This window comes from Vulpes lagopus, chromosome 2 (assembly GCF_018345385.1).
Source record: "Vulpes lagopus strain Blue_001 chromosome 2, ASM1834538v1, whole genome shotgun sequence".
Classification (NCBI taxonomy): Eukaryota; Metazoa; Chordata; class Mammalia; order Carnivora; family Canidae; genus Vulpes; species Vulpes lagopus.
Window position 1 is genome coordinate 11,176,393 of NC_054825.1, and position 243,793 is coordinate 11,420,185.

General features: G+C 40.2%; 3 protein-coding genes and 1 pseudogene across 5 annotated transcripts; 2 read left to right on the forward strand and 2 right to left on the reverse strand.

Annotated features, from left to right (window-relative positions):
* Positions 1–40,696: 40,696 nt before the first annotated feature.
* Positions 40,697–80,558, reverse strand: LOC121485230 (SEC23 interacting protein). The gene is given in 20 exon segments (XM_041745357.1): positions 40,697–41,089; positions 48,711–48,812; positions 49,326–49,488; positions 50,223–50,408; positions 51,612–51,714; positions 52,097–52,252; positions 56,136–56,333; positions 59,194–59,289; positions 61,517–61,669; positions 62,200–62,318; positions 62,666–62,874; positions 64,231–64,372; positions 65,220–65,309; positions 66,624–66,744; positions 68,269–68,358; positions 72,075–72,149; positions 72,152–72,270; positions 73,088–73,307; positions 75,738–76,270; positions 80,311–80,558. Coding segments are annotated over 19 exon segments (3,018 nt in total). The 5' UTR covers positions 80,474–80,558; the 3' UTR covers positions 40,697–41,089; positions 48,711–48,730.
* Positions 80,559–91,822: 11,264 nt separating this feature from the next.
* Positions 91,823–141,153, forward strand: LOC121485138 (minichromosome maintenance complex binding protein). Of its 2 annotated transcripts, none has more exons than XM_041745194.1 (16): positions 91,823–92,157; positions 109,635–109,720; positions 110,337–110,477; positions 110,604–110,645; positions 112,781–112,882; positions 117,363–117,507; positions 120,062–120,213; positions 122,186–122,286; positions 126,063–126,241; positions 126,583–126,706; positions 128,489–128,606; positions 133,174–133,339; positions 134,406–134,539; positions 135,495–135,659; positions 138,804–138,892; positions 139,259–141,153. In XM_041745194.1, exons 1-16 carry the CDS (start codon positions 92,100–92,102, stop codon positions 139,383–139,385), a joined length of 1,929 nt encoding a protein of 642 aa, XP_041601128.1. In that variant the 5' UTR covers positions 91,823–92,099; the 3' UTR covers positions 139,386–141,153. The 2 variants fall into 2 exon arrangements, with proteins under 2 accessions (XP_041601128.1, XP_041601129.1); XM_041745195.1 differs by having other exon boundaries at positions 126,063–126,235.
* Positions 141,154–141,965: 812 nt separating this feature from the next.
* Positions 141,966–229,473, reverse strand: INPP5F (inositol polyphosphate-5-phosphatase F). Of its 2 annotated transcripts, XM_041743980.1 has the most exons (20): positions 229,142–229,461; positions 209,080–209,160; positions 189,661–189,797; positions 180,663–180,791; positions 180,270–180,437; positions 179,440–179,496; positions 176,974–177,172; positions 176,245–176,424; positions 175,271–175,338; positions 169,277–169,401; positions 168,425–168,502; positions 167,390–167,510; positions 165,808–165,936; positions 159,698–159,815; positions 156,674–156,872; positions 148,326–148,397; positions 147,383–147,456; positions 146,831–146,959; positions 146,182–146,269; positions 141,966–144,223 (listed from the first exon to the last, which is right to left on the reverse strand). In XM_041743980.1, exons 1-20 carry the CDS (start codon positions 229,236–229,238, stop codon positions 143,071–143,073), a joined length of 3,402 nt encoding a protein of 1,133 aa, XP_041599914.1. In that variant the 5' UTR covers positions 229,239–229,461; the 3' UTR covers positions 141,966–143,070. The 2 variants fall into 2 exon arrangements, 1 of the variants encoding a protein (XP_041599914.1); XR_005986067.1 differs by lacking the exons at positions 141,966–144,223; positions 146,182–146,269; positions 146,831–146,959; ... (4 more) ...; positions 165,808–165,936; positions 167,390–167,510 and having other exon boundaries at positions 168,480–168,502; positions 169,277–169,405; positions 175,274–175,338; positions 229,142–229,473.
* LOC121484570 lies at positions 152,836–154,673 on the forward strand (annotated as a pseudogene).
* Positions 229,474–243,793: the final 14,320 nt, after the last annotated feature.

The following is a 243,793-nucleotide window of genomic DNA, read 5'->3' on the forward strand; positions in this document are numbered from 1 at the left end:
GAATCCAGGGGGAAAAAGAGAGAGAGAGAAGTCCATCCTCTTAGGTGCTCAGAGAGTTGACTCTTTTGGTTTCCCTTGGGACAACCTGGACCCATCAGGGTGGAGGAAGAAACATAGCAAATGAATGTGTGAGAATAAGCAGCCATGGTGGCCAAAGGGGTACTATTTTCAGACCCCCCCTCTGTCAAGGGCAAGGCACCAGGTTGAGAGTTCACATGGAGGCACCTGTTCTTTATGCTGCAACATTTAAAGTTATAAATCAAGCTATCAAACTCCTAAATGAAATGTACGTTATCCCCCTACTACAAGTATATCTTAATAATGATAAAATTGAAAATACATACCAAGTTAGACTTTTATGTAACTGAAAGTTGGCAAAATGTCAAACACAAGTGGATTTATGATATTGTGTGTCAGGGTGTTTGGTCAGCGGGGCTAGTGGTGTCTGATAAGCAATAAGATACACATCACTCATAGATGATGTTTATTTCATAAACTGTGTTTCTTGACTTCATTTCAGGAAAATCATAAATATATTTTTACCATCAAGATTTTCACATCATTTGTATGTTACCAATAGCAATGACCTAAATGCTTAAATAATCAAAATATAATAATACTCAACAAATACAAAATTGGAAGAAATTTTCATTAAAAATGTCAATTAAAAGAAAATTTTAGGGGCGACTGGGGGGCTCAGTCAGTGTAGCATCTGCCTTCAGTTCAGGTCACGATCCCGGGGTCCTGGGATGAAGCCCCATTTCAGGCTCTCTGTTCAGTGGGGAGCCTGCTTCTCCCTCTGCTTCCCCTTGCTTATGCTCTCTCAGTCTCTCTCTCTCTCTCTCTCTCTCAAATAAATAAATAAAATCTTTTTTTCTTAAAAGAAAATTTAGAACTTAAAAATTAAAATGATTTTGGGGCACCTAGGTGGCTCAGTTGGTTAAATCTCTGACTTTTGATCTCGGCTCAGGTCTTGATCTCAGGGTTGTGAGTTCAAGCCCTGCCTTGGGCACCACGCTGGGTATAGAGCCTATTTTTTAAAAAAAAAATTAAAATGATTTTTATGCTTCATTTTTTAAAAAATTAAAATGATTTTTATGCTTTTAGCTAGAAGTTATTTTTCTTCTAAAACATTTCAGAGTGTGTGCGGAGGAGGGAGTATGTGTAGCCAAAATAAAATGTTTAATGAATGAATATAAAATTTTTAAATCGAGAGTACTTAACACTGAAAGTTTTATTTAATTTTTTGAAAAGGTAATCATTGCTAATTAAGTATATTTTATAGAAGCAAAACTATTCATAATTTTAGCATTCAATTACCATCTAGTTGCCTGTATGAAAAACAGACATCATACTTTGCACGTGTATATTTAGATCTACATATATACAAATTGAAGAGTGGTATGCATTGTTTTAATATTGCAAAATATTGCTCAGCTGCCTTGTGTTTGCTGCTGCAAGCACCGTGCTAATTTATGAGTTCCTCTGGAACCAAGGATTGGAACACAAAGAGAAGCTGGAAAATGAACGCTTGGCACCGCTGGGAAGCAATAACTCTTTCTACAAGAATCTATTGTAAGTTAATTAAAGATAAATTAATTAAATTGTCTTTTCTTTACCTTAGTGCTCTGCTGCTCAAATCATTCTTAGACCCTAGAGCAGCTCCAACAGGGGCAGCAGCACAACCGTGACCCTTCATGGCCTCCAGGGGCAGCTGCCTTTGTGTCAAGGACACAGGGCCAAGGACACAAATCATTTCCCCAGTAGCTGAACACAGCTACTGACAAAAGCAGGTACTTAGGTTTTAAATTAGCATTTAAATTAGTGTTAAATCAAGCTACTTCCATGTGGAGGATGAGCTCAAATGTGACAGAGCTGCCCATTTGTTCTTTGGCATGTGTGTGGGGGGGTGTGCATGTGGCATGCAGGACTCTAAAGCATGGGGCTCAGGGCAGTGTCCCCTCTGTCCAGGTCCAAAAACAGCACTGCTTGCCATCTCTCTCTTAATTTTTTAGTCTGCGTATATCTGCCTGCTTTGTAAGGGCTTCTTCAATTAATTTTTTTTCTAAGTTTTTATTTTAATTCCAGTTAGTTAACATACAGGGTGTTATATTAGTTCCAGGTGTAAAAATTAATTTTTAACTAGTGTAATTTGTGAACGTATTTCTTTATAGCAAAAGTATTTTAAACATTAAAGGTAAAACTAAAATCCAATTCTTTCATCCCCTTATCCCACTTTAAAAGTTTGGCTACAAGTTCAGTACTAATCGTTCCCAGTGTGTTACATCAGGCAATAGGTAACACTTGTGACATATTTACACTGTGCTAGACATTGTTCTAAGCATTTTACACTGATCATCTTTTTTAAATCCTCATAACAACATCATGAGAGAGGTACCTACATATATTAACAAATTTACTCACAGAGGATCTACAGCTCTGTGTGTGTGTGTGTAACATAAAATGAATCATACTTAAAGCTTAGTCTTGAAACTTACTTTGTTATTTTAATAAATCTTGGAGATCTACTCCTAGCAGGACATTTAGATTATACTTTCCTTCATAACAGCAAGAGGTGTGTGTAAGCAAAATTTACTTAGGGAGGGAAACAAGTTTCTGAAGATCTTCAGAGTGCTCCATTTACTGAGACTTCTAATTTCTTGATTTCTAATCAGTTTTCACCTCTGAGACCCACAGGAAATTAGCCACCAGGTGAAGGGTGAGCCGCACAGTTGGCCAAGGCAAAAGCTTCCCTGGGCAAAAACCCTAATCTGCATCATTTTCCCCCCACTGGACAGCTCTGTAAATGCAACAAGAACAAAAGTCCCACCAGGCTGTTTCAGGATGACTTTCTAATAAATAATAGGGAGGAGCAGAAAGTGTAATGTCCATACAATTATCCTTAATTGAGGAGGCTCCTCTTACTCCAGATAAACTACTAGAGAGCCTGGGTTAATCTCAGCTTCCCTTTCTGCCCTCCCAGCACCAGGGTGCTAGAGTCACGTGTAAGTCTCTCTCCAGCTCTGGGCTGTCGAAACCAGCCCCCCCTCACCCTACATCTACTTTGTTCTCTACCTCATAAATAGATAAACCTCTCCCTAAAGTGTAACCTTCAACTTGGTATTGGAAGAAAAATAATCTAAGTATTTCACACTAATGAGTGAGTGGCTGATACTTGCCCGTCGGAACTGTCCAAAACATGTCATGTTTTAATCCAGTCTCTACTTGGGAAATTAAGGCTCTTTGGGACAGACACTTAGGGATCGAGAGAACACTCAGATGGTTACTCCTCTTTATTGCTGTCAGTAGGAGAGACAGATGAGCTCATTAGTATTTACGAGGCATCCAACAAACCAGAATCGGGTAGAAGCGCAGAGCAGGGCTGAACATAAATAAACAAATAAAGTGAGTCTCATGAACTAACCAAGGCTGTTGGGACCATAAACCTGCGAGCAAGAGATGAAAGGAGAAATGGAGCAAAATATGCAGAGATTTAATGAAAATGGATATGTTTATCCCTTCTTCTTTGCAATCGCAAAGTAGAGTTCAACCCCTTTATAAATCAAGGGCTTGGTTTTTAGCATGCTAGAACCTTTCTGTTTCTTCATAAAAAGAAGTACCAGGATACTTTTTCCAATACTTATTTGCCCCCCAGATTCTCACTGGGGTAGTTCCCCATCATCACGCAGAGTCGGGAAAATAAAATTCCTGCGCACTGGGGCCATCGAGATCCTGTCTCCGGGTAATTTTTTGTAGTTTTAAGGCTGTCTCCCCCTTATGCATAGAACAGCTTTGTAACATTCACCCCAAGCAGCTCCCAAACACAGATCCAGTACATTTCACACCACTGTGCTAAGTTTAATCAGCAGCAACGTGGTGCGCACAGACTTTGTGGGATCAATTTTGCCAGGGACACCCAGGCCCTTCCCAACCACTCTGGCCTCCCCTCTCCCCAGGGTTCACACACCCCAATTCTCTCCCTGGTCCTCACTATGTGAATGAATGTGCTGGTTTTGGTACCCCCATGGCCCAGGCAAGAATGTGGTCCATGTTGGCCTGCTCATGGACAGACTCCAGACTTGCCAGTGGAAGGGAATACCCCCTCACTTCAACTGGCTGGATTAGGTGAAACCTTTAGCACTCCATGAATGTGTGCAGCTCATTATCCAATCAGCAGCCAGTCTGGGAAACTAGAACAACAAAACATCAAAGAGTGAATATCCAGGAAGCCCTATATTCCAGGCCCAGGACAGAAAGCAAATCTGGGCCATGGCCATGGAGTCTGTGCTGTAGGTAGAAAATGAGGTAGAGGATGGAGGAGGTGGATTTCTGAGGTCCTGGAATCCAAAGGCAACTGGTACAATGACAAGAAGTGCAGCCTGTGGGAGAAGTCATGACGCACAACACTTCCAGAAGGAGTGGTTAGTTGATACAAATAAAAGCCATTTGGGGACACCTGGGTGGCTCGACCTGCCTTCAGCTCAGATCATGATCCTGGGATCCTGGGATCGAGTCCCACATCAGGCTTCCTGCAGGGAACCTGCTTCTCCCTCTGCCTATGTCTCTGCCTCTCTCTGTGTGTCTCATGAATAAATAAATTAAAATTAAAATTAAAACCCATTTTAAAGTCTAGGAGTCCTCCTGTCCCATGTGTCTTGGTCTGTCTTAGAGGCACTTAGTGGTGTTTAGCTTGGCTCCATTCAAGCTGGTTCAAAGTAGCTCCTGCCTGGAACATGAAAGGGAAATCTGCACAATTCCTCCATTCCTACTGGAAAGGACCTACTTTGTATTTAAAATATTAAAGAACTCCTCCTGAAATCTGTGCTTGGGATGCAGGAATCTAAATTATTTGAAAGATGGTGCTATTTAAAAGCTCTAAGAATTCCTTAGGGGGCGCCTGGGTGGCTCAGTCTGTTAAGCATCTATCTACCTTTGGCTCAGGTCATGATCCCTGGGGTCCTGGGACCAAGCCCCACATCTGGCTCCCTGCTCAGCGGGGAGTCTGCTTCTCCCACTGCCCTTCACCTCGCTGGTGTTCTCTCTCGCTCACTCTCAAATAAATAAATAAAATCTTTTAAAAATATTAAAATTCCCTAGAACAATGGTCCTCAGACTTCAGCAAACATTGAAATTGCCTGGGGATTCCAAATGCTGATTCTGAGACCCCTCCAAGATTCTGAGGTTGGACCTGCATTTTAACAAGGACTCTAGAAGATTCTGAGCTAAGTAGTCCATGGGTCATAATTTTGAAAACACGTTGCCAGGATTCATTAGAAATATCTGAAAACGCAGTCTATAATTAAAATGTGCGTGGATTTAGTAAAAAAGAATCTCTCAAAGTGTCAATCATAGAACTGCTACCTAATTATCACAAGAATGTCAATGGTTTCTGGGTGGTGAGGAGGTGATCTCTACTGAGTCACCAAACTCTTAGTGAAGACTACCACGTGCCAGAAACTGGTCTGAAGGCAAGTGACAAAGGTGCGTAAGATATAGTTCTAGCCCTTAAGAAGCTTGTTGTCCAGGGAAGGCATTCAGTTGGGGGATGCTGCTGAGTTATTCACACTTGCTTCCTAGCTGAGCCTGACCCCATTGAGCTGGGCAGTCTTGGACAAGTTGGTGAGCTTCTCTAGGGCTCCGTGGGAGAGAGAGATAACGGAGGGGAGAGGATAACTTGACAATACTTTGGGTTTCTTCCCACTCTAAAAATCCTCTGATTCTACATACAGCCCTACCTAAGTAGCTACAACTAAAAACTCTTCCAAGTAAGTGTATATAAAAGAGTTAGTTGTGAAAGATTTCATATCTTACAAACCTTTTTAAGAATGAAATCACATCCTATTCAGGTGATACGACACAGAATGGAAAACAAAAACTCATTTCCAGGAGTCTTAACCTAGGCTCTCCTCTGAAAGGTTCCCAGGAGAAATGTAGTTCTTTTCCTGGAAATACAAACCGTCACCCGAAAGTATTCCACATGCGGCTTGAAATATATGCCTTCAAGAATAATGAGGTAATTTATGTTACCTTTCAAAATAACTTTCTTTGCGCCAAGTCATAGTGAGGACCAGTGAAAAGAGACCCCTTTCAAGCCTTACAGGACTTAAATGTTTTAAGAACAACCTCACCTTAAACCTATCCTATCCAAAAATACAGCCTTTAAACCAGTATATTTCATAGTAATCATTTATTTCACAATGGGCATCACCAAGTATATCTCCTAAATAAACTCTTGTGGCATTATAAATAAGCAGTTATTTATAAACCATAATCTTTACACAATTTTTCAGAAACACAAAATAATAATAGCTGATATTTTTTTCAATGCTTCACAAAGTGACAGCCTAAATCCTTGATGTGTTTTGGTTCATGAAAGTTAGAAAGAAACTCCTAAGCAAGGTACTATTTTTCCCTCATTTTACAGGTGAGAAAAATAGGTTCAAAGTGGTGAAATAACTCGTCTGAGTTCACACGACAGGACAGTGGGAGAGTTAGGAGTCCAGAGCCAACACTCACACACAACAAGATCCCCTGCAAGAACAACAGAACCTTAAATATTCCAGATGCTAGAAAGGAAAACTAAGGTCAACCACCAATTTGACATTTTCTTCAGGCTCGTCAAGTTGTTGAATTCTTGGGATGATCTATTTTGACCTTTGAGGTCCATCTAATTCTAACCTGATTGAAATTTTAAAGTTAAAACATAGTATCGCCCTGACAGGCAGGCTGCATTAAATCAGAGCTTCCCGACCTTCTGTCATTTCCGTACGCTCTGTACGATTTTTTCTCCATATTCATGTATCGCCCAAACTATTTCCTACTTAATTTACCTAATATTTCCATTTAAATCATCTACTCTATTTCAAAAGGATCATTTCATACCTTTGAATTCATTGGCTTGGTGTGTCAATTTCATTTCTTCCAACTAACTTTAAAATAAATATAGAGCCACTTAAATCCAACGCATTCTGAGATTGGTTTTTATGATACGAATGACAATGTATACCATGGTAGAGACACACTGCCACGCTGTGGCTTTCAGAATGATGAGAGTTAAAAGATATCAATGACAAGGTCTTTACTGGAAGCTAGTAGCATCCTTGTATTTATCGGAATGTCTTTACTGATAGAGACAAATGCAAGAACAAATCCCCCCACTCATCTGTGCCTTTTAAACCCCAATTGTTGGGCAGCCCAGGTGGCTCAGCGGTTTAGCACCGCCTTTAGCCCAGGGCCTGATCCTGGAGACCTGGGATCAGGTCCCATGTCAGGTTCCCTGCACGGAGCCTGCTTCTCCCTCTGCCTATATCTCTGTCTCTCTCTCTCTCTCTCTCTCTCTCTCTCTCTCTCATGAATAAATAAATAAAATCTTTTAAAAAAATGAAATAAACCCCAATTGTCATGAAGAACTAACTATGAAGGAATAAATATGTTCCCAAGGAACAGTGTTTGCAAACCCTCTAATATATAGTTTGTCTTCATGTTAAATGTAATGTGGCACATCATGAGAAATTGGATCTTGTAAGCTCTATTCCACCCCCCACCACCACCCCAACCAAAGTAGCATTTTTTTCTAATTGTCAGATATTTTGGTTGACTTTGGAAAGAAAACTCCTACTACTCAATGAAGAGCAGGGTTTTAAAAATCTCCCGTGGTCTGGGAACTAAGTTACTGACACTTGGATCCTCCAGATTCCTGTTAAAAGCAATTCCCATCAAAGAAATGGCTTTGACCATAGTGTGTCAGCCCAGTGACAAGAGTATAAAGCACCTAAAGGCAGCAACTAAAGGCAGCAACTACAGCCAAATTCCATTCATTCAGTTTTCTTATCCTTATAGAATCAGACCTATACATAGTTCGTAGAGTCCTGAGAGCTAGTTACCCCTGGAAAGGAAAAAGTGATGAGTCAGAAAATGGATGAATAACTAGTTAGGGCTGATAGTCATGAGGCCACATTTCCTGTTGACCCAGTAGGCAATTTTAGAATGTACTGAGGAAGCAGGAGGATGTTATGTATTGGGGTCATTGGAAAGGATAGGGTGAGCATCTGATATTTTTCTCTATAATTGTCATCTTTATTTCACACTTTAAAAAGGAGTTTTAGATTCTAATAATGGAAAAAAGGAACTGCACAACCTTTTAGTTTTATAATTTATGCTACCATTTTACTCTGTTTCAAAGAGATAAATGATATCGTAACATTCTTAAATCAATTTAGGCTTAAATTTATGTTAGGAAGGTAAACGTGATCACTGCTTGTTCCATAATAAGTTCAATTTCCACTCAGCCTCTCTTTTACAAGACTACAGAAGTCATTCCTTAAATTGAAATCCCATTAGCATCCATTAAAATTACATCCAGAAGAATAGTCACCTTTTGCTTTAAGTGTTTAAAGTCAGCCTGTCAGTACTGTTGGGGGGTAAGCTCAAGGGAGTTTAATATAACTACTTGGCAGATTGGCCCATAAATCATGTGATGTAGGCAAAATAATGACTTCAGGATTTCAGAGGTGAATTGTAAAAACCTATAAAAACACAACATAACCGTATGGATAGACAGAATTTTGCCCTCACCTATGGTGCCAGAGATGCCAAATGTAGCCCACGGAGTGGTTTTTTTCCCACCTGCATGGAGTTTGGGAAAACTGAGTTAATTTCTTGCATTAGTTCACAGAAAGTGTAGATTTCCACCTACACTTTGAAAACACATTTCTGGGGGCACCTGGGTGGCTCAGCTTGGTTAAGTATCTGCCTTCAGCTCAGGTCATGATCCCAGAGTCCTGGGATGGAGTCAAGTTGGACGCTCTGCTCAGCAGGGAGTCTGCTTCTCCCTCTCCCTCTGCCCCTCATGCTCATGCTCTCACTCCCTCTCTCTCAAATAAATAAAATCTTAAAAAAAGAAAAAAAGAAAGAAAACACATTTCTGGCAACACTAAGCCCACCTTCCAGCAATGTCAGGGAGAGAGGGAGTCAAAGAGAGCAAGTCCAGCTGGTGACAATTAAGAGAGCCCCTGGGAAGTCACCCATTCTGTCAGCAGCCATGCCAGTTCTAATAGTGGCCACCATCCTTCGTAGAAGGTGGGTAATGTTTGCAAACGACATGATGCCAGGATATTAGCTTGTCCAACTCTTCCAAGCTTGCAGATGCCACCAAAACTTTACAGACAAGTTAGGAGGCAATTCAGAATCTATCTTTCCAGAATTCCTGAGAGGCTGTTCAAGTGCAAGTTGGGGACATATATGAATGGGCAACTACAAACGCTGAGATGCAAGACACACCATATCTTTCACTTCCTTAAATCAACTCAAAGTCAGGTAGCACCATCTCCACATGGAGTATCACTGTGACAGGGCAGTAATTCTTGAGAGTGATGGCAGTGCATGGCGGTGGGGGGGAGGAATAGCCTTGCTCCTGGGGGTCCTCTACAAGACATCATCATGAGAAGTCCCCCCTCCCAGGAAAGTGGACTTTTGCTCTCATCTAGTGTCCTGAAAGTCATCCCCCGCACACCCAGGGGCCACCCAAGGGGAGTGCCATCATGGACTACCATTCAAAAGGGCTCAGGGTGGTATTGAACCCATGGCTTTGGCATGTGTAGCCTAGTGAACTTAATGGTTGAGCCAATCAGGCACCAGCACAGGAAACAGGAAGGAGATATTGGAAATCTATGGCCAAGTGACTATTGGAAAGAGTAGCTAAGTGAAAAAAGCAACTTGCAGAGAATACACATGTGAAGAAAGTCTCTAGAAGGATGCACACCAAATGTGAACACTGACCCTCTGGGAAGTGGTTGGTGAACATAAAAGAGTGAAGGCAGCAACTATGGCTCACTATGTTAGCTTACACAGTCTGCTTGGCTTGAGTTTCCCACCACAAGCATGCATTGCTTTCATAAAAAAAAAAGCTTTTGGGCACCTGAGTGGCTCAGTTGGTCAAATCGAGTCTTGGTTTTGGCTCAGGTCATGATCTCAGGGCTCCTGGGATGAGCTCCTGGGATGAGCTCCTGGGATGGAGCTCAGCTGTGCTCAGCAGGGAATCTGCTTGAGGATTCTCCTCTCCCTCTACCCCTTCTGCTTTGCTAAAATAAATAATTACATCTTTAAAAAACAACAACAACATTATTTTTAAAAAGATTTTATTTATTTATTTGACACGGGGGGGGGGGGGCGTCAGAACACAAGCCCGGGATGCAGCAGAGAGAGAAGGAGAAGCAGGTTCCAGCTGAGCTGGGAATCTGATGTGAGGCTCGATCCCAGGACCCTGGGATCATGACCTGAGCTGAAGGCAGACACTTAACCACCCAGATGCCCCTTAAAAAGCATTATAAAAGCATTTTAAATAAAATTTTTATAAAATATCAAGTATAAGATATTCTTATATAATACATGCTATAAATAGAAATATATGCATTTAAAAAAGCTTATCTCTTGGTGGTGGTATGATGAATAATTGTTCTCTTCAAAAAAATTGTTCTCTTCTTTATAATTATCTATTTCCTCCAAATGTTCTACTTTTATTATCCATAAAAAATAATAAACATTAGCAGTAAATTTTAAGATAAATTTTGTATCTTATATCATCCCTCACCTTTGTCCTCTTGCCCCTAAAAATTTTTAATTAAAACAGAAAACTGCCAGGGTGTCTAGGTGGCTCAGTTAGTTAAGCATCAGCCTTTGGCTTGGGTCCTGATCCTGGAGTCCTGGGATTGAGCCCTGCATCAGGCTCCCTGCTCGGCTAGGAGTCTGCTGTTCCATCTCCCTCTGCTCCTCCTCTGCTCATGCTCTCTGTCACTCACCCTCTCTCTCAAATAAATAAAATCTTTAAAAAAAAAAAAAAAAAGAAAGAAAGAAAGCTCCCATTGGCCTCCCTGCCACTCTGCTAATTACCTATATGTTATTCCCCCTACAACATTGGCCACTCATAGCTGTTCATCTCATGACAACATCTGCTGACATGGACAGTGAGTGACAACATTTCAAACAGAATCTCAGCGCTAAGATTGGCCCAGAAGAAAACCTGTAGGGGCAGCAGGCTCCAGCGGGTCCCCCACTCCAAGGTCTATGACTAGGTCAAGTCCATTGTGCTGCCACCATGTGTTGAGCAGAGCTTCCACTGTGTTAAGAAGAGCTTCCATTCAAAGCACATGTCCTTTGACTCAAAGTCTATCAACTATAAGCATATGGAGATGAATACATACCATCAGATAAAGAGAAAATCCCCCCAAGAAAAGTCCTACTTTTTTATATCCCCAGATTGGGAATATTGGAGCTTCAAATAGCTTTATCTACAGTAAATTCTGGGTGAAGAGTGTATAGCAAATCTGCATTAGTTAATGAGGCTGAACAATGCACCACCCCAACTCATCTGATAGATAGATTGGGGCTTGTCCTAAATCCTATAAACTTCTAATGAATGTTCTTGATATGAATGATGGCCTATAGGTACTTGGGAAAATTCCTCAAAAAATCTTTGACGCAAAAAAAAAAAAAAAAAAAAAAAATCTTTGACGCAGAAAAATCCATATGTGCTAAGTCCAAATGGTTACCAAGTAACAGAAACATATAAGTACAATGCAGTATCTGTACAAAGTTGTGCAACTGGCGGCATCTATCTCATCACTTTAAGGATACATGAGGCAAAAGGAGGATGCAAACACACACACACTTGCACGCGTACACACACACACGTGCATGCACACATATACACATGCAAACAGGTCCTGAGCAAAGAAATACAGCAGAGTGACTTCGTGAGATAGAAATCACTGGGGCGCCTGAGGGGCATATGTCAATTAAGTGTCCAACTTTTGATTTGAGGTCATGTTCTCAGGGTCATGAGATCAAACCCCACGCTGGGCTCCATGCTGGGCATGGAAACTTCTTAAGATTATCTCTCTCCCTCTCCTTCTGTCCCTCCACCACTACCACCTCCCTCTCCGCACACTCACTCTCTAAAAAAAAAAAAAAAAAAGACAAGAAAAGAAATCATGCACTTTGGCCCCATACTCCCCCTATTCACGGTCTCTTTGGATCATGAAAAGTGGGTCTCATGTCCCAAGGTCTGTGACTAGGTCAAGTCCAGAGTCAACAAATTATTTGTTTCTAAGCTCAAAAGGCACAGCTCATGTAAAAGATGGAAAATATCTGAAAAGAGGTGCCATCTGGCAGAAGCAGCTCCCCATCCTGTGCTCTCCCCACCTTGCACCCACTCTCTTACCCCAGAGCTAGAAGAGGAAGGAGGCAGAGAGCGGAAGGGGAAGGGAGGGGGCTGAAGCAGTCTATCTTTGGGCCCTACTCCTGAAAGAGAAGGTGTGAAGGCTGGTGGCAGAGGCCCAGATGGATCAGAAATCCCAGAGTGAAAAGAATCAACATTGTCTGGCCCACATGGAACCCTGGACACCTCCTATCTAGTCTCTTGTGCCACAAAGGCCAGAGAGTAACAGCACAGGGATGGCAGCGAGGATAGTTTGAAACAAAGAGGGTCCTCGTGTCACAACCATCTCAAAGCCCGGGAAAGGCAGGAGAAGGAGAATCATGAAGTGTGGGGCCAACTCAGAGCCCTCTTCCACACAATTTCAATGCACCCCCACAATACTGGGTGTACTCCACACCAGGAGAGAGGGCAGTCAGGGTTCTATTCTAGCTGAGGAAGGGAAGAGGTGTTTATCTGTAAAGTGTTGAGAAATGATCAGGACCCGGAAGATCCAGGAGGAAGAGCTCCTGAGGGACCACTGCAGGGTCTGGGCTTTTCCACTTGGGGAACATCTGGGATAGTCAGAAGCTGTCAGAGGGGCAGAAAGCTTGCCAACACCTACAGGTGGGAGAGATCCCCAGGGATGACATGCTAAGCTCACCATCCACCACCGGCTTGGCTCCTTGGCCTGGCTGTTGGTACTTAAACCAGAATGGGATTGCCAGGGGGTACATACAGTAAATTCTGGATCTTCCATGGACTGGCTAGGGGACTGTGGGCAGGCAAATTACCTTCTGTGAATCTCACTTTCCTGTCAGGACACAGTCACCTGCCAAGGCCTTGGTAAACCACATAGAAGGCCTCCATAAGTGGTAGCTTCTCCTACTTCCCTTTCCCTGACACCATCTAGAATTTTCCTTATCTTCCCAGCAGCATCCTTACAAAGACAGCTAACACAGCAGAGCGTAAGGCTTGACACTATTTCCCTTATGCCCACGGCGGCTTCCCTCCTCAAGTCTACATTTAAGAAAACAGCATGTAATTCTAATTTGCCTTAAAAGTACATAGGAAATGTGTGGGAAAAACTTTTTAGAGACTTACATCAAAAAGCCCTTAATTATTTATTGACCTCACTATTTACCAGGTATTTTGCAAGTGCTTTATAAATATAACCTTATGGCCCTAAGGGGTCCTCATTTTATATATGAGGACAAGTAGAAATTATTACACGTGTCTGCTTCACACATAAGTAAACTCAGGCCATTAAGTTACAAGAAGTTAGGTCCTTATAAACAATAACAGGTAATACTTATTAAATGTTTACTATATACCAGATACTATTCTCTTTATAGAGATTAAATAGGCAAATAAATATGTTTATGTACCTGGCACATACTAAGCATGAAATGTGTGTTGATGACTTCATATTATCAAGAGTTTTCACCTGATTTCTCCTACAATCCTAACGAGTAGGTAATATCCCCATGAGGAAAGCAGATCACAGACAAGCTTAAACAAATCGCACTGGGCCATGGTTCCTAAGTGGTAGATCAACAAATTGAACCCAAAGAACCAAATCTCTAGCTACTAGTTTTGGGTGAGGATTATTATTTATTTATTTATATATTTATTTATTTGAGAGAGAGAGAGAGAGAGAGAGTGAGCCTAAGGGAGAGGTACAGGGAAAGAAAGAAACAGATTCCAAGCTGAGCAGGGTGCCCAACGTGGGACTGGATCCCAGGACCCAGGATCATAACCTGAGCCAAAGGCAAATGCTTAACCCACTGAGCCCCCCAGCACCCCTCAGCTACTACTTTTGCTTGGTCTCACATCTGGCGAGCAGAAGAGATAGAATTTGAACCCTACGTCTGTCTGACGCAGAAGCTCTCAACCACCTGATAATTTGCAATTTACCGAAAGTTCAGTCAGCTTCTTTGTTCTGGTGGGGGCTGAGCACACACAATCCCCCCACCCCCAGGCCCTCTGGAATATCTATCTGCTCATCCCCAAGTATGAAGGTTGCAAGTGTGTGTCAGACAGCCAGACCAGGTAAGTCAGGCAGTTAGGACATAATATCCATGACCATCAGGCTCTAGGGTCATGCTGCTCTCAAAACTCAGATGTCCTAGTTCCTAAAGCAAATCTAATTTGCTCTCCCTCTCCCGAAGCCTCAGAGCATTTACTGCACTCTCACGGAATTTCTCATACCCTGACTTGCATTATGGTTATTTCTAGAGTCTAGTGCCTTAATAACTGTCTGGTTAAAGATGAATGGCTGCTGTGTAAGAGACATCTTCAAATTAACAGTGGCTTGCTGGAGATGGTACAGACGCAGAGCACACGGCTGGAGGGTGGCTCTGCTCCACTGTGCTGTGCAGGGATCCAGGAACCCCCAGTCTGTGATTCTGCTATCCTCAGAGGATTTTTGTAGACTTTAACTGTCTACAGTGTGGTAGCACCTTGTCTACATTCCCACCAGTAAAAGGGAAGGAAGACAGTCAAGGAGAGAGCAAATCCCTGCCTTCAAAATGCAGAACCAAATTAAAAGTTCTTTTACAATCAAAGAAAGGGAGAGTATATAATGAAAGAAAATTAGCTATCTCAAGTGACCATTTCAGAGGCAATACATTCAAAACAATGTTCTATGCAGGCAGACCCCATTTCTCTACCCAACAAAAATGTATAACATGCCACCATATGTCAGACGCTGTACTAATCATCGGGAGTCTGATGCAAGGCATTACGAGCAATGGGATGAATAAATGAATGAGCCCTTTTATGGAATAGCAATCTGGAGGTTAGGCCATGAAAATTTCATGAACATAAATAATTTAAAATATGGACAAAAGTAATTTCTTCCCATAGAAAGTCATAGATAAAAACAGACACATTTAAAGCTGAGTTCTTTGTGGCTTGCTAAAAAATATGGAAAATCAATTATAAAGAAAATAAACAAACAGACCTGATTTATTGGGCTAGACTGCCACTAGGAAAATATATTGCAGAGTCCCAATCCTGAATTTTTATTTTAATGACTTTTTTTTGTATTTTACTCTAAGACAAATTTTTACTTTTTCCCTGTACAGAAAAAAAACAAAAAAATTGTCATTTATAGATAAATATACAGGTTGAAAATTGAATTCTTTCTGTGTCTTCTCTAAGATAAACATTCAAGGGATTTCATCTGGGAGGAGAGCCAAAAGTCCAACTCCAATTTATTATTATTTCTAAATTATATATAAAGCACCACATAAAGCCTTTAATAATAATGTCAGTGGAGCTGCCACTGGAATGCATTATTGTTTTCAGACATACACGTCACCAACTAGGCTTTTCTCATTTTCCAAATTCCATTAAGATGGAATTTCCCGAGTGGTGCCATCACCCGCCTCCACCTCTTACCACCAAAAAAAGTCCAAAGAATGACTCGCACTTTGCATTTTAACGAAAGTGCCACTAGTCATATGAATAGTAATGTTAAAAAGTGAAAATTTTCCATTCAAATTAAGAGATGCATGAAATTTTTGCAGGGAATTAAAATGACCTTGTATTCAATTAGTATAAAGTTTTCTGAACTTAGGTTTTAGGTTTCAAAGAGGAGGTATTTGCATTTCCTTCCCTCCTGTTGTGAACCTGTGATGGTTTTCTCTGCGCACACAGCTCCTGAGAAGCTGACAATTTCTCCTTGCCCTGGTTTCCTACCCCCCAACACTCTCATCTTACACAGCACGCAGTGTCTATGGGAGCAGCAGCTGAGCCAGTTCTGTTAGCTCTCTTCCCTCAACCTGCTTTAGACTTGACCAAAGTAAAAATTCCTTCACACCAACTAAGACTTTCTCATCAAGAGGAAGCAAATCATTGTTCCTTAGAACTTTGTAATTCTCACTTTATGTAACTGAATTGTGTGCATATTTATTCAGCTAGTGTAGGTAAACTATTTGGCAGTGTGTCTGGCAAATAGTTAGTGTTTATTTAGGGCTTACTAAATAAAGGCGCAATTCTAAGTCCTGTGAGGAATATTGAGACTCATTTACTCATTAAAAATACTTATGGATCACTATGTATGTGGACTTCTACATACACATGAATATATTCATTCAGTATATACTCATGGACTGACTACTATGTGCCAGACGTCAGCCTAGGTTTGCAAAAACAAACATAGTCCCTACCTTCCTGGATTTTACAGGCTGGTGAGGAAGGCACACAGTCAAAAACTTGCACAAATAAATGTAAAACTAACTACCAAATGGGATAAGTATTGCAACCATTATTATTATAAAGCACGGGTTTCTGTGGCTCAATTTCATAGTGGTGTCACAGTCAGAGAGACACAACCCAACAAACAGAAGTCATTTCAAGATAGCCCAGATCTCTGTCAAGGTAATGAGGACAGGGAAAGATGGAGAAATGATCACACCAGGGGGCTGCAGAGGTATAATAAATTAAATGTAATGTAGCGCCCTGGTTGGGATCCTGAAACAGAAAGAAGACGCGAGTGGAAAAACTGGCAAATCCAAGTAAAGTCTAGAGTTTGATTAATGGCAACGTATACCACGGTCAGTTTCTTAGTTTTGACAGATGCACTGTGGTGATAGAAGGTATTAACAATGATAGAAGTTGGGTAAGATACGTGGAAACCTTTTCTGCTATCTTTCCAGCATTTCTGCAAGTCTAAAAGTATTCCAAAATAAAAAGCTTGTTTTAAAAAGTAGTTCATGGGATGCCTGGGTGGCTCAGCCGTTGAGCATCTGCCTTCGGCTCAGGGCATGATCCTGGGAACCGGGATCAAGTCCCACATCAGGTTCCCTGTGAGGAGCTTCTTTCTTCCTCTGCCTATGTCTCTGCCTCTCTCTCTCTCTCTCTCTCTCTCTCTCTCTCTCATGAATAAATAAATATTTAAAAATAAAAATAAATAATAAATAATAAATAGTTCATGAGGTGCCTGGGTGGCTCAGTTGGTTAAGCATCTACCTTCAGCTCAGGTCATGATCTCAGGGTCCTGGGATCAAGCCCTGCCTGAGGCTCCCTGCTCAGTGAGGAGTCTGCTTCTCCCTCTCCCTCTGCCTGGGGCTCCCCCTGCTTGTGCTCTCTCACTCTCTCTGTCAAATAAATGAATAAAATCTTTCAAAAAAATAAAATGAAAAAATTTTTAATTACAAATAGTTCACATCTTTATTTAAACTCTCAAAAACTCATAATAGTATCTGAATACAGTGATAGTTAATATTTCTAAAAATCTCCACTTGTGATTTACCTCTTATATTAGCTATCTGTTGCTGGGTAACAAATCAACCCAAAACTTAGCAACTTAAAACGGCAAATAATTATTAACCCACACAGGTTCTGAGGATCAGGGGTCTGAGAGTGGGTTAACCAAGATAATCTGTCTCGGGATCTCTGATGGGGCAGCAGTCCAGCTGCAGGCTGAGGCTACCATCACCTTTAGGCTCAGTTAGGACTGGAGAAGTCAAATTTCAAGCTCGCTCATGTGGTTGTTTGGGTGCTTTAGTTTCTTGCCTGGTTGTTGGCTGGCGGCATCAGTTCTTCACCACGCCACACTGTAAGTCTAACTGCTCCAAAAAGAAAGCGTATTTTAAAAGAAGTAGCTAGATCCCCTAGATGCTTTCTTCAACTTCATGGCAATCATGCAGACCACATAGGGGTGTGTTTTATCCCTCCAATAAACTCCCCTTCACACAGGGGAGTGATGCTATCTAATGGAGTCAGGGTCTTATTATTACTTAAATTTGTGTTTTTCTGAGGTTGAACATCTCTTCATATACTTCATTCAGTTTTCCCCTTCTGTAATTTGCCAATTCATATAATTCTTTTTTTTTCCTAATTTGTTTTCTATTTTTTTTCCATGTAGACTTTTAGATAATTTTCTCAGCATCCTAGGAGCTTTTTGTTTTTCAGTCATAGATGTTGCCAATAACTGTCACCTATTCATTCACTTTGATGATGGTCTTTTAACAGTGGCCCCAAAAGTCCATTTTTAATGCATTCAAATCTATCTCTTTATTGTATTATACTAGTTTGAGAGTTCTGTTAAGAAATATTCCCCCACCCAAGATCACAAAGAATAATCTTCATTTTTTTTCTATAGTGGGGCAATTTTATCTTTAAATTTAGGTCTTTAATCTACCAGCATATGGAATGTGATGAGGCTCCAACTTTATTTTTCCTCCAGATAACAACCCAATTTCCCCAAGATTATTTACCAAATCCTCCATCTTTTCCCCACCTCTATAAAATATCAAGTTCCCATATATACAGGGTCTATTTCTGGATGCTCTTCTGTTCCATCAGGCCTGTTTTTCTGCCTCATTCTATAATACATGTTAATATCTGGTATTGTAAGTCTCCTTTCTTTGCTCCTTTTCTTCCCAAAAATATCTTGGCCATTTATGAAGCTTTATTCATCTATCAAATTTGTAGAATCAGTTTATTAAGCCCTTTAAAAACACTCTTAGAATTTTAATTGGACTTGCATTGCATTTATAGATCAATTACATGAAAATCAACAGTTGTATAATGTTGTCATCTCCTCCATAGCTCTTCATTTATTTACAACATATTTTATATCCCTTAATAGAGTTTCAGATTTTTCTTCATGAGGGTCTTGAGACTTTTTATTATGTTAAGTTCTAGAAACTATATAGGTTTGTGGAGTCTAGGGTTTTTTTCTATTTTAATTGGTATCATTTTTAGCATTTTATAATTAATTATTTATACAGTGTGTGTTAAAATCTCCAACTATAATTCTTGATGTGTGCCTTTTATTCAGCATGTAATACCTTGCTTTGTCATTGAGATATATTTTTTCCATATATTTGTTTTATCTGATACTAAAATTGCTACTTGAGCTTTATTTGCCTGGTGCATCTCTTTTTGTCTATTTTCAATTTGCCTGTGTTCTTTTGTTTCAAGTGTGACTTGGTGGATAACGAATGTGTCGAATGTGTTGCTAGATCTCAGGATTCTCTCACTAGCCCATCCCGGAGTCCTTGACCTTTGGCAACCATCCTTCACAGAGCTCCTGCCCCTCAGATGTCTCCTAATTGTTCAGATGTCTCCTAATTGTTCACCTTACTTCCTTAAGACTGATTGTTCCTTGGCTAATGATAGCTCTCCAGTTGAAAGAGGAGGAGGCCCTACCTATGCTTCTCCAGGTGAGTTGGCCCTACCAGTGCCTCTCCAGGTGAGTTGGACAAAAGCCCCTACCTAGACTTACCAGGAGCAAGCAATTCCTGCCTGGGCACTCTCTGGGGTGGGCAGTGATAGCAGCCTGGTCTCATGGAGGTGGGCACTCAGATCAATCAGTGTGTCTGTCTGCTTGTTGATGAGCTGCTGCAGATTGTAAGCTTTTGAGCAATCAGAGTCCTTGGTCCAGCCATACAAGCTAAGATTTGCTATTGCACTGTGGAGCACATCCCAGCTACCCACCTGGTTCACCCAGGGCAATGTGAAGGAGAGCAAAATCCCCGAGTAAAACCCAGGCCTAGTCCATCCTGGCTTTGGTTCCTTGCCCTGTGCAACCACAGACCCTACTCCCTGCACCCAATGTTCCCCTTTCTCCAGAGAGTTTAGGGTCAGTTGCAGAGTGAGTCTCAGAGCCCTATCCTCTCCCCATCTCCTCTCAGGCATCTTCAGGGTTAGGATCAGAAGTTCCTGGATTCCTTGATCAGAAGATAAATTCTGAATAGCCTGTAACAGAGACCTTTTTTTCTTGCAAGAAATTGTGAAACTGTTTTTTGCCTATAAATCAACTAAATTTAGATTTCGAGCCTACAGTCAGGCAAGTGGGAAAATACAAGCCCTTTCTCTCTTCATTTTCAATAGGTGATATATTTGTATGGCTCAGAAATAAAATATATGTAAGGTATATAAGGCTGTGAAAATCTCCTTCCCACCCTGATACGTAACTACCAATACTGGTTTCTTATGCTTCTTTACAGGATTTCATTTTTATATACAAGCAAGCATAAGAATGCACCAAATGCATCCACGTACACACACACACACACACACACATACACATTCTGATTTTTCTCCCTTTTCCCACAAAATATGGCATACTATACAATCTACTCAGCATTTTACCTTTGTTATCTCCCTTAAAATATCTGGTAGATCTTTCTCTACAGAGAGGTTGGTCATTCTTTTCTGCTATCCAGTATCCCATGACACAGAGGACTGTGGTTTAACTAACCATCTCCAACTGATGGCCATCTAGGTTGTTCATGGACTTCTGCTGTTACAATTAATGCTGTGCTGAATAATACACAGAGTTTAAACAATGAAGGGAAATGTAAAAACTAGCCTAGGCATTTCATTATGTGTTTCCCAGTGATTTCTTTCTCCTGCTGCTACTTCTTCCTGCTGCATTTTTATCTTCCTGGAAGCCAGATGTTGATGCTTTATTGCAGTTTGCACATGGTTCAGGGTCATTTTGGCAGTTGAAATTACACAATAAAATAGAAAGATGTATATTTGTGGAAGTCCTAAAAGTAGCGACAACAGCAACAAATCTCACGTTTGTCCAGCATCTTCTGTAGCCCTGAATGCTGAGAGGGCAGGCTGGTGGGCCGGAGCAGGCTCAGCACAGAGTGACACAATCAGATACAGACCCCTCCGTTCTGTCCCAGCAGCCTACAAAGCCTAGGGGATGCCAGTCAGGCTGCTCTTCCCATGGCTGAGGACCACCCAGAAGCACTCAGGAATTTTTTCCCTTTACTCACTGGTGCATAAACTGCAGGGACACCAGGGGATACCTGCAGTCGGTGTTCAAAGCAGCATTATTCACAATAGTCAAGGGGCAGAAGCAAGCCCAGTGTCCTCTGACCAATGAATAAATAAGAAAACATAGCATATATATATAATGCCATGTTATCCAGCCTTGTCAGCAAGGAAATTCTGGCAAATACTACAATATGGATGAACCTTAAGGGCATTACGGTAAATAAAATAAGCCAGTACAAAAAGACAAATACTGTGTGATTCCACTGATGTCAGGTACCAAGAGGAGTCCCATTCACAGAGACAGAAAGTAGAATGACAGTCGTCGGGGGCTAGTGGAATAAAGTGGGGAGTTACTATCTGATACATGCAGAGTTTCAGTTTTGTGAAAAAAAGAATTCTGGAGCCGGATGATGGTGATGGCTGTATAGTTGCTAATGTGAATGTACTTAATGAGAATGAATTGTACAATTAAAAATGGTTAGGATGGTGATTTTTATGTGTATTTTACCACCATTAAAAAAAAATTTAAGAGTTAAAAAAAAGAAAAAACTATTGGCGGCCCCTTGATTGAGGTCAGACTTCGTATAAGCAGCTGTAAGGAAGCCTTTCGACTCATTTGCCTGCAATAGGCAAAGGGGGTCTCACAGAAGAGCTCTCAGCATGACGATGGTAGCAGTGGAAAGGCAAACCATTATTCATCAGCCTGGCACTAAGCTAGGCTTCTTACTTTATGTCGTGTAATCCTTGTTAAAGCTCTACAGCTAACCCTATCCGCATCTTGCAGATGAGAAAACCGATGTTCGGCAAATCCAAGAAGAACAGACGAAAACCATTAGCATAAAAAATGCAAGGAGTAAGGCGGATGGACACAAGGTAGATGACAATCAGTGCTTTCCTAGGGACTAAGGCATCCAGCTGAAATCGTTTGTAAAAATCATCCCACGCATCCCACTCACAACTCAACTACAAAGGACTGAGGAAGCACTGTAAAAATCTGCTGAAGAAACCAAATAGGAGAGGGATTGGAGCAAGAGGATAGACTCAGAAAATTCACTTTTACCTGGTATGATGGACTGAACATATATGTCCCCCCAAACCCAGATGTTAAATCCTAAAGCCCAGTGTGGCAGTATCTGTAGGTGGGACCTTTGGGAAGTGAGTCAGTCATGAGGGTGGGGTCCTGTCAGATGAGATTAGTGCCCTAGTAAAAGAGACACCCGAGGCTCCCTGAATCCTTCGACCATGTGAGGCCACAGTGAGAAGATGGACATTTACGAACCACAGAGCAGGCTCTCACCACACACTGGATCTGCCAGTTTTGATCTTGGGCTTCCAGCCTCCAGAATCATAGGAAATGATTTTCTGTTATTTATAATCCACCCAGTCTATGGTCATTTTGTTATAACAGACGAAAGACACCTAGTGTTGTTTGTACAATTTGAATTTTTTTAAAGATTTTATTTATCTATTCATGAGAGACAGAGAGAGAGAGAGAGAGAGAGAGAGAGAAGCAGAGACACAGGCAGAGGGAGAAGCAGGCTCCGTGCAGGGAGCCCGACGTGGGACTCAATCCCAGGTATCCAGGATCACACCCTGGGCTGAAGGCGGTGCTAAGCTGCTGAGCCACCCGGGCTGCCCCAATTTGAATTTTTGTAACAATTTTTCAGGAGGGGCAGGGACAGAGGCAGAGGGAGAGAGAGAAAATCTTAAGCAGGCTCCAAGCCCAGTGCAGAGCCTGAGGCAGGGCTCAATCTCACAACTCTGAGATCATGACCTGAGCCAAAATCAAGAGTCAGACACTTAACGGACTCAGCCACTCAGGAGCCCCTATAAATAATTATTTTTATAACAACAAAAAGCTGTTAAAATAAAAGTGAGGTTAAGAAAATTGTCCAGGGGGGATCCCTGGGTGGCGCACCGGTTTGGCGCCTGCCTTTTTGGCCCAGGGTGCGATCCTGGAGACCCGGGATCGAATCCCACGTCGGGCTCCCGGTGCATGGAGCCTGCTTCTCCCTCTGCCTATGTCTCTGCCTCTCTCTCTCTCTCTCTCTCTGATGACTATCATAAATAAATAAAAATTAAAAAAAAAAAGAAAGAAAATTGTCCAGGTCTGGAATTGAAAACAAATCAGTCTGAATCCAAAAGGATTCCTTTGTGCTTCACCACCCCAGAACTCACCTTGAATGACTTGTTTGTTTTTTTTGTTTTGTTTTTTAATTTTTTTTATTTATTTATGATAGTCACACACAGAGAGAGAGAGAGAGAGAGAGGCAGAGACACAGGCAGAGGGAGAAGCAGGCTCCATGCAATGGGAGCCCGACGTGGGATTCGATCCCGGGTCTCCAGGATCGCGCCCTGGGCCAAAGGCAGGCGCCAAACCGCTGTGCCACCCAGGGATCCCGACTTGTTTGTTTTTATTAAGATCATCAGCATAGTAAAAACATAAAGATCTAAAATTCCTGTGGAGGAAACTCAGTGGGCCCCCAGCATACAGTGCCCTGACTCCAGTGTAAACATGGTTGCTCTAAGGAGTTCCCTGATTTAGGAACTTTCCAAGCCAGGCCACACAAGGGGTGTGGCACGGGGGGGTGGGGGGTAACACATGGGGGCAGAGTTGGTGGGAAAACACATTACATCACAGTCAATGTGAACGGTGCCCCATGGACATATTTCAACGCAGAGCCATTGCTCTGGGCCCTATTTCCTATCCAATTTCCCCAGCCACATGATCCACATCACTGTCCCCAAGTCTGACCCCTTGGCTTGGATCCCATTCCCCTACACAGGCCCTTTGGACACCATTCACTTATACCGTCACCTTCACTCCCCGGCACAAGCTCTGCTTCTCATTGACACTGAGTCTTGAAGCTTTGGACCTACCCTGTGACAAACCAGACTGTACTTCAGTGAGGGCAGGTTCTGGGAAGTTTCCTGAAGGTACCCAAGGAAGAACCCATCCCTTGCCTTTCGGGATGAGCATGTTCCCTGTAAGAATCCCTCTCATTTTACTCTTTGTACCTTCCCAAATCCTCAGCTCTTCACAAGACCCACAACAATGCATGGCCCAGTACTCCCAGAAAATGACACCCAATTGCTTTTTTGTGCTATCTCTTCCCCATTATCTCATGCCCAGGTTTCCAGCCACACACATCTCTTACATATATTCATTTTATGTACAGCAGGTTCCTCCCATACAGTTGAGTTACTCTAAAAGTATAATAACATTTGTAAAGTACCCTTGCATACCTGTTTCACTTGGCAGTCACAGTAACCCTGTTAGGTAGCCATGTGATCTGCCCCAGTGAGCCATCTTTGCAATAACAAACATAATAATATCTAGGGGTGCCTGGGTGTCTCAGTCAGTTAAGCATCCAACTTGATTTTGGCTCAGGTCATGATCTCAGTGTCATGAGATCAAGCCCCATGTTGGGCTCTTGCTGGGTGTGGAACCTGCTTAAAATTCTCTCTCTCCCTCTCCCTCTGCTCCTCCCCCCCAGCTCACACACATACTCTCTCTTGAAATAATAATAATATCTAACAATACTGAGAACTGAGTTCTAGCAATGTGCTAATAAATACCTTCTACACATTATCTCATTAAATCTTCAAACTACCTCTGAGGTTGCTATTTACAAATAAGGATACCAATGCTCAAAGATGTTAAGTAAGTGATCCCAAGGCCACAGAGCCAGTAAGTGATGGAGCTGGGATTCAAACTCTGGTCTTCAAAGTTCTTCCTATTGTACTACGATTCAGGAAGACATGGGGACAGTAATTGGAAATGCCAAAGTGCATGAAGGGGGAAAGAGAAAAACCATAAAAATCAAAAATGAATTCAAAAAGCACACACATCTAGATTAATGACCCTACACTCCTCCTGGAACTGAGGAAGTATCTGTCTGATGCCATTTACACAGTGCTCCTCTGGGCCAGGCCTGAGGGCTTTGTGTGTGATTTTTCTTACCAAGTTGTGTGACCTAGGGATGGTCAAGTCTCCCAACTTTCTGGACGTCCAGTTTTGTCTCTTGTAAAATGAGCTGAGGATGCCTAGTCACAGGGCTGTGATTACAGGTGAATGGGTGGCACTCAGCATTACTGTCATAATGCTTGTGATCGGGGTAAGGGAACATGCAAGGCCCCCATAGGCATGAGGTAGCCTTCCCAGGCACCCCACCTCACCACCCCAGCCTGCTGTCTCCCCCACAGCACTGGCCAAGACCAAGTATATGACCATCCCTACATGGGTCACTCCCATGTTAGGTTAGGCTAATCACTGGGGTGTGGGGAAACATGGCCCAAACATGCAAAAATAATTTAAATGAAATTCCTTTTTCCTTTTTTAAACTTGAGGCTTTCTAAAAATATGTGTAACCTCCAGCAATATATCTTGTCTCTGCAATTCTCTGGAGCCACTCAGTAGGCCTCTTCTGCCAAGACTCTAGCAGCTTCTCAGCCCTTCCCTGCCCCAGCAGTGGTTCAGGCCACCACACTCTCCCCACTGAATTAGTGTAAGAGCACCCATGTGACCTTTCTTCCCCCCCCCCCCACCTTGTCCTGCAGTGGGTACCATGAAGTGCCACCCAGATTCACCCTTCAGACCATGGCACTCATTTCCCCAGCTGTCAGGACTGTCACCTGCTGATGGCTCTCAGCTGAGTCCCTCCCCCGGAATGCCCTCTAAAGGCCTGAGCTCATGCCTCTTTCCTAAGAGCAGCCCACATCCTATGTCTGGTCAATGTAGGGATATAAGGCCCAGGCCCCTTGCCTCAATCCAGGACATCTCCAAAGGCCATCCCCTTGAGCCAATGCCACCACTGCAAAACAGCTGGGCCTCTGCTTACCCCGCCTCCCTCATCCCCGACAGATAGTGTGGGGCACACCATGCACACTTTCTTCCCTCTTAGTGTCTGTTTCTGGGGAAATCCAAGTAGGACATCCCCTGTTGTCCTTTCTCTCGGAAGCGGCCAGAAGGATACTATTATAACATAAATCCCATCACATCACACCTTTGCTCAGATTTTCCCAGTGACTCCTCATCTCCCTCAGGCTAAAAGCCAAAATCCTAATAATGGTTGTAAGGCCCCAAACAATCTGTCCATGACTTACTTCTCTCTCCTTTGCTTCCCTCCCCACAAAGCTTCCCAGCCTCCCTGACCACCCAGAGCCTTTGTTCACATTCATGTGCTCTCTGTCCACCAGCTGGTGCCCAGCTCCCTGCAAGGCTCATGCCCTCACTTCCCTCTAGTCTCTGCTAAGCCATCGCCTGTGTGTGAAGCCAAGCCTGAGCACCTTTCAAGGTATAACACCCCTCCCAGACTGTTCATCTCTCCTAGCCTGCGTTATTTTTCCACTGCACTTACCCTATCCTAGAATACCCTATATATATATATCACTTATTTATTATGTTTATTGCTTATTATATCCCACTCTTCCCACTAGAAAGTGTTCTCGAGAGAAACAATTTCTATTTGTTCAGGGCTCCATCTCAAGCGCCTACAATAGAGAGCCTGGCTCAGAGTAGGGTTGCAGCAAATCTTCACAGAATGAACAAGTGAATGAATCCAAAGCTGCATCACAGAAGCTTAGACTCTCCCCCAAAGACAACAGCAGTTCTCTTACGTCAGTCTGAGAAAGGGGAGTAAATCTCGTGCAATGCTTTTTATCCTAGCACATAAATGCACTCTGGGTCATCTACCTTATAGGACCTCTCTACCTAATAGGTGAAGATTATAGCTTAGACATGAGAAAATGCTCCGCATCACTTGCCATCAGGGAAATACAAATCAAAACCACAATCAGATACCACCTTACACCGGTGAGAATGGGGAAAATTAACAAGACAGGAAACAACAAATGTTGGAGAGGATGCAGAGAAAGGGGAACCCTCTTGCACTGTTGGTGGGAATGTGAACTGGTGCAGCCACTCTGGAAAACTGTGTGGGTTCCTCAAAGAGTTCAAAATAGAGCTACCCTACGAGCCAGCAATTGCACTACTGGGGATTTACCCCAAAGATACAGATGCAGTGAAATGCCAGGACACCTGCACCCCGATGTTTCTAGCAGCAATGTCCACAATAGCCAAACTGTGGAAGGAGCCTCGGTGTCCATCGAAAGATGAAGGGATAAAGAAGCTGTGGTTTATGTATACAATGGAATATTCCTCAGCCATTAGAAACGACAAATACCCACCATTTGCTTCGATGTGGATGGAACTGGAGGGTATTATGCTGAGTGAAGTAAGTCAATCGGAGAAGGACAAACATTATATGTTCTCATTCATTTGGGGAATATAAACAATAGTGAAAGGGAATAAAGGGAAAGGAGTGAAAATATCAGTGAGGGAGACAGAACATGAGAGACTCCTAACTCTGGGAAACGAACAAGGGGTAGTGGAAGGGGAGGTGGGCGGGCGGTTGCGGTGACTGGGTGACGGGCACTGAGGGGGGCACTTGGCGGGATGAGCACTGGGTGTTATACTATATAACAATTTGTTACAAATATAATTACAATTATATTGGCAATTTGTTGGCACAACAAATTGTGCCATTTGCTATATACAATTGCTATATACAATTTGTTGGCAAATTGAACTCCAATAAAAAATAAATAATAAATTTTTAAAAAAAGATTATACCTTAGAAGTACCACCAATTTCAGTACCCAAATTTATACCTGTATTAAAATCTTATTTCTGCCTAGTGAAAAAAAAAAAAGGAGAATAAAAGATGCACTTGGCGCCCAAGGGAAAGGCTTCCCCAGGTTGCTGCAAGGACAAAATGAGCTCTTGCATGGCCTTGGCTTCTTCTGGTGCCTGTTAGATACTTAATGCTCTCTGGAAGGCAGATTCAGTTATTTCTTTCATTTCTCCTGAATGTCCCTCAGTGCTAATCCAGGGAGCACCGAAATATCAGACAGGTTGATGCCAATGGTGGATGGGTTTAGTCTTTGATATTAAATAAAATTCATTTTCCAATATTCTGCAATGTTGCTGAAATTACAATATAAATCATGTAAATGTGTATTTACCTAAGAAGGAAGAATATATTGTGAATTAAATAAACTGAAGACACCTATGTAAATAATTTTGTGTATATATTTTCTCAATGCGTTAACTGAGAAGTTAATAGTAGCTCAACAGGAAATTGAAACAGGAATACAAGATTCAATTAATGGGAACTGTTATTACAGACTTTTCTGATAGAGAAAATGGTGCATTCAGTGCATCAATTTTTCTTAAAAGGCAGAACGAGGAAGCAAATTTAAATGGGTCAGAGTAGTAAGAGCAGCAACCTTTACGAAGAAAAATCCTTCAGCCAATCCAGGTGGTTTATTTGATCCTATCAGGCTCTGATTTCTCTGGCTTTTTTTTGAAACTTTTCAAACTTTAATGTTCACTTCTTCCTTTGAAGGGTGAAGTTCACCAACTCTTGTACATACTTAAAGAGATTAATTTTTAAGCTCTCTCCTCTGATATAAAATGTACACCCCCTCCTCTCCTTTCATGTACAGTTCCCACTGGGGCAAACCAGGCACAAAGGTTTGAAGAAGCCTCAGCTGTTATTAAGGAAGAAATACATGGCTGCTGAGCAGGCTAAAGAAATAAATGGGTCAGGAAGATTTAAAAATAAGCCCATCCATTAATTGTCTTCTATACGTCAAATGCTTTACATCCATGAGCTCATTTAAATCTCATAACAACCCTTAAAAGTGTAAGTTTTATCATCCTTGGGACACTAAAGCTCCAAAAGGTAAGATTATATGATGACTAAGTGGTGGAAGAAGGAGGTGAACGAGCATAGCCATGTGTTTCCAGAGCCTGTACTCTCAGCCATGATCCTGACAACCTTCCAACGCCTCAGTGAAAGGCCTGCACAGGCAGACAAGACACTGAGCATTTCTCCCCCGGGACCCTAGACAAAGGGTCAGTGAGAGAAGCACACCAGCCCTGGGTCACGGGGACCTCACTCAAGACAAATGCTGGTCCTTCTAAAATGTTTCCCCAAAGAGAGATGTGTGTGGTTAAGAATTCTAAAGATAAAGGTGTAGAAGCAATTGTGGAAATGCATAGCAGTGGGCCTGCCCATGTAGGTGAAGGTCTGTTCAGTAGAAGACACTCTTGTCAAGTAGTGATTTAATGAGTGATTTAAAGCCGCTCAGCATTTCCCATGATGTGCTTTAGTGTGTGGTTTTCTTCGTATTTACTCAGCTAAGGGTTTGTGATGCTTCTTGAAACCATTGTCGGCTAACGAGAAGTCCTTGTTATCTCTTCAAATATTGCTCCTGTCCTGGTCTCTGTCCTCCTTGCCTTCAAGGACTCCAAATACACACATTAGATCTTTCATGATATTCCATGTGTGTCTTACACTCTTTCCTGTGTTTTCTATCCTCTTCCTCTGTGTGCTCCAGTTTATTTCTTTCTGACCTGCCTTCTAATTCACTAGTCCTTTCTTCAGCTACATCTTACCTATTATGAAACCCACTATTCAATTCTATATCTCCAATTCTCTACTCTAAATTGTTATCCAATTTCATGATGATATGAATCACTATCATTTTTAAGTCTGTAATAACTCCAGCATCTGGATCTACCGTAGGTGTGTTTCTTCTTTTGGTTTTCAGTCATATAAATTGGATATAAAAAAGTACAGAGAAAATTTGAAGCTCTGGGTGATAGTATCTTCCTTCCAAAAGAACTCATTTTGTTTCTTGCAGGCAGTTCACACGGGAGCAAATCACCTTAACACAATCAGGAATTAAGCTGATTTAAATCTGAGCTTCAGGAGCACCTGGGTGACTTGGTCAATTGGGTGACTGACTCTTGACTTTGGCTCAGGTCATGACCTCAGGGTCATGAATGTCTGGCTCCACACTCAGTGGGGAGTCTGCTTGAGATTCTTTACCTCTTCCCCTCCCCCACTACCCACCCCACCCATTAAATAAATAAATATTTTTTTTAAATCTCAGCTTCAGTCTTTGTCAGGGCTGCTCTACTTCTGGTTCATCCCTATCTAGAGGAAATCCTGTGGTTTTCACCAGAATCCTCCTTGATGTGCTGTGAGCTAGAATTTTGTTCCCTTAGTCTCATAAAAATGCAGAAAACTCTGCTTTCACCTCACCTCAGTCACTACCTGCTGCTTTGGCAATTACCTCAAGAGGAGAAGTGACACCAAGTGTCAGACTTACTTTGCTGCCCTTCCTTCTCTCTAGAATCTCAGTCCCTCAAGTCCTGGCTTCTTTGGTAAGTCTCTGCTACTGCCAGACATTATTTTCTACATATTATATTTTCCTGTTGTTTTTAGTAGGATGGCTGGTGTGCAACATGCTACCCCATCATTATTCAAAGTGGAAGTCCCCCACATGGCATCATAACTATAAAATGGGATGAGTTGGGTACTGAAAATTGGGGGCAGTGGTGGGGAGCCAACAAGGGAACAACTGTATTCTAGAAGACAAGATTGCTTGGCAAGAGGAAACATTGGGTGGGCTGCTCTGCTCTCCCTCTTCTCCTCTAATGCCTGTAATTTGGATTTAAGAGCTTCTGGAAGGTAGACTAGAGAATCTGAACAGGTTTATGAGAAAACAATACCTACAGCCAATAACTGCATTTTAGAAATCAGAGCTTTATGTTCAAGTGCAAATTTCATTTTTAAATAAGAGTAAATAAGTGAAATGCCACAGATACTACAAAAGGAGTTTAAAATGTTGTTAACACTGGCTACATGAATCAGCCCAAGTACTAAATCCTCATTTACCTGAAGGAAAACAAATGAATGCAACATAAATCATATATACCACACACATGAGATAACTAAAACCTTTCTGAAATATAAAGCTTTCCAGAAGATTTGGAAAGGTTCAGAAACTGAATCATTAGGCTTTTATAACCATATGTGCACGCCACATTTAAATGACATCCACTGGTCAAAACAGTTTGTGGATTTAGATGCAAAATGCAACCTTTTGGTAAACATAGCCCTTCCAGGTAAATCAGACTTGGAAGTCACGGTAGTGTGTTAAATAGCCACCGGGTTCTTACAGAGGAATGTCTTCTAGAATTCACATTTCCCACAACTATTTGTTTCACTTTTTTTTTAAAATTTGGTTCTTCAGTAGAATTAATTTTTTGTTTAATAGAAAATAGAAAACTATACCCAGCTAAGTAGCTGAAGTTTAATCTACAAGTAGTATATAGTTTTGGTGGATACCTACACAGCCATTCAGGGAACAGAATCTTGAGGATGATTTTGAACCCTCAAAGAGGATGGGGCAGCCTGGGTGGCTCAGCGGTTTAGCGCCACCTTCAGCCCGGGGGTGTGATCCTGGAGACCTGGGATCGAGTCCCACATTGGGCTCCCTGCATGGAACCTGCTTCTCCCTCTGCCTGTGTCTCTGTCTCTCTCTCCTCTCTGTTTCTCATGACTAAATAAATAAAATCTTTTAAAAATATATATATTTTTTAAAAAAGAGGATGTACAAAGACAAAATCAAGTGATAAATTATTTCCTGAACAACTTCCTGTTAAATCTGACCTCAGAGAAATCTTACCTGTTCAGTGACTGAATTTAAAACTTCACTCAAACTTTCACAAAGTTCTCTCTGAAAGGAGGTTCATCAAAAGGTTGATCTTTCTGACATGTCTGTTTACATACACACACACACACACACACACACACACACGTGTACATATTTGGAAACTTAGAAACAATTCAAAAATCAACTAATAGGGGATTGGTTAAGTAAACATTAATCTTATAGAAGATTCCTTTAATAATAGAAAAACTTAAGAAATAATGAATGAAAAAAGCAAGTTCCAAACATTATAATGTGATTCTATTTTTATAAGGAAAAACTGATGTGATTTTCTTTTATGCTTCTCTGCATTTCCCAAATTGTCTAATGCAACATGATGTCAGGGCTACTTCATATTTATGCATTTCTGGGCTTAGCAGAATTACCAATAATATATTAATATAAGATCTATTTCTGGGAGCACCTGGTGGCTCAGTTAAGTATCCAGCTCTTGGTTTCAGCTCAAATTATGATCTCAGGGTTGTGAGATTGAGCCCCACGTAGGGAGTCTGCTTGGGATTCTTTCTCTCTCTCTCTCTCTCTCTCTCTCTCTCTCTGTCTTTACCCACCCCCACTCCACAAACTCTCTCTGAGAAAAGGAAAAACATGTTTTTCCAAGGAGAAGCATATAGTGCCATAGAAAGAGGGCTGGTCTAGGATGAGAAGACAGGAGTTCCAGTCCCAATTTCATCATCCACTCCTGAGTCACTTGTGGACAAGTCACATTGCCTCTGGGAATCTAGATTCTTTTATCTATAAAGACAGAGATGATCACCCCTGTCCTGCATTCCTCCCTTAATTAGCACAAAGATCAAATGCAGTGAAGTTGATGAAAGTGTCCTGACATAGGGAAAGTACAAGCCAAGAAAAGAAATAATTGCAATTTTATTAAGGGTGTTCTTAACATTCTTCTGTATTTTACATGAGATAAGACATCCACTCCTGCTATGCACCTGTTGCCTCAAATACAGATGTGGGACCCTGCACAGAGTACCAAACAGGGGTGTTGGACAGGTACATAGCACCAGACAATAAAGAAGAAAAAAAAGATATTTACAAAACCCACTAAAGTGAAGAAACAGCTGTCTCTGGCCCTGGTGGCACATGATAAGGTTACATGAGACAGGAAAAGGTAAGGATGTTGTGGGACATACAGCCACATATAACAGATAGGATTTTTTTTAGATGATTAACATACTCCTCTCCCTTCCAAATCCACTAAAAAAGAAAGAACTTTTGATCAACACACTGAGATATTTTGTCAAAACATGAGAGGAACATAAAAAAAGTTAGAAGCAAAATCTTGAACTTTCATCTCATTTTTCCATTTTCCCTTTCTCTACTCTGACAATTCACCACTTAATCATTGTGTGACCTTGGACAAGTCACTCCACTTTCCTAATCTCAGTTTCTTTATCTATAAAATGGGCCTGTGCCATTCCTATGCCACAAACATTGAAGTGATATATGAGGCTGTCATTTAGTTTTTGGGCTCCAGATGGACACAAATGGACTTGGAATCAGGAGATGGGACTCTAACATTGGCTTGTTGTTATCTGCAACCATGACCAAGCCCCCCCGCCCCACCCTGCAAAATGCTCAGATTACTGAGGACTTACTTAGGACTGATCCTGACTCCCAACTCCAGTCACTGTTCAAGCTACATATATCCATCATCCAACCAGACTGGTTTATACACAAGTGACCTCCCAGCCTGCCATCAACAGGGATCCACATGGATTGTTTTTATACTTACAAAAATAAACACAGTTCATTAAAAGGATTATTCACCACAAACAAGTGGGATTTATTCATGGGTTGGAAAGGTGGTATGACATCCACAAATCAATCAATGTGATACGCCATATTAATAAAAGAAAGGACAAGAACCATATGATGCTCACAATAGATGCAGGAAAAGCATTTGACAAAATACAGCAACTTGACAAAAACTCTCTGCACTTTAGGGATAGAGAGAATATACCTCAATATCATAAAAGCCATATACAAAGAACCCACAGTGAATATAATTCTCAACAGGCAAAAACTGAGAGCTTTTCCCCCAAGGTCAAGAATACGACAGGGATATCCACTCTCACCACTGTGGTTCAACGTAGTACTGGAAGTCCTAGCCTCAGCAATCAGACAAAAAGAAATAAAAGACATACAAATCAGCAAAAAAGAAGTCAAATTTCCACTTTTTGCAGACAACATGATATTCTATATAGAAAACCCAAAAGACTCCACCCAAAAATCTGCAAGAACTAATACAGGAATTCAGCAAAGTCGCAGGATATAAAAATCAATGCACAGAAGTCAGGTGGATTTCAATACACTAACAAGGAGGGCAGAAGAAAGAGAAATCAAGGAATCAATCCCATTTACAATTGCACCAAAAACCATAGGATACCTAGGAATGAACCTAATCAAAAAGGTAGGGGATCCATGGGTGGCTCAGCGGTTTCGCTCCTGCCTTTGGCCCAGGGTGTGATCCTGGGGTACCCGGATTGAGTCCCACGTTGGGCTCCCGGCATGGAGCCTGCTTCTCCCTCTGTGTCTCTGCACCCCCCTCTCTCTGTCTATCATAAATAAATAAAAATAAATTTATTTTTAAAAAAAGGTAAAGGATCTGTACTCTGAAAACTAGAGAACACTTACGAAAGAAATTCAGGAAACACAAAAGAAATGGAAAAACATTCCATGCTCATAGATTAGAAAAACAAATATTGTTACAATGTCTCTGCTACCCAAAGCAATCTACACATTCAGTGTAATCCCTATCAAGATACCATCAACATTTTCCACAGAGCTGGAACAAACAATCCAGATGTTTTTGGTTCCAATGTGTATGGAACCAGAAAAGACCCTGGATAGCCAGAGGAATGTTGAAAAAGAAAGCCGAAGCTGGAGGCATCACAATTCTGGACTTCAAGCTATATAACAAAGCTGTAATCATAAGACAGTATGGCACTGGCACAAAAACAGACACATAGATCAATGGAAAAGAAGAGAGAACACAGAAATGGAGCCTCAACTCTATGGTCAACTAATCTTCAGCAAAGCAAGAAACATATACAATGGAAAAAAGATGGTGTTGGGAAACGAATGGTGTTGGGAAAAAGCCACATGCAGAAGAATGAAACTGGACCACTTTCTTACACCATACACAAAAATAAACTCAAAATGGATGAAAGACCTAAATGTGAGATGGGAATCTATCAAAATCCTAAAGGAGAACACAGGCAGCAACCTCTTTGACCTAGGCCACAGCAACTTCTTACTAGACACGTCTCCAAAGGCAAAGGAGACAAAAGCAAAAATGAACTATTGAGACTTCATCAAGATAAAGAAGCTTTTGCACAGCAAGGGAAACAGTCAACAGAACTAAAAGAAAACCTACAGGATGGGAGAAGCTATTTACAAATGACTTATCAGATAAAGGGCTAGTATCCAAAATCTATAAAGAACTTACCAAACTCAACTCCCAAAACACAAAAAGTCCCGGCAAGAAATGGGCAGAAGACATGAACAGAGGTTTCTCCAAAGAAGACATACAAATGGCCAACAGACACATGAAAAAATGTTCCACATCACTTAGCATCAGGGAAATATAAATCAAAATCACAATAAGATACCACCTCACACCAGTAAGAATAGCTAAAATTAACAACTCAGGAAACAACAAATCTTGGTGAGGATATGGAGAAAGGGGAACCCTCTTATATTGTTGGTGGGAATCTAAACTGGATTAAATTAAAATTTAATAATTTGTTCCATACAAATTAAATTAAATCACTCTGGAAAACAGGAGGTTCCTCAAAAAGTTAAAAATAGAGCTACCCCATGACCAAGCAATTACACTACTAGGTATTTATTCAAAGGATATAAACATAGTGATTCAAAGGGGCACATACACCTCAATGTTTATAGCAGCAATGTCCACATCAGCCAAAATATGGAAAGAGTCCAAATGTCTATCGATAGATGAATGGATGAAGAAGGTGTGGTGTGTATATATACAATGAAATATTACTCAGCCATCAAAAAGAATGAAATCTTGCCATTTGCAATAACATGGATGGAACTAGCGGGTATTACACTAAGTGAAATAAATCAGAAAGATGAATGAATACCATATGATTTCACTCCTACGTGAAATTTCGAAACAAAACAGATGAACATAAGGGAAGGGAAGGAAAAATAAGACGAAAATAGAGAGGGAGGCAAACCATAAGAGACTCAACTATAGTTGAGTCCAGGAAGATTCCTTGTGGCCAAGACTAGAAATGTGTGAAATTTCAATCTTCCTCTCTCTTCTCCAACTTCTTCCCAAACTGACCATCTTATTTTGCTTCCAGGTCTTCACTCTAAAATGTTCCCATGATGAATAATCCAGTGTAATATAAATCCTTGTCCCTTCTTTAAGACTATTTCTGAAAGTGAAATTACGGAGCTAAAAGGTACAGACCATTTTAAGGCTCTTGATACACAGTACCAAATTGTTTTTGGAAAGGAAGTAAAAATTGCTATTTCTATTAGCAATGTGAGAAGTATGTGCCCATCTTCTTTTTTCTTAATTTACCATTATGAGCAGTTAAATAAAAGGTCCTTCTTTTTACATTCTAATTTGCATTTTTGAGATAAGTAACAAGCATGAACATTTTATTTCAAATGTATTAGTCTTTTCTAGTGAATTATCTGTCTGTGTCTTTTTCATATTTAAGTTGCTCAAAATTCACCATATGAAAATTTGTGAAGCAATTTCATCCAGAGTTAAAAGGGGTGGGAGACTTAATTCGAGACAGAAAAGTAAAAAAGTGACCACTTTCTTTCAAGTTGGTTGGGATTCACACTGTGAGAAATGAAACAACATATATAAAATAAAAACTACTTAATTTTAAAATTGTATTTATTTATTCATGAGAGACAGACAGAGAGAGACAGAGAGAGAGAGAGGCAGAGACACAGGCAGAGGGAGAAGCAAGCTCCATGCAGGGAGCCTGATGCGGGACTCAATCCCAGGACTCCAGGATCACACCCTGAGCCAAAAGCAGACGCTCAACTTCTGAGCCACCCAGGGATCTCTAAAAATGACTTTAAACATTCATATCCCTTTGAGACTTGGCAAATAAGAATGTAGTTCCAGTTTTCTGCACATGATCACTCTTGCTATTCAAGAAAGCTTTCCTGGGTCACCTGAGTGGCTCAGTTGGTTGAGCGTCTGACTCTTGATCTCAGCTCAGGTCATGATCTCAGGGGCATGAGATTGGGCCCCATGTTGGGCTCCACACTCAGCATGGAGTCTTCTTAAGATTCTCTCTCTCTCTCTCCCTCTCCCTCTGCCCCTCCCCCTACTCATGCATGCACACACTCTCTCTCTAAAATGGAAGGAAGGGAGGATGGGAGGGGAAAGCTTTTTAGAATTTTAAGATATGCCAAAAAGAAGACTGTTTATATTCTTCTCTCAGCACTCACGAAAGCAGACGTGGCTCTGAATTTCAGCTAGCAGACTGGATTTCATTCTCTGCACAGATGCAGCGCAAGTTTGACTAGATGTCCAAGGATCAGAAACCTCAATCTTCATGTTTCTTCTGGAGGAGGCTTATTGAGACTCAACATCACCAACTCAGAATTCATTATATTTGACAACAGTTGAAGTGAACTATCATTTTCACATAACAAAACATTGTCATTTTATAGAGAATGAAAATCCAGAGGGTCCAGGCGATAGAAAGTGGTGACAGAGGAAGAAAATGATACGCAGTCATCCAGAGCCCACAGCTGGGTGAGATTCAGGTGTTGGCAAAACTGATTTGGGAAAAAGAAAAATAATGTAGGGCCATCTAGGGTTTGATTCTGAAATGTGCTAGAAAATAAAAAGTGGCATCAAAAAATGAATTTTGAAGGAAGTTGAGTGGAAGGCGTTTGAGCTAAAAATAAATAATAAGGCAGGCATAGTCTCAAGGGGTAAAAAAGCAACATTACAGCTGTGTTTCAAATGCAAGACATAAGAGTTGCCTGCCCAAATGCTAAACGGAATAACAAAATCCCTCCTGTTCACACACGAGACCAAAACACAACCTAAAGGAAACTCTAACAAGAATGCTAGAAAAGAAACACTTCAAAACAGGCAAGTTAAGGAAATTTCCAGATGGTGTCCAGAAAAGTCTACCTAGCAAAAGGGATCATGGATAGTATTGAAAGAAAATGTTTGTGACACTAAAGGATACTGCGGGGGGGAATTTTTTATCTTTTCACAGGGAAAGCTTTCTTTTTTATTCAGGGAACAGAACACATTAAACCCTTGCAGTGAAGGTGAAGTTCCCAACCTAACAGGGACACCTCACGGGGTAACTGCGAGTTTTAGAAGCAGCACCTGTGGCCCTGGCCAGCTCGCTGACCTCCCCTGGCCAGGTGACCAGCCACTTGGATGCTGGTGAGCAGAAGGTAAAGCTGCTTACCCTCCCTTCTCTTAGCTTATGGGTTATTCAGGTGAGAAACTGTAATTCTAACATTGCTCTTCTGTCTGGGGCGGGGAGCCAGTTTGGGGACAACGTGGCAGGGGCTGCAGGTGCCAGCAAAGAGGAATAGAGGGGATCCCTGGGTGGCGCAGCAGTTTGGCGCCTGCCTTTGGCCCAGGGCGCAATCCTGGAGACCCGGAATCAAATCCCACGTTGGGCTCCTGGTGCATGGAGCCTGCTTCTCCCTCTGCCTATGTCTCTGCCTCTCTCTCTCTCTCTGTGTGACTATCATAAAAAAAAAAAAAAAGAGGAATAGAGAAGGGTCTGGTCTGCATTTGTTTGCCTCCCTTTAACATGCTTTGAGGGCAAAGAATGGAATCCCGTTAGTCATTTCCTCCTGTTGAAATGGGCTTTTTGAATAAACACCGAGGCACACAGGATTGGGCGGGGGTCCCATGGGGCCGAGGCAGGTGGGAGCAGGTGGGATGGGGCTCTGGTTTCCCATGGAGGCAGGATGCGCAGCTCAGGGCAGCACAGCCCACAAAGGAAAAGCAAGTGGGGAGAATGAATAGCTGGCTTGGTGCATGGAAGGAGCAGAAGGCAAAGCCAGAGAGAGACTGTGGAAGTGGACGGGAGGATAATGAGATTCAGAAGGAAGGAAAGCCCCTCGGTGGGATGGGGGAGTCAGGCAGGGACAGCGCTGGAGGTCAAGCTGGGACAGCCATGGTTTCAGGATGGACTGCTGCTGAGCCAGGGCCGTGTCGTGGCTGCCCCAGGGCTGAAGGACAACTGGTAATGGAAGCAAGAATGGAGAACCAGCCCAGGGAGGATCCACCTAGCCATGGTCACTGAGAAGCTCAGGGTGGACACACAAACGAGGACACTTTCTACACACTGTGGTCAAATAGACCATCTTTTTTGTTTTTTGTGTTTAAGAAATTGGAAGAGTAGGGTGCCTTAGTGGCTCAGGTCGTGATCTCAGGGTCTCAAGATCAAGCTTCAAGTCAGGCTCTGTGCAAGACATGGAGCCTGCTTAACATTCTCTCCCTCTCTTTCTGCTCCCCATCACCCCACCCCACCCTGTGCATGCACACTCTCAAAATAAATAAAATCTTTAAAAAAAATTTAAGAGTAATATAAATATTTAAGAGTAATATAAAGCCTCCCATTTGCCCCCCACTCCCATTTGCCCCCCACACCCCTTAATATTTTAAGAGTAAAATAAATATAATATTTAATAGTAATATAAATATAATATAAATAGGCAGAGTCACCAAAACACTCTAATTTATGTTTCAAGTATTAAAATCTCAAGATTCCTAAAATTTCTTTTGACATAGGTTCTTCTCTGCCCACAATACTCAGAAGACATAGGCTGAATGATGCAGCTGAAACCAGCTATAAATTGAAAAATCAAACTGGATTTTATTAAGTATATACAAATAACCTTTGGGGTGCCTGGGTGGCTCAGTCAGTTAGGCATCTGTCTTTGGCTCAGGTCATGATCCCAGAGTCCTGGGATCGAGTCCCACATCGGGCTTCCTGCTCAGTGGGGAGGCTGCTTCTCCATCTCCCTCTGCCTGCAGCTCCCTGTGCTTATGCTCTCTGTCAAATAAATAAAATCTTTTAAAACATATATTTATATACATAAATATATATCTTTCTTCTATTTTGGGGAAGTACAAATTAAAAGAAAAACAGTAGTACTAGATCCAGAGACATAAAGGCCAAGAGGAGTCAGTGAAAGTGTATTCCAGCCCCAATCTGCCACTAGATCTGCAGAGAAAGGCATGCAGTGTCATGTCCTCAGCTGCAGAAAGAGGTGGTTGGAAGGAATTTATGCTACCTGCGATCACTTGCAGCTCTAAAACGGTTCTGTCCTACTTCTATTATTAGGAGTAAATGCTATGAATTAAATACATACAGCAGGTACTCACAATGAAAAGTCAATAAATGCTGAAATCACAGAAATATTCAAGGAAGAAGAAAAAAACAGACGTTTGCTGCTTTTTAAAAATGCAGTTGCTATTTTATTCACACTAATTAGAATATATACACAAAAAAATGTGTATCATGTTGCTTTCAAAAAATTCTATGTTCCATGAGAACTATGTAATAGACAGTGTAAAATGTTTCTACTGCATAACAAAAGAAGAAAAATCAGCATTCCCATGTAGTATTAGGAAAATATTTAAGATAATTTGAAGTTATAGTAAAACAAAGTGGAATATTACAGAACAGTCTTTTCAAGAAGTAGATTTATAGTCTAGAAGCAATACATTTCATACTTTGAAACACTTTGGTATAAGTGAAATTAATACAAAGGAAAAAAACCCAAGAAACTCTACTTTGGTTCTCACATTAATTAAAAGTTTAGCAACGAGGCAGCTGTGCAGCTACCTCAGATGACAAAATGGGAAGCCTCCCATTTGCCCCCCCTCTGCTGGACATGGATGTGCCAGGAGAGCATGTCAAGGACTTCCGTGCTGCAGGAACATTTCACTTGCACAACTACGCACTGAGTGAGTGCTTGAAAGGCTTCATAAAACCTCAGATTCAGCTTGGAATATAAGCAATCTTGGCTACTTCCTCTTAGATACAGATGATTCCGTGGTAAAGCAGCTCGGAGAACTACAACTCACATTTAAAAATAGAACATAAATTTTTGGAAAATCTTACTACTACAGTTTCTCAAGAAGTCCATACTTGAAAAAAAGAACATACTACATTAATTTTTAAAAATGCAAGTTTAATAGCCCATTGGCAATAGCTTTTTAAGAAACAGAAATAACCGCCTGCATGCCACAAATATGTCTTCATTGGTATCACGCGTCGCTTTGACAGCCGTACAACTAAACTGATCGGAGGAAATTTTAATCGCATCATTTGAAAAATTATGTTTTCTTATCTATACTGTCCACATGTGGTACTGATTTTCTTCATTGTCTTTCTGTTCTGTATGTTTTCTTTTAAGTGACTTCTTACTTGTGAGAATTCTTCCCGAGTAAATGCTGATGAACTGCTTTTCCATCATCCATCACGGGAGCAAACTGGGAATGTCCTCTGAAGGTTGACTCAGCAATGTAATTTCTACTCTGACTTTCTGGAAAGACAAGAAAGTCTTTAAAAGAAAAACAGAATCGTTGGTGAGATTTGCAAACTTATAGTAATAAAACACAAAAGCACTGCTGTTCCTTCCTAAGGGAAGACAATATTCCATCGGGCACTCAGCACTGCCACATCTGCACTGTTGGCCGCCTCCGAAGAACACAGCCAGTGAGCACAAGGCCTTGTGGCTTCTGAAGGGACAGAGGGTGCAGAGAGCATCCGGTGAGACTAATGGGCATGGGAGATCTTCAGAACGAAATGAGTACAGAAAGTAAAAGAAAAAATTTCTGTGAAGGTCATGTGAGGCTTTTTAAAGAACAATTCTAGAGGATCTCTGGATGGCTCAGTAGGTTAGTGTCTGCCTTCAGCCCAGGGCATGATCCCGGAGACCCAGGATAGAGTCCCACACGTCGGGCTCCCTGCATGGAGCCTGCTTCTCCCTCTGCCTGTGTCTCTGCCTCTCTCTCTGTGTCTCTCATGAATAAATAAATAAAATATTTTAAAAAAAGAACAATTCTAAAAAGGAATCGAGGAGATACACATAGAAGAATTATTCAACAGAAATGCTCTACACTTAAATGAACCACGTAGAGAACTGTCGATATTCTAAATTAATAATTTTATAGTTTTATTATTTTTTTTAAAGATTTTATTTATTTATTCATGAGAGACACACAGAGCGAGAGACAGGCAGAGACACAGGCAGAGGGAGAAGCAGGCTCCATGCAGGGAGCCCAACGTGGGACTCGATCCAGGGTCTACAGTATCACACCCTGGGCCAAAGGCGGGGCTAAACCACTGAGCCACCAAGGCTGCCGCCCTAATTTTATAGTTTTAAAACAGTATCAGGAACTTAATTAAGTTCCCACCCATATTTTATAATCAAGTGTAAGAAGAGACAAAACAATGAACAGTGAATAAATTAGGTGTGAAATGAAAGTTTCTTAAGTTTTTCCTGTTAGGTGATTATTAAAATCTGAGAACTACATTGTTTGGGTTTTGTTTTGTTTTGTTTTGTCTTGCAGAAAGAAACTGTCAGGGGAACTTATGTCATTACAAAATTCACTTGGAACGAGAGCCAGGACTCCTGGTATATTAAGTCCCTGCACTACCAGACAGTAAAATCTATCAAGTTACAATCACCAAAACACCATATTTCACTAAATGTAAGACACCATCAAATGTAAGACCGCTATTTTTTGTAACCACACAGAAACGAGAAAGGATACTCAGGATACAGAGTCTAAAAGGAGACAGAAACCACAAAAAGTGGGGATACTAGATGGCTACAGCCTCAAGTGAGAGGTAAAGAAAAATAACCCTTCATCTACAAGGGCACAGCAAAGAAGTCTGCACACTTCTTCCTTGACAATGGTAAGAGGAGGAAAAAATATTCCTTGATATTTGAACTGGTCCCCCAGCTCTATAAGCCTACAAGTTTTGTGGTCTGAATTCACACTGGCAACATAGTCCAAAATATCTCAAGCAGAGAAATTAGCTTAAGCAGACTCAGGTTGATAGCACTGCCTTAGTAAATGGCAGAAAAAAATGCAAACCATCTTGGGAAGAACTCAACTGCCATCCAAGCAACAGCTGTTTAGAAGATACAGTCCAAATTTAAAGATAAAATGTGGAATTTATAGGACTTGAAATCAGTGAAATATGGTTGGCAGATACATAAGTCAATGGAAGAGATGTACAAAAGCCTCAAAAACAAATACTGGGTATACTTCTTGTGATTAGCTCTGAGTTATATATGGAAGTATTGAATCACTGTGTTGCACCCCTGAAATTTAACACCGTATGTTAACTACATTGGAATTAAGATTTTTTTAAAAATCAATTTTCTCATCAAAAAAAAAAAAAAAAAGAATACTGGGCATATAATAAAAATGTCAAACAACAGCATATCAGAGACCCATCATGTGACCAAAGGGTACATTTCAATATATGGCACAGGGCAAAAGAAACTAAGAAAAAATTAAATCCCTCTCTATTCTTCTAAACTATAAAGTTGAGTGAATAACAAAATTGTTTAAGAACAAAAAAATTAAACATAATACTGAAATGATAATCTCAGAAGACTGGCCGACTTGTTTTTAAAACATGCTCTCCACCCATCTAGCCCCCCAAAAGCCAAGGCCTAAGCAAAAATAAAAGGCAAATGTCAAACTGGAAAACAACTCTACAGTGACAAAGGATGAATATCCTTAAAATATCACAACTATAAATCAGTTAGAAACAAAATACCTTACACCACACCTCCATACCTTTTGCTCAAAGGCCAAGGCTAGGCAACTGACAAGAAAGACAAATGAAGGAGGGCACTTGATGGGATGAGCACTGATTTATACTATATGTTGGCAAACTGAATTTAAATTTAAAAAAATATTAAAAAGACAAATGCCCAATGAAATATACCAAAAATGCTCCATTTTCACTAGTGACAGAAATATACACGTTTTAAAACAATGATAACAGGGATCCCTGGGTGGCGCAGCGGTTTAGCGCCTGCCTTTGGCCCAGGGCGCGATCCTGGAGACCCGGGATCAAATCCCACGTCGGGCTCCTGGTGCGTGGAGCCTGCTTCTCCCTCTGCCTGTGTCTCTGCCTCTCTCTCTCACTGTGTGACTATCATAAATAAATAAAAATTTAAAAAAAAAATAAATAAAAAATAAAAAAAACAAGAACACCAATTTTAAAAAAAAATAAAAAATAAAAAAATAAAATAAAATAAAACAATGATAACAATTTGTAGCTATCAAATCAGCAAAATTTTTAAAAATTGTAATATCCAGTGTTGGCAAGGATACAGAAAAACCAGCACTTATATAGACATGAAAATTGAGCAACCTTTCTGAAATGCAATTTAGCAACAGATATAGATCAAAATCCTTTGAAAATGTACAATACTCTTAGATCCAACAATGCTACATGTAGGAATTTCTCCCAAACAGATATGTGCAAAAGGTATATGCAACTACATGTCAGATTTATTTTTTTTTTACATGTCAGATTTATAATAAAGTTGGAAAAACATCCAAACACCCAACAATAGTAGATAACTATTTTAATAATTAGGACTACAAAATAGAATATAATGCAACTATTAAATATATCACTAGAGCATTGTTTATACTAGATCAGAATAACCTAAATGCCCATCAACAAAGAACTGGCTAAAAAACAAAAATACTGTAGCAGTCAATGGGATACTACATGACCATTACAAAGAATGAGACAGCTCTTATATTCTGATATATCTACATCCCTGTGTCTGAAATGATCTTTCCACAGATACCCACTTGTCTCACTTGCTTCAATGACACATTATCAGTGAGAAGTGTCCCTCACCATCTTATACAGAACTTGTCCCATCCCAAGTTGCTCCCTCTCTGCTGCTCTATTTTACCATCTGGCACACTGCAATCCTTTATTTACTGTCCATCCTCCCCTAGAGGAAAGAGGATCCTTGAAGGCACCAATGTCACCGCCTATCCGTATCAGTGCCTACACTCCCCACTTTCATCTGCTACTAGGTTTGATGCATCCCTGATTCTTTTCTAAGGCTAAACACTTCACTTGGCCTTGACCCTTTCCCACACTGCCTTTTCAAATATTTCCCTCCACAATTATTCCCTTTTGCTCTTGCCTTATCAATTTCATCCCCCAATACTGGGTCATTCTCAGTAGCAAACAAACACACCTTAATATTATAAAATGTCCCCAAGTCTTATTTCTATTACCTTTCACAGCAAAAAACTCTTTCCTCTCTGATCCTTTACATCTCCTCAACCCACTTTACCTCTGCCATGACATGAAAACACCTTTGTTTAATCAAGGTCACCAATGATGTACTACGTTTGCCTCAAGCCAATGGCCAAGTCTTGGTCCTCCTCTTCCTTGACCTCTCTGTCAGCAGCACTGGACACTGCTGACTACTCTCTTTTGAAGCAATCTTCTCTCAGCTTCCCTGAGACCACAAGCTCCCGAATCTTCTTTCACTTCAATGGTTCCTCCTTTACCAGATGACTTCTCTTCTCCACCTACACACTCCAAGGTGATCTCATCCCGTTTCTGGCTTCAAATGGCCACATATATGCTGATGACTGATTTTAAAGTCATCATTTTTTTTAGGTCTGAACTTTCTTCCGAGCTTCAGGCCATTAGCTTCAGAACATCAACTACTGACTTAACAGAACTATTGATTCCTCCATCCCCTACACCCCACAAAAAACCCTGATATGTCCACAAGCCTTCTCAGGAAAAGGTACTACAATCCACCCAGTTGCTCACATCAAAATCCTGAGTCAAAAAAAAAAAAAAAAAAAAAAAAAATCCTGAGTCATCTTCAACTTCTTTCCTTCCTCCCTCATGATGAATTTATCTGAAGTCCCTGGCTTCACTCCCTCCAAAACAGATCTGCATTCAATCATCTCGCAATATCCCTACCACTGGAGCCCTCATCAGCACCACCACCAGGCTCTTAACTATTCTCCCTCCCTCCCTCCTTGCTCAACACTCTGCCCTCCACCCAGCACCCAAGGCTTTCCTTCTGAAGTCTAAGCCAAGTCATATCGTTCCTCCCGTTAAAACTTCCATGTTTCCATCACACTCAGTAAAATGCAAAGATCTTACCAGCTCCCTCATAATCAGGCCTACCCACCTCTGACTCCTCTCGTGTTCCCCTTCATTTATTACCCCCAGTCATACTGGTCTGCTTACTGTTCTTCAAAGGTGACATGTCTGTTCCCATCTCATGATCTCTGCAGCTTCCCTTCCTTCTGCTTGGATCGTTTTCCTCATACCCTTAGAGTCTACCTCCCTCTCATCTTTCAAATTTCAACTCCAATGTCATCATCCATTGTCTTCCCCAGAAGCAACCCAGCACTCACATCTTCCTATTTTTATCTCCACAAGACCTATCAATATCTGAAATTTACTTATGGATCAGAGCACAGGTTTACTATTCATCTCTTCCCAGTGGGGGTAAATTCTTTAAAGGTGAGAATGCTATCTTATTTTCCACTTATCACCAACACAAAAACTGGTGCCTGGCATATAGTTAAGTACCAAATAAATATTTGCGAAACAAATGAGAGACTATTTTATAATTGAACATCTGAACTGGAGTAGCTTCTGACATTACCTTTATTTTAGTACTGTAATGTCAGAAATGGTGAGAACTGATAAAACTGTATAAAGAGACTGGCTGCAAAATGGCTTTTCATATCTCTTACCCACTCTGTACTAACATCCCCTAATATAAATTAAGAAATGAGCTAAGTGCACATTAGTGGGAAATTGGCTAAATAAGATGGACTATAACCACACAATAGATTACTATGTAGCCATGGAAGAGAATGAAAAAGATACAAGTTAATAAGGAAAAGCATACAAGTTAGAAGGCTGATAGAAAATATCAAGTTGCAGGCAGCCCTGGTGGCTCAGTGGCTTAGTGCCACTTTTAGCCCAGGGTGTGATCCTGGAGACCCGAGATCGAGTCCCACATCGGGCTCCCTGCATGGAGCCTGCTTCTCCCTCTGCCTTTCTATCTCTCTCTCTCTCTCTCTCTCTCTCTGATGAATAATAAATAAATGAAATCTTTAAAAAAAAAAAAAAAGAAAATATCAAGTTGCAAAACAATACTGTCAAATGATATCTTTGTTTTTACCTGCACACACATTTGATGAGACATGCACAGGGAAATCTAAGGAAACCCTACTGAAAGTGGTTATCTCACCAAAATAAGAAGGTGGAGGCTGAACTTAACATTTATTATTAGAAAATTCAAAAGTGCCAGGAACTACTTTTGAGTTCACAGTTTAGAGCTCAACCACTTGTATTTAACGCTTTAAAGGCTTTAAAATTTCTTTTTTTTTCTTAAGATTCCATTTATTTATTCATGAGAGACAGACAGAGAGAGAGAGAGAGAGAGAGGCAGAGACACAGGCAGAAGGAGGGAGCCATGCAGGGAGCCCAATGTGGGACTCGATCCCAGGTCTCCAGGATCACACCCTGGGCTGAAGGCAGCGCTAAACTGCTGAGCCACCCAGGCTGCCCTAAAATTTCTGTTTAAAAAACACACTACCTATTCTTTTAAGTGATGCATAATCTAGTGAGGATGATGAGCTACCACCATACACCTGTCAGAATGGCTAAAATTAACAATATAAGAAACAACAGCTGTTGGTGAGGATACGGAGAAAGGGGTATTCTCTTGCATTGCTGGTAGGAATGCAAACTGGTATGGCCACTCTGGAGAATAGCACCGAGGTTCCTCAAAAAACTAAAAATAGAACTACCCTACCATCCAGCAATTGTTCTACTAGGTATTTACCCAAAGGATATAAAAATACAGATTTGAAGGGGTATATGTACCATGATGGTTATAGCAGCACCATCCACAATAACCAAATTATGGAGAGAGCCCAACCAAATGTGATGGACTGATGAAGGGTTAAAGATGATGAGGTATATGTATACAATGGAATATTACTCAGTCACCCAAAAGAATGAAATCTCACCATTTGCAAACTGAGGATTGATGGACTCAGGCAGATGGGGATGGGTTAGATGGCTGATGGGTATTAAAGAGGGCACTTGTTACGATGAGCACTGGGTACTGTATGTCAGCAGTAAATTACAGAATTCTATTCCTAAAGCCAATATTGCACTGTATGTTAACTAAAATTTAAATAAAAAATTTTTAATAATAATCTAGCAAGGAAGAAGAGGGGTCAGGGGTCTCAGGAAGACAGAAATGCAGTGTGTCTGGCTCGCAGGTTGGCTCATTCATCATAGGTTTGCCCCCTCTCTATTCCTTCCCTCTATAAAGACTGGGGTGCATAAAACATTGCTTTTACAATCCTCCCTGGAGCCTGGGTTTGGAGGAGACATGGAATATGTGGCACAAGCTTAGTCAATAGGCATGAGTGAATTTTGGGACACATTTTTGCTTTCTTAATTAAAAGGAACAGATATAACTGCCAATGTCCTTTCCTCCTGATTCTTGTCTTGAACGTACACACAGTGCCTGGAACTGCAGCAGCTGTCTTGTAATTATGGAGTAAGAGCCACATATAGGTAAAAAGATGCCAACAATGTGGGCATAACACATGAACTCTTCCCATTACACAAGAAAAATAAACCTCTATTCATTTAAGGTACTGTGAGTCAGGTTCTGTTTCTACAACCAAAGGAATTCCTAGCTGATATTCCTAGGAATATCTTGTAGAAAGAAACCAAAAATAAAAGAACTCAAATAAAAGCAGACGGAATTAGAAAGAAAACTGTTAACATATCAAAAATGTAGATTGCAAACCAATTCCCCTCCTTAACATCTCTATTCTGAATTTTTTTAAAAAGAAAAAAAAAAAAAAACAAACACCAGGAAGAAACAGAAAAAAGAGAAAATTATAGTCAACTTCAACACTATAAAAAAGACTTCAGAGGGGCCTCTGACTGGTTCAGTGAGTGGAGCCTGTGACTCTTGATCTCAGGGTCATGAGTTCTAGTCCCATGTTGGATGCAGAGATTACTTAAAAAAAAAAAAACAAAAAAAACCTAACAACAAAAAAAAGATTTTAGAATGAAACATTCAGATTGTACGCACACAATAAAGATAAACTCACACAGTGAGGCTGAAGTCCAATCAATGCTGGGGCTGTTCTGGACTAATGTTCATTGTTCGATAAATTTCTTTAAGTAACAACAGGGCAGTATCTTCAGATTCCCTATCACAAAGAAAAGAACATGTTTACTTTGGAGACCATTAGTAGAAATTAACCTCTATGCATACCGGTGCATACCTGTGGAAAACGCAGCTTTTGTTTTATTCAACCCTACCTAAGAAAGGCAAATGAAAATAAGGTAGTATAGTCTTAAAGCTGTCCTTAAAAACTGGATGGATACTGACCAGCTACAAAACAGCTGTGTTGCAATTCTCCATGGTGACAGGGGATATATGAAAGGATGGCTTTTCAAAGTTCCTACCACTTCCATTCTGTGAAAGGTACCCCTACAAAAATCAGTGTGCCCGTACTAAAGTCCTTTGGTAAAAGGCAAATGACACACTGCCATCTTGTGGATAATAAAATAATGGGGGAAAATACGGATTTTGAATATATGGCCATTGAAATTAGTATTTCATCGTAAGCGATAAATCAGCAAAAGAGTCTCCCCTAAAACTGCTGTATACGCCAGCACCTACAGGCCACGTGAATGTTATCAAAGAAGAAACTACTTACCAATAGCACAAATGACTCTGAAGAGCGAAAAGATATTCATTAAAACTCTCTATTGGCTTTTCTTGAAGAACGTAGTCAATTCGGCGGCCTCCGTTTAGCATTCCAACCTTTCCTAAGTAGTCCTCATCCTTGGAAAAATCTGGACTTTCAACAATCTTTTCTGCTAAAATTTAAACCATTTCAATATCAAAGTCAATCACTTAATCATTATCCTTTGACTTTAGCTGACTTTCTGGGCTCAAGAGAATATCGCTTGACACACGTAGCAACCTGGGGAGATACCAGGCTCACTTCCCATTCCTCCAAAGAGCCAGGAGAAGGAAGAGGGGCTGGTTACCCGAGAGAGGAGAAAGAGCCAACGAGCTGACAGTTTTGAAGAAAAGGGGTGAGAGAGCATTGTAGAAAGAAAGGAAACAGAATTAGAATCTGAAAAGAGTCAAAAACATCATGGCACAATGACCTGACAATTCAGATAAAGTCTATAATAAGACGACAAAGGTAGACAACACCAGAAGATATTTTCTCACAGTGGGTCTTTAAAATGCCTGAATACAAAAAATAAATAAATAAATAAATAAATAGCCTGAATACAAGCTTTGCTCTCAACTCTGATATTCCACTCTGGCCTTAGGAATCTCAACAAAAACAAGATTGCAGAGTAAAAAGTCCAGCAACTAACTATCAGGCAAAACCCTGGAAAAAGAATGGCATCCATGTTGAAGTACAGTTTATCACAACAGATTTTCCTTTATAAAAAAAAAAAAAAACAACCTCCATATTTTAACAAAAAAGACCAGAATGGAAAAGCATCATTAAATAATTCATAATGTATACAAATAATTCATTATGTTTACAAATAACATTTGTACTAGAAAATGCCTCAAATGCCAAATTTACCTTCAACTACTTGTTTTTCTTCTTCTTCTTTAATTTGATTGGCCACTTTTTCCAGTTCTTCTTGCAGCTGAGTTGAAGAGGTGTGAGCGCGGGCAAATTCATTTAATGTCTGCCAAGCGCTTTTCAGGGAGCTAATAAAACCCTGCTTCAAATCAGATCCCATACGAGAGAGACTGTCTTTCAACTCTAAAGAGATGAAGATGACACATCAAGTTAATTAGTCACAAGGTGAAATTCTGTGCCACAAAAATTAAAAGTTGACACTCTTCTCAGACTGGATGAATCCTCTCTTAAACGCCAAACAGAGTTTCTCACCCAAGAACTCTCAACATATTAAAATGTTTTATAGAGGCTTATTCTGTCATCTTTTTTAATAACCAAAGCTAATCCAGGCAAACTGTATAAATTCCCTCTCTCGACAAAAGGAAAAAAAAAAAAAAAGAAGAGGGAAGGAAGAGCTCAAATACTATAAAAATGTAGACACGTTCATGTGCTTTTTTCTGTAAGTTAAAAAAAATGGGCCCACAAGATAAAAAAGATGACTGCTTTTCTTATCTGTAATGGTAAAATGGTTTTGAGAATTTGAGATTCTAATATAACCACAATATAAACCTCTGATTTAAAAATGAAGAAACCTCTGCCCCTTCACTTTTCCTACTTTTGTCTAATAAATCCTTTTGATTTTAAGGTATGTATCAAATTTCCCATTTTAATCCCAAAATGGTTAAATATTTTTTTAAAAATGATGTAAGAAAAAAAAAGAAAGAAAATCCAATTTTAAATAAAAGGGCATGATCACATACCCCCTCTTCTCCAGTGCACTCCCATCCCTTCCACCCAAACCTTTAAGCCCCTGGATGATACACACCATTAACAGGCATAAGAGAAACCTAAACCCCATTTGGATTCTTGCTGATCCATTACGTTTAATGAATGTTTTTAATTGGAAAAGTTTATCTATTTAGCAAGGAAGTAACAGCTCAGTTGACTTAGCATCAAGTTTATGTCTTGTTGGTCCTTAGTTCAAGTGTTACTCTGCTTCCCAACTCCAAAAACTATGGCCAAATTCTATCAAAATCTATAGGTATATCTCATCACTTTATTACCAAAATCCCCCATTCCTAAGTATTTCAACCATCAGAACGTTGCATCTAGAACAAAATATTCAAGGAGAAGCAACTCACTCAAAACTTTATAGCTCTTCTGAACATTTAATAAACAGGCTCTAAACACAGCAGGCTCTTAAATAAAATTAATTTTGTCAGAAAGGACCTGGTGTTAAGATTTTCACAGTTCAATTACAAGTGACAGGAAAAACATACTTCATTAGGACTAACAGATTACAAAATGACAAGAAGGAAACAAGCTTTTATAGTATTTGCTTTTTACCTAAATGAAGTCTTTTTCTGCCTTTGTGATGTGGAATGAGAACTGCTTTCAGGTCCAAATCTGGAACAATCATAGGCTCTAATCTATAAGCCACTGGATCAAGCTGTAAAGAGAAGAATTGGAAATTTTGGAAAAGCTTGTATGACAAAATGGATAACTAGCAAACCAGAGATTTTGATTTTTCTTTTCCCCACAAGTCATTCACCTACTGGTAATTATAAGACGACTTCTAAGTTTGTGAGGAAAACTACTTTGCAAGCAAAGCAACAGAATTATTTCCTTGAACAAAGGCTTTCTGGCAGAAAAGTTTATTGGTTGGTATCAGACTATTCTCTCTTAGGACAGAGAACTGGATGTACATCAAAATCAGAATTAGTTCCTAAGAAAAAAGAATCTGAAAATCTATTAGGATGATTTATCTATATTGGTGTTTCTATGTAGATGTTTTATCTTCTTCAAAATAGGAAGTAATTCAAGTCACTCACTGGATGATAAATATTGAAGAATCCTTTACACGTAGGAAGCCTGTAGTTCTCATCTATCCTATCCACTCCTCGAATAGTGAGGAACATACCAATTGGAGATCCCAAGGCAAAGAAAATCTCTGGTTCAAAGTCTAATGAGTTGTAAACAACAGAAACCTAGAAAGAATAAAAAAAAAATAAAAGATCATCATTCCAATGTCATATAATAAAAAATTCAAAAGTTCAAGCTGGAACTGCTTAGTTGAAAGCATCTCCACACAGATGATGCTACTCAAGTATGGCTTATAATGCTTATAATCACTGTCATTATTTTTTTTTAAGGTTTGATTGATTTATATACAGAGAGAGAGCAAGCAAGCACAAATAGGCAGGGTGGCAGGCAGAGGGAGAAGGAGAAGCAGGCTCCCCACTGAGCAGGAAGCCCAATGTGAGGCTTGATCTCAGGACAGAGATCCTGAGGGAGGAAAAAATGCCTGGAAGACATAGGAGAAAACATCTAAGCTCTCTAATGCTCAGAAAGACAATGAGACACCTTTTTTCCTACATGGTTATCAGAGAGAGAGAGAGAGAGATGAAATACTAAAAAAAAAAAAAAAAAAAAAAGTAAAAATCTTCTGTTTTCATGAAAAAGTCATTTCTTCAGAAGGAAGCGATAAAAGTGAGAACACCATCTATCTGTAAAGGACAATGCAGCACCAGTGTTGGTGAGGACAGAGGAGAGGGATCCATCCTATAAAGTGTCCAAACTGGCACAACCTTTCCAGGGGCAAGTACAAGTAACTACCAGAATTTTCAGGTGTACATTCTTGGGACCTCCTATCCCACTTCTACTTATTTAATGAAGGAAATAAAGAATGAGCACAGAAAACTGGTTTAAAAGTGTTCATCACTGGAATGCTTTAAAAAAGTGAAAAACTAGAAACTCCCTACACATCCTATGTTATGGGTTGAACTGTGTCCCCCACAAAATAGACACATGTACCAAATCAGCTTAAAATAAGGTATTTAGGTGGACCCTAATCCAACATGATTGGTGTTGTTATAAAAAAGGGAAACCTGGCCACACAGACTAACAGGGGAGATGGTGCAGACACAGGCAGCAGCCATGGGAAGATGTGGGTCTGGAGAGTTGCATCTAGGAGCCAAGGAGCCCCTGGCAACCCACCAAAAGCCGGTAGAGGCCAAGAAGGGTTCTCCCTTCTTCAAAGGGAGCATGGCCCTACTGACACCTCGCTCTGGACTTCCTGCGTCTAGAACTGAGACAATAAATTTCTGTTGTTTAAAGCCACCCAGTGTGTGATACTCCGTTAACAGCAGCCCAAGCAAACTAATACATCCAATAAGTAAATGACAAAATAAATCATTATCTCTCCAAACAGTAAGACAAAATAGTCATTACAAATGAGAGAACTATGTACTGACATAAGAATATATTCATAATTCAGTGTTTGAAAGCATCAGTATAATGTTTTGGTAAAACATTATATGGAGTATTTTCCTATTTTTTGTTAAAACATATACATAAATACGTGCTTTAAAAAAGTCTAAAAGGCCTTGTTCAAACAGTTCATAGTAGTTAGTTCTGGCTAAGGAAAGTATAATATTTTTTCTTTTTTCCTGCTTGAGCAGTTTCTTGGCTTTCTGGCAATGAATGATGCACACAGGCTATTGTTTACACTGCCCCACAACGTTCTAGGTAACAGATCCTACTTGCCCACAGTGGCCCACCCACAATGGGGGTGGCATGTGACTTGGGTTGGGTCAATACCTGTGCTCCATTCCCCAAACAGTACAAATTGGCCAAAATGGGCCCATAACTAAAACCACATCAAGTAAATTTTTCTAACTGGACCCCCAGGGGAGGCTTATTTTCCTCTGTGGTCATAAAGCTTTAAAGAGATGAGCCAATAGACAATGATACCCATGGCTCCAGGTTCATGGAGAAGGCCAGCCCAGAGAGGGGCACACAGTGAGTGTCCTGGCCACATAGAGCCCCCCGTTCCACAAATCTCCTTCTATACTCTGATCCTTCACAGTTAAGTGAGGAAATATCTGCTCTTTATCTGCTAAAGTATGCTCAAGTTTGCTCATATCTAAAAAGAAAGACAGGGATCCCTGGGTGGCGCAGCGGTTTGGCGCCTGCCTTTGGCCCAGGGCACGATCCTGGAGACTCGGGATCGAATCCCACGTCAGGCTCCCGGTCCATGGAGCCTGCTTCTCCCTCTGGCTGTGTCTCTGCCTCTCTCTCTCTCTCTCACTGTGTGCCTATCATAAATAAATAAAATAAAATTTAAAAAAAATAATAAAAAATAAAAAAAAAATAAAAAGAAAGACATTTTATGGGGCACCTGGGTGACAGGCAGTTAAGAGCCTGCCTTCGGCTCAGGTCATGATCCCAGAGTCCTGGGATCAAACTCCACACCAGGCTCCCTGCTCAGCAGGAAGTCTGCTTCTCTTTCTGCTCCTCACCCCACTCATGCTCTTTCTAATAAAATAAATAAAATCTTTAAAAAGAAAGACATTTTAAAAATGCAATCTTGGGATCCCTGGGTGGCGCAGCGGTTTGGCGCCTGCCTTTGGCCCAGGGCGTGATCCTGGAGACCCAGGATCGAATCCCACATCGGGCTCCCGGTGCATGGAGCCTGCTTCTCCCTCCGCCTGTGTCTCTGCCTCTCTCTCTCTCTCTGTGACTATCATAAATAAATAAATAAATAAAAATTTAAAAAAAAATAAATAAATAAAAATGCAATCTTTATCAATGAATTAGGTTTATTAAATTTTTTTTTTTTTTTTTTTTTTTTTTTTTTTATTTACGATAGTCACAGAGAGGGAGAGAGAGAGAGAGAGAGAGGCAGAGACACAGGCAGAGAGAGAAGCAGGCTCCATGCACCGGGAGCCCGACGTGGGATTCGATCCCGGGTCTCCAGGATCGCGCCCTGGGCCAAAGGCAGGCGCCAAACCGCTGCGCCACCCAGGGATCCCAATGAATTAGGTTTAAATTGAACAGGCTACTGCAAACATCCTGTTCCATTTTCTGCCTTCTTTAAATCAGTCATGAATTCATTTATGATAATGGAACCTTACAGAAACAACTATAAATAAAACTTCTAAGCCATTAAGATATAAGTATATTAAAGTATATTATTAAATGTAGCACTGCTGACTCCCTAGGTTGATTTTTATAGAAAATTTTCTGAAAAAGAAAAAAAAAACTTCTGCAAAAGAAATGTGAATCCAAAAAAATGTAAGTGAATACATCAAGTTTATCTCACAGAAATTTAAGTATTTAGTAGTCCCCCCCTTACCCAAGGGGATATATTTCAAGATGCCTGAAATCATCTTATATTGGATGCCTGAAATCTCAGAAAAACTGTACGCTATATTCTATGTCTTCGCTCATATGTACCTACCTACAATAAAGCTTAACTTATAAATTAGGCAGGGTAAGAGACTAACAATAACTAATAATACAATAGAACAATTATCACAATATATTACCATAAAAGTTATGTGAATATAGTCTGTCTCTCTCGAAACGTCTTCTTGTCCTGTACTCAGCCTTCCTGTGATGATGTAAGATGATAAAAAGCCTACTTGATGAGATGAAGTGAGGTGAATGATGCAGGCTTTGTGATCCAATGTTAGGCTACTAGTGACCTTCTGACCATATGATCCTCAAAAGGAGGATCATATCATGGGCTTTCAGACCACACGTGACCATGGGTAACTGAAACCATAGGAAGCTGGAACCACAGGTAACAGGACAAGTGTGTTCACAACATGATTTTCTATCACCACTCTGTTGCTAGTGGCTATGAGAGACTAATGTTATAAAATAATGAGCAGTGGGAAAAATAAAGATAAATTTCAAAATAAATAAAATATTTTATTGAAAGAAGCACACCATCTTACGGACAAAAAATCAGTTTTCTTCGCCTCCATAAATGTTGATTATTTTAAGAATTTAAAGCCAATTCCAATGAAAAAGATACATGATTCCAACATAAAATATGCAGCCCTAATCAACATGCAAACTTACCTGTCCAGTGCCAACCTCAAAAGATTCATAATCAACATGCACAGAAGATACATAAGCACCAACTGGAAGTTTCCTTTTGGACTCGTTAGATTCTGAGGGAAGAGAAGCCATTTCTTTAGCCTTCTGGCCACTCTCCTCTTGTCCCTTTGTCGAAGCCGCCATCACTGCCTTCTTTTCTGATGCTGCTTTTTTCTGTTCCTGTGAAAACATCAACATTTCATAATTCATAACAAGACTCTGAGGCAAAATTAATCAGCTATCACTACAGAACATGCTATCTCAATGCTAAGGAATGATCAGTAATTTCTTAGGCAGTGTGGTGTTCACAGAAATATCCTTAGAGACGTACATAATATTTAGGGGGGGAAATGCCATGATTTCTATAATTTACTTTAAAATTCTTAAGAAAGGGAAGCGTGGGTGGCTCAGTGGTTGAGCGTCTGCCTTTGGCTCAGGGCGTGATCTCCTGGTCCTGGGATCCAGTCCCACATCAGGCTCCCTGTGCCTGTGTCTCGGCCTCTCACTGTTTCTCATGAATAAATAAAATCTTTAAAAAATAAAATAAAATAAAATTCTTGAGGAAAAAATGAAGAGACTAAGAAAAAACAGCAAAACAGCTACAATTAAATCCAAATGCTGCCTATCATTATTCATTCTACTTTTCTATATAAAGTTTTAATACAAAATGCCAACTTCTTCCTTTATGATCTCAGCTTTAGACAGATTAAAGTATCATATAATTGTAAAATACGTACTTCCTATAAAGGTGTAGATTTGGGGAGAAATTTCTTCATTCAACATATTTACACCCATTATGTCTGCATGGAGCCACTGACAAGTTTTCCTCAAAAACATTTCGGAAGAACAGACAAGCACACTGTGGTCACACAACAGAATAACTACTCAGAAATAGAAAAGAATGAACTGCAAATGACACAGTACTTGGATGAATCTCAAAAATAGTATTTTGAGTAAAAGAAGCCAGATACCAAAGAATACGTAACACTGATCCCATTTACATGAACTTGCAGAACAAGCAAACTCAACAGTGATGGAAACCAGAGTAGCGGCAAGAGAGTGGGAGGAGCGGCCTAGGAAGAAGCAGGAGAGAACTATATGGTGACAGAAATGTTCTAACTCTTGTTTTAGGTGCAAAAAGTCTCAAAAAGATTACACTGGTACACAAAGTTTCAAAACTTACTATGCTGAACACTTAAGATCCATATATTTCCATAAATAAGGAAGTGAACCAAAGCTTTAGGAGCATCTGTGGAACCAGGGTATCTCTGTAACAGTGAGATCAAATCCACTCACTGACCACAGCCTGACACAGCAGCCACCATGTCAGGGGAATGTGAACAGCTACCACGGGGGAACTTGCCCATTTGCCACAAGCCCACAAGCTGTGCAAGGCTACGTATGTCTCTATTGAAACAGTCACCCCGTGGCACCTGAACAAAACAGCTGGCCAAATCAAGCTTGTCTATTAATGATTCCCAAACACTAGGATATTGGGAAACAAGTCCAAGTGGCTAATTCAGTAGGCAATATAGAAGAAATAAAACTGTCTGCCAGCCTTCTTTTCCACTTCCTATTATACCCCCATCCTCTCTCACTGAGTCACTGAATAATTACAATGAGTGTTTTGTCCTACAGCAGTGGTTCTCAAACAATGTTCCCTCAGAAAATGAAGCAAGAGGTTTACTGCACTAAAATGCAGCTATGGCCCAATTCACACAAAAAAAAATTTTTTTAATTAAGTCAATTCAATTAAAAAATGCGCAGAGGATTTGAACAGTTCCCCAAAGAAGACATACATACACACGGCAGGTACATGAAAATATGTTCTATATCATTAATCATCAGGGAAATGCAAATCCAACCCATAATGAAGTACCTATCACCCAACAACTGTTCAAAAACAACTGATTTTGGAAATTTCTATAAAATTAATTTAATAAATGAAAATTAGGGGCTCCTGGGTGGCTCAATCAGTTAAATGTTGGCCTTCAGCTCAGATCACGATCTCAGGGTCCTGGGATCGGGCCCCATGTCAGATTCCCTGCTCAGTGGGGAGTCTGCTTCTCCCTCTCTCTCAGCATCTCCCCTCTTCCTGCTCATCCTTTCATGTCATGCTCTCTCTCTCAAATAAATAAAAGCTATAAATAAATAAATAGAAATTAAATGTAACAAGTGAGTGTTTCCCTAGTTGCTCTATTTCTTTTTACACTCTTTTTAGCTGTTTTGTTTTGTAGTAAGTTTTACTTTTTGGGGTGCCTGGGTGGCTCAGTTAAGTGCCTGCCTTCAGCTCGGGTCATGATCCCAGGGTCCTGGGATCAAGCCCTGAGTTGGGCTCCCTGCTCACCAGGGAGTCTCCTTCTCCCTGTCCCACTGCCCCTCCTCCCTGCTTGTGCTCTTTCACTCGTTCTCTCTCAGACAAATAAATAAAATCTTTAAAAAAAAAAAAAAGAATTTTTGCTTTTTGGTTATTATTTAATGAGATTTTAGTGGGTCTATTCTTATCTCTTCAGATGATGAGAACTAAGAAGGGAGAAAATGAGCTAACATTTATTAGCTTAACTTCTATGCATTAATTCAACCCTTTAAGGAAGGTAGCATCATTTGCATTTTAGAAATTAGGGAAACCAAGAATCTGAAAAGTTAAGCAAATTCATCATGAATTAGGAGTTAAAAACGGTTGCAAAAAAAAAAAAAAACGGTTGAACTGGGTAGCAGGATGACCAATTCATCCAACTATCCACGGCTTACCCAGTTATTGCACCAGGAAATCCCCAAATACCAATATTAAAACTGAAAGTCCTTTATCATTCTCTCAGTCTCAGGAAAACCAGGATGGTCAGTTACCCTAACTGGGATTGATATCTGGTTCTGGCTGACTCTAAAGTCTACACTTCTATCAGCTCTACCACTATGCCCTTGAGCAGGGAGCACACCAGTTGGCCCAACCATACTGGTATTAATGAAAACTTCCAAAATATAAACAAGCTAGTCAAATTATGAGTTTTAGTTTCAGTTTTAAGGGCAGAAATGAACTTACCAGTTTAACTGCTTTCTGTTTTACAAAGTTAGCTATCTTCTTTCTGGGTCCAAGAGGTATGCCCATTTCCTTCAGGTCATCAACTGTACACATAAGCTTTAAAAGAAAACAGACAAACAAGCACATTAGTTAATCTAATGATAGATGAAACTGGAATCAAGAAATGATAAAAAGGAACCATCCCATTGAAATCAATCTAAGATCCAGTCAATTTTTTAAAGTTAATTTGTTTTTAGATCATAGATTTAGGTTGTAAAATCTGAGCCTTCTACATCTAAACCATTCTAGTAGTTTTTAGCAGAAAATACACACGTGCTGTACAAAATTCAAAAGCTACAGTCAAGCAGACAATGAAGTCTCTTACCACCACTCCTGTTCCAACCACCCAGTTCTCTCAGCAGCCACTGCAATCTGCTCTCCTAGAGACAACTTCTGTATACACAGCACCTACATGGTTTTCCTTGGATGTATGTACCCTGCTATGCAAATGGGACTGAACTGTGCACTTTTCACATAACATATCTTAGAAATAACTTCCTACCATTATCTCTGACACTGCCTTATTCACTCAACAGCTGCATTCTGTTATGTGCATGTACCATAAACTATTATACTAGTGTCCTCCTACTGGACACAGAAAGTGTTTCTAAGGTTTTGCTATCATAAACACTGTGCTGGGATCCCTGGGTGGCGCAGCGGTTTGGCGCCTGCCTTTGGCCCAGGGCGCGATCCTGGAGACCCAGGATCGAATCCCACATCAGGCTCCCGGTGCATGGAGCCTGCTTCTCCTTCTGCCTATGTCTCTGCCTCTCTCTCTCTCTCTCTGTGACTATCATAATTAAATTTAAAAAAAATTTAATAAAAAAAAAAATAAATAAATAAACACTGTGCTATAGCAAGTATCTTTGTAGATGCTCTTGTGTAAATACCTCTATTGACATTATTCCTGGTAGTCAAATTGCTGGGGCAAGAGATTGGTTTTTTGTTTTTTGGGTTTTTTGTTTTGTTTTGTTTTTGTATTTTAAAGATGTATTACCATCTTAACATAGGGAATAAATAGGACTGCTGGAGGGGAGGTGGGTAGGAGGGATGAGATAACTTAGTGATGGGCACTGAGGAGGGAACATGATGTAATGAGCACTGGGTGTTATACATAACTGATGAATCACTGAATTCTACCTCTGAAACTAATATACTGCATGTTAATTAAATTGAACTTAAATAAAAATATGTTTAAATAAAATTTCCAACCCTGCCACCATTTTAAATACACTAAAATCTTCCTCAAAAAAAAAGTTATAATCCTTCATTAAAAAGGAAAAAATAGGGGCACCAGGGTGGCTCAGTTGGTTAAGTGTCTGCCTTCAGCTCAGGTCATGATCCTGGGGTCCTGAGATCGAGCTCCATGGTGGGCTCCCTGCTCAGTGGGAGTCTGCTTCTCCCTCTCCCTCTGGTCCCACCCACCGCTTGTGAACTCTCTCATTCTTTCTCAAATAAATAAAATTTTGGTAAAAATATTTACCAAACTGCTTTCCATACGGGCTGTAGCAATTTAGTCTTACAAACAGTATGTAAGGAAGGCTGGGTGGCTCAGCGGTTGAGAATCTGCCAACTCAGAGCCTGATCCCAGAGTCCTGGGATAGAGTCACACATCGGGCTCTTCAGAGGGAGCCTGCAGCTCCCTCTGCCTATGTGTCTGCCTCTCTCTGTGTGTCTCTCATGAATAAATAAAGTCTTTAAAAACAAAAAAAAACAGTATGTAGATGGTGCCCACTTACCCTCACCCTGGCCCACATTATATACTAAGAAGTTTTTATTTTTGTCAAACCGAAAGGTTAAAAAAAACTCATTGTACCTTTAATCTTTCTCTCAAGAGTTTTCATATGACAAAAAGCCATTTTTGTTATTTCCCTTTCTGTACATCATCTGTTCATATTCTTCACCTATTCTACTGTGTTGATAGCCTTTGTGGAATTAATTCAGAGGAGTTTTAAATAATACAGAAATAAATCTTTTGTCTCTAATGTGTGTTCCAAATAGTCTTCTTAATCATCACTGGCCTCTAGATGTTGTTTAGGAAATCTCCTGCTATCCAATTTTTCTTTTATGGCTTCTGGGTTTTGTGTCATACTTAGAAGCCCTCCCAGATTATACTAAAACACAAACAAACAAAACTCCTGTGTTTCTCAGTTTTTAAATATTTAAGTCTCTGCCTTATCTGAAATGTATCATGACGTAAGAGTGTTCAAATCATTCTTAATTTTTGATCTAATACACAAGAAAAACAATCTTAAACAAAAATGAATCAAAATATTCTCAGTACCAGAGATTCCATGTCAATCTTTTCCTTTTCAAATATGCTAACATATTCAGACAGGCTAAGTGCTTCCAGAGTTTCTTGCAAACTTAGGACTTCTTCATTTTCAATGTCAAGGTCACAGGACTCATCCGAAGTCAACTTTGGCTCTTCAGGTATCTTAAGGGAAAAAAAAAAAAAAGTCAGGGGAACACTGCAAACCTCAGAAAAACTCCCATAAACTGTCCCCTGATCTACAGCAAATCTTAAACAATTTTGCTCCATATAGAAGTCATAATTTTGGGTAGTTTATCATCCAAAGTTTGAATATTCTGAAAAAGTTGTGAATAAATCACTCTCGTTCCCATTTCCTACAATAATTTACTTGACTTGTTTTTAATCAAAAACTTTTCTTCACATTTAAATTTATGATCCATAAGAAAGACAAGTGAGAAACTCAAGCTATATGATTCTATCATACTTATAAACCTCAGGGTACTTTGATTTATAAAGACATTTCAGGGGCACCTGGCTCACACCGTCAGAAATGCATAGGATTCTTGATCTTGAGGCTGCAAGTTTGAGCCCCATGCTGGGCATAGAGATTACTTAAACTTAAGAAAAAAAAAATTGTTTTTTCAGGAAACAGTTCAGACTTTAGGAAATTGTTTGGCTCCATCTCTAATCTAAATATGTTAACTGGGCCATACCTGTTTTTCCTGAAAATGTGGCTGCTTCACAACTCCATTAGCAACAGCAAAAGGTCCAGGAGACTTTGACAAATTCAAATCTTTTTGATTAGACAGGATGTCAAACAATATTAAAGAACCTAAAAAAAAAAATTGCAGTTTGCTTTATAATGTACTAATACTTTTATAACACTAAGTAAATTCTCCCTTTTTTTTTCAAAGTCCCTAGGCAAAAGTCATACAAAAGTTCAATGTCAATCAAGATCTGATCATCAATACTCTTGTTTTATCAAACAGCAGAATAAACTAAAATAAAAGCATTCCTAGGTAATTGAAAAGCAAAGGTAGAACAGAACCTAAACTCAACACATTCACATCCACCCTTTATAAAAATTTTAATCCTAAATCTCATACTAGCAACGTCACCTTAAAGCAGTGATAACTCAACAAAAATTATGTTTAAAATGTGGATATTTGACAGTTTTACCTAAACTGTGACCAGCAACAGAGACTCCTCCTTTGAAGTCTGGATTCCGACTCATAAATAGTGCATGCAGGCGGTTTATCTCCATTCTCACTTTCTCCACAATCGTCTGACAGTAGGTGGGGCTATTGTAAAATAAAATATCTAGCAAGGTTTCATTGGTAAAGTGACGAAACCGACCAATACTTGGTAAAGTGATTTTCTTAATATTCCTGTTTTAGAAAGAAAAAGCAAATTCAGTCACCAGACACCTTCCAATCTACAGATTCTTTAGAATTGAGACAGTGATTTCTAAATATACGAGTATAAGAATTCCACAGACTAATTATGAGTTGATTCTGTAGACAGTTATTATAAATCAATCAAGATAAAACAAAAAATAAGTCATGTGTGCCTAGAACTATACTGTGACTTTGGGGATTCTCCAAAGAGTTATCATATAAAATAAGGCTATGTAAAAATTTTAATGTTCTTTTTAAAGATGAAAGGCTACTCTTCCATTTTTCTTCCAATTAATTGGAAATCAGGATACCTGACAAAAACTGTGGTGGAAAGGACAACAGAGAATATAGCAAGGAATGAGAAAGGAGTTTCATGCACTGAAAATCTTTCTTGATTTGAGAATAGATATAGTGAAGTTCACGAACAACCACTCTCAAGATTACACTCTCATAAACAGGACTAACCATAGAATAATATATGGAATAACAGAGAATGCTATTTGCAGAATTAGTTTCATTAAAACATGTGCCCTGAACCATGATCTTCACTAAAATCCAGGTATGTTATTAGCCCTGTGTCCTAGCATAAATATTATCTAAATCTGTTTCTCAAAAAAAAAAAAAAAAAAAATCTGTTTCTTAATTGGGAGCTTTCAAAATTGACTGGGCTACTTTCAGTTGTCACAGTGCCTACAGATGTTGCTGGCCTTTTACAAGGACTGGAGATATTTTTGGCTGTTGGAGGTTGGGGGGGGGGGCACTACTATTGCCCAGTGGGTAGAAGAAAGGATGCTCCTAAACATCCTACAATGTACAGGATAGCCTCCTGTATAACCTACTATAGATTAGAATAGTATTCTAAAACTGGCTTACATTTATCAGATTCTCTTAAATGTTTATAATAGGAATGCAGACACGTATGCATGTGCACACATGCACAAACACAAATGCATGCGCACATGGAAAAGTAGCCAGTGTTTAAATCATGTCATCAGAGCAACTATGTCATTTAAAGAAAGGATTAAATTTATTGAAAACATACGTTGAAGTTACAATAAACTACTTCATATTACGGTTTAAATTTTGAATCTAGGGATCCCTGGGTGGCGCAGCGGTTTGGCGCCTGCCTTTGGCCCAGGGCACGATCCTGGAGACCCGGGATCGAATCCCACATCGGGCTCCCGGTGCATGGAGCCTGCTTCTCCCTCCGCCTGTGTCTCTGCCTCTCTCTCTCTCTCTCTCTCTCTGTGACTATCATAAATAAATAAAAATTAAAAAAAAAAAAAAAAAAAAATTTTGAATCTAAGTTTGACTAATCTGAACAACGAGTTATCAAAGTCCACAAACCTGTCAACACCTGTGGCATCCCCACCCAAGGAACTATGCCAATGAACAGGAAGGAATTCCACTCTGCTTACTTTCCGATCGTCTAAAGATTTCTTGAAATGTGTCTGCAGCAATTTCAGAGAAACCACCCTAAAATCATCCACTTAAAAAAAGAAAATCAGGGAAGACAAATTAAATTGATTAAATGTCCTAGCTTGATAGATAGTTGGTAATTCCCTCAAATATTCTAGTACTTTTTATATAACAAACTTTTTAAGAAAAAAAAATAGGAATGACAAAATCAGTCCAAAAAGGAAAATACCCCACCTTTAGGAAGCTCTTTTTAATTTTTCAATATTTCAGAGGAATGTATAGAACAACTGAAAAACATTTAACTACCATTCCTGGAAGGCAGCATAGCACTATAGATACACACTCTGGAATAGAGGACCCCCACTCAAGAACCCACAGACCATGATACAGGAGAGATCAACTTACACCTACGCACTTCAGTGCCTCACCTACTAGTGGGGAGAACAGCACCAGCACCTATACCCCCCTCAAGGTTTATTGTGAGAGGTGAGTAACACAACGTATGCAAAATGCCTGGTACAAATCAAGTATTCAATAGAACTATTATTATACAGATATAAGAATAAAACTTCAAAAATTTAAGTAAACCAGGCAGATTGTTCCATTAAACAACTTCAACTAATTCACTTTAAATCACCTCAATGCACAGGTATACCTAGTTGCCAAAAGTGCCTAGGCAGAGGCTATTTGTCAGAAAGACTAATTTCCAAGATTCCTTCTAATTCTTCATTGTAGGATTTTATGAATTACCTATATCATAGAAGCAAATCAAGTATACGTTATTTCCTAGTGACCACTTAAATCTCCTCTTACAGTTCCTCAGCCAGTAGTAAAGAGCTGGAAGCTATCTCAAAAATGAACATTTAAAAGTTATCACTTCTCAATTCATTCCATGAAATAAAATGACTAATACTTACCACATTCAATAATGCTTCTAAAGCGCAAGTCACACACAGGTCCAATCCCATGTACCATGAACACCAAATGATCAACCCGAGGCATTTCCCCTACAAAAGAAATACATACATGCCTACACGCATACATACAAACTGGGAAATTGTTTGGGTTTTCGTATTTAAATAGCAATATTCTAGATACCCTTTTTGTCATCAAGATAGGGCAAAGAAATTCAAGACCCCTCCCAAGCTAATAAGTTTCATTACTCTCTATAAATGAGAAGAACAAAGCTCAAGGTCCATCTTGGCAAATAACAGTGAACTAGACCAAGAAGTGGAGGAATCATGCCACCTCTGATCCCAGATGCTACCAGCATCTGATAACCAGCAGTTTTGTACCTACTGGAGCATCTTCAAGTTATATATAGGAAAACCAAGTTAAATCTATTATTCTACTCTGGCATATAGAAACAACTACAAGTTAAATCTACTATTTTACTCTGGTTATTTTGTTCACATTCATCATTTGAGTACATTTATTTATGTTAGTAGTCGCATAAGGCAGTGAAACAAAAATGAAAGTATATAATAGTCAAAATAAAATCTGTATTTGGGCAGCCCCGGTGGCGCAGTGGTTTAGCACCGCCTACAGCCTGGGATGTGATCTTGGAGACCCGGAATCGAGTCCCACATCAGGCTTCCTGCATGGAGCCTGCTTCTCCCTCTGTGTCTCTGCCTCTCTCTCTCTCTCTCTCTTCCTGTGTCTCTATGAATAAATAAACAAAATCTTTAAAAATAAATAAATAAAATTAAAAAAATAAAATAAAATAAAATAAAATAAAATAAAATAAAATAAAATCTGTATTTTAAATGGTGTAACAGGATAGATCAAAGCACATACACTGGAGTAGGCATTGGCCAAATGGGCCTGTTTTTTATAAAGCTTTAATGGAACATGGCTATGCTCATTTGTTTACCTACTACGTACAGATACTTCCACACTACAATGGCAGAGTTGAATACAGATGCAGCAAAGTCCATATAGCCTGAAACATTTACTATTTAGCCCTTAACAGAAAAAGTTTGCCAACTTCTGCACTACAGTAATACAAACATGAGACATGACCACAAAGGTCCAAAAATATTGCCAAGAGCCTAGTTTCAACCAGCAAAGTGCTTGTTCACAACAATACATATTTTAGAATCCATGTCACATGGTTTGTAGATCTTCAACAGAATTCTGTATTTAAAAATAAACAGATATAAAAGTAATAGAAGTAAAAGAAAGATATGTGCCAACCTGCCTGATTTCTGAATGCTATGGCAGGTAGTCCTAATAATTGCTTCCTTTTTCATCATTCTAAAAAATGATGCTGAAAGAGAGGAGTCTAAAAATGACCTTGGCCCTTAGGAAGCGATACACACCGTCAGGAATCTCATCAAGGTTATCATCAATCCCACGCTTTACAACCCTGGGCCTTGTCTGTCCATCTTGTGTGGTTCCCCATTCATCTGGTACCGATGAAGGCTGGAACTGGACAATAACCTTCAAGACACGACAGAAGGATTATGACAGAGCTCAGGACCAAGACTATTTCCATTACAGGCTAAATAATTTATTTCAATACATAATAAACTACTTGATAATATAAATAGTTAACAAATCAAGTGTTATATTGTTCTCCCAAAACAATTTCTTTAACAGTCCTGCTAGTGTTCATTAACCGTTAAAACTAGGCAAATCAATATCGTTATTTCCAATGCTTATACTAGAAAATACAGCAACTAAATCAGAAGTAATATACCTTGGTTTTAAAAATATAACATAAAAATCCAGGTTTACACATAAGAAATAACGAAAATTACCTCGAATGGAGAAATCTTTGTCTTACAAAAATATTTAAGGCATAATCCTTTGAATAGCAAGATTCCCAATTAATTTACAAATTCAATTTCAATGCCAAAAACTGTTTTACCCACCGCTTTTTAAGAAAACATGTATTTTGTTATAAATCAGCTTAATTTAGTCCCATGTCATGCAGAAATTTTTCTTTAAAAAAAAAAAAAAGACGCATGCAAGATGGTATGCAAAATTTTTGTATATGCATCAAAAAAAAATGAAAAACAAAAGGTAAAAAGTAGTTACCATCAGGAGAAATGGGAAATGCAGAAGAGGCTTTTGTTTTTTATTTTATTTCTTTATACTGTTTAAATTTTGTTGACATATAAAGATTTTTACTTATTTCAGTATCAATAAGGACTACAGAAGTGATAAGATTAAAATTAATTTTGTTTTCTTGTATACTTCTCTAAAATAAATAGCCTATGTTCTGAAAAATTACTGTATGCCAAGCATTATGCTGGATGTTTCTGTATAAATTACTTCATTTTATCTGAAATAAGACCCTGGGAGGTACTTATTACAAGTGAGGAATCTGGAACTCAAAGATCTTAAGTATGGGAAATGAAAGAACACCCCTAATCAGTATCTTAAAAAAAAAAAAAAAAAGTTTGTAGAGACAATACAAATAAGAAAAGGAAGGACATATCTTTTAAAGTGGAAACAAACCATTATCAAGGGTAGGGGAGACAAACTATGGCCTGCAAGCCAACTCTGAGCCACGACCTTTATAAATAAAGTTTTACTGCAATAGACACACCCACCAGTTTATATATTATCTGCAGCTGCTCTCAGGCTACAGCGGCAGAGCTGACAGCTGCAGCAGAGATCACACAGCCTACGAAGAATTAAATATTTACTCTCTGGCCCTTTACAGAAAAAGCCTGACGACCTCTGATCAAGTGCAAACATTTGTCAAGCAACTTCAATGGTGCATACTAAGCTTCAGTTAATACGCTGCCATAAACAGAAACTTCATGAGAAAAATTTAAATTTAATTTTTGTTTCTATGATCAATGTGAACTATAGTAAGCTTTTAAAAACCATGCAATTGTTATAAATATATCCCTACAGAAGTTAATTAAAATGAACATTTTTTTATCAACCACATTCACCAAAATAATTAATAAAATGAACCTAATATCTTAATATCTTAAACAATAACATTACCTTTGGATTGTGCATAACGATTGTTTCTCCACTTGGGAATTCTAATCTACGGTGCCACTGATTCGTGGTCACTGCTTTTTTATATTCAGCCTAAAATAATGGAAACAAATAATCCAGTAAGACAAATCTATACCACATTGAGAAAAAGTGTGGAAGTATAACACAATGACAATAAAAATAATGTAACAGCAGCTGTCATGTATTAACACACTTGTCAGTCACTTTATACACATTATTACCTCATTTAATTAATTCCTCTCAACACTCCTAAACAAGACTATCCCCATTATACAGAAAAGAAAACAAAGGTTTACAAAGCCTATTATTTCCTAAGGCTGCTGTCACAAAGTACCACAAACTGAATGGCTTTTTTTTTTTAAGATTTATTTATTTATTCATGAGAGAGAGAGAGGCAGAGAGACATAGGCAGAGGGAGAAGCAAACTCACCATGGGGAGCCCAATGCAGAACTCAATCCCAGGACCTCGGGATCACATCCCAAGCAGAAGGCAGACACTCAACCATTGAACCACCCAGGCGTCCCAAACTGAATGGCTTCTAACAACAGAAATGTTATTATCTCACAGTTTTGGAGGCTAGAAGTCTGAAATCAAGTGTAAGTGGGGCTATGTCCCTCAGAAACCTATAGGGAACTCCTTCCTTGCCTCCTCCAAGCTTCTGATGGTTTACCAGCAATCTTTAGTGTTTCTTGCTTATAGTCGCAACACTCCCATTCTCTATTTTTACACAGTATGACATCAAGTCATACTGGATTAGGGGCCCACCCTTCTCCAGAATGATCTCATCTTAACTAATTATATCTGCAAGCATCCTATTTCCAGGTAAGATCATATTCAGAGGCACTAGAGGTTAGGACTTCAACGTATCTTTCGGAGGGTGGAAAGGAGGACACAACTCAACCCCTATTAGACATTTTAAGTTCACAGCTACATGACATTACACACTGTAAACTAGCAATGGCAGAACTGCAGTTCACTCCCACCCTCAACTTTCCAACTCCAAAGACATGACTGTTGAGGAGCTCCTGGGTGGCTCAGTCAGTGAAGCATCACCTTCCACTCAGGTCATGATTCCAGGGTCCTGGGATTGAGCCCCACACTGGGCTTCCTGCTCAGTGGGGAGCCTGCTTCTCCCTCTCCCTGATGCTCCCCCTGCTTGTGCTCTCTCTCCCTCTCTTTCAAATAAATAAAACCTTAAAAAAAAAATAAAAAGACCTGACTATTGAACCATTTTCTTACTCTTCCTCCAGACAGAGTATTCTACTTTCAACAAGGAAAAAAAAAAGGTCTGAGGACCTCTTGGAGAGAGACACAAGATGAAGTAAACTAGCACATCCACTGTCCAAAGTTATTTTTGTGTTTTTTTTTTTTAATTATTAACAACGGTTATCTGACAATCATGTCAAAATAGATGAATTTCTTTTTGTCTCCCAATCACTGATTAATGATTCCTCTCCAACAGCCTCTATCCCTTTGACTCTTCCTCACCTGGCTTTTTGTCATTTTTACCATATTTATAATTATTAAAAGCAGGAATACAAATAAAAATGTTTAAAGGAAAACAGCTTATTCTTTTTTCTTTTTTTTTTTTTAAGACTCTATTCATTCATGAGACAGAGAGAGAGAGGCAGAGACATAGGTAGAGGGAGAAGCGGGCTCCCTTCGGGGAACCCGATGCAGGACTTGATCCCAGAACCAGGGAATCACAACCTGAGCCTAAGGCAGACGCTCAACTGCTGAGCCACCCAGGGATCCCAGTCTTGGTTATTCTTGATACTTTGACCCTTCCATATAAAATTCAGGAGGAGTTTACAAATTTTACCTTAAAAACTCTGATGTGATTTTGATTGGGATTACATAAAATTTATAAAATAACTTGGAAAGAATGGACATCCTAACTGTGCATCTGTGAACATACTTAGTTCCATTTCTTGAGATCATCTTTTATTTCCTTTAATTCTGTTTCATAGTTTTCCTCCACAAGTTCATGTAGGTATTTGTCAGACCTTTTCCTACTCAGCCTATGGTTTTGTTAGTGTTATAAATAGCATCTTTTTTTTTTTTATGGGTGCTAGTTATTTCTTTCTTTTTTTTAATGTAGGCTCCATGTCCAACATGGGGCTCAAACTCACAACCCTGAGATCAAGAGTCACGCACTCTACCACCTGGGCCAACCAGCAGCCCCCCCTTAATTCTGTTTCATAGTTTTCCTCCACAAGTTCATGTAGGTATTTGTCAGACCTTTTCCTACTCAGCCTATGGTTTTGTTAGTGTTATAAATAGCATCTTTTTTTTTTTATGGGTGCTAGTTATTTCTTTCTTTTTTTAATGTAGGCTCCATGTCCAACATGGGGCTCAAACTCACAACCCTGAGATCAAGAGTCACGCACTCTACCACCTGGGCCAACCAGCAGCCCCCCCAGTTAGTTGTTTTTTTTTTAATTTTTATTTATTTATGATAGTTTTCCTCCACAAGTTCATGTAGGTATTTGTCAGACCTTTTCCTACTCACCTATGGTTTTGTTAGTGTTATAAATAGCATCTTTTTTTTTTTTAAGACTCTATTCATTCATGAGACAGAGAGAGAGAGGCAGAGACACAGCAGAGGGAGAAGCAGGCTCCATGCACCGGAAGCCCGACGTGGGATTCGATCCCGATCTCCAGGATCGCACCCTGGGCCAAAGGCAGGCGCTAAACCACTGCGTCACCCAGGGATCCCAGTCTTGGTTATTCTTGATACTTTGACCCTTCCATATAAAATTCAGGAGGAGTTTACAAATTTTACCTTAAAAACTCTGATGTGATTTTGAATTGGGATTACATAAAATTTATAAAATAACTTGGAAAGAATGGACATCCTAACTGTGCATCTGTGAACATACTTAGTTCCATTTCTTGAGATCATCTTTTATTTCCTTTAATTCTGTTTCATAGTTTTCCTCCACAAGTTCATGTAGGTATTCAGAGAGAGAGGCAGAGACAGGCAGAGAAGCAGGCTCCATGCACCGGAAGCCCGACGTGGGATTCGATCCCGGATCTCCAGGATCGCACCCTGGGCCAAAGGCAGGCGCTAAACCACTGCGTCACCCAGGGATCCCCAGTTAGTTATTTCTATTGCATAGGAATACCATTAACTCTGTGTGTGTTGATTTTATATCCAGACTTGTGCTACTGATATTTGTAAAAGTTCTCCTGACTTTCTATATAGATAATCATGTCATCATCAAATAGGTGTTTTTCTATTTCCAACTCTTCTCTTGTCTCAGTGCTCTCATAGGATAGGATCACCTACACAATATTGAGAAATATGTCTGCTTCTCTTCTCATTGGCTTTTTCACTTCTTAACCTCCTCTGCATCTTTCCTGATCTGGTCTCAGCATCATGAAAGAGGCTGAAAAGGAGCTAAGATCTCCCTCGGTTACAGCCATGTGTTATTGAGATGGTCAGTAAGTAGCTCTCCCACCCTCAAAGCCAGTGTCACCCATTTATAATCAAATACAACTGAGATAAAGTGAATACTTTTAGATACTGCTTGGATTTTATACTTAGACTATATGCTATAGCCTATGTTTTTTAAAGAAAAGCATAAAGGTCACCTGGGTGGCTCATCAGCTAAGCACTTGCCTTCGGCGTAGGGCATGATCCTGGAGTCCGGGGATCAAGTTCGCATCGAGCTCCCTGCATGGAGCCTGCTACTCTCTCCACCTGTGCCTCTGCCTCTCTCTCTGTGTCTCTCATGAATAAATAAAATATTTTTTTTTAAGAAAAGGAATAAAGCCCACATACCTCTAATTTTTCACTGAACTCCTCTGTATAGGGAATAAATCTGCTGTCTGTGTCCCCTTTGTAAACCCCGTAACAAAATCTCTCACTTCAGCGGGCTCCTCCTCCCAGTACACGGCCTTCCTCACTCGATCATAGAGATAAACATCATAGCGCCCTCCATCCGTGCCTAGAACGACGCTCTCCGGATCTGGCTGGACTGGAGTATAAAATCCACATTTTAACCCAACAGTTACAAGAGATGTTTAAGAGTAATAAATAATGAATATGGTGACTGGCTGATCCTAAAAGACAAAGAACTAAGCCCATTTTTGTTTAAAAATAGAAGTTTACGATCAATTTGTGCTGCTCAAAATTAGGACTCTTCTTAAGTGAAGAAAAAATAGCCACAGTGAAGTTTTAAAACATGATCATGAAAAAAAATCATAAAATCATTCAAGTAACTGGTGGGTTTCCATTTTTTCATCAAAGCAGCAATGCTCCATGAAATATGTTTCTAGAGGGTACTAACAAGTGATTGTTACATCCCATGATGAAATATCATCAGGATAAACACAAACACATATTCTCTACACTCCACTCTTAATACCTTCACACACTCCAGTGCACTACCTCAAAAAGGTACATGGAGTGAAATCACTGCCAAAACTCACCTGATCATAGAACCCTTTTCAGAGCGTCTTCAGGAACAAGAGTTCCAAAGAAGATGTTTTATAAATGCCCGTAACTATAAATGAATAAGGGAAATAACGAAAATTGACACCCACCTTATAGGAACTATTCTATTTCTCTAATCTAAAACACCTTTAAACAAAGAAGAAAATTATTAAAACACTTCCTTAAAAACCTTGCTCTAATAACTCAGGACGTACATTAATATCATTATCTTAAGGTATAGTCTGGTGGAGTCCACCAGGACTAAGGAATCTGACACACACAAAAAGCGAGCCATGGATAAATCACTCTTTACTTCTCGTCCTAAAATCAAATACAGGCGGTGCATAATCAGTGCTTACCTGAATTATAGATTTCTTCAAGATTCAAAGAGTCAAACACACTGAAAGGCATCCATAGCTGTTTGTATTCTACCTCCTTGCAGTAAAACCAATGGGGCTGAACAGGTTCGTACTGGTTCTGAAGTAGAAAAGGTGGCGCGTGCACAGAGGGACCTGCAGGTCTAGCAAGTGCCTGCTGTTGCGTTGGAGGGCTCAACCCTGATGGCACTGAAGGAGGAATCTGAAGGACGCAAAAAAATTAGGACTATGACATGAGTCCAAAAAAAAATTCCATGTATGCCTCAGACCCAAAGAGATGTTTGTAATGATTACCCTACACATATTTCTAGACAACCGTTTAGATTAATAATTAGGCCTTAAAACAACTCAAATTTTTAAAAAACCTAACAAAGCCCAACACCAGTGTTAAAGTAATCTGGGCTTTCTCACATCGATGGCAAAGTAAACCAGCACCTTCACAGAAATGAATCTAGCAGTTATGTCTTCTACAATTTAGTTCATCTTTATAACTTGTATATTTCTTGACCTGGCCACTTCTAAGAACTCAACCTAAAGATGTAATTAAGAAACAAGTAAAAATTTACCTACAAAGATGTACACAAAAGGTCATTTATAATAGAAAATCACTGGACATAATCTAAATGTCTAACAGAGACCTGATTAAGTAATGATACATAAAATCAGAATACAATTATTTTAAACATTTTTAATTGAAAGTCATTTTGGGATGCTGTATCAATGTTAAAGTTACTGAGGTTAACTGTACTGTGGTTATGTTAAAGAACTTTCTTATTCTTAGGAAATACACACGAGAATACTTAGGAGTAAAGAGTCATCATGTATTCTACTAACCAAGTGTTTCCCAAAACAACTGCAGATAACACAGTGAGAACAGGAGAGAGAGGATGCCCAAATGTGTGTGAGAACACATGTTCACAGTGACAGAGCAAATGGGGTAAAAGGTTAATGACAGGTAAATATAGGTTAAGGTGCTGGAGTGCTGTTTGTGCTATTTTTATTTTTGCAACTTTCTTTTCTCTTTTTAAGCAGGCTCCACACCCAACAGAGAGCCCAGTGAAGGGCTCGAACTCACAATTTTGAGATCAAGAGTTGGATGCTTAACTGACTGAGCCACCCAGGTGCCCTTGCAACTTTAAGTCTCAAATTACCATTTTTAAAATTCTTAATTAGAAATTGTTCCAAAAATTTAATCAAAAAACTAGTATGTTAACTATACCGCACACTGTGATTCTAGTTACCTTCCAATATGCTGAAATCTAATATTATCAAAAGTTTGCACATTGATAGGATTTAAATTAATAAAACAGAGTCCATTCTCTATCCCTAAGAGAGAAGTTAGGTTTTACTCTGATTATAATATCACTATCTCTGCCACACTGGGTTGGGTTCTTAATTTTTCCTTTTAATCATTTCCCTTTTTCTGATTCAGTTGATTTCCCTGTGGAAGTCCGTTGAACAATTAGCTGGGAAAAGAGCATAAGGGAATTTCATAAAATTTACCCAATGCAAATGTTGTTCAATCACCCTCCTGAGATAGAGTCTGACTGTCCAGATCCAAATTTCATAATGTAAATAAAAGAAATTCAAATTGAAATAATGAATTTTAGTCTCTGTAATTGAATGTTTTGATTGAACAGGATAATTAAAAAATAAGAAATTGGCAGTCTGTTTTTTTTAAAGATTTATTATTTTTTTTAATTTTTATTTATTTATGATAGTCACAGAGAGAGAGAGAGAGAGAGAGAGGCAGAGACACAGGCAGAGGGAGAAGCAGGCTCCATGCTCCGGGAGCCCGATGTGGGATTCGATCCTGGGTCTCCAGGATCGCACCCTGGGCCAAAGGCAGGCGCTAAACCGCTGCGCCACCCAGGGATCCCGGCAGTCTGTTAATAACTGCTTGAACTCTCACATATCCCTAGAAGACATTATTGGTATCTTACACCAAAATCTGGAAATAACTAACATGTAGTTAACTCATTAAAATCAAGTACTACCTTCCATAAACTGAGAATATAAACTAATACATGAACCATTTGATGAGCTACCTTTAAACGAACGTTTACTTCAAAGCACATAGCTTACAAAAAATGCCCTCTGAAAACAGTTTGTCATCACATTGGTTATTAAAAGTGCAGTGTTTGGGCAGCCCAGGTGGCTCAGCAGTATAGCGCCGCCTGCAGCCCAGGGTATGATCCTGGAGACCCAGGATCGAGTCCCACGTCGGGCTCCCTGCATGGAGCCTGCTTCTCCCTTGGCCCGTGTCTCTGCCGATCTCTCTCCCTCTCTCTCTCTCTGTGTGTGTGTGTGTGTGTGTGTGTGTGTCTTGCAAATAAATACATAAAATAAAAAAAAAAGTGCAGTGATTTTAAAAACATAAGCTGAGAGAGAAATAAAAAATCACAGTGAGGGCACCTGCGTGGCTCAGTGATTGAGCATCTGCCTTCAGCTCAGGTCGTGATCCCAGGGTCCTGGGATCAAGTCCCAGATAGGGTTCCCCACAGGGAGCCTGCTTCTCCCTCTGCCTATGTCTTTGCCTCTCTCTGTGTGTCTCTCATGAATAAATAAAATCTTAAAAAAAAAAAAAAAAGATCACAGTGAATAGCTAGGATATAAACACATGTTTCCTTACCGGTGGCAGAGATCCTACAGGCATCTGGTACATCTGAACAGGGGGTCCGGGGGGTGGAGGATGGGTGGGATGGCCTTGTGTATGGCACTGTTGCAGCTGTGGTGGTGCAATATAAGGATTAGCTCGGCTGCTCACAGGGGTATGACGATACGGATTATGTCCCTGTTGGGGTGTTCCTTGCGGTGGGCTCCCAAAATTGGAAGGAGGGAGACTACTCGGCTGAGAAGGCAGATAAGTATTCATTCCCATCTGTGAAGAAGGTGGAGCACCATACTGAGCCTTCGAAATGGATGGTGAACATGCATTCAACACATCTTGGGATCCGGTTGTGAAAGGGAGAGCAGCTGGGGACTTGGAGAATGCTGAGTGTCCAGCTGATGTTGCCACAGTTGTTAACGGTGACTGTCCAATATTCCCAAAAGGATCACTACTGCTTGATACCTGAGAGAAGTAACTAAATGTCTGTGGGGTAGATGTGTGAGCAGAAGTCTGACCAAGGAAGCTGTCCTCCTCACCAACATCTGTGGAATCCTCTGAAAGGGAACCAGAGAGCAAACACTTTAAAGGATAGTCTATTGTTCTGCAGATATGATCCTATATGGCAGACCTAGCAACTGTATCTTTCATTTTGTTGTTCTATTTCTGCACTACTGAAAAAAAAAAAACAAAAACAAAAGAAAACCTTTTTCTTTGAAATGAAAAACTAGAGAATATGAATAAGAAACAACAAAAAAATGGAAAAATTAGAATTCATCCATAAGCCCAACTCCCAATCACTGTTAACAATTTGGTACATGAATTTTTATATTTTTTAACAAATATAAATAGTTACATATTTATTTTGTCAATATACATAAATTATACATATTTGTATGAGGATATTTTCTTTTTTTTTTTTTTTTTAAAGATTCTATTTATTTATTCACGAGAGACACAGAGAGAGAGAGGCAGAGACACAGGCAGAGGGAGAAGCAGGCTCCATGCCGGGAGCCCGACATGGGACTCGATCCCGGATCTCCAGGATCACGCCCTGGGCCAAAGGCAGGTGCTAAACTGCTGAGCCACCCAGGGATCCCGTATGAGGATATTTTCAAAAACAAAATCTGGGACGCCTGGGTGGCTCAGTGGCTGAGCTTCTGCCTTTGGCCCAGGGTGTGATCCTGGAGTCCCGGGATCGAGTCCCACATCGGGCTCCCTGCATGGAGCCTGCTTCTCCTCTCTCTGCCTGTGTCTCTGCCTTTCTCTCTGTGTGTCTCATGAATAAATAAATAAAATCTTCAAAAACAAAATCTGTACCTACTATTTTTAAATCTCATTTTGAATTTTTTCCTGGTAAAAAATAATTCAAATATTATTCCATTACCAAAATACATGTAATTTTATTTCTACAGTAACAAGAAATTTAAGTACAGATATGACTCTATCGACAAGAAGGGGTGTGTCAGGGCTCTTACCTACAAAGCATTCATTGTACAAATGAACATGCAGTATTTGTATTCCCAAGGCAAAGTAGGTCAACCATTAATTGCCATCCCTAAAGTCACACAGTAACACAACCAGATAACCAGTCATTAGAGAATGCCAAATCATGAAAAAAGTTATTTTCTAACTGAAGTTCTCATCACTTCCCTTTGCCCAAACTGATCTTCGCTGCAGGTATTATCAACATCAAATTATCTTCTCTTCTGTAACCAAGTTGTAAAATAAAAGGATTTTCCCTCTATTTGGCCTCAAAAGTCCAGCCTGCTCTTCCTAAGCGTTTATAAGCCTTAGCCTGTAGAAACTTTCCTCTTCCTAATCTTTTCCTTCTCCAGTCTCATTCCCTCTTATCTCCTACTGCTAGAAGCACGAAGCACAACAGGACCCACACCCAGCAGACAGTACACTGTGATCCTTGTCCGACTGGCCTTCTTTCAAGCTTCAGAATCCTTCTTGACCTCGGCGAAAGAAGGCCACTGGACTCAACAGTGATTCTGGCTTGAGCTTCTCTGTTACTTCATTATATTTCTCACATATCAACTTAACTAAGATACTCTACTATTCTAAATACTTTTCTCAGTTGTTTCTTTGTAACTAAAAATAAAATATCACCTCCTGCACAAAGCCCTTTGTCTACTGGTTCTATTCCCCTTTTTGGTAACATTTCCAGTGCCCACTCTCTCTTTTCATCTGCCTGGACTTCACTTGTTTTATTTCTCAGTTCATCTCTCAACACTAAAAACATGGAATGGGAAAAAACCTCTGTGGTATCCTTTGTCCTTTAAGACAACTTAGGATCAGCTTGATCCAAAAAACTTTTTTCTACTTAGCATCAATTGTAAATGGAATGCTGATCTCAAAATGCTGCCAGCTCCCCTCAGGGGCGCTCTCTAATTACACGTGGACACATTTGGTAAAAGACACTCACAACTTTAATGAGCACTTGTACACTCGTGACACTCCCAACTCTGTCTCAAACCGAGACTGCTCTCATGTGTTCCAGAATCTATTACTCAACTGCTTCCTCAAACTTTTGGCAGACACAGCCACATACACCTCAAACTCGGTAAGCCTGAAAATGAATGTATCACCTTAACCATCCCCCTTCATGTGCTCCTTTTACTACCTGGCTCAACAGATGTTTGCCAACATCCATCCAGACGCTCAAATCAAAACATCGTCTCTTAGACTCCCCCACCCTCGTCATTTCTCAATCCCTTCATTCAATCCTTCAGATACACATTCAAGAAACACGTACACAGGGGCGCCTGGGTGACTCAGTTGGTTTCACACGTCTGCCTTCGGCTCAGATCATGATCTCAGGATCCTGGGATTGAGCCCCACGCCAAGCTCCCTGCTCAGCGGGGAGTCTGCTTCTCTCTCTCTCTCTCTGCCCCTCCCCCCACCTCCCCCCCCCCCACCCATGCTGTCTCTTTCTCTCTCAAATAAATAAATAAAATCTTTTAAAAAAAGGCGGGGGGGGGGGGATCCCTGGGTGGCTCAGCGGTTTAGCATCTGCCTTTGGCCCAGGGCGTGATCTTGGAGTCCCAGGATCAAGTCCCATGTCGGGCTCCCTGCTTCTCCCTCTGCCTGTGTCTCTGCCTCTCTGTGTGTGTGTGTGTGTGTGTCTATCATGAATAAATAAAATCTTTTTTAAAAATCTTTAAAAAAAAAAAGTAATAAACATGTACATGGTATTCATTATATGCCAGCTAAGGAGCCAGGTCTTTGGGCTAAAAAAACTGAAAGAAGAGAAGCACGCTGACAGTGCCGACAGTATGACCTCCAGTGAGTTACTAAGTCAAACAATTTATAGACTAAAAAAATCTCTCACCTCTCATCCCTGGTCCTCATGCCCAAGGTGGCTGGCCAGGGCTAGAGTGCCACCCGCTCTACCAGACTGACCACTCTTGCTACAGTCAGCTTTCCTCCGCTGCAATTTCAGAAAGCTCCAGTCTTTCTGAAACATACTTCTAATTTTACTGCCTTGTTAATTTAAAGTCCTCCAAAGGCTCCCGCACAACCTATAGGATGAACCATAAACTCCCCCCGCACGGTATTGGAGGCCCTCCGCTGTACCACTGACTACTTGGGCCACTCCTCTGCACGCACTCTAGCACACACTGTAGCAGGAGCTGCAAACCTGCAGGAAGGGCACAGTCCAAATAGAGAGGCAGATACGAGGGATCCCTGGGTGGCGCAGGGGTTTGGCGCCTGCATTTGGCCTGGGGGGCAATCCTGGAGACCCGGGATCGAGTCCCGCATCGGGCTCCCGGTGCATGGAGCCTGCTTCTCCCTCTGCCTGTGTCTCTGCCTCTCTCTCTCTCTCTGTGACTATCATAAATAAATAAATAAAAATTTAAAAAAAAAAGTGTTTAAAGAGGCAGATACGTGTCCTTCACAAACATGATACGAACACCAATCCGCCTCTCATTACAGCCTTATACGAGGCTGGCCAGATAGGTACAGTGAAGCAGCACAGAGAGGGAAAGTAACATGCCTGGAGCCCTACAGCAATTAATTCCTGGCAGAGCCAGGGCTGAAACACGGTCTGCGCTCCTAAATACCATGCTCTGGGTTATGTCCCACAACCACGAAGAAGCAACACCCCTAGACAACAACAAAGAAATGGATGGGCTGGGGTGCGCACAGAAGTGGGGGCCAAGGAGAACCGGAAAGAGCTTCCTGGACAAAGTGAAGCGCTGCACTCTGTGCCTCCACCTGGCAGGTATTACACATCTGTCTGCCCTAGGAGATGCCCGACTGTGACCTAGTTACGGGGCACTAACTTCTTCGCGTTCCCCGCAAGCACCGGGCACACCACTACAGACGCAACAGGAATCTGGGCAGTGCCAGTGCCACTGTGGAGAGTCCAGCCCTCGGGACAGAGGGTTCCTTGGACTACGAGCAAGCCTCAGGATCCGGCCGCCGCCTCCGACATCTCGGCGCTCCCGGGCCACTCAAATCTGGCGGCTAATGGCCGTGGCACCCAACCCACGGAGTTGGATGGAGACGGACGGAAAAGCTCCCACCCGACCCCCGTGACCCCACGCCCCCCGCGTCCCCCCGGATCCCCGCACCACCTCCCTACTACCTCCCGGCAGGAGCAAGGAGGGCGAGACAGCGGCCGCCTGGGTGACTGGGATGAAGGGCACGTTGAAGCTGAATTCCGTGGCCGAGGAGGAGAAGAGCAAGTTAGTGCCCGATGAGGAGGTGGACGCGGCGCCGCCACCACCGTTAGGTTTCCTCTCGGCCATGGCTGCGGCCCACCGTCCGTTACACGTCTCCTGGCAGCCGGTGCCGCACCACCGGCCGGAAACCGGTCACACTCGGGGCCAACACACTTCCGCACTTGCGCACAAGGCCCCGGAACAACGGGAGGCTGAGGAAGCGGCCTTCCCCTTCCCCTGGAAAGCGTCGCCAGGAACCAACATGGCGGCGCTAGCTTCACGCCCGAGTCCTGGCACGTGACACGCCCAGGTGCTGCCGGGGCCGAGGCTGGGGCTGGAGCGTGGGCGTGGCTGGCGCTGCCGCTGATTCTGAATCAAGGCATTGGCGGACGCCGAGTGAGGGTCCGAGATTGCGGGGGTGGGGCGCTCCGGGCCTCCTAAAAGTACCCCCCGGAGAACGTAACTAGCAAAGGTTTTGAAGAAACAGCGCAAGCCTGCAGGAGCAGACCGAGAGTGCTGCCCGCTTTGGGAGGGAAGAGGTGTGTGAGCCATTTGTAGCCAAAGCTGAGCCCAGCTCACCCACGCTCGCTCTCACATCCAGCCCGCCCACATGTCTTTCTGGACTGAACTGAACTCTTTTTTGTAGGCCCAGAAATAGAAATGGCAAAAACTTTTGAAGTTTTTAAGCCGTGTTTAAAAGAGGAACCAGGGGATTGAAATTTAGAGGTGCCACTTTTAAAATAGCTTTCTGTATCTCTCTGCAATAATCTGATTAGTTGAATCCCCAAATGCACTGTGGATGATTTGGACGTAATTGTCATCGTTCATGTAGTTAGAGATTATGAAATTTAAAAAAATGACAGATAAGTAGCTTTGTGGGGTGTGGAAGAAGAAGCTAGACCCCGAAAGGAGCTTTGACATCATGTAACTCCTCCCCTGCAGCTGTTCACGTCTGCATAGAGCCTGTTTAATTCAGTAACTATTTAGTGCACTTACCGTCAGAGATAAACTGGTTCAAGCAGTAAGGATAGATTTTACTCAGTAATAACTATTACAACATAAAAGAGGGTACATCGTGAACTCAACTAAACTTCCCCAAAACAAAAGACTGGAGACTTTTCTAAAGACTGGAGTGCTAAGGGGAAAGCATTGAGAGGTGCCAAGGGGCGTTGGTCCGTGTGACTAGGCCACCTGGTTTGTTAATTGGCACTTATCTGGAGGAGAAACAGACTTCTCATGTCTCTATGACAGCCACTTGTACAGGTTAGAGCAATACACCACCAGGCTGGGAGGAGATGGGCCTTGAGAAGACGGTTCTGTGTGGCAGATTTGCATCTCAAAATTCTAAGGGATTTATAATTGCAAGTTTTTTTAAAGTAACTGCTCTGAAAAGGAGTTAGGAGTGGGGGTGCCTATATGCCTAGCACCAGATTTTGTCTGGAACAAACAGTGAATTATTCTGACAGTGTTGAGCTTTCTCAAGGCAGGCGTTTTAAGGAGGACTGGGGTCGTTCTAGGGACATGACCTTAAACTGCTAGAAAGCTTGCTAGATTTGGTCAAGGAGAGAGTCTGTCATTCCTGTGGGGTGGGAAAGGCAATATCCTAAACACTGAGGGCACTGTGGTGTTTAAGATAGACACAAGACCCTTCCATCTTAGAGCTTATAGTTTGACCAGGAAGACAGAAAATTAAACACATACTGACAACTATAGTGTGATGAAAGTTGTAATGTAGAAATTCCCAAGTGTGGGGCACCTGGGTGGCTCAGTGGTTTCGTGTCTGCCTTTGGTTCAGGTAATGATCCCGGGGTCCTGGGATGCAGTCCTGCATTGGACTCCCCATAGGGAGCCTACTTCTTCCTCTGCCTATCTCTGCCTCTCTCTCTCTCTCTCTCTCTCTCTCTCTCTTTCTCTGTGTGTGTGTCTCATTAATAAAGAAATAAAATCTTAAAAAAAATTCCCAAGTGTGTTATGTGGAATATTGACACCATCAAGAGAGGGAGGTCAAACCCTTCTCTGGGGGAAAGATAGCAAGTATTTAGACCAACAGAACCATCAACAAAGGACCTACATACTGTTGAGTGACATGAAAAGCTTCTTTGAAGAAGAAAAATTAAAGTCCAGACCTGAAAGTCAATGAGAAGTTAACTGGAAATTTTGGTGGGGAAGGCAGTAAGAGATCATTGCAGTAAGGTTGCAGTATATAGGAATACACTGAGATGCCACGTTTGGGTGTGAAGAGAAACATGGCTTAGGGTCTGGCTGGAAGCCAGTGAGCAACTGGGAGAAAGTTGGAAGATGAGGATGAAAGCAGGGCAAGGCCAGATGATGCCGGGTCTTACAAGTTAAGAACAAAAAGGAGTCAAGGTTATAAAGGAGGGTGGAGAAATAACATTTGTTCTGAAAAAAGTCCACTCTGGCTTCAGTGTAATAAAATAGATAAGGAAAGAACAAGCCCGGAAGGGCAGTTGGCAGGCTGCTACAGTGGCAAGCAGTGATAGTGGCTCAAAAGAGAGCAATTGCAGTAGGAATGAATAGAAATAGGAGCAGCTCCTGGGCATAGACGTCAGATTGGATAGAAGCGTCTCCATTTTCTTCCTCCTAAAACTCTGTTGAAAACACAAAATAGGTGAGGGCACCTGGGTGGCTCAGTTGATTAAGCATCTGCCTTTGGCTCAAGTCATGGTATCAGGGTCCTGGGATAGAACCGGCTTTGGGCTCCCTGCTGAACGGGGAGGCTGCTTCTCCCTCTCCATCTCCCTTTGCCTCTGCCCCTCCTCCCCTGCTCTTGCTAGTTCACTGGTGAGCACGCGCTATCAAATAAATAAATAAAATACTTTAAAAAAATAAAAATATTTTATGGGTATGTTTCTTAAACCCATAAGGATGAGGAGGATGGGAGAGGATTTGACAGCCACAAGATTTTGCACACACACAAAAAATGGACATGTAGTAGGTGATTTAGCAAACCAGTAATAGGAAAAGCCCCAGGGCAACTTTATTCGCATCATAGAATCATCATAAAGTTTCGGGCCTGATAACTCAGGCATCTTAGGAAGTAGCAGAGGAGCTAGAGAGAGGTCCTGTAATTAGGAAGATTGGTTAAAACTGTTAGAGAAGCAGTTAGGTCCCTTTCTCCTGCTCTGAGTAACTGACCACTAACCATCCCCTTTCTAGAAAAAAGACTAAGTTTTCCCTTCGGGAGTGGGTAACAGAAGGAACATTAAACAAATATGTGTTTACTGAATTATCAAATAATCTCTCCCACAGCCCCAGCCCAGTTTCTCCACTCAGCTCTAAGAACACTGGCAGAAGATTAGAAGAATCTTCTTTGGGGAATGGAAAAGAGAGATGTACAGATGCAGAAGTTAGGGCTCCCCTGGAAGATGGCCCAGCCAGATCACCCCATAATTAAATTCATAATTAACAAACCCTATTTATATGTTCTGAGCTTCCAAACACCTTGTTAGTCCTCATGATGTGGGAAACAAAGGTGGAAGGAAGTGTGGATAAAATTAAATCTCCTTATAACCTGCAGCCCACTGACAGATACTTGAGATAGGCAGATTATAACATTCCTCCAAGATCCAGAGTCTTCTTTAACATATGAAAATTCTATTGGAATTTCCCTTATCATTACTTCTTCCAACCCTAATGTATATAATCAGTTGTTCCTCACACTCCCAGGGCAGCAGCTCCTTCTGCCCATGGGTCCTGTCCCTGGGCTTTTAACAAAACCATCATTTTGCACCAGAGAATTCTCAAGAATTCTTTCTTGGCTGTAGGCTTCAGACTCCACCAACAACAACATTAAAAAAAACTACATCACCCACACTTTACTTTTTCATTTTTATTTTTGTTAACTATGCTCTATGCCCAATGTGAGGCTCAAACTCACAATCCCAAGATCAAGATCTACCTCACTTGTTAAGATGAGACATTTGTGTTAGTTGCACGATCTACCAACTGAGTCAGCTGGTGCCCTGAGTCCCCACACTGTAATATGATCACCGCATGGTTGAGAAGATCATTTAATGAGAAAGAAATCTAAACAAGACACACACAAAAGGAAGAAGAAATGGCAATTTAGAAGGAACAACACACACAGGAAGAAAAAGACTTACAAAATCTATCAATAATATCTTCAGGGGGTAAGAAGGTCTGTAACCAAGAAACAAAACCAGGGTGTTATTTTAAAAAGAAATGTTCAGAGAACAAACAAGAAAATCAGTAGAAGGAAGATAAATAATGAGGAAATTTCACAAAAAGTGAAGCAAAAAGACAAACATATGGGAGCTAAGAGAGAAACATAAGAAAATTTGAGTGCCAGGCAAGGAAAGCCAATATCTGTATATTAAGAATTTTGCTAAGAATAGAGACAGAGAAAATGCAGGGGAGGGAATCATCAAAGAAAAAATGTTTTATTCCCAGAAGTGAAAGATACAACTTTCCAGATTGAAAGGGTTGAGTACCCAGCACAATGGTTGAAAATAGACACACACTAGAACACTGGAGACAAACAGAAGATCCTTAAAGGTTCCAGAAGGATAAAAACAGGTCAGATGCAAAGGAATTCAGATCTCAAAAGACTTACCCAGCCCAAGCACAGCTTCTAAGACAGCAAATGGAGAAGGTGCTCCACCAAAATAAAGGAATAAGCTAAGAAAGTCTTCCTACATGGGTTATAGGAAACACAATGTCCAACACGGGTGTACAGGGGAATGTAAGGCCTTATAACAAAAAAGACCCAAAAGTGCAATGGCTCAAACAAAATCAAAGTTCATTTCTCACTCACATAAGAGTATATGTAGATAACCAGCTTTTTATCTTCAACATAAGGCTTCTAAGGCTGCTCTAGTTCTTGCCAAGCACGGCAGCAGGAAGGGGTCAGAGCAATTCAGGCACAAATGTCTCATCTTAACAAGTGAGGTAGACCTTGCACAAGATGTTTCTGTTCACATTCCACCAGTGAGAACTTCGACAAAAGGCACCCTTGCTGCAAGAAGAGCTAGGAATAGCGTCCCCACCTGAGTAGCTACATCCTATCTACAACTCTGTAACTGTTCTATATGGAGGAAGAAGATTTTAAGGGCACATGACGTGACAATCACCATTACAGTCTGTCCCTCCAGCCACCAAATACCAACCCTTCTTCCCAAACGTACAACATACTCACTCTCCACAGGAAGCAACCAGATGCATCCAGATTAAAAGTCCAAGATCTCTGGGTGCAGCTTGGCCTTTTCCTTGAGGTCTGGATGTGGCTCCTCATGAGCTATGACAATAACACACAATAGATGGAGATGGTCGGGGAGCAAGGACAGGGTAAGTGCCATGGAGACTCCCACTGTCTCACAGAAATTATTAAATCCTGCTAGGCATAAATTGCAAGTACTGCCTGCCCCAATAGTAGAGAATATTTACTAGTCCTGCTTGCTTCTGATTCAAGCCTCTGGAAGTATTTCCCAAATCTATAGTGTTTCCTGGCCTCAGCTTTGCCCTCAGGGAGATTTCTCATTGTCCTTGATCTTCCATGGCCATATCTCAAGTGGCATTGGGAAGCATGTCCTCTTTGGGGGCTGTACAGCTTTGGTAGCCCACTTTCTGCTCATATGAGCATGGGGCTTGAGACTTGCTTTAAAGCTTGACCAGCTGCAGAGTCTTTCAGGCCAAGCTCCTGGCATCTTATTCCTGATGGTTCAACATTCTTTACTTCCTTGTCTGACCTGAGCTCTTTTTCTGTCAACCTAATAAGTGTGGGAGGGAAAGCTACATCCTTAATCTGACCTTTGCCACAAGACTAGATTCTTTAGCTCACCTGGGAGATATTAAAAGACCCTTGAAAATGCATTTGAGCAAGATTCTTACCTCCTCTGATCTGAATACTGAAGGCCCCGATTTCTCCTGTGCTGCCTAATCTGGTAGCACTGGCCATCTGTGGCTATTGAGCACTGGACATGGAGCTGTCCAAATTGAGATGTACTGTAAGTGTAAAATACACACCAGACTTCAAAGAATTAGTTTTAAAAAAAGAATGTAAAATATCCATTAAAGATCTTCATATTGATTATTCAAATTTTAGTATTTTGGATATGTTGTATTAAACATACTATTAAAATTAATGTTATCTGGGGGCACCTGGGTGGCTCAGTTGGTTAAGCATCTGACTCTTGGTTTTGGCTCAGGTCATGATCTCAGGGTCATGAAATTGAGCCCCACATCAGGGTCCATGCTCAGTATGGAATTTGCTTGAGTTTCTCTCTCTCTCTCTCCCTCTCAGTCCCTCCACCTTCTCTCTTTCAATTAAATAAATAAAATCTTTTTGAAAATTGTTACTTTTTTCTTTTTTACTTTTTAAATGATTTTTATTGAGGTACAATTTACATGATAAATTGTATGAACTGTAAATGTATAATTCTATGAGTTTCGACAAAAATATATATCAGTGTAGAATGATTCCATCACCCTAGAATATTCCCTTGTGTTCCTCTTTCCAGCCAGTTTATAACTTCATAAGTTCTACTCCCAGCCATATTCAACCACTGATCTACTTTCTATTTTTACATTTTGCATTCGTCTTTTTGTTTTGTTTTTGTTTTTTGGTGGTACTATTTTTTATTTAAGTTCAGTTAATTAATATATAATGTATCACTAGTTTCAGAAAGGTAGAGGCCAGTGATTTATCAGTCTTACATAATACCCAGAGCTCATTACATCACATGCCCTCCTTAATGTCCATCATCCAATTACCCCAGCCCCCCACCTCCCCATATTCAACTTTAGTAAGTTTCATATAAATGTAATCATATAGTATGTACTCTTTTGTGCCTGCCTTCTTTTGATCAATATAATGTTTTTGAGGTTTCATCCATGCTATGTGAATCATAGTTTATTATTTTTTCCTTTTTAAGTAATGTTTTATTGTATGGCTATACTGCAATTTATTTATTCATTCATTTGTTGGTGGACATTTGGGTTGTTTCACTTTTGGGGCTATCATTATTAAGGGTGCAATGAACATCTGTGTAAAAATCTTCATGTAGACATTGTTTTCACTTCACTTAGGAGTAGAATTGTTGGATCTGGGGATCCCTGGGTGGCTCAGCGGTTTAGAGCCTGCCTTTGGCCTAGGGTGTGATCCTGGAGTCCCAGGATTGAGTCCCATGTCAGGCTCCCAGCATGAAGCCTGCTTCTCCCTCTCCCTGTGTCTCTGCCTCTCTCTCTCTCTCTCTCTCTCTCTCTCTCTCTCTATGTCTATCATAAATAAATAAATAAATCTTAAAAAAAAAAGAATTGCTGGATCTTATAGTCAAGTATTTTTAACTTTGTAAGAAATTGCCACTTTCTTTTTTTTCCAGATTTATTTTATTTATTTTAGAGAAGGAGAATGAGCAGGAAGGAGAAGGAGAGGGAGAGAATCTCAAGCAGGCTCCGCACTGAGTACAGACCCCACAGGGCTTGATCCCATGACCCTGAGATCATGACCTAAGCTGAGACCAAGATTTGGACACTTAACTGACTGCACCACCTAGATGCCCCTCTTTTTCTTTTTTTTTTTTTTTTACATTTACTTATTTAGACCATGTGGTGGGGAGAGGAGCAGAGGGAGAGGGAGAGAGAGAATGCAATGCTCAAAGGAAAATCCAGGCTGTGTTTAACACAGAGTCATTCTAGTCATCACCATTCCATCCATAATAAAGAAGGAAAAAACATATCTGGACCAAAAATTTTCTCATAAGAAAGAAATTTAAGTGGAAGTTCCAGACATCTTATTTGCTCTCAGTACTTTGTTAAGAACCTAATCACACAGCCTCAACTAACTGTAAAGACAGCTGGGAAATGTAGTCCCTAGTTGGGCAACCAGCCTCAGCAATACCTCTGAAAGTAGGAAATGCAGTTCTTCCGTAGGCAATCTGTCTATAGGTATGGAAGAAGGAGGGAACAGATTTTTTTCAAAGTCTCAATGAAAACATGAAAGGAAAGAGAATCCTTTAGGATAATGTGGTAGGAGACCCTAGGAAGACAGTTTTTTTTTTAAATTTTATTTATTTATGATAGTCACACAGAGAGAGAGAGAGAGAGGCAGAGACACAGGCAGAGGGAGAAGCAGGCTCCATGCACCGGGAGCCCGACGTGGGATTCGATCGCGGGTCTCCAGGATCTCGCCCTGGGCCAAAGGCAGGCGCCAAACCACTGCACCACCCAGGGATCCCGGAAGACAGTTTAATACCAGAGGTAGAGGGCAGACTAGAAGTCCAGACTGGAACAGGTCCTAAAAGCTCAGGAAAAGATATCCAAATACCAATAAAAATAAATTTATATAAAAAAATATACCCAAGAAAATATGTCTAAACACCTAGAGAGGAAATTTAGGCAACTGATGGAAAACGTGCATTATCCATTCGGCAACCATTTATCGTGCGCCTATGTTGTGCTAGGCACTGTTCTAGGTGCTAGAAAATAAAACTGTATAGATACCCAAAATCACTGCTTCAAGGATCTTACAATGTAGTGGAAATTCTTGTGCAGCTGGGGTCTAATTAATAACAAGTATGTAGAAAACTAGCGAATGTTTAAAAAAAAATTACCCCACTCTGAAGTCAATTACATTCAACTTTCAGTTGATTCAGTATTTGTTTCTAAATTAACATGATTACATTCCCACTTCTGAAGTTTTCCCTGTTTGCATTATGTGTTGACTTCCTAGATGAACAATGAAGATTTTGCCCCTTTTGATCTTTGTCTTCATCATATATATGAAGCCTTTACCCCCAACCTCTCACTAAAGTTAAATTATAATGTTGGTTAGATCAACATTCAAATTTTAACACTATTATGATTATATGAACACTATTAGTAGCCAAGTCATATAATAAATTATCATTATTTTAATTTTTCTTTATAAGCTTTGTTTTCCTAGGCTTGGAACACTCTTCTCACATACTTTCTGCCTAGTTAACTCTTAGGTATCTTTTCAAGTCCTAATTAAATATCATATTTTAGGGAAGCCCTCAAGGATCCTTTTCCTTTACCCTACAAAGGTAAATGGGATTACTTAATGCCCTCCTTAACAATTCAAGCTTGGAGTGGGGGCAGAAGTGCTGTTACTGGTGGTGGGGGAAAAAATCATGCCATAGCCATGTACTCTTTGGACCCTGCTGTGGCCTCTTACATTTTCATAACTACTTATTAGTGGTACCAAATGCGTTCCTACAGAAAAATTAAATGTTACAGTCATTCATATTATAAAATAATGACATTTTTAGAGCATCACAGTGTCTCGTTAAGTATATCTGAGTAACCATCTAAAACTGAAGTGTCCTTAGTCACTGCTGACTTGGTATCCAATTGCAATTCATATAAAGCAAATCTTATATTATTATGACTTAAAAGCAGACATTTTCATGTCTGCATACATTTAATTTGTATGTGACAGATCCTGAAGCTAAAATATGGGATTTCTCCATTTAATACCAGGGATTTGGCAACCCGCTCTACTAAACAAATAAATAAATGAATGAAGTGGTAGTAGTGCCCTGGATTTGAAACTCAATTTTCTCAACTCATGCAAACTCACAGGAGACAGATGTATAATCCAGTATGTTAATTAATTAGTTCACAATGAGACGTACAAATTATACGCCCCCACTTTGCCCAAAGTCGGGCTTGCAACTTAAATTCAGTTTTTGTTCTTGGGCTCCCCACTTTCCAGATTCCATTCAGACCATCCTTCTGTTAACAAGCTCTATATTTGGCTGCTGATACCGCAGTTTTCCCAGGTACATTCCAGGCCTCGGAGAAACATGCTAGTTCATGGCTGAACTTGGATATTTTCCACATATCCATACTAAAAGGTTACTCCTAGATTTGATCTTATGTGTGTGCTGATGCCACTTCATTCTGAGGGTATCTCGATACAGGCATGTTGTTCTACTATGCTTTATTGCACTTCACAGATGTTGCATTTTTGTCTGTTTTTACAGATTGAAAGTTTGTAGGAACACCATTCAAAGCAAGTCTATTGACAGTATTCTTCCAAAAGCATTTGCTCACTGGGTATCTCCGTGACAGATTTTATAATTCTCGTGGTATTTCAAACATTTTCATTAGTGCTGTATTTGTGATGAAGATCCATGATGGGTGATTATGATTTGCTGAATGTTCAGATGACAGCATCTTTAAAAAAAATGTATTTATTTGGGGGAGAGGAGCGGAGGGAGAGGGAGAATATCTCAAGCAGACTCCCTGCTCAGCCCTGAGCTGGATATGGGGCTCCATCTAATGACCCTGAGATCATGAGCTGAGCTGAAATCAAGATGATGCTCAAAAGGGGACGCCTGGGTGGCTCAGTGGTTGAGCGTCTGCTTTCAATCAGGACCTGATCCCGAGGTCCAGGATCAAGTCCTGCATCAGGCTCCTTGTGGGGAGCCTGTCCCCGCTCTCTTTCTCTCTGTCTCTCATGAATAAATAAATAAAATCTTTTTTTTTAAAAGATGATGCTTAAAAGACTGAGTCACCCAGGTGCCCCCAGATGATAGCATCTTTTTAGCAATAAACTATTTTAAAACTAATGTACTTTTTAAAAAAGACATAATGCTATGGCACACTTAGTGGGCTACAGTGCCGCACACACATAATCGTTATCTGTACTAGGAACCCCCAAAATTCATTTGATTCATTTTACTCTGATTTTCACTTTATTGCGGTGGTGTAGTTAAGGAGCAGCATCTCTAAGGTATGCCTGCCGGTACACACCTTCTGCAGGAACCTGCCAGCCTCCAGGCAGAGGCCGACCAGGTACGTTTCCAGTCATGAGCTTGCCTCCTAATTAGGAACTGGTCCCTCTACCCTCCTGCTGGAGTTGACAGCAAAGGTCGCTTGGGATTTTTCAGAGTGCCCCTCGCGTGAATGTCTACCTCCGCCAGTGGGGTAAGGCTTTATGCAACTGAAGGAAAGCCCCTGCATGGGTTGCAGGCAGGGCTCCAGAGAAAGGAATGACACAAAAACAAAAAGCAAAAGCAGCACCAAGACGAGGTGGGTGGGCCCCAAGGGCTGTTTCACCCATTCATTTCGCCCAGAGAGGACCTCGAGGTCTCCTTGGGCTTGTGCTTTTTCAGGTTGCTGCGGCCTCCGACCTGGGCAAGGCGCTTATCATGAATTAATCAATCAGACACAGGCAGTGCCCCCCCCCGCCCCCACCGCCCCTTCCCACCTGCACAGCGTGATCAGAGGCAACGCGCCTCCCTCGGGCCCCGACGCCAGGCTCCCTCCCCGACGCCCCGGGTGCCCTTCCTTTTGCCCGTCTCCAAGATGGCGGCCGGGGCGTCGCCGCCGCGTCGCGGCCCCGCCCCGGCCGGCCCCGCCCCCGCGCGAGCCGGCCCGCCCCTCCTCCCGCCCGCGGGGCCGCGCCGCGCGCTCCCGCCGCCCCTCCCCGCTCGAGCTCCACCCAGGTCGCAGGCAGCGCGGTCGGCGGCGCCTATTTCCCGCCATTGTGCGAAGTGGAGGCTGGGGGCCCGCACGCGCCTCCTGCCCGCGGCCCGCGGCTCCTCGGCAGTCGCCGCCGCGGCCGTGGTTCCCCGAGGCGCGGGCAGGCCGGGCGGCGCGCGCCCCGAGGCTCGCGGTGCGTGGGAGGGCGGCGGGCGGCCGAGCCCCCGAGGAGGAGCCGCCGCGGCGCGGGACGCCGGGCCGCGCCGCCCCGGCCGCCGTCGGCGAGATGCCCTGTGGGGAGGATTGGCTCAGCCACCCGCTCGGGATCGTGCAGGGCTTCTTCGGTGAGTGGCGGCGCCGGGGGCGGGCCGGGCGGGCCGCCGAGTTTGCCGACCCGGGGCCCGGCCGCACGCGGGGCTCCCCGAGGGCTCTCGCGGCCGGCGGGCCTGCGCGGGCGGCGCCGAGGCTCCCACCTGCCCGATTCGCGGCTCGCGAGCGGCCAAGGTGACGCGGCGAGGAGCCGGCGGTGGCCGTGACCGCCGGCCTGGCTCCCGTCGGCGGCGCCCCGGGGCGGGGGGGGGGCGTGCTCCGCGCCCCGCGCCCGGTGCCCCGCGCCCCGCGCGCAGCAGCTCCCGCAGGGGGGCCCCTGACCCCCTCGGGGCCCCGCCGGGACCGCGCGGGGAGAAGCGCTCTGCCCGCGGGGAGCCTGCAGGATATTTCAAAACTTCCGGTGTGTCGGGGGAGTGCTCGCTGCCGCCCGAAGTTGGCTCGAACTACTCTTTATCGCACGCATCCTCTCTTTTCGAGATAAGATTGGGCGTCGGGGCTCAATTTTTCGTTTTCCTCTTAGGATGACTTTAGAGCCTGCCCGGTGGTATCCCGTCTGTCTGCCCCCGGGCCGGAGCTACGGCAAGAAGCGTTGGAGCTGCCCCAAAAGGAGGTCCCTACGTAGAAAGAGCAGAAGACGCTGCAGGCAGGCTTATTAGTACATTTTAGTTGCAGTTGATTTTGCAAGTGGTACTTTGCTGCTGAGCGTCCTTGAGGGGAAGATTCATGTGGGCTTTGTGTGCGGGGCAGCTGGTCATTTTGGCCCTCTCCGTCCTCCTCTCTCGCACTCGGGAGCGAGCGGTGCGAGGCAAAGCCGAGATCGCTTAGGTTGCAGCACCTGGAGCGAACTTAGCTCCAGGTAGGAGTGGCCCTAGTTCAGCTGGAGCACCGCGGGGCTGTGGCGAGAACGCTTCAGGGGAAGCCAGATAGTCCAGCAGCTAAAAACCGGTGGCGGTAAACATAAGTATTTCTTGCAGGACGGACTCAGCAGTTCTTTGTTCGTTTTCCCTATAATTTGAACTGGTTCAGTTTTCTGGTTTCCCAAGCCAGAACTAGAAGCAGCAAATTAGAAGGCCCAGGGAGGCATCCGGATGGTAGTCGGTGAACATGGAACGACCTGCTAAAGAAGAAATCTAGAACTGTGTGTGTGTGTGTACATGTTTTTAAAAAGGCCCCCTCCCCCCCCCAAAAAAATCACTATATCCATTGGGTGCTTTGAGGAAGGGGCATGTATACTTTTTTTTTTTTTTAAGATTTTATTTATTTATTCATGAGGATACACAGAGGAGAGAGAGAGAGGCAGAGACATAGGAGGAGGGAGAAGCAGGTTCCACGCGGGACTCAATCCCGGGACTCCAGGATGGCGCCCTGGGCCAAAGGCAGGCGTTAAATTGCTGAGCCACCCAGGGATCCCCACATTTTCTACTAAATCCTAGTAACTGATGTTCACAGTGAATACTGAAACCCATAATCGACGTCCCAAATAAGGGCCCTTGAAATGTGAAGATTAAACAGCACGGTTGGTGGGTGTAGATGCATAGGTACTTTTTAGGGAAAGCCCATCAAAAGTAAAAAGTTTCTGCACTTGAGTGTGAGGTTCCAGTTATGGCTGTTTAGAAAATTTATATAGCACATATAATAATAGCGCAAATAGCACCTACTGTAGTCTGGATGAGTGAATGAGATAATTTCATATTTGATGTAGTTTTGAAAGTATTTGTTAGACTTTTGTGCCTCAAGTGTATGATCCTGGGGGACACATCTTGTTATAGGACAGAAAGGACACATTTAGATATAAAATACTGGCTTTATAGTATTTTGTATAAATTTTGTAAATTGTTGCGGGCACCTGGACCTTGTTGATGGGTTTCCCCACAGAATGTCTTAATTTCCCATATTGGTTGTGTCTTTTGGAAAGGGAAGAAAATAACACTGCTCTATGGTCTTTTTTTTTTTTTTTTTTGTAGAAGCTGTTCTAAATATTTTTATTTTTATTTTTTTTAAAGATTTGAATTTATTTATTCATGAGAGACACAGAGAGAGAGAGAGGCAGAGAAACAGGCAGAGGGAGAAGCAGGCTCCATGCAGGGAGCCCGATGTGGGACTCGAACCCGGGACTCCAGGATCACACCCTGGGCTGAAGGCAGCGCTAAACCGCTGAGCCACCCGGGCTGCCCTAAATATTTTTATTGTATATTTTTATCACTGTGAACATGTTGGAAATCTTTATAATAGCATTACAGATAAGTTTCTGTGAGAAGTAATTTAGGTGTTAAATTTGTAGACTCTTTTTGGTCTTGTAGTAAATTGTTTTAAATTGATTTTTCACCCAGATAGAGAGATGTCTGTTGTGGTTTATGAGGCTTTGGCTCCACCATACCTAGCTCTCCAACCTCATCACCACATTCCCCCTCCAACTGAACCCTCTTTCAGTTCTTTGATTTTGAACCTTGCCTCTAGGCCTTTTGCAGCAGCTGTTTCCTGTGCCTGGTTTCCTCCTCCTCATTCTACTTGCACTTTCCTGTCTAACTCTTACTCTTATTTTGAGAATGTAAGTTAGGTACCCCCTGCTTTGATTACTACAGGATTTTATATGTCCTGAAACTTAACGTGTTAAACTTAAAACTAAAACTGCAGGTTACTTTACCAGTAAAAGTGGGTTTGTTGGGAAATAATAGAGAATTGCAATTCGGGACATGCAAGCTATGGCAAACCACAGACAAGTCCCATAAACAAAGGAGAGGAACTTTGTTTTAAGAGAAGGAGGAAGTTAGGATGGATTATTTTGAAGGACAGCCAGCCCATTGGAGGGAAGTAGGAGTTGAGGGTGATGCTGTTTCTCAGTGGCTTAGTTGCAGATTCTAGACCCTTGTCAGAGATGCAGTATACACTTCTCCCTGTAGTGGCCTGTAATTGATGGTTTTCCTTTTGAAGGTACTTCTGTTAGGGGTCTGTAATTGACATTTCTTCTTGTAATTGACATAGGGTTGTGCAGCTCAGGGTTCCAGCCTCCCCTTCTAGCATACCAGGTAAACTTTAGCTGAGATTTCCCTTTATTAATTTTCACATATGAAAGGCAAGTTGTTGAACTTGATTCTTGAGTTCCTTTGCTACATTTTTACTCAGGGAATTCAGGGCCCTTTCTGACTCACCAGTATATCCTCATTGCCTGGAATACACCTTGTACATTGAAAATGTTCAGGGAACGTGTGCTGAGAGAGGCAGTGGGAAGACTAATCAGTTAAAAACAGTATGAATTGGGATGGTTACTGTGATCACAAGTCTTAGACTTAGGACAGTTCTGGTGGACCTCCTATTAATAATTCAGAGAATTCATGATCCTACCAGGTAGGAGTTACTTTCACATGCAAGTCCTAATTCTTCTTCATTCAGATAAGAAACTTTGAAATTCTGCGAGTGGCCAATAATTACTGCAGGGTTGATAATTCATCTTTGTGAATCATTCCGTATTTTGATTTTGTATCTGCCACATTACAGTGGTTCATATGTAAATTTTTTCCTGTAAGCCTTCAGAAAATATCTTTAATGCTTCACTTGGAGTTTCTAAAAGATCTTAGGTACAGGACATTGAGATCCAAAGGTTTAAATTATGATTTAGAAATACTTCAGTTCAGCATATCTTTGTTGGGCTCTGTGATGGCATAGTGAAACGACAGGAATGTATATCGACTTTGATTTCTTTCACTGTTTGCTCTTTAGCTTGTTGGTTAGGTCAATATCATTATTAGTTATATTCAAGGCACCTTGGTTGTATCTAACAACTAGAACTAGACTAGCTCACAAAAAAAAAAAAGTGGTATGTGAAGGAGGACAGAGAGAAGTATTTGATCACTAGCATTTTAGAGAATTCAAAGCAATAAAGTTGACTAAAAGTCTGCTTTTTTATTGTCCCCATGATTTTTTTTTTCCTTAAAGATTTTATTTATTTATTCATGAGAGACAGAAAGAGAGAGAGGCAGAGACACAGGAAGAGGGAGAAGCAGGCTCCATGCAGGTAGCCTGACGTGGGACTCAATCCCAGGTCTCCAGGATCACGCCCTGGGCTAAAGGCAGTGCTAAACTGCTGAGCCACGCGCCCTGCCCCATGATTCTTTTTTTAAAAAAAGTATTAGAGCGTGCACGAGAGAGAGAGAGCGAGAGAGAGAGCGAGAGAGAGAATGAGCAGGGTGAGGGGAAGAGGTGAGGGAGTAGTAGACTCCCCACTGAACAGAGAGCTGGATGTGGGACTTCATTCTGGGACTCCAGGATCATGACCTGAGCTGAAGGCAGAAGCTTAACCAATCGAGCCACCCAAGTGCCCCTGTCACCATGATTCTAGGCAAATAATCCATCCCCTTTGATTTGTACCTTAGATCTTTCCTACCAGCCTGATCTTGGTAGGCCACTAAGAAAAAGTATTTGTTATAAGTTCAGTCTCAGGACCCTTAGATCACAAGTCGAGCCAAAATCAAGAGTCGGACCATTTAACTGACTGGTTTACCCAGGTGTCCTTGAGTGCCTTTATTTTTACAAGTTTTTTTTTTTTTTTTTGAGCTATACCTCACATAACATGAAATTAACCATTTAGAAATATGTAGTTCACTATCATTTGCATCACCCAAAAAGAAATTCTGTACCTTTTAGCAGTCTCTCCAATTGCCCCCTCCTCCATTCCCTGGCAATCAGTCTACTTCTGTTTTTGATTTACCTCTTCTGGACATTCATGTAAATGGAATAAAAATGTGGACATCCATGTCTGGCTTTTCACTTAGCATAATATTTTCAAGATTCGACCATGTAGTTTATATCAGCACTGCATTCCTTTTTATGATTGAAAATAATATTCCATTGCATGGATATATCCTATTTTGTTTATCCGTTCATTCATGGATTGGCCCTTCAGTTTCCACTTTTTGGTTATTGTGAATGTTGCTGCTGTAAACATCCATGTGGAAATTTTTGTGTAAATGTATGTTTTCAGGTCTCTTGGTAATACCTAGGAATAGGTTTGCTGGGTCATATGATAATTTTATATTTAATTTTTTGAGGAACTGCCAAACTTGTCCAAAGTGGCTGCACCATTTTAAATTTTCACCAGCAATGTGTGAGGCTTCCAGTTTTTACATCTAACACTTGTTATTTTCTGTTGTTTTATTAGTTATAACCATCCTAGTAGGTGTGAAGTGGTAACTCCTTGTGATTTTAATTTGCATTTCCTAATGATTAATGATAATAGCATCTTTTAATATGTGTCTTGGCCATTTGTATATCTTCTCTGGAGAAATGTTATTGAAATCCTTTGCAGATTTTTTTTTCTTTGCAGATTTTTTAATTGTATTTTTGTCATTGAGATAGGAGTTCTTTGTATATTCTGCATACTAGACTTATCAGATATATATGATTTGCAAATATTTCTTACCATTTTGTGGATTGTCTTCACTTTCTTGATAGTGTCTTTGGATGTAAGTTTTTCATTTTTTTGTGCATAATTCACTAATTTGTGTAAAGGAAAAGAAAGCTAAAACTTTCATAGCACTTGTATAAGTTTTCAATTTTCATAAAGTCCAATTTATCTCTTTTCCCTTCAGTTACTATATTTAAGAACTCATTGTGTAATGCCAGGCTATAAAAACTTATACCTATTTTCTACGAGTCTTATAGCTTTAGATTTAGGTCTTTGATTCATTTTGAATTAATTTTTGTATAAAGTATTTAGTAGGGATCCAAATTCATTCTTTGGCATGTGGATATCCAGTTGTCTGGCCAAAAGTACCATTTGGTTTTGGTTTATTTTTTATCTTTACCAGTTTATTATAAAGGATATTATAAAGTGTACAGATGAACAGCCAAATGAAGAGGTACACAGGGTGAGATCTGGAATGGTACCTCATACTTCTGTCTCCAGGGCACTGGGGTGTGTTAGCTACCTCCCAACAGTGAATGCATTCACCAACCTGGGGGTTCCTGCTCTATTTGTTGAAAAGATTGTTCTCTCCCCCGCTAAATGGTTTTGGCACCTTTGTCAAAAAATCACTGGAGCATAGGTGTGTAACTTTATTTCTGAACTCTCAATTCCATTCTATGGTCTATGTGTTTTTCCTTATATCACTACCATGTTGGCTTGATTGCTATAGCTTTGCAGTAAGTTTTTAAGTCAAGAAATTTGCGCCTTCAACTTTCTTCCTTTTTGGTATAGTTTTGCCTTTTCAGAGTCCCTTGCATTTTTCATAGAAATTTAGAATCAGATCACCCATTTCTGCAAAAAGACAGCATTTTGGTAGAGATTACATTGAATCTGTAGTTTTTTTTTTTTTTTTTGATAATAGAGTATAATTAAGATTACAGACTCTAGAGCCAGACTGTTTAACTTCAGGACCATACCCTGGGTATTTGGCTTCCTGGATCATTTTTTTAAATACCTCCCTTTTTACTACGGAAGTATTTTCAGTAAAGAAAGAACAAACTGCAAAGACACAAGTTAAGCATTTACCAAATTGTGCCATTGATACGAATGTATTTTCTTGACTCGTTCTTTAGTTATAAAGCAAATAACTGAGAAGAATACATTTCAGTATTAAATCTGTTTAAATTCAGTGAAATATTTAATGTATGAGCTAAAAATTTGTGCTTATACCTCTCATTTCACAGTTTTATATATTAAATACAACTAAACACTCCCAAGTTATCTCATAGAAGTTTATTTATTTATTTTATTTTTTTTAAAGATTTTATTTATTTATTCAGAGAGACACACACAGAGAGAGAGGCAGAGACACAGGCAGAGGGAGAAGCAGTCTCCATGCAGAGAGCCTGACGTGGGACTCCATCCAGGGTCTCCAGGATCACGCCCTGGGCTGCAGGCGGCGCTAAACCGCTGTGCCACCGGGGCTGCCCCTCATAGAAGTTTAGTACAAGTTTTGTTCCTTCATCTTTTCAATCACTGTGTTGTTTATTTAAAACCTGTTGTATGCATGTGGGACTCTAGAGTGCTACCCAAGGGTTGGTGGACACTAACTGCCCCTAAGCAAGTTTGTACTATTCTGGACCACTTAGAGATTCACTGTCCAAACGATGCACTTAGTTGAGATTTTGTTGGGGAAAACTGACATCTTGACAATACTGAGTCTTTCTATCTATGAATGTGGAATATTTCTCCATTTATATGGTTCTTTAATTTCTTTCATCAGAGTTTTATAGTTTTCCTCATATAGATATTATACATATTTTGTGAGACTTATACGCAGGAATTTCTTTTGGAGGGATGCTAATGTGAATGGCATTGTGTTTTTAATTTCAAATTCCACTTATTCATGATAGCGTGTAGGAACATGATTGACTTGTGTATATTAACCTTGGATTTTGCAGTCTTGCTATATATAATTGCTTATTAGTTCCAAGAAGGTTTTTTGTGGATTCTTTTGGGTTTTCTATGTAGAAACATGTCCTCTGCGAATGGACACTTATTTTTTCCTTCTCTATCAGTATGCCTTTTATTTCCCTTTTTTGTCTTCTTGCATTAGTTATGACTTCTAGTACAGTGTTGGAAAGGGGTGATGAGAGGGACATCCTTGCCTTGTTCCTATCTCAGTGGGAAGCTTCTGGTTTTTCACTTATTTTTAATTCTTCAATTGCTTTCCTTTTGAATATAAAGGCATATTCTAAAAATTACTTCTTCCCTCCAGCAACTTTAGATACTATTTCAGGGTTTCCATTTCATAAGATGAGGAAATTAGTGTCTGTACGGCCCTCTACTGCTTCTGTCCAATTTGTATTCATCACTGTGTATTACCAAAGTTTATAATACTTTAGTGCTTTATCTGATTGTATTATAAGGTCAAAAACCAGTGAATAGCATTTACATTATTATGATTATATAATTGCTTTCCCTGTAGGACCTGCTAGTGTGTTTGGACCAGTAGTGAAGGAAGTATAATTATGTCATTAACTTATTTTGCTTTAAGGACAGTGTTTCAAGAGGCAAGGTCAAATGTTTCTCTTACACTCCAAAGTTTACTCTCAAGCCATAATTTATAACTTTTCATCAGAAAATAGGTTTTACACGTTACAAAATACCTTATTTTTATCCCCCAACGTGGTTATGTTTTTTTCTTTAATCTTTCAATGTCCTAGATCACACTCATAGATTTTCTGATAATTATTTTTGTTTTATTGGGATAAAAGGAATTCTGATTTCTTTCGAATACTCCACTGTATTAACAGTTTATGTAGGATCTTTGTGTCTTTATCTTTTGTCAACTTGGCTTCAAAGTGTGAAATTATCTGGACTTGGGACTTCATGAGATTGAAAGAAGGATCAGCAGTTTCTCTCCTATCAATATTAGGTGTACAGTGTTCCTTGACCAAATTGTGGTAACAGTAAGAACTCTGCCAGTCTTGTGGCAGTTTTGGCAATTTATTTTCTTTCAAAATTTATCCATTTCACTTGAATTTTTAATGTTTATAATCATAATATCTCACAGTTTTTAATATTTCTGTTATATCACATTTCTCTTTTTTCATTTTGTTCTTCTATGCCTATAAATATTTGTTCCTTTTAGTATTGTGTTCTTTCTTTTCTTTTTTCTTTTTTTTTTCTTTTTTTTTAATGATTTCATTTTTTAGAGCATGAGTGGGCGGAGGGGCAGAGGAGAAACAGACACTCTGCTGAACAGGAGCTAGCCAGGGGCTTGATCCCTGGACTCTGAGATCATGACCTGAGCCACCCAGGTACCTCTTGTGCTCTGTTTGTATCTTGTTTTTATTTGTATGATTTTATTCTTTCTTTGGATTTTCTTCTGAACAGGCTTGCCAGAAAACTTGTCCATCCTAATACTAATGATTTGTATTCTCCATTTCATTGATTTTTGCCCTTTATTATTTTTTACTCTTTGGAGTTGCTCTATGCTCTTTTTCTTCTTAAGTTGAATACTAATAAGCTCATCCATTTCCATTCTTTCTTGGTACTTGATAAATTTATTTGAATCTATAACTTTTTCTCTGAATGTCATGTTAGCAACCCATATACATTAAACTTTGTACCTTTCTTCGTTATCTGGGAGAATTCCAAAATTACCCCTATCAATTCTTCTTAAGCTATGGGTTATTTATTAGTGTGGGCTTCTTTGTTTTAAAAAATCATTATAGACACAAGGATGATTATATGTTAAGCTTTCCTTTTGTGTGAGTTCTTATCTTGTCACATTTTGGACAGAGAACATATACCTGGCACCTATTGAGGTTTCCTCTGTAACTAGCACATAGAACTTTTTGTGAATGTCACATGTACTGAAGCTGTACTCTGGATATTTATATTTATTGGAGAGCTTATTATTGTCTTCATACCTGCTGTATACTTTTGTGTTTTATGCTTGATTTATGTTTCTGAGAGGGCTATCTATGTTAAATAAAAGTCTCTAATTGGGATTTCTGTTTAGTTTTTCCTGTTAATTCTGAAAGGTGTTGCTTTATGCATTTTGAGGCTATACGGTCAGGTGCATATGTATTTTCTTGAGTAGTACTGTGTTAAAACTTAATTTACTTAATATTGTATTGCTGCATTTCTTTTTCTTATTGAACAGAAATTTGATATCATTTTCATCAAGTTCTTCCAGCATTTCATTCATATTATTTATTTACTGAGAACTATGATGTCTTTGTGGATGTTCAGCTTGCCTTCTGAATTATTCCTCTAATTTGTGACAGTTGCTTTTCAGGTTTGTTGCTTAATTGTTATGCTCGGATTTTTTTTTCCCATAGCATTCATGAATTAATTCTGTTGTTTCTTGGACCTTAAGTCTTCCTTTTTAGTGGATTCATTTTAAATTTAAAAATACGTTTTTTAAAAGATTTATTTATCTTAGAGAGTAGCATACGAGCGTGAAGAGCAGAGGGAAAGAGAATCTCAAGTGGATGCCACACTGAGCACAGTACCTGACACAGGGCTGGATCCCAGAACCCTGAGATCACAACCTGAGCAGAAATTGAGTCAGATACTTAATGGACTGAGTCACTGGGGCACCCCTTAAATTTAAAAATATTTTTAAGAGGGACTCCTGGGTGGCTCAGTGGTTAAGCATCTTCCTTTGGCTCGGGTATGATCCCGAAGTGCTGGGATTGAGTCCCACATTGGGCTCTGTGCGGGGAGACTGCTTCTCCCTCTCTCTATGTCTTTGCCTCTCTCTCTGTGTCTGTCATGAATAAATAAAAATCTTAAAAAAAAATTTTTTTTAGGAAAAGTTGTATGAGAACAAGTGATACGTCACACAATGATTAAGCATTTCACTAAGAAGATGTAAATGTAAATGTGCCTAACACCAAACTTTAGAATGCATGAAGTAAAAAATCATAGAGCTGAAAAGAGAAAAAGAAAAATCTGTAATTATATTTGGTGATTTTACTACTTTTAGTACTTTCTGGAATTAGTGAATAAAATAAGGGACATAGAAAAACATCGTCAACCAAGCATATCTAATTGATATTTGTAGACTACTCCACTAACATCAGTAGAATATACATTTTTTTTCCAAGTGCACATGGAACATTCACCAAGATAAACCACATCCTGGATCATAAAACAATATTAACAGATTTTAAGGAGTTGAAATCATCAGATATGTTCTCTGACCATAATGAAGTTAGATTAGAAATCAGTAACAGATGACAAGAAAATTCAGACTTGTGGAAATACTTCTAAACAATTCATGGATCAAAAAGTCTCAAAGGAAATTTTAAAATATTTTGGACGAAATGAAAGAAAACCTAGCATGTCAAAATTTGTGGGATACAGCCAAAGATGTGCTAAGAGACATTAAGTACACGTATTAGAAGAAAAGATCTCAAATCAATAATTTAAGCTTCTACCTTAAAACTAGAAATGAAGAGCAAAATAAATCCAAGTAGAAGGAACTAATAAAGATAGGTCAGAAATGAACGAAGTTGAAAGCAGAGGAGAGAATCAATGAAACCCAAGGCTTTTTTTTTTTTTTTAACAAAGGGATCAATGAAATTCATAAATTTATAACCAGACTAGCAAAGGAAAAAGAAAAAGGAAGACACAAATTACCAGTACTGGGAATCAAAGAGGAGATGACACTATAGACTATCATGGAAAGGATAACACAAGATAGCTCTGTGGACATAAATTCAACAAGTTAATGGAACGGTTCCTCAAAAAACACAATTTGTTTTCTGTTTTTACTGTAACAAATCTCCACAAACTTAGTGGCTTAAAACAACATAAACTTACTATCTTACAGTTCTGGAGGCCAGAATGATGTGGGTCTTACTGAGTAAAATCAAGTTGTCAGCAAGACTGCATTCCTTTTCTTGGGACTCTACGGGAGAATCTATTTCCTTGTCTTTTTCTAGATCCTAGAAACTGCTAATGTTTCTTGGCTTATGGTCCGCTTTGAGTTCTTTTTTCATCACTGATTACTACTTCTGTCTCACTTTTCCACGGTAAAGTACCCTTGTGATTATATTGGACCCACCCAGAAAATCTCCTTGTTTTAAGGTCCGTTGATTATCAACTTTAATTCCATCTTCTACCTAAATTCCCTCTTTGTCGTGTAACATATTCACAGTTTCGGGATTAGGATGTGGCCATCTTTTGGGGGGGGGGGCATTATTCTGCCTACTACAACCACATGTTATCCACACCCACCCAAGATGAAATAGATAACCCTCCCCACCAATTCCCCCCTCCTTCCTGTATCCCCCTAAGAGCTTCTGTTCTAATTTTTATTTCTATAAACTTGGTACCTTATGTAAGTGGAATCCTATAATATTTGCCCTTTTGTGTCTAGATTATTTCAGTTACCATAACGCTTGTAAGGGTCATCCTTGTTGTCCTCATTGTTTGACAAAGGTAATTCAATAGAAAAGGATCTTTTCAATGAAGTTGTTGTAACAATTATTTATTTGCAAGAATATGAATTTTAACCAAGAATTTCATACCTTACACAGAAATTAACTTAACATGGGTCACAGATCTAAATATAAAACCTAAGATTATAAAAATACAAAACTTTTAATGTGGAATTTCAGAAACAACAGGATTATACTGAATAGAGAAAAAAATAAAACAAGACGAAATCAGAGAGGGAGACAAACCATGAGAGGATCTTAATCATGGTAAACAAACTGAAGGGTCACTAGAAGGGGGGTGTGGGGGGGGGTAGGGTAAACTGGGTGATGGACATTAAGGAGGGCATGTGATGGAATGAGCACTGGGTATTATATAAGAATAAGGAATCAGTGAGCTCTACCTCTGAAACGAATAATACATTATGTGTTAATTGAATTTAAATTAAAAAATTAAATGAAAACCAAAAAATATTTTATATATATATATAACTTTTAGAAATAAACAGAAGATCTTTGTCACCCAGTGACAATGAGTATTTATTTACTTATTTATTTAAAGATTTTTATTTATTTCTTCACGAGAGACAGAGACACAGGCAGAGGGAGAAGCAGGCTCCATGCAGGGAGCCCGATGTGGGACTCGATCCTGGGTCTCCAGTATCATGCCCTGGGCTGAAGGCTGCACTAAACCGCTGAGCCACCCAGGCTGCCGGACAGTGAGTTTTTAGACATGCATAAAACAAAAATTTGATAATTACCAGAACAGAAGTTTTTATTCTGTTCTGCAAAAAGTACTGTTAGACTAGAAAGATGAGCTATTAACTAGAAGAATATATTCGAGAATCCTAGAGAAAACTTGTATCCAGAATATAAAGAAAGGACAATGGGAATTAACCCAATTGTAAAAAAGGCCAAACATTAAATAGATGCTTCACTAATTCAGCATCATAGCTCCTAGGAAATGCAAATTTGAACCATGATGAGATACTACATACCTATTAGAACAGCTAAAATTGGAAAACATAGTGACAGTACCAAATTGTGTCAAGGATACAAACATCTGGATCTCTTACGTGTTGCTGGTGAGAATGCAAAATGGTGTAGCCACTCTGGAAAACAGGCAGAATCTTACAAGTCAGTCGTACGTTGACCATATACCCCAACTGTCCCATTCCTAGGTTCTTACCTAGAGAAAGAAAAGTTCATGTTCACACAGCCTGTACACAAACATTTATAGTTGTTTTGTTTATAGGTATTAAACCTGGAGACAATCTAAATGTCCTTCAAAAAGTAAATGGAGAAACAAATTGTCATTCAGCTATACCGTGGAATATTATTCAGTGATTAAAAGAAACTATTAAATATACTCATGTGAAGGGGTTCCCAGGACCACTTCTATCTTTAGAGATTTACTAGAAGGACTTACTGGGACTCCGTATATAGTTGTATTCAAGGCTAAGATTTATTATAGCAGCACAGTAAAGATCCATAGTGGATCATAAGGGAAAAAGACCTGGATGGAGTTGGAGGAATCTGTGTGTAGGCTCCTCTGTTCTCTTCCCATGGGAGAATTCATAGGTTGGAAGACTCAATTTTGTTAAGATGTCAGTTCTCCTCAAATTGTATCTGATTCAATACAACTTTTGTCAGAATTTCAGCAGACTTTACACAGAAGTCAATAAACTGGTTGTCAAAATTATATAGACATGTTGAGGATGAGAATAATCAAGACAAACTTGAAGAACTTCAGTACTTAATTATAAGACTTAAGATCAAGCCATAGAGGTTAAGACAGTATGAGTATATTAATACAGCAAAAAGATAGACAAATAGATCAGGGTAATACAATAGAGAATGTAGAAATAGGCTAAAGTAAGTACAGTGAGTTGATTTTTTGACACAAATGCCAAAGCAAATCAGTGCTAGAAAGCAAACCTTTTAATTCTGAAATAAGTGGCTATCTTTTTGGGAAAAAGTGAGCCTTGCCCTATGTTACAATACAAACAAAAACATTCATTTGATGTTGGCTACAGACCTAATTGTGGAAAATAAACCTAGGAGAATATCTTCATGACCCTGGGGTCTGTAAATATGAAAGAAAAACTTGGCAAATTTGGCTTAATCAAAATGAAAAACTTCTCATCAAAAGACATACAAAAAGAATATCAAAAAGAAAGTACAGCTTAGGGGAAAATAATGTGCCCTACGTTTATATCTGACTTAAGACTTATGTCTAGAATACCCAAAGAATTAGTACAATCATTGATGCCACAACAGATCCATTTTTAAAAATGGACAAAATAGTGAATAGGCACTTCATGAAAGAATTTATTGAAATGGTCAATAAACATGAAAAGTGTACGTCATTAGGGAAATGCATATTAAAACCACAGTGACAACAGACCAGTATGTATCCAGCACAATGACTGGTATTGAAAAGATTGACAAGATCAAGTATTGGTGAGGTAGAACCAGCTAGAAGCTCGTACATACACTGTTGGTGAGAACCTGTATATTTTTTTCTTACTCAGTTCCCTTGGCCCTTAAACTAGGTCAAGCTCAAGTGCAATGGTGCTCAAATTCAGATGGCCAAGAATTCATAGGAAATATGATAAAGTGATACGTGTGTGCTAAGCATGACTCTTGGTTGCAAGTGACCCAACTTGGTCCTACTTAAACTCAAAATGATGAATACGTTATCTTAGGTAATCCAGTTCATGGGTGGGTTAGTGCCAGGCTCAATTACAGCCAAATAATTACACTGTGTGTACAGGAATCTGCCTCTCTGTTTTCCTCTGGAATGGCTTAATTTTGAGAAAACTTAGTCATAGGGGCCACATGCAGCTCTCAGGCACTGAGTGTTCTACGTACTTGAGTAGTAGTGCCGTCCTTGTTCTTGCTTAATTGTCTGGAATACACAAATTTCTTATACCTCAGCATGTTTCAGTTCTCCCCCTTTTTCAAGGCCTGGCTCAAGTACCACCTCCATCAATAGCCCTCTTCTGAGATTATTTGACCTGCGTTAGTTTCTCTTTGCTTTTGGCTGTTATTATTTACTGCTTCTTTAAGTTCCTTAGCTATCAGTATCCTTATTGAACCTAGTAGAGTGCCGGACACACTGTAGGCTTAATAAATAATGGACAGTTATTGCATGCTTTATTTATTTATTTATTTTAATTATCTGTTGCAGTCTCTTAATTGTTCGGCAGCAACAATTTGTAAGGTGGCCTTAGAAGATCCTGTCTGTATACCCATAGCTTACCACCTTCCAGGCACTGTCTGATGGAGCCTTGTCATCTGTTATGTGGCATGGTCATGTTCATTTGTTTTTGTTCTTTCTTTTCTTTTTAAAGTAAGCTCTGCATCCGACATGTGGTTTGAACTTACCACCCTGAGATCTAGAGTCGCATACTCCACCAACTGAGCTGGCTAGCCAACCCACCCACCCCTGCCCCAAGCATGTTCATGGTTCTTACACATATGCAGTCATAAAAGCAGTGTTGGTATGCTGTCATGACTGTGTATCAACCTTTTCTTTAAATAGCCGTTTTCAGTGGAAGCAAAAACACTCATTCTTTTTAATTCTTTTTGTCTAATTCTACTAGTAATCATTTATTGACACTTACCTGATACAGTAGTGATTCTGAAACTTTGTCAGAATCACTTAGAGGGCATTTTGTTTACATATTTATATTTTTATCACAGTTTGCCAATGACACTTTATTTTTTCTTCTCAAAATCCTATTCTGTAGTGTCCTTGGCCCTTTTTGCCTGAGTGCCAGAGAGTCAGGCATTGGCATGGGCCATGTGAACACTGGCCATTACCTTGTAGTTTCCTCCTCCTCCTCCTCTACATGACTCTAGCTTTCTCTTCGTAAACTTTCCATATGGGCATGACTCGTCCTGTCAGCTGGGCAGCCAATTTGAGGTCTTTAGCAGAGCTGTCTCCCTTTTTGGGGGCCAAGGGCTTCCTGGGAAGAGGGTAAGCTTGGAGTAGTATTCTCGTAGCCACTGCAGGAACTCTGTGGACTTGTTTTGCCTTCTTGGATCCACTGGGATCCCAGTGGGCCCTGCTACCTTCTTGCAGACACCAGCGTCTTGTAACTCTTCTGAGCTGAAGCCCCTGCTAGTGCACCCTTTGGGGTGCCTCACTGTGGCTGGAGGGATCCAGACACAGGGCAAGGGTGTTAGTAGAATTCTATGAGTATTTCTAACAATCAGCTCTAACAAATAGAGGCAGTTCCTTTACGTCACTACATAGCACTTAGGTGATGAGTATAAATGGTGGAAGTACTGGCTAGCTACGTGGTTTGCTTGTTCTCCCAAATAGGTATTCCTAATTCTGTCAGTAATGTATTTTGGTCTTGGCCAATTCCTGTAATTTTTTCCCAAAGCCTTGGTTTTCTTACCTTTTTAAAAAAAAATTTTTTTTAAGTAATGTACACACCCAACATGGGGCTTGAACTTAAAGTCCTGAGATCAAGAGTCACATGCTCTACCAACTGAGCCAGCCAGGTGCTCCGGTTTTCTTTAACGTGACATTAAAAGCCGTTTTCTCATCATTTTGCAGTTATCATTGTAAGAGGCACCAGTGGATGCTAAATCTGGGGGTTGTGGCAAGATTCATAAATTTTTTTTGCCTGGTCTTAAAGTGTCTCCTGCCAGATTACTTAATAGTTGCAAAGGGGAAAAATTTTACTGTGAGGGGAAGATGGACATCTTGTCTCTAGATGGTCCCATTACAAGGGCACAGCATCACTTATAGAACAGTCTGCCCGATAGTGCACAACTGCAATCCAATCATATGGGAACATCAGACCCAAAGTGAGGAGCATTCTACATTTTTACACAGTTTGTATTCCTCTTAAATATAAATGTTATAAAACATACAGAGGTTGAAGGACTGTTCCAGATTAGAGACATGATAGCTAGGAGCAATATGCGATCCTAGACTGGCTCTTGTACTGAAGAGGAAAAAGTGCAATCAAGGATAGTATTGGAATATGGATGGTAGGTTAGATAAAAAGTATGGTATCAGTTTGGAATTTCCTGAGGTTGGCAACAGTATCGTTATATAAGATAATCTTTGTTCTTAGGAAAAACACATTGAAATACTTAAAAGGCAAAGGTTTATGATGTGTATAACTTAATCTCAAGTGAGTCAGAAAAATATATATGAGAGATGAGATAAAGCAAATGGAACAAAGATTACAGGTATTCTTTGTACTATTCATTTGAATTTTTTTTTTTTGAAGTTTGAAATCATTCCCAAAATGGAAAAAAAAATGTTTTAGAAGAACTCCCTTTTCATTTTAGGGTAGTTGTAAAGAAAATATCTGTCTAAAAATGTTTTCAAAAAGCATTGTGCTTTACAAATGATAGTTCGTATGCTGCTTTGTTTAGGTAATTTCATATCTCATCCTGTGGGTATTCTCAGCTAGGTTGCGGACTCCTGAGAGCCTGCATGAGGTCGGTACTGCCCTGCGTTGTAATACTCAACCCCCTTGGTAGGGCGGCTTCCTGAGTGCCCAGTGCAGCCGTGTTCCACCGACTGTGAAGTGCCTCCTGTGACCCTAGTCTATTGTTAGGTATTGTACCTTTAGTTTTGAAAAGTATATTTTTCTTTCAGCCCAAAATGGAGTTAATCCTGACTGGGAGAAGAAAGTAATTGAATATTTTAAGGAAAAGCTGAAGGAAAATAACGCTCCTAAATGGGTAAGTTTATTGCTTTTCTTGGGGGAGAGCCTTGGGCTGACTTCCAATTTTTTCTCAGTAGAGTGGTAACCCACATGAAATTTTAGTATATATGCTGCCAAAACAAGCACTAAAATTTTAAACTATATACATTAAAGTGTACTGTCTTCTGCTTTATGTGCACATGAATTAAAAGATTTTGCCCTTTTCCAACTGAAATTTTAGTTTCAGGCAATTCAGTGCTTCTGTATTGGTGCCTCTAGGTGGCAGTAATTGACCGTGTTACTTTCAAATCACATCAGTAATTGTGAGATTCTCAATTATCTTTGTTTTATTTCATTTAAAAAGAATTGGTATGTACTAGTCTTAAGAGCTCAACAAAGCAAGTACCTGCTACTTGAGAAGTGTTCTTAAGGAAAAGCATCCTTTTACATTAGAATCAGATGTCACTATACAAACTTGGAAGGACATAAAAAATACTTTTGCGTCTAGCACTTTTATGTTGACTCTTGAGTTTGCTGGCTTCCTAATGGGTCTTGGTGTGTGTGTGTGGGAGGGTTGGGTTCTGGATATATAGTCTCTGTATATGTGCTTACAGTTTTACAAATAGTATCTTACTGACTTGTTTTTCTTTAAGGTACCATCACTGAATGAAGTTCCCCTTCATTATTTGAAACCTAACAGTTTTGTGAAGTTTCGTTGCATGATTCAGGATATGTTTGACCCTGAGTTTTACATGGGAGTTTATGAAACAGTTAATCGAAACACAAAAGCACGTGTATGTATTGCTTTTTTTCATGAAACTTTCTGTTTGTAATTAGTGGTATTAATTTTATCCTTGTTTATGGTGGTTTTGATTCAGATATACTGATATGATACTGTTATCCTTTGTTTTCGATCATAGGTCCTTCATTTTGGAAAGTATAGAGATGTAGCAGAGTGTGGGGTATGTATCCTTAAGATATAGAAAACATTTTAATAATAATTTTTTCTTAAGCAGCGAATTTATTTCTTTTGGTTGATCTCAAGTGTGTAAATAAGTTCTAAGAAGTTATGTGAAATGTTTTATTCACCTCTTAGTTAAGAGTTTCTCTGATACTTTTTTTTATCTTCTAAAAATCTCTTAGAAGGTGGAGTATTGTAAATAACAAAACTAATGCCTTTATTCTCCTAGTATCTATACTTGGTTTCAAAATTACAAGTTATAATAAATTCTTTTAAAGTAAAAATGTAAGATTAACTTAGGACTTAACACTTTTTAAGTTAAATTTCATTAAATCCTGTTTTCTTAGGAAAAATGTTTTTAATAAACTAAGCTTTCTTTGATAAAGAGAAGTAATGGAAACTCTTACATATCTGTAATGGGAGAGGCAAGAAGGCAGAGGACACTGGATATAATTATGGTTGTGAAAGCGACAGTCTTGAGGTAGAAACTTAGCGGAAAGGCAGTTACAGAGGAATTACAGTATATCTGTATTTTTTGAAATTGGGTTTTAATGTGGTTCCTTAGAAACTGATGGTAATTGTCAGTTGTTGGGGAAAAAAAAAAACAAGTATCGCAGATGACAATAGATCAGGCCAGTGCTTAAGTAGAAAGGTAGCACCTGGTCGGTTACCAGAGGCGTTACCTCTGTTCTCTGTCTAGTTCTCTGCTTTGCTGACCCAGAATCTTAGATTATCTGGGGCTTTTTACATTCTGGGAGTCCGACTCCTGGTTACCCAAACCTCAAGAGATAGATTTATAAGCCCTAAGACTAGCACATCAGTTCAGAGTAGAAGCTGTGCCTGATTGAGTAAAGTGTTCTAGCTCAGGGCCAGTCCTGACAGAAGAACAGGCCTAATTTGTAAGGTTGCTGTGAAGATTATATTAAACAAGAATGTAACTTCCTATATAATTATTTAGGGGGACTTGTGAAAGATGGATTTGCTGATCTTAACACATGATGAACTTTAGGTGTCCCAGTGTCTTTTTTCTTTGAGAATGTTTCCATAAAGTAAAATATGGTGCCGAATTGAATGAGGCAACTTTATAAATACTTGCTGTATCCCTTGTTTGAGGAGCCCTAACTCATATGAGCCTAAGGTATCAATACACAGCTTTGTCTAGTACACAGTAATGTAGTATCCCCACACGTTAGTTATCTCAGCATCTGGAAATAAGGAAAATAAAATACATGAATCTGTCCGTGTATGACACTGCTGAAGGCAAAGAATTTGTATTTTGTTGCTAAAGGTCATAAGTAAAAACACCAAACCAGGAAAACTTTGGGCCTGGAAAGAAAGAAACACACACAAAGAGCCTTGCTTGAGCATAACTAGCTTAGGCTGAAACTTGACAACTCTTGGGTCTGGTTTTATTTCCCCCTACAAAATGGTATATATGTTTTATTTTAAGAGATTGTTTTTGTCTTATGTATGTACTAAAAGTAATATTAAAGTAATATTTTAATATGAAACTTGGGTCCTTTCTACCTCTTAGGATTTTCTAAGTATATTTGAAAATAGAGAACATGCCTTTTCTAGGGAATAATATCTGACTCAAATCTCATATCAGAGTTACTTTTTTTTTTTTTTTTTTTAAGATTTTATTTGTTTATTCATGAGAGACATAGAGGGAGAAGCAGGCTCCTCCCTGTGAGCCCAATGCGGGACTTGATCTCTGGACTGAGATCGTGCCCTGAGCTGAAGGCTCAACAGCTGAGCCACCCAGCCGTCCCTCAGAGTTACTTCTTAATGCATATTTCATTAAGTTCCTGTTTTTTAGGCTGATAAGATTTTTTTTATGTGAGAGACATGCTTTGTCTTTGAAAAAAATTAAAGTATCCTATTTATTTAAAAGGATTTAATTTTGTAACAAGGTGCTGTATAATATGGATTTGAGAGAAGATCATGTATTGATTGCATATGAAATGATTTTATGTCTTCTTTTAAAAAATGATGGTTTAGATTTAGTATTTCTTAATTCTTATGAAATATTTACTATGGTTTTGCAAACAATGTGAATATGTAGCTTGCTAATTAAAATTTTTATTTTTGTTTTTCTTAATAAAATTTTAAATATACGTTTTGTGTATATCACAGCCTCAACAAGAAGTGGATTTAAACTCCCCACGAACTACCACTTTGGAAAGACAGACTTTCTATTGTGTCCCAGTGCCTGGGGAATCTACATGGGTAAAAGAAATATCCTTTATCTGAAATTTCTTCTGTGCTGAGAGGTTCTTGATTACTTTATTATTTGAAAAGACCACAATTAAATTTTGCGTTTTTAGAAACTTACTCTTTTTACACCAGCGAAGTTAGCTGGAAAAAAATTGTTCTTAATTTACAGAGCCTGGCTTTATTTTAATGAAATGTTTTTCATTTGTCCTAAATGAGAAAAGTTATAAAAACAACCCAAGTATGCATCTTTGAGAAATGATAAAATTGTGGTACATTCCCATAGTGAAAAACTGTTAAAAAAAATTCAGGTGGATTTAAAGGTACTGAAAAAGAATACCATAATTAAATAAAAACACAGTTTCAAAATAAGAATTAATTCTGGATTCTTTTTTTTTTTTTAAAGATTATTTATTTATTCAGAGAGAGAGAGAGAGAGAGAGAGAGGCAGAGACACAGGCAGAGAGGGAGAAGCAGGCTCCATCCTGATGTGGGACTTGATCCCCGGTCTCTAGGATCACACCCCGGGCTGCAGGCGGCGCTAAACTGCTGCGCCACTGGGGCTGCCCTAATTCTGGATTCTTAAGGGAAAAAATATGTTGCTTTTGAGAGATGTTTTGACATCTCAGTTTCCTTTTTACTATTTTCATTAAATTTTTTTAGTAATTTCTTAAGGCATAGTTCACATACCCTGAGATCCATGAATTTTAAGGTTGCACTCCAGTTATTTGGACAAATGCACACCCGTTTTTTTTACACCCATCAAAGTAAAGAACTTGTGCCAGAAACTTCCCTTATGTCCAGGCACTTCACTCTCCTCTTATAACAATTGTGCTGATTTCTTTCACTGTAGCTGCATTTTACCTATTCTTGTGTGTCATAAAATGGAATCGTAGTCTTTTGTGTCTGATTTTTGTTCTCCATAATACATTTGAGATTTATCCTTGTGTGTGTGAGAGTAGCTCATTCCTTTTTATTGCTGATTTTATTTGTTTATATTTTTTCCACTGGATGAGCATTTGGGTTGTTTCCAGTTTGGGGCCTGGCATTTTGTGAGAAGATTTTCAATTAGGTTTTTTATTAGTTTTCTCTGTGTATCAGTTGTGATAAGTTGTATCTTTCAAGTAATGGTTTCAAAATCATTTAGTCTCACTTGTTAAATTTATGTCAGTAACAAAGCTTTTTATAATATTTCCTTATTTTCCTTTTCATGTCTGGGAAATATCTAGCAATGATCTCTCTTCATGTCCAGTAATGTTAATTAATTTCTCTTTTATTCTGGATCAGTATTATTCATGGTTTGTCAAAGAACCAACTGTTGAATTTTCTGTTTTCAATCTCTTTGACTTCTCTTATTTCCTTTTATGCTAGTTTGGCTTTAATTTTTCTCTAGCTTCTCAGAGTGGAGGCTCAGATAATTAATTTCAAAGCTTCCCTTTCTAATATGAGCATTGAAGGCTATATTTTTTTTTTTAATAACTGCTTTGGTTGCATTCAACAGATTTTGATTTCACCATCACTCAACTCAAAAATATTTTCTAATTTTCCTTGTGATTTCTTTTTTTCTCTTTAATCTTACCACACTGTACCTCCATCTCTTCTCCTCATTCTTTATGCTGCTGTTGGCATTCGCTTCATTTGTACTTAAACTATGGAGCCCACAATACTTTATCCTGTTTGCTGTAAGCGTTTATTTTCTACATAAATTAAGAAATGAGGAAACAGTGTCTTTGTGTTTATGGTATGTACCATTTCTCTTTGTTTTTGTTTTTATATAGAGTCATTTTACTAAGTCTGTTTTTAAATTTTTTTTTTAAAGCACAGATCTAAAGATTAAAATGTTAGATAATAAAGTGTAGATCTGTTGGTGGTGAGTTTTTTGGTTCAACTTCTTTTTTTATTTGTTTTGTTTTTTGAGATTTTATTTACTTATTCATGAGAGACACACACAGAGAGAGGCAGAGACACAGGCAGAGGGAGAAGCAGGCTCTTCAAGGGGAGCCCGATGCGGGACTCAATCCCAGAACCCAAGATCAAGACCTAAGTGGAAGGCAGACACACTTGACCACTGAGCCACCCAGTGCCCCCTTTCACCTCTATTTTTGAAGGATGTTTTTACTGGATACAGAATTCTGGATTGACAGCTCTTTACCCTCCCCAGCATTCTATGTCTTGTTCCATTATCTGTTAGCCTCTGTTGCTTTTTTTTGCTTGTTTCTTTTGTTTTTAAAGAAAGTGAGTGAGGGGAGAGGCAGAGGGAGGAGGAGAGAGAGAATCTTAAGCAGACCCCATGCCTGATGTAGATCTTGATGTGTGGCTCAATCCACAACCCTGAGATCATGATTTGAGCCAAAATCAAGAGTTGGATGCTCAACTGACTGTATCACCCAGGTGCCCTGACCCCTGTTGCTTTTTGATGAAAGGCTAGTTGTCATTTTACTGTATCCTTGTATGTAATATCTTTGATTTTTCCCTGGCTGCTTTTAATGTTCTCTGTGTCTATAGTTTTTGGCAGTTTTACTGTGATGGGCTGGGTGTGGGCTTTTTTGTGTTTATCTTGCTTGGGTATTTTTGAGGTTTTGGATCTGTAGTCTGGTATTTTTCAGATTTCAGCCTTTATTTCTTAAAAAAAATTTTTTTTTTAAAGATTTTATTTATGTGAAAGATATATTTATTTATGGTAGTGGGGTGGGTGTAGACAGCGGGAGAAGCAGACTCCCTGCTAAGCAGGGAGCCTGACGTGGAACTCAATCCCAGGACTCTGGGATCATGACCTGAGCTGAAGGCAGATGCTTAACTGACCGTGGCCCCCAGGTGCCCTCCTTTAAATATTTTTCTGTCTTAGTCTCTTGGCATTGTCTCATTTTCTGGGGATTCAATCAGATAATCATTAAATGTTATTATTCTCCAGATTACAAAGATTGTGGGGTTTTTTTTTTTTTGTTCTTTTTCATTTCAGATACTCAGTTCTTGATTTTTCATTTGGTTATTTTCCATTGTTTACCAAACATCCCTCATCTTTGACTCATCTGTCTTTTTTTTTTTTTTTTTTTTTTTTTAAGATTTTATCCATTTATTTGAGAGTAAGAGCACATGCACAAGCATGGTAGAGGGGCAGAGGGAGAAGGAGAAGCAGACTCCACACTAGGAGCCCAACATGGGGCTTGATCCCAGGACCCAAGATCATGACCTGAGCTGAAGGCAGATACTTAACTGACTGAGCATTCAAGTGCCCTTCGTCTTTGTTTTAAAATTGAATTTTAAGGTTTAGAAGGAACATACTTTAACATAATAAAGGCTATATATATTTTTTTAAATGTGATTTTTTAGATTGCCTTTTAGTATTCTTGTCTGCTAATTCCAATATCTGAGTCATCTCTGGGTTTGTTTTTATTAATTTTAATCCTGATCATAAGTCATATTTTGTTGCCTCTTTATATATAACTAATAATATGCTGATTTACAACATTGTAGAGGGTTGGTTTTGTCTTCCTTCCAGTAATGTTGCATTTTCTGACAGGTGATTTAAGTGGATCACTTTGACTTTGTCATGGCTTGGTTTTGAAATTTGTTAAGGTGGGTATGGAATGGCCCTTGCTGTGTAGGAGATGTGTTCATGAGATATGCTATTTCTGGGTCACACCTAAGTAAGTACCCAAGATGTTCATCAGGGTCCAATTCTAGTATTATACAATTTCCAGAATTTACATTTAGCTCCCAGCCAACTAGCAACTGTTTCCTGCTAGGCTTCAAGGAATCCTGACTGTACATCCATAGTTTTGTGTTCAGCCAAAGACCCAAATAAAACCTGAACAGGTTTTTGGGTCTTTATCAGCAACACTTGTCTTTTTGTTACTGCTCTGCAAATTCCAGTTGTTCAGTAACCCCGAATTGTGTGCTCTGTTTTCTCTACTTAGCAAGGGTGAGACCTTCATGTCTCTTTGTTGCAGTTTGGGAAATATTCCCAAGAGAAGGCTGGGAAGAATGTGGAGTTTCCCGGTGTGTTTCCTTATTCAGGAACTGTAGCCTTAAACTCCCTTACAGCATTCAGTGCCTGAATGTCTTTTGTGCTCATGTCTTTTGTGCAGTTTGTAGTTCTTCATAGTGCAGGTAGGGAGCATGAGGTTAAGCTGCTACTCTGATGATCAGAACTGGAAGTCCAGTCTTTTAAAAGGATGTTTTAATTTAATTTAATTTTATTTTATTTTTATTTTTTTAATTTTTATTTATTTATGATAGTCACAGAGAGAGAGAGAGAGGCAGAGACACAGGCGGAGGAAGAAGCAGGCCCCATGCACCGGGAGCCCGATGTGGGATTCGATCCCGGAGTCTCCAGGATCGCGCCCTGGGCCAAAGGCAGGCGCCAAACCGCTGCGCCACCCAGGGATCCCGGATGTTTTAATTTTAACCAAATTGCAAACCAGTCATCTTTTATGAGCCCTGTAATTAGCATTCCTTAGGATTCCTCAATTCATGGTAGATTTTTCTTAACTTTTCATTTAACGCCTATGTTAATGCAAACCAAGCTCGAGTCAGCCCTTCGACATCCTACACTCCCAGTCGTCACAAGAGGAGTTACGAAGATGATGAAGATATGGACCTACAGCCCAATAAACAGAAAGACCAACATGCAGGGGCCAGGCAAGCAGGTAGTGTATGCCAACGAGCTTTCTGTACATCTCTCTCTCAAATGTGTTTTCAGAGTTAAGTGTTGTGTAATATTGCTCTAGATTTAGGAACTGACCATGATTTAACAACCCTGCGTTCAAGTTCATCACAGTTATAGACAGTTTTGTGAGTTTCTACAGTACTCTTTGGTCAAACTGCTTCATAAATGAGCAGTTAGGCATCACTTAGACGTGTCTGCTTTCCTGTTAATTTGTAAGAGTCTCAGAAGGCTAGTTGAAAAAGGTCTTTTCTCATTCTTTATTTTTATCTCAGCTCCTAAGGAATATGGAAGCTAGTACTTTATACTGAAAATGTTTTTCTTTATATCTGAAAACATCCTTTTTCATTTTATTTTTGAGATAGTGTTACTTTTTTATTTTTTAAAGATTTTATTTATTCATATGAGAGCACGTGCACGCAAGCAAGGGGGAGGGGCAAAGGGAGAGGGAGATGCAGGCTCCCCACTGAGCAGGGAGTCTGACATGGGGTGGCGAGGGGCTGATGCAGGGCAATCCAGGGCTCTGGATCACTACCTGAACTGAAGGCAGATGCTTAACCAGCTGAGCCACCCAGGCGCCCCCAAATAGTGGTACTTTAATTTAGTATGGTCAGAAGCATCAGAGGATAACTATGAAATTGTGGTGAACTATGTAACTTCGTTCTCAGCTTGAGAGCAGAGAGCCCTTAGAATAGGGCTCACAGTTCTGTTCTGTTTATGCACATTTGTAGCAGTTTTTCATGAAACATGCTGAAAACCCAATGAATTCTGATTAATACAGGGGGACCAAAAGTTACAATATCCTAAGAGCATGAGATAATTTCATAATTCACATATTTCATTCTTGATTTCACCAATCACATGTTTAGGAGTGGTGAGTTTCTTTATTATGGCAGGTAGATAGGTTTGTCTTTATTCCTCTTTTATGTCCATTCACTTCTCTTGAGCACCATCATCAGGAGGCAAGTTGAAAGGAGAGGGGGTCAAACAATTCAGTCTAGTCAAGGAGCATCTGTAAGATTCGATTGAGAGTGGTAAAGAATTACTAAAAATTTCATTTAACCATAGATTTCCTACTTTAGAAGTTCATATTACTATATTTCCTTAGAGCAAAGGCATATTTTAATGTTTCTAACATCGGGATGTTTTACAATCTGTACAAATGTGGTGGTGGTGTTTTTCTCTACCCACTCCCTAAATGTTCATTAAAATTAGTGGTGTGTCATAACAATAAGTAACATACTAGCATCCGAGATGTATGGCAATTCTCTTATCACCTAAGCAGCTGATGCTCTCCTCTTTTTTGTGTTTTGTTTGGATGTCATACTATATATAGGGCCCTTGGACCTTTGAGTGCGTTTGTGTACAGCTTAACTTGTTTGTTGGTTTCTAGGTGATCTTTCAAGCTATATATATTTTTTAATTTTTTTTGAGATAAGTGTAGATCACATGTAACTGTAAGAAATGTTTCCCCTGATAGTAACATCTTATATAATTATAGTAGAATATCATCACCAGAAAGTGGACATTGACACCACCCTTCGACCTTCTATGCACGTTTCTTATCTTAAATGTACTTATTTGTGTGTATTTAGTTTGGGGCAGTGTTGTCACTTATAGATGTCACGTGTGGGGCTGCTACCACAGTATCTAGAACAGTCCATTGCCCACGTCTTTCAAGTCGCCCTTTTAGAGTCATGCCTCCTGCTCTCCGGCCTCTCCCTTCACTACAAGTCCCTAACCCCTAGCAAACACTAATCCATTCTTCGTTCTTCATCTCTGTCCTAATGTTATTACCAGAGTGTTACGTAGTCAGGTATACAGATTCCAGTCTAGCATTAACCCTAATAAAATAATAAGTTACATAAATGGAATCATACAGTATATTCATTTTGTGAATTGACTTTTTTCATTCAGCAAAACTTCCTTGAGATCCATCTAGGTTGTTGCATGTATTAATAGTATATTCCTTCTTATTGCTGAGCTGTTTTATGGTGTGGCAAGCTATATGTTGGTTCTAATTAATTGTACGCCCTAAGCTGTGACTACTTTCAAGGATAGAGAGCGTTTTTTAAATCATTTTTGTATTGCCAGCGGCTAGTCTGATTTAGGAATCAGAATGAATTGTACATAATGAATGTTACAAATTATTTGGTAAATGAATTTATTGCTATATGGTTTTATTCTGTTTAATAAGTAGAAAAACATGTTCTTTCAAGGTGGGTTCGTTGTCAGTAGACAGTGTGTTTTGTAGGTTAAAGATGTCACAGTCACTATTAAATACTAATAACTTTTACAATACTTGAGGTTTGAAGGGGGGAGTTTTTTTGTTACTGGGAGAAATGATTAAATTTTTCAGATCTTCATAATTTTTGTTCTGTTTTAGCTCAGACAGAGGGTTTTGTTAGCATATGCTACTTTCTTAAGAACTGTAACAACTTGGGTTTTGAGTTCAGAAGCATCATTTATATCAAACTTGAAAGACTCTTTAGGAAGCCTTAAAAATGACTAAGTACAGTGCTGTTCTTTGAATTTAGGGAGTGTTGGTGGTCTTCAGTGGTGTGGAGAGCCAAAACGTTTAGAAACTGAAGCTTCTACTGGGCAGCAGCTGAACTTCTTGAACCTCTCTTCTCCTTTTGACCTGAATTTCCCACTGCCAGGGGAGAAGGGCCCTGCATGCCTTGTGAAGGTACTAAACCTTTTATAGACCTGACCTTGTTGTAGATGTGGAATGTGTCTTGGGAGTTAACATGGAGTACTCTCAGCATCTGTGTTTGTTTCCCATGGCTGCTGTAGTGAATATTCACAATGTTAGTGGCTTTTAAACAACAAAAATTTATCATTTTTACAGGCTTTAGGTCAGAAGTCCAACATCTATCTCACTGAGGATAAAATCAAAGTGTCCTTGGGGCTGCATTCCTTTCTGGGTGCTCTGGGGGAGAATCTGTTTTCTTGCCTTTTCCAGTTTTATAAATACTCCCATTTCTTGGTTTGAGGCCCCTTCTTCCATCTTCAAAGCCAACAGCTATGCATTTCTCTAACCATGTTTTCATAGTCATTTCTCCCTTAGACCGTAGGTGGGAGAGATTCTCCCATTTTAAGAACCTTGGTGATTAGATTGGGCCCAACCAGATAATACAGGATGATCTCATCTTGGGGTCTTGAATGTATACACATCCCTTTTGCTTGTCAGGTAACATATTCACAGATTTCAGGAATTAGGACGTAGACCTCTTTGGGAGGCCATGTTCTGCCAACCACAGCACTCTCAAAGAATTGAAGGATATGGGGCACCTGGTTGGCTCAGTTGGTGGAGCCTGTGACTCTTGATCTCAGGGTTGTGAGTTTGAGCCCCATGTTTTTTTTTTTTTTTTTAATTTTTTTTTTTTTTTAATTTTTTTTTTTTTTTTTTTAATTTTTTATGATAGTCACAGAGAGAGAGAGAGAGGCAGAGACACAGGCGGAGGGAGAAGCAGGCTCCATGCACCGGGAGCCTGATGTGGGATTCGATCCCGGGTCTCCAGGATCGCGCCCTGGGCCAAAGGCAGGCGCCAAACCGCTGCGCCACCCAGGGATCCCCCCATGTTTTTTTACTTAAAAAAAAATAGAGTATTTCCAACACAGAATAGTTTAATTCATGTGTACTTCCTTTCTCTGTCATTTCCAACTTCCAACAGTATCTGTGCATTTTCAACATTATTCTCATCAAAATCTGTATCTCATTTGTATTTAAAATAAAATAGAAGGCAAAAAATTTATTGGTAGCTTGTTCTATCTTGCTTACCCTGGTTTTTTTATCCTGATAGGTGAAACAAGCAGTATAAGTTTCAGAAATGATCACTGAGAATTTTCATTCTTTTATTTTGTGATTTTAACCTAAATGGCACTTTAGTTATATATCACAGGGACCAGAGTTAGGACAGCTTTCCGCCGTGCTTCAGTTTAGCCTCATCAAGAGGAGGCTTTGACAGTTACTGAAGTCCATCAAAGATAGACTTTGAAAGTTTTATTGTGAAAAACCTTTCTGAGTTTTGTATTCCTAATGGTGCATAGTTGGTGAATAAGTCCAAAGTTAGTAGTCCTGCGTTTTGTTTTGTTTTTTTTTTTCCTTTCTTGGTGTGCTTAATAGGTTTTGAGATAATGCATGGTTCTTGTTTTTCTTTAAAGATTTTATTTTTTATTTATTTGGGAGAGAGAAAGAACATGAGTAGGGGGAGGGGCAGAGGGAGAAGCAGACTCCAGCTGAGCAGGAAGCCCAATGTGGGGCTTAATCCCAAGACCCTGGGATCTTGACCTGAACTGAAGGCCCTCCGTTAACTTACTGAGCTACCCAGGTACCTGATAATGCATGTCTCTAAAGTTAATTGATCCACATCATTTGGGAAAGCCTTTTCTTCGAAGTGGTGTAGTGCGTTGATAACAGACCTTGGTCCAGGAGTCAGGAGTCCTGTGTTTTAGTTGTTAATTGCTAACTAGGAGAATGACTTTAGGCTAGTACTTTATTGTCTTGGTTTCAATTTATGAAATAAATGAGTTGCTTTAAGGTCCATTTCCTGACCGATAAAAATCTAAGATACTATTATTACCTTAACACTAATATTTTATGACTTTTTGGTATTATTTGGTCCTAACAATGTGATTTTTATATGATCTCCTATCAGGTATATGAAGACTGGGATTGTTTCAAAGTCAATGATGTTCTTGAGTTATATGGTGTCCTGTCTGTGGATCCTGTACTAAGTATACTAAATAATGATGAAAGGTGAGTCTGTTTGCTCTTTTTTGGGTAAATTTATTTTGATCTAATTTCAAACTTGCAGACAAATTGGAGGATATTTATAAAGAACTTTCTCTCTTTACCCAGAGTTAGCAGTTGTGAACGCTGGTATCCCATTTGTTCTGTCATTCATATGTGTATACGCACATGTATTTTTCTGCAAAACTTCAGAGTAAGTTGCATACATTATTCCCTAAATACTTGAGTCCTTATTTCCTAAGAACAAGACTTTCTCCTGTAGAGTCAGGGTACAGTTATCAAAAATGAGGAATTTGCTGTAAACACACCATACACTAACTCATGGTCCATACCACGGGCCATGGTTCTTTCTTGTGAGTTTTTTTTCTTTTTCTGTTTTCTTTTTCTTTTTTTCTTTTTCTTTTCTTCTCCTCCTCTTTCTCCTTTTTCTCCTTCCTCTTCTCCTCCTCCCTCTTCTCCTTCTCCCTCCTCCTCCCTCCCTCCCTCCTCCTCTTCCTCCCTCCCTCCTCCTCCCTCCCTCTTCCTCCCTCCCTCTTCCTCCTTTCTCCTCTTCCTCCTTCCTCCTCCTCCTTCTTCTCCTTGATCCAGGATCCATAGGGTCATGTGTTTCACTCACCTGGAACAGTTCTCAACTTCTGTCTTTCCTGGCCTTGACACCTTTTTTTTTTTTTTTTTTTTTTTAAAAACTTCACAAAAATTTGTTTCTCACAGTTCTGGAGGCTGGGAAGACCCAAGAGTAAGGTGCTGATGCTGCCATACCTATATCTGGTGTCTAGTGAGGGCCCATTTCCTGGTTTGTAGATGGCTGTCTTCCTGTGTTGTCACATGTCAGAGACCCTCGACACCTTTGAAGAGGACAGCCAGTCATTTTGTAGAATATCTCAGTTTGGGTTTGTGTGACATTTCCTCATTAGATTCAGGCTGTCCTATCAGGAAGCACATAATGTCAGTGTGCCCCATTACTAGTTATACTAATTTTGATCATTTTGTTAAGGTGACATCTGTCAGGTTTCTGTTTTTTACTTTGTAAAATAAGCAATTTGGAAGGAGATACTTGGAGACTACATAAATACCCAGTTTCTCATTTCATCGCTTATTTTAATATCCACTGATGATTTCTTAAAAAGATTTATTTATGTACTTTAGAGAGAGTAGGAGGGGCAGATGTAGAGGGAGAGGGAATCTCAAGCAAACTCTGCACGGAGTGTAGAGCCCAACACGGGGCTTGATCCCATGACCTTGAGATCACGACCTGAGCTGAAACTAACAGACGCTCAATTGATGGTGCCACCCAGACACCCCTATGCATTGATGATTCTTGAGTCAGTTTTGTTACTCTCATGGTGATTTTATATCTCAGTCATTCCTTCGACACTTGTTTATTGGCATTTTGTTGGAAGAGAGATTTCCCTTCTCTCGTTTATTTAAGTAGTTTGTTTATATCAGCACGGATGTTAGTCTGGTACTTGAGATTCAAATTTTCTCATTTGGCTAGTGGGAGTCATTGTAAATATGTTCTGGGGCCTTGCTGACATGACCTCATTTTTGAACATATCTTTTCTGACACATTATGCTGTTTCAACCTCATCTTGTCCGACCCATGCTCCAACTGCAGTATCAGCGATTTTTCTAAGGAGCATCAGTTTCTTTTAGTGAGGAATTTTAAAGTCATGATGTGAGTGCTTGTGTGCTCAGTGGTTCCAGGATTGGTATTGCTTCTATGCCTTTTTAGTGGACAGTGCTAGGAAATGTATATACATATACACGGTATGCATACAAATAAATGAATGTTTATTTACCCATACATCTTTATATATTTTTATTTATTTATTTGACAGAGTTAGAGCACATAAGTAGGGGGAGTGGGAAAGGGAGAAGCAGACTCCCTGCTGAGCAGGGAGCCTGATGTGGAGCTCGATTCCAGGACCCTGAGATTGCGACCCAAGCCGAAGGCAGATGCTTAACCGACTGAGCCCTTCTTATGTATTAATAAGTCTCTCTATCAGAACCATGAATTCACAGTGTTTCTAGTTCTAGCTCCACGTGCACATGTTCTCCCTTCGCCCTCCACATTATTTGTAACTCCTAACAGAAAGAAGCTTGACTCTCATTATTCTCAATATATTCCATGGCACAGAGAAGGCAGCTTCAGAGTTGGTAATCTGTGCCACTGCAAAAAACCTCATAATTTGAGTTCAAGAATGGTTTCTACTTTTTATTTTAAAATGAAGTCTATAGTCAGGGTTCTGTGTCCATAGTTCCTGGAGTGAGTCCTTTTCTTCTCCTTTGGTTCTTTGGCTCATTATTCATTTAATGTAGCTAAGCTTATTTGTTTCTATTGCGTTTCATATTAGAGTTTCTCGTCCATCCTTGTCCATCCTTGTTTTGATTTTTTTAAGTATAGAAAACGTTGACATTGTTGCCCACAACACAGTTACATACAAAGAAGGTAGGGGTGTCTACCCCCCTGCCCTATTCCCACTCACCCTCCATAGGGAACCAACCTGTCTCTGCTTTTATCTTATATTTTTTGCAAAAATAAGTAGACATGTGTATGTTCTATCCCCCCTTTATATAAAGGTGGTATGGTAATATGTATTCTTTATACTTTCTCGCCCCATTTAACAATATATCCTGAAAACCCAAGTCTTTCTCATTCTCTCTTGTTTCCTTTTGAATTTGCCAAGAGTGGGATCATATGCCCTCACGCAAAACAGTTTTCTTGTTGAGTATTGGATATTCATCTTGGTTTCCCTATAAGAAGAGTTTACTTTTCACTATAAGGAAAAAAAGGGGGCGGGGGACAGAAATTTTAAACAACTGTAAATATATATATATATATATATACATGTATATATACACACACACACATACACACACACCACGTATATAATGCAACAACATATATGTGTGTGTGTGTGTGTGTGTGTGTGTGTGTAGCAGATTGCTTGTCCTGGCGGTTTCTGATTATGATTTTCCTGCTTTAGTCACTTCATTTGTTGAAGCCGCTTAATCCACAGATGTATCAGATGGCTTGAGTTGCCAACCTGGTTTGGCCCTTTAACTGGCCATGTGGATTCCTCATTGTAGATGAGGGTAGGTGAGGCGTTAATGAATTGATGTGTGCACAGCAAAGAACACTGCCCAATGCACAGTACATACCACGTAAAAGTTGTCATCGTCCTTGCGTGTAAGGAGGGTAGCAGTATAAATTGGGGACTCTGTAGAGCAGCTGGTAAAGTCTGAAGTTCTAGAAACATTTTAGTGATTTGTTTCGGTCATATCACTATGAATTGTCTGCTAATTTTTTAGCAAATCTGAAAAAGTCATTTTTTTACTGCTTGACTATTCACTATTCAAGGAGGTGAAATGGAAGAATAAAATTTAGGAAAACCAGTTAGCAAAATAAGAGATGAATGGATCTTCCACACTGAATAATAGATACCTAATGGCTTTTGAGAAAAGGACTTCAGTTTTTGAGACAAGCTGTGAAGTATTTCATGTCTCAGCTGATAAGGTGGTTTCCGAGCACAGATACTCTTTATCACTGATGCATTCTGTCCCATTAGTTGTAGTTCTAGCATACTCAAAGTGTTCTTGTTCTTGAAGAATACATACATATCCTCATATGACCTGATTCACCTGATGTCTATGTGGCATGACAATTTAGCATGAGGAGCCATTTTCCATTCTTTGAGGAGATGTACAGGTGGAACCATTCGTGGCTTGAATTCTCATTTTCAGAGCTGTGCCTATGAATTGAAGTTTTCTCCTCTCTGTAGGGATGCCTCTTCGCTCTTGGATCCGATGGAATGCACAGACACTGCCGAGGAGCAGAGAGTGCACAGTCCTCCTGCTTCATTAGTGCCAAGAATTCATGTGGTTTTAGCTCAGAAGTTACAGCACATCAATCCTTTACTGCCTGCCTGCCTTAACAAGGAGGAGAGCAAAACCTGTAAGTGTAAGTGCTAAGGCCTCGGGACCCAGAGACCGTTAGCCCTGCGCATGTTGGGAGCTGCGTGTGCCGTGTGCTTACGGTGGGGCTGAGCCGGTCAGTTCCTCGTTGCTCAGGTTAATCTAGCAATCTCTGTGACTCTGGCCCATTTTCCTTTATGTCAATTTTCTTTATTAAAATGAGGCCCAAAAGTTGACAAGCTGTCTTACTTTGAATGTTGGCATCACTTTTAATGACCAGTATTTTAAGTCTACACTAGTTGTCTACAGACTTGAGTGCTTTGTTCCTGAGACACTGGGGAGGAACTGGTATGTGTGTTCTGAGTGTGGCCTCCCTCCCTTCTCTAGTTGTTTCAGGTTTCATGTCCGAATTGTCCCCCATCCGAGCAGAGCTGCTTGGGTTCCTCACTCACGCCCTTCTGGGAGATAGCTTGGCTGCTGAATACCTGATATTGCATCTCATCTCTACAGTGTAAGTGCTATATTCCTGGCGGCAGGCAGGGGAGGTGGGGGTTTTGTTGAAAGTGGAAGAGAGCAGGAAGGTTTCTCGGGTAACTTCTGTGCTACTATTGATTATTTTCGTCATCAAATGGTTTTTATTCATTCAGTGTAATAAGTATTACATGATATCACGAATTCCTTTGTCCATTTTTTTGTTTTACATTTAACCTTTTGTTTGTCTCCCTTAAATACAAGAGCCACAATCAGACAAAGAATCTAGCTGATGAGTAAAATGAGCTGTTTTATTCTTTTTGCATTCTGAATTCTCTGTTTATACATCCTAACACTCTGCAAGGTCCAGTGTACACACATCTAACTTGTATGCAGACGTGCTTTACCTCCTTTCCCCTCCACCGCAGGTCTTTATTTTTTGATTTCAGAAATAACTTGTGTCTTCAGCAAGTTCCAGGAGCATGAGGAGACTGGAAATTGTCTGTAATCTCACCCACTTAGAGATGATCTCCAGTAACACATTGGGCTCATGTTCGTTTCATCTTTTTTGTTTACGTATGTGTACATTCCTACACGGATCTCCATCGTACTCTAAATGGATCCACGTCTTGTTTTTATCATTTAACAATGATAAATGTTTAACAATGATGAATGTTTTATCTTAAACATTCTTTTTATTATTCTTTATTATTTTTTTAAAGATTTTGTTTATTTATTCATGAGAGAGAAAGAGGCAGAAACGTAGGCAGAGGGAGAAGCAGGCTCCGTGCAGGGAGCCTGATGTGGGACTCGATCCCCGGATTCCAGGATTACGCCCTGAGCTGAAGGCAGATGCTCAACTGCTGAGCCACCCAGGTGTCCCTATCTTTTTTTTTTTTTTAATATTTTATTTATTTATTCATCATAGACACAGAGAGAGAGAGGCAGAGACACAGGAGGAGGGAGAAGCAGGCTCCATGCAGGGAGCCCAATGTGGGACTTGATCCCAGGACTCCAGGATCACGCCCTGGGCCAAAGGCAGGTGCGAAACTGCTGAGCCACCCAGAGATCCCAGGGTGTCCCTATCTTACACATTCTTGTTTTGTAATTCTTCATGAACTTCATGAACTGTAATGGCTATACAGTATTTTGTTATAGACCATTGTGCTAGTTCCATAATTGTTAGATTTCCTAGTTTTCCTCTATAAATGACACTGCAGTCAACATCTTTGTACTGCAGACCTTCACTTGGTTGGGACTTCAGATCGCTGTATATAACGGTTGAGTACAGACTCTGGAGCCAAAGTCGGTAGGTTCAAATCCAGCTCTCTTGCGTTCTGCTGTGTGAACTCGGTTACTTCAGATTTCTGTCTCAGATTTCTCACCTGTACAGCGAAGATGACCTGCCTCAGAGAGTCTAGGAATTAAATGAGACATTTAAGCCCTCTGAACAGTCCCTATAGCACATGCTCAGTGCTCACATATAAGTACTGGCTATTATTTTTATTGCTGTTATTCTGATAAATGAACTGGTCAGAGTAATTTGCTTTATTTTATTTATTTATTTATTCATGAGAAACACACACACAGAGGCAGAGACATAGGCAGAGGAAGAAGCAGGCTCCATTCAGGGAGCCTGATGTGGGGACTTGATCCTGGGACCCCAGGATCACTCCCTGGGCTGCAGGTGCTAAACTGCTGAGCCACCCAGGGATCCCAATTTGCTTTATTTTTAATGACAATATTGTGCTAATCTTTGTTTGCTTTTTGATGGAAATCAGAAAATCATCAATATCTTACTGGTTGGTATCTTTTTTTCTAGGTATACAAGAAGAGACGTTCTTCCACTGGGAAAATTCACAGTTAACTTGAGTGGTTGCCCACGGAATAGTACCTTCACAGAACACTTGTACCGGATTATTCAACATCTTGTTCCAGCAGTAAGATCAATATAAATATTTATTACAAATCTGAACACTCTGGGGCGCCTGGGTGGCTCAGTTGGTGGGGAACCAGCTTCTCCCTCTGCCTCTCCCTCTGCCCCTCCCCAGTCCACTTGTGTTCTCTTCTCTGCTCGCTCTCTCAAAAAAAAATACATAAAAAAAACCAAAAAAAACAAAAACAAAAAACCTAGGGGCCAAGGGCAGTCGACAGCCACAGAGTATGGTGCCACAAAGGAGAGCCTTGGGGGTCAGGACTACTGTGCTGTCAGAAAAGGTTAGGAATGGGGATTTCTGAGGAGGAACCGCCAAGTGCTCTGCCAGAAGGGCCAGGCTTTGAGTTGGAACTGTCTTGCTTGCGTTTCGTCCTGTTTTACACTGTTGTACGCATGCCCTGAAGTTTTCCTGAATGACGTGACAATATGTGTTTTCCGTGGCCATTCAGAGCCTGTGTTTTCAAAGCAAACAGTAGAATACAAGAAAATGCTTTCAAGTATAAAAAGTACCTCAAACCATATGCAGATAACACTGGGGTTACTGGCTCTACCAGCTTTTGAAGTAGCAAATCCATTATGCCATAGTTAAGGTACAAGCAGAACAATAAAAAAATAGTGAGATTAATTTTAAAAGTTGTCTTACAATGATTTCTTTCACACTGAATCTGGATACCAACAGGGCAGCCATGAGATTCCTGCTTCAGTTTGTATGATCAGATGAACTCATGGGAAGTTGGTTGATGTGAGAGGAGATTTTTGAACATGTTTTATCTTGTGCTTGAAAGACATTCAATATTGGGATACCTTTTCAAGAACATTAATACATCCAATATAAATGTCAGGTTACAATGTAAAGATTTAACAAAATTCTTTAGGTATCTTCAGCGTTCATTCTAATGGGCTACTGTCCCAGATACCGTCTCCCTAAACTGTTTGATCATCAGGTGAAAGTGCCTGTTTATGTACAAGTCAGCCCCTCCCTACCTGCTCTCAGCCCTGCCTGACGTGATTGTGAGCTGCCACCATCTCTGCGTTCTATAGAATTTCGGTCAGCAGCAAAATTTGATTTTTGTCACATCCCTTTCCTTCCCCTTGAAATGCAGTTTAAATGGAGTCCTTATGGTGAAAGTTGAAATATTCAGTGTCCCTTTAGTATAATCCTTTCTCAAACAAGGAGCCCTAGCCCTGTCACCTGAAATAAAACCAGCTTGAGACCATCTGCTGTAGCTCAAGTAGGGGGAGACAGACCTCGTATTTCCCCTGTAGAACGTTTCCAGTTTCCAGGAGCGGAGGTATCTTATACACTAACCTTTTTTCTGAGGTAACCCCTCTGGTTGAGAACTCCAATCAAGGTCACCTCAGAGTATGAGTTTTTAAGGAGTCCTAAAGTAAGACAACCATTTTCGGGGTTACTCATTGCCTCTCTCCATTTGTGTCCTAAATTACTCCGCCGTGTGCTATTTTAGTGTTTTGGAAAATGAAAACGTGTTATTTAGCATAAAAAAAAATAAAAATTAAATTAAATTAAAAAAAACCTGAGCATCCTTTAAAAACCATCTAATTGTCTTTCATTCAGCTCAAGTATTTAACTTTGAGGTTTTAATAGATCTTATTAAAGAGGACAAAGCCTGCCATGTCCCATAATTTACATATTCACCCCTAAACATTTCACTTGCCTTTTATTGCACAAGTTTCTATGACTCTAATGGCACGATTGCAAGTACATCCCTTAAAATTATATTCTTGGTTGATGCCAGTTTGTGCAACTTGGTATCATTTTTGTGCATTAAAATCTTAAATCTTTAAATAAGCCTAAATTAGAGGACCATAGTTCATTTAGATTGGGTAATAAAGATCTTTATCTCCATTACCCCAGTTTTAATTCCTGTTTGCAAAGTTGCGCTGCCTTTGTTTGCCAGGGCAGATGGAATGCAGGGTTTGTGTGGTAGTGAAACATTGGGAATGAGGGAATTGCTTCTGACTAGTCATGTGAGTGGCAATGCTGATCATGTCTTATTTTGGAGATTTAGGAGGTTAAAATAGATCATTCATGTGACCATGTTATTAAAGGGTAAGGCCCTTCAACAGCAGTAGACCAAGCAGACCAGCATTTCTCACACTCCTTAACTCACTTGACACAAAAAATTGACTCAAAGAGGTATAGTTTATCTGTGGGTTTTTTTTTTTTTTTTAAGATTAAAGTTTTAGGTTTTTTAAAAGATTTTATTTCTTCATGAGAGAGACAGAGAAAGAGAGGCAGAGACACAGGCAGAGGGAGAAACATGCTCTATGCAGGGAGCCTGATGTGAGACTTGATCCTGGGTCTCGAGGATCACACCCTGGGCTGAAGGTAGGCGCTAAACCGCTGAGCTACCCAGGGATCCCTTATCTGTGTTTTTATTATCAATTTACCATAGTAGAAAATAAAACTAAAGATATACCAAAATATTCTTGAAAATAATTACATATGAACATAAAATATTTTTGTAACAATAGCTATTTTCCCAAGTCATAAAAGTGACCTGGCTTTAAATTTTTGCCATAAATAAATAAATAAATAAATAAATAAATAAATAAAAAATAAATAAATAAATAAATAAATAAATAAATAAATAAATAAATAAATAAAATTTATTTTTGCCAATCTCTTTAATATCTGGATTAATAGAAAACCACTGATAAACGATTATCAAATCGTTTCTGCATTCGGTCTTTTTGTGATAGGATGTTTTGATTGAAGTACATGAAGGAGAGCTGACCCCTTTGAATAATGGGATGTTCCTTGATACCAAACCAAAACTGGTCACATGGCATTTTTTTAAAGGATAGTTGCAAGTGTGAAATCTGTAATCTCCTCAAGGAACTTTTCATACTCTGTTACTGTAAATTCATTGGTCTGCCTTGCACACTGAATGGGTCTTTTATCCATGCATGCTTTGGATCTCATGGACTCCATAAAATGTATCAGCCACTCCTTGGGAGTTCCCTGGACCACATTTCGGGAATTATTGAAATGGCCTTTTATCATAATATTCTGAAATCTGACTAATAAAAAGTAAATACAGAATATGTCATTGAAGTGCCATGGAGAACAGTAAAGGTGCAGGGGAAGTGGGGGCGCTAGGGAGTCTGGGCTAGAGTGGAGTTCCTCAGGTATACAGTGTGGGGGCAAGGTCTCACCTTCAGGAAATTCAGGGAGAGACTTGCTGCAAGCATGGGAACAGGCCAAATGCTTCTGTTGGAGGGAATGTCCATCCTGTGCAGGGAGAGCAAGCACAGCTCTGAGGCTGTGTGGTGTGCTCGGCACACTTGAGGCCCACCAGCAGAGGCCAGTGTGGCCAGTGTGGATCGAGTTCTGGGAGAAGGGGAGGAGGTGAAGTCCAAGCAGCAGCCTAGCGTGCATAAGTAGGACACAGATTATGTTTGTAAATGTGAAAATTCTCTGTGGTTGGTGCTCAGGGTTGTAGCGTGGTGAGGTATTTCCTTGTTCTATTTTTCATTGCTTTGTAGTAGATTTGTGGATTTTACTCTTCATTGTTACATATCTCACTCCCTTACATTCCTCTTGCGAGTTTATGTCTAGCACCAAACTTTTTCTGAACACTTGCCTGGTTAGTATCTTGTTTAGTTTTCACAGCAGGTGTACTGTGATCGACCTGCTTCTACATACGTGCAGCTAGACCCTGCTGTATGCCACCCTGTATTTAGACAGACTTCTTCTGTCTAGAATGTGGTCCTAGCCCCCTGCCCATTTTCTTTGAATCACTGAGCCATAGTACAATAATCCTGTCGGTTCTGAGAGTTTCTCCTTAGCAGCCTCCTCCCTAACCCCAATCTCCACCTTCGCACACGTACTACTATTTGGGCTGGAGTGATAGGAAGGGAGATTGGAGCGTGACGCTGGGTACAGAGGGCATGGAGTGGTGGGCTCGGAGCGGGGACACGGAGTGATGTGCACTGACCGAGACTGTACCATGCTAAGGTCGGACGAGGAGGCAGTCTGCAGCAGGTTGCAGGACCCCCAGCGCCTGGCACCTGCTCAGTGTGGTCTGTACCCCTGCTTCTCTTAGGACAGTTTGTTTCCTGGTCTGCAGTAGTCTGATGAGTGAATGTGATTTTAATTTGAGGAACACAGAAGAAAATGAAGCTTTTCTTTCCCCACTTTGCTCATTTTGAATAGATAAATACTTTCTACATTGCTATCCTGTGGTTGTGGTAGGTAAAAGAAGTTGAGCTTCTGAATGTTTGGTAAATGTATCTGAATTATATATTGTTTGTTTCTCGTTTCCTGGTAAAATCGAAATTATTTTTTTAAGAATACCGAACAAAACAGTTGAGAGTAAAGCAGCTCACAGAATTAGTGAAGTTCTTATTTAAGTTGTAGATTTATTATTTAAGGTGGATATGTAAGATTTTTTCTCTAGGAGCTCAAGAAACCATAAAACTATACCCTTAGAAATTAATATAAGATCTTTCCTTACACACATATGGAAAGTATTTAACCCCATATATGTACTTCCTTAAAACAGGGAAACTTTGTTCCTTGCTCATTAAAAAATTTCTTTTCGCAGTCTTTTCGTCTGCAGATGACTATAGAGAACATGAACCATTTGAAATTCATCCCCCACAAAGACTATACAGCCAATCGCCTGGTCAGCGGGCTCCTCCAGCTACCGAGCAACACTTCCCTTGTGATTGATGAAACTCTCCTAGAACAAGGGCAGCTGGACACACCAGGTATGGACTTGAGTGTGTCTCTTCATTCCTAATCTCCCATGAAAGCCAGATCTGGTATTGACTTTTTTAAAAGGATCACCAATCAGAGACAAACTTATATTTCACAAGTATTTAGCATCAAGGCTTGCCATATGAATTAGTGTAATGTGGATATTATAGACTTAGAAATTGTGTACATTGGCTGTGTTTTGTCCTAGTATGAAAATAGTACGATGACAGGACAAGGATGTAGCAAGGAGCTCTTTAAGGCTAAGAAAGGAGGAGATTATGCCTTCAGTCATATATTAGCTAAAAAGAAAAGTGTAGGGGCACTTGAGTGGCTCAGTGGTGAGCATCTGCCTTCGGCTCAGGGCATGATCCTGGGGTCCTGGGATGGAGTCCCATATCGGGCTTCCTGCATGGAGCCTGCTTCTCCCTCTGCCTGTGTCTCTGCCCCTCTCTCCCTCTCTCTCTCTCTCTCTCTCTCTCTCATGAACAAATAAAATCTTTTAAAAAAAGAAAGAGAAAAGTGTAGAGAAGATCTAATAAAACATTAACTGCCCAATATGAAGTTTTTGATTTTTTTATTTCAAAGAATCTCTGAAAAATAAATATTTAGTAGAAGACTACACTTTATTGGGGGGTAAGTTCAAGAAGTAAAGGTAGAAGGAAAAAAGTGTGGACTGGGTATACTTAATAAGGCACAGATGAGTATAAAAATCCGTAAAATTCAGTAATCGTATCTCTATGCATAAAAATCATTTTAGTTCAACCATACTGTGCTAGACCTGTACACGTCACATAGAAAGTGATTGTACTTACTGGGAACTATCTTGTACCTAGTTGCATACCAGATGCTAGATTAGATTTTAGGAGGTCCTGGCCCCAAAATACATTTGTTTAGCTTGACCAGTGTTGTCTGAAGCCTATTACTTAGTGAACATTTAGCCTAGGAGGTCGAACAGTGCTTGAGATAACTTTTTAAAGCAGTAGAAACTTCATGTCTTACAATCAGTGTCAATAAAACCAAATTGTTTAGGTGATTAAAATCAAATGACTAAGAAATTACTATTTTTTTATTTTTCAGGTGTTCATAATGTGACTGCCCTGAGCAACCTAATAACTTGGCAGAAAGTGGATTATGACTTCAGTTACCACCAGATGGAATTCCCCTGCAATATTAATGTTTTTATTACTTCAGAGGGGAGATCACTCCTGCCGGTACGAGGAGACATGTTAAGATGGAGGGAGGTTACGTTGGAAAGATACCTGTACTCTTTTGTTTCTTCGTATGGCTTATTATTGAGGAGTTAAACTTGTTTCAGAATTGGGGCTGTTGATTATCAGTAAGAGAATTGATTATTTTGTTCCCGCTGTGGGAATGAAAACCTTTGAAGAACCAGATACGGCAAATCCCAAGACGAGCAGGGGAAAGCTGTCGGTAGCAGCAGCTCCCACACCCAGGCAGAGAAAGTAGAAGCTTTCTGTAAATTGCCTGATTCACATCTAGACCTTTGTTCTTGCTGCCTCCGTCCTATTGTCTCTGCCAATCTTACATGAGAAATAGTTCAGAATTCCTTTTAAAACATTTAAAAATGTTCCTGATGACATGGTAATTATTTTTATGCTTTATGGTGAAATGCTCTGATAAGTCATCAGAGTGACTGATGCAGGGAGCTTTTAATTGAGTCTTTTCATGATGAGAAGTACGCCCCGTTGTCTAAAAGTTGTAGAGTTTCTCTGTAAACTGATGTTCACTGTGATTTATGAGAAACTGCCTGTGAACGAGAATGAAATGGTCCCTGGGTAAGTTTTCTCTGGGAAAGTGTGATTTGCTTTACGTGGTTTCTAGAAAGAGAGATCAGTAAGACGTACACCTATTCCAGGATTAAGAAAGCCTTGAAAACATTTTAATTAGCTGGTTCTTAGAGGTTGGTTACCTTTCTATGTGTTTACTGCTCTTCCTGCGGAAATGTAAGTAACCAAAGAAACGCTCACCTCTGTAATTGTCGCCGAGGGAGTCTCGGTGCTTGTAAACAAATGTTAGAAGGTGACCCCCCTCCGGTAATAAAGAGTATTTCTCGATTGCTACGCGGGCTCATACAGACGAAGCCTCCTCCCGAAATTTTGGATTAATTTCGGACCGTGGGAACCCCCGCGTCCGTTGTCTCTGCAGGCAGACTGCCAGATCCACTTGGAGCCCCAGCTCATCCCGCCCAACATGGAGGAGTACACCGACAGCCTCCTGTCCGCCGTGCTCCCCTCTGTCCTCAACAAGTTCCGCATCTACCTGACCCTCCTGAGGTTCCTGGACTACAGCATTTCCGATGAGATAACCAAGGTGTGTCTGGGGTGAAACCAACGATTTCCCGTGTTGAGTTAGACGGTTTGGTCACGTTACATGTACCGCGACTGCCGAGGAGCTTGTGCTCCTCAAGGAGCCGGCGGTGCTCCTCAGCGCAGTCAAAGTTCCTGCTTGATGCTCTTGTCTTTAAATCAGAGGGAAAAACTTACGAGGAGAAGGACCTTCGTACCGCTTTGTGTATTTACCTGTGTGGTTCCCTTCCCCGTGGTCTGGGTGCGGGTGCGCGTCACCGTGTGGTCCTTCCATTTCGGCCTGGAGAACCCTCCGTGCTTCCTGTCGGGCACATCGGCTGTGACAAGTTCTGCCGAGTGGTTGCCGATCTGGGAATGTCTGAATTTCTCCATTTTTGAAGACTAGTTGTACTGGACGTGGAGTTCTTGCTTTATAGACCTTTTCTTTCAGCGCTTTTCACGTGTGTCCTCCCGTTGCCTTCTGGGGAGGGGTGCGGTGCGCTCGCTGCTGAGGCGAGGCCCTGTGCACAGTGAGTCCTTTTGCTCTGGTGCTTTCAAGACACTCTTTGGCCTTTGACAGGAGTTCAGCTGTGACGTGTCTGGGGGTCTGGATCTCTGAGTTTCTTCTACTGGAGTTTATTGAACAACTTGGGTGTGCGGGTTACTGTACATCTTGGGGAAGTTTTGAGGAAATTTGCTGAGTTTTTGACCATTTCTTTACATTTCTTTCTGCCCCTTTCTCCCTCCTTTCCCTCCAGCATGCCTGTAGGTGGATGTTGGCAAACTTGATGGTGTCCCACAAGTAGCTGAGGCTCTATTCATTTTTCCTCCTCCCTCATACTTCTGGACACACTGGCCATTCACACTCAACCTTTCTGCACGTTTACGGAGACTTTTTTTCTGCCTGCTGCACACAGCTGCTTTTTGAGCCCAGTTTCTAGTAGTGAATTTTAAATTTCAGCTACACTGTTCAGCTTCAGAATTTCTATTTGCTTTTAATTTTATTAAAAGACTTTTATTTATTCAGAGAGAGTGAATGGGGGAGGGAGGAGGAGCAGAGAGAGCGAGCGAGAATCCCAAGCAGACTCCCCATTGAACATAGAGCTTGATTTCATGACCTGAGCTGAAACCGAGAGATGCTTAACCCACTGAGCTGCCCACGCACCTGTTTACTTTTTAAATAATTTCTGTGGGGGCACCTGGGCGACTGAGTGGTGGAGCTTCTGTCTTTGGCTCAGGGGGTGATCCCAGGGTCCTGGGATCGAGTCCCATGTCGGGCTCCCTGCATGGAACCTGCTTCTCCCTCTGCCTGTGTCTCTGCTTCTCTCTGTGTCTCATAAATGAATAAATAAAATCTTTAATAAACGATTTCTACCTCTTGTTATTTTTTATTTGATGTGACATTATTCTCATACTTTCTTTTAGCTCTTTAAATGTGGTTTCCTTTAGTTCTTTGAATATATTTAAAGAGCTGATTCAAAGTCTTTGTCTTGCAAGTCCAATATTTGGGCTTTCTCAAGGACTGTTTCTGTTTACTTCTTCGTTTCCAGTGAAACGGTCCAGACATTTCTTTTTGTTTCTATGTCTCCTTGTTTTTATTTTGAAAACCAGGGTTTTTTGTTGTTGTTTTGAAGATTTTTATTCATGAGAGACACACAGAGAGAGGCAGAGACACAGGCAGAGAGAGAAGCAGGTTCCATGCAGGGAGCCTGACCGTGGGACTCGATCCCAGGACCCCAGAATCACGATCTAAGCCGAGGGCAGATGAGCCACTGAGCCACCCAGGCGCCCCAAAACCAGGTGTTTAAATGATATGCTAGCTCTGCTCTGGTGGATCCTTCCCCTCCCTAGGGTTTGTTGTTGTTTGCTTGATGCTTAGTGACTTTTCTGAATGAACTCTTGGAAACATATCTTTTGTGTGTAGGTCCTGGAGTCTCTGCTCTGTTAGCTTAGAGGCCAGTCAGTGAGTGAATTTCCTTAGATGTCTGGAAGCAGGTCTCCCAGTCAAAGCCCAGGGCTCTGTGTCTCCACGGGGTAGGCCTTTGACACACTGCCGCGCAGTTGACAACTGTGACCATCCCTTCTCTTTCTGCTTGCACAGAAAAGGCTACCCAGACGGGATAGCTGAGGGCCTGCTCTTTTTTTTTTTAAGATTTTATTTATTTACTCATGAAAGACACAGGGAGAGAGGGAGACATAGGCAGAGGGAGAAGCAGGCCCCATGCAGGGAGCCCGATGCGGGACTCAATCCTGGGTCTCCAGGATCAGGCCCTGGGCCAAAGGCAGGCGCCAAACTGCCAAGCCACCAGGGCTGCCCCTGAGGGCCTGTTCTGATCGGAGTACGTGCTCGGCCCTTTGCACGCATGCGGCCTTCTGCATTCGGGAGGACTTAGAGATGGATGTGTCCTTTGGGGGCTTTGGAGGGGAAGAGTTCTCATTTCCTAGTTTTTTTCTTTTAAGGGTTTTGGTTAGCTGCTTATTTGCCCCAACCGTTACCCAGTGCGTGAGGCAGCCAGGATGATCAGTAATTGCTTCGGATTGTTTTTGATAAATTCCCGGGGGCAGGGTGGCGGGGGGGTGGGGGGGTGGGGAGAGGCTGTTCATACAGTCAGGCTGAGTAAAGACGCCTTGCACGTGGTTCTCACAAGGAACCAGCAGAGAGTAACGGATCTCCAGGAGTGCTGCTTTGCAAGCACCCTGTTGTGTGGTTGCCAGGCAGTCCCTTTTTGGGGGTGTAGGCTGGGAGGTGGGGTGGGTAGGGCAAACTGAAATGCCTCAGAGCCCAGTGTTCTGTCTTGAACATATGATGCCTGTATTCTGGTTAATTTTCAGACTTTTGAAGAAGCACACTTTGATAGTTCTTGCTAGTGTTCTTGTCCCCTTTAATGGTGGAAAGAATTTTCAGATCCTCCCTCCCTCCCTCTGCCACTTCTGACATCACTGCCCGGTTGACTGTGCCCATTGCTGACCGAGGCGCTCGCCCGGGAGCCCCAGGCTGTGGAGGGGTGGCTCCCAGTCAGTCCGTTGCCCTCTCCGGCGCCCGAGCAGCAGGGCTGACTTCCTCATTTTCACATCAGCCAACGGACTGCATTACTTTGCTTTTCCTACATAATGCACGTCGTTTCCTCAGAAGCCGTGGTTTTAAAGGCCACTTGCTCTCTTGTCACAGGCAGTTGAAGATGACTTCGTGGAGATGCGCAAGAACGATCCTCAGAGCATCACTGCTGACGATCTCCACCAGCTGCTCATCGTGGCTCGGTGAGTAGGACTTGCCCGTAATTGCTTTTTCGGTAAACTCTATATGAACCTCGCAATTTTTAGGAGTAACTGAGGCAGGCTTCTACAAATGGAAAATGTTTTTCCTTTAAAATACCATGTGAAGGGCATTGAGCAGGGGATTGTGTTTGGCCAGTGACCATTTCAGTGGAACAGGTTTTGCTTTTTCTCTAAACCTTAAAGATCCCTTTACGGAAGTCTTACTTGGCTCCTGACTTGTGTGTAAGCTACCAGATGGTCTTGACCCCTGGCCCAGTATTCCTAGGTGTTTTTTTTTTTTTTTTTTTTTTTAAGTACTAGTTACTGTCCTCAGTCTAGACTTAAATCCAGTTCTGTGTTTCGTGCCAGGTTCCTGTCTCTCAGTGCCGGTCAGACCACACTATCAAGAGAACGATGGCTAAGAGCAAAGCAGTTAGAGTCTTTAAGAAGAACCAGGCTTCAACAGCAGAAATGCGTGAATGGAAATGAACTTTGAAGATCTGACACCTCTGAGAGTATTGGGCAGATTGTAGCCACATTATTGTAAAATTCAATTACCATTTATACCACATTGTTTTGTAGATAATTTGTATCAGACACCAATGACTTTTCCTGAAATCAAGCCTGGTAACATCTGAAGTTTATATAATATTCAGTAAGGGCTTTTACCTTACTGGTTTTATGGAGCTTTTGATTGTTTTATAATTATATAAATTAGTAACAATGTACAAAAGTGTATTTGATATTAAAAGTTTAATATTGATAATGTTGCTGATACCTTTTCCTTAGTTTCAGCTAAGTCGTAGGTCAGACTCTGTTGAAATGCTGATGTCAACTTCATTTGAAGAAAATTGTTGGAATTCCAAAGTCAGAGGAGTTGTTCAGATTTTTACAATGTCTTTCCAATTAACGGTGGGTCTGAATGTGGTTAATGGTCCAACTTTGGGGAATGGGGTGTACCGGCCATTAATTCACATTACTGTGAAATTCTGTAGCATCCTTTCCCAAACGTTGGACCACAGAAGTTTTTTTTTTTTTCCACTTAACAGTTATTAATAACCTGCAAAATTAGTCTATTACATGGCAGTGGTTCCCAGACCTTTGGATTTCATGGACCAGTAGTAACATTTCCAAAAATTTGAGGGACAGGGTTGCCAATGTATTTTGCCAAGTAATCTGAAAGAAACCACTGTATTATCTTTTTTTTTTTTTTTTCTTCATAAAAGGAGTCTCAGGATGAGAGTCCTTTCAGTGGAATAAACACAGCTTTTTTGGGAAAAAAACACCACATTGTCCTTATTTTTCTCATTTCACCCCTCGTGCATTTGGGAACCACTGTTTTATGGGACGTAAGGGAATGCTGCCCTAGGATAGGTTGTGTTGCCCAAGTATGAAGAAAGCAAACAGTTAACTTTTTAAAATATGCCTTCTGTAGAAAATAAAGTTTTAAATTGGTTTCGTAATTGTCATTTAGTTGCTTTGATGATTGTATTGGATTTTAAACTTTTGCGTAAGTTTTTCCATTAGTTTCAGATGTGTTAGCTCAACGAACATTCTCTGCTAATCCAGGAATACCCAATAAAGCTATAGGTAAGTTTTTCCCAGACCAATTACAGTTTTAACATAAAGGTTTTTAAGGTAACAAAAATATCATTATCCATAGCTAGAAAGCAATTTAATACAGTACAGCAGTGTAATTGTGGCATAAAGGATGTTTGGAAAGTTCTGACCATTACTTTATACGTAACTGAGAGCTTACATAAAGATTAATTTGTTTTTTTTGTTTTTTTTTTTTTTAAAGCCAGTTAGTTTACCTAGTGGGAAACAGGAGATGAGTTAAATGATTCTGCGGGTGTTGTTTCCCCTCCCACTCCAAATCGACATCGCTGAACAAGGAAACCAGGGTCAGCCTTGAAAACCAAGGAATTCATTATGCCTAATGAACTGAAGTGAAAATTACTAGTTTAACTTTTCCTAAACTCAAATCTATTTTTATAAACTAATGTAAATAATCTGTTTATATTTAGAATTCTAACTGGTTTTCATTTTTATAACAGGTAGGCTAGACTTCCTTAACCTTTTAGAAATAAAAATGAAGACTCAACTGGATTTGTGAAAATAAAATTCAAGTAGATTAGTTACCGTGTGATTATTGTGCCAATGTGAATTGTAATTTACCAAAGAGAAGTAAATAATTTGCTTGATCTTGCAGAAAAGTTCCCTTGAAAGGAAAACCCTCTTTGAAATAAACAGAACTTCCCAAATTATTAGTACTTTGGGCTGTTTTTCATGAATTGTAAGTTACCCTGTGACGTATGGGAAAAGATCCAACACCCTCCTGGTGGAAAACCGTTGTAAGCTTAACTGTGGGAGCTGGTGCGGTGTGGGGTCTTCCTACGGGTGTCCCATCAGGTAGGAGATTGGCGCTCTGGGCTTCAGAACCCCTTTTCTCTGTTGCCCACACACTGGAGGGTGAGGTTGGTTATTCCTATTTGGATCACCAGGAAACTGAACATACTACCCTGACTGGAATTAAATGTTGCCGCCTTTTTAGTTTTCAAAGATCTCTTTGCAAGGAATTTCATGAAGCTTGTACCACCTGACCTTTGTTTATATTTTCTCTTGTGTGACACTTTAATACTTTTGAGACTCAGGAAAAGTTGGTTAGGGACAGAATAAAGCTTTTGGTTTCAGTGTTTGGGTGTTCGAAATTTGATGGTGATACACTTCACTTTTAAAGTCATATCAACAGGGATCCCTGGGTGGTGCAGCGGTTTAGCGCCTGCCTTTGGCCCAGGGCGCGATCCTGGAGACCTGGGATCGAATCCGTCGGGCTCCCGGTGCATGGAGCCTGCTTCTCCCTCTGCCTGTGTCTCTGCCTCTCTCTCTCTCTGTGTGTGTGACTATCATAAATAAATTTTAAAAAAAAATAAAGTCATATCAACAAAAGAAAATACTGAAAGGACTGAGACCCAAGTGTTCAGTCATAGCGTACTGATCTTACGAATTTTTAAATCTGCTTTAGAAATCAACCATTATGTTTAAAATGTTTTTCAAGGAATTCTCATACACATGGTCACTCTAAATTACAATGATATTTTATTTTAAATAGTCACAAGATTTGACACTTCAAAAAAAAGATACCACTAATAAATAACAAATGTGGAAATACTTATCAAAGTTACAACAGACATAATGTTTAGCTGAGAATCACTTCAACAGGGTAAGGCTCTAAAGATACCAGACAAACCGATACTTATTTGGAATAAGGTGTGCAACGTCCTCGTACGGGCTTTTCTTAGGCCATGGGGTCAGGATTACAGCCATAAAATCAGTTTTAGTACAACTGTGCTTCAGACTAAATCTCAACAATTCAGTTACAGCCTATACAAGATGTTAAGGAATGTTCCCTTGCAAGAAATTACAACTTGAACACTCATTTCAAGAATTACCAATACCCAGTAAACGTAGTCTTCCGTTCCTGAAAACGGCAAAATTAAATAGATGCTGGTATTCACACCTTGTGTCTCAGGCTTTATGACTGACAAGTCTTCATAATCCAGACTTTGGGTGTACAAGGGGCAGAATATTTTAAATTTAAGTAGACTGGGGAAAATTAGGATCAAATGGGCATACCTTTCTTGACTGTCGTACCAGTAATCCTCAAATAACAGGGAATGGTTAAGCCATCAAAACTAAACTAGTTATTTTTTATATTCAAATGCTGCTTCGTACTAGTTAACACTCTAAAGTCACTAAGAACTAAATGTATTTACACAGGAATGAACTGACAAAAATTATGAAAAATGCTATTCCCCCTACACGTGTCCTTGTTCATCCTTCACGGGTTTACTTGCTACACTGCACCGATACACCCCACTCCAAAATAGGTGCAGATGGTCATGTCGCAAAGTAATTATCCCCAAACTACTCTCAAGGACCAGCTGCTCTGTAGTGTATAAGCTACTCACGTTTACACCTTCTAGGATGATGTACTTCTGTTGTTCTGGCTCTCAAATCTGGAAATCTGCTCAAGTTCAGATTCCTTTTAAAACCTTTCCCGAAAAACATAATTAGAATTTGTGATCCCTAACTTCAAAGACAGTACAGATTAAAATAGCCTAATATGTGAAACCTCTTTTTGGATTAAATAAAAGCCATAGATTCTTTGTGGCTAAAAACTAAATCTGAATTATGCGTGTCTGGCACTGTGTAAACATATTTTTAAGTTCATTTTGCTGGACTTGATTCACCACTTCAGGTTCTGCAGGGCTCTTCTGAACCTTGGCCACCGCAAAGTTGATCCCCTGGGTTAACCCAGCTTGGGTAATACTGGCAACCTGGACCATGGAACTTCGAATCTTTGCAAAGGGAGAGACTGCTCTGCTGCTACTGCCCTCTGAAGGAGAAGGAGTTACTTGAAGCCCTGTCTCAAGTTCAAGCATGCTGGATCCAGAGCCAGGGGTCTTTTGACCTACAACTGGATGCACTGGTTCAACTGACAAATACTGGGGACCTGTTGCAGGAAAAGACACATCTAATTGAGATGGCCGAGAAGGTGTCTGTTCTGTTGATTCGGATTGTGTTTCTTCATTAGAAACTTGATGGGTCATTTGATTTCCTTCCTCACTAGCCTGCTGAGAAACAGACCCTGTTTCTGACAGCTGGGTCATTTTGTTTTGTGCATCTTGTACAAATCTGTGGCAGTAAATATCCACAGGCTTGGCAAAACCAGTCAATACGTATATGTTGTCAGCTGAAGGACTTTTCTTCAAAGGAGACTCATGGCCTTTTCCAAACCCACTTCCATGAGCAACAATCTCCGAAGGAGCGTGAATGCTAATATCGGTGCTGCTGAGGGACTGGGACCGACTGCCTAACCGAGGTGCTGAAGCAATAATACCACAACTAGGAAGAACATAGTCTCTTGGCCCTACGTTCTCTAAAGAATTAGCTAGCGGCTTGTCTTCATCAGACTTGGAATTTGCGAGGAATTCATCAGAGTGGTAGGAGTCATTCTCTGAAGACACTTCCCCATCCGACTCTGCCTGGACTTTGTTATCCATCACACCTGTGGTTTCCATGGTTTCAAGGCTACTATCTGACTTCCAAAGATTTACTTTTAAGTTTGGTTTTAGAAAGTTAACTTTCATTTCAGGTTTGGCAAAGTTTCCTAGCTTTCGTAGATTGCCAATATTTACATTAGATTTGGTCTGTTTCACTTTTTGATTTAGAGATGAAAATTTGCTCATTAAAAAATTTTTTCCCTGTGCCAGAGAGCCTTGGTTTTGAGATCTGATGCCAATGATGTCTTCATGAGGTTTACTGCTCTTCCTACAATTAGAAGAAGAGAAAAGTTAACTCCCTGTGAAATTCAATATGCCAGTTCCAGTTACTATAAATGAAAGCTGACTTTAACTGGGCCCAATTTCTGAAACAGTGCACTGCTAAGTGGCAAAATCAGATAATCCATGATGCTAGAACAGTACTATACAATAGAAATGTAAGCTATATGTAGTTTTAAGTTTTTCTGGCCATATCAAAAACCCGAAATTTTGATTGTATTTAACCTAATATATGCACAAAATATTTTACCATATAATCACTATTAAAAGATGATTAATGAGATATCTTATTTTTGATACTAAGTCTATGAAGCAACTGGTGTGTAGTATTTTACAACTTGGCAGCAGAAACCTTTGTAAATGACATTGACAATTTGTCCCTGGATGTTGAGTGGCAACCGTGCCCCGGCTGTGTGACTTTAACCCCCGTCCAGCAAGCAGTCTCCTGCACGTCGTGTTCTCCAGCAGGCCGTGCACTGAAGAGCCAGCCAGCCAGTGGAAACACTCCGTCTGCAATATCTTAATCCTACTCAGTGAAGCTCCTCATAGTAGTTGGGATTAATCACATGGAGTTCTTTTGGATCAAAACTTTGTCTTTAGATTTGATCATTACTATTGCATGTTTCCTTCAACAGGGTTCTCTCTGGTGTTCAGAGAAGGGGGAGCAGTAGAGGAAGGAAAGGGAAAGGAGAGAAGCCTCTCAATGGCTGTCTCAACCTACATTTTTGTGCATTATTCTGAGAAAAAAAAAACCAAAACCACACCCAAAATTCAAACCACAGCAGTTTCCTCCTTATCTACAGGGTTACATTCCAAGACCCCGGTGGATGTCTAAAACCACAGGTAGAATCAAACCCTGTATGTCTTACGTTTTTCCCTATACATATGTAACCTGTGATAAAGTTCATAAACCAGGCAGAGTAAGAGATTAATAGAATTACAATACTGTCAATAAGTTATATGAATGTCCTCTCTAAATATCTTATTACTGTACTGTACTCACTCCTGGTGAGGATTTGAGAGGATAAAATACCTACACACTGAGATGAAGTAAATGACGTGGCCACTGTGAGCATCAGGCTATGGCCTGACAATGTGTCAGGAGGAGAATCACCTGTTCCCGGACCACGGCTGACCACAGGTAAACTGAGCCTGAACAGGGGAAGAGGGGACCTCTACAGGGGCAAGTGGCTACCATTCGGGGCGGGTCTACCACATGGACCACCTCGACAACCAACAAAGCCAGCACCGACTGTAAATGGGAGTCTATAGCATCTTAACTCAAACTGCACAGATTCCAACTTGGTTGAATTCAAGGTTCAACCATTGAGGTTGAGGCGGGGGGTTGTTTCTTTTTGTTTTCGTGTGGCTTACCTACGTTTACTTTAAAAGATACGGGATATTTGACAGGATTTTCTCAGGTGGCATCCCTCACAACAGCTATAAATACAAGAAAAAGTGACTGCTATTTGCCACCCGTCTCAGTATGTATGTTTGACTTGCTGGTCATGAAATTTCATAAAAATTAGGATGCTAAAGCGCTGCTGAAACAACTCTACTAACACAAGACTGAACAATTTTTCTCTGGCTGACCAAATGGCTCTCCTCTAGTTGAATGTGGACCATGAAACACAATCAGATGGGAAGTCAAATTTTAATGTGAAATAATCTCTTCACAGGCATTCTTTTCCCAAATTCAGAACCCACTGGTGTTTAGAGAGAAAATCAGAGCTTGAATGTTTCAAAGTTGTTTAAATTATGGTGACAACTAATGTATTTCTTAGTTTTTAAGAGTCTTACTTTTTGACCCACAGAAATCTGATATTTCCCAGTTTAAATACCAATACATTACCCAAATTTGACTTCTCATTTGCAAATACTTTTAAAGAAGTAAGACTCTGGATAATAATATCTTTATTCTTAAGAAAACTGAAGTAGTACACTTACCTCTCAAGTTTTTTCTCAATTATAGGTACATCTAATCCCATGGCTTGCTTGGTTATCTGTAGCATCTCTGCAATGCACTGAAGGGTATCTGAAACCCAAATACAACTGCTTGCCAGTTTCCCCAAAAACATACTAAAAAAAAATAGTACTTGTAATTCAGAACCCTAAATGAAATTTGTGGTCTTATTCAAATACAAGTTTACTTGCTACAATTTATAGAAAACTGCTTCTTGTTCATTATGTTCTGAAACAAATTTTAACAGAAGAGTTAATAAAGGGCAAATGAACCAAATCAATTGGAAGTAAAAGTTTATTCTCATTTGTCCTAACCATTTTAGATGCCACGACAACAGCTGTGAATGAGTTCCCTGACTACTGTCCATGGGAGGCATATGTGGTAGGATAAAGCCCTGGCACTCAAGTATGGCCAAACCCAACAAAATTTCCCATTACAGACACCTTTGCCCCAACCTACATTCAAATAAAGTTCAAATAATTTCCCTGCTTTGTGGGGACAAAGTGGCTATTTTCAAGGTTACAAAGCACAAAGCTAAGTTCCATTTATAACGGTATATACTGTCCCCACTTCCACTTGGACTTAAAAGAGCAGATCAAAAGTTACCACTGAATACTGTCATCTCTTCATTACCTTTCCCGTCCTCTTCTGGATTGCGCATTACAGCTCTCAGTGTGTGGAAATAGCCACTTGCTTCTTTATATCTGTAGTGCAACCGCATGCAGGAGAACTTCGGCTTACCAAAAAGAGTGGGTTCAGGACCTAAAAACACAAATGAATATGGTTAAAATATCTCACATAAAATTTACTTTTTTCTGTATCTTTAAAATACCAACAATTACTCATCAGTTACTTAACAGATTTTATCTCTTCTACATGAGAGTACACAAAATATAAGCTTAGTGTGATGATTTGATTTGATGAGGTTAAATAACTCTTCAGTCTCAAATATTTAAACTTTCTTGATCCTTGGGTTAATTTCATAAGGTAAGTAATAAACAGTTATTAGACCACATCCATCACTAATCTCTAAAAAATAGAAGAAAGTCCTAAGAAATCGACTACTTGAAATATCAATATCCCTTTCTGGTTCTAATAAATTGTACTGTTTGTTCAAACAATGTGACCCAATCTTAGAAGAACAGTATTTGCTTTCTAGGACTTGGTTAGTGTGTTAAAATTTACCTATTTCTATTTTTTCCAGGTCTTCTAGACTTAGTCGTTGATACTGGTTTACTTTATCAACTTCATCATCATAACTGGATAAAGGGAAAGGGAGTAAAAATAGGATTAAAATCAAAAGCACATTTGGCTTGGCAGCTGAGATATTAGTAGCAACTTCTATGCAGTTAAACCTTCCCACTCTGGGGTAAAGAGTTAAACGTTTTAAAAACTAGATGAGAATCAGCTTATGGATCTTACACTAAAATCAATTACAAAATATAATTTGTTTCATAAAAAACTTACAAAACAAAACCAACAAAACTAAAACTTAACCTAAAAAGGCAAACACACATATGTATACTAAAGGTATGTGTTTATGAATAACACAGATCTGCTATCCAGAATCAAGAATAAAAAAATCCATATGATTAATGCCAATGGGTATCTGGGCCTATGACTTAGAGAAAAAAAAAATGATTCTGGTAAGGCTAATGGGAAGTACTTATTTGCTAGTGGCCTTGTTAGTCTTTCTGGAGATCTGGCAATAAACCATAGAAGTATTACAATTCATCATACTCTTAAAAGAGAAGCATGTGTGTGCGTGTATACAATTACTGGTGCAAAGACAACTGTATCATTCCTAATAGCAATAAAATGGAAGCATCAGTGCTAAACAGTGGGGAAATGTATACTGTATAATAATATATAGTCAATAATGAATGTGGAGTACAACAAAACATGGAAAACAGAAAATAATACTAAATGCTAAAAGAACACTATAAAAACACTAATTCTAAAATTGCATTTTCAAATTGATGAGGAAAAAGTGATATAAGTTATATAAGGTAAAGTTGAATCAAATTCTTAAAATATGTAACAAAACAGATTCTTAAAATTTTTTTTGTCATGAACTCTAGGAAATGTACTAGAACAATTAAAAGCTTTAAATCAATAAGCAACTTACTAGGCCACGTAGTAGGCAGAGTTAGAAAGCAGTAACAGCACATCCACATCTCTGTGAGTAGCATCAATGAGGCTAAACAGACATAGAGGAAATTAAATATTTTCATTTTCATCTGCATTTTCACCAAGATTATTTCTATAGCAGAACAATTTAAAATAAAAGATTGGTTGTGTGTGTGGGGAAATCAGTCAATGAGTCCTATTTTTTAGGTTAAATGTAAATAATCTATTCATTTGGAGGGGGGGAAAAAGGAACCCAATTTGAGAAGGGGGGAGGTTAGTCCTCAGGAAAGGATTGTAGCTGAGGAGAGGTCCCTTCTCAGAGAGCTGTGGCCAAGGAGGTGGGAGGATAGAGGGAAATAAGAATTTGGGGGGGGGGGGAAGGGGTGGGGGTTGGGAAAGAAGGAAAACCTTCACGCTCAGAAGGGAGAAAATGTCTAGATTATCTCACAGAGCCTAACCATAAAAAGGACACTGCACATTAAGGGTATTTTTACACACATACAGAATGCATCTTTTGGGGAAAAAAACACACACAAAAATAAACAGAACACTGAGGTGCAAAAATGGGACCAAACCCAAGCCACTGTATTTCTTACTCCAGAATAATTTACCTGGCTTTTAAAGAACGAATAAACATTTCCTTATTCTAAGTCCATTTTGCTGTAATTTCCCTCCATTCTCAAATCACATATCAAAGTAAGGGTCAGAAACCAGATGAATGTTGATGAACCCGTTAAACCTACAGCAAAATCTGTATTTTTTAAGATTAAAAAAAAAGTGGTCCATGTATAAAATCTACAAATAACCAAAAGATAAAGGAGGACAAGATGTGAACTCAACACTTTTAATATGTATTATAACAACATTAACTTCCAATCACAAGGCGGAATCAGTGTATGTTCTAACATTGGTCTCAAACTTCCACTGTACGAGTGGGTATTGCTCGCTTAGAATCTCATATCTACTTGCCACGATTTACCAAAATGCTACTGAAAAACCAATGGAAAACGGGAGGGAAAAAAACCATTTGTCGATGGAAGTCACGTCCGTCAACTGCGTCAGAATGAGCTCACTGTTTAACGCGTACTGCGGCGAAAAAGAACAACAACCCGAACCCGCAGTAATTTACACCAGCGGCCCCTTGTCGCGGCGAACCTCGGACGGCCTTAACCTAACCTAACAAATTCCCCTCCATGTTCACGTCAAATAATACACAAAAAAATACGACGAATAAGACGCCGGGCCCGCCCCCGGCCGCCCGCCCGCCCCCTGCACCCGAGCCCGCGGTCCCGGGCCAGGCCGCGCGCCCCGGACCCCGCCGCCCCCGCCCGCCCGCAGAGGTACTTACAGGCGCTGCCGCCACTGGCGCTCCCGCCGAGCCACCGCAATTACGTCACCACACAGATTTTCACAAGAAACAAAGTCTACTTCTACAAGTCAGCGCTGCCTCGTCGCAGCTTCCGATTGGGGCAGTGATATTTACACCAGTCCGACAGGATCCTCAGTCACAAACATTATGTCTTTAACGAAAAGCACTGGGCACGTGACAGGCGGTCAGGAAAAAGGCACCCCCACCCCCCACCCCGCGGTTTTACTGGAGCCTCCGCCGCAGTAAGTAGTGTCCCTCCCCCCCACCCTCCCCGAAGCGCACAACAGACACGATGGTCAACACGGACGAGAAAAGAAAGCCCCCCCCGCGTCCTCCCCCGCCCCCCGCGCCCCGCGCCCGCAGCCCGCGCGGCTCTACTCGTTCTTGTTCTCCTGCCAGTCAGGCATGCCCTCCTTCCACACGATGAACACGAACACCGCCAGCACCACATGCAGCCCCACCACCGCGACAATGGTCGCGTAAAAGCCACTGTCGTCAGGAGACATTAACAGGAGACTCTGGAAAAGGAGCAATTTGCAGGAAAAATACAAGCCCACAGGAACTTTAACCATGAGTCCTGCAAAAAGGAGAAAAATCTTGAAAGTCGTGGCCAGGCTGCCGCCTTCGGGCTTAGGCTCGGCCGCGTTGCCGGCGGCGTTGCCGGTGGCGTTGGCGGGCCGCTGGGCGGTCGGGGGAGGCCGGTGGGAGCGCGGCATGGTGTCCGTCAGTCGGTCCGCCTGTCCGTCCGTCGAGAAGTCGAAGCTCAGTCAGAGCCGCCTGCACACAAGCTCGCGCCTGCAGCGACTGCGGAGACTGCGGCAACTGCGGCAACTGCAGCGCCAAGCCCCGCCCCGAGACGCCGCTCGCTTCCGGCCGCCCCCGCTGCCGCGGCACGCGCCCAGTGCGCATGCGCATACGCCCGCGCCAGCCTGCCCGCGCCAGCCTGCCCCCGCCTGGCAGCCAGCTCGCGCCTGCCGAGGGGAGGCGGCAGAGGGGGCTGAGGGGGCTGAGGGGCCCGCCGTGCCCAGACCCACGGCCGGCCGGACCCCCGCCGGACCTCGCCCACGCCGCGGGGAGACGCTGTCCCCGCCGCTCAGGGGACGCGGGCTGCCGCGGGCGCCGCGAGCGTCCGTCCCTGTGCTCATGCCCAACAGCGCGGCTGCTCCGCTGACGGGTGAAGGGGTCACATCTACTCGGGGTGGAACTAGCGGGTTCAGGAGGCTTGGACAAAACCAAGGACGGGCCGGCGGACGTCCCGAGGGCAGCTGAGCCGTGTGCCTGGTGTCCCACTTCGCAGGCTCGTCCTGCGACCCGCGAGCCCCCGGCCCCTGTCGTTCGGGGCCCAGTGTTTCGGTGGCCGCGGGGCCGGGGAGGGGGGAGGGCCTGGGGGCCGCGGACCGCGGGGGCCTCCGCGCCGGGGGCTGGCCACGGACGGTCCACGCCGAGCTGGGACTGCAACAGACGAGGCCGGCACGCAGCGCGCGGACAGTGCGGGGCCAGCGCCGCTCGGGTCGCGGAGGGAGGCGCAGGGAGCGGGCCACTGCTGCTGCGGCGGGGCTGCGTGCTGGTCAACTGCGGCCACAACTGGTTTTCCGCCAGAGTTAAGCGGCTGGGACTGCAGTGCGGCAAGTCTCTGGCGTAAAATTTACGGGGACGTCAAAAAACACCCAACCATCAAGATAATTTTTAGTGCGGTGTTTTAAAAAATCAAAATTGATGCCAGAATATCATAATGAACAGAACACTAACGTTTTAAATAAAGACAGGATCCGACCCTGCACCTGTACAACCCTGCACACTTGCCTCAGCTAACCCTAGCCTTGGTCCCTGTAAAAGTTTATTTACCAAAACACGTAGCTCAACTGGACAACAAAAAGACACAAAACCCAGTTTTTAAAATGGGCAAAGGATTTCAATAGACTGTGTTCTCTCGAAGATATACAAAAGGCCAATAGGCACACGAAAAAATCCTTACTATCCTTTGTCAGTAGGGAAATGCAAATCAAAACGACAGTGAGATACCACTTCACACCCCTTAGGTGAAGTACAACAAAAACAAAACAAAAAATGAGAAAGCAAAAGCAAATATTAGTTGAGGAGGCTGAAAAATTAGAACCCTCCTATGCTGCTGGTAAGAATGTCAAATGGTGCAGTCACTGTGGAAAACAGCTTGATGGTTTCTCAAACGTTACGCACAGAATTACACATGATCCAGCAATTTCCACTCCTAGGTATGTACCCCAAATAAAAACTGGTGTTCAAAACTTGGACGTGATTATTCAGAGTATTACTATTTACAGTAGCCAATAGGTAGAAACAACCTAAATGCCCATCCACGGAGGAAAATAAAATATGCTATATCCATAGGACAGAATACCACTAGGCTATAAAAGGAATGGAGTTCTGACATATGCCACAGCATGCACCAACCATGAAAACATGATGCTAAGTGGATGAAACCAGTCACAGAAGGTCACATATTATATGATTACATTTATACAAAATGTCCAGGACAGGGACATCTACAGAGACAAAAAAGTAGATCAGTGGTTGTCTGGGCAGAGTGATAGAATAGTGATTGCTAGAAGGTACAGGGCTTTCTTCTGGAATAATGAAAATGTTCTAAAATTCACCATGGTAATAGCTGCATAAGTCTGTGAATATAATAAAAGCTATTGAATCATATGCTTTAAGTTGATGGATTCTATGGTATATGAATTATATCTTAATAGAAGCTTTTAAAAACATATACACACAACCCAGGAGCAAACAGCTGAGGCAGGCAGGTACCAACTGCTGAAGACCCCCAAGTCCACGGCTGATTGGCTGGCTCTCTCAGGACCTAAGTTGGTACATTCATTCCCAAAGCTACCTCTCCCTGTCCTCCATCAGGGGCGCCTGCTCTGGGTCCACTGCTCTGGCTCAGTTGATAGACTGTACAAAGCTTCTTTTTTTTTTTTTTTTTTTTTTTTTTTTTTTTTTTTTTTTTTTTTTTTTTATTTATGATAGTTACAGAGAGAGAGAGAGAGGCAGAGACACAGGCGGAGGGAGAAGCAGGCTCCATGCACCGGGAGCCCGATGTGGGATTCGATCCCGGGTCTCCAGGATCGCGCCCTGGGCCAAAGGCAGGCGCCAAACCGCTGCGCCACCCAGGGATCCCCTGTACAAAGCTTCTATAGCAACTCAGCCAAAGAGCCAGTTTCCAAACATCTCCCTTCAAGGGAAAACTGTTCACCATCTGGAAAATCTTTAAGCTTTACAAATGAAGAAAAATACCAGTGGCAAATTTAAAGAAATTTTAGCAGTATTATAAAGGATGTCAACCACAAAAGAAAGTAGAGGGTTCTTGAAGAACTCTGTAATCAAGATGCAGACACACAATTAACGTTGGAAATTCAAACAGACACATGATACCCATCAGAGAATAATCCACCTGAGAGGAAAATGTAGTGTATCTGAAGATGATAATAATTCTGTATCTGAAAAAGCATCTACTCTGGAATGAAAGGCAGAGAAGAAAAGACTGCTCTGAAACACTGCTGGCTCCTGCTCCAGCTCCTCCAGAGCCCAAATGTAAGGCTCCAAACCACATATGCCTCCCAAACATTGGGGTCAGCCTCAGCATGGCAAAGTGTTTCCCATTACCACAAAGATACCAAGACTCTTGATAGGTAGGTCCCAGCCTTCTATCCAAGCCAACAAGCCAAAACATGGCTTTCAAAGTCACTGACTCCAAAGCATTTGCTTCATTTTCTACTCCCTCCACATCATCTTGTCCCACAGCTTCAAAGAAGGCAGTTTCTAGAAATACAGTAATAATGAGAAACACAAAAGGCAATAAAAAACCCTAAAAAGCAGAAAACACCTCAATGTCACATGCAACCACTTCTGGTATCGTCAGTATTAGAGGAGATCCTTCTGAGACCAGAGTGGAAAGTATCAAACCTGAGCAGTCTGTCCCTGTCACCCAGGAGCAGACCATAGGCACAAGTCTGTGCCCACCCCCCTCAACTCACCCTCAACCCAGTCCTCCTCTTGAGAATCAATACGTCACTTCCTCAGACACTCCCGCTGTCCTGGTTAGCAACGAAGCCTCTGCTTATTTCTCCTTAGACCTAGGTAAGTGTCTGTACTAAAGAGGCAACACAAAAAACCACTCTCCATCAGGCACGGCCTGTGTGTCAGCACCAATAAGACAGGGAAGACAGCATCTCAGCTAATGAGATCTAAGTTGATGGGACAATCTTCAGAATCTCTCAGTGTCCCATAGGACAAAGGTCAAAATATACTCCCAGGTCCAAGACTCTGACACTGATGGGGCCTCTTCTGTCCACCAACGAGCATGAGGAAGAAGAGGAGGATGAGGATATTGGTGGTGAATATGCTCTGGCAGGTAACAGAAACAAAGAGACTCTCACAATAGAACTTAGCAATAGACCATCTAAGAAAGAATTAGAAGACAAAACATCTTGCAATGGTGACATGTGAAGAAGAGAGGCAGGGAATCCAGGAACAAGTTGGAAATTAGGAGACTGAGCCACAGGCCCACAGCTGAAGAATTCGAGCAAAGAGATATCCTAAAACAAAGGAATGAAGAAGTAGACCACAACGTACACATGGAATTAACAAGGCAGACTCAGCAGAAAGCTCGGGCTCAGACCCACAGCAGCAGAACTGGGAGCATGAAGGGTTTGGGAATTTAAGGAATATGTAGAGGTCACTAACTCCCCTATGACCATTAGGCACATAAGCCCTGGGCCAGGGTGAGACCTACAGGCAAGCCAGCAGGAAATGCAGAATTAAATGAACTTAAAAGCACAGAAAGGTTTCACTAGCCATCATGAAATGTGAGACTGCTTGGAAACAGCCACTGGTGATCGGTGGGGGTATCCCCACTTGCTAAAAATGTGATAATGTACTGGAATGTAAAAGCTTATATTGTGGTGAAGGAAGAGAGGGCTCTGCTTTTTTTTTGGAAAGTTCTCCTCACCTGTATAACCCAAATGAGGCCAACGAGCAAAAGGAAGGATGCAGTGACACTTGCTGTCTAGCATGTGTCTCCATATTCTTCATCAGGAGCTTTACCAAAGAGGATGAGCAGAACACAATCACTGGCTCCCGGTTATCAGAAAGCCAAATTGTATAGTGCACGATTAAAGAAAAATGAGTTCGATTGCTGGGCACTGGAGAGGGGTGGGAGTCAAAAAAGAATCAGAACAAAACAGAAGTAGTTCACCATATGAATGAAGAAAAAAGAAAACTGGAGTAGGAATCTGGCATAGGGGAAGTATGGATTTGGGAATCTAACCATCCAACAAGTTTTCTTAAAGACCTGATAGTAGGAGAGGAGACTGGTCTGGTTTGAGCACTATGTCGGTACAGAGCAGCACTGGTACAATACAGCAGTTGTCCCAGTGAGCCCAGATGCCAGAAAGAAGTCTGGGTGTTTTGATACATGACTTTCTTAAATGCAAGAGACTTCTACTGATTCTAACAGGAGGGCTTATCTCAGTTCTGTAGCAAGCTTTAAATAGCAAAGTAAACACACTTTACATAGTTTTAAACTCCTCATCCAGCACACAACTTGATGTGAGAATTACAGGACTGGAAATCAAATCAGGTGCAATATGACCTTACAAAATGGTAGTCAGCTTTTGAAATAAACCTTTTGGTCTTTCCTTATGTCAATCATCTCCAAAGAAGAAATAAAGGTACTTGATCTAAGGAAGATGATATTGGCAATCTCGACACCTTTAAAAATCTCAAGTTAGGGTATCCCTGGATGGCTCAGCGGTTTAGCGCCTGCCTTTGGCCCAGGGCATGATCCTGGAGTCCCGGGATCGAGTCCCACGTCAGGCTCCCGGCATGGAGCCTGCTTCTCCCTCCTCCTGTGTCTCTGCCTCTCTCTCTCTCTATGATAAATAAATAAATCTTTAAAAAAAAAACTCAAGTTAAAACTCAAGCAAAACACAGGAGTGCTACATGCAGTTATTTCTGAATGGGAATTAAAAGTATGACCTTTTGGGGGGTGCTGCATTGAGCTGAACTGCTGCTATAAAAAATTAAGGTACATGAACGAAAAATTTTTACCAAATGGCTCAAAGGAGCATAGAATTTTTCTGCTAATTTGTGAGGAAAACCTCAGCTCTTATTTTAAGAGTCTGAAAATTGCATCCATACATAAGGTATTGATTATTGAAGTGAAGTAATCCATGAAATTAAAGTCATGGAAGATTGCCCAATGAACCTACAGTCAATATTATTTTTTATTTTAATATATAAGTATTATCTTGCATTCAATTGTTCTTTCAAGCTTGTTTTATGCCCCTTTTATTAAAAACAGATGAAATATAGTAGAAGATAAAATCTAAATAGAGCCATTTTATCCTCAGAGCTTGGTCTAGAATATTCTGCAATGTTACTGATTCATAATACCAAAGATTATAATGTTAGATCTCAGCCTAAAAGCAAACATTCAATCTGGTGAATAAATTTAGATCCTGCCATTCATTTTGAAAAATGGCTTGAAACTGGTTTTTGGTTTTTGTTTTAAAAATGTTGAGCATTAATTGGCCTATTTATTTGGTGAAAGGCCAGGATACTTTACAACCAATCAAGGTAATTAGTTAGCATCACTGCACTTCTTGCTGCACTGTTATGTGCATCAAAACAATAAACCTAGATTTGGGGGTAAAAGGAGAGGCCCAGCTGTGTCCTGTGTTCTACAATTTGGGTTTTTAAAAAATCAAATATTGCTATAAAATCTTTCTCTTCATTACTGAGTTCTTTTTTAATGCCCCCTTAATTTTGCACCCAAGGTGAGTGTCTCAGTCAGTTTGTCTTAGTGACCAGTCCTATGTTTGAAAACTGCCATGCATCATGCATCCATGCCCATAGCTTGTGGATGATAGTACTAATTATGATGACAACGTCAGAAATTTAAGCACATTAGTTACCAGGATATCACTCCAACTTACCTGGGGTCACAGTCAATGAGGGCCCAGCCCCCATGGAATTTTTCATCATCAGGCAGCAATAACTTCATATAACTCTGTAACAGCTGGCTAATTAGTTCCTGGTGGCTTCTCTGATTCTCCTTATGCAAAGCTTCATGCTCTTTCTCCTTGGTAAATATGGAATAAAGATCTTCTGTCACTGGAATGCCTTGCATCAAATCTAGAGTAGAAAGTGTTAATATCTATCATCATCTTAATTTGCTAATACATTTTTAAAAACAAAAGCCCTGAAACAATAAAACTCTTAAGAAAACATAGGCATGAATCTTGGTGATCTCGGATCAGGCTGATAGGATATTTGAGATATGACTCTAAAATCACGTGCAACAAAAACAACAAAAATAGACACAGTGGATATCATCACAATTAAGAACTGTTGTGTCTCAAAGGGCAAGATCATGAACGTGAAAAGACAACCCACAGAATGGGTGAGAGTATTTACAAATCATCTGACAGGGACTTGTATCCAGAATATATCAAGAATGCCTACAACTCGGTAATAAAAAGACGAGCCAATTTTAAAAGGAGCATAGGATCTGAAGAGACAAGCTCACTTCTTCCTGCTGTAGCATGTAGCTTAAGGTTCACAAAGCTATATAATCCATTCCCCACAGACGGTCAGGACAGTGAGACTGGAGACTTCTGGGACACAGGTGCCGACTGCTGGCCTTAGAAGGGGAAGCGGTAAACCTAGGCTGCTACTGGTTTCTCTCTCTCTCTCTCTCTCTCTCTCTCTCTCATCTTTGAAGAAATCCAGCTTCAAGATTCGTGTGAAGCTGATGCTATGGATGGGTGGATTGAGAGAGGGACAGAGTCTGGGTTCTCAATGACATAACTGAGCTGCTAGATCAAGCCGTGGAGGAAAGGTATCTTACTTTTCCTTGATTAAACTGCTAAAACCCAGTTTTGAAGTCAACATACAAACTACCTATGGAAAAAACCAAACCTCTTTACACCAGGCTTCTCAAATTCCTAACTGGCCTGTTTAGGTAGGAATGATATTAGGTGGGATCGGTAGATAAGTATGCCCATTAAAGAGAGGATAAATGCCAGGAAGATGTTAATGTAAACTATGGACATATGATAATTATGAGCTAAATCATAATTTAATGAGTCGAAATCGTTTGTTTTAGTTTAAACTAATTATCATATTCGGTTCATTCCAATCCTTTTTTGGTTCATTCATAAGCTAGGCTTGCGGCTAATAAAGAGATTAGTAGGAGTGCTATAATGAGTATTGTTAGTTTGTTAGTTTGTGATGCTCAGGGGAGTGGAAGGAGTAGTGCAATTTCTAGATCGAAAAGTAAGAATGTGATGGCGACTAGGAAAAACTTTATGGAAAAGGGTAAGCGTGCAGACCCCATAGGGTCAAAGCCACACTCATAAGGACTTGCCTTGTCTGTGTAGATATTTAGTTGAGGGAGTCAGAATGCAATTATTATAAGTAGGGATGCTAAGGATACATTGATTATTAGAGTTAATATTATGTTTATTACTTCTTTTCAGAATCAATCTGAAACTGATTGGAAGTCAATTGTACTAATTATACTAAAGAAGTAAGATCCTCATCAGTAAATAGAGACATACAAGAATAGTCAGACTACGTCGACAAAGTGCCAATACCATGCGGCGGCCTCAAATCCAAAGTGATGGTTTGATGTGAAGTGATAATATAATTGTCAGAGAAAGCAGACAATAAGGAATGTAGAGCCAATAATTACATGTAGTCCGTGGAACCCGGTAGCTATAAAGAAAGTGGAGCTGTAGACTCCGTCAGAAATTGTGAAAGATGTTTCATAATATTCGGAGGCTTGAAGTAGTGTAAAATATACTCCTAGGGAAATTGTAATGAACAGGGCTTGGAGTATATGTTTGCGATTTCCTTCTATGAGGCTATGGTGAGCTCAGGTAATGGAGACTCCGGAGGCCAGGAGAACAGAGGTGTTAAGCAGTGGGACTTCTAATGGATTTAGGGGAATAATGCCCATGGGCGGCCAGCAACCCCCAAGTTTGGGGGTTAGGGCTAGGCTGGAGTGATAGAAGGCTCAGAAGAATCCTGCGAAGAATACTTCTGATACAATAAATAGGCCCTACCAATTCATGTATGACAAATAATCAGATTTAAAAATAGGATTTAAAAAATATTCTCAGAGACCGCAGGACAAGCAACTTTGGTTCTAATCTAGAATGCTCTGCATTCACTTTAATCCTATGAGGTAATACTTTCATGTAAATCAAATTTTAAAAATTGTCAACATATGAATTCCACTGGGCAATCTACCCTCATTTCCTCTTCCAAATAATGATAAGAATTGGTTAGGATAATCCCTAAATCTGATACCCTAATATTATATTCATTCACTTTTTTAAAAAAAAGATTTTATTTATTTATTTATGAGAGACACAGAGAGAGAGGCAGAGACACAGGCTGAGAGAGAAGTAGGCTCTACGCAGGGAGCCTCGATCCCGGGACTCCAGTATCACATCCTGGGCCAAAGGCAGGCTCTAAAGCACTGAGCTACCCAGGCATACCATTCATTCACTGTTATAGGAAAGGATGGTGTGTTATTCACAGCAAGAACATATGATAAATGTCATATGGGGGGGAAAAAGACCTCCCATTACATCTCCCAGCCTCAAGTAATGGAAAATCAAATAGAATGTGGAGTTTTAAGCTGATGAGATTTTTAGGAGACCTTATTCCCATATTCCAGGAGCCTCACCCCTGCCTTCTGTTACATGAACAACAAACTGACAAATACGTATGGAAATGAGTAATTGCTTTTGTTGCTTCAGCCTAAAAAATTCATCAAATTCTAGTCTTGTAAAAATTTGAATTTGATTTCTTGGGTAAGATGCTGAATATAGAAACACAAGTATATTATAAAACATGAACTATGTTAATGAAGTTGATTTCTGTAAAACACTAGTCACAGAGGAATAACAAATTAAAAAAAAAAAAAAGAAGGCATTTATGTTCCTTACCTATAACAGCTTGCCTATAAGCATCCTTAAATCGATTCAGGTAATATCTATTTGCCGAGTTAACCCCATCTTTCATAACTCCTGCTAACTTCCTTTCTCCTGTCCTTGTAAAGTCACCCTGTTAAGGAAAAAGTCATTTTGACAACTGATTCAAACACAAGAATGCTCCCAAAGTCAATGTGGGCTTTCAATACAAGACCAAAATTCTATAGGCTTTTATAATTTCTAAATAATGTAGTTAAAATATCTACTAGTATCTGGATGTGACCCAAGCACATCAAATAATTAAAATACTATTTGTGTCATCAAGTCTTCACAGTTAGATGCTGCTTTAAAGTAAATCCATTCTTGGCAATCTATCGAATTTCTAGGATCTACAGGTCAAAACTTATTATATAACATACAAGAAGATTTTCAAGCCTCAAAAATCACAAATTTCCAATGTGGGAAAGTGTGGACAGTTCCCTAGAGTTTATTACAATGGGATTTAGCCAGTGCATGTGGATGTGTGTGAATATGGAGAAAGAAGAGCAATTTCCGTACCTTACTGCCCATTACAATCGCTGTAGAGTGATCCAATGAAGATTTACATTGTTTTGTTACTCTTGCTTTTCACAACGGAGGTGTCAGAGCAAGTCCCTAGACGACAGTGACTTAACTGGAAGTTTGTACCCTTTGACCAACATCTCTCCATTTCCCCCATCCCCTGGCAAGCACCAGTCAACTCTTATTTCTAAGAGTTGATGTGACATTTTTAGATTCTATAAATAAGTGAGATCATGCAGTATTTGTCTTTCTCTGGCTTAGTTCACTTAACACAATGCCCTCAAGGTTCATCCACATGTTTTCAAAGGCAGCATTTGCTTCTTTTTTACAGCTGAATATTCCATCACACACACACACACACACACACACACACACACACACACTCCAGTTACTCCCTCACTCAACATTTATCCACCATTGGACACAGGTTGGTTGTTTTTAGGTCTTGGCTATTGAAAATAATGCTGCAACAAACATGGGAGTGCAGCTATTTCTTTGAGATACTGATTTCATTTCAATATATACCCATAAATAAGATTGTTGGATCATATGGCCATTCGATTTTTTTAATAACGTTCTTAAGTTTATTTTAGAGAGAGAAAAAAAAAAGAGAGCATATGAGTTGGGGGAGGGGCAGAGGGAGAGAATCTCAAGCAGACTCTGCCCTGAGCACAGAGCCTGATGTTGGGCTCAATCCCACCACCTATGAGATCATGACCTGTGCTAAAACCACCAGTCTGATGCTTAACCAATTGAGCCATCCAGGTGCTCCCTGTTCTATTTTTTTTTTTTTTTAAAGAAGTTTTTATTTTTTTATTTATGATAGTCACAGAGAGAGAGAGAGGCAGAGACACAGGCAGAGGGAGAAGCAGGCTCCATGCACCGGGAGCCCGACGTGGGATTCGATCCCGGGTCTCCAGGATCGCGCCCTGAGCCAAAGGCAGGCGCTAAACCGCTGCGCCACCCAGGGATCCCTCCCTGTTCTATTTTTAATTTAAGGACCTTCCATGCTGTTTTCCATGATGGCTGTGTCAATTTACATTCCTGCAAACAATGTACATTTCTCCACATTCTTGTCAATACTTGTTATCTTGTCTTTGGTAATAGCAATTCTAATTAGTATGAGGTGGTTATTTACTGTAGTTTTGATGGGCATTTCTCTGATAATTATTGATGTTGAGCATCTTTTCATGTGTCTACAGGTCATTTGTATGTCTTATTTGGAAAAATGTTCAGGTCCTTTGCCCATTTTCCTAGTCAGATTATTTTCGTTTTTTGTTATTGAGCTATGGAGTAACTACTATATTTTGGATACTAGCCCCTTATTAGGTTTTGCAAATAGTGTCTCCCATTCCATAGGTAGTTTTTTTATTCTGTTAATTGTTTCTTTTGTTGTGCTAAAGCTTTGTAGTTTAATGTAGTCCCACTTGTTTATTTTTACTCTTCTCATTTATGCTTTTGGTGTCACATCCAATAAAAAAAAATTACTGCTGAGATCAATGCCTCAGAGCTTTATCCCATGTTTTCTTGTAGGATCAAACTGTAAAGCCTCAGGTCTTACATTTAAATCTTTAATACATTTCAAGTTAATTTTTGTGACATGACGGCCCAACTTAATTCTTTCACATTGTATCTGGTTTTCCCAGCACCATTTACTTGAAGAGCCTATCTTCCCCTATTGAGTATTTTTAGTTCCCTTGTCAAATATTAGTTCACTGTATATGCGTGGGTTTATTTCTGAGCTCTCAGTTCTATTCTGTTGGTCTATGAGTCTGGATTTATGCCAGTATCATATTGTTTTGATTACTATAGCTTTGTAACAAAGTTTGAAGTCAGGGCAAGTGATGCCTTTAGCTTTGTTCTTCTTTCTCAGGATTGCTTTGGCTATTAAGGGGTCTGTGGGCTCATAGGAATTTTAGGATCTCTTTTTCTATTTCTGTGAAAAATGCTATTGGAATTTTCATAGGGATTGCATTTAATCTATAGACGGCTTTGGGTATTATAAAAGTTTTAACAATATTCATTTTTCTGATCTATGAACACAGGATATCTTTCCATTTGTGTCTTCCTTTCATCGCTGTCTTATAATCTTCAGTGTACACATCTCTTGCCTTTTTAGTTAAATTTATTCCAAATATTTTTATTGTTTTTGATACAAGTGTCAATAGAATTGTTTTATTTCTTTTTCAGATAGTTTGTTGTTAGTATATAGAAATGCAACTGATTTTCGTATGCTGGTAACTTTACTGAATTAACTTGTTCTAACAATTTTCTGGTGGAGTCTTTAGGATTTTTTTTAAGGATAAGATTATGTCATCTGCAGATAATTTTACTTCTTCCTTTCTAATTTGGATGCTTTTTCTTTCTTTCTCTTGCCTGCTTGTGCTGGTTAGAATTAAATTACTATCATGAATAGGAGTGGTAAGTGGGCACCCTTGTCTTGTTCCTGATCTTAAAGGGAAAGCGTTTAGCTTTTCACCACTGAATATGATGTTATCTGTGGATTTGTCATATATGGCCTTCACTATGTTGAAGTACATTTTCTTCTATGCCACATTTGTTTAGAGTTTTTCTCATGAAAGGATGTTGAACTTTGTCATATGCTTTTTCTGCATCTACTAAAATGATTATATGACTTTTACCTTCCACTCTATTAATGTGGCATGTCACATTTATTGATTTAAGCATGTTGAACCATCCTTGTATCCCAGGGATAAATTCCACTTGATCATGATGTGTGATCCTTTCAACATGCTGTTGAGTTTGTTTTGTTAGCATTTTGTTGAGGATTTTTGCATCTATGTTGGTCAGAGATCTTGGCCTATAATTGTCTTTTCTTGTAATGAATTGTCTTTGGTATCATGGCCTCATAAAATGAATTTCAGAATGTTCCTTTCCCTTCCACTTTTTGGAAGAATTTGAGAGGGAATTTGAGAGGGAATTATTCCTTCTTAAATATTTGATAGAATTCACCAGTGAAACCATGTAAGCCCTGGGCTTTTTCTTTCTTGGTAGGTTTTGCTTACTGATTCAATCTCCTTACTTCTCACTCACTGGCTCAGATTTCTAATTCTTCAAAGTTCAGTCTTGGTAGGTTGTAAGTTTCTAGAAACTTACCCTTTTCTTCTAAGTTGTCCAATTTGTTGGCATATAATTGTAAAGAGTAGTCACCTGTGATTCTAGGCATTTCTATGGTATCATTTGCAATGACACTTTTATTTATAATTTTGAGTCCTTTTTCTTCTTGATTAGTCTAGCTGAGGCCTGTCAATTTTGTTTATCTCTTCAGAAAACCAATTCTTAATTATATTGATCTTTTCTATTGTTTTTTTTTCTCCCTAGTCTCTCTTTCAAATATTTCTGGTCTAATCTTTATTATTTCCTTCCTTCTGGTAATTTTGGGCTAACTTTCTTCTTTTTCTAGTTCCTTGAGGTGTAAAGTTAGGTTGTTTGAGATCTTTCTTTTTTCTTAATTTAGGCATTTAGAGCTATTAAACCCCCCCCCCTTTTTAAAGATTTTATTTATTTATTCACAAGAGACAGAGGAAGAGAGAGGCAGAGACATAGGCAGAACGAGAAGCAGGCTCCATGCAGGGAGCCCAATGTGGGACTTGATCCGGGGACTCCAGGATCATGCCCTGGGCCGAAGGCAGGTGCCAAACAGCTGAGCCATCCAGGCATCCCCTAAACTTTCCCTTTAGAACTGCTTTTGCTATATTCGGTAAGTTTTGGTATGTTGTGTTTCCATTTTCGTTTGTTTCAAGGTATTTTTCTATTTCCCTTTTTGATTTCTTCTTTGACCCATTGATTGTCTAGGAGAGTGTTGTTTAATTAACCACATATTTATGAATTTTCCAATTTTCCTGTCACTGATTTCTAGTTTCATACCACTGTGGTCAGAAAAGATACCTGATATAATTTCTATCTTTTTGAACTTGTTGATACTTGTTCTGTGGTCTAACCTATGATCTTCCCTGGAAAATGTCCCACGTGGGCTTCTAAAGAATGTGTATTCTGCTCTTGCTGGATGAAATGTTCTATATATGCCTGCTGGGTCCATTTGGTCTACAGTCCTATTCAAATTCGCTATTTCCTTATTGATTTTCTGCCTGGATGATCCATTGTGGAAAAGGGGGTATTGAGCAGCCCGGGTGGCTCAGCAGTTTAGTGCTGCCTTGAGCCTAGGATGTGATCCTGGAGACCTGGGATCGAGTCCCGCATTGGGCTCCCTGCATGGGGTCTATTTCTCCCTCTGCCTGTTGTCTCTGCCTCTCTCTGTCTCTCTCATGAATAAATAAATAAAATCTTAAAAAAAGGGGGGGTATTAAAGTCCCCTACTGTTATCATACTGCTATTTATTTCTCCCTTTAATTCTGTTAGTATTTGCTTTATATATGTAGGTGTTCATTTCTCTTTAACCAGTAACTTATACAATGACTCCTAAAGTCTAATTTCCTTAATTAATAAAAAACTTTTTGATATTTATCACTCAACCGAAGATGGACTATCTTATGCCTGTTGAGACTTGATACAATTTTTTGTAAGAAATATCTTGAGATGAACTATTACCTTGAAGGAAAATTAACAGAACTAATTTAAACTAATTCAACCATTTCTTATTTCGTATTGCCCACAGGGGTACTTGGTGACCAATAAGTATAGTTCACATTTTAAATTAAGTTCTGTGGGGCACCTGGGTGGCTCAGTCAGTTAAGCATCTGTCTTTGGCTCAGGTCATGATCCCAGGATCCTGAGACTGAGCCCCGTATCAGGCTCCCTGCTGTATGGGGTGCCTGCTTCTCCCTTTCCCTCTGCCCCTCCCCTTCAGCCCTCAGCTGGTGCTCTCTCACTCTCTCTCGTGCACACTAATAAATTTTTTAAAATAAAAAATAAATTAATTAAATTCTGTGAAGGTTAGCTCTGTAGGATCTTCAAAAGACTTATTCATAACAACCAGGAAAAGATAATAAAACATTTCTTCAGCATTTACTGTGTGCCAGGGAATGGTCTAATTCCTCACATGCATTCACTCATATAAATCCCATGATAATCTTCAAGTGTGTCTAGGATTATCCTGTTTTACAAATGAAGAGACAGACACAAAGCTAGTAAGGGGCAGGGTTGGGATTCAAATTCAGAGGAGGCAAAGTATCATACTTAGGAACCAAATTCTGCCAATAGACATGTTTTATCTATGTAATATCTTAAAAACCAACTATTTCACATGAAATTCCAAATTTCCAAACTCCCTTGAAATACTGGAAGATCTGGCAACACTGGGCCTCTGTCCCCATATGGAAGCAGTAGAACAGTGCCCTTCAGAGACAGATGCTCTTCCTTAGGTCTGTACCCATGGCCTCCTTTCATCTAATGGGTGGCCACCTTACCTGGCCCCAGCAGAATCTGAATATGTGACCCCTGCCTGAGCCAAACATTCCAGAAAGGAGTTAAATACACAGATTACCATCTGTAGCCCAAATATCTTTCTCTCAAAAATAAAGTTGGCTTAACACCCCATCCTGTGTCCCATAGAATGACCCACAGCAGCTACTATTGACGTTCACCTTCAGAGCAGCGGTCCCCGCGTACTGCCTGCTGATGGAGTCACCGTTGTTGGCCCACATTATCTGATAGATCCGATTGCACTTCACAGGCAGTGGCTGTTCTGGGGGCATCACACCTAGTTTTTTCAGCTAAAATTAACACATTGGTGGATTAGCTACATATAAATCAGGAAACCATAACATAAGATACACACCATGGAAAGAGGAAGCATGTTCACATACCTTTTCAGACTCTTAAATAAAAGAAATGGTGTTTTCAGACTTTTCCAAAATAAAGCACAACTGAGAGATCGTCTTACCAACTGCTACACATAATTAAGTAGAATGAAATATTTATACTGTTCTGATGTAATTTTTAATTATTACATATTTGGTCTTTGCTTTAAATTTGGCTATGAAGTGAAACTATCAAAAAAGCCTACTGAGACGACAATAATATTAGCAGTAGCAGAGCAACAAGTGCCCAGTAAGTGTGAACTCTGTGCTGAGGCTGGGGTTCAAAGAGCTTTTTTAATACAAATTATCTCATTTACTCCTCATAACCTGCTGTAATCAATACTCTTATTATGTCCATTTTAAGGATGAAGAGATAGAAGTTTAGAGATGTTGAGCTTTTTGCATGGGGTCAACACCTAATATGTTGTGGAGCCACGGTTTACACTCAAAATCTGGCTGCTTGAGTACAATGTTAGAAGGAACAGACTCATGGTCTCAAAAAACAGTCACTACGTTCTATCCAAAACACCCAAAAACTGGGCTAAGAATTTCCACCTTGAAAATTCATTACTCTTGGGGATGCCTGGGTGGCTCAGCAATTGAGTGTCTACCTTTGGCTCAGGGCATGATCCCAGGTCTGGGGATTGGGTCCCACAGTGGGCTCCCTGCAGGGAGCCTACTTCTCCCTCTGCCTATGTCTCTGCCTCTCTCTCTCTCTCTCTCTCTCTCTGTGTCTCTCTCATGAATAAATAAACTTTTAAAAATCTTAAAAAAAAAAAAAAAAGAAAATTCATTACTCAGGTGATAGGGGGTGAAAGATCTAAAAGGGGACACTGAGTAACAGATATTAGGACTACAGGAAGCAGCTGCCACCAACTGGGGGGTAGAGAGTAAAGGCTGGTTTCTTAGGTGCCAAAGGAGGCAACAGTGACAGAGAAGGCGCTACGAGGGCTATGACACATGTGACAAAGCTTGCCCCTTCCTCCTCCTCCAGCTTCATTGTCTTCCTTTGGCACCTGGTACTAGCAGAGCCTTAAAAAAGGCAGCTGGCTGAGCAGAAAGTGCTGGAGAGATTCAGGCCGCAATACATAAGGCAGGATTTGGAACTGAGAGAAAAAAGGTGTGTGACCACACAATGCCACCCAATCAACACTGAAATGTTGGGCCTCACATTTTTGAAATGAGTTCTTAAGAAAATGCCACTTAATTCAACTTATTTCTAGTGAAGGTTGTACTTTCCAGGTTTCAATGTCACGAGAATGCCTATATGCTGTAAATGTTCTACAGAAGAAAGATTTTAGTTTTTTGTTCACATGTGGAAAAAAATTAGAAATGAATAGTTACAATCTAATAGACCCCCAATTACCTGCTGTTCCATGACCACTCGGGCGATGGCGGCTTGAACCACATTGGTGCGATCCAGGCAGTCCATGCAATTGACTCGAAAAATTCCTTCTTGTTTACATATTACCCCAGCTTGATCAACCCTTTTTAAAAATAGTATGGGATTATTTTACAATATAAAATACCTTAATAAGGTTTTCAAAAACCACAATTCTTTAGAGTATAGCAATAACAACAGCAGCACTGGCTATTCATTTGTTTGGAATGTTATGTGACAGGCATCACTGAGTACTTTGTAGATACTGTTACTCATTTACACAGTAACTTCATAAGACAGACATTATTATATCTGTTTTGAAGAAAAATAAAACTGAGGTGCAGAATGACTTGTCCCAAGTCTCACAACTACTAGGTAGAGCTGACACAACCCCAAATTATGCTCGTCTACGTTAAAGCCAGAAGGGGCTTTAAACCACCATCCTGTCCCTCCCTTTTGACTCCGAGGAGAAACACACCTAAATGCATCTAGCTTGAACAGACAAAGTCACTTTACCACTTGGTGAGGAGTCCTGCAGCATGCCTTGTGCATCTAATTTCTCTGGCCACCTGTCGCCTTAAAGTCTAATAGAATGTTCTCTCCTATGCTTTAAGCCAATTTCTTATTCCTACATATCCCTCCTGCAGTCTGAGAATCATCTTCCTTCTCTGATAATTCTGAAATGCCTGCAAACTGAGACCAAGTACCCCAATGCCATGTTAGGAATGCTAAGAAAGAAGAGAAAGAGGAAATTTAGACCATGGAGCATTAGAGGGAATTAAAGAACAGCCATAGTGCATGCCATTCCATCTTGCCTGACCACCTGACACCTTTTCCCTGTTTAAAGCTAACACTGCCTAATGACACACACTCTCTTGTAAAGAACAAGAACTGGGGAGCAAAACAAGAAAAATAAAAATGCTTTTCCAGCTTGCTATTATTTTAATGCTTAGTAGTGCCAAATACATATGATTTCACAGACCAAGAGTTTGTCAAATTGACTTCTTATGAAATACCTACCAACACCACTTCATGTCAAGAATAATGTCATAAATGGCGTCTGTTAGTGTTTGAACATTCTCAAACTTCATTCCTCGGCTAAAATACATGCCAAAAGAAAAAAAAAATTTTTTAGGAACTGGGCCTTTTTCTTTCTTTCTTTCTTTCTTTTTTAGCTTAAGATACAATATTTAAAGTAGCTTGGAAAATTTTTTAAATTAAAAATTAAAAAATGTATTGCTTTTAGTACTACTATAAATTACATAGGCAACTATATACATGCTTACAATTAATCTGCATTGTGAAGGAAAATATATTTAAGAATACACTGAAACATATTGCAGGAATCAGAAGCTTCTTTCCCCACCAAATCTTCAATACATCTGGGTAAGCAAACCTACATTAGAGCAAGTATTATGACAAAAGAACCTGGCTTTCAGAATACACATAGGTTAAAGTTACCATGAAAATGATTCACCAGTTGTTTTTCCAGAGCAAACTCTAGTAAAGTCTATCCATAGGGAAAGAAGTACTATTAATATAGCATAAAGATGAGACAACAATGATTTTTAAATAAGGAGACTCAATTACTTTTGCCAGGCTTGGACCCAAGCAGAAAGGAAATCCTCCAGAAGTTCTTTGAGTGATAGAAGGAAAAATGGAACTCCATCTACACGTTCTTTTGCGAAAGAAAGTCTAAATATTTCAGGAACAACTAAATTTTTAGCCAAAATAAAGCTCATATGAATATTAAAACTAAGTAACAACAAGAAGTTTTTCTGCCCAAAGGAAGAGGAGAAGCTAAAGTCGCTGTGGCAGCACATACCACAAACAATGGAACTGATTAAAACTCCCACCAGGAAGCCCTCTTACCAGTGCTCATGGAAGTCAAATGAGACATAAGTGAGGTGTGAGCTGTTGAAGAGTAACACTTGCTTCAGGTAAGCATCGCCAATAATTTTCTCCCTGCCTGTCTGGTCCACCAAGTTAATAATAACCTGTGAGAGTAAGGAAAAACAAGTTCAGTTTTCAGGTGTTAAAAACTCAATATGGTCTTTAATCAATTTATTTGGAATTATGTTTTAGAAATATTTTATAGTCATAATTAGAAATTTATCCACTCAAGCATCCATTTTTTTCCCATAAAATTAGATTTTCACTTGTTACATTTAGGTGTATGAGAATCACGTCAACAGCATTAAAAACTTTTTTATGCATTATGTATTTGCAATAACCCATTAGAATACATGATAAAAGCAGGTCCTTTGTCATAGCATGTATTTAAATTATTTAGAATAATTTTTAAAGACATATATAAGACCTACCTATGGACACTATAAAACTTTGCTGAAATACATAAAAGAAAATCTGAGTAAATGGAAAGATACATTATGGTTCCAGATAGCCAGATATTGTAAAGATGCCAAGTCTCCCCAGATGAATCTAAATATTCAACAATCCCAATTAAAATTTGATCAGGATCTTTCTATGGAGCTGACAAGTTATTTCTAAAGTTCATCTGGAAGGATAAAGTTCTTTTTTTTTTTTTTTTTTTTTTTTTTTGTAATTCCTTGGAAGGATAAAGTTCTGAAAACTAATGTGGAAAAAGTTCTGAAAACTAATAATAAAAGAGGACCTACTGAAGAGTAAAACATACTCTAAGTCTATAGCAATTAAGATGGTAGTACTTATGTAGAAACAGATGAAGGACCTATAAAAGAGGACAGCTTAGAGACAGACCTATGTACACCGAGGAATCTAAAACAGGATAACAATATCATTCTGGGAGAAATACAAAATATTCTATAAATAGTACTGGAATAATCGTCTGCCCATATTGTGGGGGGAAAACTTAGACTAGCTCCCTAGTTAACATGTAAGTTATAGATGCATTAATGACCTAAAATATTTTTAAGTTATAAAAAAGCTAGAAGAAGGGATCCCTGGGTGGCGCAGCGGTTTGGCGCCTGCCTTTGGCCCAGGGCGCGATCCTGGAGACCCGGGATCGAATCCCACGTCAGGCTCCCGGTGCATGGAGCCTGCTTCTCCCTCTGCCTGTGTCTCTGCCTCTCTCTCTCTCTCTCACTGTGTGCCTATCATAAATAAATAAAATAAAATTAAAAAAAAAAAAAAAAGCTAGAAGAATATTTGGGGCGATCTTTCCATAACTGTAGGACAGGACAGGACTTTCTAAGCATAGATAAAAACCAGAGGCATAAAGAAAAAGATGTACAAATGTGACAACATAAAAATCTGGAACCTCTATACCTGATGACAATACAAGTAAGCAAAGGTAAAACAACAAAAAGAAATAAAGAACTATAACATAAAACCAATTAATATGTAAGAATGCTATAAATTCAGTAAGAAAAAAAGAATAAACAATACAGAGGAAATTCACAGGAGAAAACATATAGAGAGTCAATAAACATGAAGTTACAATTTTGTTAATAATCAGACAGAGAGACAAACCAAGAAACAGACTCTGACTATAGAGAACAACAAACTGATGGTTACTGGAGGGGACATGGGGGGGACAGGAGAAATAGGTGATGGGAATTATGATGTGCACTTGTTTCGATGAATACCAAATATTGTATGGAAGTGTTGTATAGAAGTGTTGAATCACTATCTTATACACCTGAAACTAACAATATATTGTATGTTAACTGGAATTTATTTTTTTAAGATTTTATTTATTTATTCGCGAGACACACTGAGAGGCAGAGACATGGGCAGAGGGAGAAGCAGGAGGGAGCCCAATACGGCACTTCATCCCAGGACTCCGGGATCCTGACCTGAGCCAAAGGCAGACGCTCACCACTGAGCTGCCCAGGCATCCCAACTAACTGGTATTTAAACAAAAACTTTTTTTAAACCCCAAGGAAATACAAATTTATAACAGAAAACTAGTTTTCATCTATGTAGAAGCAAAAATTAAATCCTGAATAGAGTCAGCATTGGTGAATATATGGGGAAATGAGCACTGGCTCCAGTTGCTGACAGAATAAACTCTTGTGATCTCTTTGGGAACATCAGAATGGTAGGTATCACGTTTAAATGCATACTGTTTGATCTAGCCATCCTACTTCTAGAAATATATTCTATAAAGCACATGAGTGTCCCATAATATATGAACATTGTTTTCTGGAAAATTTTTACATAAGCAAAACTATAGCCTAAGGATCCACCAATAGAGAAATAGAGAAAAAGCAGCCATGAAATATTAAGTGAAAAGTTACAGAATAGTATATATGGTACAGCCCCCTTTTGGCTTGATTTTATGTGTGTAAATATGCATGTGTCAAGATGGTTTTTGCTGCAACTGACAAATCACTGACTCAGATCTTAGAACAAGAAGTCTGGAGGTTGCATGTTTCCAGAATTGCTTAATTCAGTGGTACCAGTACCAAATCTTTCCATCTTTTCTGCCGTCCTCGGCATACTGGCCAGTTCTCAGGCTAAGTTCACTCACAGTTTCAACACAGCCGCGGCAGTACGTCAAATCCAGACACAACTACCACGGAGGGACCGCTGGTTCCCGTATCTCTTTTTTATTAGAGCAGGAAATCAATCCCCGAAGCTTCCCGGCAGACTTCCCTCATGTCGTACCTCACTGGTCAAACTGCCAATGAATACACACAGGCCAGTGCCTAAACCAATCACTGGCAACAGGAACAGTGGTGCCATCCTGACTGAGGCAGACTGACCTGCAGGTCCACCTGTATGAGAACAGTGACCCAGAGGATGCGGGTAGATAAGGGAACATTTCTAGGGTACTGTTAGAAAGGAAGAGGGGTCTGCTCAGTACGCACACTGATAAAACTGATGTGTACAAACAGGTTTTGAAAGTCAACACAGAGTAGGGATGAGGGTGATGAGGAGGTTATTTCTTCTAATTCCTTCATACATCTCTGTATTGTTACAATTCTCACAATGATTACAGGTTAACATTTTTAAGAAGTTTTAATTTATTTTTTAGTAATCTCTATACCCAACATGGGGCTCAAACCCATGATCCCGTGATCAACAATCACAGGCTCCTCCAGCTGAGCCCTCCAGGTGCCCCTATGTATTAACATCTAAACAGTGGTTTATTTTCTGTAATGCTAGTTATTAATTACACATGTTGCTGATACATGAACTTAACTCACACTGCAAAAAGTTCAAATGTAGATAAAGGTCAAATCCTTCCTCACTGCAACCCAGACCCACAGCCTTCCCTGGAGTTACACTGGTAAGCAGTGGTAGGTTCTCTTTTAGCCCATATAAAAGTATGCTTATATAAACGTGCACTCCATAGATGTGTGAGAACATATATATGGGAAAGAATTACATGTATATAAATAATACGCTTTTGTTTGGTGGGTTTTAAATGGCAACACACCATATGCTGTTACACAGTCTATTCTCATTCTACTATGTGATTTTAAGGTCTTTCCATTCTAGTACACACAGATCTACCTCATTTCTAAGCAACTGTATTCAACATTTTAAATGTGCCATACTTTATTCTGTTGACCTCCTGAAGAACAGGTTACTTTGATGCTGCAATAAATGTTCTTGTACATGCCTCCTGGATTGAACACGTGTTTCTCTCAGGTAGATTTTTAGAAATTTTTGTATTAGAGTTCCTGTTGTTCCACATCCTTATTAACAAAACTTGGCATATACTATCTTTTCATTGTAGTCATTGTGGTGTGTAAGTTGTTTTAGTTTGCATTTCCCCAATGGCTGATGAAGTGGAACACCCTTCATATGCTTTACTGGCATGTTAAATATACTTTTTCATGAACATCTGCTGAAATCTTTTGTCCAGTTTTCTTTTAGGACATACATCTTTTTTCTTTTTAAGGGTTTTATAAGAGGTTTTTTTTTTGTTGTTTGTTTGTTTGTTTTGTTTTGTTTTGTTTTTTAACAACTCTAGATAGGAGTCTTTTGTCCTAGTTATGTATTTAAAAATCTGAAATATCTGGGCAGCCTGGGTGGCTCAGCGGTTTGGCACTGCCTTCAGCCCAGGGTGTAATCCTGGAGACCTGGGATTGAGTCCCACGTCGGGCTCCATGCATGGGGCCTGCTTCTCCCTCTGCCTGTGTCTCTGCCTTTCTCTCAAGAATAAATAAATAAAATCTTTAAAAAAAAAATCTGAAATATCTTCTCCTACTTTGTGAATTGCTATTGTTTTCTTAGCAGTGACTTTAAATAACAGAAGTTCCTTATTTTTTAAAAAAAGATTTATTTTATTTGAGAGAGAGTAGTGTGAGGGAAGAGAGAAGCAGTAATCTCTATACCTAATGTAGAGCTTGAACTCACGACCCCAAGATCAAGAGTCACATGCTCTCTGGACTGAGTTAGCCAAGCACCTCCAGAAGTTCTTTATTTTAATAAAGTCTAATTTATTAATTTTTTCATCATGGTTGGTGATTTTAGTCCTAAGTTTAACACAGTTTCAATAAATAAATGATAAAACTTTAATAAAAGTTAAAAATTTAGTAAAGTTAAATGTATTGATATTTTCTCATCAAGTTAGCACTTTTTAAATAATGATTAAGACCTGAGGTCAAAAAGATGTTCTAGGGACACCAAAGTGAGGCTGAGCTAAGGTCCTGAGTCTTAAAAAAAAAAAAAAGACCTTCCATATTTTCCTTTAGAAGGTTTATGGTTTAATTTTCTTTTTTTTTTAAGATTTTTTTTATTTATTCATGAAAGACACACAGAGAGGCAGAAACATAGGCAGAGGGAGGAGCAGGCTCCACTCAGGGAACCTGATGTGGGACTCGATCCCGGGACTCTGGGATCATGCCCAGAGCCAAAGGCAGACACTCAACCGCTGAGCCACCCAGGGGTCCCTTATGGTTTAACTTTTCACATTCAGGTCCATATCTACCAGAAAGTGATTTCTGTATATAATACATAGGATAGATATCAAAAAGCAAAACTATTTGGACTAACAATATAAGCATATTTTATTTTGCTTGATAATACCATTTGAAACAGCTGTACCAACACATTTCCATTAGTAATGTGTGAGTTTTCATTTCCTCAATTACCTGCCTTTCTTGCTTATCAAACATTATTTTTTTCATCTGAGGGTTTGCTTTTTATTTTCCTGCTCAGCTTTCTTTGGGACTGCACAAAATTTATATATTAATTTTGGAAGAACTGACACCTATTCAGTATTAGTCCCTTGTTCCAGGAACATGGTATTTTCTTTCCATTTATTCAGTTTTTCTTTTGTGTTCTTTAGTCATTCTTCCTCCCACCTCCCGCCTCCATACACATGCTACCTTTTTTGTATGTTTATTGGGTTTTAGGTAATTTCTTCTTTCTTTTTGTTGAAGACTGTCAGAAAACTGCATCCTATAGCATTACACATTCAGACTGCTCATTGCTAATGGATAAGACTTACTGATTATTCTATATGAATCTTGTATCTGAAACTGGTCATCTTATTGAACTTGGAATTTTCTTAACAGTTTTCACTTGATTTTAGTCTACATGATCATATTCCTACACATGAAAGATGGGTAGAGAAAAAAGGATACTGAGAGATACACTGATATCTTCAGGAGGTGCAACTATGTTGTACAAAGAGATGGCTTTCATTTCTTACTCTAGATACTCTTGGCCTGTAATAATGAACCAGCAGTAGACTAATCTCTTATCTAAAAATATTCTAAAGTACAATGATAATTCTTCCTAAAAAATATTGAAAATACCATTAGCTTATGTGGTCAACTTCATGACAAGATGCCATTTTGCTTAATTACAAATAGTACATTATTATTTTCATGAAATTTAAAGAAACAGATACATATCCATGGCTGAGTATGAAGGAACATTTTATTACTACAGATCAAAGCCCACCTGTTTTTTGTAAATTTTCAGTTGTTCTTCGAAATGGGCACAGAAATAGGCAACAGTGTCCTTTTCACCTACAAAGAAGTGATACAAAATCTATTTTTCCTTCCAATGTTTGAGACAGCAATTAGTGTCTATTCCATCTTTACTTTTATTTTTCAATAATTTATTGACAACCAAATGTAACTAAGATGGTCTAAAACCAGTATTTTATAATAAAATGCTAAGACAAAGATCTTAGATTCCTTTCTTCTCAACTGGAACTGAACTACATTGGAAGTGCACACTGTGAGACTAGGACCTTTATTGTCCATGCATCCGGCCTATTGTTAGAAACAGGATTCCATGTAGTTTATAAGAGACTAAAAACCTTTCTACAAATATAAGTATTAAAAACTGAAGGTTTACTTGACTCTCATAAATATATATTGAGTTTGGGGAGAAAAATATTCTGTAAACAATTTTAAAAATCAACCTCACTGAGTAATCTGGTTAGATTGACATTCCTTAGCTATTCCAGTGCTACAGTTAAAATACTGGAAGAAATTAAATCCTCAATATTTGAAACAACAACAAACCCCTCACAGTGAGACATCTGAGTAAAGACATATCTATTTTTTGTAGATGCCATCTTCAGATATTTTCTGCTTCTATTAATATTGGCTATATTTATTTACTCTTTTCTGAAAGTAAGCATTTAAGAAAGTACTCCCCAAGGAAACAACAGTTTAAAATCTGTGAAATAAGCTATGTTTTACCCTATTGTTAGGGAATTTTTTTATTGTTAAATAACTTACTCAGATGGTCAATAATCGTTATTACTTTTGCAAATACTATTTCACTATTAAATTTCACCATGGGTTATTGTTTTAAATGAAGTATCTAATCCAGCAAATCCAAACCCATGAAGTACCTAATGTTTAAAAAAAAAAATTCTCTCTGAAATCATCATTTGCAAACCAAGTAACTGACAGGCTTACTTTTGTCCAGCCGGGGTCGTGGATTGTATCGATACCCAACCTGGCTCCAAAAGACAGGCACAGAGCCTCGTGTTTGAATAAATGACAAAGTATGATTATGAACATGAATTAACTGCTCAGTTTCCACATAATTTGCAACATTCCCATTTTTATCCACTCCTCTCCGTTTATAACGCATTCCTAAAAAGACAGTTAAAACAGAAAACAGCAACATAAAAAAAAATTATTGAGTCTGATTAGATACCCTTCTTAACCAACTAGGCCTTTCAGCAGAGCTCCAAGGATCTAACGTGAAACTGCCAGACAGAGCAGCAACAACTTCCCCAAAACTCATAACTATATGCATCATTGTTTTTTAAAAGTTGAACTGAAGATACTTTCTGTGAACTGAAAGGGAAGGGTTTTCCCAAGGGTTCTAGCACTCAGAAAGGATTTATTACCGTGATACACGCTGTCAGTGGGAACAATGGTATTTAGAAGCATATCCCAAGTGACTCTCTTCTCTTCTCCATATATATACCTCCTTTTCTTTCTGCTTTTGTTAACTCTCCCCCATTCACCTCCCTCTAGAAATTGGTCCCCAATTACATCACACTATTTAGAGTCACTGAGCACTTTAAAGCCAATTATGTTTCCAAATCCATTATTGTCATTAGCATTTCAACACATCTGCAGCTTTACCATTTTCCTCTGAATTTAACTTGTACACGATTCCAGCCCTCTACTCACCTGCTCTGTGCCTACTTCGGCGTGAAATGAGAGCCACTAGAAACCGTGGGTGAACGTCATCTACACAGGTGGACTCCTGAGGGGGGGTCTCTGGGCTGCTTTTCTCGTCATCAGATGATTCATTATAATTAACCACAAGTTCTTCAATCTGCACAAAACCTTGGATAATGGGGAGAATCCAAAAGTCCACCTCTGGTGTCTGAAAACAATACGAGCATCATGTTGTCTCTCTTCCGTACAGCACTGCTACTTGTTTAAACTCAAACGGAAGCCAGCACATATTTGTGAGTCTATTAGAAGCAGAAACCTATTTTTTAACCATCTTTCCTGCTTATTGGAGAATGGCAGAAAGGAGGGAGGGAGGACGACAAAGGGGAGAGCCTTTCCTTTTCTCTATAGTCATCATTCAGAAAGAGCTGCCTGAAGGGCACCTGACTGACTCAGGACTCTTGATCTTGAGGTCGTGAGCCTCACATTGTGTGTAGAGATGTCTTAAAAACAAAAACAAGAGCTGCCTGAGAGGGCCCACAGCATAGAAGACAGAAGCCACACTGCCTGGGTAATGAATTCAAGCTCTTACTCACTCCGGTGAATCACTTAACCTCACCATGCCTCAAAATCCTGCTTTGAGAAATAGGAAAAACTATTACTTCATTAGGCGGTATGAATGAGTAAAATGTAGAAAGTGTTTGGCATAGTTCCTGCCTTATCATAAGTATTGACAAATTTAACTATTGTGATTATTCCCCTTGGCACAGAACAACAACAAAACCCAAAAATAACGTACAGGTTGATTTTTAAACTCCCCACTGCATCAAGACTTTAATAAAATACAACTAACTCTGATCACTTTATTATGAGCATAGAAGACAGACTTGTTTTCTAGTTTAGGAAAAAACTTGCCTTGCCAAACTAAAGTACATACAGCAAATGAAATGCCCCCTCCCCCAAAAAAATCCTTTCCATACTTATTTTACAAAGTCACCCAACATAATTAGCAGAGTATTAATTACAGTTAGACATGTCCCCTTCTGTGCCTTTCAGACTAAGAATACTCCAATTTCCCAGCTGACTGCAGGAACGGTAAAGGGTAAGAAGGGCTCCAGAGTGTTGTTCTCCCTCTTTCTCTCACATCTCCACAACTGTATCTGGCCTTAATCTCAGCATGACCTTCAAACCCACCTCACATCCATAACCACATAAGCCAGGACCAGTCTCATGGTTTTGTTTTGTTTTATGGAGCATGCAGATAGGATCTTAGGAAGGTGGTTAGAATTGAAAATTGTGAAGTGAAGCATCTATTTGCATTCATTATTCTTACCACCATCCTCATTATTTGTATTTTTGTTCTAGGAATCATGCAAAAATCGTGACAGGAAAAGAGAAACGTACACTGCCAAATGCCACCTCTACTGCAAGTCATCAGTTTTAAATGGTAATTCGAAGTGTCTGACAAAAACTCTGCAAAACATATTAGAGCTCAATCTGTCAGCAAACAGCAAAAATCTGCATTACAGTAACCCTTTTCTCCCCATCACTGAATTTCAGTGGTCATAGTTTGATCAGCCTCATAAAAAGAGGTGAGAACATTTTCAAGCCTCATTCTCAATAGAGGCAAGACAGATAGATATCTAGTGGTAGACACTGCTAAAGTCAAAATCATTTATACTAACCACTGCCAAGGGGGAGAGAGAAAGAGAAAGGAGAAAAAAGGTTTGAAATTTTTGAAAAGTTAATGACAAGAAAACATGTTACTCATTCAACTATTTGCCCACTTTGTGTCCAAAACAGTAACTGGTACATAGCAAGCCTTCATGAATATCTGTGGACTGAATTAATTGTCCTTGGATGGTCATAATCGTCTGACATATGTGACAGAGTAAAGGAACAAAGTAATCATTAAGCTGGAAGTAACCTCATGCAATAATCTCACCATATTCCCTATCTTCCCTGATTCAAATACTGGCAGTACTAGAATGTCCTTAGAGATTTGTCTACTCCAGCTCCCAGATGAGGAGACAGGAAAGTTAAATGGTATCACTAAAGATAAATTGGGCTTCACATTCCAATGGGTACAAACAAAACCTCTCTTTCATAGGAAATATGTGGACTTTAGTTGCACAGTCTTAACCTATGGGAACTAGCTAAAAATCTAGGTCTGTGGCTATGCAGTGGAGTTGTGAATTGCCTTAAATAATGCCTTAGCTTTTCTAGCCAAACAATTCCCATTCTAGAGGGCAAAATATTTTAGTGATATTTAAAAAGTTTTTTTTTAAATTTTTAAGTAGGCTGCACACCCAACGTGAGGTTCATACTACCAGCCCCGAGATCAAGAGTCACATGCTCTAACAACTGAGCCAGCCAGGCACCTCATTTTAGTGAAACTTTTAATTCATTTTAATACAATTTAAAAATATTTGCTTAATAACTATAACTCCTTAGGATATTTTAGAGACAATTACTCACACCAATCTCAGTAAGATCTTGTATCATATATTTATTCCAAAAAAATCGGTCATCAACCTGGAAAAGGTAGAGAAAGAACAGTTCAGAAACACGTTGTCTGGAGGTTCTGCAAAGAGTTAAAAATAGATCTGCCCTATGACCCAGCAATTGCACTGCTGGGGATTTACCCCAAAGATACAGATGTAATGAAACGCCGGGACACCTGCACCCCGATGTTTATAGCAGCAATGTCCACAATAGCCAAACTGTGGAGGGAGCCTCGGTGCCCATCGAAAGATGAATGAATAAAGATGATGTGGTTTATGTATACAATGGAATATTACTCAGCCATTAGAAACGACAAATACCCACCATTTGCTTCGACGTGGATGGAACTGGAGGGTATTATGCTGAGTGAAATAAGTCAATCGGAGAAGGACAAACATTATATGGTCTCATTCATTTGGGGAATATAAAAAATAGTGAAAGGGAATAAAGGGGAAAGGAGAAAAAATAAGTGGGAAATATCAGAAAGGGAGACAGAACACGAAAGACTCTTAACTCTGGGAAATGAACTAGGGGTGGTGGAAGGGGAGGTGGGCGGGGGGTGGGGGTGACTGGGTGACGGGCACTGAGGTGGGCACTTGACGGAATGAGCACTGGGTTTTATTCTATATGTTGACAAATTGAACACCAGTAAAAAATAAATTTATAAAAAAATAAATAAAATAAAATAAATAAATGAAAAGATAGCACTATTAGAAAAAGAAAAAAGAAACATGTTGTCTGTGGTTTCCTAGAGAAGCCAAATGGGTCTGAAACTGTTCTGCTCTGAGCTAGAAGAGGAGTACCTTCTGCCAAAGGGGACGGGGGTCCCTCTCCCCAGCACTCTGCCTCTGTACTGAATTGGTCAGGTCATAGGTCAAGCTATAGTAAAAAGATTCCGAGTCCATGAACATCTTCAGTAACTCCTCAAGTAATCTCCTCTCCAACTTCTCCTTTTCTTTACTTTCCTTAACCTGTAAGAAATTAATCTATTATTACCGCAGGAATTCAATGTCACAGCATTACATGGATAATAGCCAACTTCCCAGGAGAGAAGTGAATATAATCCCAAGGACCATGCATAGATAGAGCTTTCATAGGATGAGCAATTTGAAAACAAGTTTACTGGGAAGAAAATTACCCTTCAATTTAAAACTAATCAAAGATGAATTCTAAGCCCCTATCAGTTAAACTCTTACTTTCTTTTTATTAGGCGCAGACACATTGGATTTAATATGCGTAAAAGTCTTCAGTAGAAACTTTGAGTCATCGGGAGATGGTACAATCTTCTCTGGTTTGTTAATTCCAAAATGATGCTTCTTACAGAGCTAAATAATTAGAAGGAGACAGAAAATTGTTATTAATATCTGCTTGTTAAATGTTCAAGTATGAGTGCAAAAGTGGCCGCTACTGCTCATGCACTTTGGTCAAAAGAAAACTTCCAGATTTATTATTCAAATGACCAAGCAGATAACTTATCAAGAAAGTGCACCTGTGGTTTCGAGGGTTAGAAAGCTATTGTAGAGGATAAGCAAAGAATATAAGACAGGATATCCTTAGGATTTAGGAGCGGGAAATTCAGGTTAGGGTCATAATTATAGCAAGTTCTTAGCCAATACAACTGAAGAATAAAATGCTTTGGGTAGGGTTTATTAATGCTTTGAAAATTGGCATCTAAGATTAAAAACATTGCAAAATACACATCTGCTGTGCTCCAGGGGCATTACTTTACAGTTCCCTGTGGAAAATATTCATTCATGCTAGTTAACTGAGGTGTTTTGGTTGAGAAGATGTCAAGAGTCTGCTCTATTGGGAATCTTAAAAGCTGGACATTCCAACCACTCTTTCTCCTTCCATCTTTACACATACTAATGGAATCAGATGAAAACATGCTCTTTGGGACCACAGATTAGTTAAATTTGAAGAAGCAGTAAGTAGAGGCTGCAGGAAACATGCAGTCCAACTGGTAAAGATGAGGATGAGGATGAGAACATGATAAGAGATGGGTACAGGGGTTCTAAAGAAAGCCACCTGGTTAAAGTCAAGGGTTTTACAAGTAATTTCATGCAGCTCAACACAGAAAGCAAATATTCTGAAAGGTACACAAACATTCTTTTTTTTTTTAAAAGGTTTTATTTATTTATGAGATACAGAGAGGCGCAGAGACACAGGGAGAGGGAGAAGCAGGCTCCATGCAGAGAGCCTGATGCGGAACTCGATCCCGGGTCTCCAGGATCAGGCCCTGGGCTGAAGGCAGCGCTAAACCGCTGAGCTGTCCTGGCTGCCCTACACAAAGATTCTATTAACCATATGCAGTAATTCCATTTTTTCAACATACTAGTTGTATTACTATACTAAGTGGCAGACTCTCATTAAGAACATTACTAAGTGCCTATTATAACTGGTGTCTTACTAAATAATTACTACTACCAGGGTGTTTCTAATCACTTGGGTTTTGCAACTTGATTACAACTTTTTGCCACTCCTGCTCTACCAGTGAACACATGGGGACTAAAGATGAAGTTGCGGGATCCCCGGGTGGTGCAGCAGTTTAGCACCCCCTTCAGCCCGGGGTGCGATCCTGGAGACCCGGGGTCGGGTCCGCATCGGGCTCCCTGCATGGAGCCTGCTTCTCCCTCTGCCTGTGTCTCTGCCTCTCTCTTTCTCTCTATGTCTATTGTGAATAAATAAATAAAATCTAAAAAAAAAAAAAAAAAAAGATAAAGTTGCTCACAGTCGTCCTGCCAAAAGTGGGATAACAATTTCCCAAAAAGTGAGCAAAAGTAACAAGATCTCAAGTTGATAGGGAAGGAGAGAAGAATTAAGCAAACGGACACCGCTCCAGGAGCTCTCTCTTCCCCGCCTTCCCCAGGGCACCTCCCATCAGCATAGAAACACACCTTCAGTTGATGCCTCTTCCTCGGCCAACCAGTGTCCCACTCCTTTGTACTCCTCATTACGCCCAACCCCTCTTCTCCCATGTCTCTCCTTAGCCCACTCCAGTCTGCCTTCAGCCCCCTACTACTCCACCTACCCTGCTATCTTCATTGTGACCAACAGCCTCCATTTTGCTAAGCCCAGTGGTGGATTCTTGGTCCTTAAACTCTCAGTAGTATCTGACACAGTTCGTTACTCCCTCATCCTCTCTGCTACACTGTACACTTGGCTTTCACTGGTCTTCCTTCTTTATATCTTTTACTGGCTCCTTTCTGACCATTTGACTTCTTAATGTCTTGACCACCACGAGATTCAGTTCTTGACCCTCATCTCTATCTACATTTACTTCCCTGGTAATTTCTCCCAGTCTCATGGCTTCAGATATCTTCTATATGCCAACTCCTCCCTCTCAAATGGATATTTCCAGCCCAGCTCTCTAGATTCTAGATCTAGCTCTCTAGATTCAAAATTCTAGATTCACAAATCCCAATATTTCCACTTGAATTTCCACCAGGCATCTCGAGCTCAACCTGTCCAAAATCAGATGCTCATCTTCCCTCTACTGCCTTCACCACCTACCACTTTCTTCCCCTTGCTTACTACACTGTGTCCACACTGGCCTCCTTGCTGCTCTTCAACATGTTGGAATACTTAACACCTTGGGGACTCTGTTCTAGCTGTCCTTTCTGCCCGTACACCCCCTCCCCAGACCTCTTACCCCAATCTCTCCACCCCTGGGCACTTTCCCCACTACCCTTACTCTGTCCAACTTGTATTTCCCATAGCATATATTATTTCCCAATGTACTACATAACACATAATTATTATTATGCAGATGTTTACTGTCTGACTTCCACCTACTATACTGGAAGTTTTATAATGGCAGACATGCTTATTTTGTTGACTCCTGCATCTCTAATCCCTTAGTAGTACTTCACATAAGAGGTCTCAATAAATATTTGTTAAATGAATGGATAATCTCTGATGCTAAAATATAAATGGCAACCTCCAGATTCATACATTGAGCATGCATATAAGTAGTCCTGGGAAAACAGTAACTCCCCCTTTTCCATGAATATACCCTACACACCCCCATCTTCATTGGTGCAGATTCACTGGGGCAGTAGAGAAGCATTTTTGAAAAGACGCTCTCCCTTTAGTCCCGTTGCTGCTTCTGCTTATGACACCAAGCAACTGTTGATTAGCAATTTTTATATAGAATGTTAGTAATTATCTAGTCATATTAATAACACTCTTACATGCCCAAACCTAGTTATAGACTGTTGCAATTTTAGTTTCCAAAACTGGATGTTATGCATTTGTCAGACACAGTTATATTCAAGCCAGCAAAATATCCCCCAGGAATATTTCAAAGCTGATGCTCAACCTAGCTATTCTAAAGTAACCTTGTAGCACCACACCTTGCCTGCATCCATGCATTCCTCACTCTTAGGAGGAGGGGAGTCCCTTTTTCTCTGCAAGGCTAGTTTCCTGCTACGTCCCGAGGACCAGGACCCTTCATTCACTCCTCTCTGCATTGTTCCAATCTCTAGGAGCCCCTCTCTTACCATCTTTTAACCTTGTTCGAGTTTACCAGAATATGTATTTTTTTAATCCATTCCTCAACCCTAGAATCTCCTCTGAGTTAGCAGGGTACAAATGGTTCAAGTGACTGCTAATTGTGAGAACATGGTCTAGTTGATGTAGGTCAAAGAATGAAAGGCCAATGGGACCTCTTGGGCAGAGTAAAACCAGGACCTTTTCAACTCTGAGAAGGATACACCTTATCTCTAAGAACAGGACACTAACAATCACTCCTGTGGTCTCTTCCTCTGGTCCTCACGACTCTGGGCTCTTCCCCCCTCTCACTGCTCCTTTTCAGTCTTCTTCCTTGGCATCTCTTTCTGTCTCTAAAGACAGTGGTATTTCCCAACGTTCTGCCCTTAGCTCTCTTCCCCTTCTTCATACAGCCTAGAAAACACTGTCCTCTCCTAATTTTAACTACTGGTATGTTTACATATTTCTAAAGCCATTCTTTTGCTTAGAGTTCATGATATAAAAATATAACATCTCCCAGCTACTGACACACTAGTCCCTCAAATTCAGCATCTCCCAGTCTAATCAACATTTGTTTCCCAAATCTTGTTCCTTTTCTGGTTGCCCTACCTCACTGATGACACTACTCTACTGGATCCCTTAAGCAAGAAACCAAGTGGTCATTTTCCATTATTTTCCTCTATTATCTCTCCTACCAATCCCAATTACCTCATGCTGATTGCCAGTGTGTTCATTCACATCCTTACCTTTTGCCCAGATTAGTATTTCTTAAGGCAGGTGCTACCAGCTTAACAGACAGAAGAATTCTTTATGAATGATTATCCCATACAGAATAGACAACCTAATAAGCCTCCTCTCGTGAGCTGGGGAGCCGCACTTCAGCACCAGACTTCTGGCGCTGTGCATGGTCCCAGGGCCACATCTCTCCTCTAGCCCTTTGTTAAGTTACTCTGCAGGGGCCAAATCTCCAGTTCCCACTTCCTTATTCTGGACCCAGAACCCAGGAGGCCTAGGGTCTCAGTTCAATTGACCACCCACTGAAGATGAGATACTGCTTCTCTCTAGGCCTGGCAATGTCTTTTGCTTTTTTTTCCTTTTTCTTTCATTTTAAAACAATCTACCCCCTTCCTCGGCTTGGAACACAGCCCAATCCCAATATCCCTTAACTTTCTTATCTACAACCCTCAAATCCAAAAATCTCTGAAACCTAGAAGTTCATTTTTTAAGTTTGTAACAAAGTCATTTAATGGCTAAATATGCCCGGAATAGATATGAGGCTGTTATTAGTCATCCTTTATACCCCATAGTATGAATATTCATAAGACTTTTCAATAAATATTAATGTAATGTATTATGGGGTAATGCCCAAACTCACTGGGTACATATGGAATGCATGGACTAGCCTTTTGAAATCCCCCCAAATCCTGAATTCAAATATGGCCCCAAGTTTTTCAGAGGACTGTGATCTCTACAGGAGAGCACAAACTCATGATACCATCTTAATCTGGAAATCTCTTTCTGTCTCTTAAACCAATTTTTCTAAACAGATTTAAATTTACCTTAAACAATTCAAAAAATATTTTAGAGTCTTCCACATTGTTACCTTTAGAAAAGTATAGACCACTATCATTTTTAAAAAGGTAACAATTTTTTTTTAAAGCAGGCTACCATTTTTTAAAAAGTTTTTGTTATAATTACCCAGTGTTCATCATGACAAGCACATCCTTTAATCCTAAAAGGGTTAAATTTAGTCTAAAGATCTAAGATCTAAGATAGAGAAAATAAGTTCTTGGGATTACATCCAGTCCGAAGATGCTTTGTTTAGACAGAGCTCTTAGAATTACAACATACAGTGCTGATAGTGGGATCATCTTCCCTTTCCCAGAGGCCCAGCCAGTTCTGTACAGTATGTGCTTAAGCCCTTATTCACAGCTTTGATACACATCATCTCAAAAAGAAAACCACCACCACAAGCCCCCTGATGGTCCTCTAGTTTTTCTATTACTGTAGCCACTTATAGTTCACAACCAAGATTAAGGGCTGATGTTACTGCTACTGTTTAAGAAAAGGAAAATAGATGATTTTACTTTAAAAGTTGTTATCTATGTCCATCTGGAGCTAAAATTTTAAACAGATGTCTAGAGGGAAACTAAATATGGAAAATGATACAGTTATCTATTAAGGCAATGAGATACACCAAGTAAGATATGCAGACATGGGACAGAAGCCTATAAAACTCTAAAGGATATTTTCTCAAAAGAAAGAACATCTATATTCTTGTCTATTTGAACCCCAAGGATTCTTCATACCCTTGTATAGATCATTTTTTAAAAATGGCACACTGCTTTGAAAAACAGTCTGGTGGTTCCTCAAAAGGTTAAACATAGAGTTATCATGTGACCCAGCAATTCCTCTCCTAGGTGGACACCCTAGAGAAAAGAAAACACATGTCTACCAAAAACTTGTGCATGAATGTTCACAGAATTATTCATCATAGCCAAAAAGTGAAAACAATCCAAATATCCATCAACTGATGAATGAATAGATAAAATGCAATGTATCCATATGTGGGATGAAAAGCAATTAAGTACTGCTATATACAAACAACTGGCATCCACCTTGAGAACACTATGCCAAGTAAACCAAAGCCAATCACAAAAGGCCATGTATTATGTGATTCCATTTATAAGAAAGGTTCAGAAGAAGCAAGTTTAGAGAGACAGAAAGTAGATCAGTGGTTGTTTAGGACTAAGGGAGCTAGGATTCGGAGAGAAATGAGGAGTGACCACCAATGAGCACAGGGCTTCTTCATGAAGAACATACATGAATATGTTCTAAACTGATTGAAAGCCACTGAATTATATACTGCAAATGCATGAACTGTATAGTATGTCAATTTTTTTTTAATTGCCAAACAAACATTATACTTGAGGTAAAAACGTAACCAAGGCAGAAAACTAGAAAATCTATTAATTCCAGATTCTGGAATAAGATTGCTCCTGCTCCTCTAATAAAGTCCTAGCAAATCTGAGAATAGTGACTACACTAAAGAGCCTGAGGCCCTGCTGGGAAAGGGTAAGGACACTGAAAGTGATACACAGGCAGCCAAATTAAAAAGACATAGAAAGAAATGTAAGACTTGGTTTTGTTTTTAAAAAATCTGTTTATATGCATAAGATATGTATGTTTATGAAAAATAATAGGAGTTAAAGCAGAAAAAATATGCAAAAATGCATATGATGAAAACTATTCTGAAAATTTGAAAGTAATACTGTTCCTTCAAAGAGCTTAGGGCAAATAGAAATAACCACTAAAACTCACTAGAATATGGACAATGATTACTTCTAAGAAGTGGGTTTTTTTCCTTCTCATTTACAATTTAGTACATCAAAACAAATCAAAACAACAAAAATTATCAAGCTTCTAAAACATCCGTTTAAATGCATTTATATGGAAACTGAAATAAAGGTCCCAAAGACTTAAATTAACATGTCAGAAAATAAGCAAGCAATTCATGATTTCCACATAGCTGTTCTTTGCCCTTCTTCCTATTATTCACTGCTGGAAAGGAGCTCTAAATCTAACTACCAGGGTCCCCAGGCTTAATGCTCAGACCAGAATGCCAGCCCAAGGGGCGCTCCCCATCAAGGCAAAGACTGGTGACAGAAAGCCATGCTGATCTTTTGGTTTGTCAGCAAAGCCATCCAAAGACACTGATGACAAATTAATTGGCTTAGTAAACTAACAGAATTTTGCTCTTCCCCACAATAAAATGTAAACAAAAACTACAAACACCTGCCTTTAATAGGCCTAATTACTACCTAAGTAATTTGTCTCTGGATCAGCAATAATGAATAAGTGAATACTCTTCTAGCTCTACTACCAATAAAGGGGAATATTTTATTCAAAATTTTATTAAAAAAATTTATTTTTTGATTCCTGTAATAAAGAGAATATCAAGGTCCTCTTAAATTCACTTTTAAAGATTATATTTATTTGAGAGAGAGAGAGAGAGAGAGAGAGAATGAGAATGAGTGAGCGATGGGAGGAGCAGAGGGAGAGAGAGAAGCAGACTCCCCACTGAGCAGGGAGCCCAATATAGGGCTCAAACCCAGGACCCTGGGACCTGAGCCAAAGGCAGATGCTTAACCAGGGGAGCCACCCAGGTGCCCCCTTTTAACTTCATTTTAATGTTGGTTTCTTAAAATTAGATCATCAAATTACCAGTAAAAGCTGAAGCATAAAAATAGCTATATTTTTACTTATTTTTAAAACAATTTGGGATCCCTGGGTGGCGCAGTGGTTTGGCGCCTGCCTTTGGCCCAGGGCAGGATCCTGGAGACCCGGGATCGAGTCCCACGTCGGGCTCCTGGTGCATGGAGCCTGCTTCTCCCTCTGCCTATGTCTCTGCCTCTCTCTCTCTCTCTCTGTATGACTATCATAAATAAATTAAAAAAAAAAAAAAAAAAAAAAAACAATTTAACCCTGTCCCCAAACATCCTCCCCAAGAGCCCAGCCTAGAAAAATATGGATTAAATTGTGGGGCAGTAGATGCTATGTTACCTGTTACCTGCTATTTAGGTAAGAGGGTGGCAGCTCAGCAGAATGATATAGGACCAGATGGCCTGTGGCCAGGTCCAGACCCCACCATTTGCCAGCTGTGACTTAAGACTCCTTTCTTCATCTGTACAGTGTGGATCCATTAGTATTTATCTTACAGAGTGATCTATGGGATTAAATATGATAATCCACATAACTTTCAGAGCTTCCCATATCACAGTGATCAAGATAGCCTAGGACTGGGGCGCTTGGGTGGCTTAGTTGGTTGAGCAGCTGACTCTTGATTTCGGCTCAGGTCATGATATTGGGGTCATGAGATCAAGCCCCATGTCAGGCTCCCCATTCAGCATGGTGTCTGCCTGAGATTCTGTCTCTCTGCACCACCCCCATGTGAGCGCTCTCTAAAATAAATAAATCTTTTTAAAAAGAGAGAGAGAGCCTAGGACTAGGGCAGAGTGATGACACCCCTAGATGCCAATTCTTGGACCAACAGCAAACATGATACAAATGCTTTTGTGGGCTACTTCAACCAGATGGTGGTACAGTGTGGTAAAAAAATACTGGCCCTGGGAAATCTCATTATGTTGGCCTTAAGTCTCTCTATTGCAGGCTTGGTTCCCTCCTGAAAAATTAAAAGATTGCACTAGATCGGTGGATTCTTTCTTTGAAAAAAAATAAATAAAACTTAAAAAAATTATAAAAGAAATATATGCTTAGAAAAATTTCAAGAAATACAGATTTTAAAAGGATATAGAGTAAGTTAAATCTCATCTTCTTAATTACCCTCTCTCTCCCCCAAATCAGGAGTTTTCAAACTGTACTATGCAGAACCCTAGGGCTCCCTAGGAGCAGAAAGTGGTTTTCCATAAGAGGCCACCTGGGCTGGATCCCAAGGATCTCCTCCCCCACATCACAACCTCAACCAAAGCTGCCTCTGCTTTTATGCATCTGTTATACTGGATTTCACAGATCTTGAATCAAAGTTTCCACTACTGAAGTGAAGTTTGAAAAACACAGGATTCAATTACTTTAAAAATATTATCTAGCTCTAGAATTAAGATTTTGGTCTATTAACCAAATCCTCATATTTGTTATTATATTTATACCAAGTTTCCATAAAACTTCCTGAGACTTCCACCTTACCTCTAGCTCAAGATCCTGAGGCTCCATGTCAGAAAGTGACAGCACAGCAATTTTGGTGACTTTACAGACCTCATGGTCTCCTGGAAGTTTGCCCACCAATGCTTTCTGCCGAATTAAAATAAGCCACCATGGAAGATCTGAAAGAGAAAAGTCACACTAATGTTTGGTATCTATAAAATGCTACTATCCTGGCAAGCTGAAGAATAATCTAACAACAAAATATACATACGATATAACACTTTATTTTTTTTTAAACATGTCTTTTGTTTTCTTTTTTTTTAATTTTTATTTATTTATGATAGTCACACACAGAGAGAGAGGCAGAGACACAGGCAGAGGGAGAAGCAGGCTCCATGCACTGGGAGCCCGACGTGGGATTCGATCCGGGGTCTCCAGGATCGCGCCCTGGGCCAAAGGCAGGCGCCAAACCGCTGCGCCACCCAGGGATCCCCTGATATAACACTTTAAAGTAAAGCACATGACAAAGATATATAAATGGCCTTCAAGACAAACATTATATGGTCTCATTCATTTGGGGAATATAAAAAATAGTGAAAGGGAATATAGGGGAAAGGAGAGAAAATGAGTGGGGAATATCAGTGAGGGTGACAGAACATGAGAGACTCGTAACTCTGGAAAATGAACAATGGGTAGTGGAAGGGGAGGTGGGTGGGGGGTTGGGATGACTGGGTGACGGGCACCGGGGGGGGGCACCTGACGGGGTGAGCACTGGGTGTTATGCTATATGTTGGCAAATTGAACTCCAATAAAAAAAATATACAAAAATAAAAAAATGGGGCAGCCCGGGTGGCTCAGCAGTTTGGCCCGGGATCCAGTCCCATATCGGGCTCCCTGCATGGAGCCTGCTTTGTCCTCTGCCTGTGTCTCTGCCTCTCTCTCTCTCTCATGAATGAATAAATAAAATCTTATAAATGAATGAATGAATGAATGAATAAATAAATAAATGGCCTTCAACATGTGAAAAGATGTTCAATCTCACTTTTAACGAGAGAGATGGAAACTGAAATGCAGTGACATCATTTTCATCCATCAGACTGGGGAAAATATGAAGGTACGAGAGCACATTCCCCAACAAGGCTGTGGGAACAAGAGGCAATGTCATACAGTTCTGGTGGGAATACAAACAGATACAACTTTTCTGGAGGAAAATTTAGAGATACCTAATAATAAAACATGCACTTACCTTTAACATAGCAGTTCCACCCTTGAGTTTACCCTGAAGATACACAATCAACCCAAAAGTATGTACACTCAAGTTTATTCATTGTAGCAGTCTGTGACTGCAAGATATTGGAAACAACTTAATTGTCCAAAAATAGGAGAATGGCTGAATAAACTAGGACACATCCACTCAGTGGAGTACTATGCAGAGAGTAAAGAAGAATTAGGCATGTTCTAGGAACTGACGAGGAATGATTCTTGATTATATTACATGGATAAAGATATATTTATAAAACAAGGAGATATTAAAATCATATAAGAATTTATATTATTAAATCAAAGCACAAAAGAATATCAAGAGTATGCCACCCTTTATGTAAGAAAGCAGATATGAGGGGCACCTGGGTGGTTCAGTCAATTAAGTGCTGGCCTCTCAGGGTCATGATATGGAGTCCTAGTCAGGCTCTGCCCTTAGCAGGGAGTCTGCTTGGGATTCTCTCTCCCTCCTCCTTCTCCCCCTCCCCCTGCATATGTATGAGGGCTTGCTCTCTAAAATAAATAAATCTTAAAAAAAAAGATATGAGAAAATATGCATATATCTGCAAATTTACACACAAAAAATAAGAGCAATAAACTAGAAATTAATGAGACTGGTTATCTACAGAGGGTAGGCAGAAACAGGATGGAAGAAGGGAGATCAGGGGAAGTGACAATTCTCGGAGTATACCTTTTTTTTTTTTTTTTTAAAGATTTTATTTATTTATTCATGAGAGAGAGAGAGGCAGAAACACAGGCAGAGGGAGAAGCAGGCTCCATGCAGGGAGCCCGACATGGGACTCGATCCCAGGTCTCCAGGATCAAACCCCAGGCCAAAGGCAGCGCTAAACCACTGAGCCACCAGGGCTGCCCATGAGTATACCCTTTTATATAGTTCTGACTCTTAGAACCATGGTGATGTCTCCCTTCTCAAAAATAAATAGTTCCTTTCAATGGCAGCGGGGGAAGGACAGAGAGAGGACAACTCAAAACAAAATGCAAACACTAATTCAACTGTGTTTCAAACGAAAAGTATAACCACAGTTAGAAAAAAACGCACCTAAATAACTATGGAAAACAAAAGACAAAAAGAACTGCATATAATATTGTACTCTGGTGAGTGAATTTGTTGGAAGGATATGAGTTAGCAATTCCAAAACTACTTTTTGCATACACTAGCACTTAGCAAATAATAGACTGAGGAGAATGGGCAATGGTGGGGGGGGGGGGTGGTAAGATGGTAAAACAAACTAAAGAATCTTTAATAAATACAAGAATTGTTGGGCCTCTATCCAGAGGCCCAACAATTATCTTCCTAATCATAATTTTTACTTCTCACAAAAGATTTTTAATTAAATGGGAAATGGTCTATGAAAGACAGCATGCAAATACAATTTTTCAGTTCATGAAGTTACACTCTTAAAAAAATACTACCTGACTAGCAACAAAAATTAAAATAATTGAAATAGTGCTTCAGTAATTTCTTGTGGAAAACCAACATGACGGATATATATTTACCATATAAAAAATGTTCTTAAAAGAAAAATATAGTATTTCAATTTCCCCTAAATATCAATCAACTCTCATGTTAGAGATCATGCTCTGAAGATGTGCTTTAGGCATTTCAAAAATGCAAGAGTTTGGAAGAGTTTCATAATTCTTTATAAAGTAGGGTGGAAATTTACTATAAAGTTTCAAAGCTTTTACAGGCTATTTCATTATTCATTATCATTAAACATTAACCAAAGACCTACCATGGGCTAGGGAGTATTTCAGGCATGGATCAAGATCAGTTATCAAGCACCTATCATAAAATAAATCAAATACGTAATAAATAAAGCATATCATACTTGTTCTTCAGAAGGGTAAGAGTTAGCAACAAATAATATACTGTTGCATATGTCAATACATTTTGTTGAATAAAACAAAATCCTTACCATTGGTCTCCTAACTTCACAGGAATAATTTCTATTTTACACTGAACAGATTAAAGCATTGGCAGCTGACCAGACAAGCCAACACTGTGAAGCCCTTTTCCTACTTCATGCCTTCTTACTGGAGTTTACTTTGGATACATTTCATATTAACATTGCAAATTATGATCTTAATAAATCACAGCAATGAAAAACACAATGTGCATAATCAAATGTAATAAATATCCTTCCAATAAAACATCTAATAGCATAGTGCCAAAACCTTAACCTTCGAGCAAAGGTTTTACTCCATACATAAACTCACTTGGGAAACCAAAAGGCATTTTTTTCACAAATACTGCCAACACTGAAATACAACTTACAAATTCAAATACACTTTAGAAAAAATGTGAAAAATTGAAGTGCTTTTTAAAAATATATATATTATGGGGATCCCTGGGTGGTGCAGTGGTTTAGCGCCTGCCTTTGGCCCAGGGCGCGATCCTGGAAACCCGGGATCGAATCCCACGTCGGGCTCCCGGTGCATGGAGCCTGCTTCTCCCTCTGCCTATGTCTCTGCCTCTCTCTCTCTCTCTCTCTCTCTCTGTGTGACTATCATAAATAAATAAAAATTAAAAAAATAAGAAAATAAAAAATAAAAATAAAAATATATATATTATGGACTGAAGTTCAATAGATCTGGGGAGTTAGGATGAAGATTAAATATGAGAAAATATAATGTAAATGATCAAACAACGGAGAATCTGTAAATAGCAGCCTTCCTTTCTCAGGGAAAGCCTTAAGTTCTGGACTTTGAGGTCAGAACTCAGGCTTGAATTTTAGCTCACCATTTATTATGTTTTTTTTAAAGATCTCATTTATTTGAGAGAGAGTGCACGAGTCAGCACGAGTGGTAGAGGCAGAGGGAGGAGAGAATCCCAAGCAGACTCCACTGAGCACAGACTTGACGCAGAGCTCCAACCCAGGATCCTGAGATCATGACCTCAGTCGAAACCAAGCGTCCAACACTTAGCTGACTAAGCCATCCAAGTGCCCCTACCTCATCACTTATTTACCTTTCACTTGGCAGCACAATATTTGACTGACTTCTTCCGGTTTTCTCATCTGTGGAATGGGATAAAACTGTCTGCTGCAGAGAGTAGCTATGAGGGTTAAATAATTTTTATAATTCATGTTCTTATCACTGAGAGCGAATGTCTACCAGATAGCAAAATATACTATGAAGCTATGGTAAATAAAACAATGGGGGTACTGGTATAAGAACGGTCAAATGAATACCAGAGTAGAACAGACACAGACTCATATAATTTGGGCACCTAGTACATGATGATTAAAGAGGGGGGAAGAGTGAATGTCATGAAATGGTGTTGAAACATATTTGTGGATAAACAAATTATCTGAAGTCTGCTTTTAAATCACTTAGCAGCTAGGAGTGTGGGGATCATGGGTTAAAAAAATGTCTTTTTACAGCTGAACTTCCATCCAGATCTATGAACTGCATTGGGTTAACTGTGCTCTTAAGTCTTTTAATCTCCTGTTTTCAGTCTCACACATTGACCAAAAAAGAAAACATGAAAAGTAAAATAAGGGAACAGATATCGACTAGTTACAATTGAAGTAAATTGGGATGATGAAAATGTTTTGGGATTAGTGATGGTCGTACAATCTTGAGAATATATCAACAGCCACTGACTTGTACACTTTTAAAAAGGGTGACTTTTATGGCATGTGGATTACATCTCAATTTTTTTTAAAGCTCATTCTAAAAACAAAACAAACTTGTTAGGAGTTTTAACCTAGTGAAGCAGAGAATAAAAAACTTAAAAAAGTGTATTTTCTCCCAAAGACAAAGGTAAAGTTAGAACAGCCTCCTAATTCTTGAAATACATCAAACCTCTCCAAACAGCTACCTCTTTTCACTAGTGTTCAAAAGGTAATTAAAATTATCACAATGGAAAGAAAATGAAGATTTTGAATTGAACAGAGCTATCTCCAAGCAAAATCACTGACTCTAGAAAACAAAGCAAAACAAACAAAAAACTCAGGGAAAACAATAGTAATGTCTATTCTATAATTATTTTCTTAAGGTGAAACAGCACATATCCACCTTGGAAGCCTAGAAAGTCTGGTGAGAATAAACACATTATTAACAGGGTTAAATGCCCCAAATAATATGTTTTATTGTTTGAGCTTTAAGACAAAAAAAAAAAATGTAGAAGTATTCAGACACTGGTGTTTAGCAGTCCCAGGAGGCATCAGGCATAATTCTGTAATTAAAATTTTTAAAGCACCAAGGCAGGCTATCATATTAATCTATGTCACCCACCAGGAGGAAAAAAATGGCTCAATGAAAGCTGCCATGGTAAGACGTAAATGTCTGGTGCAACCAAGAGCCAAAGGAGACAGGCTAGCAAGGTCCTCTGGCATAAAAATATTCTTTCAACCTTTTAAACATTTTATAATGGGAGAAAAAGTCGGTTTTGTAACCCTGGGTCCTCCAGGAAGAGACAGACAAGGAATTCTGACTTCCTCAGCAAGATAAGAAAACTGATTGGGAAGGCGCTATCTTGAAAAGCATGACCAGTAGGGCAAGCTACAACAATAGTCCTGGAAAAGGTTCAGTTGCTTGCTCTATACAATAACTGACTCGCTTAAAAGGGGATAAACAATTATGGAATAAAAATTTTCAACAAAAGATTTTTTTACATCCAATTTCAGGAAAAAATGTTTTTAGATAGACACTCATGATTTCAACTCTAGGAAGTATTCCATCTAGATGTTTCTTGACATGGCTAGCCATCTTACTGACATAAAGAAAAGATAGGCATTTGATCCAATGATGAGTGTCCAGCAATTCTTTTCATTTTTTATTAATAATTTTATAGGGAATAAATGAATATATTCTACTTGCTTAAAAAATGTAAATGTTAAAAAAAAATGTAAATGTTAATGGATAAAACTAAAGTTTCCTTTGACCATTCTTCCCCATTCCATGCACAGATATTCTTTAAATCAAATCCAAACCTCACTTTGTGAGAGTAATTGGTTACCATTCTGGCATTAGTTCTTTTAATCTTACTTGAAAGCTTAAAAAAAAACTTTAAAAACCAATTTAACTTTATTTTTCATATGAAACATTCAAATGTACATTGATTTACTGAGAACTTTTTTTTAAAGGATGAGTCACTGATGGGTATTTGGTGTTGCTGTTTAATTTTTCTTTTTATGCAACACAGCTTTATTTAATATTTGTATTCAATTCAGCTTCCTTTACACTCAGAGTTGATAGGCTTATTTAATATTTAATTAAATTATGTAATTACAATAATGAGTTACATGGATATAAACAGGTTTAGGAACAAACACAATCCATGATCCACTGGGAGAGAGGGAGCTTCCTACTCCATCCCCCACCAGTCCCCAGCTTTCAGCCTTCAGAGCATCTAGTGCATCCAACAGGCTTTGCAGAGAGGCAGCAGGGCATGTTGATTAATCCGGTAAATAGGTTAAGCAAGATTCAATGAAAAGAGCTCCTGAAAGAAATACATATTCATTTGTGCCAGACAATCAAAGTGAATGAAATATTTGTGTGAAAAAGATTTTGCTTTTCTTTTCTTCTGGTTCACCTTTTCCAAAGACTGGCTCCGACATGAACTGGTTCAGTAGGATTTTTTGTTAAGATTTTTGAGAGAGAGAGGGGAAAAAAAAAAAAAAGAAGAAGAAGAAGGATTTTGTGGCATACAACCATGACTTATTTTGTAGGTTCTGTTGTCACTGCATTAGATACTCTCTACTTTCTATCTCTCTATAACCATTCATGCTATGACCAAAGGCAAAAATAAAGAGAGAAGGGGCATCTGTTGCTGATGTTTACGCATTTACCTCCTTTAGCTTGCCCCCCAAACAGACTGTATTCCTGAGGACAAAGCACACCCTGCATCTCCCCTGGGTCCACTTCTTGGAGGAGAGGGTGTGGAATGGCCAAGCAGAGAGCACCTGTTGCCTTAACGAGATCCACTGTGAATGGAGGGGTCAGTACACTAGAGTTTGTAACTACATCCTCACATAAATCCAAAGACAGGTAGATACATATACTCCAAAGTTATTTGTAATGTAATATTCAAATACAGATATTTAAAATCTTGAAGGGCTTCTACAGATGATGCCTCAGGGAGGGGCCCGTGTTCCCACCACATGTACTGGAGAATGGAAACACGTTGGTAAAGAAGGAAAGCGAGAATTAGGAGAAGGGATGACAGTCGGCTCGGCTTTCCTTTCTTCTGTGTCAAACTGATAGCAGGAATACTTAACGTTGTTTCTCTGCCATTTCACATTGACAGTCTGAACCAATTTCAGTCACATGACTCACTGCCCTTTATATATATTTTAGTTATGTTTAGGTGCATACAAATTTAAATTTGTTTAAAATTGTTATACCTTTCTGGTGATTTAAGCCTTGTTATGAAAAAGTATGTCCCTCTATGCATCTCACCTTAAAGTCTGTTTTGGTATTAGTACAGCTACATCAGTTTTCAGTAGGTTCGTGTTTACAAGATTTATTTTATTATTTATTTTTTATTTTCACATACTTAAGGAATTTGTCTGAGAGCAGCCTGTAGATGGATTTGACTGTTCTTCCAGTATAAAAAGCTTTGTGATCCCTGGGTGGCTCAGCAGTTTAGCACCTGCCTTCGGCCCAGGGCATGATCCTGGAGTTCCGGGACTGGGTCCCGCATCAGGCTCCCTGCATGGAGCCTGCTTCTCCCTCTGCCTGTGTCTCTCCCTCTCTCATGAATAAATAAATAAAATCTTTAAAAAAATAAAATAAAAAGCTTTGTGCGTTAATGGGAGTATAAACCCATTTACCTAATTATTGGTATATTTAGAAATTAATCTACCATCTTATTATTTGTCCTACCTGTTCTATTCACATTTCTTGCCTTTTGGGGGATTTTTAAAATTATTATTCTATTTCCTCTTTTATTCACATTTTACAATCTTTTATTATTCTGTTAGTGGTTATATCATAGGGAATGATTACATGAACCCTGACTTAGAAAAGCCTATTTTTTAACCAGTTTTACCAGTTTCTGGTCAGTAAAAGGACCTTAGAACCAGCGAAAGGACCCCGTTAACTCCTTATCATTTCTACTGCTATGTATTTTAATGTCATTAATTTTAAACTCCATATAAAACCAAATTCCTTTAAATTTACCAACTTATTTACATTTTCCATTGATCTCCATCCCTTCCCACATCTCCACACTCCCATTGAGTCACGTACCTTTTGCCCAAAGAACTCTCTTTACTATTTCTTTTTAGTGCAGATACTACTGGTAACAAATACTCTCAGTTTCGGTTTGTCTCAAATGTATTTTCCTTAAATTTTAAAAGGTACAAAATGCCAGACAGGCACTTTGACAATATCATTCTGTGTTTTGGCTTCCATTGTTTCTATCAAGGCTCACTATACACTTTTGAATTTAATGTGTACTTTTTCTTTGTCTGCTTTCAGGGTGTTTTCTTTGTCTTCAGTTTTCATCAGTTTCATTATGAGGTGCTAAAGTGTGGTTTTCTTTATACTTTTCCCCTGTGGTTCAAAGTACTTCTTAAACCTATTTATAATAGGTTTTCGAAAATTCTTGGCTATTATCTCTTCAAATACTGCTAATCTATTGCTGTCAGAAACAGACTCTCTGACTAGTTTCTCTTGATCTCTTTTTGAATGTATGACATCTCTTTAAATGATCTGTTATATAATATTATATTAACACACTATACATTATTAGAGAAGCTAATAATTGGAAAATCTTAATGGTTTATCTCAGGATAAACTATGTTCCAATTTGAAGGATTCTGTTTTATTATTGTTGTTTTTATAGAGAAATATTTGGTAGGAATTTAAATTCAGTATGATGTGTGCATAAAATCTATTTCATTGAAACCCACTGCATAAGCTATTCATGGGCCAGGTAGTACTTTTATATGAATAGTAAGGAGCATGAATCTATAAACTGGTTTTATACAAACTTATACATGAATTTAAATTTCTAAAGATATGAACTCATAGTATATTAATATATCACAGTATATTAATATAATGTTTGTCTTACATGAGTTCATAGTATATTAATATATCATAGTATATTAATATGTTTGTTTTATATTTAAAGCCATTTCTAAAGATATGAGTCATACTATATTAATATAATGTTATTATATCATAGTATACTAATATAATGTTTGTTTTATTTTTAAAGCCATTTCTGGGACACCTGGCTGGCTCAGTAGATAGAGCATGCAACTCCTGATCTCAGGGTTGTGAGCTCAAGCCCCATATTAGGCATAAAGCTCAGTGAATAAATACATAAGTAAATAAAGCCATTTCTATTTTTTTTTAACTACATTAGCTGAAATGCTTTTTCCCCCCTAACGGAAACAGAACACTATACATCCCTGAATATATTTCAGGGAGCCTTGTACATCAAATAAGTGGAGTTACAAGTAATACTACCACTACATCAGCACCATTTTTTCCAGTCAGGCACCTAGTAGCTAAAAGTGCATCATACTGGACTTCTAATTCTCTAACTAACTAAAAAGCCAATTATGAATTTGTTAAATTTTCCATACATAGTAGTTACTCAATATTTCTTGACTGGTTGCTCTGCTGCCTACTAAAGGTTCCCCAAGTCTAGGTTTATAGAAAATTGACAATGACTCACCAGGAGAGCATCCAGGGCAAGAAGCTCTTCTAATAGGCACCATTTCAAAAATACCAAATGGTGGAATCAGAAGCATATTCAGGTCAGCTTACTATGCTTAGGATGAATTTAAATGCCTAATAATGACCTGCTATAAAACAAAATAATCTCTTATACTCTATAAAAATATAAAGTCTTTTGTCTGTAATGGTTTTACAAAACTAGAAAAGTCAAACTTATAAAGTATCATTGGGCAAAATGAATTTGTATATAAAAGTACATTTTCTATATAACTATAGCTTATTCTTCTTAAAGTGATGTGTTCTTATATGTTTATTAAAAACTTTAGTACATATTTTCCTACTTGTTAAGTACAATTATGCATAAAAAGTATACGAAGTATAATTGGGAATTTTTTATATTTATTTACTTGAGAGAGAAAACAGAGGTGGAGAGGGGCAAAGGGAGAGGGAAAGAGAATCTTAAGCAGATTCTGCACTGAACATGGAGCCCAACATAGGGCTCAATCTCATGACCGTGAGATCACAACCCGAGCCAAAAATCAAGAGTCAGATACTCAACCAATTTGCCACCCAGGAACCCTGTAATTGGCATTTTTATTCATGATGCTGGTCTACCATCATGAAGATAAATTACTGTTGGAGAGATGCATGCTTCAAGATTGGAGGCCACTGGCCCCTATAAGAGGGACCCCAAACCCAAAGGCTGTAACCAGCTTGCAAACCAAGTCAATTCAATCAGTAATTTTCATTTTCTGCTCTGGCTGGCTGATACTGATCCGTATCTAAGTAAATGTGAACTTACTATATTTATCAAGATTTCTAATCTTCAACAATTAGACCTGATAATAATTTGATTATAATCACTTCAGAATGTTCAATAAGATAAAAAGTTCAAAAAGAACATAAAGGAGGAAATAAATATAAAAAGCATCTTTGTAGGTGGTCGATACATGTCACTCTTACTGTAACAATCCTCTTCTTTTCCAAACCTAAAAACTTTTAATATCACCACCATGGGAATCACTGAGGAAAACAACTGGAGTTTAAGAACAAATGAGTTTGTAACTGGAAACTGAGATGGTAGTGGAATAGCCTAAGAGGCAAACTGGCCCATCTCTAAAGAATCTCTCTCCTGAAAATGAGCAGGAAATATCAGTGAGGGTGACAGAACATGAGAGAATCCTGACTCTGGGAAATGAACAAGGGGTGGTGGAAAGTGAGCTGGGCAGGGGGTTGGGGTGACTGAGTGATGGGCACTGAGGAGGGCACTTGACGGGATGAGCACTGGGTGATATGCTATATGTTGGCAAACTGAACTCCAATAAAAAATTTTTTTAAAAAATCTCTCTCCCTGAAAACATGAATACCTGCCAATTAGAGATGTGTTCAGCAACAAGAAGCTTGCTTGGCTGATGATCCTTGGGAGAGCTCAGAACTATATGTCACATTCATGTGTCTACTTCAAGCTCTGCTCCTGCCAGAGAGGTGGAATCATGTGTACGAAGGTGACTGGAGCTCAGATCAGGGACATGGTAAGTGATGGAAAATTCAGAAGTGTACAGTGATGGAATAGGCTGAAGGGAGCCAAGAGGAGGTACAGGCCATTCAGCACCTAGGTACCTGGGGAGAGAGTAGAAGGAAGAGGAAGGAAGCAGAAAAGAATGAGGAGAAGATGCTTCCCAGACCCAAAGCCATTCAGAGACTAGATGCCCTAAACTACAAGTAAAGAATCTTCTAAGGAGTAGCCAGGAACCTAGTCACCAATGAAAATTCTACCCCCAAAATAAATAATTCTGAGATCCTTATGAATAACAAAATGACTATAAGAGGATTGTATCTAAGTTACAATTTAAATCATTCTTATTTTGGGGATGCCTGGGTGGCTCAGTGGTTGAGCATCTATCTTCGGCTCAGGTTGTGATCCCAGGGTCCTGGGATAAAGTCCCATATCAGGCTGCCCACAGGGAGACTACTTTCTCCATCTGCCTATGTCACTGCCTCTCTGTGTCTCTCATGAATAAATAAATAAAATCTTTTAAAAAAATAAATCAGGGGCAGCCCAGGTGGCTCAGTGGTTTAGCGCCGCCTTCAGCCCAGGGCCTGATCCTAGAGACCTGGGATCGAGTCCCACGTCGAGCTCCCTGCATGGAGCCTGCTTCTTCCTCTGCCTGTGTCTCTGCCTCTCTCTCTTTGTGTGTCTTTCATGAATAAATAAATAAAATCTTTTTAAAAAAATAATAAATCATTATTTTGGAAGAAATAATATGTCACAAATACTACTTCCTTAGAATACTCCCTCAAAGCAACTTTAGTACATTAAAAAAAAAAATCACCAGAAGTTACCTAAAGAGAGAGGTATTTAACTGTTTAATTAAGATAAAATCAGAAGTAATAACAACACAGTACATCAAAAGCTACCTTCTGACTTAAATGTTTTTAATGGCTTCATTGAGATAGGATTTATAGACAATAAAATTCTACCATTTTAAGTGTACAACTCCATGATTTTAATATATGTTTGAAGTTGTACAGCCATTATCCCAATCCTTACATGTTTGTAATAGTATGAGTTATTGGTAGATGATAAAACAATCTACTTCTCTCACAATACAACTGCACACAGACAGTTACACTCATGTTTAAACATAAGAAGCCCTGCCAGCTTCTCTCCTCTGCCCTGCAGTGCCCTCAACAACTAGGGTTTTCTAATGGCTTTTCAGGAAAGTACTGAAGCAAAGCTAGTGACACTCCACTCATTCATCACTGAAGTATATAAAATATTTCATGTCATTAGTGTCCTAGCAAAGTCTCCCCAGCAGACTAAAATCACACTTTTGAAACCATATGCATAATACATTTTACCATTTTAATGATTGAGACATCTTCACCACTTCAGGAGTGGAGAAAACACCAGATGGCGAGCACTATTTTAACAAACGAGAGCTGCTTGAGTGAACGGTGTCTCTAGCTGTTCAACACTATGAGTAGTAACTCAGTTACTAAACCAAGAGCCTCTAATGCCAAATTAATCGAGATTCCTGACAGTTTTCAAACTATTTCTGAAAGTATCATTGAGTATATACTTTGGCTTTTCATATTCAAATATTTCTTACCTTGAGCTTATCTTCTTCTTAGTCTTCAAAATAAATTTGAAAGAGCTTTTGTGACCCATTTAAAGTCTGCAGCCTAAAGCGACCTGAGTGAAGATAACAGTTATCTCCCCAACATCACACAGAAAAGAGAAGAAATGTCAATCATGTGGGCCTTCTGTATGGCTGCTGACTCTGCCAAGAACCATCTTTCCTCTCACTCTCCACCCTTATCCTGGCCTTGTCCAGATGATCTCACTCATATTTCAAGTTTGACACAGACATCACGTCCTCAGGGATACTGTCCAACCAGGGCCCCCCACTGCACCAGTGAGGCCCCTCTGTCATTTGCTTTACAACATACCACACTCTTCTTCAGAAGCTTAAGCCTAATGATCAAATGGTGTGATCAGGTCATTAATGTCTATCTCTTGGATCCAATCCTACACTCCTGGAAGCTTTGAGTTTTGTTCATCCTACAGTCCCCATTACTGAGTGTAGACCTTGACATGCAGTAAGCATTCCACAATTATTTGTTAAAGTAATATTTGCTGAAATATTTATGAATAGCCCTGCTGTAGTTGAGCACAGGGGGACACAGCCCATCTCCCTGGAGCTTATTCTTAGGGTGGGAGGGGACCAAGAGAAAAAAAGGAAAACAGAAAAATAATATGTAATTACAGTTGCGATAAAAATTTGACTATCATGCTTATGTCCTCCTGGACCCTACAATGGACAAAAGTTTATATTTCATGAAGCTTTTCTTTCATCTACTTAGCACATGACATATTCCTTCTATTTTCTGTTCTTCATATCAATAAATCCCAATGACCAAACCAAAATCAGGCACATCAAGTTGTCAGAGAGAGAAAGACAACATTACACCCTAGCTGAAAGTCCACCTGCCCGCAAATGTGTGGGGAAGAGGCCTTCCAAATCCAAGGAAGACTAACAGTTCTAAAAAGGCATTTTCTAGACACCAGGGTTAACAGAACAATTTTCTGGCAAAGCTTGATAAAAGGAAGGGCAATTATCAGCAAAGGATATAATTAAATAATACTTTAAAATTCTTCCACCACACATTTTTTTAAAAGGGGCATATGGATTATGGAATATAGCTTTCACTGATGCTAATATTTAACCATTAAAAACATTACTTTTTATAGATCCCCACCATGTAGTCTTTTAATGACATGTTAGTATCATTAGTTTCAGCAAAAGTTAAGATTATTAGAAAAAATAATCCAAGTTTAAAATTTATTCAAAATTATATAGCCAGGACTTAAGTGGTTCCCTAATGGGATATCTGACACTGGGACACCTGGATGGCTCAGGGGTTAAGCGTCTGCCTTTGGCTCAGGGTGTGATCCTGGAGTCCCAGGATCGAGTCCCACATTGGACTCCCTGCGTGGAGCCTGCTTCTCCTTCTGCCTATGTCTCTGCCTCTGTCTCTCTCTCTCTCTGTATCTCATGAATAAATAAATATTAAAAAAAAAAGAATATCTGACACCTCTAAGTGATCCTTAAAACTAAGGGAAAAAATTAATAGCCAGCATCTATTGAATGCTTACTATTACCAGGAACCATGCTAAGCACTTAAGTGAGTTTTATTAAATCTCACAACAATCATATCAAGGAGATGTTAGCTTTGTCTTACTGTGGACAACACAGACATCTTAGATGAAATAACCTAACCCAAGGCTATTGTGTGACCTTCAAGGTTAGGCCAACTCTGGGGTGGGTGCCTAGTCAATGATATCTGGGGAATGACCTATCTCACCAAGAAATAAAGAGTAAGAAGCAACAGCGGAAATTCTCTTTGATATGCTTTTGTAATAAGCATTCCAGGAGACATTAAGTTCCTGTTATGAGCTGAACTCGATCCCCTCAAAATTCACATGCCATAGTCCTAACCTTCAGGACCTTATAATGTGGCCCCATTTTAGAGATAGGGTTTTAAAGAGGTAATTAAGTTAAAATGAGGTTATTAGGGTGGATTCTAATCCCACATAACTAGTGTCTTTAGAAGAGGACACTTGGAACACAGATGCACACAGAGAAAGGACAGCATGAAGATGGTCAAGATGATGTGAAGACACAGCCATCTACAAGCCAAGGAGAAAAGCCTCAGAAGAAACCACTTGCCAACACCTTGACCTTGGACTTCTAGCCTCTAGCACTGAGAGAAAATAAATCTCTGTTAAATTCCCCAGTCTACGGGACTTTGCTATGGCAGCCCTCACAAACTGATCTAGTTTCTAAGTCACGCCTGCTTACATTCCACCCAGCTCAGAGTTCAGTGACAGTCAGGAACCGTGGCATGGCTCACCCACGCCGCTGTTAGACTGTCAATGACATCTGTTCAAATAAACTTATGTTCTCATCTCACTAAGCAAGAACAAAAATTCGTGCATTGAAATGTGGAGAAGTAGGAGGGAAACAGGAGTGAGAAAGAGTTTAAGTACAGACATGTTATTCCCCCATCCTCTACCCCCAGAAGGTAAGATGCCCCTAGAGGAAAGCTGCACCTGAAAGGATCATGTTAGTTCTAGTCCGCCCGGGGAACAAATCTCCACTGGCTAGGCCAGGCCAATGGTGTGGCTAGAGCATGAGCTTTAGCAGGGCTTAGGGAGGGGAGGCATCCTAGGGCAGAGAATGCAGGGAGCAAACGGAGAAGGGGAAGATGGATGCAGAAGCGCGGGGAGCTGGGGGCGCAATGTGGGGGCTGTGTGACACACTGGGGTGTGGCTGCAGTTCTCTCTGGGGGTGGTGGGTGAGGGAATGAAGAACAGTGGGGGGGGGGGGGTTGGCAGCAGAAAAGATGTTCCTCTGCTTCTTCCCCACTCCTTAAGGGCCAAACATTAGAAGTGATGTGACAAGAGAAAAAAAAAAAGTACAGATTACTTTCCCTGCCTTTCTTTCCTTTCTTATATTTTCTGTCTTCACTTCTCCCTTTTCTAAAATGTCCTGTAGAACAGAAAGCCTCACTGCTTATCAACCACTTGTTTTGAGTCTAAACAAAGACAAGTGGTGCCAGGAGGGAAAGCACTTGTAAACAAAGGCTGACTGCAGGAGATGACCAAATTCACCCCCTCCACAATGACCAGACTTTCAATGCATCATAAACACATCTACCAACAACTTATATTTGTTCACTGCTAGAATGAAACTTTTGGGTTGTCTGCCAAGTCCAAGGCCTCCCAGTCTGACAGAAGAAGTCAACCTCTGGAGCTGAACTTTGTGACCAGGACCATCCTTGGCCCAGACAGGGCCTATAAAAATCTCTTTCCCAGAGGTCTGAACTAGACTCCTGCTCAATCCCTGACGGCTAGGCAGTCTCCACTGGTTTGTAGGGAACAGCAGCTGTCGGATGGCATGAGGCCTGAAGGTACCACGTCAGAGCAGAAATTTTGTCCTATGGACACAAAGAGAAAGCCAAAAGAAGAGAAAAAATAAAAGAGATGTATAGAGAAGTGGTGCTCAAGACCACCTGCCCCAAAATGTAATCTCGGACCTTATAAGACATCCATTTCTTGGTTTTGGTCCCTTGGGTCCTAATAAAACTTTGTTTTATGTATACCGATAGGTTTGTATTTGCAACCAAAAGGGCCTTGATAAAATGGTTATCATTTGAGAGAGAGACAGAGAAAGGGAGAGAGTTCAGTGCTTAGGTAAGAACATAATGTTAAAAGTGAGTTGTTACCTGACATCTTATGGAAATCCTTTTCCCTCTTTCATCATGTTACCTTCAGTAGAACAGCAATTTCTCAAAAAAATAGTGATAATTTATTAAGTACCTTCAGGTATATATCTCATTTAGATTCATAAGTCTATAGGGGAAAAAGAGGGCAGTTATTTTTACTCTTGTTTTACAGCTTACAAAGTAGAGGCTCATGGGCATTGTGGTCCCAATGAATCAGCTTCCTGGGATGCCAGCCTTTGGGAAGCTCCCTCTGATGCTGACTTTGGGCTTGGCTACATGATTTCCTTTGGCCAACGGAGTATTAGCAAGCTCAGTGACACAAGCAGAGGCTTGATAAACCTTTGCACACAGAGACTGGTCTTCTTGGCACCCAGCCACCACTCCAAAAAAATGTCCAGGTGTCCAGGACAGAAAGACCCAAAGGGGAGGCTTTATGAAATGAGTTATCTGGACAGAGAGGTTCCAGGAAAAGTCCCCATTGAAGGCTGCCACACAACCCCAGACAATAGCAGGAAAAGGGCAAAAGAGTCACTTGGTCCATCCATAAAATTGTGTGATGTTATATGTTGTTGTTGTTTTAAGGCATTAATTCCTGGGGTCTCAGCAATAGATAAGTGAAACCCCTGTTAAGTAGCCCCCTCTATATCACGAAGCTAATAAATAAAGTTTAGATTCAGATCTCCTGACTGATTTCAGTGATTTATTCATTGCTCTAGGATGTGAAATTGAAGAAAAATAACTCAAAAGTTTCATAAGCTTCACTTAAACAATAGAAAATGAGTTTTAGCTCAGAACACTCAGCTATGAAATTATCCTGTCAGCATATAAATGAATTAAAAATATATTTATGTAAATGTGGACAGGTAGGAGAGTATTACTAAAATACTTAGCATGGTTATACAATGTCTAAATGCTTGTCTCCTTGTACCAAAAGGATTACAAAACTACCAAAGACAGAATATACAATGCTTATTGCGGTACTACTTCTAATAGCAAATATAAACCCCCAAACAATCACACTGACAAGAGGAAGGACAAATTATGATATAGTCCTACAAAAGTGAAAATAAAGAACTAAGCTTCATACATCAATGTGGATAAATCTCACAAATATCAGGTTGAGTTGGGGGTAGAGGGAAGTAGAAGACAAATGGTATCATTTACGTAAAGTCTCCCAAATACAAACCTTAGCATCCTATTATTTAGGAATACATATGTAATAAAAGCACCAATGAAAATCAAGGGAATAATAAACATAAAATTAAAAACTGTGAGTGTTCCTGAAGAGAAGAAAACGGGACACACTTGGAGGGAGGCACAGTGAGGGATCCAAAGACATTGGTCGTGTTTCATTTCTTAGTTTGGGTGGCAGAGATATGTGTGTTTTACAACAACCTATACTGTATATCTGTGGTAAACAGTTTTATGCAGCTATGAAATATTTCATAATAAAAATAAACTTTAAAAAATAATCAAAGAATCTAGCAAAGGAAAATTAGATCGTTGCCAGCAATACATGCTTTTTAACACACAGGAATCAACCTAGTTCCCAAATGCACAACAATTTTTTAAAGATTTATTTTTGGGGTCCCTGGGTGACTTAGTCTGTTAAGTGTCTGCCTTCGGCTCAGGCCATGATCTTGGGGTCCTAGCACTGAGCTCCATGTGGGTGGGCTCTCTGCTCAGTGCGGAGCCTGCTTCTCCCTCTCTCTCAGCCTCTCCCCCCCAACTTGTGTGCTTGCGCACGCTCACTCTCTTTCTCAAAAAAAAAAAAAAAAAAAAAAAACTTAAAAAAAAGATTTTAAGTAATCTCTACATCTAACGTCAGGCTTGAACCCACAACCCTGAGATCAAGAGTCACATGCTCTACCCATTGAGTCAATCAGGCACCCCACAACAATTTTATTTTAGAATAAGGAAGGGCATACTACAGAGATAGCTAGATTCCCAATTACACGGTAATAATGGCAAAGCTGCCTATATTTCATAACTCATTAAAAATGATGCCAAAAGAAAAACAGATAGATATTTAAATACAGTGCTTAAAATATTTCAGTTAGTCTTTTTCGGGACTTTTGGGAACCTGCCTATGTAACATCTCTCTTCTCATCATCAAAATTCCCTCCAAATCCCAGACACAAGAGTCTGTCTTCAAAACAAGGGTCTGGTGAATAACCTAGACCTTTCATCAATTTGCCTACCTCGTTAGAGCACCTGGCCAGAGTTGACTGTATCCAGAATGGACAACTGTCTCAAACCTGGTCAGTCACGGTCCACCACCTGCCTACCTTGCCAGCCTCCTCCAACCTCCTTCTCCCTTGGAATCAACATAGTTGGTGTTTCTGTCAGAGCATGTACCACAATTACCAAGTACTTGCACATTTACTTTAGTGATTACTTACTGACGCCTGTCTTCCTAAAAAGTAAGCTCCACAAGGGTGAGCACTGGTCAGTTTTTTTTCCTCACTACTATGTTCTACCAACTAGCATAATTCCTGACACATAAAGAAAAGAAAAACTATTGAATACCTATTAAGAGGAAGAAAGGATTGTAAAATTATACCTCCCTTTCTTTTCTCTAAAGCTTTATTTTCATTTCATGAAACTTATATGGAAATAGACCTACTTTGGGCAGACCTAAAATTAGGGCAAAGGAATTAAACAGAATCCACATTCATCCTTAAGGAAGAAAACGCCATAGAATGCTACATTAAATTTAACAGATTTAAGGACTTTACAGAAACATACCTGAATGAAGCTGAATTTTCCCAATAACACCTTCTACCAATCCCAAACAAATGGGATTCCAGGCAAGAAGTAGATCCGTAGCTAAAATAAAATAAAAAGCAATCATAAGAAAATATTCATCAGAAAACATTAAAACACAATCTTCAGCACTCTATTTTAAATGATCGATATCCCCAAAGGGCAGTTATGAACATCCAAAACTGAATACATTACTATAAAGCAATTTGTGGGAAAGTATTAAATCCAAGGCCTGAATAAGGTTTCTGCTATAAGGACAGTTATGGGGGAAAGAGAAATGACAAGCCAAAACTCTACTCAGATGGGAGGCAGTACTTTGGCGCCCTGCAGTGGAGGAAAGAAGCTGGTACACTGGGAGAGGGCAAATCAGAAGAGTCCTCCACTGGCCTGCAGCCCAGAGCCAGTCCCAGAGTCAAAGACAAGGCCCGAGGAACAGCCATGGAGATGTTCACTTACTGGATCACATCCTGGAAAATACCCTTTCCCAAAGAAGCTTACACCAAGCAAGGAAATCCAGAAAGCCGGTGCTCCTTTATGTGACTTCTATGGCAAAAACACTAAGAGCCATGCCATTTCTTAAGTGCCTATTCTATGCCAGGCATCCATCCGAGGGAAGGTTGCTCAGAACAGAACAGATTGCTTTGGGTGACTTTTTTCAATTCTTCCAAGAACGGCACATAATTTATACTATTCTAGACGACCAGGCAAGAGGCTAATTCATTACACTCAGTGGATATGTGAGGACAGCAAGGCTTAATTCTCTTGCAAAATGCAGGTTGCAAAAGGCTGTTATATACATGGAGATAAATGTAACCCTAGTGGGTAGCTCAAGACTAGAAAAAATTACCAAGAATGAAAACAGTATCTCCTTTAGTAGAAAATTAAAATAACATTTTAATTATTACCACTTAAATTTTATTTTAGTGAAATTCATAATCAATCAGTAACTCATGGGGTAATTACAGACTTAATAATTCATAGTCTCCAAATTAATTTGAGTTTTGACTATTGTATCTTGAATGTCTTTGTTGTTAATGATATATTCAGTGGGAGGCAAATAAAGTTAACTTCTCTTTGGGCAGAACTGTAATTCAAAGCCAGGCCTGCATGTCTCATGGCCTGTCCTCTTAACCATTGTACTACAGAACCTATACAGATCCCAGGGTCCTGGTATCTAACCCTACATTGGGCTCTCTGCTCAGTGAGGAGCCTACTTCTCCCTCTGCCCCTCCCCCTGCTACTGCTTTCTCTGTGTCTCTCCTCTGTCTCTGTCTCTTTCTCTCTCATGTGTATGTGCTTAAATAAGTAAATCTTAAAAAAAAGAATCTATACATGGAACTAACCAATAAGACAATATTTACATTTTAAGTAATATGCATTCTCATTATAAAAGTCATACTGAATAAAATGGGAAAAAATATTTTATCACTCCCATCCCACCAGCCAGATAACTTATTTTTCTATGTTTCAGGTCATATGTCTGTGTGCATATGGAATCACAAGACTGCAAATATAACAGTATATGCTAATTTTTTTCTTGTAACATTTCATGTCTTTAAAATACTCTCCAAAATTGTAACTTCAGGGCTGCATAATTTTCCACTAAAGGAAGCACTTCCTTACTCTTGAACATTTAAGCGATTTTCAGTTTTCCCTTATTATTAAATAATACTGTGATGGGGTACCTAGGTGGCGCAGTCGGTTGAGTGGCCAATGCTTGGTTTTGGCTGGGGTAGTAATCTTAGGATCCAGCCCCACATAGGGCTCTGCACTCAGTGCAGAGTCTGCTTAAGACACTCTCTTCCAAAGGGAAATCCACTTACACTGTTGGTGGGAATGCAAACTGGTGCAGCCACTCTGGAAAATAGTATGGAGGTTCCTCAAAAAGTTAAAAATAGAACTACTCTATGACTCCAGCAATTGCACTTCTAAGTATTTATCCAAAGGATACAAAAATAGTGATTCAAAGAGACACACGAATCCCAATGTTTACAGCAGCAATGTCCACAATAGCCAAACTAAGGAAAGAGCCTAGATGTCCATCAACAGATGAATGGATAACGAAGATGTCATGTATATATACAATGGAATATTACTCAGCCATCAGAAAAAAGTCTTGCCATTTGCAATGACATGATGGAACTAGAGGGCATCATGCTAAGTGAAATAAGTCAGAGAAAGACACCGTAAGACTTTACTCATTCACACGTGGAATTTAAGAAACAAAACAGATAAACATAGGGAAAGGGAAGTAAAAATCAAAACAGAGAGAGAAACAATATAAAAGACTCTTAGCTATGGGAAACAAACTGAGGGTTGCTGGAGGGGAGCTGGAGAGATGGGGTAATGGGGTGATGGGCATTGAGGAGGGCACTTGATGTAATGAGCACTGATGAAAAGTCTACTCCTGAAACTATATGTTATTAATGTTTTAATACTACATGTTAACTAAATTTAATTTAAATTAAAAGAATTTTTAAAAAGATTCTTCCCTCTGCCCCTTCCCCTGCACACTTGCTCTCACTCTAAGATAAATAAATCTTTAAAAATAAATAAGGTTATAAATGGTGAGTATTATGCAAATATTTTATTGCCTCTGTAATTAACAGCTCTAGGAGAGATTCCTAGGAATGAAATTAGTCAGTGAAAACATAAGAAAATTTAAAGCTTCCAGATATTACCAAACTGCTTTCTACAGGGTTATACCAATTTAGACTTCTGCCAGAAACATAGAAAGTGCTTATTTTAAAGTACTCTTGTCACCATTTAGAATTTCTTTTTAAATTGTTCTCATTTGCTGGCATCCATTGCCTAAATGATGTTTATTTTCTTTTCACTGCAGGTAAAATTAAACATTTAATTATAAAATTAGCTGCTTATGTTTCTTCTTCTAGGATTTTCTCATTCATATCTTCTAACACTTCTTGTATATTCCTTATTGATTTAAATCCTTTTATATTAAAGATGTCGACTCTGACGTGTTTGTACTGGTTTTTAATTTTTGTATTACTCCTTTTTCCATTATCTTTACAGTTAAAATTGTTCTTTACTCAGTATTAAGTATTTATTAATTTCCTTGTTCATTTTTAACAGTCTAACTACTCTACTAGAATTCATGTTGGTGTACAGCCTAAAAATACCCTTTTTAATATTTTATTTATTTGACAGAGAGAGAGAGAGAGTGCACAAGCAGGGGGAGTATGAGAAGGAGAAGCAGGCTCCCTGCTCAGCAGAGAGCACAACGTGGGACTCCATCCCAGAACCCTGGGATCATGACCTAAGCCAAAGGCAGACGCTCAACCAATGCCACCCAGGCACCCCACCCTGATTTTTTTTCAAACAATGCACCAGAATCTCTGTATCAGGCAGGCCAAGCTTCAGTATCTACCAACACAGATGCCTTTCTAAAGAGCGAGCTCCAACTGCCCATAACCCTGTACCCTGACCTCGGATGAACAGACCACAGTTGTAGGACTCTACCTTTTGGGTACCAAATGAGCTCTAGAAATACGGAAGAGGAAGACAAAGTTAGAGGTAAAGCAGCCAGGAACCATTACATTGAAGTGGAACTTTAAGCATAAGAAAAGCAGCAAGAAGAATAACGCAGAGGAAAGTAGAAGGTTTGGTCTTGAATTTGTCCCTTTAGAGGAGAAACACTTATTAAGTACCTGCCAGAAACCAGGCGCTATACCAGGCTAGAAGACATAAAAATAAAGGAGCAGCTGTCTGGAACAGAAGACCAATGGCTGTAGACGATATGGATTGATAAGACTGGAAAAAGTAAAGAGGCCAACTCTGGAGAGATGTGAATAAAAAACTAAGGAGTGTGTGCTTCCTGGAGACTAGGGCAGGCAGATAATGGCATAAATAAAGCAAGATGACAGTCAGGGGTTAGCTGACAGCATTGACAGGAGAGAGAGCCTGAGAATAAGGAAAGGAACAACTAATTAGGTTGTTGCCAGAGTCTTAGCCTGAAACAACCTGGAGCTATGTAGCCCAGAGGCAGGGTGGGCAGTAAGTGAAGAATGCACAGGGGGTTAACATGAACCACCACATAGGAAGCCAAAGAAGGACAGGAAGAGAATAAGTAAAATAAAAAATGCCACTGAAACCTCTCTTCTCTCCAGAGTAGGAGAATGAGCACAAGGGACAGGGTATACAGCAGCTAAAAGAAAAGGTGGGTGAGAACCTCCTAACTTAATACTCTTTCCCATCTTTGACATTTTGAGCCAGGCAAATACATCAGCCATTCAAGAAATTAAAAACTTAAAAAAAAAAAAAACTAGAAAAAAAAACTATAAACATGACCAAGTTCTGTGCTCTAGTGACAAAAAAAGAATAGTCACAGATGATCTTTGAGGTCCAGATAGAGAGCCAGTTAAACCCATGAAGACTGAGTTCCTAATAGGATGATCAAGGAGAAAGAAGAACCAAAGGAGATATTCAAGGAGGAAAATAGAAGATGATGAAATCAAAAGTACAGGTGTAAAAGTTGCCCTTGGAAAGAAATGACACTACCTTTTTCTAGGTCTGGAAGGTGAAAGGCTAAATATAGCCACTGAGAAGCAGCAAAGGAATGGATTAGATGGCCTTGACTCAGTAAAAACAAGAGCCAAAGTCCTCCCAGCTTTGGCAGAGGAGGACAGAGGGGGATGAGAGGGGAACCAAGGCTTGGCATGGTGAGAGGAACCCAAAAAGTCAGTTTTCTATGCATGCTTGAAACTCGGTGTTTTCAAGAAAAATGGTCTCAGGGACGCCTAGGTGGCTCAGTGGTTCAGCTTCTGCCTTTGGCTCAGGGCATGATCTCAGTGTCCCCGGGATCACGTCCCACATGGGGCTCCCTGCAGGGAACCTGCTTCTCCCTTTGCGTATGTCTCTGCCTCCCTCTGTCTCTCATGAATAAATAAACAAAATCTCTTTAAAAAAAAATGTCAATCCATTAGTGGGTCATGAAATCAATTTTGTATAATGAGATCAGCATTCACATCAATGAAACAGAACGGTAAATAAAAAACTGCACCAGGTGAAGAGAAACACTCCACAAAACTTTCTTGCTTCTGGTACAAACATATAGGTATGTGTTCACCAGGACACGATTTAAAAAGTATTCCTTAGAATGGATCTCAAACATCTGAACACACTATTTAACTTTAGGGCTCATTATATCAACTTTGTTGATTATTTAGCTCAACTCCTGTACGTACTTGCTAATATTCTTGACTTCTTAACTGAAAAGTTTTTGAGAGATTTTTTAAAAATCTCATACTTTGTGTATATTTTTCCACTTCTTCTTAATTTTTGCTTTTTATTTTGAGACTACATTGTCAGGCACATACACATTCAGGATTAATGTGCCTTCCTGGTGAACAACAGTTCATCAGGATAGAGTAACTGCCTTTATTTTAAATAGTGCTCTTTCCCCTGAAGTCTAGTTTTGTCTAATTAATTAATTAGTTTAATTAATATTGTGAACAAAATACAGTGGGCATTAGAAAAGGATAAATATGAACATTGCTAATCCAAATGTATCACTTCTACTCCCCACAGCCTTAGGGACAAAGTCCAAATTCCTTGGAAAGTTCTGCACGGGCTGGTCAGGCTGGTCGTGTCCACCCCCCTCTGCCTCTCTCCAACCCCCAGCATCCCAGCCTTCCTGCAACCACCCAGAAGTGTGTGCAGGCTGGGTCTGGAATGCTGCTCCCCACCCTCTTCTGCCTGCTTTTCATTCCAGACTCAGAACAAGAGTCACTGGTGTGCCCAGATATATTCCCTACTCCACGTGCCCTGCAGAATTGATCAAGCACTCTTTTGTGGCCCTCCTAAACCTTGCTCATATTTCCATCATGGCACCTTATTTTGGTGTAATGCATCCAACTACTGACTTCCCTATCTCCCTGACTGAAGAGGAAGCTCATCGAGATCTAGTTTCATTCAGCTTTACGTCCCCAGTATATGGTACATGGTACCAGTACATGATACACAGCAGGTTCCAAAATGCTGAATGGGCAAAGAAAAGTATGGCATGGAATTGAGCAGCAAGTTGAGGTCAGATAATTTACAGTGAATCACACAGAAGGGTTCACTAGTTACAGTGGCTAAGTTAAGGTCACTTGATCTATTTCAGATAAAAATGTCAGGGCTGGCCATGCCCCATACAACACAGGCTTGTCAAAATCAGAACACCATTTCCCACTTAGTCTGGGGTTCTTTTTAGTGTACCTCTAACACTCTAAGTTTCCCTACAAAATGTTCTCGAGTGTAATACCCTCGTTTTACATTTGTACAGGGCTTTCAGCTCACCGACATCATTCCAGCTGCGTAAGCCAGAACCTGAGAGACATCCAAAATGCTTTTCTTCCTCCCTAAGTCCTATTGATTTTCTCAATATCTGATGAATGTTTCACTTCTCTCCAATCCCACCGCCACTATCCTTGTCCAGGCCAAGACCTCCCCCAATCTGGCTCATTCAAAACTCTCTTGTCAGCCCTACATCTGGCAGGCTGCTTAATGCATAATAGGAAAGCAAATATTTACTGAATGCAGAAAGGACTCTAGACAGTTTGGTACTATGAGGCAGAGAGCTAAGCTAGAAGGAGGAGGCTGCAGAACTACACAGGGATCACTTTGGGGCACAGGGGGTTGTTGTAAATGCAGGAGCCACTCTGTCCAGACGGGGTAGACTGCGTAGGAGAGTGAATGTGAGGACCAGTGTGTGGAGGATGGGCATGAGAGGGTGGGCCTAAAGCCAGAGATCCAGGTGACAGGACAGGGCCAGGTGCACAAGGGCGATCTGGGCAGATACTGGAATGAGGAGGTTAGACGAAGTCCAGAGATGTGGGCACAATGAGGTTACCACCTGCACTCTGCACCCCGTGCCCCAGGTGAAAAAATCTCAGCTCCACTGCGGTCTCTGAACCCCTCTCGACAATAGCTCCTCTGCTGTAAATGGAAACTCCATCTAACTTTCAGGGCTTGTAATAGTATCAAACGAGAGAATTATGTGAAAGTGCCCAACACAACATGTGGCATATAAACATTTGATAACCTTTAGTTCAAGTTGGGAAATGTACAGGTGTTTAAAATTCTCGGTTCTTACCCCTCAAATATCTCCAAGATTTTTATTTCAAGGGTCTACATATGGATTTTATTAAAGAAAGGAGGGGGAAAACTTCAATATGTTTTTATTTATTAAATCTTATATTATAGCAGGACCATAATTCCTGAAAGCCTTCTCAGAGTAAAAGCTATTTTATGAAAATATCTCTATGCCCCCAGAACCCTGTTTCCTCAGAACATGAAATGTGGACCTGAAGCTCTGATGTAGCTCAAAACTAGACTGTAACTCCAGTCTCGGTCCCAGCAACCCGATTTGGGTCCAAATGGCAAACTGAGGGCCAGCTTCCTACGTTCCCCTAAATCCTCTACACAGGAGAGGGGGAGAATCTAGAAGAGGTAATATCTAAAAGGAGGTAAAAATACACTTAGGGCAAAGACACGAATAGTGGTACACTTTCATTATGCAAGTGAAAGTAAGTATTGGGTACTAAGTCAGAGAAACCATGGAGAAATATAAATAGAATGTATAACTTTTAATCAGCAACAGAAAGCTTGGTGAAAATTCAAGCTAGGGAGACAGGAGAAAGTGGTAGGAAAAAGAAAAACAACAAAAAAACCACGTATACATAATAATGGAAAACAAATAAAAAGTAGAAATAACTCCTGATATATTAATAATTATAATAAATACAATTTTGACTAACTACTTAAAGGGAGAGATTTAAGTCTCAACTTCTCAGTTTATTTAATTCCATGCCTGTTTTATTTGCCACTGGTAGCAGGCACTCATTTAATAGTTATTGAACCAAATGAATGAATAATTAAGTAAAAGTAAGCATGAAAGATTGAAATGGAAAATGGATTTCTCCTATCAACTGCTTATCTTTAGTGACATTTAATAAGACTAACATCCTGTTTTTACTGTTTTTAAAGGAAGCCCCAAAAGACCAGTCCTTTCCAATATGGTGCTTTTAATACTAAAAGCATTTATTTTTCAATAAATATAATAAATAATGCAGTTGTGATTACCCACAATGGAAGACTTACCTGAAAATTCAAGTAAACTTTAAATTATCTTAAAAGGTCTAGCAGGGGCACATGGCTTCCCTTACCAATGTAAAGGCAAGACAAAACAAGAAAGGAAGGCCTAAACAGGTAATGTAAATGGTACAAGAAGGGAGTGTAGTGGGTCTTTCTGAACCGCTATGACTGTTGCCGGGTATAGCACCTTGCACACAGTTCACTTCAAAATGTGTGTATGTTTTCACTTCACTAAGGAAATAAAAGGGCATTAGCAGAGTCTATGTATACAGAGGACACATGTAAATGATACCAGTCTGAACAAGGTAGCAATTATACTCAGTATTGGCCACCCTGTCACCAATATTAATGGCTACTCTGGAGGCAGAAGGCAATGGCACGGCAGAGATTGTGACCAGTGGGCTTCTATCCTTCCACAAAGAAGAGCCATGTGATGGATCTGCTCCAACAAACATACTGCTTTCTAATCTTTCCTTCAAAAGACATCATCCAAGGTGTCACACAAATCAAAAGAGAAACATCTGAAATTGGCAGATTGGTTTTAAAATTTAGGAATTTCAAAGTTATCTAGTTGAGTTGCTTAAAAGTATTAAAGTATAGCACTTTTGAAATAACGCCAAATTTAAATTAAAATAATGAAATAATTAAAGTAACACACACCCAAAGATATTTAGGTATTTTGTCATAGCTCAATTGTTTGACCCCTTAGGTCAACATTTCCACTCTTATTTCAGACCCATTTGGCAGTACATGGCTTCTATTTTCACATGCCCTCCTCTTCCTGGTACACAGAAAACAAGTGATTAAATACTGTGTGCCTTCAGAGTGCATGAGTCATTCATTCCAAGAGCCCAGAGTGACTGGCACTCCTTCAGCCCAAGATAAGCTTGGGTCTCACACATCTACTGAAGTTTATAGCAGTTTCACTTGTGTCTTTAAGGAGGAAAAAAAAGGTGCTAGAGTATGCATAAACAAGCAGACCCAAGTTTCATTTCCTGCTAAAGACAAAGGATATTATTGCTCTGAAAAGACAATCACCAATATGAAAGTCAAACAGATGAGGAAAAGGGTTCTAACATGAGGAACTGTAAGTTCCCATCGTTAGCTCATGCTTCAATTCTCAAAATTTAATTAAGGAAAACAGGTTAGGGAATAATTTGACTCAGGTGCTGTCTTATAAATGCAAAGTCTGATACAGATTTCTTTGAACTCTCTAATGTAATTATTTTCCAGCATTCAGCAAGCTAAAGAGTTAACCCAATTTAGAAGTTCTAGCAGCTGGTGATTTCCCAGTGTGAACTCCAACACACCGGTTGCTGATCCTGGGTTTTCATGATCATCATCTAGGAGCTTTAGGAAATGCAGATGCCTGGGCCCCACCCTTTGAAGAGATCTGACGCAGGTGGTTAGGGTGGAGCCCTGGCACAAGTATTTTGTTAATCTCCCCGAGGTGATTCTAATGTACCAGCAGACTGAGAATTACTGGTCTAAGGGATTGTAGGTTATTGGGTGGAACCTGCATTAGTAATTTTATATCACTTTGATTTATAGATGACTCCTGCACCAGGCAGGCCTTGAAACACCTTCATGAAATAAAGTACTACAAACTACATAAAGATCTCAAAACACAGTTGGCATAAAAGCTGATCTAAACTAGTATAAAGAACTATTTCAAAAAATAACCCTAAGAATACTTAAAAGGTGAGAGACATTACTTAGGAAAGGCATCTTAAGACTATCTAGACTTTTCTATTAAAACAGGGATCTAGGGATCCCTGGGTGGCGCAGTGGTTTGGCGCCTGCCTTTGGCCCAGGGCGTGATCCTGGAGACCCGGGATCGAATCCCACATCGGGCTCCCGGTGCATGGAGCCTGCTTCTCCCTCTGTCTGTGTCTCTGCCTCTCTCTCTCTCTCTATCATAAATAAATAAAAATTTAAAAAAAAATAAAAAAAAAACAGGGATCTAATTATGGTGCAGTAACAGAGCCACAAAGTTTTGACCACAATGATGAAGGATATCAGAAATTGCTTAATAACCAATCTAAAAATTGTTATGATTCTCTGACATGTTAAGTCCCAACTGTCACATCTCAAGATGTGGACAGAGGACAAATCAAAGAAAAAAAGACTTTTGTGCAAGTTCAGACAATGTAATCAGGTCCTGGGAGGACCTGCTGGAAATGTATAAAATTATGGAAGGCATAGACTTCACAGTACATTCAGAACACTAGTACAGGAGACACATTTAAAAGACAGAGTTTGAGAATAAAGGAAGGTAAGTACAGCTTAAATTACAATTTTCCAAACTCATTACCTTAAGAAACTGACAATATAGTCAGTTCAAATAAGGATTAGACAAATCCTCAAATAATAAATTCATAATATATTACCCAAGGAGCAGCAATGTGTTGGGATCTACCCCTCACTTTCTGTGCTCCCCAAAACTGCTCTTTGATATTATCTTCAGAAATAGGATCCTGAAAGCTAAATCAGAGCAATTGGTATTTTCTTTTTTTTCTTTCCTCATTTTAGAGCTCACAACCAAGATGCATAAAATTAGCACTTCAATAATTAAATAGATGAAACCTTACTCTCAGGTGGTGTTTAAATCATTTCCAAGCCTTTCTTGGAAACTTTGCTCAATACTCTTACTCCTTCCATCTAGGATTGTTTGTATAGTCATTCTGTCCCCATAGGTCTCCTCCAACAAAAAACTCTGCCTTCAAATTCACCATCAGGTCTAGGTTTTGTCCTTTTAATTGCCCTCAAATAAAGATGTTTCTAGATCAAACACAGTGTCCTGTAGGCGGGAGGTAAGGGGGAGAGCCTGTACTATTTCAGTCTGGCCATTAGGAACTACTCATTCTCATAAACCTTTTTTTTTTTTTTTTTGAGTACCAATTAGAACGAAGCCACTATGCATACAAAGAGTTATGTCTGCCAAGAAAAAAAAAAAGTCCATAAAAGTCTACTAGTGTATACAGTTAGTTTTTTCCATGGCTTTCTACTCTTACAGAGAGAAACAATCAGACTATTTAGAGCTGGAAGAAACTTCACAGAATCAAATAAAAACACTTTTCTTCCCATGTTCTTTATTAAGAAGGAAAACAGATTTTCACCACCTTGGAAAAAACAAAACAAAACACTAAAACCTCAAACTTTAATACCCAATCCAAGCCTCCTAACACAACTGAACCTTAAGCTCTGTCACAGCATGTGTCACTCTAGAATCCTGTGTATGTCTCTCCCACACTGGAGCACATCCCCAGTGAGGATACAGCGTCCTTATCCATCTACCTTCTTCTTTGGCACAGCGCACAGCAGACAGGTCTTCAATAAATGTTGAAAGAATAAATAAATGACTTCACAGAATTTCAGACTGAACAGAATTTGGAAGGAGAAAGAACCAGAACACAAAATTACAGGGAAGAAATGAGGCTGCTTCTTTTCGAAAAGGGAGTTCAGATGGTTCCCCACTCACGATGGTCTGACTTGCATCTTTTCAACTTTATAGTGATGCAAAAGCAATACTCATGCAGTAGAAACTGTATTTCGAATTTAAAATTTTGATTTTTTTTTTTCCTGGTTTAGTGTTAAGCCATACCATAGGCTCACAATGCTGGGCAGCTGCAGTTAGCTGTAGCTCCCAGTCAGCCATGTGATCCCACAGGTAAACAATCCACACACCTCACAAGCATTGTGTACCCATACAACCATTCTGTTTTCACTTTCAGTACGGTATTCAATAAATTACAGGAGACATTCGACACTTGATTATAAAATAGTTTTCGCATTAGATGATTTTCCCTAACTGTGGGCTAACTGAAGTGTTCTGAGCATGGTCAAGGCAGGCTACGCTAAGCTATATTTGATAGATTAGGTGTATTAAATGCACTTTCAAATTATATTTTCAACTTACAATGGGTTATGAGGAAGTAACTCCATTGTAAGACAAGGGAGATGTGCACTGGAAAAGAGGTAAAGGGGAATAAATAAAATAGCTACTAGATGTGAATCCTGGAAGTCAAGAAGCACAACTGCCCAGAAGGGAGAGTAGCAAACTATTACTCTGCTCAACAATTTGGTCTGTCACCCAAGGGTGGGGGAGATATATATGCCTGTAGTAGGGAGAAGAATGTATATACCTGACATAAAAACAATGTAAAATGGTATTCAGAAGTGTCATTAATATTATACATGCAAACTACTCAAAAAGCATTATAGCAGTGTTTAAAATTTCCTAATATTTCAGATCTTGTGATTGTTTCAAATTGCATATTTTTGCCATTGCAGAAACTGTGACATCTGAGGTTCAGTGTAAGTAAAAAGTTGTTTCAAAGTAAAAAAATTCATAAAGAAAATGTATTTTTAAATATTCCACTAGCAAGTTAAAGAAATGCATGGATAAACTTGAAGGGACCTTAACTAAAACTAAATAAAAGAAAAAACAAGAAACACTGACCTAAAATCAACCTGTATTTCATTCAACCAGCCTTACCAAAGAAAGCAAGCAGGAGTGGATGCTTTTTTTGTGAATGAGAGCAGTTTCTTTAAGGGTCTCACAGCAACCGGAAAATGAGTCATCCTAACAGAGCATGGGATTTAATTAAGATCCTACCAGAATGTGTTGTGATAGTACTATATTACTAAATGTTCAGTGTTTATCATCAATTCTAAAATGCTACTTGTGCATTACTTAACATATTATCAACAGCTACTGATAATTTAAAAAATGTATTACTTCTCTATTTTGTTAAATATACTCCAAATGTTCTTCTCAGTTCAATTATGGTCAGTATATACATAGTGATTATAACAAGTAATTATTTGTTAGAGGTTCTAGGACACTGCTGTTACCTTCCCAGGGCTTGTGTTTGCAAGACTAGATTTTTAAAGGTTATATTTCAAAACATTTCAACAGAAATAAACCAGTTTACAGTTTATTCATAGAAAGATAGTAATACAGCTTACAAAGATCTAACACCTTTAAATCCCCATGAAACACACCAAGAGTAAACTATGGCTATGAGAATCCACACAATCGATAGCACAAACTAGTTTGATTTTCTAATAATCTAGTATCTATCTGTAAATACATCACCTAATTTTGTCAAAAATCACATGTACCAGAATCAGCAACAAGCGATTTTTGTTATTTGCATAAGGGCCAGTTCAAGAAAAATATCAATGTCTTTGCATCACATTTATTTTCATTCAAAAAGAGAACAGATTTATTGAATCCCAGACTTAAAAGTTAGATTCCTCTCTTATGAATAAAATGACAATGAGAAATTAGAACTTTTTTTTTTTTTTTTTTTTTTTTGCAAGAGAGGCAGGTTCTGGTCTTCTATTCTTATATTCTGTTTAATTGTCCCAGCACCCCTTTGCTGCTTAAGGTACACAGGGTCAACCAGGGAATAGAATCATTTCAATTAATTCACTATCATCTTTATAGAAGACCTGCTATGGCCAGGTGCTAGGGAAGTGGAGATGAATCTACACCTCTTTCTCCTTGCTGGGGCTGAAGTAGGCTGGGCAGTTAGGACAAAGGGGAGTCATGCTGCTGGGGATCCGGGAGCTGCACCAATGTGACCAAATTTCTGAAACACCAAGCTGTCAGGGCTCCCTGGTTTCTGGCATCTGAATACTGTAGCCTAAAAGGCCTTGACACTGAAGCCGGCCTTTGGCAAGTCCTGGCATCTGCTGGCTAAGGCCTGGTCAGAATACAAGCATCTAGGAACTAGTGACTCTACAAAGGTTCTTGCCCTCTTTGAAGGTGGTTGTCCTGAAGACCTTCTCTCCTCCACTCCCTCTGCTTTATGTGCTCTGAAAGGATGCGGTGAAACTGGATCTAGGACTCTTGAAGGTAGACTGGAAAAGGCATCAGGTTGCTCATCACTGGCTGAACTAGTTCCCAGCCAATACATATCAATGTTTCTGCTCCAAGATCTACCCTATATCTATTCCCTTCCCAAACTGCAGATGTTCTAAAAACTTAAGAAGAGTAATCTGATAAACTGACCATAATGTGGAAAAACCACTAGGCGATCTATTATATAACAACATTCCCTGTAACTACATAAACTTGTTTGCAACAAGGAGTCAGGACAGGGGGTAGGTAGGGTCATAGAACCAACCATTAGTCCCATTATCAGCCTTTTGTTCTATATAGATCCTTTCTCAATATGATGCTTTGACATTTAAGACTTTTTTATTCTCTCCATAAGCTAACCTATAGCCATTATGATAGCTAAAGATGCATTTCAGATATTACCCATAAAAATATAAATCCTGTGGTCAAGAAGGTAGAAAGGTTTATAAAACATTTTTGTCAATATTGAGGAAAATTTGGCTTTGGAGTCATATACTGGGTTAGAAGCTGGTTAGATTCTCTTACTTTGTTGTGAAGCTGGAAAAGTTATTCTGTGTGCCTGCGCTGCCTCACCTATAAAGTGAGGATAATAATAAAAACCTCTTCCTGATGTTTATTGTGGGGATGAAAGGAAACAGTACATACCAAGGGCTTAGAGCAGTTTCTGATTGAGAAATATGTTCTATACATAAAAGCTGTTGCTATTACTACTATTAATCTCAGTTGACAATGTAGACAACAAAATATGTACAAAAACTTCCCAAAATCTGTACCACTTGATTGAAAATGTCATCAATCACCTTAGACTTTTTTTAAGCTAAATAAGGGGAGGGGTTACTTTAGAAAACGGTCTTTTCTACCTTGCATGCATCAATTGTTCATAAAAATAAATGTGTACAATCAATCTAACTGCTAGTCTGTTAGAAATATAAAATATGGGAGAAAAATGATTTAGGGTATAAAACTGATAAGCCATTTAAAAGAAACTGAGGACTAAAGACATCACAGCAAAACCTAGTTATCCGGGGATCCCTGGGTGGCTCAGCAGTTTGGCGCCTGCCTTCGGCCCAGGGCATGATCCTGGAGTCCCGGGATCAAGTCCCGCATCCGGCTCCCTGCATGGAGCCTGCTTCTCCCTCTGCCTGTGTCTCTGCCTCTCTCTCTCTCAGTCTGTGTCTCTCATGAATAAATAAATAAAATATATTTTTTAAAAACCCTAGTTATTCGACAAAATGACTTAAAAAGATTTTTACAATAGATTTAATAATCAACTTTTTAAAAAAATTTTTATGAGAGAGAGAGTGAGAGAGAAAGAGCACGCACACCAGAGGAGGGAGGCAAAGGGAGAGGTACAAGCCGACTCCACACTGAGTGTAGAGCTTCATCCCACAACCCCAAGATCATGACCTGAGTCAAAATCAAGAATCAGTCCCTCAATCAACTGAACCACCCAGGTGCCCCAATAATCAATTTTTAAATACAAACGCCTGGTGACATTTTGGTAATTTGTGAATTTTTAGTAAACATGAGTTTTTAAAAAGATCAAGTTCAAAATAATTTTTTTCCAAAGTAAATACCAATGACACTAACAATCTCTAAATAAATGGAATCTAGTTTCATAAAATGCAATTCCTGAAAAGAGATAACTGTTCCATGTGGATTTCAACTCTATAACGATAATTTCTCATTTGAAAAAAGTTAACTTCATATGACATACTAAAAATAATTTTCATCAAAAAATAACTCTAGGAAGAACAGGAACACTTTTTAAGGTTTCTGTGAATTCTAACAGAGCTACTATCCCCTCCAAAAAAATGTTCTCTGGTATTCATCGTTCAGAGTATCATATCCATAAATATAGTTTACATGCTTATGAATGTTATATATATGACAGATGCTTTGCCATCTTTTTATGGTCACTCAGTCTCAGAATAGAATGAAGCAATACTCAGCAGGAAATTACATAACACCATCATATCAGACAAAGCCACAAGGACTAGTAGGAGCAATTTTAAGACTAAAGAGATAAGACCCTACCACCCTTCCCCATTAGTAGACTACATTATATTCCTCCTTAAGTCTTTAAATTATAATCCTTATTCTCAGATAATAAAACATCACTTTCAGGAGATTATCAAATATTCACACAGAGCTTTATTTTCCCGGTAGAAAATAAAACAATCTCTGGTAGTCATTACCCTGCAAAAGACATAAGCATCCACCAAAAAGCAGTCTGCTATGAATGCAGACTCCTCACTAACCTTAAGAAAGTGGAAAGAGCAGAAAAAGTAACAGTACTCAAGTGTTGAGCTGGAAGAAAAAAACTGAAAATATTTAAACAATGTTAAAGAAGAAAATAAGGATTACTACCACAAAGATTTCCACACAGAAAAAGAAAGAAAAAAAAGGTGATGCTCTATCAGAAAACACAAGTGGAAAGTTACCCAAGTGACTTATATTTACTTATATTTACTTCCTCACCCAAGTGGACAGAGATTTTCTGTCCCAATTAGAAGATATTCTAAAACAGGGCCTACAATTAAAATTAAGCATAGCCCAACATCCTATTTTTATGACAATCATAGGACTGAGAAGAAAAAACGTGGACTTGAGTGAGCTCAACCAAAAAGGCCTTCTTCATCCTAACCACTCTAAAGCCAGATACCAAGATGAGTAAATATGGTCCTTGCTCTGGGAAATGTACTGTCCACTAGGGAAGAAGCAAGCAAATTACTATATGATGCAGTATGGGCTGTAATGGAAGTGTGCACTAAGTATATAAAGCACCTGGAAATACGATTAAGGTGACCAACAATTCTGCCCCAGAATTATTTGGGACGTGGGCCAGGGTGAGCACCAGATGGGGGCAGTATCTGAGCTGGGTCCAGAATAAATTTGGCAGGAAAAGGGACTGATAAACATTCCAGGCTAAGGCAATGGTGCTTTTAAACTTCAAATATCCATACTGATTCTTCGGATGTCTCTAGGAAAAAGAAAAGTCCTGTTTCAGTTAGTTCAATAGCCACAAACAAAAACCACAATGCCCACAGGCTTTTCTGGTTTTATAATACTGCCCTTTGGAAAAGAAAAGGACTTGGTCAGTAATCTATTCAGTTAAATAGCCAAGAGGAAGCAATGAGATTTCAAATGCTGTCATTACAAACAATAGCAAAACTGTCCATAAAAGCAGAGGGAAGAGATCCAATAAAATGAAGACATATTAAATGATTCTATAGAAAAAGATCTGAAAAGCACTTATCCAATTAAAATACCATTATTAATAGCCACTCTATAGACAGGATCTTGAGTACCGGATAGAAAAAACTATTCAGTAAAGTTTAGTGCATGGGATTCTTTACTCACTGGCTACACTTGAACATCTAAAGATCAAAACAGGCTGTTACTTCAGAAACAAAATGGCCTCTTCCCTCCTCTGGATTTTTGGTCTACATCTCTCTGTGGTCTGCTGTATCCTCAGAAGTGATATAAACTTAATTGCAAAGACTACAGCCATTTTATTCAGAAAAAAATTTTAATTTACCTTCTGATATGGACTTTGGATATATAAACAGTAATACAACTCACATGGCTTAATCCAAAATCTAAGCCCAGGTTACCCTGTGAATATTCCTTAAAGGCTTAAGCCTGTGACTCATCTGAGCTTCTTTAGCTCAGAAGTATGGGTTTCAGTAGCCTTCATTGAAAGCTGCTAGCCAGCAGCCAAGAAAGGTTGATTTACTTCACTTGAGGGGAGTTAATTTATCCCCAAGCAACCATTAGGACTGGAGAGCTCCTGGTATAAGACACAAACCAAAGAAAATGACAAATAATTCACTTAAAACCCCTCCTTTTCAGAAGACTCTTGTCCTTACCTCACTGCATGTGATTCCACTAGCTTGGTTCACCTCTGTCAATCTTGGAGGCTAAGAGAAACCAGAGACCAGCCCAAGAAATGGAAATAATCAAGTCTACCCTATTTATATACGTCTCAATCAACTGCCCAAATTCACAGGTGACCACCTGGAGACCTCCTGTTTCTTTACAGAACATATTAATTCTTGTCCAAAATCTACACTGAACAAATCGGTATTGTTTTAAAAACATTTTTGTGATGTACAAGGACTCAAAAGCCCAACCCTCATTTTATAGAAGAGGAAGTGAGGCACAGAAAAGTGTTCTGTCGGACAAACTGGAGATAATCTCAAGTTCCATCCAGCTGTTATAGTCCAGCCCTAAGAATCTAAAGGTTTGGCTCTTTGACAGCCGAAGAATTTCACAATCTACCTTTCTTCAAGGAGCATTTGAAGTCTTACCCCAACCTGGGAGTGGGTGTGTGTGGGTGTGTGTGTGTGTGTGCGCGCCAGGCAAATGGTCAAATCAGGAAAAACAGAGAACAGAATGACTGGAAAATGCCAAAATCAACCTATCTACAACAACTTCTGTCCCAAGATCATCAGGAACTTTATCTGGGTGCAGTCACTTCTCTTCCATTCTGAATAGAGGAAATAAAATGCAATGGCAAGAAAAATACACCCAGAGCCTAGGAAAAAATAAGTTCTCCTTCACTGCTCGCACAAATCAAACTAGCAGGTCTTCACAGAAAAGCAGCGGAGGGCAGCCCAGGTGGCTCGGCGGTTTAGCGCCGCCTTCAGCCCAGGGCGTGATCCTGGAGTCCCACACTGGGCTCTGCATGGAGCCTGCTTCTCCCTCCGCCTGTGTCTCTGCCTCTCTCTCTGTGTGTGTCTCTCATGAATAAATAAAAATCTTTTAAAAAGAAAGAAAAGCAATGGAACCTGCCAGAGTGTGTGTGTGTGGGGGGGGGGGGAGGCCTCTGTGAGCTCAGCAAGTTACTCAAGTTTCAAACCTGTCTTCTCACCTGAAAAAGAGGATACCACCACCTGCTCTGTAAGGTTGTGTGGGGATGTGGCACTAATATATTAAGGGGGAAAATTCTATATCGGAAATCTTATAAACTGTAACAGCTGTGATACTGAAATGCTCATTTGGGACTTTCCCTGCTTTTCAATCCTATACCGTGTAATCCTTGTCTGTATCACACACAAGAGTCACAAAGAAGTTTTAAACGTTCTGGGTATTTAAGAATTCTATCCTTCATGAATAAATAAATAAAATCTTTGGAAAAAAAAAGAGTACTCTTTATAAAAAAAATAATAAAGAACTGTATCCTCTCACACTTCTCAAGTGAAAGCTCTCTGAGGTGATTCGGAAAAGGAACAGGCAACCTCAAACCGGGAGGTGCTACCGAGTCCCCGGCTGAGGGCAACCGCCCCCGGGACCCCCGTCAGCTCTGTGAGGTCAGGACCGCTCGTCTGACTGCTGTCAACTAGTTTTCCTAAAGCAAACTGACCGTTGCCGACTCAGGCGTCTCCTAACAGCTCACCCAAACATGGCCCCACGATGCATCCTGTATGGCACAACACTGAGTCATATTATTAAAAGTTTAACATTTAACATTATTAAAAGTATTAAAAGTTTAACATTACAACGCAGGCCGGTTGTAATACTAAAATCAAAGAGAAGGCGCTTTGAATCGGGCGCCCAGCAGGTGACCAGAACGAAGTCACACCTTCAACAAGAAGGGACCAGAAACACAGAGATGTCAACAGGGAGTGAGCCTCCCGCAGGACGCCCCACTGAACCCGCACGATCGCTTCCGGCCCCAGGTCGGGACCGGATTCGAACCCAGAACTTGTCAGGAAGGACATGCCGGAGGCGCCCCCGTGAAGGCCAGGCGCCCCTCGCCCGAACTTTCCGACCCGCGGCTCCGCTCCGGTCCTCGCCCCCGGGCAGCAGAGCGGACCCCGACGCGGAGGCGCGCTCGGGAGGGACGAGGGTCGCCGGCCCTTTGTCCCCCGCGGAGGGGCACAGGCGAGGCGGGCGCTCCCTCCTCAGGAAATCCTGACAGCTCGAGCGCCCCGGCTCGCGCCCGCCCCGCCCCGCCCCGCGCGCCTGGGCCGCAGGCGGCGCCCGCCCTGCTGCCCGCGCCGAGGGGCGGCCGCGCCCCCTCCGCGCCCCCCGCCCCGGGCCCAGGGCCAGCCCGCGCCGCCACCTCACCCGGTCGGAGCTGGAGGCCGCCGTCGCGGCGGCTGCACCACAGCGCGCGCTCGCCCTGCTGCAGGATGTAGTGGTCCTTGGCTTGGAAGAGCTCCATGCCGGCCCCGGGCGCCGAGGGAGGCGGCGGCGGCGGCCGAGCGCAGCGGCGACCCTGCGGCCCCGGCCCCGGCGGCCCGCGGGGGGCGCGGGGGGCGCGCGGGGCGTCCTAGTCGGCCGGGGCCGCCGGAGCCCGCGCCTCGAGGAAGAGCGACTGAGGGAGCGCCCCGGCGGCCAGGCCCGCGGGAGGACAACGCGCACCCGCGGCGGCGGCGGCCTGGGAGGCCTCTCCCCCGGCTCCGCCCCTCCCCGGCTCCGCCCCTCCCGGCTCCGCCCCTCCCCGGCTCCGCCCCTCCCCTGGCCCCGCCCCCTCCTCTGGCCCCGCCCGCGGCTTCTCCCAGGCTCCTCCCCCTCCCCGTCTCCTCCGCGCGCAGCTTTCTCCTTTCCGCTCTCCCTCCTGCCCTTTCGCGCCGCCCTCTCCTCCAGCTCCTCCGGCTTCCTCCTCCCGCACCCCTCCTCCCGCCCTTCCCAGGCCCCGCCCCTGGCGAGCCCCACTTCCCTCCAGAAGCGACCGCCGCGGGACCTCGGGCTCGGCTGAGTCAGGGGCCGGCCGCCCTCCCGCCGTGTAGTCTCTACAGCAGAAGCCCACTCGTGGGCTCTTCCCTCCCGTGCCGGCAAGTTATTGGCTCCTTTCACCAGCCCTAAGGAAAGCCCGGCTGACTCCGTACATCATGCAGCCTGAACCCCCGCTCCCTGGGCCTGAGCTGCGCGCAGGGACCCAGACCCGGAGAGCCGGCAAGTGCAACCCAAGCGCACTTACTGGGGTCCTTCCCCAGCCAGGCTCTGCAGAGCTGGGCCGTCCTCTCTTTCGATATTCACTCTTATTGAGAACCTTGTGACGTTTGACAACAGCAGGCATTCAATAAATACACATCAACCCGGAGTATTGTAACAATAGAAAACACACAAGTATTAGCATGGGGCTCTAATTAGGAAGAAGGGAGCAAAGTTCTGAAGTTATCCTGTCCCAAATTAAGCAAGATGGGTCCGAGAAGACGTCAAAACATAAGCCAGCCCTTGATTGGAAGGGATCTAGTTTTGACAAGGAGAAGATGGCTGGAAAGCCTCTTGTGGAAGGAGGAAGTGTCCTTCGCCCCCCACCGTGAATATCTTTGAGCTATTTTGAAAGACCAGGTAGTATGTTAAACCAAATGAGGCTTGGGGGTCAGGTCCCCAGTTCCACGTCCATCTCCAGATATGGTCTAGTGCATGATCTTGGGGAGGCCTCTTGGTTTCAGATGGTGGCTGAACTAAATGGCTTTTACACTCTGTTTTATAAATCCGTGAGTCTTTGCTACTCCTGTCTCCTGCATTCTGGAATGTTTTAGAAGGGAAGAAAAAAAAAATGAGGTAGGAGACAAGAATAGGAAGGCAATAGTTTTAACTTTCTGCTTAGATAAAAGTGAGAGCCCCAAAGCAACAAGGAATTCCACATAACTATGCCAGCCCACATTGAGTTCTCTGCTGAATTTGCATAGCACAGAAAGACCCATAATGACAAACTGTCCGGGAACCTCTGATAAGTACCAAGCCTCCTGGACTGCCCAGACATCTTCAACGTAAAGATCAAGAGGAGTGATTATATCAAATCTTTGTGATGTGACTTGGACACAGAAGATAATGGAGATGGGATTCAGTGGAACCAACAGATTCAGATTTACTGTTGAATTCAGCCATCTGTTGACTTAGCAAAAATGAATAGGTAATAAGGAAGTCCTATGATGACTGTATGTTCTACAAATTATTTCGTTTTTTTTTTAAATAAATCACATTGCCAGATGTGAAGAAAACAATGCTATTGTAATTGTTTGCAAACAATTGGCTAGTCGACTGAAACTTGTCCTGATGTTTTAAATCAATGATGCCAACCCTAGCTACTTATTATTAGAATCGCCTGGGGAGTTTTTCAAACACACGGATGTTAGGACCTCAGACGAATGAAATTAGAATCTAAGTGGGGTAGGCTCTGACATCAGCCTTTTTTTCTAAGCTACCCATAGGATTGTAATATGCAGCCAGGGCTAAGCAACACTTTTAAAAATGAAATTAATTGGAAAAATCTGCCTAATTTTCTGCTGTAAGCAGAAAACAGCAGTCAGTCATTAACTAATACCATTGCAGGGGAGTGGTTACCTATAAATCTGGAGTTAACAAGCAGAATCTTTAGGAGAGAGAAAACCTGAAGAAAAGTTGCTTCTGGAATCTGACTTTCTTTCTCTCCTAAGTGCATGCCTTGCTGGTCAGAATGAGTGAAAAGAGGAAATACTCTGTCCTTGGCAGATATTAGGTCCCCAGCCTCCTGCCACAGCTACCTTGCCTTGCTCCTGCTATAGGCTTTTTTTTTTTAAGATTTTATTTATTCATGAGAGACACAGAGAGAAGCAGCTCCATCCTGGGACTCTAGGATCATGCCCTGGGCTGAAGGCAGGCGCTAAACGGCTGAGCCACCCAGGGATCTCCCTACTATAGACTTCTTGAACCTCAGACCCTGCAGCTTCTCCGGTCCCTGGCCAGCCTCCCCATCTCTGGCCTGTGACTACAGGTGAGTCTCCATCACTCTCTTCCAGCTTCCTAATTCAAGGCCCTCCTGCCCTTGAATGGTGTCACCCAGATTGTACCGGAAAGTCCATGTGATGCTGTTTCTGCTTTTTAAACAGGAATGGCCGTCATGCATATTACATATCTTTTTTTTTTTACATGTATGGCATTCTTATACCCATTTAAGTGTATTCATGGGGGTGTTAGGTTGTAGTAGCCAGCTCTGTGTGATCTCAGTCAAGTCACTAAATCTTTTTTTAGCCCATTTCTATATTTATTAAAAGAGTTGGTCACTAAGGGTTCTTCCAGCCCTGAAATCAATGAATGTGAGGAAATGTGTCCACATAGTTAAACCTACGCAAATAATGATGGTAAATGACTCAACTCTGATTATTGATTTGGCCTTCGGTGTCAAGTTTATTATTTGTCTCTGAGATTCTTGGGTTCTGATTGGATCTTGGTGTCCTCTGGTGAAATTTGACTTTTTTTTTTTTTTAAGATTTTATTTATTCATGAGAGACAGAGAGAGAGAGAGAGAGAGGCAGAGACACAGGCAGAGGGAGAAGCAGGCTCCATATAGGGAGCCTGATGCGGGACTTGATTCCGGGCCTCCAGGATCACGCACTGGGCTGAAGGCGGCGCTAAGCCACTGAGCCACGCGGTCTGCCCGAAATTTGACTTTTTTGACATCATTTCCTGTCTACTTGTCCACAGTCTTGTATGTTGCTTGTTGATGAGAACTTTCTTCAGTCTCGTTTGTGTAGGAGAAATCTCCCAAAGGAAGAATTTTTAAAAATTCATAGTCTGCCTGCCCTGAGGCTGCTCATTCTTTGGTCAGCAGTGGAGGTGGTTAGAGGCTCAAGACGATCATGAGCCAAGTGTTTACATTTTACCAACCCTCAGCCAATTTCTCCTGGATTTGTCTGCCAGTAAACTTGTGCTACATCCTCCCATAACTTCACTAGGGACTATTGGAAATTATAACCATTTTGGAGCACTTTGACATCTATAAAATTGTTTGAGAAGCACCACGGAGGCAAAAGGGAGAAAGCTTCTCAGACTGTCATGTTGGTCTAAAGAAAAAGGTTACTTTGCTCACTGGAGGAGACCATCTCCTTCATCTCTATATTTTGGGGATTAAAAAGTACTTGGTATTTCATTATCTGGCCCAATAAAATTATCCACCCAAGTCATTGTTTAACCAGCTATAATAAGTCTTTCGTGTGTATTTGAGAGAGAAAAAAATGAATCTAATCTGTCTGCATCTAATCTCCTTCCAGAGGGAAGGTAATTAGCCCTTACAGGGATGATTTCATATTTATCTAAAGCCAGCTGTCTCTCACTTCCTTTCTGTGACGCATTTGCTTTTCAATTAAAAAAAATAGTTAAGAAATTAGTTCTAAAAAAAAGCTAATTTGAAAAAAAAAAAAAGAAAGTCCAAGATATACTGTTAAATAGAAAATGTCCAAATGGGCAGAGTAGTATTTTAAAGTATGCCATGAGGGTTTTCAAAAGGGGAGAATGAGAGAGAAAGATGTTCTTATAGGCCCAAAACATTTCTGAAATAACCTACAAAGAAGTATGGTTACCCCAGTGGAATGGAGGAGGGTGGATCAGAAATACAAGGAGGGCAGAAACTTTTTTGCTTTATATTCCTATACAGTTTGGTTTTTTAACCACGTGTTTTTAATGCTTTATTAAAAAAAAAACTAGTTAAATCTGTGTGTGCAAAACTCATTCTTCCACCACACACAAACATTTTTAGGTAATTTACTGCCTAAGAGTCTAGAACCTTTGTTTTGACAAGCCAGGAATCCAAGGCATGGGTCTTTTTATTTTTCATATGCTGCTTAGTACTTTTGAGCTTTCCTAACCTCTTAAATGCTGTCGAAGCAAGATATGCTTAAGTATATTAGCCATTTTCTCTGCATTGTATACTTTTTTAAATGGAGCATAAGGGAACAGAGTTTTATCTTAAGCACATTTGCTAAACCACAGCAGTAACTGTGGCTTGTTCTTCCTCTCTGCCAACTATAACTCTCAGGTGGATGGCCTATCGGGGTTGGTACCATCATAAATCAATAACAATTGTCAAAAATGTTTTCTGTTAGATAATCATGTTAGAGATTTTTTTTAAAAGAATGTTTTTCATTGCAGCAGAAAATATCGGAGGGGACTTGCTCCTGCAGAAATTTGGTATGTCCTTGGAACGACTGCCTAGGAGATTTTAAGTCCACTGTTTCTTCTCCTGGTCCAAGAAAAAGAATATCTCAGTGTTTCACCATCTCATAAGGGTAGGACCTAGCAACAAGGAAATACAGGGTTTCAGTTTTCCTACTACTGCTCAGTCCTCTTCCATCGATTTTCCAGCAATTCTTCAGTGAGCCTGAGGAAGCAGAGAAGGTGTGTATTGTGGGGAAGAGTGGACAGGATGGACAAGGGGGTGGGGTACACAGCTGGGGGAGTCAAGAGTAGAATGGGATTCACAGTCTCTAAGATGATGTTTTTAATGAGGCCCATGATGAGTAACCAGAGACCAGCTGCAGATGTGGCAAACACATTTCAAAATTTGGTCATCTTCTACTTTCGGATTAGTTACGTTGCAGCTGATCTCAAATATAGCAAGATCCTAACACTTAAGTTGCCCATAAGCAGTGTGCATCATTTCTCCCGGTTTCTCCCATAGCTGTTAATCAAGATTCTAAGTTGTAGGTGTGATGCTTATAAAGAGCTAGCCCAAGGGGCCCAGTCCAGGGCAGCACTGAATCCATTCCATACAATTAAAAAAATAATAAAGAAATACAAGTCCTCTGTGTATATTTCTCAACTACTATAAAGCCTCTAAGTTTTTTTAAATCTTACTTTTCTTCTTATCATTGTCCTCATAGAGCACAGATACTCCTGTCCCTTTCCTCTCCAGGATCCTTCCTCTTTTTCAGCTCTTTGCTGTGAAATCTGACCACTCAAGACTTTCCCTTTGAAGAAGGGAGAAAGAAAGAAGCCAGAATCTCTCCAGCTGTAGGGCAGAGGTGGGGGAGGGCAGGCTGGGAGCACTCAGGCATTAACCACGCTGCCCCATCACTGCAGCAGGAGCCTGTTACTCCCTTGGGATTCAGTATAATTATTTTCATTTTGAATGGGGGAAAAAATGTGCCCTGTAAACGATTTGGGGCTGGGGCAGGGCTTACATTCAAAGTCCACAGACCAGGATCTGGACTTTTCTCACCTTGTGAGTTCACAATGAGAACTGGAGAGTTTGTGAGGAGGGCAGCAAGCTTCAGGAATGGGTGTCCACCTGCAGAGATAGACAAGCTCCGAGTCTGAAGGCACTCTCCAATGCACCACCAGCCCCTTTTTTCCTGCTGGCTCTAACTACGAAGCACATTGCTTACAGTCCTGCCTGTGGGTGGAGCTTGGAGCTGAGAAATGCGAGGGGGATGGAGAGAGGTAGGAAACAGCAGTGTGACTCAGGCAGTTCTGATAGACTCTCTCTTCTGGTTCTCACCGGCCTATACCCCCCTGCCAGCCAAGCACCTTGCTCCAGGTTGGGTATTCACCGGTTGCATGTGACCCTATCAGCTCTGACAAGTGGGGAGCTCTGGTCTGGCTACGTCCTCTGTTCACCAAAGCCGGCAGATCTCCAAGTTGTCTTCAAGACTGGCTTCCTTCATGTAAAATGCGGAGAAAATATAAAATTTTCTTTACAAGTTTCTCAGCAGGATTCAATGAAGTAAAGTCTTTGAAAGGGTGCTCTGAGCTACAAAGTGTTACAGAAATGTCATTTTATAATTTTGTAAATATCTACTTTATGTATAAAGTGCCCCCCACTAGATTTCAGATTATTTCACAGATTCTTAACCTGTTATGTATAAACCTATATAACATATATATTGTGTTTATATTAAAAAATAGGGGTGCCTGGCAGACTAGTTGGTAGAGCATGCAACTCTTAATCTCAGGGTTGTGAGTTCAAGCCCCATGTTGGGTATAGAAATTAAAATATTAAAATTTTTTAAGAATAAATGCTAACATATACACAATTCAGATGCTTTTAGCTCAAATCACATCATTGGGAAATAGTGATTGATATTAGTCATATAACTACAAGGTGGATGTTGACCTTGATTCAAATTAGAGACAGAGGATTCACCCTGAGGCTAATGACATATAAGCTTCAGGACTTTTGGATTTCATCCAAAGCCCTGTACCAAATTCTGTACTCAATCTGTGTCTTCCCTTCTAAAGAGAACCCTACATATTTTAAAAAGCATTAGGCACCACAGACCTTGCTCCCAACACTAGCATAAAGAACATCCTGTGCTTCTACATTCCAGAAGAATTTGGTGCCTCTTCTCTTGATTCATCCTTCCCTCTTCAGATCATTCTCTGGCATCATTTTAGCCTCTCCCCCTTTCTAAACTCAGATATACTTTCTGCTACCTCCAATTCTCTAATCCACTAACAATCACATAGCTGGGGGAACACATGTACACACACACCCACACACTCACTTCTATCAAGAGATAAATCTGGAGATCGGAAACGGCGTGTTCAAGAATAGCACCATTCATCCCAAATGACTCAGAGCTATTCCCAGTTAATGTGGAACCCTTCTGGTGAAAATGGAGCTAGGAAGAATTCTTTGATTCGCTAATGCTAGGCTTATAGATTTTCCAGGAGAGGATTCAAAAGCACTATTAATAGGAAGAAAGTGTTTTCATCATGTGATACCAGACTAAGCTGTCTCTGGAAGAAATGAAACACTCCTGGGGCAGGGTATACTTGCCCTTAAGTGATTCAGAAGGAACCTGGTCACACCCTTTCCTGGTCAAGGAACTCCCTAGAAGTACACCAGTCACCTCCTAATTCATGGGACCCAAGTTCACTCCCTAACCTCCAAAACACACACACACACACACACACACACACACTCCAGAACCAAGAAAGGAACATCAGGCTGATGGCCAGAGTGATAAATACTTGGAAAGACAGGAAGGGATAGGTCCTAACCTGTTGGAAGGATTGGAATTTCCATTTTTTTAAAGATTTATTTTATTTATTTGGGAGAGAAGAGGGAAAGTGCACTTAAGCAGGGTGGGGGGCAGAGGGGGAGGGAGAAGCAGACTCCCCAGGGAGTGTGGAGCCCAGTGCTGGGCTCCATCTCAGGACCCTGAGATAATGACCTGAGCCAAAGGTAGATGTTTAACCAACTGAACCACCCAGGCACCCCAGGGTTGGAATTTTCAAAACAGGGGCTGGGAGACATCAGAATGGGAGTAGGTTTGAATAAAGGCAGAAGGCAGACACTCAAAAAAAAAAAGGGGGGGGGGGAGAACTGAGGACACAGGTAGTATCCATTCTATATTCTCTGAAGGCCTAAACTTCACCCTACCCCACCCTCAGCGGCAGGAGGAAAAGACTAAGTCAGATGAAGGCAAAGCTTCCAGCCCTCCTGACTGCTTACTGGACATTTCACTAAAAGCACAGTTGAAACCCTACCCCTACCCCAACCCCCACCGGAGCTAGCTGAATTAGACCTCGAAGGTGTCTGGAACCTGTAAATGTTGCCTTATAGGGAAAAAGTAACTTTGCCAATATGATAAGGACCTTGAGATGTGATTAAGGGTATTATCCTGGATTAATTGGGTGGGATCTAAATGCAATCACATGTAGCCTAATAAGGAGGCTGAAGCAGATCTTAAAAGTTCTCATCACAGGGGCACCTGGGTGACTCACTTGGCTAAGCATCTGACTCAGCTCAGGTCTTGGTATCAGGGTCATGAGTTCAAACCCTCATCAGGCTCCATGCTGGGCGTGGAGCCTACATTAAAAAAAAAAGTTCTCATAAGGAAAAAAAATTATAACCATATATGGTGATGAATGTTAGCTCAACTATTGTGGTGATCACATATATCATACATATATGTCCCTACATACATCAACTCATATTGTACGCCTAAAACTATGTTATTAGTCATTATGTCATATATTAGTCACATATGTCAAATATGTCAATTTAAGGAGCAAGAAAAAAGGCTGAGGGAGATTTTGCACCCACAAAAGAGAAGGTGACATGAAGACAGAACAGAGGCACTTGAAGATGGAAGTGAGATGTGCACAAGCCAAAGAATGCTGGCTGTCACCAGAAGCTCCATGAGGCAAGGAATGGGAGCAGGGCCCTCCTGCCCTGTAGGGAACTGTATTAATTAGGGTTGTCATACAAATCTCCACAAATTTGGTGGCTTAAATCAACAGAGATTTATCTTGTCCCAGTTCTGGAGACCGGAAGTACACAAAGTGTTAGCAGGATTGCTTCCTGTGGGAGGCTCTGAGGGAGAACCTTGTCTAGGCCTCTTTCCTGCTTTCTGGTGGCTTCTGTGATCTTTGGCACTCCTTGGCTTGTACCTGTGTACCTCTAGTCTCTGCCTCTGCCTTCCCATGGATCTTTATAGAGCCTGCTTCCCTGCATCTCTGTGTATCTTCTCCTTTTCTGGCTTTTATAAGGGTGGGCGTTGTTGGGTGATCTCATCCAGACATCTTTAAACTAATTACATCTGCAAAGACCCTATTTCCAAATCAGGTCACATTCACAGGTACTGAGTGGCCCTACTACAGGGCCAGTGGCCCCCTCTATCCTACTCAGGAAATTATAGAGAACTCTAGCAATCATCTAGCCTAATGAAGAGTTGGCAACTTGTCTAGGATTGGGCACAAATCTCTGACATCAGGCCTCATGGAAACCAACCTTGGAAGTTCTAATCCAGTGTGATTCCCAACACCACACACCACCTAGGGCAACCCGGGGGGCTCAGCGGTTTAGTGCTGCCTTCAGCCCAGGATGTGATCCTGAGACCCTAGGATCAAGTCCCACGTCGGGCTCCCTGCATGGAGCCTGCTTCCACCTCTGCCTGTGTCTCTGCCTTTCTCTCTCTCTCTCTCTCTCTCTCTCTCTCTCTCTCGGATAAATAAAATCTTTAAAAACAAAAAACAACACACCACCTAGCCTCTCGGTAATTCCCTACCTAGGAGTGATTTCATTTACAATCAGCTTCAAATATATACCTCATCAATCTTCACACAACTCCTTTTGGTGAAAAAGACAAACATACTATACACATTAAAACCAGGGCTTCATATCATGGAAGGGAAAGATTTCTTGAAAGCTGACTTTACATCCCGAAGCAGCTATTCTGATGTTTCAGAATATAGAAGATTCTTTACACTGGAGGTATGATAATCACCTTATAGTTCTCAAGGCATTCTCTAGTTCTAAGATCTTTATATGTGTTATCTTATTTGAGACAACGGATACCCTCAAGATGTCTCGTGGAACTTCAGTCAGCAGTGTCCATTCACCATGGTGTATGTTTGGAAGGAAGGGGAGGACCATTTCTGAGGTCTGTGTAGCCACTGCCTCTTGTATAATACTCACCTTAGGTTTGAAATCTCTTATTTGGGTCTGTGACTTCTCTATGACACTTCTAAGTCATCGAGCATTTGTCACGCACTGTGCTTGTCCTTGCCCTGCTCACTTCTGTCAGTTTCCTGGGGCTGCTGTAACCAGCTCCCACAAACTAGGTGGTTTAAAACAGAAATCTATTCCCTCACAGTTCTGAAGGTTAGAAGTCCAAAATCAGGGTGTTGGCAGGGCTGTGTCTCTGAAGGCTGTAGGGAAGGATCCTTCCTTGTGTCTTCCTAGTTTCCGGTGACTTCCGGCCATCCTTGGCACTTCTTGGCTGGCAGCTGTGTTACTGCAGTCTCTGCCACCATGGTCACATGGCCTTTATCCCTCTCTAATCCAGTATGACATCCTCTTAACAACTAATTACATCTGCTAAAAGCCTTATTTCCAAATAAGGTCGCATTCATAGATTCTTCATGGACATGAATTTCGGTGGGACACAATTCAGCTAAGTACATTTGCCAAAGGAACATTTGTAGGTCTCTTTCACTGCCTTCCCCCCCCCCTTTTTTTTTTTTACATTTTATTCATTTATCTCAGAGAGAGAGCATAATTGAGGGGGAGAGACAGAGGGAGAAGCAGACTCTCTGCTGAGCAGGGAGCCTGATGTGGGGCTCTATCCCAGGACCCTGAGATCATGACCTGAGCTGAAAGCAGATGCTTCATCAACTGAGCCAGCCACCCAGGCACCCCTCATTGCCCCTTTTCTTTTTTTTTTTTTTAAGATTTTATTTATTCATGAGACACACAGAGAGAGAGAGACAGAGAGACAGAGACACAGGCTCCCTCCATGCAGGGAGCCTGACGTGGGACTCGATCTTGGGTCTCCAGGATCACACCCTGGGCTGAAGGCAGCAGGGCCACCGGGGCTGCCCTGCCCCTTTTAACACATCAATTCCTTATGTCATTTCAAAAGAAAAAGGCATAAAGCGTGTAACAGAAACCTGTATGAATTAATTGTATTGTTTCCTTCTATTTTTAGAGAGTAAAGATATTTTTCTCTTAAGGTAAAACATCAGCCATGAGGGAAAGACAGCCGCCAACTTATTAAAGTGTGATTATTAAAGTGTGATTACTACGCCCTCTGTTCCAGGAGTATATGCTGTAAGTTATCTGGTACCTGCACTGCCACTCCTTCCTTGCCCTCAAGAAGGGTCCCATCTCAGCCAGCCCATCTATCTGTGATGACATACCTAGAGCTTTCAGAGTTGTACCAAGCAGATCTTGAGGTTGATGGCTCTGCCACCTGTTCTCCTCCACGCCTTCCCACTGCCCTTTGAGGTGAGCTCCAGAGTACGAAAGGACTGTGGCCAGTACCCAGCTGTATTAGCAACTCAGCCTCCCATTAGAAAAGGCTACTGGCTGGGTGGCTTAAACAATAGAAATTTCTTTTTTGTGGAGGCTGGAAGTCGAAGATCAACACATCGTCAGGGTTGATTTCTTCCAAGGCTTGTAATTGGCCGCCTTCTCACTGTGTCCTCATATGATTATCTCTCTGCCATGTGTTAGATGTGTCCTAATCTCCTCTTCTTATAAGGACATCAGTCATATGGGATTACAGCCCACCCATATGACCTCATTTTACCTTAATTACCTCTTTAAAGACCCTATCTCTAAATATAGTGACAGTCTGAGCAATTCAATAAGAATTGGTGGGAGGTGGGGTGGACATAATTCAGCCCATAATAACAAAGATCTCTTCAGCTTACTTACTCTTCTTCCCATCACTCCTAGCCACTCTTGGGGGTCCATCCAGTCACCCTCCAAGATGTGGAATGTTTTCTCTAAGTATATATATATATATATGACATATATAAACCAGATACTTACAACAATCGACCTATGATTGATATATTTTGTGAAGTTCTTGTATTATTGAGAATACCTATTTAAAAATAATCATTTCAGGATACTTGAGTGGCTCAGTTGGTTGAGCGGCTTCCTTTGGCTCGGGTCATGATCCTGCAATCCCCAGGTGGAGCCCCTCACTGGGATTCCCACTCAATGGGGAGTCTGCTTCTCCCTCTGCCCCTCACCCCACCCATGCTCTCTTTCTCTCACGCTCTCTCAAATAAAGAAAATCTTTTTAAAAAATGATCATTTCAGAGACATATTGCAAATATTTCATTAACTGAGAAAATGGAAAAAAACAGAGTCAGGAAATTTAGTTCCATTATTAATCTAATTGAAAACAACAGGTTTGCTCCATGCTAAAAATAGCACCAAGTGTCTGAGTGAGCCAGATGACTGAGAATAATCACAGTTTTTTAGAGAAATCATAAAATCCTCAATCATAACTAAGACCTAATTTGAGACAGAGTCTTCTTAGAACACACAAAAAAGGTAAGCAATGGGCAACAAAAAGTCTAAATTTCAGAGACACAATTAGAGCCAACGGGTTGTGTGTACAGAAGAATAAGACAAAACAACTATTCATATTTTTCTTTAGGGCTTGAGGAGAAAGAGCATTAGTAATGCTCCAGAAAAGAGTTAACAGTGAAGCTGTGAAGTGAGCATGCAAAAATTATCCCTACCTCCAGGACAAAGGATTCCTATTTCAACAGGTAAATCAAAACCTTTTTTGGAGTTAGAAAGTATGAGACCAGCAAGCTTATCACTAATGAGGATGTAATTAAACAAAGGGTCCTTTCTCAGGTCATCAGCTTGGTGTCCATTCCATGCTCTATGTGACTCTCTGTAGCCATAAGAGATGTTAAAAAAAAAAAGATTTAAAATGTACTTAGAAAACTCCTTTTTCCAAATAAATGATTTTGGAGGGTTAAAAAAATATGAGATCAACAGGATTTATATAAATTTATCAATTTCACATATTAAACAACAAAAAGCATAATCTGTAGAATTGTTGAAACACTGTATTGTACACCTGCAACTAATATAACATTGTATGTTAACTATACTGGAATTAAAATAGAAAAAGAAACACACAAATATACCAAAAATTTAAACTCCTCTTTACAACCTAACAAGTAAGGGAATATCGTCAATCAAAATATCCTTCATTCTATCTTTTAAAAAATATTTTATTTATTTAAGAGAGAGTGTGTGTGTGAGAGAGAGAGCATAAGCAGTGGAGAGGGAGAAGCAGGCTTCCTATCAAGCAGGGAGCCTGATGCCAGCTGGATCCCTCCTTGATCTCGCAGGACCCTGGCTGGGATCATGACCTGAGCCGAAGGTAGCCGCTTACCTAACTGAGCCATCCAGGCACTCCTCAAAATATCCTTCTCTGCTACAAATCTATGCATGGATTGAAATAAATAGCTGACTTCCTGATAGAATGAGAAAATAACACCTTTGCCTAGGTGAGGAATCACAGTGACATCAGAATATGAATTATTATCAGGTACCAAAGGGAAGATGTTTTTAGGGAAAAGATATGAACAAGTTCTGAGAAAAGTCCATAAAAAAAAAAAAAGGAGGGGGCATCTGGGTGGCTCAGTCTGTTAAGTGTCTGCCTTCAACTCAGGTCATGATCTTGGGGCCCTAGGATCAAATCCCACATTGGGCTCTCTGCTCAGTGGGGAGTCTGCTTCTCTCTCTTCTTTTCCCTCTGTGCTCTCCTCCCCCCACCAAATAAATAAGTAAATAAATAAATAAATAAAATCTAAAAGAAAAAAAGAGGAGGGAAAGAAAGATAATAATGTTCCCTCTGATTTTCCACAGCAGCCCTTAGAGCTCAAATTACTTAAAAGATATATTTTTATTCTGAAGTAGTAGGAGGTAAGTGTAAGCAGCGTTTACAGATGGTTTTCATGATGCCTGGGTTCTCCTGCCAGGATCTCTAGTCCTGGATGGAGCAGCACAGAAGAGGACCTATAGAGAGAATGTCTCTCTTCATCCTAAAAGCATCCCCCAATCCAAATATATATTGTTTTAACATCAAAATACCATAGAAAATCCTATAAAATTATTATTATTAACATTAAAATTTCCATCAGAAATCTTGAAGCTATTGAGAGCAAGAATTAGTCCTATTCTATGGACTAAAATAATAAAGGGGACTGAATGATGTGGTCATTTGGTCAGGGTATTAGTTTCTTAGGGCCAAAGTACCACACACTGGGTAGCTTAAAGCAACAGGACTTTATTCTCTCACAACTTGTGAAGGCTAGAGGTTCAAAATCAAGGTGTTGACAAGGCCACACTCCCTCTGAAGGCTCTAGGGGGAAATCCCTCCTTGACTTTTTCAGCTTCTGGGGGTTGCTGGCCATCCTCAATATTCCTTGGCTTATAAGATGCATCACTCCACTCTCTGCCTCCATTGTCCCTGTGTGTCTGTGTCCAAATTTTCCTCCTCTTACAAAGGAACCAGCCATTGGATTAGGCCTCTAGTATGACTTTGTCTTAACTTGGTTATATCTACAGAGACCCTATTTCCAAATAAGGTCATCTTCACAGGTACCAGGGGTCAGGATTTAAATATACCTTTTGAGAGGATACAATTCAACCCACAAGAGTCATTTTAAGAAGACGGAATTGCTATCCAGGGGTAAATATACCCCAAACCACCAAAGGCCATGTCTCTCCAGGCAAAAAAG

What these genes read in the sequence shown, in the direction of transcription:
- LOC121485138 (XM_041745194.1), top strand. Translation starts at nt 92,100, where the DNA reads ATGCCCTGTGGGGAGGATTGGCTCAGCCACCCGCTCGGGATCGTGCAG. An exon ending in GATCGTGCAGGGCTTCTTCG is followed by an intron (nt 92,158 to 109,634) that starts GTGAGTGGCGGC and finishes TTTTTCTTTCAG; the next exon opens with CCCAAAATGGAGTTAATCCT. An exon ending in AGGGGAGATCACTCCTGCCG is followed by an intron (nt 134,540 to 135,494) that starts GTACGAGGAGAC and finishes TTGTCTCTGCAG; the next exon opens with GCAGACTGCCAGATCCACTT.
- INPP5F (XM_041743980.1), bottom strand. Translation starts at nt 229,238, where the DNA reads ATGGAGCTCTTCCAAGCCAAGGACCACTACATCCTGCAGCAGGGCGAG. An exon ending in GAAAATTCAGCTTCATTCAG is followed by an intron (nt 189,798 to 209,079) that starts GTATGTTTCTGT and finishes TTTCTCTTTCAG; the next exon opens with ATCTTCCATGGTGGCTTATT. An exon ending in AAGATCTTACTGAGATTGGT is followed by an intron (nt 177,173 to 179,439) that starts GTGAGTAATTGT and finishes TATTGTTTTCAG; the next exon opens with ACACCAGAGGTGGACTTTTG.